We start from the raw sequence: 244,320 nt of genomic DNA, 5'->3' as shown, positions 1-244,320 counted from the left end.
CAAGTGAAACCTAACTCTGAAGATTTTAAGAGCATTGTTATTGCTTCTCATGTTTTCTTTCGTAAATTGCGAGTAATATTTTGCTACTCTGAAAAAAAAATTACAGCTAATAATAATACAAAAAGAATATTCAATTCATAATACATCAGTCAATAAGTGGTACGACTGACACACAGATGGTGCTGTCATTGCCAAATCTATATGACTTTTATGAAGTTCAAGTACCAACCTTCAAAAGACTATGTGTAAAATTTCATGACATTTCGATTAGTCAGGAAAAAGTGACTGCCGTTTAAGTGAAGCTGCTTTTGTTATTTTCAAAACAATGAATTCAAAACAATTTCATGTGTTAGTTTATCATTGCTTCTTGATGAAAAAAAAATACTGTACAAACTCAGTAATGGCTTCAAAAGTGTTATTCGATCTCTGCTCCATTCAAAAAAACCATTTGTTATTGGTTTGCTGAATTTAAACGTGGTCGTACAGATACCGATGATGGTGAACGTTCTGGTCGGACGAATTGGACAATTGAGGTGGTTACTTCAGAAAACATCAAAAAAAGTCCAGAAATTGGTTATATCTGATCGTAAATTGAAATTGCATGAGATAGCTGAGACCGTAAAGATATCAAAAGGCAGTGTGATTACAATTATGCATGAACATTTGACCATGAGAAAGCTCTTTTTCAAGTGGATGCCGCGTTTACTCACAGTCGATCAAAAACAACAACGTGTTGATGATTCAGAGCAGTGTTTGGCCATGTTTACACGTAATAAATCAGATTTTTTGCGTCGATATGTGACAATGGATGAAACATGGTTCCACATCTTCACTCCGAAATCAAGGAATCAAAACAATCATCATCTGAGTGGACTGCAACCGATGAACCACGTCCGAAGCGTCCAAAGACACAACAGTCAGCTGGGAAGGTTATGGCTTCAGTATTTTGGGATGCACATGGTATAATCTTCATTGACTATCTCAAAAAGGGAAAAACTACCAATAATAACTACTACACGGCATTACTGGATCGCTTGAAAGCAGAAATTGTGAAAAACCGAGCGCATATGGCGAAGAAAAAAATTTTGTTTCACAAGTCAATAAAAACGATGGCAAAATTGCACGAATTACACTTCGAATTGCTACCTCATCCACCGTATTGTCCAGATCTGGCCCCCAGCGACTACTGGCTATTCGCTGATTTTTATGTAAAAGACAAATCCTTCTACAAGCACGGCATCGAGAAGTAAGAGAAGCGTTGGAATGAATGTATTGCTCGTGAAGAAGATTATATTGATGAGTAAAATCGGTTTTTGGCAGAAAAAATTTGTTTTTCTTAGTTAGTCACCCGTATTATTGACTGATCTGTTGTTTAATTTATTTACGTAAAAATTAAAAAATGTCTCCATTAATTCAAATAGATCATGAAGTAAATTACTAGAAAAAAAACCTAGAAAATTAAAAACAAATTTGTCAACTATTAACATGTGTGTTTTCTGACCAAAAAATAAAATTTCTTTCATATATTCCTCAATAAGAGTTCATATATTCATAGCTTTTTAACTCTCTTTTTAACTTTAATTTGAGTATGCAAACAAGTGAAGAATGCAACTTAAACGTAATTTATTTAAATTATTAATATACTAAATGGAGTATAAAAAATGCAAATCAAAATTCTTTAAATACATTGGAAAAATTGGAATAAAATTTAAATAAAACTTTGGATTTCCCTAACGTCTTTTCAAATATCATTGTTTTAAAACAAAAGTATTAGGGAAACCTTTTTTCTTGTTTGAATATTAACAAATCATATGATTATTGTTGCAAAGAAAAGATATTTATATTTTCGTAAAGGATTCCCCGTTTAGACTGCCAAAAGCTCCTATCACAATATTTCAAACACAAAATCTTTGAGTACTCTAACAAACGAAATTGTCAATAAATTTTTTTTATAAAAATCACATACACTAGTCGACATAAGTATTTTGACAAAATAAAAATCGTGCATTTTTAAGTTTAACTTTAAAATGGATTTATAAAGAATTTTTGTTTGTTTTTTTGTTTTTATTTATAACGAGCACAAAATTAAAAATAAGCAAACAAATATTTTTTCATAGAAACTTAAAAAGATATAAAATTATTAGTAATTTCGTAAGTTGGCATAGTAATTTGACAAGTATATAATACTAAAATAACCAAATTTAAACTTAACAAAAGTATAGAAAATAAGTAGAATTTAGTAAAATGTATAACCCCCTTTGGCCTCAATAACTTTTTGAAGGCGTCTCACTACTGAATTCACTAAATTTTGAAGAATCTCTAGAGACATCTCTTTCCAAAGGGAAGTGACCTCAGAAATTGTCTCCTATCTGGTTTTATTTACCGAAACTCTTATCTTTCGTTTCAAAAGAGACAAGACGTTTTCTATTATATTTTAATATGGACTTTAAAGTGACCAGTTCAAAGTAGAAACATCTTCAAAAAATTACTAATCATCCAGGCTTTGTGGCATGGGACATTATCCTGTTACACGATAAATGATTCTCCAAAAAGCCTATCTAAGGAAAGAAACGTATAATCGTTTAGAGTAGTCAATTATTAACCTCGGTTCATTGTGCCGACGATAGGAACCAAGTCACCCAGCTCATTATATGCAACACATCCCCAGAACATGACCGAGCTTCCACCCTGGTTCACGTTTTGAAAAACGGGACGTCTTATTTGCTTTTGTACCTTTGGAAGTCTTACAAAAATTGTGTTTTGGATGAGTTATACTCAAAAGAGCTTACATCTGTCCATAGAACGCTTCTCCAAAACACTTTTAGCTTGTGCAGATGTTCCTTAGCGAAGGCCAGTCTTTTAAGTTTGTTTGCTTTTGATATGCACGGTACATCCTTAGCTTTTATTGTCTTAAAATCGTCTTCCGTAAAACGTCACGAATTTGGTCTTGGCCGCCAAATTCTAGTTATCTGCAGCAGTTTGAGGCTTTAGAAATTTTTTTTTGAATTTCCTTAGAAGGACTCGTTGTTCCCGATTTCGTTAAGTTTCTTATGTTATTATGCTTTCTAAACTTATTAATTTGATAGTAAACAGTTTGATGCGAAACCTTAAACTTCTTTGCTATATCTTTGACTGCCGTTCCATTGTAAAACTTTGCTACCATTGAAGATCTGGTAACCAAACTCAATTCAGCCATATTGCCAATGTGTTTTAATAATTTGTAATTCAATAAGGTTAAATACAAATCTATTTTTTTTGTTTCCACGTGCTCAAAATTAAAAAACATTTACACAAAGATGCCAAGATTCGTTGTCTGAATGGATTCTTATCAGCACAAAGAGAATACTAACAGTAAACAATATAAAATTTGGCATGCACTGAGATAAAAATACATGCTTTGGTTTGGAATTCGTTTTTGCACCGTTATGTAGCGGTACTAAGCAAAACTAGATTTAATAGTCACAAAAAGGTTTTGCTAAAATACTTATGCCGACTAGTGCATATTTTTACGATCCATCAACGTTTGCTGACGATACAGCTATTTTGTGCCGATATATAAATGCCACAATAGCTTCCAGCCAACTACAAAATTATTTGTGCTTCGTAGAAAGATAGTTGTCACTATGGCGAATTAAAGGCAATGAGCAAAAATGTGTTCATATAACATTCTCTTTTAGCAGATCCTTCCAACTATTACTCTCAACGGAATAGCAATTCCACATACAGAAACAGTGACGTACTTTGGTATTCACCTTGACAAACGCTTAACTTGGCGAAAGCATATTGAAACAAAAAGGACTCAAATGAAGTTCATGGCTTTAAGCCTTCACTGGCTAATCGGTCATCAGTCTACTTCATGTTTAAAGTACAAAGTCTTATTATACTACCAAGTCATTAAGCCAATCTCTATGTATAGCTTACAGCTATATGGCAATGCCTGTTCGTCAAACATAGAAATCCTGCAAAGAGCTCAAGCAAAGATTCTAAAAATGATAACTGGTGCAGTCTGGTATATCAGAAAGAAATATCAGAATATCAGAAGAATATTTCCTGCCTATAGCAGGAAGTATTCTTGAAATCTTTATAGTAAGAGCTGCTAATCTTGATTTTTCAATCAATTTACTTTTTATATGTTTATTATCGTGTGTAAGTATGACAATATACTCGGCGTATTCAAATTCTTCTATATGTTAATTTACTTTCCATAATAATTCTCTGTTAACTGAAAAAACAGAATTAAGAATAGAGTACAGGGTATAGAGTCCACAATATTGCTGAACTTCGGTGAATAAGTGCTGTAGAGTTCGTATAGTAAGCCTTATAAGATTTTTGAGAATCTTTCCGCTTCTAAAACTATGCAGGTATCATTGTGATCGACAGTTTTTTTGTTCAAGTTTAAATAATTTTACTTGTTTTTTTTTTTGCTAAGGTAAGCTCAGTGTACAGCTGATTGTTGCATATTTTCAAAGTTCTTTTTTTTTTTTATAGTTTAGAATTGCATATATTTCTAAAGAGGTCATACAGAATTTATCTATGTTGCAGCATCAAATAATTGGTTTTTGTTTAATTTACCCGAGAGAGTAGAGTTCTTCTTCAGATTTTTCTTTTTTGGACGATCGACAGATTTATGGTTTATATACTTCCATAAACCGATTGAAATGAAATACACGTAATGTAAATGTTTAGTTAACGAAAAAAAAACTATGTAATAAATTTTTTTGAATTGATGATTAATTCTATTAATTAAATACAATATTTGACTTCTCTAAATCTCGATATTGATATTTTTTCGTTAACACTATTTACACATTAGGATGAATTTTCACTGTTTCATCATTGCAACGCTTAATCTTAAATCGACTGCACTATTCTCTTCATCAATAGATGGAGTATAGACTAACAGACTGCAAAAATAACAAATTCTATAAGATGTCGCAGTTCGCTCTTATACATTTCAGAGCTTTTGTTGAAGTGGACCAACATTAGATGCACAACAACAATTTGTTTTAGCCAGTTAACATTATCCACATTTTCTTGATACCATATATTTTGTTATTATGATTTTAACAGAAATGAATACAATTCTGTTAAAGCAAGTAAGATCAAAACATGCATTTGGAATTGATGTTTATATGGCGGCTTTACTAGACAAAGCAAATTGTTGCTAATTTTTACTGCTTTAAGCAAATAATTTTTTTGTGAAAATTAATGAATGGAAGAAAATATATGCTTATTTATTTGAAGAAAACAAATTTATTATTTTTGACTAATGCAAGCTATTCTAAAATTTAGAAAGCAGTGTATCTCTTTTATCTAAAAGAGCTTTTTATTCAAACATTATTTTAAAAATGTTTTCTGATATCTATTGCTCTCTTCATATGTGTCTCTTATTTACAATTAATATTAATTGAGATCAACTGTGGTATGATATATGCGAAATACAGTGGAAGAGAGACGACATCAAAGAATGCATTGTTGACAATGAGGAAAAACAATAAAACTGAAAGTAGTTCTATTTACTGTACTTGTTTGCGGATTGCTTTTCTTTCTAACAATCTAAAGATTTCTTATCAACCGAAAATATTTTAAAGATAACCCATTGACAAAAATGAAATCATAACATGTATCACAATTCCAATTAAATTTAATACAATTGCATTTAGTTTCGATCATTTCAAAATATGAATTTCTATATAAAACAATTATCTATTCATTTTCACAGCACATCTGATGTAAAATATAGAGCAACTGTTTTTTATGCAATGTTATGGTATTATTATAAAAGTCAACCATTATTTTACTATAAACAATCTATATTTTCAATAAATTAACTTGATCATGTGCTGTTAACGAGAGTGGGTTTCGATGCACTTTTCAACAACATATTAAGGATAAGTTCATGTGATAACTGCATAACAATATTCCTAAATCTATACATACATAGAAATATGAAATAATTAAAAAATCTGTAAAATAAATCAGACAGTACAATCATACTAAAAGTTGAATGTTTTGAATAATTATTATAAAAAAGAATTTAGTAGGGATTTCATTTTTAAATTCTCCACACTTCTCAAACATTTTAATTGCATTTTGTCATAGTTAATCTTTGAAATATGTTCGCGTAGTTTTAAATTTTATTGCAAACTTATTATTGAAAATATTTAAAAAATCATATATCCATATGTTATAAGCATCTTAACAAATTTGATATGTCATTTATTCACAATAACTAAAGCTGTAAAACTTCAGGCCTCGATTTCGTTACCTCATAAGTAATATATATTGAAAAGAATGGCAAAATTTTGTTTTTTTCTTACATTTAATGCATATTAAAATATATATTACATATAAATTCGTCTTAAATCTTTTGGCGTTGTAATCACATTGCATTGAGGACAAAGTTTTCTCATACCCAATGAACGTAACCAACATTTATCGCAGTGTACATGCCAACAGGAGACAGAAATCGCTGGATTGCGATAATCATCTAAACATATTAAACATTTGTACTTATTTGGTATCTGATTTTCATATTGGCGTAATTTAATCTTTAAAGAATCAATAATATTTATAAAATGAGCAGGAGAACTCGAACTTGTTGGTGTATGCATCGTCGATTCACTCACTGCATCTCCTCCAAACATTTTTCTCCTATAGTCAGTATTTGATAACTCTTCGGTTTCATTATTTAAAACAAATTTATTTAAAGCAGGCATGTCCTTCGAATGTTCGTTGCTTTCAATATTTTCATTTGTTTCAACGAATGCTGATGATAAATCATTTTCGCTATACTGTGCCGGCCCATATACTTGAGTATCGTCTTCATCTACATTTAAATCCTCTTCATTATCACTTAAATTGGTATGATTCACTATAGTCTGTCCAATACCAATTGCCGCATAACCGCCTTGAAGTAAACTTGAGACGCGTATCCGTTTCTGACCAGCCCATTCATATTCTTCATATTCATCAATACCTTCATCACTAATGCTGCCATTTCTAGTGTTATTCTGCAAACAATCTTCTACGTGGTTTTGAATTTCATCTTTCAAATAAATATTGCCACAAAGTGGGCACGGATGTTCTGGTAATGTTTGAGGTCGTTTTCTTAAACGTTGCTAAATACATAAAATAATTAAGAAAATATAATATCGATAGTTATTAACTAACTTTTAAACGAGCCTGACGATTTCTTTGCACTCTTTTAAAATCCGTCCACGGTCTACAGAGTTCATCAGTGCTATTTTTTAACGAATTATTTCTTAATTCTGCAGCAGTCTTTTGCTGATCTTCTTTTAATCGTTCAAGTTCCTGTTTACAATGATTATCAATTTCAAAATTTTTTATCCTCTGATTACAAGAAGGACATTCGACTGAGTCCTCTTCACTATTAACAAATTGACATGAACGTAATGACCTATCTGATGTAGTTTCCGACATATTGTAACTTGAATATAATATTTGTTTAATTCGTCCAGCGATTTTTCACAAAAAGTAAGATTGATTTTGAAACTAATTAAACAAAACTGTGTATGTTCATTGATGACAACTACTTTTTATGATAATATGTGTATTATATGTGTAAAATAACAGAGTTGCAATTTATTTTAAAAATTATTTTAACTGCATTAAAGTCTTGCAACTAATTACATTTAATTAGTTTATTAAGCTAACTAATTTTTTAATATATTTTTACACTAGTTTTTATTATTCTTTCGTCTCCGACTACCTTTAATTATATTAATCAAGTTGTTTCTTCCATTTATCCTGATTCTAATCGGTTAGGTTATAGAGTATATAGAGAATATGTAGAGAGCATATATAGATGCTAAAATGAGCATGCTAAAAATGAAATTCATTTCATTTGTTAACTAATATGCACAAATAAATAAAAACACATTACATAAATAAATTTATAAACTCATGATTCGTAATAAATCAAAAAAGTAATAACTGTTTTAATTTCTTTTAAACATCGATTAACTAATCGCAGTGAGTAAAATGCAAATGAACAACTAAACAACTAAGGACTTAACAAGCAGTTATCTACGTATAACAAACAAGTGATTTAACAAGAGGTAAAAATATCGGATAAAAATTCTATAATTAATAATTATATCTTTATATACCAATTTTCAAGTTATATTTAAATTCGAGATACTCATAAGTATTATATTTATATCAAACACATTTTTGTTTCGACAAGTGGAAAGCATCGAAAGCCACTATGTAAGACTTAAACCCACTAAACGACTTCTTAGAAATACAAGGTAGTCAAATTTTATCCTGCGGACAGTAAGATCAAGAGCTGAAACTGTATTCCAGTAATCAAGAAAATGGCAGATATTAGAATATAGAAGGTTTAGCAGTTAGATAACAAAAATATCTAAGCCAAAATTGGAATCGGAATGGGAAGTGAGGGATGGAAGAGAGGTTGTTCGTGCTAAATACTAATTACTGACTAAGAGTAAACTGTCAAACCGTTATTGTTGTAACTCGGTTGCAGAGCGAAATTACAGGAGAAACGGGGATGATGTCGTCTAAATAATGGGACAGGAATTATAGAGGGTTCTGCGTCAAATTATTAATTATGTCGATAGAAAATTAAGCTGGGTGAATAATATCAGAGGGATAATTATTATGCCTGTTAAAGTATCTTCGCGCTACGGATCACTAGGGATAGTCATCTAAAGGCTTGATGTCGAAAGATTTGTAGATAGCGAATTTGGGAAAGTGTCTGCTATCGAGTCTGCGTTATCAAACTAATTGTACAAAATCGTTCTTGTGGTTAAAGCTAGACCATAAAGTTTAGACTTTTGTAATTATGTCGACATATCTGCGACCCTATGTGTCATTATGTGTAATGCAAAATCCATTTAAAAATATGCTAAAAATGTTAGATAATTATAAATACAAATATGATATTATGACCATGTGCAAGTTCGAATAAATAATAGTAAATTGAGGGAAATAGTAAATTATGTCGGTATGGCAGCGAATGTTGGTATTTACCAGAATTTCGACTAAAAATTGGGTAAAAAAGGTGTTTTCATTGTAAAAAAATATCAGATGTTTCATAAATAAATTTGAAAACTTTTAACCAAAAATAATAAATAAGTGCAATAAATCTATATATTTTCATAAGTGTAATCCAAAAAATCCCTTTAATATTTCAATTTATTTCATCTCAATTTACTCGAACTAACACAAGGCCTATATATATCCAAATTATTTATATACTCGATCTCTGTCCTTTTTTTGATTGAAAACGTCTTACTCATACTTATTTCGCTTAGAGTCGAGTATTGGTTTGTCAATATCTTGTCGAACTCGAATATGTCGTGACTCCTATTCTTCGAATTATTCTAAAAAAAATACATATGTCATACTCTATTGTGAATAATGTTATTTATAATGGATAAAAATTATGATAAAAATAAGCCTTTTCTTTTGTAAGCATGCCGCAAAAGAACAAATAAAATAAACACTACTTTCCATAACAACTCTGGACAAAATGGAAATTTTGTTAGGCTTTTATGTGCAAAATACGTAATAAAATTTAAAGTTAAAATTTCGAAAATAAATAGAATTTCTTTGCAATTATTGATACGAATATTTTTTTTTGTGAAACGCTTACAAAAGAAAAGGCCTAATATGGTAATAACGACCCATGCCACACTTGAGTAATTTTTAAAGATTAATTTTTGCATTAATTTTTTATGACTGCTACACTTGATAGGATTTGTTTTTTTAACGAGGATTCAAAATCAATAAAAGCTTAAGTCTGCGGGATTTTAATCCATTAAAAATATGACTTCATGTCCAGACGGAAAGTCCCTCCTAGAACTACCGTAAAATATTAAATCAGAAGACGTCGTGAGCATCAGCACAAATTGTTAGTTAGGACGTACGAGTTAGTAACAGTCTCATTTCTTGAAAGACTGCCTCTCTGGTGACGGACCTCGATGGCACGTAGTCATTCAATAATTCTCAATTAAGTCATGATCAACCAATTATACGTAGCGCGCTTAGCCGGTATGTACTTATTGCGCCTGCAGCGTATGTGATTATTATGTGAAGTTATTGTCACAACTTGTGATAGGGAAACTGTGACTCTAACCGCATTCTCATTTAACGCCTTTATATGGTCTCTAAAGGTGATCCTGGTATCTATGAGAACACCCCGATATCGCAGGAATGGATTTGAGGCTATTCGGAAGATCTCTCTCGTTGTTTGAGTACTGCGAAGCATCCCTTCTGTTCTTTAAACCGTTAATTGGAGTCCATTTTCGCGAAGCCAAATGGTTACTTTATCAACAGCTGCTATATACTGCTGCGTAATTTCCTCTATCTTTTTCGCAATGACGGTGATTGCAAGGTCATCAACGCAGCCAACGCTTGTGCAGTTATTTGGAAGGACGACCTCAAGTACTTCGTCGTACATCACGCTCCATAGTGCAGGACCAAGTACGAAGCCTTACAGAACAGCACAAGTGACCGTGTACTTGCGAACGATTCCAGCTTCTGCCCGGACCTGAAGCTGTATACCGCTAAAGTAATTACACACATTTTTGTACCACTTCTTCTTCACCGTAAGTGGATTCACGGGCAATGTCAATGGCGTGCGATGTACACCTCTCTTTTTCGAAACCGGATTGCCGCTCACTAAGTTCTCCGAGGTACTCCAGGGACTTATGCAAGCGATTGACCATAACAGATCCCGGAGTTTACCCCAACAGACAAAATGATCGATACGCCGTTGGATTCTGCAGATCTCTCTCCGATTTAAGGAGTAGGACCACGTCTTGCTTTTTGCAAGTGTTTGCAAATACGTTTGGTTCAGTTTTAATTGCCGCAATAAGCGCTCACTAGCGATGCCGTCTGCGCTAAGTGCCATATTGTTCTTATGCGCTTAGTAGAAGCATTTATCTCATTAACTGTGTCCTGCGGTATTGTAACCAAGAGAAGAGGAGTACCGGGAAAAACACCCTGTCATCCGTTGGTGGAATCAACGTAGTCACTATGCGGTCTATTACCAGCGAATCCGTCGATTGAGGCATTCTATCGTCACGAATCAAGAGCATCACCATCTTATAGGCTTTCCCCCCAAAGGTTAGCGTCAGCATTCTGATATAGTTCACTAAAGGAGCGCTTCCTGCTCTACTTCATTTTAGTTGTCGTAGAATTGTTGTGAGTTTTCATTAAACCAGTAGGCTGGTTTTATAGTTGTTTATCGCGACGCTCGGGATTCGGGGCGGCGTCACAAGCTACAATTCATTTGAAGAAACTGTTGTCGCCTTGCTAGCAGGAAACTTCGACTACTCAGCATTCTCGCACCAGACCAGTTTGAAGATATTGTTGTCGAAAAGTCATTTTTTTCATCTCAAGCAGACATTTGTAATGCGCATTGGCGGCATGCAGAGTTTAATGATAGCACGATGATTACTATGCAAGTAAATGTCTTCAAGTGGCTATTTTATATTTTTTGCTAGCGTGTCGTAAGCAAACGTTAAATTGATGGCAGATCAATTTCTACCTGTATCTAACGTATGTTCGCCAGTCTTAAGAAGCACAACATCCATTTTAGAAAACCACCCTAAGGGCACTCAGTCTATGGTGTTGCTATGATAGACACCCCAAAAAATGAACCAACCGTTAAAGTCTCTCGCAATGACTAGTGGAGACTTACCCCTGGTTTCTGTCGGAATGTCGGAGCATTGTTACTCAAATTTCTGTAAATCCAAACTTGGAGGAGCATAGCAGGAGAACATGAAGATCTAATCTACCTTAACCCAAGTAAAAAAGCGTCGGCTAACTGTAGTAGAATATTAAAAGGCTCCACAATACTTTAAAGGAGGAGTCCTAAATCCACAAGGATCTCGTTTCGTCATGATGTTGTTCACACAGAAGAGTTATATTCATATTTCATATTCATAAGCCATATGGAAAGCTGGTCCTGTGCAGCCCTGTAGTGATTGAGATTGATTTGCACAATCCTCATTTAAGCAGTTTTTTCACTGCCTTCTTAAATTCCGAACAGCGCGCGTTTCCAAACACGTGCTTGCCTCCACATAGGACCCATTTGCTGTACTTGTTGCACTCAGAGGCAAAGTGGTCCTGCTCACCACATTTTCGGCTATGATCTTCTGGGAATTTACGGTTTGAAGATTTGCGATCAAAGCGCCAACATTTCATAAAGCGTTTCGGTTCCACACAGTCCATGACTCAACAGTTTGACCAACTGATGCGAATCTTTCTGAGTTTGAGCAATTTATCTGCATGTGATGCCGGGAGTTTTATAAACGCTATTATTAAACCTCGTTGTTTTCCACCCGCGATGCAGATGTTGGTTTCTCAAGTTCACTTATCCCACTTTCCAGATGAAAAACACCGAAAATTTCCTGTTCGGATGTGATTTCGTCCTGGTCTTTGATGACCACTGTCTTACAGTGAGTCAGTGCCGCCACACCTACTAAGTCGCCAAGTACAGTTTCCACTGCTGACTGAAAAGCCACCGTGTAGCTTTCTGGAGCCTTTTTAAGCTCTAGCAGCAACTCATTTTTAACAGTCGTGTCAAACTCAACTGACCGAGCCGCCAAGGTCCTTAAGCGATTAATCATTCCTTATGGACCTGAAGATATCCCCTAAGCTCTTCTCCGAATAAAGATTGCATCCGACTTGGATCGCAGGCGCGGTTTTATTTCCATTCCCACCTTTTTCCAACCCTGGACTTGAGTATTTTTTTTTTGAGGAGGCTTTCCAGGTATTTTCGTAGGTGTGTGATATGCCTTTATTAAATAATTGTTAATTTCAAAGTAATTTTATTTAAAATAAAGAATTTTAAAATTGAAAATTAATATTACAGTATAAATGAGTTCCAAATGTACATACAATGTACATTCATACATTTAGTATACCAATCATATACAGTAGGCTCGCAAGTGTTGTAAAAAAACAGCAAGTTGCTGGTCTATGCTGCAAAACAACAACACTATATATGCAAAACAACAACACTATTTTATCTATCTAGCCCAATAGTTATTTACTGGCCAAACACTTCGACCAGTAAAGAATAAAGTGTTACCAACGCAATAAGCGAACTATTGTAAATCTTCATTGGAAATTCCAACGTATGTTGCAATCATATGTCAAAAATCATATGTAAACAAAAATTCAAAAAAAATTCAAAAATATAAATTTAAAAATTGGGAAAAAAGAAAAAATTTCAGTGTTTTATTATGAAATTTCCAACATTCTTTTTAATTCTTTTTATTTCTGTATTCATTTTAATTATCAATAGCTCTTTTCGGTGGCTCACAATTACGGCAAAAAACAGCAAATTGCTGGCCTATACTGGCCTATGCTGGCCGAAATGTATGCAAAACAACAACACTATTTTCTCTACCTCGGCCAGTATAGTTTACCAACGCAATAAGCGAACTATTTTGAACCTTCATTGGAAATTAAAACGAATATTGCAATCATATGTGAAAAGTTACATGTAAATAAAAATTCAATCAGAATTCAAAAATTTCATAAACTTGAAAATTGAAAAAAAAGAAAATTTCAGTGTTTTATTTTAAAATTTTCAACATTTTTCCCATTCCTCTTAATTTTCTATTCATTTTCAATTTTCAATCTATGTTTATTATTTATTTTTATACTTATACAGTATGTAATTTGCTTAATTTATGTGCACATATGCAAAATTTGCTAATTGTCAAAACATAACACTTGATAGATTGCAACAGTGATGTCAATGCTCACGTGGCCAATATAGGCCAGCAGCATTTTTTGCCATACTTGCGAGCCACCGAAAAGGACTAATATTAACACATGTTATGGCAAAATCAGAATAAACCACAAAAACTTTTAAATTTGAAAAGAAAAATGAATAAAATATTTTTAAATCGAGGTATTTCTTGCAAAATATTTTACCCACACACACATGTTTTACACGTATATAATAAAAAAAATAATTAAAAAGTATTAAAACAGTATTTTAACAAAATGTTACATGTATAATAGTTTATACCAAAATATGTAACTGTGCATGTTATACCACTTATCTGTATAATATTTAATTAATAGGCAAACAATTATTTGTTTATGGTAACACTATCATGAAGCAGTAGACCTGAAATTTCTTAGATACAATTGGCTTTCAGAGAAATTGAAGAATGTATAGAAGTTGTGTTAAGAATTGTGTTAGTGACTTTTTTAAGTATATATAAAAAAATCGAAAAAAAATACGTATTACGAAAAGTGAAGGAATAGTATTTATTGTGTAAACTAAGGAATATAAGTTAATATATAAATTCTAAAGTGCAGAAATACTATGTTATATACTAAATATATGTATATAACATAAACATACACCACTTTTTAAGAAATTAAAATAATCATTTTAATTGTTAAAAAATAGAGTGTCCCAAATATATATAAATATATATACATATATAATTAGAAAATGTCCATTAATCTTGGAAAATCGTTGCCGCAACTACAACAATCACTATTGAGCAACACCAGCAGTAACAACAACAATAATAAAATTATTGCCACTAATATTTATGGCTCCTCATCAGATTACCAATGCTCAGACTTTGACTTTGATGAATTCGACTCAGAATCCGTGACATTAGATTACTTTAAAGAAAGGTAAATTTTACTAATTGTAAAATGTATTTAGTCTTGTGGGATGATATCTCAAAATTGAACTCATTTCAATTCAAAACCATGCATTGTTGTTGTTGCTGTTTTTATTGTTGCTACAATTTATTATAATTTCTTAAAGCCCAGCATTTTTGCATATATTTTGGCATCATTTTATATTTTCAAATCTAAAAATAAAAAATTCGTGTCGCTGCTGTTTCAAAATTTGTCGTTTTATGTTGCATTCTTTTACTTTTATTACATACGCTTTTATTTGAATAAATTTGCAAATGTATTTTGTGTGTATTCATTTATAATTATTTATTTATGTAAAAATGATGTTCCTATTAATTTGGATGGTTTGTTTATTTTTTTAAATTGTTGTTTTACATAAATTTTGAAATTGTTAATTGTTTTGTTAAATTTTGTTAAAATAATTTTATAACTAATGCATTTGTTTTGATTTAACCAAATTTAAAATTTATTATATTCTATTCAGTTTTAAGTCAATCGATAGTTATATTCGTATTTCTAAATTTGGCTTATATGTGTCAATTATAGATATTTGATGTGTTTTATTATAATGATTATTTCAATTATTAAGTAATAATTTATTCTGTATACATTTTTAATCCAACTTTTGTTTAAATTTCGACAATCCAAACGGATATCAACATTGATATTCAGATTTTAATTATTTTGAAATAATTTATTTAATTAATGTTGATGTGTAAAACCACAAAACAATAACGTTTTTAATAAGCAAAAAAAAAAACGCAATGCTTTTTATTTCTATTTAACAGATATTAAGAAATGTTATACATATGCATTTATAATTAAACAAATATACAGCTACTAACGCTGGTAATCACCACTCAAATAATTGAAGTTTACCTTTACTAACAAAAATTTCCAAGTTTATATTAAGCAAATTTATAAAGGATTCAGGTTTTGACGTCTGCACTATACGTAAGTTTAAATATAAACTGATTAATTGTATGAAATATAAATATATTTGGATATACTAAAATAAATTCATAATTTATTTAATAGTTCACGACGTCCATCTCCATCGAAAATGGCTCCTACCACTACCATCGAAACTATAACAATTACACGTCCGTTAAAGGTTTGACCTCTTATAATTAAATTTTTTTTATCATTTCTATTTAGATATATAATAGTCTTGAACAAGTTAACAAACTTTATATTCACAATTAGTAAAACAAGAGAAATATTTATTTAATTGATTATAAAATAATTATATTAAGTTGCGTTATTTAAGTATTTATTGTAAATGAAATTTATTTATTGGAATAATTCTATGTAAAAAATCCGTAATATGTTATATAATTCAATTTACGTTAATAAATTAAGATTCATTAAGTTTCTTTGAATTAAAACATAGAAAATACTTATAGTTTAAAGTGTTTCATACTATGTTTTAACAAAACATTATATAATTATTATTTGTTATTTTCAGTATTTATACATTATTTTCACCTTTTATTGGAAACAAAAAGCATTCTGCCCTATAATACGATATAAAAAAGCATAGATTAAAAGCGAAGAACATTAGGTTCGTTTAGCTGTGATAAAAATATATTAAATAGGGTATTTGTAAAAAATAATGTTTAATTTTTATTAAAAAAAGTTTGTAATATTTGTTTGTCGCTTATTGGCTTCATTGTGTTTAAGAACCTCTATTTGGAAAAGAAATTCAACGTTTTAAAGGTGTTCAGAATCAACGCCTCATCTCCTTTTCGTTCGAATTGGTATGTATATCTATAGCTTCACTAATATATAATTCAATTTTAATAGAGTATATTAACAGTATATTGTGTATCGCTATACACAATTTATTGTTAAAGTCAATAAAAGTAGTCTAACCCTTTCGATTTTTACTACAGGTAAAACTATTTCTGAGTCATTAAAATCTTTCTTAGTTTAATTGTTGATGGACTTGTCGGTGAAGTAAGTTTTCGTAAATCCCGCCCTGCGGTAGTAGTTTTATATACTTTTACAACTTACAGGCTACTATACTTTTTTTTTAAGTTCTTAAGAATTTAACACGAAATATGTTTTAAAAATTGCGGTACTGCAATTTTAAGTTTTGAATAATGCTTTGATCGAGTGGCTAGCAAACATCTATGGTGTTAGATAAAGTGTGCATTATCCAAAAATAATAAATAATTAATAATTTCTGTTTTTCTCTTCCTATTTTCCTATGAAATTCACACAGTCAGTCTGTTATAATTTTACGTCTCATCTAGGTCTTTTGATGTTATTTCCAAAGAGTAGACAACTGTTTAGCTTAATATTTTTAAATGTACGCGGGTAAACTGCACTTCCAATAACTAACATCTGTTGTATTCGCTAGGCATGCACAAATTTGAACAGTTAAGCGCTTCTTTTTTTATTTTCCACCTAAACAAGTTTTTCCTTTCAAAGCTAAAGTTTTTTTGTAGAAAAGTCTAATTTCGTCTAGAATCCAGCATCATTGTAGGGCTTCTGTTTAAAAATTGTTATTATCTTCTAAGTGAACAGCAACTGTTTCACCTGATGAATACATAACATAGGATTAATTTCGTTCCTAATACGCAAGTAGTGTACTAAAAATAATTTTTTGGTATAAACGAAGTATAAGACGCAGAGCGGGAAAGTACCGATTTTTGTTAATAGCTTCACTTTGTGTTTACGCATGGTAATCTTTCTTTTTCCTTGTTTTTTTTTCGCATAGAAGTAGGTGTCTTGTTAACGGAGCACAGCGTAGAACTTCAGGTATATAAAAATTTTTTTTTGTGTGTCCGCGTTTATATTTAAAGCGCCCGTCGAATAGAATGCCTTTATAATAGAAATTTAAAAAAAACTTAAGACTAGCAACACTGCATCGTTAAAAAAGCTGCCAATTTATAAGAGCGTTCATTTAATAGACGCTCATTTCAGTGCACAAATTTGTGGTTTTTAGAGTTGATCCCATAACTTATACAGTAACAAAGAAACGAAATGTGTATAGGTGTTGCATTTCTTTTTAGCGTCGCATCTCAACTTAACGCAACAGTTTAGAGTACAGGATTTTATCAAAAATGCTTTTAGAAACCCAAAGACCATGGTATTTACATATAAAAAAATAAGCAATTTAGACCGATTAAAGTCATTATAAAAAATGTGCATCATACGTGGAACTCAGGGTCGGTAGTCGCAGACTTACAAAAATAAGGCTTAAAAGCAATTTCAGCGGTAAATAAACTTAAATGGAAAACTAAAGATCCGTTAAACATGTTTTTGGTTTCGTTCGACGCGTCTGAAGACATAAACAAAATCTATAAAATCTCGAAAGTTTAAAATACGAATCGGGCTGTGAAACCAGTTAAACAAAAGAGCTGCAAAAGGTACGAGATAAGAAAACAAGCTCGGTTAAAATAAACCTAAAACAACTAACCAATAGCGGAACGCATAAAAGTGACTTACCAGTCAAAATTGTAAAAAAACACTCTTTGTACTGTAAAAACACAAACAGAAGCCAAAATGCAATCCTAGGCACAAAAAACTAAAATTGGAAACTTAAATCCGAAGTCTAAAAATGTAATCCTTATCCAAATTTTTGAGAAATAAAATAAGCAAAAAGAATTCAATAAGCTGATTGAAAAGCGTTTAAAAAGTTTAGAAATTCTCTCGAACTCTTGAACTCTTGCTTCGTACCCAAAATATTGACACTTGCCGTATAGCTAAAATCCATCGTCTTACATAAAATTTAAAAATTATTCAACTTATCACTCAGTTCATTCAGATAATTGTACACGAAAAAGTAGCGCAATTATACTTCGAAGCAACATTAAGCATCGCCAAGGAAATCCACCTTCTGAATTCCAGTTAGTTTTAGTTGAAATCGAAGCTGACCACCAACCCTTAACAATAGCTGCTTTGTATAGTCCTCCGCGGCGTAATATAGGCAAAGAAAAATGTATTGAAGTGTTAGAGACCCTTGGAGATAAATTTATTCTTGGTGGCGAGTATTTTTATTGCTAAAAATACTTTTTGGGATTCGAGACTTATTACGACTAAGGACTCGGAACTTCTTAAAGCTATTCAACAATCTGGTTGTGAAACAATATCGACGTAAAAACCTACTTATTGGCCCACAGATGAAAGTAAAATACCTGATCTTATTGAATTTTTTAATTTCTAGAAGTTTAATGGAAATAAAAGATAAATAAAAGCTTATCTGGACTCGGATCATTCCCCAATATTTTTAAATATTTGCAGTTCTATTGTAAAAAAAGAAAATCCTTTTTTTTGGTTAATAAATAGGTAGTTTGGAAGCTTTCTAAAACAGTTGTAAATCAATCAATGATGATCCATGTTACCGCCATGGAAGATCAATACCAACTAGAAAGCGATATAGAAAAATTTCCACAAAATATACATAAAGCTTGCTGGAACAGTACTCCCCTTATAAAGCAGGTTACTACTGGCTGCAACTATTCCAATGAAATTATATAAATAATAATCAAAAAACGCAAACTTAGCCGGAAGTCGCAAATGACCCGATCTCTTGGAAATAAGTCCCTGATCAATAAAGTCTGTAAAAGATTGACTAAAAGGATAAGACATCTTAAAAACAACTCCTTTAAAACATTTCTATGTAGCTCTGGAAGACAACAAAAAATTTTACACAACCAGTGACACACTTCTCGCCATTATAGCTTGAAAATAATTGCGCAAACAGCAATAAGCAGAAAGCATAAGTTTTTCCGGAATATCTTAGATGTACTTTCACAATAGAAAATACCGAAAAGAATATTCCGGCTAATATAAAACCAGACAGCAAAGTGACCATATCTCCAGCTTCTGCTCAGGAAATAAAGGACATCATTAAGTTTTTAAAACCCAAAAAGGCTGCTGGATTTGACCTCTTGACAGCTGAGATTCTAAAGAACTTGCCAAAAAATAATCAAATATTATTGAAAAGTTCATCGAATTTGTAATATAATAGAAACCTCACACAGGGAAGCGTTTTTGGTCTCATACTCCTTCTTCTGTTACTAATGATATCCCAGTAACAGAAAATTGTAAAATTGCGACGTTTGCTAATGATGATAGCTTTACCTTCAATTGGTTCTAATGTAATGAAATCAACTAAAACCCTCCAGCTGGCCGTTAATAATGTTCATCAGTGAACGAAACAATTGCAACTTTAGCTTAGACTTTAAACTATATTGAAAAGAGTATGTGAAAATGAAAAAACAAGAACTTGAGCTAAAGTTTAAGCTAAAAATTAGCTAATTGTCAGGCATTCAGTTTACCGATACAAAATAAACTCCTGATTTACAATCAAATCTTAAAGCCTGTGTGGACATACGGTATACAGTTATAGGGATGTACCAGTAAGAGCAATGTTATGCTAATACAACGTTTCCAAAACTAATTACTAAGAAATATTGTACATGTGCCCTAGTACATTCGTAGTGCAGACCTACATCGTGACATGGCAATCAAACCCGTCAAGGACGTCGTAAAAACAAATGCTCTTGCCCACGCATCGAAAATTACACAACATAAAAATGCAGAAGTTTTACAATTAGTCAACGCAATTGACTCTGCACGGAGATTAAAACGTATAAAACCCTCTAACCTCACTAAGTAATAAAACCTTAGCGTAGATATTTATAATTTATCAAACTAAAAATGCTTGTTAGTCCTAAGTATATTTACTAGTTGCATTAATAAAAAAAAATGTCGTAGGAAAACCATCGATGCTTAAGTACCTAGTCATACTAGGTACTTACTATAAAGATGTTATGTGAAGTAAAGAACTTCAATATTATAGTTTCTATTAAGTAAAATAGTTACTACCGTTATATTGACAAAATATTTATTATTAAAAATTATATTATATTATTTTTCAGGTTATTGCTTTCATATGCGGTGTGATTGTTGTCATATTAATGATAATGGCGTTAGCATCAACTGATTGGCTTATGGCAGCAGGTTGGAGACAAGGACTTTTCGTACATTGCATTGAAGAAGACGTCATTTCACCACTTCCATTTAATATAAATGAACCACCCGGTTGTTACAATAGCCGCGATGTTTGTAAGTTAATATAATAATATGAATTTGAATAGAAATTATCTGTTTTTAGAAGTATTTAGTATTACGTAGTTTTATTTAATTTGTTTGTTTGATTGTTTGTTAGGCGTCACAATAGTTGTATCAAATTCAAAAATACTTTTTTTTTAAAGTGTAAGATCCAAATTTTATTATAGTGAAATTGATTTTATTGATATGTATTTACGGAAGTTGTTATCTTGGCACTTGTTTTATATCCATATCCATATTGTTGAATGCCATCATAATAACATAGAGTACTTCATCCATTATGTAGTTGAACAACCTCTGAGACCAGATTTAAGTTAAGCAGGCGTTGATTTTTCAACATTCACTATAAAACAATCTCAATTGAATAGAACAATTCATTTTATAATTCAAGAATTAGGAGTCAGTTGTCAAATTCGGGTGATCTGTCATTTGTGTCTTTGAAGATTGAACTAGTACTTGGTGTGGTTAATCATGTTGGTGTTATGACGCTTGAATTTACCATACGTGATCCTGAACTATACTTTGAAATGAAATCACAGTTTAGAATTTTGTGGAATTTTAATGGATCAGAAGAAATGAGGCGACGTTGTCGGCAAACTTGCTTGCTTGAGCAAGTGCAACTGTCAAGAATCGGTTGATTTAGGTCTACTCAAAATCAATTTAAGGTTCGATTAAAATATTTTTGTATTAAAAAAAAGTTTTAAAATAAATTTTAAAAAATATATACTATTTGTACCGATATTTTGACTAAAAAGTACAGCCATTCAAAACTGTACATATATAAAATTTGGATATTAAAACAAAAATATATGCTTTATTTCTTATAAATTGTCTAAAATTATTTGGTTTCTTATACTCTTATGTACACTATTTATAAAATTGTACGAGCTCTTGGGACGCTGATTCATTAGAACCGGTACTTATTAATGAATATACTTATGAATTATTTCTGTAGTTAGTGTGAATACGTATAAGTGGCGCATGAGAAAACAATTTATGCGCATTTATATTTAGTTTTTATAAGTGTACTCTAAGTATTTGCGGTTCTCTGTTGCAAATTGGTGAAAGAAGTTATCCATACAAGTATTTTCATCTGATTATTTAGAATAGTTAGTGTGTTTGCTTTTAATTTTATAACCATTTTATTATATATAATTAAATTATTTTTGATTTAATTATTTCTTTTAGTTTATATAAAAGCTACTGCAGGTCTGTGCATATTGACATTAATCACAGATGTTATTGCTACAATTTTAACTGGACTCGGTTTAAAAACACAAAATCATAATTTGAAATACAAGTTTTACAGAATAGCGGTAATAGTTATGCTTTGTTCATGTGAGTGAATGTATATATAAAATAAATTCAGCAAATATATTAATTTATAAAATATAATTTATTCTTTCAGTATTAGCGGTGTTATCTGCATTGATAGTATATCCGGTATGCTTTGCCGGGGAACTTAATTTAGGTATATTAATGAATAAAAGTTTAATTCCTTTAAACAAATACTTTAATTAAAAATATTAGCTAATCGACCTATCTGGGAGTTTGGATGGGCGTATGGAGTAGGGTGGGGAGCAGCTATTTTTCTTTTTGGAGCTGTTGTCTTACTTTTATGCGATAAAGAATCTGAAGAAATTTATTACAAGGAAAGAAAAATTGTGCACGAAAATCAAATGCGCGCCTAGGCCAGGCCGCACGACCTGCCGGACGTCGTTCTTTAATTATAAGTATTTATTTTATATAATTGAAAAAGATAATTATGCATTATTTACCAAACATTATCATTAATATATATAAGAATTTTCGTAATTGACATTAAAATATTACAAAACCTCCTCCTATGTACAAAATATCAGCGTGTTCTTATACTTTTTTTATTTCGAATACTCATATATATATATACAATTTTTGTAAAAAAATGCAGTGTTTACCTGTTTATTTACTTATTGTAAAAAATATGTTATTTTACTTATGTTAATGTATGAGTAGAAATATATTGTATTTAAATTATTGTAATGTATCTTATTTTTGAAAAGAACATATTATTTGTATATATGGTTTTTTTCTTTATTTTTCTTGTTACAAATTTTTACAAAATTTTTATAAAAATATGCCAAATATTAAGTTAAATGGTTCGATCATTTATAACACAATCAATACTCAACTTTACATCTATTTATTTAGAATTTTGTTATTGTAACTCACACAAAAGACCTGCTTGTTGGGTCCCTGTTGAGAGGGATGAGGGCCATTTAGTTGTCAGTACAGACAAGTGGCTCCGAGGCATAGGCCCAGCTTCTCCTCAAAGCATTTATTTACAGTAATCTCACTTATTTGTTTTTATGGGCTTTGTAAGAATTCTTTCGTTTTATTAAATTTTTTAAATAAAATTTGTTTTTATATTTATAATAAATAGTTACTTTACACTTTTTATTTATTTTGCCTTAATTATACGAAATAATATATCAATTGTTTATATTTTTAAAGATTGTTAAGCCGGTTAAATAAATTTTTATATATTTGTAATATATATTTTATTTTTTATTTTCATATTAACTACAAAATACACATGTATATACTTTTTTATGAGTTTAAAGCATTAAAAACTGCCAATTTTAAAAATTACTGTTTAATTTCCTAAATATTTTTATATTTTTTCCAAAATTATGCAGTATATCTGTACATGACAAATTATATTTAAAAAAATCATCTCTAGCAGTCGACTTATTTCGTTTCCAAAAAATAACTGTAGATAACCTCGTCATTATTAAATATCTCTTCAAAATCTTCAAAATTGCATATATTTTAATCTGTTTGATTTATTAAACTAAAAACTCCAACATCCAAAAATTTGCTACGCTTAGTACATAAATTGTTTATAAATTTTGTTGAATTTATAATTATTATAATTTAATAAATAAAGGCAACAATTTAAAGAATTTTATGTACCATATTATAAAAATGACGTGAAAATCAACAATACCATTACATATATTTTGTTTTTGTTGTTTGAACAGATAAATAACTAGTGCAAAAAGCAAAAGCAGATTTTCTTATTTACTTCATAATCATTCATCCAAAAACATCTAAATTCATTCAAAAACTTAACAGGAATCATATTTTTATATTTTAATAAATAATAAGAATATTTAATTATATGAAGCTGAACAAATCTTAGGCAGGAACGTGCGGTGGTAAATGACGTAGATTTATACAAAAAGATGACTTAGTGTTTACTAATAATAATTAAGTAATTAATACACATAATTTACTAATATACTAAAATGTATTTTATTAAATGTATTAATTGAATAACAAATTGTAAACAGCAGTAGTATGTGTACTATTCTTAACGAAAAATTATAATAATGTATTTAATATAAAAATATTTGTGTATGTGAAAATTTAATTAAACATTTACGGAAAGAATACAATTAAAATCAATAAAAGTAATAATATATTTAAATTTATATATTTAGTTTTACTTTACTTTCATTCCGAACTAAAATTTTGAATTTTGCTTTGATTAAATTGTGTATAAACAGTGTGTCTCTATTAAATCTCTATTTCTAAAAAATCCCAAGAAAATGGAGTAAAACTAAAACTTAATCTTGATTTTTCTTTAAATGAATAACAATTAGCCGATCCAAGAATAAATCATTCGTTCAATGATTATCTCATCACTCATCAATGTACCTCCCGATAGTATTCTTCCACTGCATTTTAAATGGTTACTGATCATGTGAAATGTGAATCATTTTCTTGTAGATTAAGACGTTTCATTTACTACACCAAATGATAGTCCAGACTTCAGTAGACATTGGCAACTTAAATTTAATCTGGAAGAGTTATCTGTTAATTGTATGAATCAAGTATGTATGTGTGACCCAAATTGATAAAATGTTAGCTTGCCGATATTTGCATTTCTTTCTTTCACTTATTCTACAATAGTCTCTTTCGCAAAAACTTTTAAAAGATTTTTCAGCACTATGTTCTGAGTAGTCTGCACTTGTTTAATAGTAAATTTGGCTGCTTTGCCATATAAGCTATACCCCAACATAGTAAACCGGTACCCCAACATAGTTTGTATATTGCTATATTGTTGTTTAAACAAGAAACGAGATGAAACGAGTTACTGTATGGCATAGCCGAGTCTTGATAGCCAAACATATTAAGAGCATTTACACTAATAACAACTGTGGTTGCACTACTCCGGTGTTTTCGCATCATGTCATAGGCAAACATCATATATTAGTATGAAGCCAGTATAAAATTTCAGCAAAAATCAAATTTTAAATAATTTGGAAGACTTGTGCATTTCATGCGCACGAAGCCAGTCATATATTTTAAGAAAAAAAAAGCACACAAACAAAATCCAAGCATCACATTCAAAAATATTGTCTCACCTACCCATGCATATACAGTCAGCGACAAAACTCTACATACACCCCCCATTTTTGCTAGTTCGTAAATCCAGGGACATAATAGAAAAAAGTAATGATACAGTTTTGTTTAGAACTGTTTTTTAATAATAATAAACAAAAGAAAATCCATTCATCAATATAAATTAACAAAGTTATTCGAAAAAAACCTAAAAAAATCATTGACAAAAGTCTACATACACTTCATTGATTTTTAGATATAGTCGACAGAAATATAAATGTTAAACGGGAAAGTACCGTTTTTCATATTTCATGCTTGTGGCATGAGTCATACATTTATATAATGCACTTAGTTGTGCTTTGAGAGTGGTATTTAATTGACACGATGGGTCCACGAAAAGAATTTCAAGTGATATGCGAAATCTGGTTATTAAGCATAGAAATGAAAAAAAACCTTATGGTGAAAATATCAAAATTAGTAAATTTGACCCGATCAACAGTTCAGACGATAATAAGAAATTATAAAAATACTGGTTCTCCTGAAAATAAACCTCGCAGTGGCCGCCCAAGGATACTCATACGTAGGGATGTCAGTTTGGTTTTAAAAGAAGTTAACAAAAATCCGAAAGTAAGTGCCTTAAATTTAGTCGAACACATTGCTAATGCAACTGGAAAGCATGTCAATCCACGTATAGTACAAAGAACGTTGAACAGCCACGGTTTTCATGATAGAATACCACGCAAAGAACCTTTAATTTCTGAAAAAAACCGAAAGCTGCGCTTAGAGTTTGCCAAACAATATAAAGAAAAGAATTTTGATTTCTGGAAGCAGGTTTTATTTACAGATGAATCGAAATTCAATATATTTCAACGCGATTGGAGAGCTAAAGTTTGGAGGAAAGCGAAAACAGCACTGAATCCGAGGCATATAATGCCAACTGTAAAGCATGGTGGTGGCAGTGCTATGCTTTGGGGAGCCGTAGCTGCAACTGAAGTAGGAAAAATAACTTTGACGTAGATTGGCATGCTTCCTAGTTGCATTAGCAATGTGTTCGACTAAATTTAAGGCACTTACTTTCGGATTTTTGTTAACTTCTTTTAAAACCAAGCTGACATCCCTACGTATGAGTATCCTTGGGCGGCCACTGCGAGGTTTATTTTCAGGAGAACCAGTATTTTTATAATTTCTTATTATCGTCTGAACTGTTGATCGAGTCAAATTTACTAATTTTGATATTTTTACCATAAGGTGTTTTTTCATTTCTATGCTTAATAACCAGATTTCGCATATCACTTGAAATTCTTTTCGTGGACCCATCGTGTCAATTAAATACCACTCTCAAAGCACAACTAAGTGCATTATATAAATGTATGACTCATGCCACAAGCATGAAATATGAAAAACGGTACTTTCCCGTTTAACATTTATATTTCTGTCGACTATATCTAAAAATCAATGAAGTGTATGTAGACTTTTGTCAATGATTTTTTTAGGTTTTTTTCGAATAACTTTGTTAATTTATATTGATGAATGGATTTTCTTTTGTTTATTATTATTAAAAAACAGTTCTAAACAAAACTGTATCATTACTTTTTTCTATTATGTCCCTGGATTTACGAACTAGCAAAAATGGGGGGTGTATGTAGAGTTTTGTCGCTGACTGTATATATTTAGTAAGTGTGCAATAAAAAGAAGAGTAGAAAAAATTTACCAAGAAACTTACATACGCATGAGCTAGAAGCTATGTGTGCATTTGCTCTGATATTAGAGTTTTTTCTATATGATTTTGTCCAAGCAAAATACAACATATTCGCTATTGGTTTGATTGCTGACTTCACTAACAAAATAGCATTGATCACACATAAAATAATAAGTTCGATTATTTATACGTTTGAACAGACATGTTTTTCCCATTGCGTGTACCTTTTCAGAATTCATGATTTTTTAACAGAGGCAAATTACATGTCTTTATATTTCTATGTTTTTGGTATTAGAACAAAAGAAGGAATCAAAATTGTTGGGATTAATACAGTTTAAAAGTAATCTGAAAAGCTCACATTAAATAAATAGCTAAAAGGTTATCAAAGTTTTCACAACATGTAGATCTATCGCACGTAAGAGTTTGGGCTTTACACTAAAACTACTACGCCGGATTTATAAAGAAATGATTACTCATAAAGCTGTGTCTGAAAAAATTGCACAAAACAACAAACTGATTACCGCACTCAACAAGATATGTGTAAGCAATAAGGTAGCTGTGCGAACGCTTCCGACACATTTTAAGAACTCATATTTCTTCACATTTACATTCAATCCCAAGCACCATAGATTAAAGACGACCAATAAATTCGTCTTATTTTTAAAATACTATAACAATTATATAATTTTTAAACTGATATAATTCACACTCTCTAAAGTTTTGCTTTGGCATGAATCACGAAAAAATATACAGAGTTGTATAATACTTTTATCTTTCAAGCTTTGTAAGCATGTCTTATTAACATTGAATGACATTTAATGATATGAACGATATTATTTATATGGTATAAAAATTTAGCCTCAGTAGAACCATAGCTATTTGATTTTTTTTCTAACAAATGATTTTGACTCAATAATGACGGTTCCAAGAACCGCCAGGTCTTCGTCAATCTAGACGACCAAGCAAAGTATGTGTCTGTCTGAAATTTGACGTTTATATGTGTTTTTACCACTAAGAAGCAAGTCTCAAACATATTGCTTCTTATGTCAGGACGGACCAACCACTTTAACCTGGCACTGTTCTGTCTGCAAAATTCCTATTTGTGGAAATCAGTCTTTAAGGTGCAACAGCTGTAATAACTGGTATCACCTTTGTAACTGTTTAGGTTTGCATAGCCATGCTGAGTCAAACCTTGCCTTTAGAGGAGCTTGTCCAACAACTTCCCTATATAGACAATCTCCATCTTTGTCTACCTATGGCAACCCTTTTCCAATCAACACCAACAATCCCTCTCCCGGCATCTGTCTTACTATCTACTACTTCAGTCTGTGCAGTGTGGAATAGAGCAATCTCCAAAAATAACATTTCTACGTTGCAACACTTACAATGGTGCCATCTTATGCCTTGCTCAGGATCAAATTCACACCATGGTTGAAATTCATATTATATTGACAATTATTGCCAACCTCTACTCATGATTCCAGGAGTTCTTCTCCTCTCAAAATCCTACAGTTTAACTGCAATGCCCTTAAGGGGAATAACATCGCAGTAGCTGCACTGCAGGGGATAAAGCTGCTGCCTAACTCCCCTCTCTCACCCTCGTCAAGGGGGAAGAGTATCCTTTCTGTTCGGGACTCAACTTCACATAGTGAACTAAATCTGCCAGCGTCGAATGACGAATATATGAAGGTTATACGGTTAAAAATTTTCATTGCTAGCTCATCTGCAATTGCTTGCAATTGCAAAAATCTGCTTGCAATTGGCGTCCCAAATTTGCGATTCACTTTTTGGTATACTAAATGAAGACTCGCCATAATAACTCTAACTTGCTCAAGCTCCCATTATCTAATCTTGATCTCGCTTAAGCATTTGACACAATCTCCCATAGCATATTGTTAAATGACCTAACCGAAACATCTATCCATGATTCTACAAACAATTGCCTCTGTAACTATCTCAGAGGCAGATCAGCCTTCGTTGAACATATCAAAAGCAAAGAAATTGCAGTAAGGTACGCAGGGCTCCGTTCTCTCACATATCCTCTTTAATCTAAATATGTCTAAACTCCTAGAGCACCCTGAAGGAGTCAAAGTTGTAACGTATGCACTTGACTGTACAATCACAACAATGCCCTAGGACCACTGCATATTGTGCAACAAACTAAATGCATACCTTCAATTTGTGGCATTGTTTTTGGATGATAGAATTTTTCACCTATCACCAAATAAATGCTTCGAAACTTGCTTTACTTCCTGGACTTAAAAAAGTATCTTTGACTTTGCCCATAAATATCAGTCCCTTCAGAATCCTCACTATCATCAAATCGCAAATCCTGCTTGTCGTTCTCGACAGCATGTAGACATTATCTGCACACGTTCAGTTATATCCAACTTGCGGTTGAAGTCTCGAAAAACGTGCTAAAAGCACCTGCAGGTTGTTCATGAAAAAAGACAAAGAAACCCTACTGAATACCTATTAAGCCGCTTCTTATTGCGGCCTATGCTACTGCACTATGAACCCCACAATTCTGCAAAACGCAATGGACTAATATCCCATAATAACAAAACACGGCATTGCGAATTCCGACCGGCTGCTATTGCATGTCGCATGTTGACCATCTTCATGCAGAATCGAAAATGCTTCTTATAAAAGAACATGCATAACCAACTACTGTCCCAGTAATATCTCTTGACAAGGTGGAATGCTTTATGCACCGTCAGACCAACCATTGTCTGAATGGTATGTCCGACTAATTTCTAATTTCTTCACTTTAAGGACTTGAATCACATATGACACTATCGTTTACCAGTTCTCTGGGTTCGCTCTCATCTTTTCCACTACATAAATGTACATAAATGAAGTCAGATAGATTCGCCTTTCCCATGTGGTACAGGTAATTGTAAAAATATCCAAGTTCGGTCAGCATCTGAGTGAGATATAATTTGTGTCTTTAATAACAATGACAACTGATACCATAAAATAAACACATAACTAATCGTTTTTTTAAACTAGTTTCTAATAGTTATTATTTATTGAATCTTATTAAAATTTTAACAATATATTCAAATTTTTTATATCACAAATATTAACAATTAAGAAGACATAAATAGTTTTATTGTACCAGAAAAAAAGATAAATAGAACAGAATAGTTAAAAAACACATGCAATATTAAAATATAAATATAAAAAAGTAGAATAGTAAGAGATATATGTGTGTTCTGTATTTATGTATATATATATATATATATGTGTGTGTGTATACAAACACGAATGTATGTATATTTATATGTTTATGTTTATATATATATATATATATATACAGCATTTAAATTTAATACATTTAAACAATCAATTGATTCCTAATAAATATTTTATATGGTCGTTGCATATTGCAGCCAATCAATTTAATTCATTTATTTGCTGAGGCTACAAGAGCATGTTTATTAGGAATATTTCGCAGTATTTTTCTCCTTGCTTCAAATATCTTTAGAAGCTTAATATAACCTTTATTTACAACAGTGTAAATTAAATAATAAATTATCACTACTTATATAGTCTACAGATAAATAATAATATACAAGCATATATAATATGATATTTCAAGTCATTATGTTATATCTTAAATCACTATCTATTCTCTCAGAGCTTTCAGGCTCTGGGTCGAGAATTGAATTAGTTTCTGACAAATGTCGACGACATGTTGGCAAAACTTCACATAAACTATCGTACAAACGCTGTTGAAATGTTTTATATTCGATATCAACGGATTGTGTGTCACTAAAGTTAAAATCTGCGACTTCAACAGTGAAACTATTAAAAATAATTATTAGATTTTATGCTTTATTTTATTAATTAATTTAATAATTACCGGTTATGGCTTTGTACATAATAAGAAACTCCAAAAATAACCAAAATTATTGCAATTAGCGTAAATGTCACAGGAACCACTACAACGGAAAGTTGGGATTGCACTTTTGCTATAATTAAATGAAAATGAAAAAAATATTCATAAAATTTTTATATAGTAGTAACATCGGTACCTTCATATATATTAATGGTCACTTGATTTGTAATCTCTGAAACATCATTACGAAGGAAAAATAAAATAGTTTTACTCTCTGTGAAAAAGCGAACAAAGTTGAATTTGCACTGAGGCAAGGAATAATAATTATCACATGTTTCGTTTCCAGTTGCATTATATGGTGCTACATAAAAAATTCTCATTAGTAAATAAAATAAAATATACTAGCAGTTTTAAATATGTTCAAAATATATATTATATATAACATATGCATATTAGAAACGAACCATCAAACACCATTGTACAGCATTTTATTTCGTTTGAGCCTTCGCATTTGATTTCCAAAGTTAATAAGTCACCATGTTGTAGCCAATAGTTTCCACTGGCGGAGAAATTTGTAACAGGGGCTAATAAAGTATCAAAGAAATATAATATAAAATTTTTATAAATTAGTTTTTTATTTCTTACATTTTGAAATTATTCGGTGTTTAAAGTAGCCATAAGAGTTTTTCGGATCACGTGATATAATTGATTTATTAATGCAATTGTAGGGCGGTTCAGTTTTTAATTGTAGGGCCTTTTGTACATCGGAAGTATAAAGTTTAGAATCATGGAAAGTTTTTATACTCACTGTACTTGAGTCATTAGATTGCTTTTCCAATACTTTCGTTAAATTTAATCCTAACAATTCAGCGTTCGCACGTGCTATATTCTCAGAGAATTGGGAAGAAATATCATTTCGCTTTCTTCGTTTACTACTCTTTTGAAGAAGTATAGGTTCTTTCATTGATGACGACTTATCAGTGGTAGGTGATATAGTCGTGGTAGAAGTAGTAGTTGTAGTAGTAGTAGTTGTTGTTGTTGTTGTTGTAGGTGTTGGTGTAGTGGTTGTGGTAATAGGTTGGGGTAATTTTTCAAATGATCCAACCACTAATGCTTCAATTTCGTAAAACATACCTTCTACAGGATAGTTTGCTACATAACTTAAATCATTTGACATACCCAAGTACGAGCAATTCCGAAACCAATAAGTTTTTATAGCAGTTGCACTTTTATTTAAATAATCAAAATCGCTTGGACGTAAATGGATGCTATGATTTACCGAGTTTGCAGTGGAAACAAATTCATTTCTACGTTTTAGACCATCTTGAATCAGTAATAATTCACCACCTAATGATTCTGTTACATTAACGCTAAAACTGTTAGATGCTATTTTAATCCACACGGGGAAAAAGAAGTATCTATCAACTTCAACATTTATTTGATACGTTCCCGAATTTATTTTGGATTTTGCATATTCTACGGTCCAATTACTGTACGGTTGAGTTGTTTCAAATTCCTGTTATGAATAGTATTCGTTAGTAGCAATAAACGTATAATATATTATATGAGAACAAAATGGGTAATAATCGATATCTTGCAATGGGTGCAAAGATTAACCGTGGAGTATTCACTTCCCGAAGTTAAAAGTAAATCTTAATAAAACCTGACGGCCTTACTTTCGAAAAATTAGTTCAATTAGTTCGCGTACGTGCATTCGTTAACTAATTTATTATTCGTTAAAACACATATTGCCGCATCCACCTCAATCTCCAGATCTCAACCCCATTGAACATTTGTGGAATAAATTGGATAGATGTCTAAAGAAGCCCATTATAACAACAAATGCAGAACTGAAGGAGGCACTGCTGAAGAGTGGCAAAAATTTGGACCAAAAACCACACAAAAATTAATTTCTTCGATTCCAAAACAAATAGTAGCTATTATTAAATAGAAGAGCTTGGGCACTAAATATTAATTGTTATCGAAAATATAGCTTTTTAATTTATTTTTTTATTTTTTACGTTAGCTGTGCCAATAATTTTGTTTAGCAAAATTTAGTTTTTTTTTTGGTTTTTTAATTTTAAAAAACTGAATATAAGAAAATAAAATGAAATAAAATGAATATAAAAGCAAATTAAGCATTTTATCTAAAAAAATTTTTTGTTTATTAAAAATCGCATCATTAACAGAATAAAAATAGTGCTAAAGTTCAATTTGCTTAGCCCATTATTATTTAAAGCACATATACATTTGTAAAAATGTTCGTTGACTTTTACGAAGAAACACAAAGTACTGCACCAAACTGAGCGAATAGTGGATTCTTTCGCTTAATGTGCAAACATGATTCACGTTTAGACAATGTGTTTCATACTGGCTTTTAAATGCATTCATGCTGATCTCTAACACATGTCTACATCGTACGAGCTTAATCATGTATTTACCATTAATCCAAATTAAAGTAAATACAAATAGTTCGAAAATTCCTAATACTGCATAACTGTATTTTATATTTAATGTTAAAGAAATTGAGTTCGTAATTAAACGCCCAGTTCACTTACCATCGTACGAACAGGAGATGTACTATAATCTTTCCAAATGAATTTATAACTTTCATTTTTAGCTATACTTCCGTCATTAAATAGGATAGCGCTGAAGTTAACAGTAGAACCTATAACCGAATCGCCAGTACTTTTTATTTGTACAGTATATGCTTTTACTAAAATAAATGCAATAAAAGAAATTTTAATAACTTTCTATAAAATAAAGATATAACCATACCTCCTCCATTTACACAAACCAAAGCAAAAAATAAATAAATTGCTCGCTCTGAAAACGACATAACGTATAGTACATACGCAAAACCCGTTGTTATCTATTTAGCAGAGTTCTTTCAGTTTGAAGTTACTTTGGCACCTTAAAGAATTTTTTTATGGAAACTTAATAATAAATCTTTGCTTCTTTAGCTTTACAAACTGGTAGATAATATTAGTAATATAAGATATTTGTGAGCAAATAATTAGATTTCTATTGTTGTTAATATGTCAACTAGTTCAAAGCTGTTTGCATTGTTGCATTTTAAATTAAGGTTTTGCGCCGTGTATCCAAAATCAATTTACCACTGGGTAATAATAAAATCTGTTTAACCTGATTATACCATTTTTACCATTTATCTCAATATATGGCATCACTTATTCATTATTTTGCACTTATTTATTATTTTTGATTAAAAGTTTTCAAATTTATTTATTTATTTATTTATAATTTACCCTACTCGAAAATATGGTAAATACCAACATTCGCTGCTATACCGAAACAATTTACTATTTCCATCAATTTACCATCAATTTACTCGAACTTGCACCAGCCCGAGTATTTAATATTTATACTCAATTGTGCAAGATAAAAGAAAAAAAATCTGTCATTATCTCTTTAATTTGTGCAATTCAAATTCCCTTATTAACTTTTTATTAGCTTTTATTACTTAAATTAGCTGTTCTGGTAACTCAACTGCCATTTTAATATAAGTAATAATAGTAATATCGAAAGAAGGTAGTTAATTATTGAAGCAATTGATTAATACTATGTTCAGACAGCCAAATTTTTTTAATATCTTAAAAATGAAATTAAGTTAAATTTGAAAGTGTTCATACTGCCACAAATTAAGAAAATCATATGTTTTTTGTTTATTAATCGAATGTTAAAAATTACATAATCCAGACACCATTTTTATCTGGGAAATTTGAAAAGTTGTTTATTATAACTGTAAAGGATGGAATTCAGTAGTTTTATTAGCTTTAACGGATTTATTTTAAATTAATAACAGTAACAGTTTTTTCTTTCTATTTAGGTCGTGTGCGAGTTAGGCTAAGTTGCGTTCTAAATGAGGGAAATTCTAAGTTGCGCCGATAATGTATTGATGTGTCGATACGTGTTGATAAATGGCAAAATGTGTGCAGTGCAAAAAATCCCAAAAAATCTCCCATTTGGTTTAGCATCAACTTAGCCTAACTCGCACACGACCTTAAATTGAAAAAATTTCCTTCTTTCAAACTATTATCCCGGTTTTATTAAAGTCAGCTGTCACTGACGTTTATTTTAAAAAAAAATGTCATTTTTTGATTATCTCAACTTTGTCTTTTGCGTAAAATTTATTTTATGTATAGTTGCATTTGAAATGTCCCTTAATTTCAGTCTTTGCTTCAACGAAATTAAGGGCATTTTTCTTAATTCCGTTCTCACTTTAAAACTGAATTTATTGAAAAGTAAGTAGGTCTTAAGCATGGTATAGACGATGCTACATGTATGCACACCAAGTATGCGCTTTGCTATACAGTTTGAAATAAGGTGTAATTTTATCACACACATGTCTGAAGACCTGTAATATTGTCTTTATCATGCTTAAGTCCAGTGGCGACGCGTGTCCTATCTGGAAGGGTGTACGGCCCTTCTTCAATGTTGTTTTTACATTTACCACTTAAATTAAAAATGATAAATTGAAATATATAAAATGTTTTATTAATAATAACTATATTACATTAGGCAACAATATATTCACAATATAACATTTAACAATTCATTAACAAAATAACATAAAATATAATATCATAAAAATTAATAATTTATATATAAGTTTGATATTACATCAATATGGAATAAATACAACTCTTCACATACTTCTTATAACATCAAACCAACTTTTTTCAAACAAAAGAGTTTGTAATTAGGTCGTGTACGAGTTAGGCTAAGTTGCGTTCTAAATGAGGGAAATTCCAAGTTTTGCCAATAATGTAGTGATGTGTCGATACGTGTTGATAAATGGCTAAATGTGTGCAGTGCAAAAATTCCCAAAAAATCTCCCATTTGGTTTAGCATCAACTTAGCCTAACTCGCACACATCCTTAGAACCATACATGTTTATGCAGTGATCAAACAAAATCGAACGCACTTCCAGCCTAAAAATGTGCGGCCAACTACTCCGTACATAAAGCGGTTATTATTTGCAGGAGCAACAGCTAAAAGGGAGAGACGATATTTGAAAGAAATATATGGTAATGTGAGCTGCAAACCTTAGAAGCACATCTAACCGCTTCGGTAAGTCAACATGTTGGATTCTTATACACGCAGTTGATATTCGAATAGAACAGAAAATTACTCTCATACAATTCTCAATCTCTATTTCTCATATTTTAAGCTAGAGCACACGCACATTATTTTGTCCATTCTACTTTTGTGCACACTTATGAAAGAAATTTATGAATGCAATTGCGTAAAGGGGAAAGACGAAATATGATAGAAATTATTTGCGATGTGAGCTGCAAACTTATGAGCACAACCAGCGACTATGGTAGCTAAGAGAAGCAAATTAATTGAGTTTTCATAGACAATTATATTTATTATATTCTTTATATATAATACAACATACTTTATTGATTAAAGTTATATAGATTTACGATTTGATATTAATAATAATAATAATTACGGCACGGCACGCTTACTCCTTTGAGCACAACGACGAACAACCACGCATTTTGTATTTTTCCTTTTTTATCTATTTCATTATACAGGGTTGCCATGATCGAATATACTACAGTTCCTCCCCCATCAAATAGTCCCTTAACCTTTTTGGCGGTTGCCTCTGCCGGTACGGTCGCGATTTTAATATTTCATCTCTTTTATCTTTTTCTTCTAATGACCCCTCTACTTGACTATCTGGTAGGATATATTCATTTGATGAATGACCTGCACTTACTTGGTCGTCTTGCTCTTTCGGTTGTGCCACTGAAGTTACTGCTACTGGAGTTATATTGGATTCTAAACTTGTCGGTGTCTCCGAAACTCGCTTATGCAACTGGTCAATATGTCTCGACAATATGTTACTATTTGATTGAATTTTGTAGTTGCGATCTCCTGTTGATTGTATAATCCCTGACATCCACTTTTCACCTCTTCCAAAATTTCGGTATCAAACACTTTCACCACACTGGAAACTGCGAACTGGTTTTATTTGTTTGGAATACTCATCAGAATTTAGCTGCTTCTGAGTGTTGTCATCACTGGGGTGCAAATGATCTAAGAATGTTTTCAACTTCCTTCCCATCAAGATTTCTGCTGGACTCGAATTTGAATTTGCATTAGGAGTTGTACGCAGATACAAAAGTATATTTGCCAAATTCTTATTGATGTCTGAAGACTGCATTTTCTTCAGGTGATTCTTAATGGTTTGTACAATCCTTTCTGCTTGCCCGTTTGACGATGGATGATACGGTGCCGTACGTATGTGCTTTATACCGCTAAGTTTTAAATATTTCTCAAATTCTTCTGACATAAACGTTCGCCCATTATCGGACACAATGGTATCTGGTATTCCGTGTGTTGCAAATATTTCTCTCATTAACTCGATTGTTCTAATCGCATTTATTGTACTGGTTATTTTTACCTCTACCCACTTGCTATGAGCATCTACGACGATAAAAAAATTTGTACCCATAAAGGGTCCCGCATAATCAATATGTAACCGGGACCATGGCCTTAGCGTTGCTGGCCATGGTTTACCTGTCGCTACTGGAGGATTCTTTTTGTTACATGCACACTTTTCACAACGTCTGGCTAACATTTCTATATCTTCATCTAAACCAGGCCACCAAAAATAGCTTCGCGTAACTGCTTTCATTGCCGACATGCATTGATGAACTTCGTGCAACATCTCAAGTATTCTGGGACGTAGTATTGCAGGTATTATTACCCTGGCTCCCCATAACAAACATTGTGCATTCACTGATAGTTCCTGGATTTTGTTTACAAACGGTTTAAACTGGATTGATTTATATGGCAAAACTGTATCTTTCCTTTGGATATGCCACATTACTTTTGATAGTACTGGATCTCTTCTGGTTGCTTGTGCAATGTCTTTTGCAGTGATTAAAAACTGTTTCTCAGCCTCATTGCAATATAATATTTCAGGTATTTCCGGTATTTCTAGCTTTACATCATTTAAAGGTAACCGGCTCAATGCATCTGCATTCTGGTGATGTTTCCCTTCTCGGAATTTAATCTCGTACTGGTAAGCGCCTAACTTTAACGACCACCTTAACATTCTGGGTGATATATGCTGTGATATTGGTTTTTCTGGGTTGAATAATCTCACTAGTGGTTTATGATCAGTCATTATTGTAAATTGTCTACCACTTAAAAATTGATGAAACTTTTGCACACCAAACATAATCGCTAGCGCTTCTTTATCCAACTGTGAATAATTTCGTTCCGCGCCCTGTAATGTTCTGGAGCCAAAAGCAATCGGTGCTTCACTATCATCCGGCATCTTGTGTGCCAAAACCACGCCAACTCCATACGGTGATGCGTCTCCGCATAATATCAGTGGTAAGTCAGCCGAATAATGCACCAACAGATTTTTTGATTGTAGTAGTTTCTCTGCTCGTTCAAAACTTAATTTCTGTTCTCTACCCCATTTAAAAGGTATCTCTTTTCTTAATAGTTGATACAGCGGTTCCAATAGATCGCCCTTATTCTGTAAAAATCTATCATAAAATGTAATTAACCCAAGAAAAGCTTGTAGCTGTTGTTTATTTATTGGTTCTGGTGTTTGAGCTATTGCCTTCACCTTTTCGTCAGTTGGACGCACTCCTTCTCGGCTTATCTTAAACCGCAAAAATGTTATCTCTTGTACTGCGAAAACACATTTTGATTTTTTAAGCTTCAATCCTGCATCCTGTACACATTTCAGAGCAGTTCGTGTTCTATCCCACAACTCTTCCAAAGTTGTTCCGCCAATTAGAATGTCGTCTAAATAAATAACCACACCATCTACGTTCTTAAGAACTCCTTCCATCACCCGTTGAAATATACCTGGTGCCGTTGAAATTCCAAACGGTAATCTTGTAACTTCAAAAAGTCCGCGATGTGTGTTTAATGTAAGTATCCTTGCTGATTCTTGGTCAACCTTCACCTGTGTATACGCTCGATCTAAATCCAGCTTTGTAAACCACTTACAATTTGCTAATGCTGCTAGCACTTCTGTATTAGTAGGTAATGGATACGTTTCCTTGCAAAGCATTTGATTCACTGTGCACTTATAATCTCCACAAATGCGTATGCTTCCATCTGGTTTAATAATAGGTACAACCGGTGTTGCCAACTCACTAAAGGATATTGAACGCAGTGCGCCTTCATCTTCCAACTTCTTTAATGCACTTGTCGATATCGAAGAAATTTCGGTTTACTTGAAACTGACATTTATAACATCACAGGATTTCCCTTGTAATCTCCAAGATTTCCATCAAAAAATGAACTGAAGTTCATCACTTCTACTGGAATAGTTGATTCTATATTGCATAAATTGCATAATTATAGTAATTCCCAAATCGTTAAACCAATTTCGACCAATTTCGACCAATTAGAGCCGGACCATCACCCGCTGCTACTAACAACTTTAGTTTCTTTGTGACGTTCCCAACTGAGACTGGTACTTCTGCTTCCCCACTCAGTTTAAGATTTTTCTCTGTTCCCCAAGTTCTTAATTGTATTTGACTTGGTTTTAGCGGAATATACGGCATTTTTTCTCTAAATAACTTTTCACTTACTATTGAGTAACTTGCCCCCGAGTCTATTTCCATTTGTACCGGTGACTTACTTATCGTAATCACTCTCTTGACCGATGGACTACCTTTAGCGAACATTGACCATAAATACTCCGTCGTTTGAGTTTCCTGGTTTGTATCTAAAAGATTTACTCTGTTTGGTCTTCTCCCATTATTTGTTGCTGGCTTTTTGGTTTTTGCTTTTTTTATGAAAGCTCTCTCAATATGTCCACGCTTTTTGCAATAATAACATTCCGCGTCTTTAAATTTGCACTGATCTGAATGATGATTTCCTCGACAACGATAACAATTCTGAATATGGTCCACTGGAGCACGATTTGGTTTTACCTTGTTGCTTGAAATTTTATTCAATCCTGGCAGGCTGGCTGACGTTTTAAGTTCCGTCGCATTTTTTTGTGCTGTTTCTGATGCTATAGCTTCCTCCTGCGCTATTTTTAATGTTAACTGGTCATTCGCCAGAAGCCGCTTTTGTAAATTTTCATCGTACATGCCACAGACTAGTCTGTCTCGTAACATTTCGTCCAAATCATTGAAATTGCAGTCTTGGCTCAATTTCCTTAGCGCTGCCAAATATTCGGAAATTGATTCGTCCTCTTTTTGGTTTCTCCGATAAAATTTAAACCTTTGTATTATTATATTCTCTGCCGGACAAAAATAACTAGTCAATAATTTAGTTGCCGCCTCAAATGTAAATTTTTCTTCTAAAATGGTAATCGGTGTGGCAACCGATTTTAATATCGTGTAGGTTTCCGTCCCACATGAGGCTAAAAAGATCGCTTTTTTCTTTTTTGCGTCTGTGATGTCATTTGCAACAAAGAAAAATTCCATTTGTTCCATGTATGTTTTCTATTTCCCCGACGCCACGTTATATTGACTTAATTCACCAAAATTTTTCGCCATCCTTTAATGTTTTATCCTCGTCGCCAAATTTTATTATATTCTTTATATATAATACAATATACTTTACTGATTAAAGTTATATAGATTTACGATTTGCTATTAATAATAATATTAATTACGGCACGGCACGCTTACTCCTTTGAGCACAACGACGAACAACCACGCATTTTGTATTTTTCCTTTTTTATCTATTTCTTTATACAGGGTTGCCATGATCGAATATACTACAATATTTAATTATTAATAATCTAAAACTTTAATCTTTAAAAATATATGTATGAAAATGTAATTAATAATATTAATTCTGGATGTAAAAATATTTAATAAATATATATATTTATTTATATAATTTAATATTTATTATATATATATATATAATTTGAAAACATAAAACTCAAAAATAACTGTTATTTTCGGGAATCAAATAGAAAATGTCGGCCGTTTTACGTTCAAAAGAGCAAAATAAAACGTATTTGCGTGAAAAGTAATAATACCTTACAATATAAGTTCATATTTCTTGATATTATACTAAGAATTGTACTTTCTAACATTCATAATCTATATTTAAATCTATCACACAAAACGGAAGGCTTCCGAACGAACGAACTTTTGCAGATACTATTACCTGCCAATGTACCTTAACATTTCCGACTGTGATTGAAAATGAAGGTCAATAATTTTGTTGGTCATACTGGACCCGTTTTAGATTTCCATTTCGTCATCGTATTTTGTTATTGTTGTAAGTTTTTCATCCATGTCTGTTTTTAATTTATTAAATAAAATTGATTTAGCAGTTGCAGTTTTTGTTGGTAATTTGTTTTTGTTTACAATTTGGTGTCCTTTGTCTACGTTTTTTATCTAAATTTTAACAGACGATGGTCACGCTAAAAAATGTCGAGGCAAATTTTACTAAGAAAACGGATTTAAAAATAAGTATATTTTTATCTCACGCATCTTAATAAAATAAAATAAAAATTAGTGTATAATTTTTAACAATTTGAATTGCTTTTCTTAATTTTTATTTATAACAATAGGGGTATTCAGGATGTCTGTGCATCGTTGAAATGCACATTCAAATTGCAAACTCAAATAATCATTAATGCATTATGTGCATATTAGTATTGAAAATATTTAGAACAGCCGATTTTTATTTACATATTTATTTACTTGTAAGATATAACTCAGATTTGATATGCATAGTTTTAACAATGCGAAGCAATAATAAAAAAAGAATATATTGACATACTTTGACGTTATTGGAAATCAAACAATTGGACAAAATCACAAAATTGCAAAATCAAACAAAATTTGACAATTTCGCTTAAGTATTGCCCAGCGAACAGCAAAGAGAGTAGTATTATTCACAATAGACGTAACAAGAGGTGTTAAAAATATGGTCTTGAAAATTGTCTTACAAATCAAATGCAGATTCATAAGAAAGGAAATTGTTTTTGTAAAATCAAATAATTTTGCACATGGAGCGATGCATAGACATCCTGAAAACCCCTAATACTTTAAAGTAATTGAATGCGTCATACAATACTAACATAACACTATACTCATAATTTTAGTAATAAAAAAATAACTATTTATATACATATATGTAATACCCTGTTTGAGTTAAAAATTTCACTGTTTCTGCTCGACGTTGTTTTGTAAGATGATGTGTCAATATTCACGACTGCCCCGAACATAGATTTTGGAAGTTAAAGGCGTGATTTGTGAATTGTATATAAATTGTTCACATATAAATGCGAAAATGTCTAAGGAAGTAAATTCTAAAGAACTATTGATAAAAAGTGCCTATGCTGAAATAAATAAATTAGGACAAAATGGTGAATTTCAAAAAGCAATTAAAGCTGTTAACCGAAGTGAGTACACATTAAGCAATTGGAGAGGTAATTAATTAAATAGTTATCCTTTATAGTACTGAGCGTTGTGCCAGATGATGAAACAGCGTTACGTTGCAAAGTAATATGTCTTATACAAGTTTCAAAATTCGAAGAAGCGCACAAGTTCATTGAAAAGAATCGACTAAATTCGTTGATGATATTTGAGAAAGCTTACTGTGAGTATCGCCTCAACAATCCTGAACAATCAATAGAAACAATTGATAGCTTCAAAGACGGTCTTTTACCACAAAATCTTAAGGAACTTCGTGCACAGGTTTTATACCGTTTGGAACGTTATGACGAATGTTTGGAATTATACAAAGAAGTCATTAAAAATAGCAATGATGATTTTGATGATGAGCGACGTGCTAATATGACTGCAGTTGTTGCAAATTTAACTGTTGATGTTGTAAGTAAAAAATTATAACTTGATTAAAACATAGAAATTTTATACTTTCATTTAGAGAAAATCATTGCCAGAAATACCTGAAGAAACGTATGAACAGTACTTTAACAGTGCTTGCATATTAGCAAATCAAAAAAAATTTGGTGAATCCGAACGTAAATTACGTGCTAGTGAAAAAATGTGCCGCGAAACATTAGAAGAAGATGGAGAAGATGAAATCAGTGAAGAGCTGTATGCTATACAGGTACAAATCGCATACTGCTTACAAATGCAAGGCAAACAAAAGGAAGCAAGTGCTATATACGCCGATTGTCTACGAAAAAAACCAAAAGATCCTGCTCTTATCGCCGTTGCCAGTAACAATTCTGTTGTAATTAACAAGGACCAAAACGTTTTTGATTCAAAGAAAAAAATACGTTTAGCTTTGGCCGATGCATGTGAGCATAAATTAAATACACGTCAAAAGAGAGCCATTGCTCTTAATAATTGCCTATTGGCTTTATTGACAAGCTCAAGCGATCAAGTGCAACAATTTTGCCAAAAATTATTAGAAAGCTACCCGGACTTAGAATTTCAATCACTGCTAATATGTTGCACACAATTGTGTAAGGAAAAAAGGTACAAGGACGCAATTGAAATTTTGAATAAATTTGCTAAAACTAGTAAAGAGAACGCATTCCAAACGAAATTTGCAATTGTTCAGTTACTTCTATTTCAGGTACTACATATTTTCATTTCTTTTTTTTTATAACTACATAGCTTTATATAAATAATAATTGTAGGGAAATCGAAAGGAAGCTATAGAAGTGCTGCTTTCTTTAGGTGAGGCCAAATATAAACCAGGAATTGTGTCTGCATTAGTTACTCTCTATTTGGGCACCGATAATAAACCTGCAGCATCGGACTTATTAAAATCGACTGTTGATTGGTATAAGACTAATAACGTAAGTAAATAAAATAGCGTTTCTGTACTTAGTTCGCAATAATAATTATAGAGAATAAATATTAGGTTAGTAGTGGTGATTTATCAGATATGTGGCGACAAGCAGCTGAATTTCATCTACGCGGCGGTGCTAGTGAAACAGCGGCTAGATCATTAGAAGAGTTACTTAAAATTAAACCGAATGATATGAAAGTGTTAGCACAGTTAGTTATTGCATATGCTCAATTTAATGCGAAACGAGCCTTAGAAATAAGCAAAAGGTTGCCAAAGTTAGAAACGTTAACTACCGCTTCTGATATTGACGCTTTGGAAGCAGCGAACTGGGTAATGTCAACAAAAGCAGCAAAGAAATCGGCAATTGCTAAAACTGATCAATCTCCATCGACACCTACGGCAGACAAAAAAAAAAGGACTAACCGGAAACGCAAGGGAAAGCTTCCTAAAAATTATAATTCTGAAATACCACCAGACTCTGAACGCTGGCTACCGAAATATGAGCGTACTGGTTTTCGAAAGAAACGCGATCGTCGTGCCAAGGACGTAATTAAAGGTTCGCAGGGTATGTCGAGTGGCGCTTCTGAACAATTGTAAGTAATTTTAAAGAGTATTTTTGATTCAGTTATTCAAATAATTTTTTAAAAATCTTAGCGACATGTCGAACCGTGTAAACGTTGTAAAACACTCTCCAGCTCCACCTACTTATCAAGAGTCTACACCAGGACCAAGGCAGCAGCATCGTAAAGGTGGACACAAGAAAAAGAAAGGAGGTCGTTTTTAAAAAGCACTTTGATTGCATTATTAATCACTTTTTTATTAAAATACATGATTGTTTTAGGAAAACAATATACACAAATATTGAAATCAAAATACGTTTTTTGTTATAAAGTGACATAAGTATTTAATTTTTCATTTAGTTTTTTTTAAAAATATTTATATTAAATTTTTAGAAATTAATATACTTTTGTCATTTCAATTTTCTACCGCCACATCCCGACGAACATCATATGAGTGCCGATGAAGTGTATCTAACCATTCCATCATTGAATGTTCCTTATATTCAGTTTCATATATATTAACGTCTATATATTTTTCAACAAATTCGTTTATCTCAGTCTCATATTTTTTCCAATCAAGAGGTTCGTGTAAGCCATCTTTTCCGTACCGTTCATTATACCGATCATAATGAACTGTATCTAAAACCAAGCCCAACCCTGGTGCCATTGGCAAATCAAGTTTTTCCTGTGTAAAAGCACGATCCAATGTAGAAACAGTAGTGTTACCACGTACAATGGCAATAGCAAGTCCAACCATTTTTCGTATTTGGTGTAGCATGAAACTCTGCCCCTTTACTATTAATTTTATAAACTCACTGCCATGAGGACTAAGAAATGGTTCCAAATATGTAAATGAAATTATATAACGTTTTGCTGAGGGATCATGATAATTTCTAAAAGTAGATAAGTTATATTGTTTTCAAGTAGGATTGTAGGTAAATATGTTACTTTTTGCTTGTGAAATTATGAAAATTTTTAGTTCCTTCATACGTTGTGAGAATTTCTTTCAATTTTTCCAATGTATTTAAATCAATACGATAACTTTTCGAATCATACTGTTTTTGATAATTTGCAAACGATATAGTGGGAAGCATATAACTGTAGGTGCGTGCATTACATTGGTCCTTCGAATTAAAACCTTTGGTAACTCGTTGCACTGTAAAAATTCGAATTTGTTCTGGCAAATCCTCATTGATAGATTTTATATCTAAATTATCCGCTATAAAAGGAATTAATGTATTATATAGTTATGTTAAAATACAAAACGTACGTAACTTTATTGAACAAACTTGTCGAGCAGCTGACACGCCTTTATCAGTGCGGGCCGCACGTTGAAAGCATGCATTTTGAGATTGCTCAAATCCGTCCTCCGTTATCCACTTATGTTTAAGCATTACTTTAAACAATTCTTCCTCAATTGTTGACATGCCAGGATTCCTTTGCATACCAAAATAATTTACGCCCGAATAACCTATCAGTATTGCTGACTTTTTACGTTTTATTCTGTCAGCTGCTTCACATTTATTGCTCGCAATATCAGTTTGCTCTCTGGGGCTATATTCAACCCATTTACGTTTTTTCGCATATTTTTTAAGTGCTTTAATCGTTTTTACTTTTTCAACAGTTTTTTCACGTTCTGTTTCCTTAATTTCATTAAGACATTCAACTTTCTGTAATGCTTCCGACATTTTTTCGGCAAAGCTCTTGTTTCGGATAGACTGTATATATAACTGGCTCTTCTATAAAGCATGCATCATATTAATAAATAACATAAATATATAAAACTAGTGAAAAACCTTTAAAAATGGGAAGCGAATTGAATTGAAAAACATTAAAATTAGTTTATGGATCTTTTTGAAGTCTAAACAATCGCACGTGCCCACAGCAACTTCAATAGAATATCATTGTTTAACTATTAAAGAAAACAAAGCATGCCTAGAGAGGTTGCCATATTCGCAATATTAGTATGTACTCAAATTTTATTTAAATTTGATCCATAATATAATTGCTTAAAATACAACTATTAAATATGTATTTAATTTAATAAAAAAATAAAATTAATAATAATAGAAGAATTGAGTTAGTTGTTATAAACATTATATGAATATTATTTACATAGTTTTATTTTGTATATAAACCATTTTCAAAATTGCAACACTGTGTCAACAATATTAAGTAACATCAATTCATATTTTATTTAACGTGAAATTAATTTTCTAGTTGTATAAAGGCTAATATCATTTCTGGAAATGGAGATTTTAAATTCATTTAAAACACTAAACCGCCTTATACCGGTATGTCCTACATATAAAGTTACAATAAAAAGTTTATAAAAAAATTTTTCAGTATTCACAAACACCTAGAATATGTGCCGGACAATTTCTAATGCAAGTACGTTGCCGTCAGACGAAGCACTGGAATCCAAAATTTAAAAAACAACGAGCACAAAAATTTATACATGTTGATTTACCTAACTATCAAGAAAAAAAGGATGACTTATCACAGGAAGAAATTCGAAGTCGTATGAAGGAACGTGGTGTTCTCCCACCGCGGCCATGGTTAGAACGTCCCTTTCACATAAGCTGTACCGGGGGAATTTTCGAACCTTATATTCCCCCTGAAGGAGATGGCAAAAAATCTTTAATTTCTGCTAGTGGAGCCAAACAAAAGTTTGAGTTTCTCGAAAAAAAATCTAAAAGTATGTTGGCTGTGCGCAAAATCCGATCATATGAAGAAGATTTTGATTCCAATGAATTTGCGACTGAAGCACAGGACGTATATTTAGACGCACATCGACACATGGCTTTAAAGGAAAAACATAAACTTAGGGAATTCGTTACTGAGCGATGTTATCCTGAAATGATGCATAATGTTAAAGATAAAACTATACATTGGAAATTTTTAAAGTCATTAGAACCCCCGCGAGTCGTCCACGCACGTGTCACCGATATAATAACAAAAGAAAATATGTTTGCTCAAATAACAGTGCGTTTTCATTCGCAGCAAATGTTAGCTATTTATGATCGTTTTGGACGTCTTATTCATGGAAGTGAGATTATTGCTAAGGATGTTTTAGAATATATTGTGTTTGAAAAACATATTTCTAATGAATATGGAAAATGGCGTTTGCATGACAAAATAATACCGGATTGGCTACCAGCACAACAAGTTCCTTTAGCCACTTATCAGATAATAGAAAAATTCGAAGATCACCAACTGAAAATTGCAGATTCTAAACCTAATGAAGACAGAGAACAGCTAGAACTTGAAAAACCAACCGATGGCGCAATCAAAGTAGAAAGATCTATAGGAAGTACCTCTTGATTGTTTTTGTTTTATTTGTTTGCTGCATGGAAAATTAAATCCGTGTGAAAAACAAATATAAAATTTATGTATGTAAATCATGTTATTTATATATATATATAAAGTAAAAAATAACAGTAAAATTGTTTTGTTTTTATAGCTATAATATCTACTACATAATAAATAATTTTTCGTTTTGTAGAATAATCATGTTTTATAATTTATACATTACACACATGATATATACATATGTATATATATATTCATAATGTAGTTTAATAATGATATGCATGCATAATTAAACGAAGCTGCTGCTGGTTTCTTCTATATAACAACGTTCATTAGATATTTGTGTTTTGCGACTGTGGTCTGTCAATGGTATTTTAGTGGATAGAGACAGCGATGAGGATGATGTGTGTGTGCCAATTACAGAAGATACACCCCAATTTGATGGCTTTGTAGGTAATACTTTTGGTTTAGGTGGTAGAGGTGGCGGGCTTTTCCCACCTAATACAATATCAGCTTCTACTGGTATACTTAATTCATCTGGTTGAATTTGCTGTAAGCTTTGTAAGTCAGAATTTTTCGTAGAATTAGATGTCGATTTTTTATTAGTAATGGAAAATCTTGGTGCTGGTTGAGGAAGTTCTTTTAATGACGATAGGGACTCATGTAGTGTAATCTGCTTACTTATTGGACTTAAATTTGCACGTACTTTCCGGAGATTAGAAGCAGCCTCATTCATATTTTCTTTATTTTTTAAAAAATCAGGTAGTTCAAAATTAATTTCAGTACCCCTTTGGTCCTCCAATCGGGCAAGCTGAGCACGTTTTAACCCTTCTAGCAGTTCATCTATAAATAGAAAATTTGTATATAAATTAAAATTCTGTCATATTGATACCGATATAGTAAATTATTACAATTACCTTGATTTTCAACCATTCGTTCAGTTACTTGCACTTTAACGCCAGCTTTTAATTTCGCAATTATTGGTTTCTTGATCTCTATAGTTGGAGATGTTCCATCAGTTAAGCATGTAGATTTAAAACTTGTAATATTTTCTTCGGAGTTTTGATTACAAAATAACTTGTTTTTTAGATTCAAACCTTGATTGTTTTTCTCCCGTGCACGGTTAAATAAAGACGAGGATTCAGACACATAATCATCTGACTAAAATATATAAAAATATATTGAAATGTTGTAGAACGACACAATATCTTTGTTTATGTTATGAAAAAACCAAAAACATATTTTCTTTAACACATTTTCTTTATTCTGATCTTTACAAAATCAGAATAAATACTAGTTCTTGAAATTCTACAATTTTATACTTACTTTTAAAGAGCACACATCATTAGGTGGTATTGACAACCGCTTGTTGGATGCATGTGCTTCAACTTTACCTTGCAATAGCTCACTAAATACTTTGTTAGTTATTTCGTCTAACGTACTTTGACCTGTATTTTCACAGTATATATTAGATTTTTCTTCACTGATGAAAGATAATTGCTCCACTTTAATAGGAAATGGTGCACTTTTTAATAAGCATTGCTTTGAATATTTTGATGTATTTGGTTTGTCTATTTGAATTATCTGTAAACGTTGACCATCAACAATAGTGACAGGCAATGATAAATCAACCATCTCATGTGTATCACGAAATACAACATGCACGTTATCTATTGAATAATTATATTTAAGTAGGATAGGACGAACAACCTCTTGCAATTGTTTCTTTGGTTTACTTTTAACTGATATAACTTTGGGATCAGGAAGATCTAATTTAAATGCTACACGTTGCTCTATAAATACTTCTTTACCCGCAATCACTGTTGCAGAATTTTGCAAGTCAATTGATTTTGCACTTCCATTAATGACAACGTCATAAAATTTATATATCAATCCACGCTTTTCCAATAAACGCTCAACTAACTGCTTTACTGTGTCTTCGGGACGAATTTGGACTATTGTAGTAGCACCATCACTGAGTATTACTCGGCAGAGCGAACACGTAATGGATTCCGTACTGTGGCTATCTACTTGATTAACGATATGTACTGACGGTAAGGCATCAAAAGAAGAAAGCGAAGAGCGAGAGCTGTGAATATCACTTGTAGAATTAGATTGGAATACGGATGGTATTTTAAGCGAATTAGCAGCTATCTGTGGTACTTTGCAAGTAGTTGCCTTATTCTCTGCTTCACGATCACGAGATTTACTACGCATTTTACGATGCCAAGGAAGTAAACTTTTGCGACGCCTGTCTTCTGCATTACTTACTGATTTTTTTAGCTTAAATTAAAATAATTATTTAGGACAAGTTTTGTAACAAATTACAAATTTAATTTTACCTTTGATAAGCTATTTTGATGAAAATGAGTTTGTAGAAGTTCATCAAAATCTTCCATCCCGTACGGTAACGGTTGTTTTTTTTGCTCTGCCTCTAAACAACTTTTATAAAGATCGGAACGTATGAACCTTTGATAACTGTCAAATTTCATTAAATTAAAAATTTGTTTTTGTGCCGGTATGAAAATGTCAATTTCGGCACACTTTAATTTTTCTTCAGATAAATTTCGAGCATGCGAGTCAACATTTACAGGTTCAATTGCTCCATCCCCTAAATGTTTATTAAAAATACTTAATGCTTGAACACTGCGTTCAGTTTTATTTTCCAACTGTCGATATCTTTCACACGCAGTCCAGAAATAAATATTCTCCGCTGAAAATTCTTTTTTCAAAAACTCGGCGAAAGTGTGTAAACCAAAGGGATCTTCTAGCATGCGTTCAAAAGAATTACCCCAAGCAGCTGCCCCCGACGTTACTAATTCTTCCATTATTTCTTTTTTTGCCTGCGATAATTTTGGATTGGATATCACAATTTTATTAGTTGTCAACTGTGCATTTTGATTGTCATTTACAGGAATACGATGTTGGAGCTGTTTTTGATAAAATTCTTTATTACTATCTGTCACAGATCTAATAGAAACATCGTTGTCTGAAGCTGTCATGGATGCAGTGCGACGAACTAATGGGCTTTGATTTTTCAGATGTTTATCCGTACGTGGCGTACGAAACGATGAATGGCTCCAAGCACATCTAAGTGGCGAAGCACCGACGTCCAAATCACAATTCTGCAAATAACAGAAAAATTATTTACAACATTTATGATCATATCATATATGAAATATGTCTTCTAATTTAAACTTTGTATTTTATACAAACGATTTGTGACTGAAAAAAAAACTGTTCATAGATTGAATAATGGTAATTTTGGGTAATTTTAAGTAGAATGTAGTAGTTATTTTTGAAAGCTCAATATAAAATCAATTATTTTAAACTTTTTCTGGCAATAATATTTTTGCGTTTTTTGGCGTTAATTTTACGACACATCGTATATATGTATGTATACATATGCATAAAATTAATATATCAATACATTGGTTTAAATTCATTATCATTTTAACTGCATGATTAATATGTAAAAAATGTCAGTGCTTATACTAAGTATCAGCTACATGGTCTTATGACACTTGAAAGAAAAATAAATGTTGACATACACAATAATTGTAAATGAAGTTCATATTTCATCAACAAAAAAGATTGGCGTGGCAATCAAATAAGGTTAATACAATATAACATATTAAACTAATTGGATCGTATGAGTGCGGTTAGAATTTAATCAAAAAAAAAATAATAAAAAAAAGTAAAATTTATGGCTAATTGACTATTCAAAAAATTAATGAATATGGAACTGGGCAGGGCTGACAACAGTAATACGCTGACCATTGCATTTTAAGTAACTTTAACTAACCGTCAAGCAAAGTCCGGTCATTAATGCAATTAAGTAAAACTAAAATTATATTAAAACATTCAAAGAATGAATTTAGTCGTTGTTTTATGCTTTGTGGGTTTTGTTGTTATTTTCTTTAATTAGTAAAAGTTAACATATATACTTTTTTCATATTTATTAGTTTCCGCTTATCTATATCTATATATTTAATACATATTTCATCAAAACTTTTCGTCTACGCTAAAATAATTTTTGTATGTGTCTGTATTATAATTAACACAAATAGAAATTTAACTTTTATACATCATAACCGAACAACCGAACACAACGGACATCACACGTCATACCACAACTTCAGAGCATTCAGCACTAAAATCGGTTTAAGTGCTAAGTCGGATTGTGAATAAAAGTTTGCTAAGGTTGCACACATATTAGATATGTTCAATAAATATACGAATATATTATACGAATAAAAAATACAAATGTGCATCTGAACTTTAAACTCAAAATATATTACAAATTAAGAAAGCAAATATTAAAAATATTTAAAAATTTGTTTAACGATGACTAGAAAACCACAATCAATTTAACAAACTCTCTGAACACCATAATAAATGGGCATATATTCAATTTAAAAATTGTGAAAGAGTGCTTGAGAGAGTACACTTACAAATAATTTAAATTGACTGCGGAAAATGAATGAATGGGGCCTCGCCATGCTCTGAAATAAATTGTAAGAAAATTGTTAATAATATAACGATATAAATGCTGAACTAATATTTTACTCTTTGGATCTTTTATACTCAATCGAGTCTCGATAACAAAGTACAACTTCGTATGAGCTAGAAAAAACACATAAAAACACAAAGTACGAAGTAATTTTAAAGTCTCTTTTTTATCACTCGGGAGCTTTGTAGTTGAAAGAGCGGTTGAGAATGAAAGTTTTTTGAGTGTAATGTCAACCTTCAATTTATTGTCTCTTAGCAAAAATAGTATATATTATTTTTGTTTTAATAAAAAGCGCATAAATTAGTGCTGCATACGATCAATTAATAAGTAAATACATACATACATATGTATGAATATATTAAAGAAATATATTGTAACATACATTTCATGTAAAAAACGGAACGTTTAATTAAAAACACTATATACAATATTAATTAAAAATTTGAAAACATTTTAAAATGGTTTCTTGTGTTATCACAAAACAAAACAAACAATTAATGACTCACATTAATTCTTTTCGACAGCGCATTTGCAATCGAATCAGGTAATATTGACGAGTAAATAGTCGCTGAATTGTTATTCTTCTTGCTGTTGTTGTTGGTGTTGTTGTTGTTGTTGTTGTTGTTTGTGTTTGAAACTGTGACTTTTCTTCTCCGATTTTTATGCGGTTTCTCATTTTTAAAATCGTTTTTATTATGATTGACAATTTTTGTTGTTGACGATAATTTAGGTTTCGTTAAAATTATATTTTTTAAGGGATTGAAATTGTCGTTACTGAAGCGAGGAATTTTTGTTATATACGCATTTCCTACGCGACATGGGGTTCTCAAGCATTTTCTAGGGGACTCAAAATCCGAGTGTTCTTCCACAAATTCATAAATGTTTCGATCAAGGAATGACTTGCATGAATAATCCGCATGACTGAAAACTTCATGAGTTGTTTTCATTGGGGAAATATTGTCTTTTGACTGTTTTGCAATATGTACATCCCCCGTTGTACGCAATTTTGGTAAATCTGTTGTACACATCTGTCGATGTGTAATTTTCTGCTGCCCATTTTTCATTGAATTATTTAAATTCGCATTTACAGATGACAATTGAGAGCTTGCAAATAATTTGTTTGTCTCTAATTTTTGATGACATACGCTTTGTACACGTTTTATTTGTTTCACTTCAAAACTATTGTCAAAACTATTGTTGATGCATGAGTTGAAATCGTAAATATATTCTTTAAAATTCTTAATTACATTATCAATTGACTTTGATTCTTGTGAGGGCTGTAAGTTCTTTATTGTTTTAACATAATTTATTTGTGGTTTCGTTACAAATGTCTTTTCGTTTTTTACTGCGTTTGCTTGTATGTCTAACATTATTAATGTTTGATATTATTTTATTAGTATTAATTTTATTGAATTCATTCCAACATTGAAACTAATGTTGAGTTGCAATGGCTCAGGAAAAACTAAAACGAAAAGTATCCTTTACTTTATTTATAAGGAACATCACTTCCACTAAGTGAATAGATTCTTTTAATTATTACTTATCAAATATCAAAATTTTTGCACCCCATTCAACAAACCTATTTACCTATAGATATGCAAATGTTTTTGAATGTTTTTCTTTATAAAGGATAAGTATTTGCTCCCTGAATATGGTTCACTCGAAAATTACTCGAAAAAAAGCTATAATGCAAATTAAAACCAGTTTTAAACCCTTTGAACCGCTTTTCCAGATGTTCATTTTTAAAGTTTTCATAATGAAATTTACATTTCCATTTCCATTTCCATTTTTAAAATGATCAAAAGTTTTTAATAGAAACTTTCAAGACAATTATGAATATTATTTGTATTACACATTTGTACATGCATACATAAGTAAAGCTTTAGATATCAGTATTTCATTCGTTTTATTTATTCATTCATTATATACTCTGAATTATTTATCAATCTGAATAATTAGTCGAAATTATGTATTTCACACACAATATATGAAAATATTTAATTGTCACTGAATTTTAATTGAAATGGTTATTTCGCTACGTTGTTGTTATATTTGATTCAAATTATTCCTATATTTCGCGCTCAAACAATTTGAATTTATTTAAAATGTTAGTTATATCATTTACTTATTTTATACTGAACTACAAAATATTTGACTATCATCGAACAGAATTATTTAGCAACTGTGGAGTGAGCGCACGGCAATTGTCAGTGCAAGTTTGAGCCGCTGAAGTCGTGTGCCCAACCTAGTGTGACCCGAGCGTGGTGGTTTGCACTTGTTGCTCTTAGTTTTCTTAACATAACATATGCTTATTTCTTTTGTATTAATATATTGAAGTTACAATTTTACCTAACCAACCACCAACCACCAACCATCAACCAACTGCTTCAGGTGCATTCAAATATCTATCTTGTCTGTATTTGTCTTTATTATACTGTATATGCTACGCTGTGTATGCTGTATATGCTAACATGCGTGTCATGACAAAATTGAATTCTCTCCAATTCACCAATTGTTGCTAAAAACGTAATGTTCTTTTAATACAATAATAAGCTTATTGCTCTATTGTAATTAATTTTAAATTAATTCATTTAATCCATATAAAGATGAGATTCTGTATGTATGCGTTACATATTTGACTTGAAAGCGATCGAATTTGATGAAATTTTAATAGAATTTTATTGAATGAGAGAGAAAGGTTTTGACCCAACCACCTGTCGGGATCCCCGAGTTAACGACAAATAATAATTTTACAGGTAATTGTTTTTTTTACAGGATTTAAGTTGTTGTTTATCATTTTAAAATAATATTAAACTAAAAAAAACACTTTTTTTTTAATTACAAACAGAAATTTAAATCATTTATTTATGTATACAGAAATTTCAATTCAATTCGAATTTTTGAACAGAATTCAAAAATTGGACTATAATAAAAATAAGAATCGCATTTCAATATCCAGTACAGTATCGGCTCGGTAATACGGACAGTGGATATTCCGAACACAAAAGTCAATTGTATTGTTGACTCTATAATCGGGACAAACAGTTGATTTTTTTCTATATGTATCACTTTTATATTGTTATTATTGATGTAACATCTGTAAAATAACATATTATTCATATGTTGTGCTTAAAAAAGCATCCAAGTGCCGCCATTAGGCGCCAGATCAAAAAGTTTTTATCTCAGGGGAACTTTTACAAAAAGATGCAATGGAAATTTATGGAGAAAAATTATTTAATAATCAAAGAAATACTGAAAATACTTTAGCAGTACACAACACATTATCAAAAAAACTTAAATTATATTAATTTTTTACTCTTTAAATTGGTTTCGGAAATCTGGACAAAATCATAATTTGGACATACGCCTCTGCAACAATTGTCAGGATTATCGAGTCACTACAAGATTATGAAGTTTTTATTCGAAAGATTTTCTAGATTTTCGATTTTATAAATTGTTTTAACACTAATCATTTTATTTCTATGTGGTATAATACAAAATAGTTTGAAAATAATGTATAAAATTTTATAACAATAAGTAAATTCCAAATTAATAACTTCGAAAGTTAGGGATTTCAAAATCAATGTAACGGTAATTTTTGTTTCATTTATCAAAGTATTTTCTTGGCATTAATATCTGACATAATAAGCATATCTCGTATGTATAAGTATACAAATTCATCTTATATGACATGTTTTTTCTAACATTGAGGTAAAAAATCTACGTGATCGAAAATCTCTCTAGTCTCCTCAACGTCCAAGGTAAGTCTAGCGCCGTCACTAGCGATGTCCGGATCATGAACATGTCAAAAAAAATTGTCTCAATAATTCGAAAATTATTTTAAACAAACTACACATATATAAACATTTTTATGAAATATAAAATGTAGGAATTAAGCCGTTAAAATTGCTAACTAGCATTCTTTGTATGATCTAACTATTTGCATGAAAGATATGTCTAATTTGATAATAATATTTATTTCATAACATGTACTTGTATGAAGTATTTCGTATTAAACATTAATATATATTTTCATGGTTATATAATATATTGATGGTACTTTATAGTAACATTTGTTAAAATTAAAAAAAAAGAACTAACAACAATCCGTACAGTTTGCTAATGTGGAAAAGCGGATAAACATACCTACACTGCAAAGGTTTGTTATAGTATATTAACTGGAATAGATTGTGCCTTTACCCTGAGTCCGTTACTGACTTTGTGTAGAACTAATTTAGAACTAATTAACTGTATTTGAGAAATATTGTTTTGATACTGTGTTTGAATTACAATAAAATTTTAATAAGACTTAAGGTACTATATATGTATGTAGGCTTTCTGTAAGAATGAAAAACACCTGTCTTAGGAGTTTTGTATTTCCAATACACATTTGCAATATGTTTTTAACAAGCACATTGAAAGTCACATGTGCAATGGACATCACTTGAACACAAGGCGTTGTTTAGTGAAGATACGATTTATTCTTGGGAATGTTAATGTTAATGTTCTCGTCGCTTCTGAACGTTAGTTTTTGCTTCTTTTATTGAGAATTTTTTTTTAAGAACCTAATAATAATAAAAGGATCAAAACTATCATAACAGAGGGGAATGCGTGTATTATGTACTTAATAATACTTTATTAAGTATTCAGTATATACTATATGGCATGCGTACCTATATAGTAATTTAGCATTCGTGCATTCTTCAATGTGTGGACACAGACGTATAGCTTCTTTAGCGGCACTAGAAATGAGTGAAAATTTTCTTGGCTGGTAAGATATTTACAGAAAAATACATAAACGGTAGATAATTATAAGATGAAAAAATGACATGATGAGTTTCGTAAAAAACTATAATACAAACAGCGTGACAATTTAAAGTTTAAATTGTATGGACTAAAATCTCCATATGACGTAGAAACGGCCAATCATGCCTTTTATGTAAATTGAAGGTAACACCTAAGGCAGATTCTGGAGTTAACACTATAAAATATATAAATTTTTCCTTAATTTAGCTTCCAGAAGATCTATAAGGAAAATGTACTGTTTTGAATTAATACTTGACGTGAAATGGACACGTTTAATTTAAATGTAAATACAATAATATTCAATAAAGGTATTTCGAAAAACATTATGCCTTAAGAATTGATTTGAAGATATATTATAAAGATACATGTATAACTTTCTATAGACCAAAAAGAGGTTCATTTGACGGCCGTAAGTCATACATATACCTATTGATTCCTAGCGATACCATATAGAATTAGACTTCTATGTAGTAGATGATCTTACTAGTAGGCGTTTTTTTTTGTGAATTTAAAGAATATTTGAAGCTTAATACCTTATACAGTGACACCCATCATTTCTATCATCTTATTAAATATGGGTGGTGACATATTAGAAATAAATTTAATATATACATCATTATTACTGAATATATGTTTCTGAATATGAATATATAAGCCGTGTTTCAGCACGGATCTGGATATTTTTTGCGAAAACGATCGAATCACATGTGAAAGTAATTTTTATTTTGATTTGTGTAAATAATTTTGGCCCTAAGAGCATTATTGAAAAAAAATGTTAAATATAAAAAATTAAAAACTTAAAAAAAAATATTAAAAATAATAAAAAAAAATATATATGGAAAAAATATATTTATGGAAACTATTAATAATTTTTCCGATGAAGATTTCGAAAAAAAAAATTTCGAGCAAATTTTAGACTTCAACGATATACTACCAATTATTTAACAGGTATGTGCACATTGAAAATACAATAGCTTTATTTTACAATTATTTTGTGTGGAGAGTAACTGAAAGAGTTAGTGCTTGACTCATATCAATTGGACACCGGCCGAAGCACTTGTTAATATGGCAAAAGTGGAAGCCACAAAAATGTCTGTTCGTAATTGGTTGCATAGACAACACAGATATTAAAATAAGTACTCCACACCACAGCAATAAGGCCTATTTCAATAGGAAGCATTGTTAGTGCTTTATCTTGCAGGCAGTTTGCAATGCAAATGATGAAGTTTTATTATAGATAGCCAAGTTTTAAGTAGACAAATTAAACTGTATAATACAGCATCACTTTCAAACATATTCCCCAGCAGTTATTTTTTTTTAAGAGATTCTGCATATCCAAATTTAAATTGGTTGATTAGTCCATTCAAAGATAATGGTTCTTTGCCCTCTGCCCAAAGAGAATTTAATGTAATGCATTCGCAGGTAACGATTGTCTTAGAAGACGGTTTTAAAAATAAAAATAAAGCGTAACTTTTTCCGCCAAACTCCATGTTTTCACTTATTGTTTTGTTTTTATTTCTTACTGCACCGTATCATATGTTAAAATCATCTTCCCAACGACATTTTGCATAAAATACTTTCCATTTTTATTTGCTACACATATTCCACATTGAACCAGAATGTGAACCAGTTCAATTGCTGGTTCACCACATTGTTATTGTTTTGCATATGCATTGAGCGGATCATTCTTTGCTGAAACACAACTATTAATGCTTTGGCCACGCATCATTTATATGGCGTTTACACTGCCTGCAAATGAGTCATTTCAAATCAGTCATTTGAAAGTGTTTACATTCGTTATTATTCATTTGTTCTCATTTCAAACATCTGATTTGTCAACATGCCTGTTGAGATAATTTTCAGCCTGTGCCAAATAAATGTTGGATGAAGGTAAAATATATCTTCGAACCTTGCAATATAAACTGAAAACTTATTTTTAGCTTCGATTGAGTAGTTTTTGGGAATTAGAGATTTTCAAAAAGAAAATCGAAAGCATCGTTTTCAAGGAAATGCAAATATTTATTTACCTTTTTTGTGATTATATCGAAAACAGCTTTATCAAACTGTCAAAATGCCATAAAAAACTTTTATTTATGCTATGTTCAATGTATTCATTTACATTTGAAACTCATTTGAAACTTGTTGGAACTCATTTATACAAAATGAGATTCGTTACGCGGGTGTGGATCTCATGTGTGCATATGAGATTTTGTATGCAGAAATCAGTCATTTACTTCTCATTTGTGATATTTTGACTCAAATCAGTAATTTGAAGCCAAAAATTAGCTTTCGATTAAAACAATAATCGAAACAATATTAAATTGTTAAATATTAAATATGAAAAGGATATAATTCTAAATATTCAATATTAATATACAACAACACTATTATGTCAAATCAAAATTTAATTTATTTCATTTTAGTTGTTTGGAAAATCAAAACAAACTAAAGCCTTTTTAAAGTAACAAGAGCTAAATATGTTATATAATGTTAGGTAAATGCAAATCCGACACAGATTCCACGTAGGCTGGCCATGGGTTCGTTGAATGTCTCTGTGATATTCTACGTACTGAAGGTATTTACACAACGAGTTAAGAAATTACTTATTCTGGCGTTTTCAAATCAGACAATTTATATATAAATGTCTAACAATATATAAAATAAGATCAGATTAGCTTAAATAAATTTTAACTAACAAAAATTTTGAAATTCTACCTCCCACGCTTACTTAATGAACAGTGACTTTCTGGCGTTTTTCTCTCTCTGTTCATGGCAGCAGGCTTAAAAACAATTCTCTCAATGATAAGCCATATCTCCGTTTCTTGTGAAAGGTTTTCGTGGCTAGATGTCACAATATATAAAGCTCCACTCACCTTCTTTACTGTGTTCGTTTCCTATATTCACATTTCATTTTTAATTGAAATCTAATACAAATACGATATATTATGCTTTTGATTACTATATAGACAAACCACTAGATAGAAATTTTAAACAATATATCATATTCCGAAAATTTCCTCGCAATTATTTGCAGGAATCATAAGCAAAAAATATAATTATAATAATATATTGCAATAATGAATTAGTATTACTTTGATGAATAATTGTTTTTACTTATTATTTATTGCAATTATATAATTATTACGTTCTTATGAACCTGTTACGCTCTTCAATTTTTAGAGACATAAAATTGTGAGAATAGATTTTCAAGAATATTAAAAAAGGCATAAACGAATTGAATGTTTCAATAATGGCTGAGACGGTCAGTGAATTTAACAGAACAGCAGTAAAAAAATGTTATTCAATGTAATGTTGAGCCTTTTCCAAATTTGTGCATCTAGACACTTTTACTCTTTGATAGTTAGGGGCTTCTGCAGAGTCCCACCTATCTCACTGACTAATTTGTGTATTCCTCATAATCTTCGTGATTATTCAATGACTGATCTAAGATCTGCGTGCCGCCCTGTGCGGTTAGTGATTACTCTGCGATTAGATAGAGCTAAGTAGAGCAGCCTGTCGGTTTTCGCATATAGCTTCAGGGCTTTGTCCCTTATATATATTTTTTGACTGGATCTATTCTAAGCTCTCTTAGCATGTCATTCGTGGGGATGTACCACGGTACTTTGAAGAGTCTTTGGAGAGCCTGACTTTGAGCAACTTGTAGCTTCTGGAGAGTAGTGTCGGCAGCTTTGCTATACCCGACACACCCATAAAAAAGTACTGGTCTAATTATATAGCTATAGATCAGCTTTCTGTTCTTCGCGCTAAGGTTATTGTGATTGAAAAGTGGTTGTAAACATTGCAGTGTTTTTGCGCAACTACTTCTTTTAACCTTTATGTGCTTGAACCGTTTATCAACGTGTTAGTGAGATAAATTTTGACAAAAACAAAGCTGTTTTTTGAACCTTCAAAATCGTTGTGGATTTTGAGGTTGAAATTGAATATACAAAAGTTGCCAGTAGTTCTACTTATGACATCTCAGTTAATTATAATTTATTCATATATATTTTTGCACCTAAATTCAATCAATAATTGATAAAATGTAGTCAAAATAATATTTAAATAAACTGATACAAATACCCATTACTTAGTTAAGATGATAAAATGAGAATTAAAATGATGATAGAAATTTATAAAGCAAATTATAAATTAATTATAACATCTAAGGCGAAGGACCTAGCAGTCCAGTCCCTTATTCTCAGTTAACTTTAAAAATAATTTTAATGTTAACTCACAAATAAATAAATATAACATCTAATATCCAATGCACATTAATTCAAGGTAAAACTTAGCAATAGCATTTTAGAGTTACTTACCTCGCCTAAATTTGGTTCACTGTTTGTAGCTCCGAGAAAATCTCGATTTTGAATTCTTAATGTTGTCTCCAGATTTTGTAAACTATTCCATTTACATAAATAGTTTTCACAGATTTCACTCGATGTTACTAAAGTGTTCGAATAGTCATTTATTTCTAAATTTAAACTGCTCTTATCCGATTTGGAATTACGTTTTGTATTCGAGACAAACACTTGGGGGCTTAATTTATACGATAATGAAGTGTTAGTTTGCAACGAACTCTGTACATTGGTTATATCAGCATTCTTTTGAAAAACATTTGTAGATTCATTTATAGGTTTTTTATGTACTGATATGTGTTCAACACACGATGGATGAAGGAATATGGTATCATTAACTGGTGGTGTAGCTAATGAATTTAAAGATATATTATTAAGGGAGGTATGTGGAAACAAATCTTCCTTGTTTTGTGTTCGTTCCACCATTGATAGTACATCGTCACAAGATCGTGTTATTTGTAAGTTACTTAAAGAAGTATTCATTAAATTGAAGTTGGAAGATAACTCAGGAAGCATTTGTTGGGCAACATCAGTTACAGGATCAGGCATTGCGCGTACTGTTAAACGTTTATCGACAATAACATCAAAATTATTAAAAATACCACTAGGCCGTGCAGCAGTATTGCACATTCGAAATTCCACTCTTTTCGGAAAATCAACTACTAGAATTCGATCAGATATACTCTTGACATCATTATAAAATCCGATACCTGAATCAGAGTTGGAAGTAGTTGTAGACACTTCGCTTATATTACTAGGTTGTGGAGAGTGTGAGGCTCCAGCATAATTCATATTAGGTACAGGAATATCATGCTGTTTATATGTAGCGGCCGGTAGTATGCGCATTGTATACATGCTACGTATTAAATTAACAACATATTCAGAATTATTTGGAAATTCTAAACATAAATTCGAGATTGGATCTTCAGTACATTGTATATGAAATTGATCTGCATACAGTTTGTGATATTGATGGCTACATAATTTAGTATCTATGACAAAAACATGACAACTGTTTGAAATGCTTATATTTTTCGTTTTTGGACTAACAGCGGCTGAAAAATCTCTGCTTTCTGTATCATCATTATCTTCTTCGTCAGCTTGGGATGTATGTATAGAACTGGTGACAAGACCAAAAAATCGATTTTCACTTTCAGACGATGAGCTCACATAATTCAAGCGTTCAGATGCATAACTAGCTAAAACAGTACCGTTTGAAGATTGCAGTCGCAGACAATCAGGTAGTATAGTCATTAGAACAGTACTAGGTTGACGTTTTTCTTGACGCAATTTTCGTATACATGATCTAACAGTTTGAAGTTTTGAATTATTAGATATCTGTTTTGGCATTTCTATAGTTCCCAAGTAACCGACTATTACGCGATATTCTAAAGCTGCATGTGGTATACGTACCATAGCACTTACATTTGCTACGTCCGAAGAAATTTGTTGCGCTCCATCTATTTTGATTTCGGAAGCTTTTTTTTCAGTTTTGCTTGTACTATTCAGCTGCAGTGTTAGAGGCAAATCTTCTATAAGTGGCCGTAAAGTTTGAAGTTCTGAACGCCTTTTTGAAGAATTCCTTAAATGTGGCCTCTCAGATTGCAAATGATGCTTCACAGTTTGCTTATTTGGAGAATTCCGTAATCTATGCACTTTATTTCTGTGATATAAAAATCGCGGTTTACCATTTATTCCCGATATCCCAGATTGTCCCGACGTTGAAGATAAGGTGCTATTGAATTGTTTTCGTTGCAATAAAAATGCATTTTCTTCGTCCGAACTATCAGAAAAATAATTTTCTGCTATTTGCATACGTATGCTTCCAAAAGAATTACCAATTAATTGTACCACAGTTTCATGGGGCAATTTAGATACACCGAGTCCATTAACAGAAATTAAGAAATCACCTGCACGTAAACCAGCTTGGTCTGCTGGAGAATGTTGTACTATGCATGATAGTCGACAAGGTTGTTGTCCAGATATGGTAAACCCAAAACCATTATAGCCACGACGAACTTCTACAGTACGAGTACCGTAATTTGGCCGTTTTTTTCTTCTTCGTTGGTGCGCAATACCACCTTCACTTAAAGAGTTTGATACTATTGACGTTGAGTGATGATGGTGATGCATTTTTGCCTATGCATTTATATTTGTATATTTTCAATTAATTTATTTATTTTATTTGGACATAATCAATTTTGAACTAATCACTTTTTACATTCATTAAAAAGCTATTTTCAATATTAGCATCTGCATTTTTATTTTTATTGTTTTACACAAATGATCGAGCAATTCCGTAAGTATGCTTAATTTTACTTCATATTATGCATTTTGTGCACTTTTCCAGATGCATACATACTTTACACGTACACAAATTCACCAACGCGCAAGCGCAACTGACCTTCATTATTAACCAAAGAAACATAACAATAAAAGTATTAAGAAGTAAAAGAAGGCATTGGTAAACTAGCAGGGTTGCATGTGCGATGTTGATTTTCGATTCGATTTTTGATTAAATACCTCAGTTGGTCGGTAAGTATTGTAGGAACACAAGTCAAAGCGAAATGAAAATTTCGTTCTACTTAACGGCTCAATTAAGGCCCAGTTAGACGGTAGGTAACGTAAGAAATTAATTCAAAGCGAAATGCACAACCAATCAAAGTACACCGTTTTTGTTTATGATCACCTGACCTGTTTCATTTTATATTCATTTTCATTTTGATTTATACAAGTACACAAAACTGCTCACATTTTTGAGTAGTTCGCTGTGCTCGAGTTAAACACTTAATAAGAGATATACGGAATAAAGACAAATTACTGCGGATTGACATTTCTTACTTGCAAAAATGAGCAAAATTTACGGCAATAAATATTCGAAAATAGTCTTTGGTTACGGGCTTTTCGCACGTTTTGGTTTTGGTTTTGGCTGAGCGAAAGCAGTTTAAAAGTATATGTAGTACATGATATTCTCAACTGTACGCAATTTAAATTGATATCATAGATCCATTTTGAACAAGTTCATATTGATACTTATCATTCAAAAATATAAGATTATTTTTCATATTATTTTTTTACAATATGTTGATGTTTTTTTTTTAACTTCACTTTTTATTTTTTACCAATTTATTTTTAGTCTATTAAAAATCTAATTTCATAAAAGTGATGTAAACAATTATTTCGGGTTATTTCATATATTATGTTACTCACATGTTATTAAATTAAGGTCAAATAATTGTCACGCGTTATTTTGTAATAAAAAAAAAAAACTAAAAAGTACTGTATACTTTTATATGTTTATATAAACATTTTAAAAACTGAGAAATTAAAATGAAACCAAATAAATAAAAATTAAAAAAATGAAATGAAAATAAAAATAATGAACAATATATATTTCTATAAAATATATAGAAAATTAAAACTTTTTTTAAGACTAATATCATCAAACAGTCTGTGAAATAATTAAACAATTTTATTGTTTATAAAAAGCGGTGGCATTTATTATTTAACAATATACAATGTACATTTAATACTCTTTTGTAATTCTGTTGTGAGTTTTTCAGTTTTTCAGTTTTTCAGTTTTTGTTATAACAAATAATACAATTATAAATGATTTAAATACATTTTTTTATACTGATATTGGAGCCTTAAATATATATAGTTTTGCATTTTAAATGGAATGTAAATAGTTTAAAATTTTTAATTGAATATCGAGAATATGAATTTTAATTAAGTTTGTTTACAGTAATTAAAAATAATTATATTGTACACTAAGTAATTAATTTAATTTAATTATTTAAAAATGTAATATTGTTCAAGTATAAACATTGTAGTATTTGTTTCATATTTAAAACAGTCAATACTAATACTTTTAAAAATTAATCGTTTTATATTATATTTTTGGAAATAAGTTTGATGAATAATTTAATTACTAAATAATATCACGCTAATCATCTTCAATGTTTAAATAATAAATATAAAGGTCTAGGCATCTTAAGTTTAGTTTCAGGTTTGCTATTTTACGATATGGATTCTTTAATAACCGCTGAATGAGTTGAAATATGTTAGTGAAAAATTTACTGCAAAAACTGTAACAATTTTTCGCATCAAAGTTTTTGAAGCGATTAGGTTTATTTTTCGCTTGTGGGGGATATGTCAACAACAATAATTCAGTGTTTAATTTGGAAGTGTGGGCCCATGCTTTTTTGAAAATGACGAAGTCAGTCACATAAATCCCATTTCTTTTTCTTTTTTGATGGAGAATTGAAGGAATGGGTATGGAAAATATGTAGTTTCAATGGGACATTGTCACAACTCACACAATAAATTCTTTTTTTTCTTCTATTTATCTGCTCTGGATTTTATTTGTGTGTTTCGCAAAGAATTGTGCCTCTGCAGTCAGTCCTTAAACTCATAGCAAGTAGGCTATTGTCATACAACAGTGAGCCATTATTTCAGCTCAAGTGTGCTCCGGGCACAAAGCCTCCGCTCCCATCGAGTTTACTGTATCAAAAGAATACAGTATTGTAAGAAGTCTCGTAAAAATGTATTTTAACTACATTTGGTTTATTTTTGACACCAAAAAAAAAAACCCTGTATTTTAATAAATTTTTATTTCAATATAATTTATTTGTGGCATAGCAAACCTGTAAGCTAAAATTTAAGTGTATATAAACAGCAATAATAAATACTTGTATTAGCTTATTATTTTATTACATATTATTATTATTATTATTTATGTATTTCGATACATTAATACAAAATATATAAAATTTACTTGAGGTAGATATGCTTATATGGGTCAGCATATCAAATACTTCTTTATTGTATACTGATGTGCTAGTTAAGTGTAATGCTAATTTCTTATTAAGTTCATCATAAAAAAATCAACGCGCTTACAAAAAAAAAACAACAATATATTAAAAAAAAGTTTTAACTTTTTTATGTGTCTTCACATAGAGTTATTGACAAAAGTTCTTAAAATCGTTATATTAATATCACAACTAATTTGTGCTGTAATAGTATATAAACATTGAACTTAACACCTTTGCAGATTCAAGAGAATTCTTAAGAACTGAAGATTAAATAAATTGAATAAAGAACTAATTGCATTTACTTATCAAATAGTGTCCTACAGCCTGCTATCTGATTTGAGAGCTAAGTATAATATTCAAAAATTTAGAAAACTATTGAACAAACTAATGATTTTAATAAGTGATTCAACATTTATTTTCATGTATACAATTATTTAAATAAAAATATATATCACGTCACATCTAACAATAGCAATTAAATATTATTATACACTAAATATAATATATGTATATGCAAAAAGATTTGGTACTAATATGTTTGATAAATGAAAGCGGTATAATAGACATACCATAAGTATCGCATTTTATTAATAGTCGTATATGTAATATATTCGTAATGTATACTCAAATTGTTTACTTTTTAAGATAGTTTAACTTAAAATTTATTGTTATTATTATTTTGATATATAAATACCACATTATTAAATGGCCAATACTATTTCCATGACGTTTTTATATAATAGATTATTATTATTAATTACTATATTTTTAAAAATACATACACTTTTATATTTAAGCATTTAATCGAATATTAAGTAAATAGGAATCGATATCATGTCTTAATTTTTGAATTCAGTAGTATTTAGGTATTATTTAATAGATAAAATATGAAAATTAATTTGTGACTTATTAACTGAAAGTAAATTTTAATATTATTGTATATGTATTACATATAATATATTTATATATATAAAAATGAGCAGAGATTTACGTTTTATTGTAAACGTAAATGTATAAATATATATGTTTTGAATAAGATATATCTATGATAAAGTCTTCATAATATTTTTAATTAAGCATATTAATTGAAAATTAATTATTTAAACTTGTATATTTTAAACTTAAAATGAGTCTAGTTTCAATATACTTTTGATATAATTATTGCTGTGAAATAACACGTAGTTATTTTATTTATAACTTTTATTAACATTGAACTTCAATGTAAAAAAGTTATTTATACATAATTTTTATAACTTCTTTGCGTATTTTATTATATTATAATAATTAAAATATGAATAATATATTATGAGATACATTTTAAAAGTTTAGTAGTAAATTTAGGTCCATTAAAATGTAATGGTTATACATTGATAATGATTATTATACATTTTTAAGTCGCTGTATTTTTTATTTCTATGTGTGATTCAAATTACATTAATATAGTTCATAATTAATTAATAATTTAAATCTTAAAGAATAATAGTTTGAAACTGGTCCAATGCTGTATGCGTATTTTACTATATACTATTTTGATATGTTATATATTGTTTCCAAATGAAAAGAGGAATTGAAGTGGTGAAATGATGAAGTTATTGAAATATTGAATACTTATTGATATGTATTAAATTAAAAAACACCTACATTTAGTTACAGTTCTATGAATTAAATAAATATTAATGAATTTATAGTATTTACCATATATAATTGAATAGTTATTAATATAGTTATGAATATAGATAAAAGTGAATAATTGAATGGATTATACATATTCGCAACTGCCAGTGAAGCATTTGATTAGACGATTTTTGTTTAAATAATACTTTAATATATGTTAACAAAAATGATATTGTACCATAAGATATGATAGACACATTTGTTTATTTAGTTGAAGCATACAGATTATATTATTGATTAGATATAACTGTATAATTGATGGGTACACAGTTTTCTGGTATAACAGAATTAGTCAAACCATTTTTTAGTGGTTCATGCAGTAGTTTTGAGAAAGTGTGGTGCCCAGCACCAATCTCTACTTCTTCATATGATGATTCTACTAATTTGCCAACATGTGACATACGTCGAAGAAAGTGCGGATTGGAATAACGTACCCCATTTGGTAGTGTGGTATGTAAAGCAGTTAGTGGCTGTTGTTGTTGTTGAGGATCTGAAATGGCACTCGTAGTATTAGCATACAATTGAGATTTAAAACTAGAAGTGGGCTGTTGTTGTGAATTCATTGAATGCGCTGATAATGAATTAGAATATGCTGATATATTTGATGAAGTATATTCAGCATTATGCACTGGTAATGGCATAGTACTGCAATGATGTATATAATCATATTTTGGTTCTGATGAGGTTCGTGAGTGTGGCAAAGTGTTTGCAGAAACGCTTAATGGTTTAGCAATAAAACTGGACATACGCATATTAGTACAGCGACCATAAGGCTCTTCTTCTATGATTGGTTGCTGGGGTTTCGGTGTTGATTTGCAAATAGAACGTGGTCGAATAATAACTTCAACGTCTCGCTCTTCACTGGAGTGAACGCCACTAGAAGATTCGGACGGTGCTCGTTCAGGTGGAGATGTTGTGCTTTCAGTTGTTGAAGTAGAATCACTACGTGGTGTTAATGCTTCATTTGGTACTCCAGAATCGGCACGACGTATGCATCGTTGTATGGAACTGGATGTTATCTGTAAATAAATACAAATATCATTATATATTATATTTTCATTTGTTTATTTACAAACAATTATTTCATTTAAATTAAATACCTACTTCGTTATGAGATTTTGAACCTTTGTTAACCGATTTATGTTATTATGATATATGAATATTGTTAAGGTCTTAATGAAGTAGCTCAAAAATATAAAAAAATTAGTTTGCCTACCAACAAATAAATTACAAACTGTTAGTCAGATATCATCCAATATATTGGGCTTGCTACGTTATGCTGATCAACTTCATGCTGTACTTATATTGTTCAAAACAATGGAGAATGTTCTAGAGCCTCACTTCATTTCACTCTCTATTAACTGCGACTAAGCAATAATTGACCTCAGATCTGCATACCTCCCCGAGGAGCCTGTAACTATTCTGAGATTTGATAACGCGGTGTTGGTAAGTCTGGAATTTTTCGTAAATAATTTCATGGCTCTATCCTTTACGTATTTTTTAATCGGATCAATCTAGAGGATCCTGAGGATGTCATTCGTCCTAATGTACCATGGTACCTTGAAAAGTCTTCTCTGAGCCTGGCTTTGTGCAATTTCTAGCTGGCGTGGTAGTACGTGAGGCTTTGTCAAACGCTATGCATCCACATAGAAGTGACATAGAAGTGAATTATTTGGTTATATATTAGCTTCCTGTTCTTAACATTGAAATTTTTATTTTTGAATAGCAGTTGGAGATGATGAAGTATTTTGGCACAGCTAATTCTTTTTAGTTGAACATGTTTAAGCCATGTGAATCGTTTGTCCGTGATGCCGAGATATTTAACGCTATTCTCCCAGTTTATTACCATATCTCCCAGTCTTACTCTCGATTCTGTCTCCACTTACGCGTAAGAAACAGAGCCTTAGTTTTTCATTATTGATTTTTGTTTTTAATTTCTGGAAATACTCCAGGATTAAGTGTATATGCTCTTGAAGTGTGTTGGTTATGTAGAGAGCACATTTATCTGAGTATAGCATACACGTATCGTCATCATATAACGCCAGAGTCAAGGGACCTAACATTGGGATATCAGATGTATAAATGTTGTAGAGAGGGAGGAAAGTGGCGGTCCCTGAGGAACCCCTGCTTCTATAGATCGGACTGACGAAAGAGAAAAAGATCTAAAGAATTATTTAGGAGTTTCGTTTGATTATTATTATTATTAGGACATATTTATATTTTAACAAAATTATAAATTTAGTCTAATTACAAAGAACATTTTAGGTATATCAAATTTAACATATACTATAGCATTTACAAATGCTTTCTAGTTGTTACGCTGCCAAGCTATTGCTCTAAGTTCGTTAAAAGATTTCCTTGTTTCGCTTGTGACAGTTCTGCGCCAAGTACTTTTTGGCCTTCCTCTTCTTCGCCGGCCCTGTGGGTTCCATTCTAACGCTGCGTGAGGTATTTCCTTTGAGCTCTTCCTGAGCCTTTGGCCAATCCATCCATATTTGCGCTTGTTGATTTCCTTTTTGATGCTTTCTTGATGGCAGTTACGCTACAGCGTTTCGTTGCGAATAGTTTGCGGCCACCAGATTTTTAAAATATTTCTTAGGCTTCTGTTGATGAAGGATTGCAGCTTGTTTATGATAGTGCATGAAGTGTGCCAGGTCTCACAACCATATAGCAAGGTTGATTTAATATACGCATTAAATATTTTTATATTTAGTTATGTTTGCCGCGTAATGATTGTAGACTTCCAGATCGATTTAAGTCTGCCGACGTATCCTACAGTCGACGTCAGCCAATGTTCCGCCATCTCCAGAAATTTGGTTGCCGAGGTTTCAAACCTGGCCACATCTGCAATATCGGTGCTGCTACTGCGCAGTACTGTGCTACTATTTGAATTTATTCTTATTGATTTCGTCTTTTCGCAGTTTATTACTAAGTCAACCTTCTTAGCCTCGTTTTCTAACATAGTAAGTTGATGTTACATATCGCTATGACGGTTTGACAGTAAAATAACATCGTCAGCATATTCAAGATCAGCTAGTCTACCTCTAAGCCCCCAGTTTATACCAGGCGTACGTGTTTCTATACCTTTAAATACCAAGTCCAAGACTGTTATAAATAAAAGCGGAGACAAGGCTCAACATTGTTTTGCTCCTGTGCGGCACACGAAAGCTTCGCTGAGTTCAACACCATGTAAGACTTTGCAAGTTGTACCTTCATAGGTAGCTTTGATTATATTTATTATTTTATCGGGAGCACTATCCATATTGATTGTCTGTTAAGCGAGTCGAATGCTTTTAAAAAATCCACAAACACTATGTAAAGTGTGGTGTTTAATTCGGTGGATTGTTCTGTAATTATTCGCATTATATTAATCAGATCCACGCACGATCTCGCTAGGCGAAAACCTGATTGATTTTTCCTTATGAGTTTGTCAAGGTGCTCCTCGATTCTGTCAAGAATAATTTTGTTTAATATTTTTGTTATGGTATGAAGAAGTGAGATGCCCCTCCAATTTGAGCATTTCTTTTGATCTCCTTATTTCCATTACTGTGGGTGGTTCGGTATTAATTTGCCTGTTGATGTTATGGCGCCGTTGAGAAGTGAGATTATCCTCGGTTGTAGCAAATACTGAGTTAAGCGTGCTTTCAAAATATTTTTTTCAAACTGATAATTGTTCTTGTTTTGAGGTTACAAGAACACCATTTTCATCTTCTACTGGAATATTGCGTGTATTATTCTTTTGTCCGCTTAAAGTTCTCGTAACAGCGAACAGTGTTTTCATGCCAGCCTTATTAGCAGCTTTTTCCGCTTCAGAGGCTAGCGCATCATAGAAATTCTTTTTATCTTTTTTGGCCCTCTTTTTAATGACTTTATCTAAAGCTTCATATTTTCGATTTAGTTCTTGACTGCGATATTAAATAAAATTGAAAATCTTATATTAAACTGTGATGGAATATCAAGAAGGGATGGATAGCTTTCTATTGCAGCTATATTTCTTTCTATCTAGCTCTCTTGCAAATGTTCGGGAAAAGACAAGGTCTCCGCTCCGATATTACTCATTGCATGTACATGACCACAGTGGCAGTAGTTCGCTGGCCAGCTTGAACCAATGGCTATAATATTCAAAACCCTAGCAGAATTCAAAGAAAAGTAATTATAGGTATTACGGATGCTTTTAGGACAATACATGCTCTAAAATGTACTACCTAAATATATTGTTAAATCTTTTATTCATTGAACTTTATATCAAAAACATCGATTACAACAGTACTGTCAGGCACAAAGCAATAAATTGCCACGCATACTGACATAGTCAAATGCACGACACAGTTCCGACTTATCTGTATACGATATTATCAGACAATATGTTATAACACTATATTTATGTTCTAAAAACAACTTTACAGTAATATTTTTATTGAAAAATAAGTGGAAGAGAAACAACCTTCATAACAAAATCGTCGAGATCGGCGAAATGCTTCGTTATAGAGGCGCAAAAAACAATTTTTTTCATCGTTCACGGCATTTACATGAAATTAAGATATATTTTTATAAGCTTAAAAATATATAATACAAAAATTTGACAAGACGTCTTTGTGTTTATTCTTAGAAGTTTTTAGATTCAAGGCATCACAATCAACAATAAACCTTATGCTTCTGCAACCTTCTTTACAAGGAAGACTATACGCTTCTTATAAAGTATTGTGGTGTCGGATTTCCGCTGCACGGATTTTTGTTTTCTCAAAGGTTTTTGGATAATTTCTACATTTTGAACAGCTTTATCCATTGCGCTACTATATGTTTATATAGTTTAGTTCTCTAGATATCGGCTTTTAAAGTTGTAATATATGATAAATTATTTTATTAAAAAAAATGATGTATTGTTTATTCATATATTTCAAAAAACCTTTTATGATGGGCTTTAAGATTTCAAAAAAAAAAAAAAATTTATGATAATAGAATTAAAGCTATATTTTATATATATAAATATATTAAACTTTTATATATTAAACTTTATTCGATAGGTATCTTAAATTTCTTACTTACATGTGCTTCATTTGTATGTACAGCAACTGTAACGGGTGCCAACGGACCAAAAAGTCGTTCGGGGGTTGATAAATGTTGTGGAACTTTGATAAATGGTTGGCAAACTGTGCTATTGGCATAATTGACACTGTTTGAAGACGTTGGGGATAATCTCTTAGCTTTAGAATTTTTCGCTAAAGTAATGCCCTCATTGCTTTCATATGCTAATAGTTTACTTTTCTCAGCAACAGTATTAGTTGTAAGTTCAGTCCCAGTTGCCATAAATTCCGTTACATTAATCGCGTAAGAATTAACTGTTTCTTTCATTAATTGTGGTTGGGGTGATTGAAGTTTGTTATATTCCAATTCATTTGGAGTACTGCTGTTTTGATTTTCTCCATTTTTATGATTCAAATCTTGTATATTTGTATTAAAGCTCTCTAGACCTGCTGAATCTACCCCAAAAGAGGCGCTTAATGTTGCGTATTCTCCTTCATCAATTTCCCCCGTAACACTGGTAAAACATACCATTGTTCCATTGGACGAATCGCTAAATAAAATATATAAAATTTTTTATTACTTATTTGAACAAAATGATCATTTAATACATGCCATTTATAAACAAAAAAGCGAATTGTATTTAAAATTAAATGTTGTAATTGGATGTAGTTAAACTACTAAATTTTTTAATTTATTTATAGTATAAATAATATGCTTTTTAAATATTGAAGGTATAGTGTTCAAATAATATATTAAAAAAAAAAACAGGCGACAAGCGGGACAAAATATAATTATATATATATATGTTATAATTATATATTTTTTGTTCAAAAAAAAATAATATTTCAAAATTTAATTCAATTTGTATTCGATCAATTTATAAAAAAAAAAGAAAAGTGCATTCAAATAATTTTATAAGACATTAAGAAAAAAAGACAGGAAAAACATAATTATGTATGTAATTAAATCTTATCTTCAATTTGAGATTTTATTTTTGAAAATAATTTTTTACCGCTTGCCATCAGTTTGTTTTTGATCACTAATAAGTAGAGCATCTTCAGACGTACTAGTTACTTCATTAAAAGTTACTCTTAATTTAGGAGAATTAGATATTATTTTGGGCCAATAAATATCGTTGTTGCCATTAATATTGGTATTTTTATTACTACCATTATTTGCACTTGTATCGATTTTCGTCACCCCTTTCTGCTGAGTAGTTATTTCTGCGTTAGCGTTTGGAAGCGAAGACTGGCTTGACATTAAGAGAGGTTGTCCACTAATTTTAGGTACGTCATAAGAGTCAATTGGCGGTAACTTAAATGTCCAGTGGCGTTTAGCTGACAATGAAAGCCATATCACAATCCACATGAAAAAATTGACTACACTTATAAGCACTGCATAAATGATATTAGAAAAATAAAGGTATATATTATGAAATGTTTACATATTAATTATCATATTCATATGTGACTCACCAGAAAAAAATGTCAAATGATGGAAATTTTTTCTATACGTTGCATTCAAATCATTAAGAAGGGGTGCCTTAACTACCGCAATTGCTAAAATGTAACACAACGAGGCACAATGCGCAAAATAAATCCATGCCTTATTCGATTTTATGGTAATCATTGATCGACTTCGCACTTTGGCTGTTAATCGTCCGTGGCCATATAAATACAAAATCATTGAAGATGCAATTATCAAAGCTGATGATAATAAAAAAAGGGCCAATGTTACCACAGCATTTAAAAGAAGCCCTGATTTTTTTATGGGTGTAGCTTCGCTATATACTTGCATTTTATATAGATTTGAAACGCCTGCGTAGCTAAAAATAATATCTATCGATGCAAAAACTATTTGAATACTAAAAATGATTGCTAGTTTTTTTGTTGTGGCCCAGAAAACGGCAGGATAGCGCACAGACCATACCGTCAGTGCTAATAAAAGATTTAAAAACTCGAAGCTAGGCGGATGATTAAAAACGTCCACATCGATAGGCTTTTCAATACCGAATAGTATTTGCAACATACCGGCAAAACCGTTCAGTTGAATAAAATCGGATTGACCATCAATAGAGATGTTCTTTATAAGTGTGTCAGTAAATGATTCATTATTTGTAGATGTAGCTACGAACATAGCATAATTTTCATTTGAATAATTTTTAGAAAAATTACTGATTAAAAAAGCAGGTTCTATTTCAATATCCAGTACACTATCAGCCATTCGTTTCACTTTAGGTTTTTTGGGTCTTTTTTCAATGATCTTTGAATGTGCTTTCGCAGATGTTGATGACACAGAAAGAATTTCTGACCTGACAGTACTTATTATATCGGGGTCAGGAATATCAGTGCTAAGTTTTAGACCCGCGTTATCATACGACATATGACGATCAGATGTATGTAAATTATTATTGGCAAATTCAAATGATTCATTACCACTGTACAGTTCTGTTTTGTTCTGATATCTTATAGCTGTTTTCTTCGTTTCCCTTGAGTTTAGTTCTCCCGTGTTAATAGGTCGATGCCCGATTAATACATTTTGTCGTTGATGTCGATATGTATTCTTATGTGTTTTACTATTATTATTCTTGTGTTGATAATTGTGATATAAGAAATTTTTCTTTTTATGTGTGGAGCCTTCATTTGCTGATGTTGTTGTAGGCGTTTGTGTGGTTGTGTTGGAATAATGTTTTTTTATAATAATTGATTTTGTAGGATTAATATGTAGTTTAACAAATGAAGCTGTTGTTTGGGCAGTCATTGGAAACAATGGTTTATTTGTAGTTATAAGTGCAGCCTCAACATTTTCATTTGAATTATTACTTAAATAATTAAGTCTCATTGGCTTCGCTGATATATTTTCAAGATTGGTTGTTATTATAATTTCGGAAGTAGTTTGAGTGATATTATTAGGCAGGAATTCATTAGAGATTATATTGTCTTTGTTAAACAGACTTTCAGTTAGTTGAGGTTTTATTTTATGGTTAGTTTCATCGTTTCTCATTATGTTTATACTTTCATCGTAATCGTTACTTTTACCATAAATTAAATCAGTCAAATCATGAGATATTAAGTTATTGTTAGGTGGTATCGCTTTGATTTTATTAGAACTGATTATGTTTTTATTTACGCCTTTGTTTAAGCCATTAACAAATTCATTTATATTTGAGGTATTTTTAAAATAATACTCATTTTCAAATAAGAACCTCCGACGTTGAGAAATGTGAATGGGATTTACAACCAAATTTCGACGATTTATAATTAAAAAGTCTAATTCGCTCTGCCAAATATTTTCTGAAAAGATATTATACATAATGCTTCAATTATATCAAATATTTCAACTTATCAGATACATATAACTAAATTTATAAATATGTATTATTTCAAATTTCATTTTTTCTCTATAATTTTTAATGCCACCTCAAGAGGTATGTATACTAAGATAATTGGAAATAACGTCAAAAGAGATATTTTTTCATCGTCATATATGTAGAAACTATTTATTTTATTCTTAAATTCTATAGCGTCTTTTACATTAAAGGCTGAGGTTTTTGTTATATGCTTAATAATGGAAGCTATAAATTTTCACGACAGTGAATTATTTCAAGAGCAAATGAACCTAAACCACACATCCTAGGAGGATTAGCTATTTTGGCTGTTAAATTTTTCTTCTCCTTTTTATAAATCTTATTTATAAAAATGAATCAAAAAATGTGTTGGTAAGCGCATAACTCAACAACGCCTGGACCAATTTGGTCAAATCTTTTTTTTAAATGTTCGTTGAAGTCCAAGGATGGTTTTTACGGCGAGAAAAAAAATCGAATTATTGCTATTCAATAAAATTCATATTACATCACTGTTGTCTAAGCAACATCATCAGTATTTCAAATTTCAAATATAATAATTAAATACTGTCATTAATATATGAGCTGTAAATAATTTAAATACATACTAATATTTTACTGAGGTTTGTTTTTATATCGTGTTTTTTACAAAGTATTTAATTACTTTTGATCACTAATTAGTGCATGTGACACAATTTATATTCGATATGCCTCGTGTAAGACGAAGTAATTTAGGTAGAAGAACCCGAAATGCTACAAACCATACTAATTCCCGATCTAATCATACTGCACAAGAACATGACGACCGAAATGAACTTGAAAGAATTCGGATATCACAAACGCGAGAAGCGCAAGAGCGACATTCAACTCATAATCGCGCAAGTTTGAATCGAGCTGCTTGCAGTTACGATGTGTCAATTGACTATAGTAACTATCAATGTGTTGCTATTAGATCAATGAACTCGGTTTGCTCACATTGTAAGGCATTGAAATACAAAAACGAAGCCAATGGATTGTGGTGCGCAAATGGCAAAGTAAGGGAACTACCGAAATGTATATTTCGTAGGGCCAGGATCGATCTATTACATGTTAACTATAATAAGTAAATCTCATTTTACGGGCTTTTTATTATTTATAATTTGGCTAGAACTAATAGAGAGGTATATGTTTGGTGAAACACGTTTTCTGCTAATTTCTGATGTACCATGGCGATCCAGTGATCAGTCTTAATATATTTGATTGAGCATTTTGCGGAATACCATTTTTTGCGGCACTTGCATTCCATACAGTTGAAAGCCATATGTCCAAATTGAATTCTAATACTGGTTGTATATTCGAGGGTTACAAATGTCTGATTTTATAAATAATCCGTCATACCATACTCAAAAGCTTGCTTAACGTCGAGAAACATTGTTGAATAGTACTCTCTGAGCTCAAATACAAGTTTCATTTCATGATTGAGGTTCTTAAAAGACAAACTGATGAAAACGAAGCGTTTGATTTTTATTAAAACGAGGCTGTAGCTTTGGTAAAAATATTTTTTCAAATATTGTAGTTTAGAAAGACAATGTAGTAGATTAATAGGTCTCTAGGGAAAGGCAAATGCTTGCCTTATGGACTATTATAACTAAATATTTTTTTTACTTCATTGGATAGTAATGACAGCTAATATTGGTATTGAAGTGTCTTGCAATAAAGATTATTGGTAAAGATGATAGATGTCTTGACATTTTGGGTGTAATATGTTCATTCACATTACTTTCTTGCCATCAAGTTTGTTTTCAATTCAAGAAGATTATGAAGAAGATTATGTGAATTTAAATATTTTAAGTACAAATAGGAAGTTGGGTAGTTCATTATCTATAATTGCAATATTAGGTTCAAAGACTGTCAACTGTTGTGAGAAAATATTGGTTGTTTTTTCATCGCTACGAGCACGCCTTTTAGTGAAATTATGTCAACTGTAGGAGATTTTAAAAATTTATAGGCTTTTCATGAGGAAGAATTTTTCTCTACGTTTCGAGACAAACTAATCCAAGATTATTTTAAATAAAGTTGAGTTGCCTTTTTAAGAAACGTAATGTACTTGTTTGTCATTCCCGCCTAGTTTTTGGTTTTATCAAGACAAAAAATTAAATATTTCTATTAATGACAATTTTTCCAGACACGTTCAAGTTTTGGTTGCTGGAAGATGCGTTAGTTGCAACTTTAAAAAATGTCGTGTTTAGAACCGTAACGGCATCAACTATATGTTCGTTACATTCTATTTTGTAGTTAAGATGACTTTGCACATGAGTTGCTAACATAGAATTTTACTAACATAGAATTTAATTGTACTACGATAGCAGACATTATTCGAGCATTTGTGGCTTTTGAGGAGAATGTTTTGGAAGCGAGAGTTATAGTAACCTGACTAATGATAGGTGGCAGACGTAGTATTTGTTTTTATGATGTAGTCTCTGTTTAATCTCCTTATAAATAGTGCATCTACTGTAATTTGTGGTGTGATTTCCTCCACATTGTTTAGATTACGGATGTTTTTAGCGCATAACTACTGGACATGAGTTGGGGGTTCTTGTTTCTATGGGCCCAATTTGTGACTGACCTTGCATTGAAACCTGTACAGCTTACATCTGACTTAACACCCTCGATTACTGCTGTCACGACTTTGCTTCTTTGAAGCTAATATGTGTGTACTACGTACAGTAGTTGTGTGAATTAATGTGTTAGTGCGAACAGAACATACTAGATTCAACACGACGGCACAGCAATTACAATAAATCACTGCGAAATGCAAACCTTGGTTTCAATATTCGTGATTCAAACCACTATTCAATCACAACAACGACTTCGATCACTGTTTCAGTTAACAGTGATGTCGAACAGCCTTACAACCTCAACAGTGATTTCGACCATAGTTTAATAAACTCTGATTGTTATCACCATTTAACAAATTGTGATTTTGATTTATAAAAGCAAAGAAGTACTCTGTAAATATAAAACGTCCTAATTCTTTTAAAAACTGCTCAACCACAGTGTCAGTTAAAAATTTCACTAATTTGAAAATCAAAGTTATTCTAAATCACTGCGTCGTTCATCAAACTTCGTAAGAACAGCAAGTGACTGGCCAAACACTGCGGCCAGTAAAGTAAAAAGTGTTACCAAAGCAATAATTGAACTATTGTGAACCTTTATTGAAATTTCCAACGAAAAATTCAAAAATTTCATAAATTGGAAAAAACGTGAAAGTTCAGCGTTTTATTTTTAAATTTCCAACATTCTCGCCATTTCTTTGAATTCTGTATTCGTTTTAATTATCAATTTTATATTAGACTGTAACAGTGATGCCTATGTCTCGCTTAACGAATATAGGCCAGCATGCGTATTTTACAACACTTGCGACCCACCGAACACAGCCTAATATAACTGTTCTTATGAATACATTCACGATTATTTAAATTTTGTCCATTGAAGTTTTTGGGTATAAAACTGTTTATAATAGACATTTACTAAAATAAGATTCTGTTATTCAAATATTATTAAATATGTAATTCGATTGAACTTAATTTCATTAAACGATTTAGAGTATTGCCTTTTTAATTAAATATATACTTTAATTTATAGTAATCACCTTTTGGGAGCAAACCATTTTCAATTATTCTTGCTTCTAAAAGTAGTCGTGGCATTAGTAGGCACATTGCTATTAACAAATGCACAAAAGCCGCCGTTGGTCCGCCATGAGTCCATAATGTTCGTATTGTCCCACCATTCGGTTCTTCTTCAAGTCCATCATGTGTTGCCATTGAACAGCGTCGTCCTTTGGAACCGGTAGCTAATTTAACGCCATCATTGGCTAAGTTGCCAACCTTAAAATATTAATTATTGTTTAAAAAAAATTATCAAACATATATTGTGTATTATCGTATTTAAGAGAATAAACTTCCTATGTAGAAAGTAAAAAATGACATTACAAATGAGCAATGCTGCGTTTATGTTAAATACATTTAAAATGTATTTCCAAAGAAATCTTTCTTAAAATAGGAATGATTGGCCGCAGATAACTTACATACAGATATCCAACTTCAATTATAAAAACTGCAATGATTTTGAAAGTTCTAAAAACAGTTTTTCTTGATCAAAGTTCGATCGAAAAGCAATCAGACGGGCAATTTTTAAAATTTTGTTAGACATTCATAAATAAGTTACATGTTTTTTTTTAGTTTTTGTATATCATCAAATACAGAGCAATATACTCATTTACCTGCACCTAAACTAAGTTTACTTAAAAGATTTTTATTCAAAAAAGTTCTAGTATATATGAACTTAATATATTATATAATTGACCTTTTCTTTTGTAAAAATGTCGCAAAAGAACAAATAAAAGAAACACTACTTTCGATGGCAACTCTGGATAAAATGGAAATTTTGTTAGTTTTTTCTGAAAAATATGTAATAAAATTTAAAGTTAAAATTTCGAAAATAAACAATAATTTTTTGTAATTATTGGTTAGAATATATTTTTTTACATGATTGTGAATGAAATATTAATTTTCATGCTTTTAACAGTAAAATCATAAATAGAAAATGTACCATAACGTATTTGTTACAAACAATGACGACAAGAAATACGAATAATTAACGAAATCATTCGTTAACAGTTAACTGGAAATTTCATAGGTACTTCCACAAGTCGTTCACAATAGACGAATTTTTACTCTTAACATAGCAACCATGCGATTTAAGCTGCTTATTAGTTAAACCTTCAAAAAGGTTAGACTAAATAAGCCAGCTGTGTTAGACTAAATAAGCAAGTTGTGTTGTTGTTTCAAATGTTATTTTTAAAATAAGCAGTTGTTATTTTGTGGTATGCTTACAAAAGAAAAGGCTTAATGTTAAACTTTTGTAAAATACTATCTTAATATTATTTATTCAGTGATATTATTCTCCCTATAATGGTTTCGTACATAAAAGTGCTTTTATTTAGATATTCAAATATTCTATCAATCATTATGACGATTTTGTTTCGACCAAGTTGTGCAGCATAGTTTGTCGCGTAACTAACTCGGCTTATGCAATAGTTTTTAAAGATAATAACTTAATTAAAATTAAAACAAAATTAAAACTATACTATACATCAACTTTTCAATTGTTTATCATTATTTACCATTCAATTCCAAAATTAAGTTGAACGAACAACTTTACTGAATGTCGAAGTAGACAGTTTAGACTTACTTTAAATACAGCTGATGTGAAGAAAAAAGGTAAAAGAATGAATACAACTCCAGATAATATTATTTGCAAATTTAACTCGGTTACTGGCTCAATTTTCCACTGAATGAGAGAGCAACCTAATAAAAAAACATATATTGTTATTTAATATAATATAGTATTAGTATTATTAGATTTATTTTATTTCATTTTAAATTTGTTACATACATATATGTATGCATTATACATACATAAAACTATCTACATAAGTGAATTCAAATAAAAAGAGAACAAAAAATTTTGCTTAAATTTTGTTATACTTCATATATATAGTCTTGTTTTAATTCAGCTATTTGTTACTTATTAGGATTTTCCTTTAGATTGTTTAAATTTTTTTTTTTGAAACTCAATGCATATATATATAATATTGTAATTTATTTATTTTTTGAAGTTATTTTTATGCAATCTTCAAATATGGCTATCAATTTAGATAAACTAACATTCAAAATCAGTGACGACTTCTCTAAGGTGCGGAGGTGCGCGGCGCACACCTTAACATAATTTGCAAAGTGTCGAATAAAATATATAAATTCATTAAATATCTTTACATGGAGTATTAATATTATTTATTACATATAGATATATATTTTTTAATATTAAAGATTTAGCAAAAACAATTAAATAGAATTGTCTATAAAAACTCAATCAATTTTCTTCTCTTAGCTGCTATAGTTGTTAATTGTGCTTATAAGTTTGAAGTTCAAAATACATAACATTTCTATATTATATTTCGTCTTTCCCCTTTAAGCAACTTCATTCATAAATTTCTGTCGTTAGTTGTGCTCAACAGAAAAATGAACAAAATAATGTGCGAGTGCTCACGCATATAATATGAAAAGTATTCGAATATCAACTACAGGCATACGAATCCAACATGTTGATTTGCCGAAGCACTTAGTTGTGCGGTAAAATTTGCAGCAAAAATCTCAGTTCATTTCAATTACATTTTGTCTCTCCCCTTTTAGCAGTAGCCCGCTCGAATTTTTTTCATTAGGTGTGCGGAAAAGTTGATCGCACATTCATATGTTGCAAGTGATTTTGATTTTGTTTGATTACTGCATAAACATGTATGAATTTGAGTTGCACTTTATTTCCAGAAGTGGTCTAGTTAACTGGCGATTTAACGCCACTCGATTATTTTTTATGGAACTGGTTTATGCCGACAAATTATCAACTCTTGAAGCATTGAAAATCAATGCTTTATACCTCCATTGACGCCATACGAACACATTTATTGCAAAAAATAGTTAAAAATTAAAAACACTAATCGAATGAACCATGGAACTCGTAGCTGCGGCGGACATATGTCGGATATCATATTCAAAAAATAAATGCAATGAAATTATCTACCAGATTATAATAAGAAATCCTATTTCAACAGAATTTCTGTCTTGTATTATTATTTTAAGTTCTCATGCAGCTAAAAAAAAACATCCGATATATTTAAAATAATTGTTCTTTTGTAATGTTTCCATATCGCCATGAAAGTGAGTAGGATTTATTGCCATACATTTATCCTGGTAAATACGAAAATCCATTTGTCCAAACGTACTGTTAAAATTCGCGTTTCAAGGTGATTTTCGTCATATCTTCTGTTTGTAATTATGAACGCGTTCTCACATACTTGCAATATTGATATTTTGGCAGCATTCTCTTAATTGAATTCTATTAGTGGGTAATTGTTGCTGTTTACACTAAATTGTCTCGAAATAGTACTAATGTTGCAAAGGTTACAATTAGTGTAAATTTATTGTTAGAACAAGTTTTATTTTATTGTCTGTTTTTATCACGTATGCCTGAATAATTTGCTCTTAATTTACTCTAACGAACTTAACGCATTCCAATGAGTTATTTATTCAGACAGTATATTGATATTATTGTGACGTGATTTAAAAAATGTGTTATGTTTTGTATAATAAATTATTTTTAAATTTTTTAATTGAAAAATAGTTTTACATAATATGAGATATTAAATCAAAATAAAAAATTATATCACAATATATTTTAAATTTCATCCCAAAGAATTTGGAAACTTTAAGAATATGTTTTTGTAGGTTTGAATTTAATGTTTGTATTACCTAAGAATCGATAAGCACCATGCACGGCTAGGTATCCTTGAAATAATGTGAACAAAACTCCATACCAAATGGACCATAATGAATTTAAATGTAGAAAAGTGTTATGATCCATCTCAAAGAAGTTTTTATTGCTTTGCTTTCCACGTTTTCTTCTAGAATTCATGTGTTGTAAGTGGTAATGTGAACAAGATTCTTGCTCTGGGTGTTGATGATTAAAACTATTACTTGTTGTCTTTATCGGCATCGGGCTATTCAAAGCTTTGTCTTACTTCTCTTGTAAAATAAAGAACATTGCGTTTTTTTTGTTAATATCGTTTTGATTCCTTCAACCAATTAATGAACCCGTAATGGGCATATTTTAATTATCAAAAAGCATGTATTGTTTATGTATCCATAGATTATTTGTATAAATGAATTAATATGAATTCATTTTTTTTTCGTTTCTTGTTAGCTTTAGTATTATCGAACGAATTTATAATCTGAAATAATATATAAGGCATATTTTTAGACTCAAAATAAAATCGCTTAAATACGTATTTAGGACTTAAATGAATATTAATATCTTTGTAGTTTGGTAAACTATGTATAATACAACTCATTTTGCACTTTTCGCTATCAAAAGTACTGGCCAAATAAGTATTTACTATTTATATTTAAAAAATTATTATTAACCATACCAAACTTTTTGCTTAAAATAAGCAATATGCGATTGATAAGCGGGTAAATTCCAACATCGTTTACTAAAGTAATTAAGATTCATATTAATTTCAAAATCAACCTCTTCACTCTTCTCACACAATCAGTCAATGCTTGAATACATCCATAAATTAAAATAAGCAGAAGTCGAAATATTAAAAAGCAAAATAAGTAACAACTAAGAGAACAATAAAGAAATAAAAATAAAACAGAAAATATTATACAGTAATTTCATAAAAACATTTATAGGAGAAATTTATGTAAGCATTTTCAATGCTAAAAACTTAATTTTAACTTTTACTCTCCACACAGAGCTATTAAAAATTTACCCAAAAGAGCTTAAAAAACGTAACTTTATATGAACAGCCTTAATTTTTTCTTTCAGAGTTTCAAAAAAACAGCCTTAAGACTGTTTAAGACAAATTGGGATCACTTTTAAAATATGTTAAATGCTTTTTTTTGACATATATTTTTTGTGTTGTATACAATAGGCCTTTTGCTTTGTAAGCATACCACAAAAAAGAACAACTGTTTATTTTAAAAATAACATATAAAACAACAACACATGTTGCTTATTTAGTCTAACCTTTTTGAAATCGCTTAACTAAGAAGTAGCTTAAATTGCATGGCTGCTAAGAGTAAAAATTCGTCTATTGTAAACGACTTTGGGAAGTACCTATGAAATTTCCAGTTAACTGTTAACGAATGATTTCGTTAATTATTCGTATTTCTTGTCGTCATTGTTTGTAACAAATACGTTACATTTTCTATTTATGATTTTACTGTTAAAAGGCATGAAAATTCATATTTTATTCACAATCATGTAAAAAAATATATTCTAACCAATAATTACAAAAAATTATTATTTATTTTCGAAATTTTAACTTTACAAAAGGAGCATGTCGCTAATAAGAAATATAAAAATTATAAAAACTAAAAATTAATTAATTTAAATAAAGATCATCAAGCGAATATTATAAAGACAATGGTAAACATTTTTATATTATATATGTATTTAAATTTATTTATTTCTTTATATGATATTAACGTATGACTGGTTTTTTCAACAAATTTTCAGTGAACATTCACAATAGACTGATTTTTGAATATGTCTACACTGAAACTTAAGACGCAAAATTTTTTGTGAGTAGAACCTAACTCTGAAGATTTTAAGAGCATTGTTGGTGCTTCACATGTATTCATTCGTAAGTTGCGAGTATTTTTTTGATACTCTGAAAGAAAAATAAATTTTTATTTTCTGTTATATAATGACTTGTCACGCTATCCGAATAAGAGAATTTTTAATTTATCATGTGATGAAAATTCTAACCCTCCACTAAAAAGCATAACTTAGATCTCCATCTATAAAGAAGAAGGATTTTAACGAATATAATTAATCTAAAAAGAGAAAAAAAATTTTTCTTTTGAAAAGTTGTCAATGGCGTCAAATGTATTACTAATGAATGCAAGCGGCAGTGTAGCATACAACTATGAAAAATTGCCGATCTTTTTGTTTAATTCTTTAAACCAAAGCTTGGACAATTACAGATCAAAAATCTTTGTGTCCTCAATGTATTGATTACAAATTCGATAATAAATAAGTTTACTATTTCATACAATTATTAGGCTCTTTAATGCTATTAGTTTTGGTTATTATAAAACAAGTGTCTAATTATGATTCATAAAGAAACAAAGATCTTTCATTTGGGTTTAGTGAGCATTAATCTATTACAAAGAAATAAATCTAAAACAAAAGAAGGAATCATTAAAGCACCGTGGCACCGTGGCAAAATAGATTCCTGTATAAAAGCTTTTTATTGATTTGATCAAGTATCATTGGTCAAATTATAGTTTGTCAAAATTATAAACGATTACATATATATGTATATATCTGTAAGAATGCGTTATGTAATTTTATATATGATATACAGTCGAATCGCGATAGTTCGTACCCCAATAAATTGAAAACCTCAATAATTCTTAATAATATGCTGGTCTCTTGAAAAAACTTCATTAATTAGTAAAATTTCCATACCTCTTGGTCCCCTCGTTGATTCGTATTTTATTTGAAATTTAAAGAACATTAAACCACTTATTATTTGTAATGTCTACAAATTCAAGGTGCTTCAAGAACATTAGCAGCCTTCTAATGCTTTGCCGACACAATAAGAAGGCGTGGATAACAATGGATCTATTTAACCGATGGCTTCAGATGCTGAATGATGGTATGAAAACAAAAATCGAAAGATACTGTTATTTATGGACAATTGTATACCGCATAATGGGTCCCCTAATCTCAGCCATGTAAAAATAAATTTTTCGCCAGTAAATACCCCTTCCAAGCCGCAGCCCCTTGACCGTGGTGTTATAAAAAATGTTTAATTATTTTACCGCAAGGAAATGGTTATTAATCTAGCTAATAGTATTGATGAAAAAAAAAGAGTTCGCTATTTGTACGCTATTTACGGTAATCCAAATGGTTTATAAAGCGTGAAATAGTGTCAGCAGATTTTGCATTCAAAACCGCTTTTGGGTTTGCAGTTTTAATTCAGATTTAAACGAAAATGTATGTCAAGTCGAACAATTCAACATAGATTATCTGGTGGACCGTATATGTCAAATGTCACGCTTTTCGAAGATTGCGTTAACATTGATAATGACGTGACTGCATGTGGTATGTTAACAGATAATAATATTTTGGAAGAAGTTGCAGCTATTAATAAAGAGACGAATGGGGATGATAGCCAGTGAGAAACTGCTTATAATGAATAAACAAGCTATTCGGTCATTCAACAACTACGATATTATGTTTCAAATCAATATGTCCAAACAAATGTTTTTGATTGTTTATTAAGTTTGGAAAAATCAACTGAAGAGAAAGGCGAAAAGAATCTGAAGCAATCAACAATTAAGAACTTTTTTGAAAGTTAAAACTTGATCTTACTCTTTACAATATTTTATGATTTTATTTTCTTATTAAAATAATAGTACATAGGATGTAAATACATATGTAAATTGGATTATTTAGTGCTAATAAAGTTATATATAAAAATATATGAAAATCAACTGAAATGTAAAAGCCCTGATAATTCGAATTTTCTTCTTTTTTTTTTTGTTAAATCGAAACATTGATAATTCGAAAACCCTTCTAATTCGTAAAAAATCCTGTTCCTTGTGATTTCGAATTATCGGGATTCAACTGTATAACTTATAATAAATTTAATATTCTTTTCAATAGTTTTTAGAACGTAATATGTATATGTATTTAAAATAAGATGTGAATCGTTTAAAAATTTATATATTAAGTTAGTAAATCCACATTGGTTAGTTAGTAGATTATTAATAGGTTATTTATATTGTCTAGTCGAATTTATATTTTTGGGTATGAGAAATCAGATTGGGATAACGCGAATATATATTTTTAGATATTTTTTTGCGAATCTATATACTGAAACTAAAAAGTTAAAAAGAGAATGACAAGGCATGAGTTCAAATCTTGATACTTGCAGTTTAAAAAAAAATTATTTAGGAATAATTAAATACAAGTATTATTTCCAAAAGATCACTAATGATGGGTATTTGGATATACTCGAAACAGCTGTATGGCCAGCCAAGAATTCAATTAATTAATAAATATTAAGATTTTGTTGTTGTAATTTACTACAACAAGTGGGAAGTTCTCTCTTCTAAAATAATAAATACCATTTTACGCTAGAAATTGTATGTTTTAACTGTTTTTAAAAACTCCCTTTTAAATGGTACCTCCTTTTGGCCACTATGTCTTTAAGATGGGATCTAAAACATACTTCTTGAACATTTACAAGCTTTGCTAAGAATAGAATGGAGCAATACCTCCATATTTATAAATTGCAATCAATTACAAAACTATGCTGAGATTTACCTTTCAGAGCTACCTTTATAATGTAGGAACAAAATACAACGGCACCACAGCTTCATTCACAGATACACAATGCTCGTCTACATTTCAACATTCGTATAAGAGTAACAGCGAATATAGTATCCTGTTTACCGCTTGATTTGAAGACTAAAAAGACTAAAAGTCGTGATTACACAGCTCAAAACAAAAATACATCAGATACAAATGCTGTTATACCTTAAATTAAATTTGAAATTGCACCTGCTGTATCGAAAACTGGATATTGTCTTAAAGACTTAGCAAATAAAACACATTATTTGCATCCATACGAGGCATGCACTTATATAAGTATTTGTCCTTATGTATGTGTGTGTGGGTAAATATGCTTATATTCGCACTATAATTTTAGTGAAATTTTTCTTCTATAAATTTGAATAGCATAAATTGCTGCTGACGAATGTTATAAATTTGAACTCTGTAAGCTATTTAGCAATGATAAATAGCACGAAACAATAATAAAACATAAACAAAAAATGAAGTATTTGAAGTATTTAAAGTATTTAAAGTATTTGATTGTAGTGCACGCAGTGTGAACCCAAAAACTTTTTCATGCACAACCCAAGTGTGTATATACACAAAATTCTTGCACTGTGAACAGGATGTTGCCTCTAATATTGTACAAACACATTGAAATCGGTAATGTTTATTGGTTTTGCCGGTAAATATACTAAATGTACTGAGTAAGGATATAAATGATTGCTTAATTGTTCAGAAATCATTTTACCAGAATATAAACCGTACCATATATGTATCTTAAAATGAAACTTCACTAAAACATATTTCAAACAAAGCAAGTATTTTAATATTTTTTAATTAAGTTAAGCTTTAAGTTAAGTTAATGATATAAATATTATTCAATATATATTTTGTTTTAAGTAAAAATCACTGAAACACATCACATTTTATTTTTTAAAGTATTTTTAAGTAACATCCAAGTAGAAAAAGATACGAAACAACATGTATACAAACTCTCTTGCACGCACCACATCCGAAAGACGATTATACTTTGCTCCTTAAAATTATGGACAAGTGCTCAAAAAGTACTCCTGTTCCTAAAGCATTGCCAACAACTAATATTTTCTTTTAAAAAAGTTATTGTTGCAGAACAAAACCTTATTTTTAAAGGCAATACTTAAACGACTTGCATTTACAGTGCCGAACATAATTATTCGCACAGTAAGCAAATTGAACTTTAGCGCTATTTTTATACTGTACTTTATACTGTTCTCTAAATTTTTTTTACATAAAATACTTAATTTGCTTTTAAAATCATTTTATTTTATTTTCTCTTATATTTATTTTTTTAAAATTAATATATGTATGTATTTGCAAACTGCTTCAAGAGATATTGTTAATTTAGCTCTATAGATTTGTTTGGCAGCAAGATCAAAATTACCTATAAATATCTCTGAAGTGTTATGGATTATAAGTTGTGTTAACAACTTATTTTTTCTTGTTCTTACAAGAAAACGACTGTGAGTGAAATCGGCCTTAAAAATCTATTATGAAGGTAAAATGAAATTGTAGGTGTGCTGTTGTTTATTTATATATTTTTTTACATATACATATATATATTAAAAGCATAGTATAATATAAATATAAATATTTATTATATAAAAACAAAACAAATAATAGTTTTCCAAGTATTTCCAAGTGAAATATCCTTTAAGTTTATCACTATCAATTATAATTAAATGTTCTTGCGAGGTCAGGATCTGCCATTCAACTCTGTGGACCGAAGCCATATTGTGGATTAATTTGGTCTACAACTAGGTCTCCGATTGATAAATGATTTTCAGCCTAAAAAAGTCGCTACTGGCGCGACATTCCAGGTAAGCGTCAAGCTAAAGAATTGATTCGCCACCACAGTTATGGTAAGGTATCCTTTTTCAGCAGAACAAAGTTGAGGTTGCTGGTGGGATATTTAACGGGTCATAATGGACTGCGTTAATGCCTTAACAAAATAGGTCAGTCCGAATAGATAGATTGTCGACTTTGCTTAGAAGCAGACGAGACTTTCAGTCACATTTTCTGTGACTGCCCAGCCTTGATCTGGGTCAGGAGGAGGTCACTGGGTTGAGAACTACTCTCCCCTTCTGACATTAGGAGGTCCTCAATGGCTGACACTCTGGCTTTCATTCGGAAGGCAGAATGTCTTCTGTTCGGTTAGGGTCTGTTGCAGCACAAAAGATCAACCATGGTCGCTGTAATACGCTCGCTTGGGAGCTCATACCCTGTTTATTTCTATTCTATAACTAAATGTTGTTGTTGACTATATAGTAGAGTATTGATTATCCCAAAGAAATCATATACTCAACTGATATGGGATTATTGAGATGGTAGGATAATTTATTTGAAGTTTTTTTTGAGAATTTAAATTTTAAATAAAAATGCTTGTACAAATTTAATGGAATTGAGATACAAATTTTTTTCAAAAACTAAATTTGGTACAAAAGTGTAGATGGACGAATAAATTATAAATACGGTGTTCGTATTCGGTTTTACGAACTATTAGGAGAATCTGAGTGGATTTTTAATCGGATAGTAAACGAAGTCTCCGGAGTAGGAATAAAAATTAGAGTTTTTTTTTTAAATCCGATATCTTCGAATGTCCGGATTTACGATTATTATTCGTAGTGCAACTATTCGAAGACTTCGTGAGCGAAAGTTAAAGCGAGAGCACAAAATGCAAATAAACGTGAATCACAGAAATAATAGAATTTGTTGTTGCTAATGCGATTTGGTGCGTCCGATATTTATTGTTTGTTTTATTTTACTTTATTTATTTTCTTTTATTTTATTACATTTTTTAATAACTAAATAACAAATTTACATTTTTAATAACTTGTATTAGTATTTTAATTTATATTAAAGAAATTATATTAATAAAAATTATAAGTTATGTGTTAAATAAACGACCTAAGCCCGATAAAAAATATAAAAATTAAAAAAATTAAGACTCTTATATAAAATATACAATATGTAAAAATTTCACAATATTAAAATTTATGCATTTACAAATATATTATTTTTATTATTTTATTAGTTATAGGAATTTTGTAAAAGTTTTCATTTTTCGTTTTTACAATTAAATGAAATTACAAATTAAAATTAATTATGGAAAAAAAGTCAATTAATTATATGATATATAAATGATCTACGATGATCACACAGGTAAGCACAAATTCTTATATGCACAATAAAATTTAGAATCTTTTGTTGTCATTACTATTGTTATTACAATTTACTACTCAGGAAGATTACTTCCTTCATCTAGCTGAAATTGTAGAGGCAGTCTTTCATAATTCTATCATTCGGATAAATTGAATAAGGTGCTTGGCTTTGAAAGTCTCGAAGGTACTCTAGAATTATGCGAAACCCAACGTATTTTTGTTTCTCTTGAAGAATTAGCAAAAATTGCAGAAATACAATTTATAAAATTGTAATGTTAATAAATTTAACATTAGGCAAAAACTATTTGTATACTTTTCCATTTCATCAGTCAAATTCGGATGATGTAAACTTAAAAAATACTTAAAAAACTCACACGAAAAATATTTTTTCTGAAACACAATTTTTAAAATTAAGGAAAGTAAATTAAATTTAGTTTAGGAATATTGTGCATTATTATTTTTCATAGAAATATAACTTATTAGTTTAATCGCATAAGATCACAGAAGTCTACAGATATTATGATGTGATATTTATATTTGTTTCACATATTAAATTAAAATTAAAAATTTTTTTATTAAAAATTTTTTCGACTATATATGAGAATGATATTTTTGCAATTGTTTTTTATAATTGGTTAAGTTGATAGAGACTAAATATTATTTTTAATCTGATTCATATTTTTTTCCAACTCAAGTTATAATTATCTACTAAGCAGATAATTTAACAAGTAAATTGCGTTATTTTATAAGATTAATTGACAACTTTACAGTCGTAGCGTTAATCTTAAATCTGACTTAAGTATGAATTAAGTCAACAAAGTTGATGACTTAAGCATGACTTAAGTCTGTATTGACACTTAAGTTACGATTGCGAAATCAGCTCCGAAAGTTAAATATATTTTAGAAATACAACAAAAACAATATGTAAATATATGTACTCAATTATTAATTTTTTTATTAATATTAATATTTTATATTACGTTATTCTTATACAGCTCTACATAACAATATAAAATGTATTATTTATTTGCCTTCTGCAAAAGCTAATCTAGTCAGTTCATTAGCAAACTTTTCCATCAATCTCATCGAATCTTTCTCTTCCATATGAATTAAAGAACAGGCCACAAAATTTCCAAATGCCTTGTACTTTGTTTTTGAATAAGGTTTTTTGGTATCATTTCGGATCTTAAGCTGAGAGCAAAGATTCGGTGTAGAATTTCCATTAACATCGTTGGAAATATTTAATTTTTGTGCAATATGATATCCAGGTAAATTAGATCCCCGTACTTTAATAGACTGATTTCTAAAATAAAATCATAGACTTTATAGTGTTATAATAATAAAAATAATATATATAAAAAAATTACAGGATGTGATTGGAAACATTAACGTTTTTTTTATATATGGCAAAATAATATAAGTAAATACATATGCTTACTGAATTGATTAACATAAATAACTTACAACTATTATAGTACATATTTCATTGATTTTAAATTAATATTTTCTAGTTGAATTACATTATCATTAAAAGAAAAATTAGTCCAATTGATCTTTGGACTCATCCTCTTGAAGTGGCTAGGTTTCTTCTTCTGAATCCGGGTTGTTTTCTATTACAATCCCACACATCCTTTATCCTCTTTTCATCCTTTCTTTTTCCCACTACTATTACCCCAAACACCACCCCTCCACATTGCAATCCATGAATGCGTCTTGTAATCTTTACATGTTATCTGCTTTTAGATCCCGGCGGGTTAGAACAACATTTTAGGTTCTCGAAATAAATTGGGTGAGTTAGAATATGCCGACATTTGAATCTGACTTTTATTTCGGATCAATAAAGTCCTTTTTACTTGCAAATTACAAATATGTATTTTGAATGTGAGAAGATTGGACTAATATTAGGTCTAAGAATAAATGCTAATAATGCTTCATCGTTCATAATTTAAAGAAACTGCATTTGGTACTCATTGCAGTTTCTTTACTCATACAATTTGAGTACTAGGCTGGCACTGTTTCAGCTAACGAATGAATTTTAATGTTTGTCAAGTTTTTAGCATTATTATCTTATTTAAGCTGCAAATATTTCATAACAGATGTCTTTATCAAATCCTAAAATTAAGATGACATAAAACCATTGGCAAGGCACGCTTATGGAACAAAAAGCAAAATGGAATGCTGAAATGACATCTACAAGGCAAGGATGGCACAGAATAAAATGGAAAATAGTGATCAGAGAAATAGGAAAATTGATAAGTGGAGGAAAACGGTAATAGAGCGGAACAAAAATAATTGTGTTATGTTTTAATAATAATAATAATAATAATAATAATAATAATAATAATAATAATAATAATAATAATAATAATAATATGAAAAGTTAGAATGAACCTATTTATATAATGATTAACAATTACTCAAATATCTTTGCTTAAAAAATTTTTTCAAAACGGAAATTAACAAATAAGTTTAATTAAACAATAATATTAATTATACTTACTCAGATGAGGGCATGTTTTGATAATCATCATAATCACTATAATAAACAAATATAATATAGAAAAAATATTAGTTTCTACATGTGTGTGTGTGTGTGTGTATAAAAGATTTACCTCACTTCAGCTAGTGTTCCGTTATTATTAATCAATTGCACGGGGGCATTCGCGAGTCTTGACTTTATGTGTTGTCCCAAAAATGATAAATGTTCAAAAAGTAACCATGTTGATGGTACACCTGTACTTTCGACGCGCCGTTTTTCTAAGTAATAACGACTTCGTAATGTGTTAAGCCTTTCTTTAATAATACCGACTACAAACAATATGTTATTTTTTAAGTATAATTTCATAAAAATATCTCCTACCAGTACTGTGTAATTTACACGCCATATCAATCCACTGTTCTTCTACGAAATCACGTTCTCGATAGTGCTGATGAGTTCGATCGTAAAACACTGGTCGTCTTTGATATTCCTGAACTAACAACATGTCTGCTTCTTCAATTTCTTGTGGCTCTTCTCTTCGGGGACGTCCTCTCCCGCGTTTTACAACAGTCGTCATTGTTTTCAACTAAAAAACGTAAATCATATTATAATCACATTTCAAGAAGTCGTTAAATCTAAATCTACCTAATAATTTACAAACAGTTCCACGAAATCTTTGCTTATTCCACACAAATTTTATTCACTTCTGCTTTCTATTTAGCAATACAAAATGATTTACAGGACTGTTTTTTTTATTTGACACAAATTTAACTATTGTGATTCTGAATGGAGAAGTTAAAATAGATACGTGCTAGCAAAGAACATATGACAAGAAGAAAAAACTTTATTGTGAATTTACAAAATTTCCATTACAAAATTAACAAACGATAATTGAGTATATAATGCAAAACCAAACAGCAGGTAAAAAAAACAAAAATTTCAACCATTGAAATGCAGATGACTTAGCATTTACACAACAAATGTATCTAATCCAAACTTGAAAACGAGTGAGGGGAAGAAGGAAAGATGTTCTTGCTAGGTAGTAATTGCTCACTAAGCACAAGGGGTTGTATCCAAAATTTTAGAGCGCAATTATAGAAGAAACATGGACGATGTCCAGATAAAGCGCCTGCCAGCAATTGTGGAGTATTGTATTTCATACTATTAAGTAGGTCGATAAGAGATTGATAAACGTTGTTGAAATATTTTTAGTTTTGCTTTAGGCAGTCAACCAACTACCTTTGGAAACTACACAATTGAATTATTGAATTTATCGTCGCGGATGTTGAGGTCGATACAATTGGTGCCGATTTTTGAACTGAAAAACAAACAACAAACAACTTATTGACATGACAACGAAGCTTAACACACAATTTCAGCAGAAGACCGTTTCAGCAGAAAGTAGATGTAAAAGAAGTTAAGGAAAATCTGCGCACACGTTCAATAAAAGATCAACTGAAGTTTTCACAATAGTAGACAATAAAAATAAAAAAGCTGAACAAAACAACTAAATATTCATGACTGACCGTTCACATTATAATGAGCTCATTTATGCAGTTGATAGAACTTTTATGAACATTGCTTAATATATCACACAATAAAATTATATATATAATTGATATAATAAATCATTTATATACACTTTTTTATATCAATTACATATTCAATTAAGAGAAACAAAGATTTTATTAAATACTTACTTCCTTAGTTACTTCCTTGTTTACAGCTTAGCTGTTGTTTGTTTATATTTTACTTATAAAACACATGACATATTTCAAATTTTGGTGATTTTCCTTGTACGAAATTCTTTTTAAGGATTCCATTCGACACTGTTCGCCTTAAATAAGATAATTTATTGATAATAATCTTTATTTTATATGAAAGATTTGTGTGGTGGTTCATCTTCATTAGTGGCTATAATGAGCAAAAACGCCTAACTGACACAGTGTAAATGTGCTATTACCTCTTATTTGTTTTTTTTTGTTTATTTATATATTGTTTCAAGTGTGAAATATATCAAATTTCACTGATATCCCTTTTGTCAAATATATTTTGTAATGTTGCATTCGATACTTTTGATGTAATTGCAAAATGAAGTGAGCTGTCAGTGTCCAATTTTAATTTTGCATTGAAAGCAACAACAGTTAGTGACAGTGATTGCAATCATAAGGAGCTATTCACAATGAAAATTGTGAGGGTTGTACGGTAATAGTACGTTTCCACTACGTACTTAGTAAGCTTCATTTACTGAGTAAATTACATTAGCCATACAAAGAGCTTCCGTGCTTTTTCATTTACTATACAATATAGTAAACGAATTCGACTAAACTTATACAAAATATGACGAATGCAACATTGGAAATGATCGAAATTTGACATATTTGACACATGAAACAAAATGTAAACATAAACAAACATTCAAAATTCAAAACAAACAACAGGTAAGAATTTTTTTAAACATTTGTTTCTTTATAAATAAAATATATAATTAATACATAAAAATAAGTTTATTTATTAAATATATATTTAATATAATTGTAAAATTTGGTATATTATTTAATAAAAATTATTTATTTCAGGTTAACATTAGAAAAGCAATAATTGAGTCTCAAAAGTTTGATTTATAAATTTGAAATTCTGTTTAATGTAAAACAAAAAAATATTACCCGGAATGCGTGTGGAACCGTAGAACTATAGGAGGAAAATCTTCTTCGATGAAAAAGGTGAAACGGGTTTTATGGTAACCGCGTCAAACGAAAGTGCACTTCACCCAACATTTTAGGTAAGTGTTTAATAAGTGAAATTTCTATTATATCAATACTTTTTTGTAATTAAAACCACATAATCTTTTACGATTAATATTAGATGTTTTATTTAATAGTTAATGTTATGTTAACTACTTTTCTCTTTTATTTTAAAACAGAAAAAATCAGCAATGTATTGTGGTTTTCAACAGAGGCTCCGTCATCGTGGAAGTTTGTCAATAACGTGTATAGAATTTTGGAGAACTTGCATATTGTCAACACCTTCGAATTAATTTCTGTTAGTCATCCTCACCGTTACTGTCAGCATCGTCAACATTATCATCAACATCTTTGAAGTCAAAAAAGAACAGACCTACAAAGAAAAGGAAAATCAATGATAACCGACTATATTTTTTTATTTTTATTTTTAATATATTATAAATTATTAAAATTATAAATGTAATAATATAAATTTTTTATAAATTTTATAATTATATATAATCTAATTATATGAAAAATATATAAGTATATATTTTTTGTTGTTTTTATTTTTAATTTATAAGTTATAAGTGTTATTATTAGCTATTAGTTAAAATAAAACTTACTGAAAATTTGAACTAAACATCGCCTTATTTCTTTTCTATTTGGATTGTGGTTGTTTAGTGTTCAAACTTATTTTGAAGCCCCCTGTTGTCTTCTCAGAACCGACATACGGATTTCATTTTTATCTAAAATAGCAATGCAGTAAAATTTTATTCTTTATTTAATAATATTTACTGCCCGTTTTTAGTTATCATTGAAGATGTTTTGATTTTGAATAATTTGTAATTTTTTGTTTTTTTGTATATGCAGCAACTGCCGCTTTTATATTAGGAAAATATTACAAACATTATATATTAAATTATTTAAATTTTCTGTCTTTTCTTCCATGCTGATTTATTTTCTTCTAAAAATACAACATTTAATATCATCTGTTTACAATTAAAATGTAAACACAGAAAAGTTCTAAAACTAGAACTTTTTGACACATAAAAGCTTTTTCCCATTTCTTAAGTAACTCATGATAATGTAAACGCAAAAAGCTCAATGTTACTATATGACTTACTAAGTACGTAGTGGAAACGTAGTATAACATATTTTTTAATATTTTGTGAATTTTTTACAATTTGCAAAAAGTACTGATACCAGCTATGATTTCTCAACAAATTTATTTCAAAGAATTGAAAATTTCGTCGAAGAATTAAAACGTTGGCAATAGGCTTTAGTACAACAAACAAAGTAAGAATTAAAACGTTGGCAATAGGCTTTAGTACAACAAACAAAGTAATCAAACAACTTAAAATGCTTGAATTAATGGAACTTAAAATACAAAGTGTGAAGTTTTTAATATTTTTCATTTAATAAAACCGACGTTTCGAAGTTTTGTTGACTTTTTTCTGGGCATATGAGTTTGATGATTCTCATTTTCATTGTGAAAAATTGAATCGATGTTTAATACACGTCCAATTAAATTTAGAGTTGTGTTTCGAATTATATAATAAGGATGTTGATAGTTTAATTTAAAATATGGTCCAATGTTTGTAGGTTTTTTAATACCAATTTATTTTAAGTTTATTTTTTTGTTTAATTACTAATGCATCAAGTTTTGGTAGTTTTTCAAATTCTTTTTCTTCTTTAGAAAATTTTATTTATCTATATTTTCAGGCTATATAACGCATTTAGTGTATTTTCTATGTTGACAATTTTTATAACAGCACATAACCCATGCAATTCACACTTTCACGTCCATCGTGCTACCTAGGCAACGTGAGCAACGTATAAGCGAGATAAGTTAACCAACCTATGTGGAGCTCTAGGTCACAGCAAACGAGAGAATGAGTCTTGGTGGGGCCATTTCGACATATTCGATTTAAGGGTTCGCCGAGATTTAGCAGCTCATCAACACCTCGCTGCAGTAGGCGTCTGACTTGTATTAAGCGGTTCGCTGTATAAATGTGTTCATTTGGAGTCCTTGGGCCCATCACCCATCTTGATAATCAGAAACCTTGATAATCAAATATGAAAGAATACAACAACGTTAATATTACTGCAGGGGGCATAGTATGATAAATCCTTCGGCAGCAGGCACAAGGATTTTAGAGCTGTCAAATCCATGTACGAGAATCATGATGAATGAAAAAAACACTATTCAAAAACGTCGTATAAAACGACCAAATATCGGAATAAAAGAAAGTATAAAATTCGGCATGTGGAACGTAAGAACACTTACTGAAGACGTAAAACTAAACAAACTTTGGAAAGAAACGACAGGCTACAACTTAGATCTATTAGCTGTGCAGGACTGCAGGAGAACCGAGCATGGCCAAATCAACAACGAAAATACTGTTTTCATCTATTCAGGATGATCATCATCAACACCCTCAACATCAACAGCAGGATTTCTTTGGAATATTTTAGAGAAACGACAAATTCCAGCCAAAACGTTTTGGCTTTTTCTTAACACTTCTAGCTAATTTTCTATTTTAGTAGGTTTAGTCCATGATTGTTAGTTTAAAATATTGCTAGTTTTACTAAAAAGGCAATTGCTAGTTTTCTATGCAAAATGTCCATTTAAAAGGTTTTGAAACATAATGACAGCCGCCGCAATAGTTTGCATTGAACACAATTTTAGTAATAGTTTCAAAAAAACGTATGTACTTATCATAATTTATTTAAACAAAAAAGCACAAAATCTCGTTAAAATGATTAATTTAGATTGCAATATAAAAAGAATGATTACTTTTTATATATTAAAATAACATATGCCTACAAAAATTATAGAAATATTATCTATTAAAATTGCGAAATCTTTAGATTAACTTAGTTTACTTTAAATCAAAAAAATTATTATCACATACAAATCGAATGCATTGCAAGAGTATATTTCGCTCATGTCTTACTTCTGATTCCAAAAGTTTTCCAAGTAGAGTATTTGGTTTAGTAGCCTTTAATTTTCTGTAGTCCAATCCGATTTTGCGCTTAAATTTTTTTTGGTTAACTGGAGTTCGTGTCATCCGACTGATTGAAGTTAAACACAAATCTTCATCCTTTTTTTGGACTTTTGAGGGGATTAAATTTGTAGGCAAATTGGTGCCATTGCACGAATGCGAAATTGGTATTTCATCTGGAGCGTCATCAGTGTCACTAGTTAATTGTTTATCAGAACTATAATTTTTATTCTCATTTATCCTTTTCTGATTCGTAAGAGATTCTATACAAGAAGTGCTTTCTTTGCATGAATTTAAAATTAAAGTTTTATCCGCCATATTATTGCAATCATTTTTAATTTGCAGTTTGTCTGTGGAAGTTTTTGTGCTATTATGAATATGTTCTTCATCCATTTCATAGTCAGAACTTGAATGTTCTATTGATTCGTCTTCGGAATGGTACATTCCAAGAAGTGTAGATAGAATGTTCGAACCTTTGTTTGTGTTTGAAACAGAGTGTGAATAATTATGAAGTTTGCTAGTACCAGTAAACATAACCACATCACCACATTTATTTTCAATTTCTTCACTCTTATTGAACCTTTCTAAGTGTAATTGCTTAACCTCATTGACTTGTCCAACTTTAGGTTTGTTTTTATGCTTTTGATGCCTTTTTTCAGTTTTGACTTTATTTACTTCATTTTTTCCCATAGGCATATTTCCATTTTGCAAACGTTTCCGATCTGTGCGGCTTAAAAATCGGCATTTTTTATCATTTAATCTTTCACCACGTCTTAAACGCTGTTCCTCTGCTTTTTCCTTCAGCTGTATATTTCTTAGAGTTGGATATCTAATACAAAAATCGTATTTTTAATATATGATATTAATATTATATGATATTGAATTGCATACTTTTCGCAACGTTCTTTACGCCATGCTGCTATTTCTTCAGGAGTGCTTAGTTTTTTTACCTTGTCTAATAAACCAGAATGAAATATTCTAACGTGTTTATCCATTGCTGTAGGATGTAACATGTAAGTACAATTCTCATTTCTACAGAGTGTGTGTTGTGAGCAATGTTCTAGGAAGCAGTCATTTGATTCAAATTGCATTTCACAAGCGTCACAAAACCGTTCTTCCAATTTTTGTGATTTATGTTTCTGTCATTGCAAGAAAATGTTCAACTTTATATTTTAACATGTTCAGAAATAAAAAAAAAACATCGTTTCCCTACCTCTTTCTTGGTGTTATCAATGTTATTGGAAGTCGCACGTGATATACATTTTTGAGGTTTTTCTTTCTTGTTCAGCTTAATAGTGGAGCAATTTAAAGCTCCATCTAAAAAATTTGGTTGTGGTAACAGCAACTTTTTCTCTGCTATATTAAACATTATATATTATATTTTCCCAACAAAATATTTAAACGCTCTCCGTTCTTGTTTCAGAGGTACTTATATTAAAAAAAGTATTTGTTTAGCAACTGAACATACCCAAAATAAAATACAGAAACGTCAAAATAAACGTTTTCGCTCTGTTTACAATTAAATCCAGTATTGCACATTTTCCTCAGAATCGTAAAAAATATAAATCTTATTTATAAAAAGTACATATGTATATAATAAACTATACTCAAGAAAATTATTAACTGACATAGCATTAATGATAATTTATAGAACAAAAGTTTAAAAATTAGTAGATAACGTTCTGACAAAAAGTTACAGTTCTGGAATATTGAACGTTGTTGGAAATATAGAAAATAACTTCTAACTTTCCACAATATATGTCATTATTAGGCCTTTTCTTTTGTAACCATATCACAGAGGAACAACTGTTTATTTTAAAAATAACATATAAAATAACAACACTGCCGGCTTATTTAGTCCAACCTTTTTGGAATCGCTTAACTAATAAGCAGCTTAAATAGTATGGTTGCCAAGATTAAAAACTCGTCTATTGTGAACGATTTTTGGAAGTACATACAAAATTTCCAGTTAACTCTTAACGAATGATTTCGTTAATTATTCGTATTTCTTGTCGTTATTGTTCGTAACAAATACGTTATTGTTTCTATTTATTATTTTACTGTTAAAAGGCATTAAAATTCATATTTTATTCACAATCATGTAAAAAAAATATTCTTACCAATAATTTCAAAAAATTTCTATTCATTTTCGAAAATTTAACTTTAAATTTTTGTACTTGGTTTGCATATATAAGCTTAACAAAATTTCCATTTTGTACAGAGATGCCATCGAAAGTAATGTTTATTTTATTTGTTTATTTAAGTTTTATGATATAGAAATAAAAATAAAATTAATAAAACTGTCAAATCTTAACAAATTGTATTGTCTAGTTATAATACCAACTTGAAATTACATTTCGAATCCATACAAAAATCCTATGACCAAAATTAAAAGTGATTTGGATTTGTAATATGTACAAATTTTAATAGTATAATTGCATAGCGATCTTACAAATAAATTTAGTAAATTAAAGCAGAACTAAACAAAGCAATGCTTAAACGTTTGGCATTTTCATTTACGAACGCGACTACAAGAACAAAAAATAAAAATTAATCTAGTTTTTTGCGAAGAAACTCGAATAATACAAATTATAATTACTTCTGCTGTGAGTGAATAGGCTTTTGAGATAACTTAATTTTAATCAGCTCTGGAGCAGACATGCGTAAATAAAATCATATGATAATATCGATTCAGCATATTTTTATATTCAATGAATACATGTTTAAATTAATTACCTGTTTCTAAATAAAAATATTTGCATTGTCTGAACATGTCACAATGTACTTAAACATTTTATAACAAATACAAATATCTAACCTTTAAAAGTAGTGAACATCACTAATACAAACATCAGTTGCGTTCCAAAAAACAATGCTCTAATCAACGAACACTAAGAATATGGAATATATTGGAACGTAATTGTGTTAATAAAATGTAACTTAATTAATAAAAAATGTAGCTAGCAATGGGGAAAACAAAATAATCAACTAATCAAAACATTGATTCATAAACAAAATATTGAAACATAATTTGTAAACAAACAGCAGGCAAATAGAACATAGAATATCTTACTTTTTGAATACCTTATGCTCTGGTTCAGAAGGTTAATATGTCAGCTGATATTTTAGAGACTAAATATACCACCTGCAACACTGCCATATTAAACATATGATGTAAATATTGTTTTTATAATGCATTTCGTTTGTTAGTTAGACGGCAATTTGAAGTTGAATCGGTGGATGCTTTTATTACGTGGTTCGGAAATGGGAACGCATATGACGACTTGATGCGTGTGTATATATAATCCATACAATTAATCATTTTTATTTTTAATTGCTTTATTATGTGCTTAGTTTCGTTGAATGTTAATACAAAGTTTAAAAAGATATAAAATAAATGCAAAGGTTGTAATTTTGTGAGAAAAAATTGATAAGCAAATATGCGAATAAAAATTTTCCCAACAATTATGTGATGTATGTGTTATAAATATAATCAAAATGGGTACGTTTAATTTTAGCAACTAGTTGAGAATGAAATGTTATGAATATTATAATTATATGTGAAAAATAACGACAAATTCTAAAATTAGAAGCCGATGTGGAGGAACCAAATGCGTTGCCAAAAGATTTCCAACCGCAAAGCGAGTCAGAAGCAACGAATACAACTACAATGTTGAACAACAATGGAAATCAGAATGCGAAGAATGAAGACAAAAGTGAAAGTTTGACAACTGATGCTGATCAAATAGAAGAAACTGATGAGGAGTCTACAGTGGCGCGCTTTTTTGAGCCTCCTTATACCGCACCACTGGCTCCGTTTAATGTAGAAATAATTGATTGTCACGAAAAATCTAGTAAGTCAACTTTAAATCTTAATACAAGGAAAAGGAATGATAATTCCAACACGTCTTTCACGCAAACCGAGCGAAGTGTCGAAAATGTGAATGAAAGTGGAACACATAACTGGAGTGATCCTCAAAGGTCTAAAAACGGATTAAGCGGAAACCATACAGATTATAGGTAATTAAAATATGAATTATTAAGCCTTTGTATTTGAAATCATTTGTTTTTTTTTAAATAAAATTATATTTTATTAAATTAAAATTAAACATGTAATTAAAATTAGATTGTTTAAAATGAACCTCAATTCTGTTGAGTGATTCTTGTTAAAATTTTTCCAAAATATCATACGATATCATGCAAATGATGCATGATATGTTACTAAACGTAACAGAATTTTTATGAAATTTACTGAAAAATGAAATTCTAATAAGCTTTTTACCATTAAACATTAGATTTTGATTGTTGTACGAAATCCCAGGTCTCTATCATTTTTAGTAAAAATTCTTTCAATTTAATGTAATTTATATAATATTATGAAATTATGTTTTTCTATTATTTTGAACCAGTATCAATAAAGAATCTAAAATGTATAATATAATTGAACTATCTTTAATACAATTATATATACTTATGTATATATTATTCCTTTCTCATTGAAGAATATATCATTTCATTATTCATTAGAGTACTTTAAGATAAAAAATTAAAAAACAAAAAAAAATTTTAAGTTTAACCGATGGGCAAAAATACAGTTGACCTGAGCCTCTATGTAATTGTCTTCAAGTAGAAGTACCACGTTCGCACTTGTTGGAATTTTTGTTTATAGAAATAAAGCAGAAGATATCCACACTGACGACTTCTGAGAACAATAGCTTTTTGTATAGTATCTTCCTTTCAACACCTGCTTCTGCAGTTGTGGTCCATAGACGAAATCCATGATTACATTTTGCGGTAGGCAAGCAAAATTGATCCAAATTTATTGGAGGAAGATAAGCAGTGTGCCACAAACAAATATCGAATTATGTATTTTGTTAATGGTGGTTCACAATTTTAATTTGCTTTACAGGACATCTGTGAATATGCCTATAACGTTCTTTTTCGCTTTGTTTATTGCTAACAGAATTTCTTGTCTTTTTTCATTATTTACATTTTTATTTTGGAGATAATAAAATATCAATCATAATAATTAAAATTTTGTATACCTGAAGCAATGCTCTTCATTTAACGTAAACAGATGTGACAATTATTGGACCTAACAATGTCTTTTGACGTAGTTTTTTCGTTTGTTCAGATTCAGATAGGATACTAATCGAACGAAAAGATGAGACGAATTGAATGCGTGTGAAAGCTATGAATAATGGGCATTAATGTACATTGGACAGTCTGCATATTTGGTTATTGAAAACACTTTCCGTTGAACATTTTTCTTTATCTGGATCTTAAAAAGTTAAAAATCGAAAATTTAGAATGTACAGAGTTTAAAATATTTAATAAATTAAGAATTGCAATAAACGCATTATTGGATTAAAATGCTTTTCAGTCTTAATTTAACGTTTATTTAAATTAGAGCATTTTATTTGGGAAGATCTTCTACTAAACAATTTTAGCTATTTCTACTTATTTTACTCATTCACTTTTAAACAAATTAACAATTTGAAAGTCATATACTTATCCAATATGTATGTCTGTCTAAATATTAAATAAAAATATAAACAATTGCCTTCCACTGACTCACTTCTACGCTACACAAAAGTGATTCTTGTCTGAGGCGGCAAGGTTTTTCAAATTTCTCGGAAAGCCACGAGTGCATGCAAGAGCTGAGCTACAAATTTCTGAGTAATTGCGTTCGCTTGAGATGCCGCAGTGCTTTCTGTTCCGTTCGCTTGTTGAGTTCACAAGCGTTATGTGTTGCGGCGGTTTTTGGTGCCAAAAAAACGTAAAAATTTAGGCAATTTTTAAATGCTTTTTATATTTCATAAATATATTTTGAATTTACTCATAAAAATCTGATTATTAGTGGCATTATGTGCTCGAAAAAGTGGCTGTTGCATTTCGAGATAATAATGATGTGAAATTTTTTTCCTTTGTTGCGATTAATCATCTGTGAAGCCGGTGTGTTGGTTGTATATTATTCGGATTCCGTAGCTGATTGTATAAATTATAATAATCAATTATTATTAATTAGTATATTTTATATTATTAATAACAGAATAAATGAATTTCCATCCATTCACTTGTTTTTATATTTAATTTTTTATATAATTTTCATTGACTGTCTGAATAGAGTTTTCCTTCTAAATTTTATTATTTATTTATTTAATCATTTATATATAAAAATTTTATTTTAAGAAATACATCGAGTTTTGCTGTCTTCCGTACTTATTAGTACTCGAAGATTATCGTATTCGATGTGTTGGTGTAAACAAATAATTTTTCTTGCATAAAAGTTTTACAGTGGCTTCTGTTATTACAAAATGTGACTAAATTTGTTAAAAAATTATTTAAAAAAATAATAAAAAAATAAAATAAAAATTTGTTGTATAGAAATATTTAAAATATGTAATATAAATTTGATTTAATTTTGTTACTTTAAATCAATATTTTATATATTGGAAGAACTGACAGTCGCTAATAGGTCTGTTCCACGATCTTCTCGTAGCAATATTCAAGTAAAACACAAGTACAGTACAAACTGAGAGCGTAACACAAATAAAGTGCCAAATTATGCTCTTTACACAGATTTTCATGGAACAGCTTTGTGTAAAATCTGGTGAGAATACTAGTGCTGCACAAATGAACAATATAAAAATTTGAATTCAAACCAAAACAGCTGATTCACAATTCGACACAAATTTTACTTAAAATAAAATGTACGAGTAAAGTTTGTGTAGTATTTTAAAATTTCGATAGGGATGTTACGCTCACTTAGGTGCTCTCATTTACTCGAAAATTTGCTGGTGGAACCACGGTTGCCACTTGAAAATTTTCTTCTGTACCAAAATTGGTTTAAAAAGGTACCATTTCTGTAAAAAAAGGTCCAAAATTTTTTTGGACCTTTTTGTTTTCTCGTTCTGTGTTTTTCATAGTGTTATAAATGAACAAAATATAAAATAGTGCAAAGTTGCATTTATAAAAAAAATTAATTAGAAATATCCACAATAAAGTTGGGTCGTCAAAAATGTACCATTTTTTGAAAGTGAGTACCAAACGAAAAAAAAAAAAAAAAGTACCAATTTTGGTACTAAAGTACCATAAGTGGCAACCGTGGGTGGAACGCACTTGTGCATTAAAGTACTGCATGCACACATTTGATTTTAGTTGCAAAGCATTCTATTGTGTTGAGAATGGTAGCATAATCTCACTCTCAACGAACGAGTACGACTGAATAGGCGTAAAAACAAAATGGAATGGAATGAATATTAGTTTCGTTTGTTTGGAGTACTCTAACTCTAAAGATTCTAAAAGTAGTTTAAGTAGTTGGGAGTACTCTAAGCATTTGATTTTCAATTCATGCAAAAATGTGTCTTTTTAAATAGTAAGACACAAATTTATTTATTTAAGTTGTTTTCTTAATTAAATATTATTTAAAATGTTGACAATACTAATATATTTATTTTAAAAAAATATAAATGGTTTTTTTACAGTTTTAATATAAAAAAATAATGCTCTATATTAATTTTTGTTTTGTTTTTTAAAGTTAATATATAAAATATTACAAATTACAAATTTAATTTAATATATACAAATTAAATGTTTAGCATCGTCTGACTTAATTCCTCTTTTTTAAGATTGTTGTGTTATTGATCTCTACTTAAATTCCATATTTATATAAAAATCTATACAATATAACTGAGTACAAATTCAAGGAGATATTTTTATATTAGTTATAAACTGAATCAATTTCTAAACATTCTTAAAATCTCTCTTGACTTAAGAAGACACAAATAAATATTTTCACCATTTCATGCATAAAAATATTTTCTAGGGAAAGGTAAATATGTGAGGCGAACGCACACAAAATATATAAAATATTTCTTTGCAAAATTAAAATTATTTGAAATACTCTCAAAGTGATTAAAATACTCTCAAAGTATTTGTTTATTTGATTTTAAAATTCAAAACATACGATTATGGAGAATAAATTAACGATCACTCCAGTAAAACGAATGCAGCACACATTCCATTCCATCGGACTGTTTACTCTCATTCATTCGTATTCGCTTTAGAAATAATTTGTAAATATGGTACACATTTGAGAATGAAACGTATGACCGCAAAAACGAATGTTTTGATGCTGCATTTTATTGTGTATACACAGAGTATAAACACATTAATCCGATCTCCCTAAAAATCTTAAGAATTCGTTTATTCATTAAATACTAACTCGAAGTTGGAAGGAAGTTGGCTGTTGATTGTATAAATGTCTATACCACACAATTGTGATAAATTTAATTGCATAAAATTTCTTTACAATCACTTTTACACGCAAACATTCACTGATTCGCACTTGATTCGTTTGGGTATTACAATTATTTTATAATATTATTATTGTTACAATAATAATTTATACAAATGTAAACTATCAATGGTACCTGCAAAAGTTCGTTCGTTCGCAAGCGTTTGCTTTGATGTGGATGTATCTCAGAATATCAGATATTGGATCATTCAACGATTCGCAAATTATTCGTTAGCTTACAATTTACAATTGATATTCGACTATGTACAACATTTTTACACAATTACATACATATACAGAGAAATGTTATTTGTGTCCAATATTTTCGTATTTTTTGCTTGTTTGCTAGAATGGTTTATTTTTGGGTTCGTATGATCAAACGTATAACGATTCTAGGATACATTAATAAGTGTTTAATTTTTTGTTTCCTGTTCAAATCATCTTTTCTTTAATTGTGTTTACACTGTTATCAATATTTACTTTATTTAAACAATTTATTGTTTTGCTTTTTATGCACACATTGTGAGAAAAGTTTGTCTAGCTGTTTGTAGCGCAGTGAAGGCATTTATGGATATGAATTTATTTTTTTTTCGTAGTTTACAAAGATATTAGGTTGGAATAAGATGGATGATGAGCTTTGCAGAACCTTTTGCTATTCTCATGCTATATGGATCTATGAGGAGGATTTGGAAAGAAAAGTAAAAAGTGGTTTTTAAGGGCAACATGGATAGAAATTTTGGAAGCAATTGTTAATAATCATAAATCGGGTCCTTACGAATGGGGTGACTTCTTGAGATAATTAAAAGATTAAGTTTAGTTGATAATAGTGAGTAGTATCTCCGATGAATGCTAAGTATAGCAATTGTAAGACTGTTGTATTTGTTTGTGTATTATTTTTGAAATTAGTATTATTGAAAATGAAATGATTTTAATAATTATGTAATATGTCACAGCGAAGCCTGTAAACTCTAAAGGAAACTCTAGAGCATCTGCTGTGTAACTGCTCGGCTCTCTCGAGAATTCGACAAAAATACTTGGGTGCTGTCAGTTTTACCGGCCTGGAGTACATACCTAAGATTTCTGTTGAAATCCTAATAAAATTCGCTTATAAAACGCGCATCCTAAGTGATGCACACAATCGCTGGTATGATCTGGTATCACAATAGACCCTATACATGGGTGTAGAAAAGTTGAGAACTTCTTAATATCTTCATACTATTTGTATATTATATCACACTACATATTGAACGAAATATGAATATTTCAATCGTCATCATTACTAAACCTGACCTAAGCCTTAAAAAATTCTAATGTAAAGTCTCACTGATTTTCAATATCTTTCAGATTTAAGAGGTATAAATCATAAGAACACAAAAACGTATAGGATGTCATAATGATTATGGACAATAAATACAAGTAGAAAACCAAGCTTATAAATTCAAAAGAATATCTTTTATTCATAATAAAAAATAAATTTTTAAGGGATCCGTATAATCGCTATAAAATGGTACAATAATGTGCATAATATCCTTTATGCTTTGGTTAAGTAATAACAATTTATAGTAAATAAATATATAAGAAATTGAGAAGACTTTCTCAAACCATGTTTCGCAGAACACTGTAAGGCCCAAATTTTGCGCTAAAGTATAGGCCCACAAACTAAACGAATGACCCTGTAAATTACATAGTTAAATAAATATTTTTTCTTATAACGAACCCTGGTATACTCGCTGAATATACCCCAGCTGTAGATAGGGCCGGAAAAGGTCGTTACAGCACTTATCGCTGCGAAGCGACTGAATTATTATGTATTAATTAGTTCTCAGTTTATCGTATGTAAAATAAAACATGTAGCTCATATTGGTTATTTTAAAGGAGCTGCGCGCTTAATTCACACCTCGAAAGGTGCCCAACTAATGGAAAAGTTCGACACTCTCTGAATTAAAGTAATAAAATTTGAAATATTTAAACTACAAAGTATACAATTACTAACAAAAACAAAAAATAATAAGAGATAATATTACAAAAATTTTAAATAAAATGAAAGGAAAATAAAGAAAATTATAAGCTTAGTGCTTTAAAAAAATTTGGTTAAAATTTATGCTCATTCATATTAAGCACAATTATAAAATTGAGATCTTTATATGGTATAGTTAATAGGTAAAAGGTCTGATATATTAGTAAGCCATTTTAATAACAGTTAACAATCCTCATACAAATAATTGTTGTTGTTGTAATTTTCTGTTTTTTTTTGTACATAGCTTTTGCATTTGCATTGTTGATTAGATTTTTAAAATGAATATTTGGCATTTTAATTTAGCTGTAAGGACGCAAAATACTCATAATTTTGCCAATTAAAGTCTTATTTAATTAAACTTCTTTAATGACCCAAATTTGTTATTTTTTTAAAATAAATTTAACAAAAAAAAAAGTATATGATTGTGAAATAATCTCTTAGTTTGTACTTTATTTGTGTTTTACTTTAGTTTTACTACGAGTAGCTTATGGAACAGACCTATTATCACACTAGAAAATTTACACAGAGAGTAAACATTTTCAATGTTAAAATTGAAAACGCTCAGTATTACTTACTAAAAGTAATTAAATAAGATATCAGATAAAAGTATTCATCAGAAAGCCATAAGTTCCAATTATTTTGCGACAAGTTTCCATTTTTGTTTTTTATTTTCCTTTTTTTTTATTTGTTTTTATTTATATAATTGTATTAAAATATATTAAAAGCACTTTTCAGCTAAACTTGATATTTTGAAACAAATAATCTGTAGATTAGTACCGAAATAGCAAAAATCGCATATCAATTGCTCTACTAAATTGAATTCTTATCAATTGGAAAGTCTCTTTTTCTCTATTGAATTTACGCTCAACTAAGCTCATACATACTTTTTAGTGAAGTCCCGAAGTCTGTTGCAGTGTGGAACATTGATATTAAATATTTAAGATTTAAATATTTATTTTTTCAGCTTCTTACTACCTTAAAATTTTAATGGCAAAACACACTGCTAAACTGAAAACCTTATACATAAGCGTCTCTATTAATTTTACAAGCAAAGGTTAAGATTTTGTTCCATCTGTGGTCAACCACTTTTCACTATTTTAGTTATCGAATCCAATCATTTCTTTAATATTCTTAATATTCTTAAATTTCAGCTGGCGATTACAGTGCAAAACACCTTTTCTGAAGGTCTCGACTTTGTGATCCCATGAGCAAGCTTTTATATAACACCATTTTAAACAAAAATGGTGTACCTGGAAGTATCCACTTCTGGGCTGACAAAACCGCTGATCTTTAAGATTTCGCAATAATTAATTAAAAGCATAAGACGAAACCTTATCTCGGCCTTGTCTTTTAACGATTCAACTGTCATTTATTATTCGATCGCACAACTTGGGGTAGTAGATTTTAACGAAAGTCTTACATCAACAAGAACTGATTGGCATAAGTTAAAAAATTTATAAGCACTTATATCCACTTTAATTAAACAATAAAAAATTTTGCGATATTGAGGAAGTAGCAATGAAGCCGCCATGTTAAGGTCAAAATGAGAATATAGAGGAGCAGCAGTAACAAATTTCATACTTATTTGCACAAAATATTATGAAGTTGAGCAAACACTTAAAATAGTATATCGAAATATTAGTTTAAGAAAAACGTAGGCCAAGACAACAGTGGCAAAAACATAGAAATTGTCAACAACATTGAGTGAAAATTGACTGAGGCACTAGAAAATAAAAAAGATCACAAGCAATTATACAAATTCTTATAAAAATCTTCCAAATTGCTAAGCCCCATAGAAGCAGATGCAAATCAACAAGGCATTCAAGTGGGAAATGGGTATGAAAATATGTGTAAAAAGCAAAAGATTTTGCTGAACACTTAGAAGTAGTTTTCCAGCCCAAGTCCTGCTATTAGTTATCAAAACTTTTCCCAACTAGTTCCTTGTACTCGCAATATACACACAAATATTACCTCAGTTCTTCTTGATGTGGAGCAAGACACGCAATATTATCACGTATCATGTACCGTATACTTAGCTTTTGAACCTTACCTGCGAAGTTGGTACTTTAAAGTTAAATGTGAATCATTTATTTCATTAAATTTTTCCATAAATAGTAGAGTCCCTCAATGTAGCATTCTGGGATCCTTTTTTATGTTTTTTGTACTCATTTGATATTTGTACGAGTAGTCAACTAGCTATCAACTATTTTGGTTATCAAAATAGTGCATCAAAATTTACCAACTAAAAGCAGCCCCATTATTTTCATCTTAAACCGAGATAGTTTACTTGCAATCCACCCCATAACGCTAACTTAACCTGGCAGAAAATTATTGAAGTTGAATAATCCAAATGATATTTCAAGCTTCTAAACTACATTGGCTTTCACTGCCCCTTAGATTTAGAGCAGAAGATCCTCCTGGTCAATAGTGTAATAAACCAATTTGGGCTTATTTATATAAATAAATAGGCTGTAGTCTGTTTAGAATGCCAGCGGTTCCATAGAAACATGGAAATATTATAAGATTTTCATATTAAAAGAGTGCTCCCTGGTATATACGAAACCAAAATATTTACAAACATCTTTATATATCATGTGTAAAAAACAACTTAACAACATAAGACAGGGATATTTTAAAAAATTAACTGCTGAATTTCTGGGTAAATACTTTATAGCTCCACTTGTGTTCTCCATACTGTTTTGTAAAACAAAGATACTAAAGAAGATACTAAATTCACAAGGGTTATAACATAAGGTTTGTATGTTAACATTTAGAAAGAATCAATTATAAAATGGTACTATAAACAAAAAATAACAAAGTACCTATCTATCAATCTATCTATCGGTCTTGGGACGCAGACTCGACCGCTCCCTAAAAACATGCACAAGAATATTTAAAAAAAAATGTTTATGTTTTATGTCTATGTGATACGTAGGTTTCAGTATGAGGGTTAGGCAACCCTGAATTATGTTGTTTAATATATGCGTAGATATTTTCATAGTACCTTCATTATTTGTTTAAGGCACGCTATTTTATTGGGGCTATGTTTAGCTACCCTGGTGTGAGTCTCGGAATGTATCAAAGCATTTTCAAACTCAAGGCTACCATATAATTTCTCGCTGCTGTCGAGGGGTTCTATTAAAACTAATTAAAAATGTTATCACAGCACGTCCGTATGTTAAATATGTTAAAGTGTATTTCAAGTATGCTTTGATGTGTGTAATCGCTTAACCTTCAGTAGATATTGATATTTGTAATTTAAAGGAGCACGTTGGGTGCAAAAAGTTTAAATGCTGTTTGTAGTATTTATGGTATGTTGTGTTGAAATATGAAGCTGAGGTCCAACGAAAAGCTTTTATACTTCTCAATTTTTTAGTTGACCGATTGCAAGCAAACGGTTGTGAGCAGATGAAGGAAGCAAACGGTTTTGAGCAGCTAAAGGAAGCAAACTTGTTGCTGTTCCTATGTACAATAAATTTTAAATATATATAAATAATATATAAAATTATGATAATAGAATAATATATAAATAGTAAAATTTGAAAAATTGAATATCGAACATTAAATAAATATTTTTAGTTTTTTAAAAAACTGTTACAATTTATTACATACATATGTATTCATTGATTATTCTTTCATTGCTAGTAAACTAAACAATAGCACCACTTCTACTTTATTACTGCCGGACGACGAACAACAGAACTACAATCCGCACAACAATTCTACTATCTCTACTCCATTAATGCCAATGACTGAATTCAACATAGACAACGACAGAGAGTGTAGTTGTCCAAGAGAGTTTTACCAAAGATCGGAAATAAATTATTCATTATTCTTTGAAGATGGGCTACGTTCTATTGATTTTGTGCTCGCATATAAATTACATCAAAATCCACAAACTGAATCAGAAAACGAGGAAAAAAGGCGCGTCTTTGAGGAGAACCTTACACAACAGGGTTTAGAGATAGAACGCGTAACAAAGCAAAGGGAACAAATACATTTTGTTAAAGTATAAACACATAAATTTTAAATATATTAGTTACTAATTATGAATTCGATTTCATTACAGATACATGCACCTTTGGAAGTTTTACGTCGATATTCAGAAATTCTTAAACTACGTATGCCTATGAAGGAAGTAAGTTGATCTATATATTATCATTAAGCAGAGTCTACTACTAAAACATTATAAAATTCAAAAAAGTTCTTATTATATTAAACAAAAAAATGATGTAACCTGTAGTTTTTCCGAAGTTTGAATATCTTTCAAGGAAACTTATTGAGAATTCTAAAACTTTTTTTTTTGATTATATGGCCGTTATAATAAAATCTGAACTCTGATCAAAGAAATTTTTGGCAATAAATATCATTGGTTCTTTAATTTTAGTTGCTTAGTAACTAAATTTAATAAAATAATTTAATAAAATTATGAGCTATTATTTGTTATATGTGTATAAAATTTTTTATCAATGAACTCTAAAATATGTAGTATAAATAAATCGTTATACTAAAACTGGGAATAATACATAGCCAAATGCAAAGCCTTTGTATATAAGAACTGTTAAATGAACTATCAAAATATAAAGCAGCTATGACTAAATCTGAATCAATCTATTAAATTCATTAAGGATTTGGAACATAATTCGTATCCATGATGATAATTTCTATAAGTTGATGATATTATATTGAGATTTTCTCAAATTAAATAAAATATGTCAGGTATATCCACATCTGTCAAGTCTTTTTAGTAATACAATTTTAATTAAGTAAAACTAAGTAAAATCAGCTCTTTTCAAAAGTCTTGTGCTTAATTTTGTTTTTTTGGGTTAATAATTAAGACACTAATCAACATTGAAAGTCATAAGTGGAGAGATAGACAGATATGGGGAGGTTGATTTAATCAAGCTTGATTCGATTTCTTTGAAATTTTTAAGAATATATGTTATCTTGAAAAACTGATTATATCCTATTTACACTATGTGTATGAAGAGAATAAAAATATTTATATTTTATATTTTGTTAGATGCAACATTTGGGTTAACTGGGTTATCTGAACAATAAAATTTTCGCTCTAAATTTAGGCATTTTCCGTTTTCACCAATTTACATGATATTAGTAAATCAAGTTTCTACTCATAATGTTTTACTAAGATAGTATTAAATACTATTTTCCTTGTTAATTATCCTATTAATTTCAAAGGACTTGCTTAGTTCATTCTATCAACAAAAAATAATTGAATGGATATAGATTGAGTACTGATTCGTACTATACAGATTTATAGTTATTATTGCAATTATTGCAATTGTAATTTAAATAAAAAAAGTATTAAATAATTAAAATGCAATTATTATTTATTTTTTTTTCTATTGTAATAATTCTATCTTTTTATTTTATTTTAGTTGTATTGCAATATGAAATTACTTGAAAAATCAAATCGACTCAAACATGCAGCACAGTATCTTTCACGAAAGGTGTAAAACTGCTTTTTAAGATACATTAATTATATTATTTGAATATCTGAAGTATATATAACATGTATATACTTGTGTGTATATAATATATACAAATCTAACACTATTATTCAGCCTTGTTTAATAAAAATATAACTGCATATATGTTACATTCTACTGATGTGCTACTTTTGCTTATTCAAGCTTACACTTGCTCTATTTTCGTGCTTCTTGCTCAATAATTATATAAATATTAACTATGTCCAAAAATATATATAGTATTATGTATAATATCGAATATTTTGTGTTATGTTTCAACAGTTTGATTTTGAGTTTTAACAACGTTTGCTATTCCATGTTATGCTATTACATTTGCTATTCCATGTTACTTTTTTGTTAGTTTCTTGAAAATTTTGTATTTCAATTATTTTTGTATTTTATAGATACCGGGCATGTCTGTCGTTAATCGTTCTACAAAAAATGTTTTTTCTAGTCTGAAAGGTGTGTTTAGATTTTTCATACGTAATATCTATACAGATGAAGAAAATTTTCCTAGGCGTACACATCGTTTTACTGCCATCTATAGTCGTGATAAGGAATATTTGTAAGTAATTAAAATGTACACCCTTAAAGATATATTATAACAAATATACTTGAATAAGTTTAATAATTTCAAAATTAAATTATTAAAAAATTAAAATTGGTTATAAAACAAAGGAAGGAATGAATTATAGATAAAGAAATGCTCACATTTTTAATATTCGAGAGTTTCTTGTCGAAAAGAAAATTTACACACGAAATTCAATATTAAATAAAGCTTACCTATATAGCCAATTATACCAAGTTTTAATAATACTTAATTATAATTCTTCAGTAATATATAATTCTTTAAATACAAAATTTAAAGAATATTTAATTAAAGAAAATGGTGTCATCAGTGAAATCTGATTTAAGATAACTGGGCTTTTTTCTTTGGTAATATTTTAAAATTGTGGCTTAAATAACACGGTGGACACAGAAATCTATCAAATGAACTATGTTTGTCACTAAATCTTATATTATTTTTATTTTTGGCCCTAATTTGAACAAAAGTTGTCTTGTTGTATATCTAAGCTCTGCTTCAAATGTTGACTCAGCCAAGTGATCCACTGGGTGTCCATCGTAAATTAAATTCATCTATGGACGATAAAGGAACTTTGTGAACTGAAGAACAATAATGTAACAGCTGTTAGTGGATTTATTGCCTATTTAGTGCTTTCACCATTGATTTTAATAATTACTTCTTATATATAATATTTAATAAAACATATAACATGTAATATAAAACTTAACCCCATAACAAATATTTAAATCAGCGCATAATAAATAATGACCAACATGTTTTAAGATTTAAAATGAAATTTTCTGAAATTGGTCTTGTCTAATATAAATGATTAAAATTTTGAACTAATATTGATATACTTTTCAGGTTCGATATAAGACAGGACTGTTTTTTTACCACCGCTGTTCGATCTCGAATTGTTCAATTCATATTGGATCGCCAACGATTTCCTACGAAAAATAAGGATGAAATGGCATTTGGGATCGAACGTTTAGTAGCTCTTGATGTTTACTGTGCCGCATATCCTTTGCATGATGTAAGCTCCATAAAGTTTAATCTTGAAATATTTGAACAAATATCTTCTTCCAGGGTGAAATATCTGAGAAGGGTACAATGCGTGAGAAACTATATACACACTGGTCTTCGATTAACAAGTGGTATCGCTATCAGCCCTTAGATTACATTAAAGAGTATTTTGGGGTTAAAATCGGTACATTATATATAATTAAAGATGGGGTTTTCAAAATAATTGAAATCATCTCTTTTGCAGGTCTTTATTTTGCGTGGTTAGGATTTTATACTTATATGTTACTGTTGGCATCGATTGTAGGTGTTGGTTGTTTTATTTACTCATGGGCTTCTTTACGGAATTATGTACCAGTGTAAGTAGTTTTAAATAATAATACTCTTAATTTGATTGACGCTTATATTATGTAAATTTGCAGTAAAGATATATGTTTACGTACAAATCAAAAAAACGTAACAATGTGTCCGCTTTGTGATTGGTGTAATTTTTGGGACCTGAAAGAAACTTGCGTATACGCAAAAATCACCTACCTCATAGATAATCCTAGTACTGTATTTTTTGCAGTTTTTATGTCCTTTTGGGCAACCCTTTTCTTAGAGTTATGGAAACGTTATTCAGCGGAAATTACTCATCGTTGGGATTTGACTGGTTTTGATGTACACGAAGAACATCCTCGTCCACAATATTTAGCGCGTTTGGAGCATATACCACCTACGCGCACAGATTATGTTACAAATATGAAAGAACCGACTGTTCCGTTTTGGCGTATAAAACTGCCTGCGACTGTGTTTAGTTTTTCTATTGTGTTGCTACTGATAGCTTTGGCTTTTGTGGCTTTATTGGCTGTTGTGGTTTATCGCATGTCAATGTTAGCTGCCCTTAAAGTGGGCTCAAATCCAATGACCACGTCTAGCGCAATAGTGCTCGCCACAGCATCAGCAGCATTTGTTAATTTATGTCTCCTTTATATACTAAACTACGTAAGTAAGAAAATCTCTCTGTGTTGTATGAATCATGTGCTACTTAAAAGCAGCAAATGGTGATTTAATTATTGTTATTTATTTACTAACTAATTTGCATATCTAGATGTACAATCATTTGGCCGAGTACCTAACAGAATTAGAAATGTGGCGAACACAGACACAATTTGATGATTCGCTTACATTAAAAATTTATCTTCTGCAATTTGTTAACTATTATGCCTCCATATTTTATATAGCGTTTTTTAAAGGAAAGTTTGTGGGCCATCCAGGGCAGTATAATAAAATATTTGATTACCGTCAAGAAGAGGTATGTAGACTGTTTAGTTATTGTTTATTGTTTATGTTTTTATCATAATTGGATTATATTTAGTGCTCCTCTGGCGGATGTTTGACTGAACTTTGTATTCAGCTGGCAATCATTATGATTGGTAAACAGACATTTAACTCTATATTGGAAGTTATAATGCCGTTGTTTTGGCGAAAGTTGCTAGCTATTAAAGTTGGTGTGTCGCGCTTATTTTCACGAAAGAGCTTTGATGCAAACAAGGAAAAAGATGAGCGCTGGTTACGCGATTTAAAATTGTTAGATTGGGGACCAAGAAGTCTATTTCCCGAATATTTAGAAATGGGTAGGACCATATTTTAGTTTTACTTAATTATTATATTTAATAACTTTTTGTTATATTATTATTAGTTCTTCAATATGGTTTTGTGACTATATTTGTTGCGGCTTTTCCATTAGCACCATTTTTTGCTTTGCTCAATAATATATTAGAAATGCGTTTGGATGCGAAAAAATTATTGACTCACCACAAGCGGCCTGTATCTCAGCGTGTGCGCGATATAGGTGTTTGGTATCGCATTTTGGACTGTATAGGAAAATTAAGTGTTATCACAAATGTATGTTTTGATTTAGCTTTAAACAGCATTTCAAAAGAAATAACCTTTGAAATCTTTGTATGTTTATTTTATTAGGGGTTTATTATTGCTTTTACTTCAGATTTGATACCACGTTTGGTATATCGCGCTATCGTTTCAACGGATAAGAGCTTAAACGGATATTTAGATTTTTCTTTATCAGAATTTAAAATTAGCGATTCTGATACCTTACGTAGCTTAGCCGGTGACAACTCCTCGATTACAATTTGCAAGTAAGTAGTAGGCGTTCGTATTTGTTTATATTTGGAATGATATTATTTTGTGCAACACACACAGATATACCGATTTTCGAGAACCTCCCACATCTGAAAATAAATACAACTTAAGCAGCATGTTTTATATAATTTTGGCTTGCCGTTTAGGTTTTGTGGTGATATTTGAGGTAAGTGCAATTTGTTATTTATACATTTATCGAAATAGATAATTAAGTTTGAATATGACAAATGAAAGTGTAAACAAAATCTTATTGTTATACTTGTACTGGATCCTTACGATTCCTCTTTGCTTATGGTGTCAGTATATGTTCTAATATTTTGTATTCGGTTTATTGATATTCGGATGATATATTGTAAGTTATGCAGTTGTTTTTATTGGAAAATCAAGTTAAATTGTTAACTTAAGTTCTTGTGCCCTACTTAGCTTAATTAAGTGTTCAAGAAATAGAGTCATGGGGTATGTCGATGACTTTATTGTATTAGGCTGTATGTATTTGTTTACACTTATTTATAAATAAATGAATAATTAAGTAAATGAAAATTTATGCATACTTATCTCAGTTGGTCATGTCCAGTTGTAGATGATTAATTTAAGTTCACTTGTTCTTTCTTAAGCTATAACACACCAAATAACAAAGATTTACTCGATTTTGGAGTTATTGTAGTTATTGTAGCACAAAATAAAATTCTTTTGATTTTGTGGAGTCAAGCAACCACAAAACATATAAGGACGACATCGTATGTATAGAAGCTGAGAAAAAATAAAATTCTCACAAAGTTTTACTCCTATTTTTACAATCTAAATAAATGTTCAAGAGCTTTGTGCCTCTGGGTCTGATTTTATATAAATTGAAGACTTACATTAAATGTTTAATTTATTAGATAGGCTTAAGGTGGACTTAAATATATTTTTAGAATACGTACATATCTCTGGTACATATATATCAACGTATATGTCGTGTAATTTATAATATTAATATGTGTCAAAATATGATGTGTCAATATATACCTTTTTTCTTAATTATTAAATGTATTGAATATTTATTATATACAATAATTAAAAGTGGTTTCGTTGTTATGGGATGTTTCTAGTGCTGTTTTTCAAACTTTTACATGTTGAAAGAGACCTGCTGTTTCTGCAATACTTTCCTGCAAAGCTCGATTTTCATTCGTAGTCGTCTTCAACATTTTGTAGAGGGCGAAAACACCAAATGTAAATAGTGCGTTTAAAACTGTAAGAAATTAAATCTAGGAAAGTTTTGGTTTATGAAAGTTACTGGTTTACCTGTAAATACGCCATATATAATAGAACGTATAATTCTTCTATCCATAGAAGCGTCGACTTCATCTATTTTTATTTCCATAAAAATGAAAATAGCTCCTTCAATAGTCATCGAAACGCAGGTATTGATCAGCCATGGTGCAATGCAAATCAGACGTTGCTAAATAATAAAAGATGATAAAAAACGTATTTATTTTTAAATTTAGTTTTTGTTTAAAAGTCTTAGAAATGTGTTTTATTTTGTAAATATTTTATTAGTTATAATTTATTAAGTAGCCTAGACACTATAAAATTTAGTTTTAATTTAGTATGTATTATATATATTTGCATTTAATATTGTAAAATTGTCATTAAATATTCAGATAACATAATTTAATTTGCCTGATTACCTTTCTTATACCATCCATAAGTATTGATGCCACCACAAGATTTATTAATGATTTAATCCACAATGTAACAGCCAGAACCATATAAAACGCGTTTGAGAAGTTATTTACTAACACATAATCAACTATTTAAGGATAAGGATAAAATAAATTTTGTTTTATAACCATTTCATTAAATAAACTTACCCATTGTAGCTATAAAATTGCTTAATGGGTCCAGCGGCTTGATTTCGTTCTGTGACCAATTTGCCATTTGTGAAAAATCATTATAGAGATAATAGGAGCAAAATACTAATGTGCTTAGTGACAGAATTATATCTAGGGAGGCAATGCCCATGCCCACAGAACTTAAACTGAAGCAGGAGAAGCGTTTCATAGTTTATTATTTTGAATCCTAATTTGGTGTAAATACTGCACTCTTTTGTTAATAGTTAGTCTTTTATAAATAATTGCACTTGCAACTTTTCCGCGAGCAGTTGGTCAAGTTGCTGACGATGTGACGATACAAATTGTACTAGTTCGAACCAATACAAAATGTTGTCGCTGACATTTTCGCATTGCATGGCATTTACCAAACTATTTGAAGGAAAAGCCAAAGAAAACGTCCGACGGTTCAATGATCCGTCGATATAAATACTTCATAAGTTCTATTTGCCCTTTTCTCTTCAATTTTTTTGCAGCATTTTTTATTATAATTGAACTTAAGGGTGCATTTGTCGGACTGAATGTTTGAAATTCTATTCTGACCTTAATACTTTGCTCAACATTGGGAACATGGATTTCGATAATAGAAAAATTGTATGAAGATTAACAAAAATGTATAAAAATTTTAATTAAAAAATTATTTTTATTTATTGTTTTTTACATATATATTATTTAAATTTTATTATTTAACCTGAAAATTTATATAAATCTTTCAATGTATCTAATTCGAATTGAGTTTTTGTGGCTTCTAAATCCGCTGTTGACCCGGATTTGAAACTGGGTTAACAAAATCAACAGCATTGAAAATTTTATTTTAACGCTGGTTTAAAATATTTATCATTGTGAAAATGTCTATTAAATGAAAGAAAAAAATTAATCTTATTATATTACAACTTAAAATTTTAGTTTTCTTGATGACCTTGTCATTATATATACATATATATATCTGTATATCTTCATGTATATCTTCTTGTATATCTATATTTATCTATATACTGATTTCTTCAATTGCCAAGGTGCTGCAGTTAAATTCTAAAGCAATCATCGCCACATATTCACCTTGATCCCCATCTGTATGCATTTCAGAAAAATAAAAGCACAACACAATTGCTTATCTTTCCTTAGTGGCCTCATTATTTGGTACTAGACATCGAATATTCACCATCTTTATACAGAATTACAAATGCTTCTTGTAAAGGAGCGCAATTAGCTGGACATTCTAATGACAGCATGGTCAGTAGACCTCTTTGTTCATGCATCGATAGCTATTGAAATGGTAAAAATCAGTGATGTCGAATACTCACCGTTGCATAGCAACAAATTTTTTAATGTGTTCGTCTCTTGTTTCCAAAAAATAATGATAACTTTCTTGTACAGCAATATTTGTTTTAGGACAACTGAGGCCGGGAGATAGTCATGTGATTAGTTATTTATCAATTCTTAACGAGTGTCTCAACTGAAGCTCTTCTGCTCAATATGTTGTCCATCTGTTCTCATGTCCCAATGCACACACTATTTAAAGGTTTACCACCACTACGACCCAAGCTAGTCTATTTCTATCCCATTCTCTATCCCAACAGCAACAAGAATGCAATATATTTCAGTTTTACTATTTCTTTATTTATAGAATTGCGTCGCTTTGGTTATGATATTTGTACGATGGTGTATACCGGATATGAGTGTAGAATTGCGTGACCAAATTCGTCGGGAAATATATATAACAAATGAAATAATAATTGAACAAGAAGCAAGACGAGCGAGAACAGGTAAGCGCTTTCTATCTATTATAAAGGTAATAATATAGTACATTTTTTATATTCAGAACGAGCTAAACGCAGTTCGTCAGTACGCTTGCCTGAACATGATACTGCTTCGATAGAAGAACCCAACGAACAATTTATCAAGTTAGAAAAATTGCTAACTAGCGGATTATCACAATCTCAAATGGACCTTATTATACATGGTGAAAATGCTATTACAGGCATTTCGGGTACAACTGAATTATAAAATCTATACGTATTTATATATTTTGGATTAGTTTTGACTTTTTGTATTTTTATCTTTAATAACATAAAGCTAAATTATGGAAATATTATAAATGGACTAAGTAATATTAAGAAGTTTTATATAATCTCATGACAAATGATATACATATAATCGAATATATTTGGAAAAACTCTCAACATCAGTTACTAAAGCGATTAAGTCACTGAAAATGTCACACTGCATATGAATTGCTCTACTGAATTGAATTTACATCAATTAGAAAGTAAATCCCTTCACTGCAAACACTCATACAGACGGTGCTCAACTAAGCTCAAATATATACATTGAAATAGGCAAAAAGAAGGAACACTATAAAATGAAAATGATTTTCATTTCACTATGAAATGAAAAAAGGAATTCTATAAAAGCGTTTGTATTATCATTATAGGTGTTGATATAGTATATACCTCTTACAACAATATAGTTGTTGCAATTTGTGACATTAAGAAGTTAATTTCGGTTTTGCATTAAATGTTAATTATTTAATTTATAAGTATTCAAGAAAGCTTTAAATGTACTTTAGAAAATATTGTGTGTTTTATATTGATAATTTTTAATTTTCTTGTACGTCTTTTTATGAATCTCTCAGTTATTTTTATTAAATGAAACGATTTATAGATTTATAGTTTAAGTAGTTCCTATTGCCTTATTCTGTTGTGATGCAATTTAATTATTTATTAAATTATTTTATTTTAAAATTTTTGTTATAGTTATATTGAATTTTATAGTGAATTATAAAAATGTTTTTCCTTTTTTTATTGTTGGTTGAAACTTGTATAATTGTATATATCACAAAGTTAATTTTGTGTGCCAATAATTATTTTAACATAATTTAACATATGTCTGAATTGTAAAATTGAATTGTAATAACAAAAAAGTTAAAATTTTATAAATTTATTAATAATGCTCTATCCTAACGTACGTACTTATTTGTATTTGAATATAATAAATTTATTTTTAATTTTGAAAGTCGTTTTTATAAATGCTTTTATATTGATACTTTGATACTGGTGCTATTGACTCGAAAACCCTATTGGTAGTGAGAAGTTCATATATTATTGTCTCATGGCATGAACTTTCCTTCATTTGTTGTCGCATTGCAGCCCATTGCGATCTACATAACAGGAAACATGAATGAATTACAATATGACTGCATGGATTAGGATGTGAGTAGGCGAAGATAGGATGAAGAGAAGAAATTACATCTGGGATATAGGGGGGACGAATGTGTAAGCGGGTTTTCCCCTCAGTCTGTTTGCCTGTTTTTCACAGGGGAATATGAGATCAGAATAAAAGTTGTTTTTTTTATTGAAAAACGAGTTTCTCGTAGTGAATAAATCGTGAACATTATTGAATTATATTCTGGCATTCTTATTTTGCTATCTACCTGGTAGAAACATTTTTTCACGCTTAGAAAATTGCTGTTCTTTGCTGACGAAAACTGATTTAGATTCAGATTTTTGAGCTTTTAATTTGAAGTGAAGGTTTTTCGTTTGAAAAATTTTATAAGATAGTTAATAAGTAATAATTAGAAAGTGCCAGATCTGGAAAATATGGCAACTAAACATTTTCGGTGAGTTACAAACTTGTGTGGGTTTTATAAGATACGTAATAAGTAATAATCAGAAGGTGCCAGATGTAGAAAATATGGACTCTAACCATTTTCGGTGAGTTACAAACTTGTGTGGGTTTTCACATTTTTTTGGTGGAATACTACTGCGCATATTCAATCGAATTTTTTCTCCAGCAAGCCTTGATAAAGCAATTGTTAATATGTATAATGATTATACGGCTAAGTGTGAAGTTAGATGTGAAAAACTGCAATTACGACCTCTGTTGAAGAAATGTATAATTATTGTAGTCAGATGTCTCTATGTTTTACGTGATTTCCTGCCAGGACGGCTTAACATCACGGTGCTCTTAACACACGTATTAATTTAAGCGTCAATCAACGCCCCATTGGAATAGCCTGCTCTATTCCGCCGGTACCAATGAATAAATTTATGCAAGTCCTAACTTCCACCTTGGTAAGATGCGAGGCCTACTAATTACTTCTGCTACAATTTGGGCTGCAGCACCCGATTTGAAACGCACTCCACGGCAAATGAATGACAAGCAAAACATTCTTCCCGCGTAAGTTTGGGTATCAACCAAACAGCCACTTCGAAGCTAACGCCAATGGTCAGAACAGTCGAAGCTGCGGGTCACTGACACCCAAAGTACCAGATAGCATCATCTCTAGTCAGATGTCGCAAGTTGCAGACCTCAACTCACTATCATTTACACTTCTTGCATAAGTGCCAGACTGACACTGGGGGATTTTAGTCGCCTCTTACGATAGGCAATCCTAATCGCGGGAGTATTCTTTTCCCCTCCCCGCAGAGAAAATTATTGTAGTCAATATGTATCATCAGTTTAGTTTAGAAACGGTTATTAGTTGAACTGTCTGTATATAATTTTTGGACTACAAGTGTTAGGACTTGAAGCCTGTTAAATTTGAACCTTGGACTTGTGTGTTAGTATAAATACAAATTCAATGTAACATAATTTGCGTTAAGTTTCAAATAACAAAAATTTCGAGTACTGTTATTTTTGTTACATTTGAAAGTCTGGCTGCTATAGCATCTATGTAGCATATACATCTCCAACATTGTACACAATTGAAAACTACAATAGTTTTTGTTTGAAAAGGAATCGTTCCAATCTCTATGACTGTGCATATTTAAATTGTCTCAATGCCCATTAGCAGTTTGTGTAAGGAAGATATGTCTCAGTTAGGCATTACGAAATACAGTCGAATCGCAATAATTCGTACACCGATAAATCGAAAACCTCAATAATTCGTAACAAATTGCTGGTCCCTTGAAAAAACCTCATTAATTAGTAGTAAATTAATTAATTTGGTCCATACTTTTTGGTCCTCTCGTTTATTCGTATTTTATTTGAAATTCAAAGAACATTACCATAAGCCTCTTATAATTGGTAATGTAGAACAAAAAATTAGTCTGCAAATACAAGGTGCTTCAAGAACATTCGCAGCTTTCCAATGCTGTACCGACACAATATGAAGGCGTGGATGACAATGGATCTATTTAACGAATGGCTTCAGACGCTGAATGAAAGTATGAAAACAAAAATCGAAAGATACTGTTATTTATGGACAACTGTACAGCGCATAATGGGTCCCCTTATCTCAGTTATGTACAAATACATTTTTTGCCAGGAAATACCACTTCCAAGCTGCTGATCCTTGACCATATTTATTATTATTATTTCCTTGGTGTATTTATAATGTATTTATTATTATTATTATTATTATTATTATAATCTAATTATGCATTATACTTTGGGTAAAGACATCATTTTTAGTAAGAGCATAGGGCGGAGACGAAGTTTTTCCACAATTGTGTCTAGAATATTTTGCCGGATTTCGTTCCATGAACCAAATTGCCGATGTTTAACGTGGATAGAGCGCAGCCAAGTGACTCGTGGGCGGTCAGTCCTGTGTGAACCTTGGGGGTTCCACTCAATGGCCATTTTCACAATAGCGGTGTTGTCTTTTCGGAGTTTGTGTTCAATCCAGTGCCACTTTCGGCTTTTAATCTCGAGTTCTATTGGTACATTTTCGGATATTGTGAGAAGTTCGGTGTTTGAGATTAACTGTGGTCAGAAAATTTTAAGTAAACGGCGGATACATTTATTGACAAATACCTGCAGCTTCTGTCGGATGCGTTCTGTAATTTTCCACGTTTCAGATCCATATGGAAGGATTGAATTGATGCTCGTGTTAAAGATTTTCAGCTTAGTGCGACGCGAGATAAAGTTCGAGGACCAAATTTTCTTCATTTTTAAAAAGAATGACGGGCTTTATCATTGCGAGCTAAAACATTTTCGTCGGCCCTCACTTCCTTCGTAACGATGCTGCCGAGGTAGCAGAAACTATCAACGTAGTCGATTGTTCTTGAGGTGTTGTCTACTTTTACAACGAGCGGCGAGGTGTTGGTAGTTTCAAGGCGCATTAACTTGGTTTTGTTGTAGTTTATTTTTAAACCAATTTCAATGGCGTTCTTCGCTAGAAGGTCAAATTAACCTTTGATACCTTGTAGGGTGTTAACCATGGTGTTATGAAGAATTTTTAATTATTTTACCACAAGGAAATGGTTATTAATCTAGCTATTTACGGCAATACAAATGGCTTATAAAGCGTGGAATAGTGCCAGTTTTAATAAAGATTTGAACGAAAGTGTATTTCAAGTGGAACAATTCAAAATAGATTATCTGGGGGACCGTATATGTGAGAATTTTGAAAATGTCACCCTTTTCAATGATTACTTGAACATTGGTAATGACGTGATTGCATTTGGTATGTTAATTGATAACAATATTTTGGATGAAGTTGCAGCTATTAATAATGAGACGGATGATTATGATAGCGCCAGTGAGAAACTGCTTATAATGAATAAACAAGCTGTTCGGTCATTCAACAACTACGATATTATGTTTCAAATCAATATGTCCAAACAAATGTTTTTGATTGTTTATTAAGTTTGGAAAAATCAACTGAAGAGAAAGGCGAAAAGAATCTGAAGCAATCAACAATTACAAACTTTTTTTTTAAGTTAAAACTTGATCTTACTCTTTATAATATTTTATGATTTTATTTTCTTATTAAATTAATAGTACATAGGATGTAAATACATATGTAAATTGGATTATTTAGTGCTAATAAAGTTATATATAAAAATATATGAAAATCAACTGAAATGTAAAAGCCATGATAATTCGAATTTTCTTCTTTTTTAACCTCGTTAATTCGAAATCTAGAATATTTGAAAAACCTACTAATTCGTAAAAAATTCTGTTTCCTTGCGATCTCGAATTATCGGGACTCGACTGCATATTGCGGTACTACGAAAATACCTTAATTTATTAATTTGAAATCACTGCTTATGCTGAGGCATGGTATCAATTTTCTTTTATACCCATATTACTGTTCCGTATTTTCTTCCATCTCCATTGAATCGGAATAGTGCCTGGCATAAGAAAGTTTTGCGTCAGTGAGGGAATTGCATTGGAATCTCTTTCGATTTAAGGCAATTTAAACCAATGAATTGTTTTGAGTGAAATTTTTCTGTTTGTCTATCACTAAAAGTGGAAATATCCCTGCCAAATAATGCATTGCAAGGCGGTCATTTAAACATACAATCATAAGCAACTGATTGTGTTTAAAAAATACTTAGTGAACCGTTAAGTGGAAGTTTAAATTGAGGTGAACTTATTCTTAAAGTACACTGCTTTTCAACATATTATTACATATTGAGCCATCGATGTAAATATAAATTGATTTATTCGTAAACATAAATTGATTTATATAACACTGTGTATTAATTTTAATTAATTTAGTACAAATACTATAATAAGACTGCAATAAAAGTGCATTTTTTATACAGTATTATGTTATATATGTAATAACTGCTGCATTTCCAGTAATGTGATGAGATGTGATGAAAGTACACAAAGGTACAAATCATTGTGTATAAAGTACTCTACACGACTCTATGCAACAGCATTGGCAACTCTAAGAATATGTGAGCAGCTGTTAGTAAACAAAGCAAAAACGGCAGTAATGCCAATGAAAACAAAAAACATCTGAGCCCATATGAATTGCAGTTTAACGCTTGTACGTCTTGGGTGTGTGCGGGTTAGTAGTCGGAGAATCGTTAAAAATTTAAAAAAATAGATTTGCGGTGTTTTGTATTAAGTTTCGATTAAATTATTATTCTATAGTGGAAATACGTTGTAAAATACGACTTTTTAAAGTATTTATTTAAAGGAATTTTGAGTAAGATATTTTTTAATATGTGTAATTGTTCTAATTAATCTAATTAAATCTAATTAATTAATTATACAAATATTATGTATATTTCTATTAAAATTCAAAAATGATCAATTTCTGCAACAAATGCGTCACCATAGGAAAACCTTTGCCCTTTTTACTGATCCTTAAGCAACCTCATTAAATATTTTCAAGGTACACATTAAGAAATTAAAGAATTAATCGACTTCTTTGTTCTCCCAGCCGCTTATAGTATTGAAAAACAGAAAATGATAAAAATGGAAATTTTTCGAAAAGTGAATTATGTACAGTTTTTTATTTTTAAATGGCTTTGTTAGCAGTCATTGGTAATGATTGGTTTGAACCAGTTAAAACGGGTATCCGAAGGCGAATGGCATATAATTTATCTCTTTTTATGATTCGAATGTGCCTGCAATAACGCCGCTCTGCGGAAGAGTATATTTGAATTACATGTCTTCTGAGCCGACTTATTCGATTTAAAATAAAGAATAAATAATTGATGTAATGTAGAAATATTTTTATTACATCTAATCAATATTCAGCATAAAATAATGTAAAAGAGAATATTGTCTTAGAATATTTCGAGAAAGTTTTATTAAGCAATATGAAACTATATATATACGTATATATTGTATATATATATTTTATTTATTTACTATACACAAAAAGTATTTCGACAATTTAAGAACAATGTTAAAAACTTAGACGTCATTTACAAAAACAAGTGTCTGGCAATTGTCCATGTAGTTACGTTAATCAATTGCTTGTTTCCTAGTTGTGACGTAGCACTCAGATAGTGATGGGCATAAATTTTTGATTGTCTGGTTGGTTATAAATAAAACCTAGGGGTTATACTAGTCTTACGAAAATTCAGTTTTCAGTGAAAATATTTTTTCTGTGTGCTCTTAAATTAAATATTTGACTTCGAAGTAATTTCGCTGTTCTCTATAGCCCACATGATATTTAAGGTATATTTCTCTTTGCTATTAGACCTTAACTGGATGTGTGTCATATCATAAATAAGACCACAAGTTTTATATTAAGACATTTTATGATACATTGTTGTTCGTCATACAATAAAAAGTGTGTTAAATATTAGCGTCAATGTCCTGACGTCTAACTTCTTATATCAATTATACGGCACTACTACCGACTGACAAATTTTAAGATCTATCTAGTCATCATCGATAAAATAGAAAGATGGTTGAAAAAAGAAGATATCAGGTTTAAATCATTTTAATCTGCTAATTTTATATTTCTATTAATATGGATTGAATCCAAAGAACTTTGATAAAAAATCTATAAATTCTTCAAAGCAGCGGTTTTTTACGTTAGATTATATTTATTACATTTGAATAAAAGATGTAGAGAAGATTGCAAATAAATAAATTTTGTAAATAAACAACACTGAATTTATCATGAAAAAGAAAAAATTTTAACTAATCGATGTACAGATTTACAGATTTACAGATTTAATATGAAAACAGTAATATTTTTTGAGGAACCTATGAATATTATTTTTGTACATACTTCAATAGTAAGCAATAATTCATGCAACGAAACTAGTTTTAAGGTATATCGATCAATGGAACAAAGCGTTACGGAAAGGAACGTCCGACAAATATCAGAATATGTTTTGACAAAGCGTATACTACCAAGACGCTTTCCGAATAATAAAATATAATACACCATATACAAAAATATGAAACAATATAATAATATAACTTCAATAATGGAGGAAGAAATTTATTTTTTTATATATTATACATTCAAATATTCCAAGTAGATGATCTTATATATGATTAGAAGTGGGCTTCACTTAAACGAAGTACGGAAACTTTTTATTCCTGGTTTAATTTTTTAATCGTGATTTCGTTTGACTATACGATATGGTAAGAAGATCATCAATCACTGTAATAAAAAAAATCAATTTTCTACGCTAAATTATTATTTTGCTATATTAACATTAAAAGAACGTGATTACAAATTTTAATTATAAATAACTTGATTAAATATAATTCAAAATATAATATATAATATAATATGATATTCTTATTTTAATAAATCCTATGTGAATACTTTCATAATACTGTCCATGTCCTTAATCAAAATAACTGAAAAAGAGACATTCTTAAATTGAATTTTTGAATTTTAATAATGAAGATCCATATCTTCACTCGTATCGGTATTGTAAGAATCATTTTGATATATTTAAAAATATGTTATATAGTCGAAAGTATTAAAGTTGATCTAAATTGTCTATATATTTTTTTTAAAAGTCAATTAGAGGCAAAATAATTAAAAAATATTTTGTTGAACCATGCCGTTTGAATACAATAATATTAACATATGTATATATTGTCTATTCTAAAATTTCAATATTAATCTCACTAAAGGAATTTTGTTTCATCCTCCAATAAAACAAATCTGAATATAATCAGAAGGAAAGAAGTCGCAGAGAGAGAACAAGTTAATTTTGCAAAGATAATATTAACCTTCGTAGAAAAATAGTGGAAGCAATTTGGTAATGTTTTGCAAGTGAGTTCGGAAAAAACTATTCCTACACTAAGATTAGTTGGGAGATTTTGGATATCGTGTTGAGAAAACAAGAAGTTTGGGAGCTAAATTATAAGTAAAATTTGTATTATTAAAAGTTTGATGTTCGAATTTTTATTCTATTCATAAATATTGATTACATTTTTTTATCTGTTATCTGTAAAGTGGCATTCAGTGAAGTATATCAATTAAGAAAATATCGACACAGTTTTGTATAAAAAATTGAGGAGCTTAAAGAGTAATTTATAAATAAATTTATTGTTTAACTAAAAGCAGTTATGGTTAAGTTATAAATATTAATGTAATGTACATCGATTTAAATTCTTTTTTCAATATAATGTATAGATACTATAATTGCATGTGGTGGTTAATGAATACATCTTTCAACAATTCAATCTGTTTGAATGCTTTTGTGAAATTGTTCATCTTCTTAAACGACTGAAAGCAAAACATAAAGCATTTATCAATGTATCCAACTACCACGATATATAGACTGAAATACGTCATCAAATAATTTACCCAAGCGTACAGAAAGTAGTGTTCAGTCTTCTTCCCTTTCTTCACTTGGAAACCAAAATGACGGGTCATTTGGTGGAGCAACAGCGTGCGAGAGTGTCTTTAGCCGGCACAGAAGCACAGCGCATGTCGGAATACGAAACGTCAATTCCGTTCACTGCCAAAAACGTAAACATTTGTTCATCGCGGGTTGCAGTTGCCTTGTGGATAGCAAAGAGTCTCAGCTGATTTTTCTTACCCATTGCAAAAAGGCGGCAACAAACTTTGTTTTGCAGTTACGTTTGTGGCGCGCCGCGTTCAGCTGGCTGTTCAATGGGGCAAGATTAATCGAATTAGAAAAACGTCTTTGATTTTTGGCGTTTAGAGAAGGAATAAAATTGTAAACAGAGCGTCTTAGAGCAGCACCAGGAAGTGGACAAGAATTTGGTAAAAATAACTAATAAAAAATTAATTTGGCAGTGGCTATTGCGGTCAATGTGTGCAGATACAAGATTCTCGTAGGAATATTTTCTGAGGTACTTGGCAGTGAAATTGTTTGAGAATAAATAAGTAAACTTATGAATAATTTTATTTATTTTAAGATGTGTATTTTTAAGCTAAAAATATACTTATGCATTTTATTGATTTTGAACATTTTTCAAATGTACATGTTTGAATTTCCCGAAAATTCAATTTAATGTGCACGCATTGTTTCTTTAGGCATATAAAGATACTCGTACCATATTTGTTGCTTAGCATTTTTCATATATTTCCTTTTGATGTAGGAAAGTGCAAGATACTTATTATGTGGCAATTTCAATGTGTGTGTGTGAACTGAAAATACTGAGAAAAGAACATTTGCAGCCAATATAGACTTAGAAAGTCCACTAAAGAACTACTAATGAATGTCTTACCATACAATTTACAAGTACAAGCAATGCACAAGGGTAGCATTAGGCACTACTATGTAAGGGTTGTAGTAGTTTCTCCCTTTTAAACAAAATTTCCCCTAAAAGGAAACGCTTTTCACTATTTTTGAGAAGAATAAATAAATAAGTTGGAAATGTGACGCCATACATGTTATAAAGTGTTATAAAGTGCTTGAAATAGAAGTAAAATTTTCTTTCCTTTGTTGGAATAAAAGACGTCCTCCCAGTTAGCCTATATTGCGTGTTCAGGCAAATTTATCTGCTCTCATGTGACATAATTAATAAACACATACTCGTATACTACACATAGATACGAAATTGTATAAACTATCCATTGAGTGAATAGTTCTATTTAACTTATGTGTGAAAAGCCAGTTACGATATATGAAGGCGAGGTTTCTAATTTGAATAATTTCTTCCACATTACACATTTTCGATTTCCTAACTGCAGTATCTTTTTATACTTATATCTAATGATTAATACTAAAAGTGATTGTTTTCAACTATATATATGTGTCGGATGGCGAGTATAATATTGTTATATATATTTTATTAATACGACTTAATGCCCTGATGTACCTACTCCTTTAATGAGTTCTTGACCCCACTGTAGTTCTGAACCCAATTTTAGTGGTCATAAATGTGCTTCATGCTCTCACCCATTAGCCCAATAATACTTTAATTGAATTAAAATTCTGTCCGAATGACTTAAATTTTAATAGAATTAATGCACATATGTGTCCATAGTTTTCCTTTTAGGAAAAAATTAGCATGTCATGTTGCGTTTGACGTAATTGGCGTCCTTGTATCTATTCTGGGATTTTCTTCTCACACTTTCTTTTATTATTTTATTTATTTAGTTAGGTTTTTAGCTTTGGCATTCATGTTTAGTGATAAATTTGATAAATTTGGTAATTTTATGGTACAGCACATGAACTTGCCATATCCTGCAAATTATATTCACAACAAGAAAATTGCGTGCTTATCCTTTTTCAATATAGTCAAGTGAAGTCGGAACGCATTCCATAAAAGAATGTAAAAAATTAACTTCTCTAAACCAACTTTAGAGACAATTTTTTTTATTTTTATCTAATGTTATTAATTCATTAACCAATTTAAATATTGCTTGTTTTTTTTGTGCATAAAAAATCAATTTTTCTGTGATTTACGATAAAAATATATTAGTTTCTGTAAAGCGAATCCCTCTTATCTGAGATGAATAATTTTAGTATGAAGCTTTTTAAAATTTTCTAGTTCTGGGATTTCAAATAGTTCCGAGAAACATTTTAGATCGAGACTTTTTCCACGAACTTTGTTTTGTTGAAAAAATATTTGAGATACAAATGTTTTGATTGCAGTCGAGTGCAATTAATTTGCATATTCAGCAAACGCTGCGAAATTTATTGCGGTGACTAATTCTAAATAGTTATTCTATATTGGCATTGAAATTATCTGAATAATGTGCTTAATTCTAAGAAAATAATAGTTACATAAACTAAATAAAAATTATTAAAGATAAAAGTTTGTTACATTAACTGTACTTAGCTTGGGAGCTCCCTAAACTTTATGAAGTGAAAATTGCAAACTGAAATACTTATCTTAATTTAATACTTATTATATGTACTACATTAAAGATATTAATACTTTGCTTATAGATGTTAGATTTTTTTGATTTCTTTTCCGTTTATGCTTGATCTTTCATAATTCAACCTAACTCAATTGGTTTGTAACTAAAATAATGAATTGTAATGGAGATTCATAAAATGCTAGAACACTTTCCTTCTGGTCGTTTGCATATGTAATAAAAGTAACACCATTGTCATCAGTTACATTATCCATTTAAGTAATATGATAAATTCAATGCATAAGTGAAAAGGTAAAACCATTGACTTCATTAATACTGTTCAAGTTAGCATTATGGAGAATTGATCGCTTAAACCGGGAGTGCGCCCAGGACTCTGGCATAAAATATAATCTATATAAGCTTGAGACAAGATTTAAGCAGAAGAAGGTTTTAGGTTCTGGAAACTAAATGTTTTAATTTGATTCTATAGTTCTATTACTTTTATTGAGTTTGAAATTAATAAAAAAAAATGTTGAAAATTGTTTGCTTTATATGCTAACTTTTTATATTAGATAAATAATTTAAGAATACATTTACAATAATTGTACCCTTCGTCACATTAGCTATTATTTTATGATTTGGTGATCGTAATGAATATTACATACCACGTAGTGATACCTATCAGTCTTCTAATGTGCATATTGATGAATCTATATTAGTAAGGAAACTATTTTAATAGATTGAATACTGCCAATAATTCCTTAGTACCTTTGACGTACACGTGGGAAGTGATTTACAGCTGTAGTGGCACTGTCTAGCGTATGTCTTAAAAAGATTAACTACGCAGAGAATTTTTTTCTAGATTATCTTAGCGCAGAATCATACTATTTTCATGACAGAATAGCCATTGCTCCTCAGCGTAAGTTTTTTACAATACAACGTTTAGTGACTCTATGAATTTTCAGTACTTAGTTATACTAAAAACTTGCACATGTAATGAAAGACTTGCCATTACTTCATATACTCGATAGTGAAAAAATTTATATAAATTTCATTATTTCCGTGTGCGAGTTTGAGTAAATTGAGGTAAAGTAAATTGGAATTTCCTAATCATTTTTTGCACTGCACTTATGTAAATATATATTTTTTTATTGCACGTATTTACTATTTTTGGTTAAAAGATTTCAATTTTATTTATTTATGTATTAAACATCTTATAAAATTTTCACAATGGTAACATCTAATTTACTTGATTTTTATCTCATTTACCTTACTTGAAAATCTGGTAAATATCAACGTTTGCTGTTATACCGACATAATTTACTATTTCTCTCAATTTACTATCAATTTACTCGAACTCGCATCCGGCCTATATATTTTCAAACAATATTGTTCAGTGTTATAATAATAATCTTTACATTCTATGGTAATTAATGAATAAATGTGGTCCGAAAAATTTTCTCTAGATTAGATTTCCATAGACTAAATTATTTAAATATTTAAGAAATATGATATAAATAGTTATTAGAAAATTATTTAAACGCATGCAAAAATAAATTAATAAATAAAAAAATAAATATACAATATTTACATACATCTACACATACATATTTAAATCCTTCTTCTTTGTTGATGTGTGTATGTGGGAAACTGAAGTGAAAATGCGAACACAACACAATATAAACATATGTTGAAATCCCAACAAAATAAAGAAAAAAGAAACAAGCCAAGTGATTGCCATGACCACGCCAGCCAACTTGACAGAACAAAGAAAATTTTGCAACAAAAACAAACAACGAAAACGCAAAAAAATACCAATAATAAATTTCAATGTCTTTGCATTTTCTTTCTACCTGTGGAAATTAGTTGTAGAAGAGTGTTGATCGTGTGTGGTTAATTTGCCTTGTCGCGTTTGCCTTGTTTCCCATACATTCGTGTTTGTTGATAAAAAAAATGTGAGCAGGCGGAAAAGAAAGAGAATTTAAATGTCAAGGATTTATTTAATATTAATACGGTAAAAATTATTCATATTTAAAAGTGCATTTAAATAATGACAATTTCAATTAAAAGAAATTAAATACTTCTCTATAATCGTTTGAGCAGTGTTAATACAATTTATATATATATGAAAAACAATAATAAAAACAATAACAATAATGAAAACAGTAACAATATCAATGCATTTTCTTTTGTAATTTATTTTATTAAGAAAAGAAATGAAAACAAATTTCTACGAAGAGTTTTCTACTCTATATAGCCTACTGAGTCTTTTTAGTCTATGTAGACGTCATGTCGTCAAGCTGCCAATTGCGTAGCGAATGTTGTCTCAGTTGTTTTTGTTAATTTAATTGCTGCTTTTATTTATATTTTTTTGTTTATTGTTTTTTTTCTGTCTTTAAAGCTTTAATGTTGTTCGTTCATCGTTGCTTGTGTTTATGCAATGCTTTAATTGAACTTGTCATTGATAATTTATTTGTTATTATGTTTAACTCTCTTTTGCAATTAAAATTCTTATAACAGTGTTTTTTTGTTGTTTTAGACTATTCCTGTTATTGTTTTTTGTTTGTTCATTGTCTTTATGATAAAGCTTTACATGCTTATAAATTCTTCTAAGAATACTTTGTCCACTTGAAACATGTTTGTACCGACTTAATCCGATATAAAATTTTATGTTCAGTTTTTGTTTTCAATTTATTTTGAACTTGCTTTCAACTTGCTTTCAATATTTGAATTCAAGTTTATTGTTATTATTAAAAAAAAATTATGGGATAATATCTTAACCTTTTTAATATATGTTGGGGTAAAATTAAAATTAATTTAGAATTGAACTCATTTTTTTTATTTAAATGAAAATGCCAATTATGCATTTTTATAGATTGAATCGAAAATGATTTTAATTTAAATTTGTAATTTGACAAATAAATAAATAAGTAAGACATGAACTCCATTTACTTCTAACTATATATTGATATATGTATGTATATATTCATTACATTCACTAGTTATGTATGACACATACGACGCATATAGATGACATAAGACCAGCTAAGGCTCATATTATGTACAGTGTCACGGGCACGTCAAAATCAAAATTGTAGTTGCTTTCAATACAAATGAAAAAACAGAGTGAAAGAAAAAAACAAATGGTTTAAATTCGGTCATGAGAGCCGAGGCTATCTATGCCTCGTTACTCAGCCTAAGCCGTGTTCTACGTATCTGTGTATATACTTCTTTAAAAATTTAGGCACAAAAGTACAAAAGTCATAGTAATAATACGAAATTGATAAATTGCTGTGACTCTCTGCATAACAAGCGTTTTCGTCATAGCTCGAAAGAGTCAATTTTGACGTGCCCGTGACACTATACATAACATGGGTCTAAGGATATAAAACCTTCAATAAGAATAGAAAAAGTTAATAATTTAAAGCAAATAATTCAATAAATTAAGGTCCTACGGTTCAGAAGTGTTTAAATTATGTAAATAACAAAATATTAATTCTCAAGAAAGAATCGACAAATTGTTAGTTTTCAATTTCACAGCTGACAAAAACTCATTTTATTATTAAACAAAAAAAAAAATTAATTATAAAAAATTATTAAAAACTAAAAATCATTTCAGTAGAATTTATGTGTGGGATGTATATATATTTTGGTTTTGTGTTGAAAAACTAAATTTTTTATAGATCTGCAACAAACGGTGAAACAAAAGCAAAACTAATTTTTTAAACAAAATTATTTTAAACAAATATACGTTATTTATTTACTAAAATGAATTAATCATGCAAAGTTGAGTTAATCAAGTGAAACAAAATAAAAAAAAAATTAAATAACCTTCACACAAAAAAATTGAGAGTTTACTATTAAAAAGTCTTCAGATTTGTAACGTAAGTACGTACTTATTTTTATAATTTTATTGTTATATTAAAATAACATTAATGCAAAAAATATTTGACAGTGACAATAGAAAAAGTATTGAGAAATTTGTAATACTAAAAAATGAATATTTTTTTTCATAAATATAAGTCTCAGTCATCAGATAATATATAGTTGCTATACCCAAAAAAGTAGCGATCGACTCCATTTCATAGACAAATGGAAATCGTGAGGGAAATTTATTGGTAAATACAAAAATTTTCCATATTAGAGCTTGTCTCTGGCATCTCTGCTTATGATCTTACAAATAATAAAGAAAAATAATTATAATTTTTCAGTTTATGTATGCCAGAATATAGTCATCAGTTTGCATGTATTTTGAAAAATATTCAAGTTCAAATTTTTGACTAAATTACTTGTAACCCAAAATTTAATTAGGCACACGTCACTAAATCGGTACGCTTTATAATTCTAATTAACTGATTTTATAACGTTGAACACAATTAATTCTGTTATAATTGGAAAGAATCTCTCCGAGCTGTTTGACATAAAACGAGGTTTCAGATAGGTTGACTCTTTACCATGTGACTTTTTTAATTGCTAAACATCACTTGGTAATAAATGCTTCTTTAGTAATTGGAAACAAAGTTTTCTTGAAACTTTCTACTCTACTTTTGTTGGTCCTTCTGTATTGCCCAGAAGCTTCGACAACAACGAAACCCATTAAGGGCATTCAGAGAAAATCCTTCGGAAGGTCTGTAATCCTGTACACTTTGGTGCAAGTATCGAATTAGATGGAACGATGTGGATATATTAGCTGTATTAGACATTGACATAGTCAGTGGATTAAAATTTAATGCTTGGTATGGTCGTGATATCACGTGAATGGTTGTTAATACAATGGTTAGGCAATTGTTTCGAACACCGCTAGTTAAAGGACATAAAATGCGCTTACAAATACTAATTAAAACTGATAAAAAGGCTACATTTTTTTTTAGTGAAACAGATAATTATAATTTTATATGTGATATTTTAAGTCAAACACGATACGATTTTAGGGCTATGTAGTTATGAAAAATTTTTAAATTGATTTATTCAGAACTTTATATTTCGATTCTTTAACAATATCTTTATTTCTGAAAATAGAATAAAATACTTTTTACAGTGAAATCTGTGTTGCCGTTGACTGCGTATTGATGCACTGTAAAGTGCATTGTTATAATTTTAAAAATTGAAAAAAATTAGAATTGTCGATGATTTTATAGATAGAAATAATATTAATTGTTGACCATAATTAGCCTTACTCAAAACACTATACTACTTAGTTGATTAATATAATAGTGCTTAAAGGAATAAAAAAGAAATACCTAATCTTATGCGCAATTGATGTTGATTTCCTGCAAAAAATTAAAATTTATTCCATGAAATCGGCTGTGGACCAACTACAACTTTCTAAATGAAATGAAATTTTCAGTTCCGGTGTAGTTACAACGGTAACTTACTTGGTGTTCTTAAAATGAATTTTTTATCAAACTGAAATTGTACTGCACAAAATGTCGTAAACCTTATAAAAAAATTTATCTTATCAGAAATCATAAGTAACTAACATCAAACTGAGCACTCATATTTCAAGACATGTCAAAATTATTAGCTAAATGAGATTTAATATGGAAAATGATTTATTTGTATATTTCTTTAAATGATATTTAATATTATCGAACATGGTTTGGATTAAAGCAAATGTTTGTGTTTTTTGTTTTCAACTTTAAAAGTTGCTATTGTTTTTTTTATAATTCTTAGATGTATAGATCCCAATATGGATTTATGCATAGAAGAATAATTGTATGGCTAAAACATGGGAATTGGGGAATATTTTTAAGTTTTTTATGCGATCTTATCTACCTTTATTTGTTATTTAATTAAGACCACAATACTAATATTGTTTTTTATTTTGTTTATCAATCTAAAAGTATGTGAAGTTTTTAGTTGTTAACATTTAGTTTAATCTTGTTAAACTTGTTAATCTTGTTAAACTGGTTATATAAATTATAATTACCTAATGTAACATGTATGAGTAGTTAGAGAAAACTTTTAAGTTGGCAGTGGAAAGATTACAGAAAATTAAAATTTATAAGTAAAATGTACTTCGGACCAGGGCCAAATTTCTGATAGCTGGAAAAGCATTTCATTTCCAATTAAGAAATTGAGATCATGTCTAAAGAAGTATTATTAGTTTCATTCGAAGATAATATCCTGTAAAATTAGCGTCTGTGTTAAAGTTTTTTATTTTTTTTATTACCTCCCACAAACGGTGTACCTGTGTCAACATAAATGTAGATCGGCACTTATATTATACATTTTATTTTTCTCTCACAATGCAAATTTAAGTCCTGCAAACTTTAAAAATTTATAATTTACATCATACTTATCCAACTAAGTTTTAAAGATGTCAGCTATACTCCACCCAATGTCGTATATTTATTAATTTCTCTGAGTCAATTTATTCAGTTTATTCAGTTGGGCAGACATAAACCTGTCTATAAAGACATGCTAAGCCTTCATCCTTTTTTGTTTAGTTTTCCTTCATAGGAAACACATTTTGAAACTGTAATTTATTCAAAATTTTTTTATCAATAATAAAAAAACATATATTGTTTCTAATATTTTGTTTGTTCTTTCTTTCAAATGACAGTTCATGTGCGTAAAGAACCTAAGTCTTTTGACTTTTTATATATTCTTGCAAGTAGTACATATGCTATGAACAGGATATTGAACAATGCTATTAACTCAACTGCGATCTGTGTAATGTGGTAAAGCAAACATTGGGAACTTATAGTATATGTATAATTCTCGACTAGTTCGACATATCTATCCTATTCAGTGATGTCCAAATGGTTTTTGGTTTAACTTTTTTTAACAAGTACTAGCTTTTTAATTGATGAAATTGGCAATTATAATTTTGCGAACATCGTGTTAGGAAGCAGAGTTTAAATAATATTCGAACGAAATGCAATTTAATGACTGTACTCTGCAGCTAACATTCAAATTAAAATTAAATAATTATAACTGTTTTTTTTATTGATTAACATATTTTGATTACATTTTAATTGCTACGTAACTGAACGATTACGATTTATATATAAAAATCTATAAAGTTTTCTTATTTTATTATATAACCAAACAACATTGCTAAAAATTTTAGTAATTCATTCATTTCAGATATACATATATAAAACTTACTTACCTAACCTGAGAAAACTTAGGTAATTATTTCTGTATGTTTCTGCAGATCGGTGTTTGGGCTTTGACAAAGTGAAAACTTTTTTTTTAATTTTAATAATAGATCAAGGTCTAAAAAGTCCGAGATCACTCCTTAAGAATATCATATTAATGGTTACAATTAACATATATGTATATATGTTTTTTTCGTCTTCTATGACTACAACTGAAACAAGCTATTCCAGTTCCAAAGGCACCAGGGCAACCCAAGCAAATGAAAAATTGATTGGATTAATTGTAATGGATATCCATAACGATACTTTCGTTAGTCATAGAGAAGGGATTAAAAAGTGTGTAAATATGAAATCACAGCAGATGAGAGCGAAACAAAATTGAGGAAGGCACAAATTATTGAATAAATGAGACAATGAATACTAAATATTAATTTTCTTGATCTAAACAAGTCCTTTCAATTAATGTACCATAGAGCATTTAAGTCTAGGGCTCCTCTTTTATTTCGTCTACTATTGTTTACTATTTCTGGCATTTTGAGTAAATAAATAAACTCACAAAATTATCATATTTCAACCTTTAAAGAATTATAGTAATACTATATATTGTAGTGCCCATGATCTACATCAATGATATACACATAGTAGAAAAAGTCTACGGATATTCACAAAATTTTTCTAAAATTACGCATAACTTTTTTAATTTTTACTCAAATTCATTTTTATTTCCTGATTTATTTTAACCAAAGAAACAACAATAAAGTTGCAATATTAAAACTAAACAGTTATTCTTTAAAAAAAAAATTAAACACAATTACATTAAGACCGAAAAGTTTTCGGAAATTCTCATTTAAAATTCGCGCGCTGTATATTTTTCGATATTTTAAGTTTATGTAGTTTGGCAGCACTGTCCTTAATTACTATGCCAAAAATGAGCGCGATCTGTCAGACAGTTCGTTTACGGCAGCTGTTGAAACCAGTTCACCTCAGTAGGGCGTTGCGAAAAAAACAATGGAAAAAAATATTGAACAAAGAGTTTGCATCAAATTTTGTGTTTCGAACGAAATTTCGTGTGCAGAATCGTTGCGAATGCTACAAAAGGCTTATGGGGAATCAGTTTTATCGAAAACTCAAGTTTATGAGTGGTACAAAGCCTTCCAGGACGGTCGTACGACCGTCGAAGACATTTCGCAACGCACTACTGAGGTGAACTGGTTTCAACAGCTGCCGTAAACGAACTGTCTGACAGATCGAGCTCATTTTTGGCATAGTAATTAAGGACAGTGCTGCCAAACTACATAAACTTAAAATATCGAAAAATATACAGCGCGCGAATTTTAAATGAGAATTTCCGAAAACTTTTCAGTCTTAATGTATATGCGAAAGTAGCAATTTTTGAAGCAGAAAAAGTCTACGGATATTTCTTAATATTTACATTAAAACAATAAAATTCACAAAAATCTTAAATTTAATAGCCTGTGGGATAACCCCTGCATTTAATAACCTCTGTTAAGCGTCTTTCCATTGACTCAACTAGCTTTGATGTATCCTGTGCGTTTATTTCTAGCCATTCTTCTTTGATGACGTTTCTTGCTATATCCTTGCTGGAAAACATATGCTGGCGAATCTTATTTTCCAAATAAACCCACAGATGTTCTATAGAACTAAGGTTTGGTGATTCTGGTAGTGTTTGAAGTTGCCTGAGAGCATAGTACAGCATCCAAATCCGTACTATGACTGCTGTATGCTTAGAGTCATTGCCCTGCTGAAACAAAAAGGTTGCCTCAAGTCCTAACATTCTGACATTTTCTTTCAAATTTGTTTTTAGAATATTTAGAAAACCATATTTCTCCATTGTATCTTGTACAAATTCAAGTCTAACCGCACCATTACTTGCTATACACCCCTAAATCATTACGCCGTCACCAACACGTTTTACTGTTTACGGTTTATCACAGGTTGTGCATAATTTTCTCCATACAAGTTTTCTAACTTTGACTCCAAATATTTAAAATTGACTCCCATCGGAGAAAATAACTCATATTCAGAACTTTATAGGTTTATTTATACGCTTTCTTGCACGGCTTAATCATTTTATTCTATTATATCTGGATATGTATGGCTTCTTTCCTGCAATCAGGGTATAATACATGCATTTCTTCAAAATTTTCCGCACAGTATCAGGATATATTTTGTTTTCAAGTATTTCGGCAATATGTTCAGCTAGTTTGAAGGCTGTTACTCTTGGATTTACTTTCACCTGGTTGATTATGCTACGTCTTTCTCTATTTGACAAAATTGTGGGGCGGCGAGTGCGAGGTTTAGAAACGTAAGTACTGGTCTCTTTGAAGTTATTTGTAATTCTCTGCACAGATGAATATTGACGACCAATATCTTCAGCAAATTTTCTTTGGCTAACGTCATCTTTCTAAAATTTAACAGTTATTTGTCGCGCACTAAAACTAATTTCACGTCTTTTATTTTATATTGTAAAAATTTATTGCTTATATAAAAAAATATTATTAAATTATTGATTTTTAGACTCTTTAGGAGGTCAACTAATAATTAAATATCATTTAATGACACTTTTATGCTTGCAAGCGAATTTAAATTAGCGGTAAATGTAAATATTAAGAAATATCCGTAGACTTTTTCTGCTTCAAAAATTGCTACTTTCGCATATAATTGTGTTTAATTTTTTTTTTAAAGAATAACTGTTTAGTTTTAATATTGCAACTTTATTGTTGTTTCTTTGGTTAAAATAAATCAGGAAATAAAAATGAATTTGAGTAAAAATTAAAAAAGTTATGCGTAATTTTAGAAAAATTTTGTGAATATCCGTAGACTTTTTCTACTATGTGTATGTGACAAGCCACTGTTTATTCAGACAAATTAAATGAGTTATATTATAATATGCACTTTTGTCGGTTTGTCGGTTTGACGCTTTGACTTTGATCATATTACTTAAAATAAATATTTTGACTCATGCCGTTACAAATATGCATTTGTAACATAAGACATGATAAGCATGTATGGTCGTTGCACTATTCCAACTTGAATTCCAGAAGGTACATTTAACTTTTAGAAAATAGTACATGACGTATAATTGTAATACGTTAGAAGAGTATTTATTTGTAAAATATATATAATTGTAAAAGTAATATAATTTATGGGAGTAACCAATGCATTGATTGGTTACTTAAATTAAATAGAAGCAAATAATAATTGTTTAGTAAATAAGCTAGAATAAGTATAAATACCCATGATTTTTACAATACAGACAGATTCAATTTAACTTAAGACAAGGTTACGTTTTTTATTTGAATCGTGTTCTATGCGGCATTTAGATGCTGAAAGGACAATAAGCGGGTGAAGGGCTTAGCAATACTTTCCTCTATACTGATAGGTCGTTTCCTTACGTTGGTCGATAGGCGATCCTTAAATCTTTTCAGGACTCAGACATCAATTGGTGAACTTACTGCACGCATATCCTAACATAACATAATAATAACATAACATAACATCCTGTGCAACCATAACATGGCGATCCTGCCACCATAACATAACAATATTCTTAATGTTCAGTAAAATTCATTGCTTATGTTTATTATATGTAAAATACTAGGTGGATTAAATTTACCTGACTTCATAACAGTGGCAACACCAGAACAAAATAAATTAAATGTTGTATATCTGGCAAGTTTTAAACGACAGCTTTAAAAGTTCCGACTTCATCAGATGTTTGGTTAGCTATTTGCAAATATTTGGAATAATTTTGGCTTCTGTATTTTGGAATTTGGAATAATTTTTATAGATTATTTGGAACAAAGAAAAACAATAACTATTACTATTACAATCAGACTATTATTGCATATTATTAGATCGACTGAATGAGGAAATCAAGAAATAATGACCACATTTGTCGAAAAAAAAATTTTGTTTTTGTAGACTAACGCACCGCTTACACGTCACTGAAAACCATGGCAAAATTAAATGAATTACGGTACGAATTGCTTCCTCACCCACAGTATTCTTTGGATTTGGCTCGCAGTGACTATTACCTGCTTCCAAACTTGAAAAGGTGGTTCCAGAGGAAGAGATTTACATGAAATGATGAAGTCGAATGGGAAACTGAGGCATACTTTGGAGGACTTGATAAATCGTATTATTTAAGAGGTATCCAAATGTTGAAAGATCGTTGGACTCGTTGTGTCGAACTAAAAAAGGACTACATTGAAGCATAAAAAAATGTTCTTATTGCTTAGGCCGGGTGTTTATCAATTCACCTAGTGTACGTCATATTATTTTTCATTGGGCTCCTTCTATTGGCAGTTTCTAGATCTGCGTCTGCCTGAATAAATATAGTAGATAAAATAATTGCTAAAGCATCCACATATAAAGGCAATTTGCAATAATTAAAAAAAAAAATAAATAAATAATTCCATAAGAAACTATTTGATTAAAATTTTTGTTACTATGTCAACAACTCGTTTTCATACAATTAAAGAAATTGTTTTAAATGAATGATTTTAATTGGCTTAAGCAAATATTCACTTTATAAGTGGATGTTATGTATTAAGTATTTAAAGAAACATTCAAATTATTGTTTATGTATTTTATATTGTAATTATTGTTCACAATATGAAAAGTATATTTTATTAAAAAATTAAATTTAAAATCTAAAGGTAGAATGTCAATTATCGAAGAGCATTTATTTATTTAGAGACAGCTATTTAACTTGTCATTTTTAAATTTTTAAATATTAAATACAATAATATTAGAAGTTTTGATTTATAGTTACATTTTCAACAGTTTGTGTAAAATGTGTTCCTGCTCACTAATATCCTAAATCCTAATTAGGGTGTTAGCACAATAGACCATATGGTTCGGGGTATATATTAGGGTATAATGATTGATTTATACTTTTGCTAATACTTGTACTTAATCCGTAGACTGTGATATAAAAAATATATTTTTTTTGCAAACAAAATTAAATGCGTTTATCTTTTTCAAACAACATATTGTGGCATTTTAAATTTCACATTAAAAAATTGTTTATAAGTATTTTAAAATCAAAAACAAACATTCTTCAAAAATATTGACAAAAACAAATGCTAATTTTATTAAAAAAATAAAATTGAAAACAAAAAGTTTTTTAAATGCAAAGTTCAACGTCCAGCATTTTTTGTATCATTAATTAATCAAACGAGAAACGTCACATAAATATTAATTTTATAATTAAACCTTTTTAATAATAAGTGTATTATTTTTAAAAAAAGCAAAATTGTGTTAGACCCTTTAACGACAAATCAATTTCAATAGTTGAAGTAATTAATTCTGTTTAAATTTATATCGCGCAGAGTACACTCAGTTTCCTCTATTTCAATGTTAGAGTTAATGGTTAATGTTTAGACTTTAGCGAATTAGCATTGGGTCCAATCTGGGATTGCAATGAGTAAACATATACGTATAGGTATATGCTCAGATAATTAAATTTTATATAAAATAAAATAAATGTTTTGAGTTCTGATAATTTAAATTAGTTGTACCCGGCCACCTGAGACCTGTGTCCCAATCTGATGAAATGGAAAAAACAGAAGAGAGAGCACACGTTTCTAATGCATGTTTTGTTATTTTATACATATAATTGTATCTGTATCTGTATATGTATCTAGATTTAATTTAATTTGATTTGAATATTGAGATATGCTTATGGAACATAACTTATAAGACAATGAAAGTCAACTATAACAAACTGGCATATGTTAGTTCCTAATTTCCAGCAGTTGATGTGAGAATATCTTAGCTGACCGATTGTTTTACATTTGTATATGCTCATTATGCGCATATAATTATACGCATAATAGTAAATAAAGTCAAGAAGTAGAATATTTCAGGCAATCATTTATTTTATTCGCTTACGTTGATCGAAGAATTACAGGTTATATATGTCTAAATCTCCATTAAGCATCATTAATGCCTTCTCAAACGGTCTGATGTTTACAGACAAATCTTGCAACGATTGATTAACAGCCGAAATTAAATATATATTTCTCTAATACTTTTTATGTCTGATGTTTAGGAATTGTTGTGCAAGTTTGTTTTAACAATTGCGTGTCTATGGCATTTTTAAACGGGATTGAGTTTTCCATTGGAAGAAATATCGCAGACAATATGGATGATGTAAGAGCTGTGTCATTCTACGATTGGTTTATTTTCAGAATTAATCTATTTAAGAACATTTTACCAGTTTGTCGTAGCGCAGTTGAGATTTCTTCAACCCCATTAAAGACAGTTTATATTATTTAACTGTAGATATCTTTTTGCTCAAGTTGTAGCTTAAGAATACTTGATTGCTTACACAGTAAAAGATCAGCCATTAACAAAGAAAGAAGCAGAGACTAAAAAAATAGAAAAAATAAAACAGCTGTTTCTATATCTGTTTCTATATATAATATCTTTATGATATATTCATTTATTCTTCGTAATTTTATATTCAATTCTTTTAACAATTTGTATGGGAGAATTTGTGATATCTAAGTTTTCTATTCTTTTTATGATAAGCGCTTTAAATTGATTCATTAATGTTTGACTCGACTGCCCTTGAAATGAATAATATAAAATCCCTTTAAAGTTTACTTTGGGATAGTGATTATCATACATTTTTATGATTTTCATTTTAATTTTTAATAATTTTCAACTTATTATGCAGTAAAATATTTTTTAAGTCGTTAAGTCTTACTTCCATATTCTGAAACTTAACATTTTACTTTGTGTTCTCAGTGTAATTATGTGCATATATGGTATACATATATATATATAAAACAATATGCAACTGTTTTTAATCGGATTATATTTGCTTAGAAAAGTCTATTATAATCATTATACAGAATCTTGAAATTAATCTTTTAAAATGTTTGAGCAATGTTTTCTTTGAATTCACTATTTTTCTGCATAAAATATATTGTAAATAATATAAGTGAGACTATAAAGATCATATTAAATATTTTACTCTACATATATATTAATATATTAATAAATAATAATACAAAATTATAAGAGCTATAAATTATAAGTAAATTGAAGTTTCTTGTAATTGCAAAAGTCTTTAAAAAACAGAAATTATTTTTGTCTGGTAGTAATAAATTACGTTGAAAAAGTCAAGTTGAACCACTTCGTCGAAGTAAACCAAAGAAATCAAAACTAAACACGTTTTCGCATATAAAAATCTATCCAAAGTTTCGATTGAAGCAGCATGGATACGAGTATGTTAGATGATAAAAATTGAAATCGTCGGCTTATAAAAATTGTGTGTTTCATTGTCACGTGCTTATTGCAATAATTCAGAAAACCGTATTAAGTAAACCAATATTGTTTTTAAAATAAATACAACAAGATTTTATTATTTTTATAATTGTTTAGTTTACTAAGATGAAGTGTACATAAAATGTTAACAATACAATGATTTCGCATATTATTATGTTCTGACTAAAATTTTTTTTTAATACTTCAGTTGTTGTTTTCAGCAACATAAGAGCAGATTTTAGCAGATTGGTACATAACATCATCAGTTATGTGCAAATCTGTCCAATAGATATTTTTTTTGTGATAATTTTCTGTCAAATTTTTTATCGTAATTATAGCGATAAGTCGATACAGCGATGAAAGTCCATTGAAAATTATTTAGAAAATAAAATACACCCTTTAAATTAATTAAATAATTTATTATATATACCCATATAAGATCACATACATATATCCTGTAATCTTCATCTAAAAATTTACCGAATGACGCCAGCTACCATAATTTCTGGTTACTTGATTGTGATCGTTGAAAAAAGCTTGTAAACTGGTGTAGGTCATTTGCATTGTTAAACGTTCAAAACTTGGTCAATAGTATTCAGTTCGAATTTATTTTGAGATGAAAATTTTACTTTTGTTTGCGATTTTTTTACAGCAATGACACCACAAATGATAAATACGAAATTAAAGGTTTAAACAAATTGTATAAATTTTTGCATAAGTTGAACATAGAGAAAAAACATATATATCACGAATATATATATATATATATATACATATATATATATGGTATGTGCCCGTATATTAATAATTTAGTTGAGAAATTTAAAATAAATTAAAAATAAAATGAAAACAGTGGAACTGATCTCATAAAGCACAAAAACAAGTAAACACTTTTCATGCACTGGGAAAAAATATAATTTTTATTTAAAAGCAACTTTTGAAAAATTAAACACAAACATTTGTTTACCCGTAAAACTTGAAGGAGGACAATAACATTTGAAGAAATTTAAAAAAATGATATACGTACATATATAATATTTAATACACAACAAGAAAGATGTCAACAATCTTAAAAAACAAAAATAATCTAAGGGTGATCGGAAGGGTGATTGCATAGCAAAAATTTTTAAAGAGTTCTTATTATATATAAAATGAGAAATATAATGGGACTTAGACTCCCAGTAGAGTAGAGTACAGCGACGTTAACACATCTTTTGTACCACAGCAGATTCTAAGCGAACAAAGGCCACATGGTCTTTAGAATACAGGACAGAATATTTTTCGTTGATGAGTTTCTAATTAAGCTCAGTTAGAACAACTCTCAACTGATCTTTTTGCCACAAAGCGCAGCGACAAATTCACAAAGAATGTGATTAGAAACTGCATTCCCTTCTAAACAGAGACTACTTCGTAACCTGCGATTATAGTGCAGTTTAAAATGTTTCACAAAAAGTAAACTGTAAAAGTAAAGCAACCTCATCTCTATACTCTTCTGGAATGTTGGTGATGTTGCTTTGTAATCGTCAGAACGCACCAGAGCTCAGCTTAAAATGTTTAAAGTCTGGGGTCTGTACAAAGCACCCCTTTGTTTAGGTATGCTAAAGAAGATTTTCCAAAAGTATACGAGTAGTCTCTTGATAACTGCTTTATTATTCGTATAGATACAGATAAAGATTTTTAAGGCATCAATGACAGGCACGTCTGTTTGTAAGACAGTGATACAGATACCTAACGTGAATAAGCGTGAGTTAGATAATAATGTTGCGGCTAATAACTCCTCTATCAATTCCTTAAAAGTTTTTGGTAATCCGCCAGAAATTAATTGAAGGACTATTCGCACTTTTAATGCATCATGACTGTTTAATAAAATAAATTTTTCTCTATATTACTAAAATTATCTGAAAGTCCCTACAGTGGTGAATTATTGGCTACGAGCCTAATGAGTAGTGTAGATCACATAGTAATATACAATATATATGCATATATGTAGCTTCATAGTTTCATGAGTGAGCAAAACCTTGTGTGAGTTTATATAGGCGAGCACGCTGTAGAAGAAGAGTAACGGCAGCCATTGACCTGTGCAGAACTGTTTCAAATTGTTCCATTTAATAAATGTCCGATATTGTATTTGTTTCTGTGTAATAGTCTAGAACTTAATAATAATAACGATTACATTATAAACACTACAGATATATACATGCACGTCTGTGTATGTATGATAGAGAAATTAAATGTTTGTCGGTCAGGCGTATCGAACTTTGGGATTAATATCGGTTTTTGTTATTTTTTCTTTCAATTGAATAAAAAAAATTGGATAAAGATTACTTCAATTGTTTTTTGTATAATCTAAGCAATTCGTTTAGATATCAACTGTTGGTAATGGTGAAAATTCAGAATAGCACGTGCTGTGTCGGGTGCCATTCCCGCCAAAACTACAAAAGTCGGTGACTAATGAAATCAAAGTCATCGCAAGTGCTTCGTTGCGTGAAATTTTATATCTAAAATCGGAATTTTGCTCTTTGGCTGCGTTGCTGGGCGATTTGTGGCGATTAGTGGCGATTGAACTTATTTCACAAAAACATTTCTGTTTAGCACTCTTAGGACTTTACTCACTGGTTTGTCTCATATTGTTTGTAATGAAATTCCCACTACAAGTCGAAACTAAAATGAAGTGGAAAAAACTTGTTCACTATCTCAATGAATAAGAAACAATTTCATTTCGTGCTTTCTGTAATTGTTTTCAAAATATTTAACAGTCATGACGTGATAAATAACCTCGTCTCGGTCAATAAAAATTTATGCTCAACAATGTGCAGCTAGAGCCCGTATATACGAATGTTTCAAATGGGGGTTTCCTATACACAATTGATATTCCGTTGCAATCGATTTATAAGCTTTCTATAAAACATTAATTATAGAAATCAAGAATCTCAATTTCATATAATGCATACATACATACACGCCGTATGTACTCGTATGTGCTTGTTAATAAATATTTATCCAAACTGAGAAATACTTTTATTCACCTTGCAAATCTGTTGTCTCCAATATGAATACTCGTATATCAGAAATAAAGAATATCTCAATTGTACGATTGCTGTAGGTTAAGTTGCTGCGACACCATGGCAACGTTACTGGAAAGCTGGTAAAGCAAGACTCATATTTAGACTCATACTTAACATGGAAATTCTAAGAATTTTTTATGTGAGGTTGAAGATAGATTTCCTAATTGAACTTACTTAACATATGCTAGTGATATGATTTTTTTAGAGTAACAAAGTGTCTTTCTTCGTTTCACACTTCTGTAATAAATTAATAAATGTTTATTGCATTTACTGTTGAGTATTTCGAATATTATTTAGTTATCTGCAAAAATTTATCAGTGGCAGACGGTTGACAACGGATACGTTAAAATTTTAAAAACTATTTCAATGTAAAAGTATTTGAAACGCAATAGAAAAGATTTGACTAAATAAATTTTTTGTGGAAGAAATAATTTTCTGGATTGTTAAATATCTGCATTGGTATCTTAAGTGACTTATTAGTCAAATTTCAGTTTTATAAAATAAATCTTTATCTAGTATTAATGAATACTTGTTTAAATCAAATATATTTTTTATTTTGATTACAATCCCAAAAACTCAATTTCATATATTAAAATAATTAAGACAGGCAGAAAATGCCTTCTTGTAAAATTTAAGAAAAATCAGTCCACTTTTTTAATAATTATAAATTTCTTTTCTAAGTAAAAAATTAACTTTATATTTAGTAACAATAATATATTAAAAAAAAAAATTATTTTGCTATCAAATAATATATTCTTCAATATTTTTTTTTTTTTAATTTTCCTATTTTACGAGTATGTGCATTTTTTAAGAAATTAAACAATGCCAATGGATATAAATATGTTTATAGATATGTTGGGAAAAAATTAACTAGTTCTGCTACTTCTTGGTCTATTTAATTTTATTGATCTAAGATTATTTTAAAACAAATAAGTTATTGAACCGAAATCGGCTTCTTAAAGGTTCAGCAATTCAATTGAAAAGAGTACAGGTGCCATTGAAGGCGTATTATGTGTTTTATCTCTCTTATTGGTATTCAAAATTATTAAGTGATAATTTTTCGAATTTCCATTCATATTTGGGAATGCATTCACTGCAAATATGTCAAAAACAGTGGGTGACAGATCATGAATTTTTCTTGAGAATACTGAATTATAAAAGTAATGATTAAATATGAAATAGTAAATTTTAGTGTATCATACCCCATAAAGGATGAAATATTTAATAAAATTAAAGAATAAAATGTTAAAAATTTTTAAGTTGCATGTTTAGAGATAAACTGTAAATTTTGATTTCATACTTTTCAAAATGATATTCCTGAATAAACTGCAGAAAATATATTGTCTTCAAAAATCATAAAATTAAAGATTTAGTTTGTTCGATCAATAACATTTTAAAGTATCACTTAAATGTTATAAAGTTATTAAATAATAAATTGATTGTATCTGTTCATAGGATGAGATATTATTTATTAATTTTGAATTTTATAATCAAATTCTATTTATCAAAAGATTATACAAAAACATCCATTAAATAAAATAAAATAAAATAAAATAAAATAAAATAAAATAAAATAAAATAAAGGAAAAAATAAAAATATATTGCATGCGGATTAGTGAGGAGATAATTTTTTCACTTCATTCGGTTTAAAGAGATTACAATGAACATTGTGAAGGACTATTGGATACGTATTATATATATGATACAATAGAAAGACCAACACTAATATTACAGTTTACAATTGCGAGAAAAGTTATAATAGATCTTTAAATCAACAACAATATTAGAGCTAAAGCAGATGTTTATAAGATCCGAAAGTCAAAAATGTAACTATCCGGGATGAATTGGAAGCAGGAAGTCGATGTCAAAGAGATTTCTAAAAAGATAGAAGGAAAGCTGGATATTGATCTCAACAGAAAATCATTTGTAACATTTTTTGTTTCTTATATATCATTTTGTGAATAGAGTCGTAGGTATTCTTTATAATTAGAAGAATAAGAACTTGAAAAAAAGAAAAGTTCATAAAATGGAATGATGTGTTGTCTAGTTGCTAGCTATTTGTTATCTAGTTGTGTTGTCTAGCCTATGGATGGTCATAGGCTTAATCAATTTTATTGTATAGTATTTTATACATTTGTTTAATGAAAGTCTTAAAGTTTTGAAATGTCATAAAATGTATATTTCTTAATATGAAGTATAAATGACGTATTCTCTTCTGCAGCCAATTCTATTTTAGCTGGAGCTAAATTTGATGATTAACTACTAATACGTGGAAGTAGTAGTCAATGCATTATAATATCAACATTAATTTAAATTAAACTTAAAAAAAAAATAATAATTATTAAAATACAATTATTGTTTAATTATTAATAAAGATTTCCTGCATTAAAGCTGAAACAATGTATCGACAATTTCAAAACTCTTGAAAGTGAAAGCAATTTAACTCCCAATAAAACAAATTTGATTGGATTTTGTGTCAGTTTTACTCTTAAAATATAAAGAAATTCTCTCTTAAACTTGTTGCTGCGCTCTCGTTCCACTGGCAGTGGGGCTCTTTCATTAAGAAATAACAATAAAAAATTATTTCTCAGCTGTGCCAAACAAAATCATTCGAATAGTTTTCAGTTTTGTGTTGCTGCGTGCTTAGTTCGTTATTGTTCCGCATACGCCACCGAGGACGGGAATATTTAGCACGTCTGACCAATTAATTGGGATTTGTGTGCTTAAAAAGGTGTTAATAATATTCTTATAAATAAATTAATATGTTTCAATTAGAAAGTGCAAATAAATTAGACTCACAAACTCAATTAGCAATTAATTTAATTATATTTGTATGATTAAATCTAAATGCTTTTCTCTTTCGTGTGAAAAACTATTAAGTAGAAATTATTTTATTATACTTTTCAATAAAATAATAATTAAAACAGATAAATTACAATCTATAATAATAAAAGTTTAATATTTTAAACAATATTTTTTATACTAAAAATGATGAAACCAAATAATTCTGAATTTTCTTCTTTTATTTATTCCGCATTCTGAATGAGTTCATTGCAGGACTCAGCTTCGCAAGTGCCTTGAATTCGGATCCCTAAGGTGTCCCTTTGTCTGTTTCTTTGTATGTAACGTATTTTGTTGGCGCCTAAGAAAATTGCAATGTTTCAGTTATAATAATGATATCCGCACACATGATAGTATTTTTTTAGTTAATATTTTATATTAACCAAATATAAAAAATTTATATATGAGCTTATGATAAATTTTCTCGGTAATTTAGGTAACCTCTTTTTAAGCTAAAAGTTTGTGGAGTAGCAATGAATTTCACAAAATTTTATTTTTAAAGTAATTGAGGTCTTGGCTGACTATATAGCTGCTAAGTACCTATCAACAACAGTCCTTGGAAATATTTCTTATATGTAATTATTCGTAAATAATTTTTTATAATACAATTATGAAGACTTGAATTCATACTTTGTCAAATTTGATTTGGTTTGTATTATTGTAATGGGAACCATGTCTGTCAATTTAGCATTTTTCGCAATGAAAAAGAATGTGAACTAAAGATTTTTATTCTGTTTAAGAATTCTGTGAGATAAGCCCACATCATCTATATTCACGTTTTCTTTATTATGGCATAAGGCTGACAATAATCTATGATTTTGTAAGAGTTTAAAATTGCAGCCGGTAGTAAAATTTATATTACTATAACAATCCCATGTCTTAAGTTAAGTTTATATAATTTCAACAGAATAGGTGATAAAAAAATATAAACCGTATAAACTGATTTTGAATTCTTTATTATTGAATAAAATAAAGTAACTTACCATATTACCTTTTTTTTGTTAAATTCATTATTTTATAATACAAAATGATAAAATATCAGTTACACAGCTATTATCTATTAAATACATCTTCTAACAGGGTCACAACATTTACACAGGTAAACCACCTAACAAAAAATCTGTGAGGGTCACAACTGACAGTGAATATTGTTTTTCATACAAAACTCATTTATTTTCGTAGAATTGTTCTAATGAAAATAACTCTGATAGTCTTGGATACATGTTCTCCCATTTAAAGAATTAAAGATACTCTCGCTGTTGTTGCAATTTTAAAAATTTAGACACGTTTCATATAAAGATTTGCGTTTTAGAAGGAAATTGTTTATGCATATTTGGGAATAATTACATTGTAGAAAATATAAATAAATATATATTTCATTGAAACAATATCCATTAATCAATGTTTACGGTATTGTAATCTTCTAAAGGGTTGTATTGATTTTATTTATTTTATTTACTTTATTAAAGATATGATATTTATAAAATATTTTTTAATGTATATATAAGATATAATAATAAGATATATATAAGATATAATATTTATTAATATATTAGTCTTGAGTTTTTTAACCTCGAACATAAAAAAATCTCGGCAAAAAAAAGCACAGCATAGTCATATGGATTTATCATTGCAGCTACTACTTGAACACTTAACTTTACTGTATATGATTATGGGATACAAATGTGGGAAACTAAGAATTTGAAATCAGATATTGAAAATACAATCGTGTAGAGAAAATTATCGAAGATCTTAAGGATGGTGATAGGTGTGATACGGTTTAAAAAAAATATCAACATATACAGAGATGTAGGCGTATCGTCGGTGACAGAGAAAGCTGCTTAATATAGCTAATTAATTAATAAATTAATTAAAAGAACATCCGAGCCAATCGTAATATAAACGCCACAGCTAAAATTACATTTTTTTTATTTTTTTTCCAAAACACTGACTAAGGGAGATATAGATTACCACATAAAAAAATTAATAAAAAAATAAATTAGAAAAAAATAAAATGTATTTATTTCTAAATATTAACGGAAAAAATATAAAAATTTTGTTATAGATTATTATTACATGTTCATTTATGGATATGGATGCATATGGATGCATATGGAGCACGTACAAACTTTTTAATATTTTCTTTTAGTTTTTGTATAAGATCAATGCTTCGTGAGTACTAATTTCAAACCTTTTTTCATATTTTATTTCCAGCTATCAATCACCCCACGAGACAGAACTAGACTTGCCATACTAAATAGTTTATTTGTACAATTGAGTCTATTAATCAGCAAGCTGTTTGGTGTTTTCGATTTAGTGACGCATCATACCACACTCAGCTGTGGTTTGTATCGTATTTGGCTTCCATTAATCGTCCATATCATCAACCACTGCCATGGATTTCGATCAGATACTAGCTAAATGTGGTGACATGGGCCGCTATCAAATACTTCTATTAGGTTTCTTTGGTATTGTGAATGTCATCGTATCGATGCACTATTTTACTCAAACTGTGATTAGTTTTGTGCCCGATCATTGGTGCTACCACGAACAATTTGCTAACAAAACTTTCGATGAAATAGCAGCTATTTATGCTAAATATCCGAGTCCTTCCTGTACACGTCTGGAAATAAATGGCACGACTATTACACCGAGCAGTGAAAAATGTGAACGTTGGATCTACAAATACGATTACGGTTATAAGAGCATGAACACTGAGGTATACTATATTAATTGAGAAAAGAAATATTAAAAATATTTGATTGCTTTTAAAATTTTTTAATAGTTGAATTGGGTTTGTGATTCAGCATACAAAGCCCGAGTGGGACAATCATTATTTTTTATTGGTTCCGTAGTTGGAACCTTACTTTATGGACTATTATCAGATAAAATCGGAAGGCTACCAGCTTTGATATTATCTAATCTGTCCGGTTTCTTAGGGGATTTTGCTACAATTTTTACTACAAACGTTACCACGTTCTCGTTTTGTCGTTTTGTGTCTGGTTTAGCTGCAGACACAAATTTCTATCTAATGTATATTCTTGGTAAGTTTTTATGCGAGCCATTAAAATTTTCAATACTCATTTTGATGAAATTTTATTTTTATTTATATTTTGTAGTATTAGAATACATCCGTCCATCAATGCGAACGCTGGGTCTTAATATATCCGTAGGTATTTTCTACACCATCGGTCTTGTATTTACACCTTGGCTAGCGGTATTGGCTGGTCACTGGCAATATTACTTAGCCTGCACATCCATACCCATTCTTTCAGTTGCATTTTACTATTTTGTAGTGCAGGAAAGTGCACAGTGGTTAGTAACTCGCAATGATTTAGATGGTGCTATCAAGCGTTTGAAACGAGTGGCACGATTTAATGGACGCAAAGTAAACCCAGCTGAGTTCGAAGAATTTCGTAAACATTGTGATAAACAGCGTATGAAACTAGGCGGTGTTGATCAGAAACATTCTACGCTATTTGATATGTTTCGCACACCAAGAATGCGAAAACATACTCTCATACTTTTTTTCAAATCGTAAGTTATTAATCCCAATATTTGTGTACATAAATATATCATATAATTTCTTCTTTTATACATATGTGTGTGTACATAGGATGGTTATAACGCTTTGTTATGATGCAGTCTCCCGTAATGTGGAAGGCATGGGTATATCTCCTTTCGTAATGTTCTCAGTCAGTGCCTTTGCTGTGTTGCCTTCGAGTATAATGGTTATCTTATTGCAAGACCGAATCGGTCGTAAGGGAATGGCAGCTGGTTCGTTGCTTGTAGGTGGACTGTTTACGTCTGCAGCTGGTATTGCTATTGCATACCAACAAAATAATCATAATGCATTACTCTTGGCAAGTCTGACTGTAGCGGCACGTTTTGGTGTAGCTATATCTTATGAATCTGGATCTCAATATGCTACGGAATTGATACCAACGTGTGTACGTGGTCAAGGTGTGGCTGCAGTGCATGTAGCTGGTTTTGCTGCTTCTTTTCTAGCACCATATATTTTGTACTTAGGGACGTTCTTTAAAGCAGCTCCGTCCATCATTTTAGGAGTACTATTTTTCTGTGGTTCATATGTTTGCCTACTTTTGCCCGAAACATTAAACCGGTAAAATTCAATCAATATTTGAATGAAATAATTTTTTTTAAATAATCTTCTTTCCATTTGCAGCACTTTACCGAAAACCATTGAAGAGGGTGAAGTGTTTGGTAAAGGTGAACGTATGTTTGATTTTCCTTGTTTATCCAAAGGCACTGAAGATTCAGATGATGCATGCGAGATGGAGCCTATGAAAAAACAGGAGCTTTGAATGCTTCCACTGTTAATTGCAGTCTCTCATAAAAATTACAAACGTAAAAACCACATTTAAATCGAAGCACTTAATTTCCTTAATAATTAGTAATAATTAATAGTTATAGTTTAGATATTAATAGCAAACTTAAACAAATATATTAGGTTTTAAGACGCGATTAGGTACTTACTTGAATAATTGGAACTACTATTTACTTAATTACGTACGTCTAAACGGATTTTAAATGAAAATGATCTATTAACTCAACTAACATGCCTTCAAATTTAGGGAACATATTAAGCATATTTTATGCAAGAAATTGTTGAGAAAAAAGGCTGTTGACTTAAATTTAAATATGTTCAAATATTTAGCAGCAGCTTCGTTTCTAACTTTTTCGAATTGTAACATTTGATGAACTTAGTGCTTGGTCAATAACATAGAAATATATTTCTATGTTTTTGACTGTATGTTAATAACAGCAAGTAGCTGATTGTAAAATATAAACTGAAGAAAAAAACAAATTTAATAATAGTGCATTAGAATTTTTTTTATTTTTTATCTGATATAAGTTAATTTCAATACTTGATTTTATTTTTAATTATCGGAAACTTTACGCCAAAAGTATCAGTACACAAATAAGAATTAAATATTATTCTCATAAGTTCATTTTAGATTAAAATACATGTATTAAGCTTAATTAATTTTTGTACGTTAATCAAAATTTATTATAGAAATATTTTTTTACATACATAGTATTTTCATTATATATATTTACTTAGTGTTATGACGTGTGCAAAAATGTATGGTGCGAATTTATTAATAATCCTTACAATTTACAATTTATGACAAAGTTTTAATTACTTGGTATTTATAGATATATTTGTAAATTTATCGCTCAATTAAATCTAAAAATATTGTGTTATTAATTATAGTATACCAATTAATATATTATTAAAAAACTGTTCAAATATTATTTTTATATAAGTGGTTAATGGATTAGTATTTGTTGTATCGGTTTGTATAGTAAAATAAATATGGTAGTTAACTGCAGACATGGGGAAAAATAAACCGAAAGGAGGGTTTCAGAAAATAATAATAAAATTATAATAAAATTAAATTTTCACATCTACTAAGGGATGATCCTTTGCTGACAAAATAGCCAATTTATTAAATTAGTGCCTTAACAAGAGGATTTTTCCAATACATGCATTGAACATCTCCAATATTCAATATGTAATCGAAGATCGACTTTAAAACAAAAATCTATAAATGAAATAGCAGTCGAATTGCAATCATATGTTATAAAATATGAGATTCTCAGTTTAATTTGGGTTTAAACATTTAGTTAATAATTCCGATGAGAATATGAGTTGATGAGTTACCACGAAAAAAACGAAAATGAAAATTTTAATAACTAATTGTTCCTATTAGTTTATAATAAAATTCAAATATCATACCATAATAGTTGTATTAAAATTGCGTGACAGAGTGTGGAATTAAATAGAAAATTATTGTTCACCGTGTTATATATGTACAACCAACTATTATTAGTAATTCAAAATACTGGTACTATAAGTGCCGAAAAAATATTTATAACGTAACTAAATGGCTGGCAGTTGCGTCACTATGCTAGTAGGAGTAAAATTATGTTTCATCTAAGTTTGTACATAACAACATATCTGAGAGATGGTCCTAAACCCATTTCAGATATATTTCTGAACCAAGATAATATATTTTTCCTACACAAGCGCACTGAACTTCAATATTTTTAAGGTCTTCATTTATTATAAAACTAAAATAAGTATTATATTTGTAGTTTTGATTTTGTTCTTCGATGGATAAATAAATATATTTTATGGTCGACCGATATAACTTTACATACATACTTTACCATACATACTTTACCATACATACTTTACCATACATACTTTACCATACATACTTTACCATACATACTTTACCATACATACTTTACCATACATACTTTACCATACATACTTTACCGTACACACTTTACATAAGGGCTGTCCAAAGTATGGTCCACGGGCCAAATGCGGCCCGCGGCTAATGTTTGTGCGGCCCGCGAGATGTTTTTAAACCACATTATTTTATTTTTATGGTATGCTAAATAAATGAATTTAAATTGATAAATTAATAAACTGAATTTATTAATATAACCATATTTTTATTTTTGTCGAACACAACTATGAACATATGTATTTGTTTCTGCGGTCATCCAATCTGTTTACTGATTTGTATTGATCTGTGATCGCATTTGGTCTAGACAGCCTTGACTTAACACTATATGTTACTCAATTATAATTGTTCATATTACATACATACTAATTTATAAACAAATTATAATTCTTATCTATTATAATATTTTTCAGGAATATATATAATACAGACTTGCACACAATATGTTAATCAAAAATTTCATATATAGAGGTTGTATGGTGTGTAAATACGCCTATAAAATGTCACGACAGTGCATGCTGCTTTCATAGAAAGGCTTCTACAGTATTTTATTAGTATGATTCAACAGAAAACCAATCTATATTCAACGCAATATTATAAATATTATTTTTACAAAGATTGATAACGGTCTTTTGAGCATAGGGATAACATAGTAGTCACATGGTGCTGATTCAGGTGAATATAATGGTTTTAGAATGACATTTGTTGAATTCTTGAAGAAATGTTTTTGAAGAGATGTTGCATTCATTGCCCATAAATCTTTTTGTAAACAGTTTTACATAAACGTTGCATAATACATTATAACCTTGTTAACATTAAGGCCCGGCGGAAGGAGTGTACACCATACAACATCAGTACAAAAAAAAATTGCTGACATGATCTTAATTTTTGCACTAAAAATAAATTTAACATTATAACCGTATTTATAATGTTATAATGTATTTATGATAACAACTTTGAATATATGTATTTGTTTTTGCAGCCCTCCAATCTGTACAACAATTTGTATTGGCCCGCGATAGCATCTGGTCTGGACAGCCCTGCTTTGCATAGTTGGCGAATAATTTTTATTTGTAAAATATGTGGCAGCAGCCTTTACAAGTCCAGTGAATTAACAAACTCCGTTGGGAAATGGGCAGTCTCGTTTTCATCTACACTTCATCTACTGACCTAACAATGTTCGCTCTGCAGGCACCAAACAAACTTTATAATTATAATTATAATTATAATTTTATAATATAATCAAATTTTATAATTTTCAAATCAATTGGCTAAGTGTTTTCAAAGCATAAGCAAATGTATAATAAATTCATATATATTACTATAAAAAGTCAATGACTGATTGGTTAAGAAATGATAGGGTAATCTAGACCCAATTCAGCAATAATTAAATATATTTTTTGCTTTGATCGGCGGAATAGTTTTGAATAATTTTCCACTATGCAAATAATAAAACATTTATATTAAATGATAGCATATATCAGCGTGTTTCTTGCAATATATTGTTTTCTATTTCGCTGCATATTTGTGGAATAATCTTAAATAATTTAGAAGAAAAATAATAAATACTTAAAAAAATTATTTTAAATTAACATTTTCGAAGTATACTTTTAAGCGCTTGTGTTATAATTTAGTGGTTGGTTAGTGGCTCACGACTACCGTTTTTGGTGTTTTTCAATTTCAAAAATTTTTCTTCAAAAAGTGATCTGTTTTCTTCCCTTAAAGAGTGTTTTAAAAACATTTAAAAAATAGGTACTAAAAATCTGAATATCACGTTTATATATTTTATTTTCTTTTTTTTTGGTAATTTCCAATTGTTCTGTGCTTCAATTAATTGCCCTGGTTTATTATTTTTTGCAGGCTAATTTCATTATGATAATGCACCAAAATTATATTAAGTATGTTGGTAGTTTGTTATGTTCTGCAGAATTGTTAGTTGTGTCTGCAGCTTCAACGTTAAGGTAATTCATTATAAAATTTATTATCAGTATTCAGAAGAATACAGGAAGTTTTACTTTATAATTATTATTGTTAGTTAAATAAAACTTTAATATTGAAAGCCTCTGTATCAAATACAATAGTTTTTTATGGTACTGTGATAATAAATATTAAACTATATTTTTAAAAATAATAGAATAGTTGTTTGTATGAATCGTGTAGTAACTTAGGCGATAGATTTCTCCTGTATTACTTCTAGACTGTTTATAATAATATAGACTACTAGAGAAATAATGATTATTGAACTATAACTATATAAAAATTATATAAAAATATAAATATAATTAATTGATTCAATTATTCTGTAGCTGGTTTATGATTTCGTTCTAATATAACACAACAAGCGAATTTGTCAAAAAACTTTCGAACAAGTACGGCTTTGGTTTAGTTGGCTAATAAACACTTACTTGAGCTTCAAATTTAGCAGACTACGAGTTCAACTCTTGGTACTTGTAGTCTCCAAAAAAAAATTATTTACAAATAATTAAATATAAGATAAATATATAAATTCAATTAATTAAAATAATATAAAAAGAATTTTTGTTGTTGTAGTTTACTAGTTTTCGTTAACTTCTCTTTCAAAACTTTAGATGTTAGAAAATTAGATGTGTTATCCTTACTTTATGGAAAGCAGTTTTAAAAATATATGACGTCACATTGTTTCACACACAGTAGCAGTTAGAAAGTACTTTCTTTTTTTTGTTTTGTGATAGTTTCATACATTTGATTTATTTAAGTACCACCCACACACAACCTTTCCCACTTTGCAATCAAGCACCGTTACTCCTTCTACTTGTAGCGTCACCTACCACTTTGCTTTAGTGTTTGGCGTTCCCCGATTTCAAGATATTGTCCTCTTTCTTCTTCGTTAAGAAATTGCTTATTTTTCTCTCTCTCAAAGAACGTTTTAAAATTATATTCATCTTTTTATATACTTACTTACTCATTTATTTATTCGAAATGTGCATCGACTTCCGGCGATGTAATGTTTGAACATGAATGTGACGTGAAAGTTTCTGTTATGCTTCATTAGTAACGGTTGGTATATCAAGATCGTGATACAGTAAAATGGAGAATTAACTTTTAGTCGTAAGAGTTTGTTTTGTTCAGATGGGTTTTTGCAATTGATTATGTGAGAAGAGTTTGTTTTGTATTCACATTGTTGAGTGCCTGCCGATGAGGACACGCATTTTGTTAAGCCTTATAATAAGAGTTTATTGATTATCGCTTCTTCCTCAAATGCTCCTTCCAACGAAAATCGCATGGAAGTATTGTACTATTACTGCGTCTTATTTCTGCCCGTGCCAATACAAATTCAGTTGTCAATTGCAATTAACTCCTCACCGCTCCTGTTGTTTTTTTTTTACTGTCAGAAGAGCAGCACAAATGGTATATTGATATATGGGAAGTCGATTGTACACAATAAATACAAAAACACACAGAATATGGTGGGTGTGGCATTGTGTCCCATTCAAGTTGTAAAAGCTTTTTGGCGATTGACCAAACTTGTGTGAGGTCTCGCGTTGTCTTGGTGAAACACTACACCTTTCCTGTTGATTAGTTCTGGCCTTTTCTGTTGAAGTGCATCATTCAGTTTGTCCAGCTGATGACAATGGACTTCCGAATTAATCGATGTGTTACCCGGTAAAAGCTCAAAAAAACGATTCCTTTAAAATCTAATCAAACAGACAGCATTACCTTTTTTTGGTGAATATCGGCTTCGGAAATGGTTTGAGTCGGTTCATCTTTTTTAGTTGGTTTAACGTTGTTGTATACAACCCATTTTTCGTCCACAGTGATGATGCGCTTTAAGAACGGATCATTTTCGTGACGTTTGAGAAGCGAATCGTAAACGTCAATGCGGCGAGATTTCCCACAGATTTCTCTCTGTGAGAATATGGGAAACCCATACATCGAGCTTCTATGATAATCTCAGGCCTATCAAGTGGCCATAAACTGTTGAATTTGATAAATTTAACCTCTATCCGATCTCACGTGTTGTTATTCGCCGGTTCGCATCAACTAATGTCTTTATCAGGTCTTTATTAGCCTCCCGAACGTGATGCATCTTCGACATTACAATTGCCGGATCCAAATTTAGCGAACCAGTTCTGGCACTGGCGTACTGTCAACATACCTACTCCATATACATCGTTCAATTTCTTTCTGGCTTGAACAGCATTTTTACTCTTTCGGTAGTAAAACAGTAAGATATGTCGAAATCGCTGCTTATCGTTCTCCATATTAAAAAGGGCACCAACCAAAAACTACTGCGTAGAATTAATTGGAATTTTTCAAACACAAGCCTTGCTATACGAGCTCTCAAAACATATAAAAATTAAACGGCTTAAGGGTACAGTTGGGTGCAAAAAAATACAATTACATCCTCTGTCGGGAAAAAATGAAATATCTTTCCGAACAACCTAAAATTTTTTACGAAGGTCCGATGTGCAATACCTTGTAGAAGGCTCCGAAGAAGGAATGGATTATATTTTTATTTTCTTCAATTTGTAACAATCGGTATTGTAGTAGTTTTTCCAAAACTTTGGAAAACTATATCTGTAGCTACAAGGTCACACTCTGGCAACATTTTTAAATTCAGATTATGTATTCGATAGTATACCTTCAATGAAGTAACCGATTGAATGTAGATTTAAATTTTATTCAATCAGGGGTGGTTTCTATTTCATTGAATTCATATCGAATGAAGCAAATAATTCATATTTCCAAATTAGAAAGTTATAAATAAGACAGTTTTACCGGTATTGAATGCTGCGATTTTCACCTAAATACTTAAATAGCGTTTCTTGTTCTCTAAGTTTTGCTAAAATAATTAAAACTGTGAGAGAAGATACTGCAGTTGTGTTTTGCCTAGTTTAGTCAATGAAACAGAAAAATGCCGGTTTGGGATTGGTAGTGGAGCTAACTTGAACTGTTGAAGGAAATAGTCAATCTCCTGTTATAGTTATTAACCCGTAAGGATCATCGCTATATTTTAGATACCACTACATCAAAAGTAGTTCGAATACGTAAATGTCTAGATAGTTGATCTCCTTTGTAATTGCCTGCGAAAATCTTGAATTTGGTGTTTGGTGGAATTTTGAGCAGCATATTTTTCATGTCGGTTAAACTTGTGCAGAGGGACAAAACACCAATCTTATTGAATAGACATTCAGGAAGAAATTGCACCGAATATAGTGACAGAAACTGAAGACTAGTAGTGCAGGGAAAAAATTACGGATATAATCTTTACGAAATGGAAACATTTTTGTAATAATAATATAAAATTAAATATATACGTCCCAAAAAAGATTTTGGATTTATTTCTTTTTTTCACTATTTATTCTCAATTCTTTATAACGCATTAGAGCTAAATACGTTTGACAAAGAAACCATTGACAGTAACGATTCTGAAGTGCTAATTGATACACGTGTTTTCAATTGAATGAAATTAAATAAAATTAGAGAAAATCTTATAAAGTTCAAACTTTATTATAAAATATTTAAATATCAGTATATACTCGTATATCGTTTTTAATTGACTATACTTAATTTTTACTATTTTTTTAACAATACCTCTGTCAGCTTTTTTTTCGTCGTTTTATTTATAATTTTTAATAGACAAATTAACGAACAGATGCTAAACATTACATACGTTTATATATTAAGCGGAATAGTTTTTCATGTACATGCATACATATCTATGTAGTAATACTTATTACTGCACAGATATGTAGATACTAAATATTAGTATTACCTACAAGACCTACTTATACTTGTAGTTAGCTTTGTACCGCATTCTATCGAACTAGTAAACAAATTAAAAGTCTGATTATATATATCTTCCCTTTAATATTATATATAAATTGAAAATTCCTTTATTGAATTGATGTCTTTATGTTACAACTGTTACTAAATTACGCCCCAAATTGATTTTGTTTATATTGTCAATGATATTGTCAGCGGGAAATTATGGACAAAGTTCATATATAAGGTTATGTGTACTTTTTATATGATAAACTTTAGCCTTCACATTGCGTTCTTCAGACGCGACTGTAGGTAAAGTGACGAAGTTGGACCACAATAAGGAAATACAGTGAGCAAATAACATTGTTTTGAAATAAGAAACATTTGCAGTTCTACATTCTGAAATATAGACAAATTCGGCATTAGAGTGATAAATAATCCAAAGTCTTACGTAGACTAATTTCAAATTTTATGAGTGCCAAAATTGAATCACCGAATTTTTTTGAAGGATTTCGCGAAGTGTGAACTACATTAAGACTGAAAAGTTTTCGGAAATTCTCATTTAAAATTCGCGCGCTGTATATTTTTCGATATTTTAAGTTTATGTAGTTTGGCAGCACTGTCCTTAATTACTATGCCAAAAATGAGCGCGATCTGTCAGACAGTTCGTTTAAGGCAGCTGTTGAAAACAGTTCACCTCAGTAGTGCGTTGCGAAATGTCTTCGACGGTCGTACGACCGTCCTGAAAGGCTTTGTACCACTCATAAACTTGAGTTTTCGATAAAACTGATTCCCCATAAGCCTTTTGTAGCATTCGCAACGATTCTGCACACGAAATTTCGTTCGAAACACAAAATTTGATGCAAACTCTTTGTTCAATATTTTTTTCCATTGTTTTTTTCGCAACGCACTACTGAGGTGAACTGGTTTCAACAGCTGCCGTAAACGAACTGTCTGACAGATCGCGCTCATTTTTGGCATAGTAATTGTCCTTAATTGCTGCCAAACTACATAAACTTAAAATATCGAAAAATATACAGCGCGCGAATTTTAAATGAGAATTTCCGAAAACTTTTCGGTCTTAATGTATAATAAAAAAAACCAGAAATTAGCGTCTTCAACGAACGTAAGCGAAAAAGCCAGAAGCGAAAGAGTAGAGCAACAATTAATCATCATTCGAGGGATTCACATTTGCACATTCGCAATAAGGAAACATTTCTAAGAAAACGCGCCCCAACCAACGTAGTCCAGCATGGCGTATACGTAATACCCAATCCGAAGTCGAAACCTTAGAGGAGAACTCGTCTCGTATTTTCGCTTGCAAATTGGAGTTGATCGACTGTTCCACCACAGTGCCAAAGAAATTTCTCTTTTTTCTGCTTTTCGGTGCGCGTCTGACTTAGTTTTGCACGTCGGACTCGTTTTGGCGGAGGCGCTAATTGGTGTCGCAACAATTTTTGTGATTCATTTTGTTTATAATTTTACCATGTGATATTTGAAAACGTTTTTGTGGTCAATTTGAGTCTATAAATGTTTTTATTATTTAAGTGTTTTTATTTTTTTTTCAATAATTAATACGTTTTGAATATAATATTTTTTATGAAAACAAAAAAATTTCCAATGAATTCAGTTATTGTGCTTTTCTGTAATGCCTAAAATCTGCATGAGATACTGATTTCCATACAATATTGAATATTTAAAATTTTGAACTCATGAATAAAATTTTGAAGCGACGCTAAACAGCGATTTTAAATAATCAGGAATAATCGCAGACAAATTTCTTCATTCACTGTGCACAATGAATGAAATGAGTGCACACATACTTATAAGTGCATATAATGATTTAAGACTCATTGGGTATAAAGTTAATGAAGGCAAATATGTTGGTGTTATTGCCTAAAAATATCCAGTGTTCAGGGGCGCTGTTTTCAACAAAATACATACAAAATTTGAATCTTAAGTTCCATGATTGCGAATTTTAGGCTATGGAGCAATAGAAGTATTATTGATTGAGTTCTTCCCATGAAATTAAGCATACGAAGCATAGTCAAAAAATAACGAGAATTTTTATTTATTTTAAAAGTTTTTATTTAACCCACAATGTTCATCTTATCTTTTTGAAAACATCTGAAAAATCTCCTCTGATAAAATGCAGTTAGGTTACTATAATTATCACTTTGACACTGGTAGAACTCCTCTTAGGTGTGATCTTAAGCTTGCTTGCATATTACTGTAAATACTTATTCTTAAAGTATATTTTTGAGTTTCGTAGATAGAAAAAGTCACGATTGTGATATTACAGTGTTATGTTTCTCAAAAAATTCAAAAATGATATTCGATATATTGTTAAAATATATCTAATGATAATTCCTTCATTAGCAAATATCATCTGCTTAGTTTTCTTTTGTTTTTAATTATAATTTTATTGATTACAAGAAGTAGGACCACAGCTTACTCCATCCACAAAATCTTGTTGGGTGTTTTAAAATCGTTCACACAATTCATAAATTCATGGTTGTAACATAGCATCGTCACCAAATATCTATCTGACCATAGCGTTCGCCAGCAACTACGTATGTCGTCATCGTGACAAGATGATACATGCGGTTCATACGATGGTATGTTATATTGAAGTACCATGAAAACCTAAGTTTCTTATGCAAATAAGAACTGAAAATTCAGCAGGAAACCAAGATTTAAATATACATATGTTAATATATGGCCTGAAGTGTGGGTTACATTTTTTAAAAATAATTACATTTGGAATTAATCTTACAGCGCCGATGTTGGTTTTTATTTGAAACATAATAACATAACATTTAAGAATTAGCATTATGTTCAAATGCACAACCCACTGCAGCCAACAGAATGTCTTGTATGTTAAGTGTGTTTATGTTCCTAACATACATACTCACATGTACATTGTATATTTCTTACACATCATATAATTTCGCAAATGCTTGTGTGATATTTAACAATAAATTCAACAAAAATTTTATATATAAATTAATATTGAAATATTTTAATTAAAATTCCAGTTACTTTGTATTTAAAAAAAAATTCGTTACAGCTTTGTTACAAAAATTTTTTACTTCAGATTTTAAAGGCGACGAAAAACATAAATCTGTGTAATTAAAGAAAAAGTAAGATATTGTTTTATGTTTATATTATAGCCGTCAACATTCATTCAACGCAGCAAGCTGGAATTGAATTCAAAAATATTGACATTAGAAAATTATATAGAAAAAAAATAATTTTTCCACAATAAGTTTCAAGTTTTTCGGCTTAAGAAATTAAGATAATACAATACATTAATTTCCGCATAATAATATAGCTTCTGTGATTTTTATTCCGCTATAATACATTAAACTGTGTTATTAATTTAATAATTTCAAAGGACTTTTTTAAGTAAAATTAAATTTTGGTCAAATAAAAATTATTAATAATTATTTATTAATTTTAAATAAAGTACAAATTAAATTAAAGTAACTAATTTAAGCCAAGTCTGTTGCACTGATCGAGTTTATTTTATTTACTGTATTCAAATATTTAAAAATGAAATAAGGTGGTGAAATTAATAAAAACTTTAATAAAGAATACGTATATAATGAATATGTAATTAAAAAAAAATATATAAGCTTTGTACTTACTCTATTACTTACTCTATACTCTATGATAAAATCTTACTATTGCTACTTGCTTTTTTTTGCAAGGAAGATTATCATTGCTGCCTTATTTTTTAATTAAAATAGATTCAAGATTTTGCTAACAGATGCAAAACTTTTTTCGAGCCTTTACATGCACTTACCTCAGTTTGTAAGTGTGAATCAATGTCAACTTGGTCAGGAACAGATATATTTTCCATAGTATAATTCATCCACACAATAGGGTTTCATTTGAATATTAGAGCGAAACGAGAAAAATTTTCAAAATTTGCATTCTTTACGATAGTCAATTTTAAAAGTCGTCATATTAAAAGTAATAAAGAGAAGATTTAAGAGGTTGCGAAATTACAGGAGCTTCGATATTTGAAATAATATAATAAGTATATAATTATATATAATAAATAAATAAATTATAATAATTCTAGTATTTGAGGTTGTACTGTAATTATGCAAATATTTTAAACAAATTTTATATTTCGCATATTAAATAAATTGAACTAATATACATATATTAATGTGGTCTCAAATTTTTTTTATCAAAACAGGTTGTATAGTCGAATACTGAAGACTATGTAACTTCTGGGAAGTTAATTAACTTACATTAATTTTATTTAGTGTATTTGAATATTATAAATTTTTGTTTAAAAACAATTTTTTAATTGCCTTCTAATTTATTTATTTATTCAACCCTATCAACTATTTGATGAACCTTACTCTATCCAACTTGGTGGATGAAAATTATTTGTATTCCCCACTATATTTATCGATATTCTTCTCGCTTAGATTCGATTGTGTTTCTTCTTTTCAAATAAATATCAGTGAGATCCGTGCGGTCGAAAATTGCCGCATGTTTACTCGATAATTATAACTGAATTATAATATTTCAATCAATGAGTTATTTATTAATATTTTTATAAATGAATAAATATTTATTGTCTTAATTTATTTATGAAATCAATTTTATTTGATAATATTTATAAATTGTGAATAAAATGAATTACTACTAAAAATTGATTAAAATTATTGCAGAAAAACAAAACTAATAAATATCCAAAAAAAAAAAACAACAAAAAAACAAGAAAAAAACAAGAAAAAAACAAGAAAAGAAACATTACAAAAACAAATTGAACGCATCGACATCGAAGAAGAGAAATTGCATCGAAAATGCATTAAAAAAAAAAAAATTTTTGTGTGATAGAATTTCGTACAAACAACAAGTAAGGATACCATATAACGTAAAATTAGTAATCAAAATACTTTACTAGAAAAAAGTAAAACTACTGTTACTGAAATGAAAACAATAAATAATAAATAAAATCATTCAATTACTTTTATCGCAGCTATTCATTTTTAAATGTTTGAATGATATTTTTAAAAAAGTGCTGCGGTGGCACTTACTATCTGCTCTGATGCATCACTTTTAACGCATTTATTTCCCATTAATAAGCTAAGATTTTGTGTAATTAATTTCACTATTATTATTACTAAATGAAAAATTTTAAACAAATTAACTGACATAGCTTCACACTAGATTGTACATTAATAAGAAACTGATATAAATGTGTTTCCTAAAAGCGGTTCATTACTTGGTACTTCATCCAAAATCACAACCACAACTATGTTAGAATACAGATACGCAAGTAAAAAATATATTCTAGCTTTTATTCTAATTGATAAGTAACAGTTCTTCATAAATTCATCTCCTCTAATCGTGTCTTTTGATGCTTCAGGCATAACATAATTCTGTTAAGGTTACAGTCCAGCCAGCTTAGCAGTGCAGTTAGCATTGCTGTAAGCGGTGTGAGCGAAAGCGTTCCCACATTTGAAATTATAACTAACGAAGCGAATTAACCAGTTAATTTACTGGTTAATTAGTAATTCTGTTAATACTTTTGTTTACTTATTTCAATATGTTTACCGCATATAAAATGACATAATATTGTTTCTCATTTTTTTATTATTTGCCTATTTAAATATTTATGCCTGTTACGTATTGTTCTTTATAAATATAACATTTTGTAAACATTTTGATGTTTACGAGAATGATGGTAAACATTTTGATATTAATTCGGAAAAATTATTCATCTTGGGATAAATAATAATAAGCGAATTATTCTTTAATTATTTTTTGCTGCTCTTTGAAATAACAGATTGAATTAAGAATTTTGAATACCACATTCTTTTTTAGCGCTTATGTTCATTCGGACTACTACTCTACAATCCTTAGAGTGTTAATATGGGCAGTGCCATAATATCTTGATACTCCTGTTATTTTTTAATTATTAAAATTAATTATGAATATGTGCGATATACGCATGACAAGCAATAAGTTTATCAATTTTAATTGTTTTTTTTTGTTTTTTTTTATTATTGGAGTTTATTAGCTTTTAGCTTGTTTCAAAATTATTAGTGTAAATTTGATAAAAAATGTTGTTAATTAAAAAAATTTTGGATCCCTCGCTTTATTTAGTCGTACATAAAAGCAATAAAAACCAAATGTTAAAACCTTGTGAGTACGTGACCAACACCAAATATTGATAAACTTTCTTAATGACCAAGCGTAGCAGGAGTTACTCTGAGCGTAAGTTTTATACAACATACATATGTATAATTAATATAAATTATTTATTTTTGTTATTTTTGGAAATAAAATTATTGCATTATCTATTGTACTTTCTCACTAACAGCGATCTAACGAATTAATACGTATGTCATGACTGAATAGAATGCACTCCTTTTTATATTGTTCTTGATAATCGTTTTATAATCAGAACTACATACATATGTATGCATATGTGTATATATGTAGTGTAGATTTCATAAATTTTAGAACCTAAAAATCGCTGGCGTCTAAAAATATTAAACTTAGCTTAATTAAACTGACATGCATCTTAGCGACGTGTTTCTTGCGGTTTCTAGCGGTTTCACAGCGATTTTTTGTTGTTGTTTTTTTTGTCGTTAATATTAAAATAATCATAATATTATAAAGTCAAGCAAATGCATGTCGCGTGATAAATTCAAAAGCCATCATAAACATTATTAGTTGTATTGATTATTAATCTGAGCTTAAGATTGTCTAGCTTTTTTATAAAAATGTTGGTTTTTCTGTTTTTTGTTTTTTTGTGATTGTTTTTGTAGCCATTATAATGCCGGTGATTTCTTCTTGTTGACGCTTTGATATGCTTCGAAATTGTAAGTCAAAATAAACTGGTTCGGGTCATGTGGTTCGATGGGGCTTAAGCCTGAGTTTGATGTTTTGTTTCAAATATGAGTTGCTGCTTTCAGTACGACTTCTCAGTTTATAAAAGCATTTAATGACAGAATTACTAAAAATAATTTTCGGGATTTTTAATAAATAAATTAGTTTATTGCAAGAGTGATACAACAGATAACAGTTTCGTTAATAACTTGTGGAATTTGAAATTATATCAAAATTAAACAGAAAAACATTGAGTTAAATTATTAATTAAATAAAAAATATTTCCAGAATTGCATTGTTAAAGATGCCATTAATTATTTTTTAGCGCTTTAAGTGTATGAGTTTTATTTTGACTGGACATTTTCTAGGAAATGTAAGTAAAAATCGATGTAGTATAGAGTAACACAACATTAATAAATGGGGCAATAAAATATATATTTTCAAGAATACCTATTCGTTAACTGCTAAACCTTACAGATTCTAGTCAAGTGACATGAAGGCTGTTTTTCTTGTTGATTAACAAACATCGTGATATGTCTATAATCATTTTCTAAAACGAATTTGAGTCTCATCACATCTTTAAAATCCATATATTATCATATTTTCTTACTCATTAATTTTTTAAATAAACAGTTTTGTTTTGAAATCTACGTCGGAATTAAATTTAACTAAATTGAATTACGATTTAATTTTTAGTTGGTAATTCAAATCAATTAATTCCGCCAGTAGTTTTTTCCAATTTTATTCCTCTTTTTTTCCCATTCTCTTCCTATTGTCCAATTCATCCTGTTCTATTTTTGATTGATTGTGTTTATGTTACCTCTTATTAGCGCTGTACTAGTCTTGATTTTAGTAGGTAGTCTTGTCAAAATCTTGCTTAAGTTTTAAGGATCCACTCATAGAGAGAAGTTTAGTGTTTGCAATATAACATCAAGATAATTGTCGAGTCAACAGAAATTGCTGCTATTGATTGAAACTCCACATCTATAATATAAATGTTTTTTATTTTTGAAAATTATTATAATTATTAGTTTCACTCTATATCGCTTTATAAATGAATTTTTTTTAATTTCACTGAATCATTAAAATTTAAATAAACAACAATTTTAGAGAATTAAGTGGAGTGCTTCTTAACCCGATTTCGACAAATACTTTCAAAGTGTGGGTAAATTGCAAAACATATTTTAATATATTGAATACCATTCTCAAGTGAGTGCTGGGGATTTACCTAGAATCAACGAAGTGATTTAATAAGCACTTGAAAGTAGAAATAGTAAAATTTCGCTTGTATCGCAGTGGTTTTATATACAAAAATCACTGTGACTGATTTGAAATGAACATTGTGAGTAAGAAATATAAATAAATTTTAAATAAATATTAAGTTAACTTTACACATTATTAATATTTAGATAAAAATATAGTAAATGGATAGATAGTAGAAAGCCGTCTCATGAAAGACAAACTCTTCGTGATACCATGGAAATTTTTTAAGGGTGACTGTGGGTATATCATCTATTCGGGATCGGAAATGGGTACTGGTAATATCTTTAACTCTATGAGTATAAAACAGTCAATTATAATTATTGTTCCATTTTTTGAATTATTATTTCCATTACGATTTACTTTCTTGAAGTGGGATAGTCATGATTGCTGATGAATTTACTTCGTTAAATATTCCTAAGACTAATTTTCGGTTTAGTAACTATCTAAATTGGTTTGAGTCATTCAATGTATTAAATTTTTTTTAATAACAAAATGGGATTTAAAACGATAATTATTTTTTTTCAATATGTTAATTAAGAAATAATGAATATTGAACTGAAGTGATAAAAATGCTCAATTTTGATAAGTGCGAAATTGTTAATTCCAGCAAACGGAAGTTCGTTAATAAAATGCACTGGGTTATATATATATCTAAACTACGATACTCGTAGATATATTGAAGATACTTATTAAGTGTAAACACAGATGGCAAAGAAGATGAATATGGTTTGGGGATTGAGTTCAACATTTAAAATTGCAAAATGATTTTGTTTCAAATAGAGTGTTCTTAGTTTTATTAAAGAGAAATTTATTTTTATTATTTATAAAGTTTTATTAAAAATATGTTGTTATTAATACTCTTTTTATTGATACAGAAGAATCAATATTAGCAAAATTGATTATTTAATTAAGTTATGACACAGTGTATAAAATTTTAAAGATGGAGTTATTCTGCTCACATATTCTCATATTTCATTTCTCAATTCCGAATTTTGTTTTGTATTGTACCAAAAAGAGATATTTTGGAACATCTGTGTTTAATGATGTTTTGAAAAGCCTTCCAACCTCACAATAAATCGCACTAAATTCGCCCTAAATTATTGTCATCATTCATTTACCAATTTGCATTAAGTGCTTACCTAATTAGTGGATCATAGATGTGACACAATGCCCGTTTACGGATTCAATCGACGCCATTTACTATGTTTCTGTAGCACTCTGAAGTAAACATAAAATATTTTGGGTGCTGATCTTAATTTTAGTTTATTGTATACACAAAAATAAAAATAGTATAGTTTTTATATAAAAGTGTGTAATAATTTGTCCTACAACAAACCGTCGTCAGTTTACTATTTATTTTGCTTGGATAATTAATTAGCGTAATTATTGCTCCTTTTTCATCGAATCGCAATCATTTTGCAAATAAATGTTATATTTTATCAAATATAAATTTTTTTCTGTTTTCGTTTTTAACTATAAATAAATAATAAAATATCTAAACTGGTTTAAACATTTTAACACCTTTGACGGCTTTTCCGTCAAAATGTGAAATTTCACGCATTCCAATTTCAGTTTCTTCGAAGATTTCAAATCCTACGGTCAGAAGCTCTTGAATAGCTAATCATCTTAGAACGATTTCTGTTTAAAAATAATATATCAAAAAACATTTTGATTCAACAAATTTTGTAAATTTCTTATATTAGTTTTCATATGAAATTATGTAATTATGGACTTTTAAGGTCAAGTGTGATTATTTCATGGAAAAACAAAAAAATAATTAAAAACGAAGATGGAATATCAAAGGGAAGATTTGTGCGGCTGTGGTGCAAAGTGTTGAAAGGATATAAAAATCCTTAAAAAAAATCATTGAAAAAAATCAAATTAATTGAAATAATTTTATAAAAATAATGTGGCATTAAATTGCTTTCAAAAAACTTTTAATTTAAAAATAAAAAACTTTTTTTTGAAACTTGCCATTCAGAAAATTCCAGAGGTAAATGAAAATTTAATTTTGTATTAAAAACCTATAGTATTATGAAAAAAATCGAGATAATGGATGTATATCTTTTAATTATTTAAATATTTATGTTATTGAAGATATTATTCTGTAATAATCAAAATTGACATGTATAAAAGATATTCAGGACGATTAAGCTGAAATCATTAATACAAAAATTTTTTAAGATTTTTTTTAATATCTTACCAGAACCAAATTTGGTTCAATAAAGATTTTAATTAGAGGAGGTTAATAATTTCTTCAAAAAAAAAAGATACTAATACTATTATTTATTTATATAAAAAAAATTCTTCTAAAATTACTCGATATTTACAATGATATATTGAAGCTATCAATACCAATAATGAAGCATAACATACTATATATTACTGTATAATTTTAAAGACCGGAATCCCCGAAGCTAATATTAAATAAAAATATCTTGTATTAGCTATGAGATAATTATCATTATATTATATCTGATATAACGAAAGCATAGCATTTAGTATTTACAATGCAATAAAAATTAAAAAGTCAATTTCGGGTTTGCTGAAGCTAAAATATCTTTCGCTCTCAGAGTTATTGAGAAATTACTAATATTTTAACTTAAGTTTTAGTTTAAAAACTTAAATTCAAAAGCTTATCTAGACTTTAGTCTATTTAATAGACAAACAACAACATGATAATATTCTCACCAACTAAATATGCTAAAATAATACTAGAAAATATAAAAGGTTTTTCATTAAAGAACATGAATTTAAATTTTTACGATTTTATAGCAGTTTTATTCAAATCAACCGACTTTGTTTATAGTTATAATAATTACATGCAAATCACGAAGATAATTTATTTATAATATTAACTGAAATATATGGAGACAAAGTTAGTAACCGAAAAAAAAATTCAACATCTCAAATTCTAATTTCGAGAAATTTCAAAATGTTTTTTCGGACATAATACCATCAATTTTACTTTTCTTAGATAGGGAAACCATTTCCAAAATCTATTCCAATATATAAATGTATTAATTCACACTTTATCTCAGAAAGGTAGACAAGACAAAATAAATTATTAGAAGCTTAAATTTAGGGTATCAGACACAACACACAGTTTTTATTTTAACTTTTTAGTTTCCAGCTCTATCTTAAATATATAATAGTATTTATAATAGTATTATTGAATATAGTGTGTTTTTAGAAACTAAAAATTATGACAGAAAATGCTAGCCTCTTTATATTACTAAGCCAAATATATTAATATCTCTCTTCGCTGGCAGTCAATCCTTTATTGAGCTTCTATGAGTCAGTTGGATGCAACAAATACTCCCTCGTTTTGACAGAAAATAAGGGAAGTTTGGGAAATGCTGTGATGGAGAAATGCTCATTTATTTATTTATTCGTAATAAGCTGACTGAAGACACGACATTCATATCTTTTAAATAAATAAAAATATATTTATTTACTCTTGAAAACATGAATTTTTGAACATTAAACTGTTTTGCTAGAGGCTAAGCTGCTTTCGATTGGTGAATCTGGGGTGCCAAATTTTCAATCGAAATTCACTTTTAGTGTAATTTTCATTTTCGAAATTTATAATATTTAAGATTAATTTATAACATATTAGATATTTTGCGAGAGCAGCAAGGTTACCGCGAAATTAACAGCTGTTTTATAAGACTTGATGAATGAAGTAATAAATGTCTACTAACACTACTGCAAAAATGTTAGTAGTATCTCAACTCACCATAAGATGAGGGAGAAAACGGGTTGTAACCTAACATGATTGAAAAATCCAATAAGATAATTCAGTATCGCACTGTGTGAACATTCAGTTAGATAATTACACAAAGGAAATTGCTGCTCATCAGATAATAGTAGTTGAGAGTGAACTGCATCACACTATTCAAACCTAATTCGTTAGAGGGATATCTAGTTTCTGAGACTAAAATTTGATAAAGTCAGTTTTGAAAACATCAAAAACTTATAATGTTCGCATTCCATAATGAACTCCATAATGAACTATTTTAAGAGTTTTCCAAAGCAATCGGATACATTTAGAAGTAATAAGGTGTGAAATGGGGTAGAATATTGTTTAATCATCAGATATAAGTATAGTACACACTTTACACTTTACACTAGATATATATATCCACATAGAATATATATATACCTAGATATTCGTAAATATCTAGATATTATTTAATAGTTTTGATAATTGATATAACATCTTGATATAACATCTTTATGATCACACTATTTATGCATGACCGTTTCAAATCAATCATTTGACTTTTGTATATATAATTGTCCTAATAATAAAATCATGATTGTTAAATTAATACCGTGTTGCATCCAATTTTTATATTTCTTGTTTAATTCAGCTAAGTAAATTTAACAAATATGTTTCGTGGATAAAGATTTTTTGACTATTTCAAATGTAGATACTCAATAACTCTATATTTCCTAAAAAAAATAAAATAAGAATAAAATTATAATTAAGTGAAATAAAGGTACGCAATGGATGAATGTATATATATATATATATATATATATATATAAATTTTGATGTTTCCAAAGCCATGTTAAGCTCTTTTTCTGTAGAGTTTAGGAACAGAATACTCGAATATCTGTTCCAACTTATGTATATACCCGTATATGGGTATAATTGTTATAAGAAGAAGACGAAATAAAGTTTTTCAAATAATTAAGAAATAATAGTGATAATTATTCTTTTCTTCAATTTAATAAACAAATATAAACCAATATTTAATTAACATTTAATTTTTGTATTTTTGTTAATTTTTCTATTTTAGCTTGTCATTGCATAATTAAAGCAAATTGGGTTACCTTAAAGCGCAAAAAAGCAAAACAAACAACGATTTCTTCTCACTTCGAGTTATAAAATATATCAGTGCTATCACTACTACAACAATATATACTACTACTCTAATAATAGATTTAACTACCATCATAAAAGCGAAAACTAGCCTAAAACATCTGTTAAAAATACAGATAGATTGCTCCTTCGTGAAATATGGATTTCGATCAAATTCTTGCCAAATGTGGTGACTGGAATAGGTACCAGCTTATGATACTAAGCCTCTTTGGGTTAATCAACATTATTGTGTCAATGCATTATTTTACACAAACTGTTATAAGCTTTGTACCAGATCATTGGTGCTATCATGAAAAATTAGAGAACAAGACCTATGAGGAAATAGCTGCAATTTATTCAAAAGCTAAGCGTCCATTTTGCACACGGTTACAGGATATTAATGGAGCTAATATTACGTATAGCAAGGAGAAATGTGAGCGCTGGATTTATAAATACGATTATGGCTATAAAAGTATGAATACAGAGGTGAGTAGAGTTATGCTCGTATAACACAAATCGTCATAGCACAAATGACTTGATTATAAATTTTTGGTCTGTGCCGTTCCATTTAACAGAACTTTTCTTTCTTCTAGTTGAATTGGGTTTGTGAATCGGCGTACAAGGCTCGTGTCGGCCAGTCTTTGTTTTTTATTGGATCTGTTGTAGGTACGCTTTTCTATGGTTTGCTTTCCGATAAAATTGGACGTTTGCCGGCATTGATATTATCTAATTTATCTGGTTTCATTGGAGATTTTTCTACAATATTTACTAAAAGTGTCACCACTTTCACATTATGTCGCTTCGTTTCTGGTTTAGCAGCGGACACCAATTTTTACTTGATGTATATTATAGGTAATATTCTATATGGCATATACTTCAATTTTGACGTAGATAGACTTGAATTATATATATTAATAAATTTTATATATATTTAAATGTTAGTGCTTGAATACATGCGACCTTCTATGCGGACACTAGGCATTAATATGGTAGTTGGGATTTTTTATTGCGTTGGTCTAGTATTCACGCCTTGGTTGGCTGTTTTAGTTGGTCATTGGCAATACTATTTAACGTGTACTTCACTACCAATACTCTTTATTGCCATGTATTATTTTATGGTGCAAGAGAGTGCACAATGGCTAGTTACACGTCATGATATAGATGGCGCTATTAAACGTTTGAAACGTGTTGCCAAATTTAATGGTCGCATTGTCAAAGATGAAGAATTTGAAGAATTTCGCAAGCATTGCGAAAAACAACAACAAAAGAAGGAAGGAGAGGTGCAGAAGCATGCTAATTTAATCGACATGTTCCGAACTCCAAGAATGCGTAAACATACATTGATATTATTTTTTAAGTCGTTAGTATCAGTTTTTATAATTTAACCGTTAAATACGATAGTGTTTAATGAGAATTTAATAAATTAAATTTTTTAGAATGGTTATAACGCTTTGCTATGATGTTGTATCGCGTAATGTGGAAGGCATGGGTGTGTCACCGTTTGTGATGTTCTCGCTCAGTGCATGTTCAGTGTTACCTGCCAGTGTGCTACTTATACTCTTACAAGATCGCATTGGTCGTAAAGGTATGGCTGCAGGGTCTCTACTAGTAGGTGGATTCTTTACAGCTGCCGCCGGTATTGCTATAGCGTACGAACAGCATTCACATAATGCCATACTTTTAGCATCTTTAACCATAGCTGCACGTTTTGGAGTTTCCATTTCATATGAATCGGGGTCACAATACGCCACAGAGCTAATACCTACGTGTGTACGTGGCCAAGGTGTGGCGGCAGTTCATGTAGCGGGATTCGCTGCTTCATTTTTAGCACCTTACATATTGTATTTGGGTCATTTCTTTAAACCGGCGCCGTCAATTATTTTAGGAGTATTATTTTTCTGTGGCTCTTTTGTGTGCTTATTGTTGCCGGAAACCTTAAATAAGTAAGTCAGGTTTTTTTTGTCTATATTGGTACTACTGAATACAAAAACAATTTATATTTATATTTTAATAGAGCTTTGCCCTGTACAATAGAAGAAGGTGAGGTATTTGGTAAAGGTGAACGGATATTCAGCTTTCCATGCTGTTCAAAGGATGATGATGACGAAGCTGATAGCGACACCAAAATGGAAGCGTATAAGAGAAAAGGTTCTTTGGCAATAATTGAAAATTTCACTACAGATTCCAACAGCAATCGGTGCGAGAGCTGAGAAACCAACTGAAATTGTTTTCGTAATTTGCGGTTTAAGTTAGTTTAATTTTGATAAACTTAGTTAGGTAGTCTGCATGCGATAGACAGTCCGTAGGTAATATTTAGCTTATAAAAGACTCAGGTGTTAAGTTGTTTGCTAGTCAAACAAATAAATATTGAACTTGGCAGGTCCTCTTATTTAGTACATAAGTAGTTTTTAAGGAATTTTATTTATAAAGTATACTTTTATACTTCACATAAAACTTATATATGTATTTGTGTATATATTGCACTAATAGTACATAATAACATATTAATTTATAGAGAATTGTTAAGCACTTGATTTATATACGATTTTACAGAAACCCTACTGCCAATGCTAATTATGTTAATATAATTTATATAGTCCATTATGTGTGTAAACATAACAAATATATTGTTCCGTACATTTTTATAAATGTTGTAATCAGTTGAAATAAAACTTTGAATACGAGTTTAAGTTCAAAATTTACAAAATATAATTCTTAGCGATATGCAAGTTACAAAATTATATTACAAGATAAAAAATACTATTATATGACGTAAAAGTATTTTATTATGTCTATAAAGAACACGTATAAGATATCCCATATACTAGACTGTACTTAGCAATGATAAGGAAAATATTCATTGAGGAAGTCAAACACCATTGTAGTGAGGTTGTAGGCATATCTCCTACCAATTGAAGTTATTCAAAGCAAACAGTGATTCGATGTTTATTTATTAGCTGGTCCTATAATTCATACCCCAATTTCAACGATGTATTCAATAGAACCTCGTTTCATATATCTAATCTTATATAAATATAATTTTATTTGTTAGTAAATTATTATTAGTAAAAGTTAGCATAATTATAGAAAATTCTAAAACTTCAATGATTGCTTAGTCGTGGCGTAGTTGGACATAATATTGTTGTCATACTTGAATCGTTAAAATAACTTCATGAATGGATTACAATGTAAACAATGAGGTGGGATCGAAAGAAAATAGAGATCAATGTGAAGGATTATGTGAAGGATAATAAAAGATAATGATGAAAGTGTGGGGAGTGATTTCGGATTTAGTTCGAGTTGGAGCACGTCTTGGTGATAGATATGTTTATGCGTGACAACTAACTATCAAAGCGTGGCTATATTTTGGTGCACGTAAAAATCGACATTTAGTTTTAGAGATGTCAGATGGCGACTTATTAGACACATTGCTGCAAGTTAACGTGGTTTTTAAAAATGTGCTTTCTCCGATTATATTAGCTGTAGCAAGCATTTAAATATCTCTTTTCCACCAGTTTTGATAAACCTTCAACATTAGCTTAATCCTTTAATGATTAAAATTCGGGACTAATTCATTTTAATTAACATTAGTACTATCACTATATAGTAGATTCGAGTGGTTCCTTCAAATATAAAACAAGCCTTGGACATATATTATGAAATCGCCATTTGTAAATAAATCGGGGACTATGACCACTTGGATAAGGGGCTTCTTACAATATTATATTCCAAACTGTATGACTGTTATTGCAATTACCAGATTCTGAAGAGTCTGGAACTGCAGATAATACAGTGCCAGAAATGGAGTTTTATTCCTCGAACTAGGTTTATATTCAGTTCTAGCTATTAGAAGTATATGTGGTACAATATTCCAGTAGTACCAAATTTTCTTCCGTTTAATTGATGTTAAAAATTTAATTCAAAAACGTATTTGTTGAATTACTGTTCGATGATCTAAAAAAATGACTTCCATCAATGAAATAATCAAAAACAAAAAATTTAAACTGATTTTGTTCCGAAATGATGTGTTGTCGTTCAATGTCTTCATATTTGACAGTAATATGTTATTTGAAAAAAATACGTATGATATAATGATATAAATATGAAGTTAGCAGTGCTGAATGAGTGTAGATTGTTAATAGTAAAATAAAAAAATTATCAGAGAATTTAAAAAGTCTAATTATGAATCTTCGCAATAAATTTAGCAATACACGTCACTAATTGCTTAACTCAATAATTTTTTCTGGTAATCTCTTTTTTTATTTCTTTTAATAAAATCGTGATAATATTATTGATTTTCATATTACACAAAAATAATTTATTTAATATCAGAAATTTTCTGATTTTTTTGTAAACGATTCTTCCTATCAAAACACGGAAAGTAATACCATTTTTCATTAATACCAAACTGTTCTCCATCCTTTAAAGTTTCAGGTAATTTTCTAAAAAAAAATATTTTAATTTTAAGATTACTTAATATTCAAATCAGCGACTTACTTATGCAATGTTTCCGGTAATGCCAAACATAATCCAGCACCGAAAAACAGAATAATGCTAATAAAAATTGATGGCAACGGTTTGTAAAAGGTGCCTAAGTAGATTATATATGAACTCAAGAAACTAAAAGCATAGCCTACAACATGTATGTTTGAAACGCCTTGACCACGCACGGTTGTTGGTATAATTTCTGCAGCATACTGTGCTTCAGCATCGTAAGCGACAATAGCACCGTAGCGCCCTAAGCCGACCATAATAGCTAGCAATAGAGCATTATTCTGTCGGTCCAAAAATGCGATTAGAAAGCCAGTTACAGCTGTTATGATGGCACTAACAAAGAGGCAACTACACGCCATGCCCTTGCGACCAATAATATTTTGTAGAAATATTATGGTAAGGCCACCGGGAATGTAAACAATAGAAGTGAAGGAGAATAGCATGAATGGTGATGTGCCTAGACCCTCCATGTTACGACTTAAAATGTCAAAAGTTAAAGTTACAATCATGCTGAGAAGGAAATCTAACTTTATACGCATATTCTTATTAATCTTAAAAAGCTAATCTCACTTACGATTTTATGAGTAGTATTATAGTAAATTTCCGTAGGCGTGGCGTACGCAGCATACCCAAGAAATTGTCCTTCGTTTTGTTCAGTTTTTTTTCAGCTGCAAATTTTTCTTCATAATGATGAACGAATTCCGTGAAGACCTCTTCGGGAACGGTTCGCTTGTTAAATTTAGCGACACGTTTAAGGCAACGTACTGCACCCTCGTAATTTTGTTTAGTGATTAACCATTGAGCACTTTCGCATATAAACAGAGGATAGACAAGCACCAATATAGCTGGCAATGAAGCGATTAGTAAATAATAACGCCAGCTGCCCACCCATATTGCATACCAGGGCGAAAGTATTAAACCGAAACAATAGAAAAATCCAGTGATAATGTTAAGACCGAATGTCCGCTTTTTCTGATTGAGATATTCAAACACTAAATAAAAAACAACATAAACGTACATGCACATTATGTAGCAGCTTGCATAGTGTGTATATGTGTAGTATTCACCTATAATATACATAAGAAAGAATATTGTATCCGTTGATATGCCCGATATAAAGCGGCCGACAGCAAATGCAGGTAAAGAGTAGACAAAAGATGTAATAAAATCCCCTGTAGCACCAATTAAAGTACTGATGAGTAAAGCGGGCAATCTACCGATCTTGTCTGCCAGAAAGCCGAAAAAAATGGTGCCCAGGACCGAACCGATGAAGAAAAAAGATTGACCAATTGCTGCTTTCACCGCATCATTGCACACCCATTTAAGCTGAAATTGCAAGTTATGGAAGAAATATTACAGGTAACATAGCATAGACGAGCAATATGCATAAGTATATGAATATGTATTTTTTTTAGTTTTTAAAAATTGTAAATTACTTCAATTCACTTTGTTTTTACTTTCTTTATCTTTTAAATTTAGTCAGTCCCTACACTCACTTCAGTTGTAATACTGCGGTAACCACTTTCGTATTGAAATATCCATTCGGTGCAAACACCTTCCTCCGCCAAGACTGCTACGCCATTTACCACATCACTTACTAAATTGCAAGCAGGATTAGGTGAACTCTCATGTATTGAGCGCAATTCGCTAAACGTTAAATTTTCTAGTTTTGGATGATAGCACCTGTTTTTAGGATACGAGCACACAGAAGATATTCAAGGAAATTTTTCCATATTTAATCAAAATCAAGTCTTTTACCAGTGTTCCGGTGTGAAGCTTATTATTGTCTGTGCAAAGTAGTGGAATGATGATAATATGTTAGTATAGCCATAGAGCATGAGCAACACAAATTGATAACGTCCGAAATTTCCACATTTTTCCAATATGGTGTCGAAATCCATTGAAGATGTTTTCCTGTTCTTACATTTAGTTGACAATAACTAACGTTTTGATAAAAGATCACCGTTTCTCCGACTACCGATTACATTTGTTTATGTTTAAAACCTAAAAGCTACTGAATATTGCAATTGCATTTTTAAGATGGAAAATATTTTAGATAAGCATTGATTTACCACACTAACATAAAATTAAATTGTTTTATTAATTTTCACGAAATTATCTCGTTTATCCTCATATAAAATACTTCTGCAAAAATGTACGTAAGACATCATGAAGTCATATACAATAAAAGTATTTCTCAGTGGAGTGAGTGTCTGAGTTCTGAGCTCATTTTCCATATAGAAACATCATAAAAATGTTGATTGTGTGATCTTGTTTGCATAGTATTCACCATTATCACCATAATCGGCAATAAAGCTAATCTCCTCAAATATTGTTAAAATAATTTATATACCTATATTGTATGCATATACTTTATATAAACTCATTTGTCTCTGAACTTGTCAAAATGTAATAAAGTTAGTAAACAATCTGAGCGCCTTCAATTTTAGTTTAGAAGCATGTGTCTAAAATTTGTTAAGCTACAATATACTTACTTACTTACTTACTTGGCCATTACAGACGTGAGTCGTTCTTGACCGCGTCGAGTAACCTCCACCATCCAGCCCGATTAGTTGCTTACTGTCGCCAGTTGGTAGTATCGAGCGCCTCCAAATCGTTGGTCACTTGGTTCTTCCACCGAAGATACGGACGTCCTCCACCGCGTTTTTCACCTGCGGGCACGACAAGCCTTCCATTTGCACGACATGACCAAGCCAGCAAAGACGCTGAATTTTAAGGGGTTAACTATGTCAATGTCGCGGTATAGCTGAAGTGACATCTGTTGGCAACAAAGAATCACTTTGTTCAAATAAATAAAGTTTTTCAAAGTGGTTCTTCGTCTAAATTAACAAAATTTTTCACAACTTCAAACTTATAATTGTCAACTGTGACATGAGTCCCGAGACGCTCAGGAGATTTGTTTGTCGGCAGAAAGTACTTGTTTTGTCCACGTTGACCACGAGACCCATATGCTTCGCTTGTGTTGTTAAATTGGAGCATGTCGCACTGACGGCGCGGGTGTTCAGGCCAATGATATCAATATCATCGGCATACGCCAGCAGCATTACACTTTTGTGGAATATTGTGCCAGTGCGGTTTAAATCTGCTGCTCGAATTATCGTTTCCAACACATTTGAAAAAAAAGTAAGGTTTTGTGGTGCTAACGTGTGATCTCGATTAGTTGCAGTTTCTGTTAAAATTGATATCATTATTTTAATTCAAATAAGGAAGTTGTGGCTCTTTTCATTTATGGGTTAAGGAATTGTTCACAGCATTTGTTATATCTAGCAAGGCAATATCCGTAATACAACATAAGTAACTGCTTTACTGGCGGAGAATATATCAATACTGTACACTATTGCATACAGTATCCAAACTAATAAAAATATTCATTTAGTAAGAGCTATACCTGGTTCTTAAAACATTTAAAATTGTAATAATTTATTCCCTTTTTATATTTATTTGATTTCTTGATGAATTTATTAAGTCGCCAATCTATTTTATTTGGAAAATAACCTTACCGGAGTCCAATCTTTGACAACCACGTAGCAACTACAATTATTTGCAATTATCTCTATTATCTGAATTATATATCTACTGTCTGCTATCTACTATGGTATATGAATTTCGAACACAAACATATAATTGTTTTTATCTATTGTAGATTGCAGTTTTAAGGAAGGTTGGCAAGGTTTTAAGTTATGCTATTTTCGAAAGCATAAGTAAATAAATAACGTGTCTTAAGAAAATTTATATTATAATAAAATATGGGAATTAAGATTTAAGAGACTATTTGGATACTTTTATGATACCACTCTTTGTGAAGATAAGATAAAAGAAGGACACACGTTACCGTTGGTATTGTCGAAACATAGACACTATTGCCATCTAAGAACTAGTTTGATTTAGTAAATGTTAAAAATGCTATTTATGTATTAGAATTTAATGTAGTCTCTTCTTGTAAAATGGTTTCATATAGGAAAAAGCTTATAACTACATATTAAATTATAGGTTTGTTAGGTATGTATTCAACGTAATAACTTATGCGAGGGCTACAATATAGATTAAAAAATGTATAATACAGTGAAGATTACGTAGTACTGAAGGCAATATGAACTGACATAAGACTTCTAACGATTTTAAAATAAAAGTTGGATTCGGTTTTCTAAAATACTGTTTATTTTGTATAAACGCTTTTTGTATGGTTAGGTGTCCAAAGTTAATCTTCAAAACATTTTAGAAGGAAATAATTTAAGATTGTACATATTTTACATCACCTTTCCAAAGCACCTGATTACAACATTCCGAGAGTGACATTTAACAAGAATTTTACTACGGTTTTACCCTTAAAAAAGGAGTATACAACTGGATCTTTGTTAAACGTTTCGGAACTGAATCTTCATGGATGGTTCCAAAATGGATCAAGGTGTCAGAGCAGGTATATACTCGGAGTGGTTAAGTATTTAAAATTTTGTGCGATTTTCCAAATGGTTTAGTGTTTCTTAGGCAGAAGACATTGCAGTGGAAGAAGCATGTAGGATGTTTCTCGTATTCTACTCGTATAATTTTTCTTTATAGAGAAACGAAATAGCCGATAAATGGGCGTATAGAACTGGCATTCACTTCATTTAATATGGTTTATAAAGTTAATATAAAACATTTCCAAACAGCATATTAGATTGAAAAATCTTGCAACATGTAAGACTACAAGCACAGTCTTAGCTAGACTACAAAGGAACATTATCGTTAATAAACAGAATTAATTTAGACTGATACAGAGATTATTTGTTTGCTTGCTTTGATTTATTAGAAAACAAGTCACAGGAGTAGGAATTTATAATCTTGGAAAGCTATTGGTAATTGATACCAGCTAAGTTCAAAGATTCAGATTAGATTTAACCGTGCTGCCCAAAGAAAGAACCAGGGCAGCGGTTCAGTAGGTAATGATGTGATTATGTTGATGTTCGAGAAAGTTTATTTGGTAACTGATGGTAACTGATTTTCATAATACCTCTGCAAATATGCTGCAAAGATAGTTTATTCATAAATAATGTCGCTTTTAGCCGACATATATATGCTTTAGATTCTTATCTTGCATTTTGTATTCTTATCAAAACATTAGGGTAATACTTAAAAGTTTAAGATTGTTTTGAATTTCGTTAATTTACAATATAAAGTGACGAACAAACAACTTTTATTTCTTCTTAAACCTTGAAGAGCACCAAAGGCCACCAATCAAAGTTTTTAGAACTTTTCAAATATTAGTGTTAAGAATCAAATACGTAACTACTAATATAAACATTGTTTCATTTTCTAAGTTTTCTAGAGTGACCTCAATAAGACGAAAAATTCTTGTTTCTAATAATGTCTACCGTTAGACTAATAAAAATGAATATTTTTATTATAAATAAAAGAAGATATGATGTTATGTAGGTATGTGTTCTCTAAGCAAAAAGTATAGCTAAATAATCATTTTAAAACAGTTGGTTGTTATACGTACTCAAAATTCTTGTGGAATAGTGATCATTTTGGTATCGATAGTATCGATAGATTCTAAGCAGAAAAACAAGGTCTAGTGTTACAAATACTTGATAAGTGATTAATAAAGCTTATAGAAAGGCTTTATTTTTAATTTTTCAAAGAATGAGTAGAGTATATATTTTTAAAAATCTGAATTAGGTTAGGGTCACGTTATGTGGCTATTAAAAAATTGAGACAGATAAAAGAGAATAATTTTGATTGAAAATAAATTTTAATTTAATAATTTTAGAATTAGTGCTCCTTAATAAGCATATACTTACCTATGTGTTCTTTTGTATTGATTTGCGAGCATATCTATGTATATATATTAGTAAAAGAATTACATTGAGTTTTTATTAAAGTTTTATTAATACATAATTATTAACAGTAAAATATCCCCTTGCAAACTTTTTTCCTAATAACAATGAAGCAAATCGAACTGCGAATGCTTTCCAAGTTGAAGTGATATTTTAATACCATCACCGTTGAAAAAAGTAAGGTAGATGGTCAAAAAATATCAAGTATATTATGCTGTCGACAATCCAGACAATCATATTCCAACGATAGTTCGATTTAACAAAATATTGGAGCTTTAGAGAGATTTTTATTTCTACGAACAATATAAATCATAGCATTCACTAGAACTAATACTTTTCTAGTTACTTACCAAAAACTGAGTTTGAGTTGAGTTTCTAAATTTTGAGAATCAAAGTGATGTTTCAAATATTTAAAATAAGAAATTAAAATAAGTATTAAAACAAAGTATTAATTAAAATTAAAAAATATATTTTATATATATAAACCCACCTATTCTGTGATCTTGACAAATTTGTCAAGTATTGACAATTAATCAACATTTTCACCACACTATGGTGAACAGTGTTTGTATATAAATTTCAAAAGTGATGTATATACTAGTTATGATATTCATAGCATGCCTTAGTATTTATATAAATACTAATATATATTATTATATTCATATAACACTATTGTTAACATATATTCATTTTTTATAAGTAATTATAAATTCAGAAATCAAAGAGTTGAAACATATTTCCTGTTCTGTCACTTTTGCGAGTGTACCGTAAAGAATCAATAATATGGACTACATAGTCAGACTCTTCTGAAACATCGTCATCAATCTCAATCACTGTAATGTTCACTTTCATTACTATATAATGCATTATAACGCAAGCACTAATTTAGGGAGCTGAAGTTTCATGTGAATAATGTGGAACTTTGTGCTTCAAAACACGAAATTCCCTTTCTATGCAGTTGGACCGTCAACCGGTGTTAAAAGCAAGGACTCCAGAGGGCAACCTTGATCGCCAATAAGTCAGAATCCACTTCGGTGTACTACAGACCTGGCAGTATACTACCGGATGAGATGCTCTCGTAGATAGGAAGTTGCCCAAATTCCGGAATTAGGTGTTGCACTCGAAAATTTTATATTAAGAAAAGTAAAACATAAACGGTGATCACATATGTTTGAAGTATGACTTTTATAATTTGCGTTAGTCATAGGCTACAAAACTTACTGCTTCGACATTAATACTGTAGAACCTCTTCATATTTAAATATAAATCAAGGGGGCGTTCAGCATTATTTCAAGGTGGATGTCTTTAGTTCCGCGCGTGATATTCTTTTTTGTCATTTCCCTTTTTGTCTAACAATAATAATAGTAGAAATAAGTCGTCTTCCATATTAATGGACTATTATCTCCAAACAATAAAAAATGGTTCTACAGAGCATTTTATTATTTGTCAAGTGTATTTGCCAACTTGACAATTTATCAAGAAAAGAGTTTTTTATTTATAGCACAGAATACCAAAACCTTGACAAATTGACAACATTGACAGTTGTTGAAGAATTGTCAATACTTGGCAAATTTGTAATTTTCACTGAATACAGGGGAGAATATAAAAAAAGAGATAAAGAGATATCAAATTTATTGTGGAATGTATCATTTCTTAGGAATACCAAATATGACGACAAGCGCCACTATAATGTTTAGAGAATTGATTTTTTTTCGAAAATTCTTCGTTTCTTCTTTTTTATATTAAGTATTTGAAACATCAACTTTATTCTCAAAATTATAAATAGAAATTCAACAATAACTTCGGTTTTTCGTAAGACACTATAAAACTATTGATTCTAGGGGATCAAATGCTATGATTTATTTAAATTTTTAAAAACATTGCATTCTTTCATAATTTCATATATCTATGTCGACGTCTTAACAAGGTCTCCCAGTAAAGCTTGTTTTATTGCCAAAATTAGCTGTTGCCCATTTATAGGTTAACATGACGTTCGAATGGGTCACATTGATATATTGAAATATTTGATTGAAATGCATTTTTTTCTTGTTTTAGTATATTATATATAAGTTCTAATTGATTAACTATCCCAATTATACTATTTTTGTGTTGTTCTTCAATATGATTAATGTGTGCCATTCTAAATTAAGTTTAAATCATTGGTAACGAACATGAAAATCAGATTAAAAACCGTTCCATAAGCAAACAGTAATCTATTACTTTTGACTAACTCCTCAAAGAATAAGCATGCGAGGTATATATGTAAAGAAAAGAAAAGCGGTTTCGACGGATTCACATTGCATACTACTACGACACATAGGTTGTCGTTAAACCTATGGGGAAGGCAAATCTGCAAGAGATACAGTTCTTATAAATGGAAAATGAATTGTATGGAAAATAAGGTTGCTTTCGATAAAATATATCATTTAAATATTTTATTGCTGTCGAAAAACTTGCTTCTGGAAACAACATAGGCAATTGGTCGGTCAATGGTGCATGATTTATTGACTTTGTATTTGTTTTCTTCTAATTATGAGATATTATTAATAAGTATGGTAAATGCAATTATATAGATATATGTATTATCCCCTACCCTTTAGCGAAATAGTATTCATTTCAAAATAAATACATTTTCCTTAAGGTCGTCTTCAATATTTTTGACGAAATTTGATTCGAAGTAAAATATGGACGAAAGGAGGGATTTTATTAATATTTTTTAGAATAAAATGAAGGCCACACAAATTATTTGTTAATGTCAATAAATTGTTTAATGAAATTTAAACAAATGTTTAAACCACTAATTAAGGGTAATTAGTATTTAATGTTGGCTAAATTGGTTTATCTGTGTTTGTCTCTGCTTTTGAAAATGCTCTTGAGAATTGTCAATTAATCAATTTTATTAGCAAAATCTGTTTTGTAGTCTATCTGTAGTGAGTAAAATAGTGAAAAGCGTCGACTCATTGCAGTTGATCTATCACATGTGAAAAGTGTTTGAGTTCGCATTATAATTTATTTCCATCGACACGAGATGCTGAATGGAGTGCCGCTGATCCGTTCTAAATGTTGGAAATGTTGTTCCAAATGTTTTTGCAGTGACAATAATCTTCTGTACAAAGTACAGTGTGCGGTGTTATCACAGGCGTGCGGATGGGGTGCGTAATGCATTGTTCATTGTTTTAATTGCAATTAAATTGAGAAAGGCATAGCCCGTCAGAACTATAAACCTCAATGAAGAAGAAAAATACGTTCGCCAGCACGCTTCGCGGGCTTTCTCCGCCTTCGGTACTCACAGTTTGTCGCCTGATCTTGTAGCGTTCAAATGCTTTCGTTCTTGAACTTCTGCTGATCTTTTACGAACGAAAGTGAATTTTTGTGGATTTGTTTTTTTTATTGTTTTGTGAAATAAATTAATCAAGTGAATTTAGAAGAAAATTGTTTATACTTAAAATATTTGCTTTGATAATAAGACAATTGTGCCTGCAAAAATAAAAAATTTGAAATATCTTGCAGATAAATTTTGAATTTTTTAACAAGCATATGGGTGAATGCGATGAATTCTACATACAAAATAGATAAAAAATAAAAAGATAAACACGAGTGCTTGAAAGAAAAATAATGGTAACTGTTTTTGGTTATATGCATACTCTATACATATATATTAAATAATATTTGGCATAAATTTCTAGTAGCATATATTTTTGTAAATTTAATCCTTGGTTAATGAAGTAATGAAGTAATGAAGTTATTCCTTTACACCCAACACTATTGTATATATAAAATAATATATGGATGTTAGGGGTCCCAGAATGTCGGACCTATAAGCCCACGTAATTCATATTATTTATATTAACTATTCTAATTTAACTTAATATTATATGATATATGAAGATTAGTATGTGTGTTTAAAATCAATTTTTGAATATGTAAATAGTTCATAAAATTTTTTCAAAATTAAGATCTATATGTAATGATATAATGTATAAAAAGAATAATTAGTTTGTCAACTTGCTTATAAGACAGTGTAGTGGCATCAATGGATGCTTCTATGAAGTATATATTTATACTTATTAGAACTCTATTAGTAAAGTAGATAGATTTGTCCATTCGTCAAAGAATTAATGATAGTATCACATAGGTACATTATGCAATTAATAACCTTTATCATAGTCATTTTCTATGTCCTCAAAAAAATTCAATCACTTTAGAAAATTCTATTTATTAGAATATAATTATTGAGAATGAGAAGGTTTACCGTACGTGCACATGACTGTAACTTAAACGGGTTGTTCAGACGAAAGTTCTTATATGGCAACCCATGTATCTCGTAGATTTAGTTTCTATCAATAGACTGAGTACGTTATCCGTTTTCGTTGCCTGGACAGGATATCTGTAGAGTTCTGCGAACCTATATAAATAGAAATAAAATATAAAAAGTAGCGTGGATTAAGCATACCAAAATAAATTGTTATATTGTAAAAATGGAGCTGCAATGGAATTTGCAAAAAAGAACAGAATCATAATACTTGCTGGCGATCGAAACAGATAGAATGAAATTATTTCTGATATACACCTCACATAATTTTTAAATAATTAATTCCATTAAAGCATAAAAACATAAAAACGTCTAGGCATTAAAAACATTTTGACAGAATTAATCTTCTTGATTCTTCTTCTTGAGTTAGTGCTATTACGCACTTTTACTCTATAATGGCTGGGGGGCTTATCTCTACCCCACACTAGGCTTTAACTAGGCTAAGAAATCATATCATTTATTTGTCTTTTAGTTGATGACGGACCTTAAATTAGCATATCTTCCTGAGAGTCCAGAAGTGGACTTGAGGATTGTTAGGGCGGGGTTAAGTAGCGTATCAACTTTAGTGAATAATTTTAGAACTCTGTCTCTGATATATTTTTCACTGAGTCAATCCTAAGATCTCTATGTATGTCTGTTGATTTGAAATACCATGGAATCTTAAACAATCTTCTTAAAGCCAGGTTCTGTGCTATCTGTAATTGCTTTAAGGTAGTATTTGAGGCTTTGCTATATGTAACACATCCGTACAGTAGTGCTGGTCTAATTACTTGCGTATAAAGTAACTTTCTGTTTATAAAGTTGAAGTGATAATTATTAAATAGCGGCATAAATAGCATAAATGTAGAATCTTAGAGCAGCTATTCCGTTTGTATTTCAAATGTTTAAGCCAATTGAACTGTTTGTCAAAAGTGACCCCCAGATATTTTATATTGTTCTCCCACCGTATCACCGTGTCACAAACGCTCACTCTTAAAGGACGCTGTCTTCTCTTTCGAGTTATAAATATAGCCTTGGTTTTGTCATTATTAATTTTAATCTTCCAATTTTGGAAGTATTCTACCATAAGGCCTATATTTCCCTGTAAAGTGTTGCTTACATTTATGGCATCCCGATTCGAGTAGATCAATCACGTGTCGTCTGCGTAAAGCGCCATTGACGTGGGACTTAAAGTGGGGATAACAGAATTAATATAATAATTTTGTCCAACTTTAATAAACCCAAATCTATATTGTTCTGTCAAAATTTTTGATAAAAAATTAAAATTTTTTGCTTTCTTTCAATATAATAAAATCAAGCAAATTAATTAATAAACAAAGTCTAGGAGCAAGTTCGGGAATTATGAAACTAAGAAAATCGTTATTAAAAATGAAATAAAATTAAATGTGCAATAAAAATTATTTATAACAATGAGAAAACGAAGAAAAAGGTAAATTTTAATCATTCTCAATATTAAATAATATAATCATTATGAAGTGGCCCTTAATATTTGGAGTGATAACAATTAAAATAGAAAAATATTCGTACTACTTTGTTTGTGCACGGGTCAGGCTTATCCACATAGCGTTCCGTTGTATCTTATTTTGGATTCGTCGCATTTAAACTTGAATTATCTTATGAATTTAGCATTAAAAATGCACAATCAGGGAAATGAGAAATTATTTGCACGACATGTAATTTAATCAAACTACACACCTACACACAACTGCAAATAATTATAATGTTTTATTTTTTTCTACAGAACCAGATGCTCAGGTCTGTTAAAAAGTAAATAAAATCCAGAGAAAAACAGTTTTGTAAACGCGCTTAGAAAGTTCGTACCACGGCCGATCAAACAGTGAAATGCTGGAAATCGATAAGATTCTTGAAAAATGTGGTGATTGCCATTTTCTGCAGGCACTCATGCTGGTACTCTTCTGCGTTATAAATTGTCTATCCGCAATGCACTATTATTCGCAGACAATAATTAGTTTTGTGCCTCGTTACTGGTGAGTAATACATAGAACATATGGTTCTATATTCATAAAATAATCTATCATATTATTATTTACATTAATTACCAGGTGCGCTGATGGAACCGATGAGCACTTCAGAACGCAGCCGCTTGCTGGTGTTGATTCGGACTCTAGTTGTCTGCCAGCGAGTTTTGTTAGTTCGGAAAATATTACCGAAGAGTGTAAACAATTTGACTATGAGTACTTTATGGGCTACGAAAGCATTACAAGCGAACTCAATTGGATTTGTGATTCAGCGTGGAAATTAACACTTGGACAGTCTATGTTTTTCGTAGGCTCTGTGGTGGGCAGTTTAATTTTTGGGTTCTTAGCTGACTTATGGGGTGAGTACATTTTGTTGTCAACCATAGAAAGTATTCATATAAACTACCACTCTTATAGGTCGGATGCCTATATTGATAATAGCGAACTTAGTTGCCATGGCTGGAAATATTTTGACAATTTTTGGCACCACTTTACCACTTTTCTGCTTATTTCGTTTTATATCGGGATTGGCTACTGATAGCAATTTTGTTATGATGTACATATTAGGTGAGTGCAATATAGTTGGAATAAAGTTAAGAGTGAAACAGAGAAATTATGTTAAATTGATTTAAATTTTAGAACAGGATATATAAAACTATTCAAACGATATGAATCATGAATTTTTTTTTATTAATTTCAACATATTAATATCTCTGTTTAAGTTTGACATAAGATTAAAAAAATAAATCTACCACAAGCTTACCATAACAATACTATGAACATTGCTAAAAGAAGTTGCGTACCTTTCATAGGTATATGCGTTCCAAGCACTACTTTACTTCTAAGCAATGTAATCACAGAATAAAAAATATGGTAATGTATATAAATAAAATATAATTTAAACAAAATATATGTGGGTATTTCTTATTAACCTTAACTTTATATTGGAATTTCATTTTATAAATCATCTGACTTAACTTCACAAAACTCAATTCTCTGCTTGATCACACCATCTAAACTCAAACGTCCTTTTGTAGTGGTGACAGTCCGTTCATATCTCACACTGCTAGTCAACGCTATATATATTCTATTATTAATTTTGTGATTTCAATAGAAAATGGAACTAAAAAATACTTATAATTGGAGTTTCAAAAATCTTTTTTTTCATACATTGTTCGGACCTTGCTATTAGATGGGAAATACTATATTATTGAAATGCCCTCTACAGAACAATTTAAAGCGCTGAACCTTTTAAAGTAGTTTCTGATATTTTGTTATCACATAGTTAATAATAGCTTCGTCATAATTTGACGGATGTTAGTTTTCAGAGCGTCGAAAGTTTGATGATTGTCTGCGAAAACACGATTCTTTGCATAACCTATCCAGTTTAGTGGCAACAAATCGCATGACTTTGGTGGCCAATTCAGATCATGGTGAACTAAAACGTCTGTGAAGTTACTCGCGCAAAAAGAGCAAATCAGGACGAGTTGTGAGACTAGTGTGCCGTTCTGTTAAAAGCAAATATCTTATACATCCACATCTTCTATTTTAGTTAAAAAAAAATTGGCAATAATTCGGCAGAACGATTTGAATTGACGATTTGTGTCACGTATTCCTTATTTTCAAAAAAGTACGACCCTAACAAACCTCAAATGCCACATCACACAGTGACTTTTTATGGATGCATTGATCCTTCGACAGTTACTTGTGGATTTTCATGCCCCACCTGTGACAATTCTGTTTGTTGACAATTTCACCAAGGAAAAAATGAGCTCAATAAATAAAGGAAATTGGGTGTGGAAATTATAATCCAATTACTCTTGTTTGAACAATAAATCAAGGCATGTTTTGCATATTGCATCATCAATATTGTAAAATGGTAAGCCTTAGACTAAACACGTAATATCTTAGACGATAGTTCAATTTGATATATGCTATTTAATCAGTGCTGTTAAATCAACCCTTCAAAGTCGATAATTTTTTCTAATAATACATACTATAGTTAAATTTAATTTTAACGTCAATATGACTATTTTTACTGTGACTTTTCAGAAACTTTGGTATTCACTAGAGAAGTTTCGAATAGTAGAACAAGAATTATTTTTATATTATTTTAATTTTTTGAATTTTTGGTTGAGCACGAATATAGCCAAATACTCATGGCCTTGGAAATATTACTTGTATTTAATTATATGTTAATAATATTTTTTGAGACTGAAAGTACCAGGAATCGAACTCATGCCCTGACAAATTTTAAGTTCAGAGTCAGCGCACCTTAACCAACTGAAGTAAAGCTATACATACTTGACTTTTATGTTTGCACATTTTTCTGGAGTTTTGTTAATTTTGCTAAAAAATTTTTTCACTGTATTTATATTAGAACGAAATCATAAACCAGCTGTAGAATAACTAAATTAATTAATTATATTTTTATTTTAATTTTTAATCGTTATTTATTTATGATTATTGTATTATTTCTATATGTATTGTACATGAGGTCTAACTAATTTGTTGTGTCATGTAAGTACGGCTTGAAATTGATTATATTATCCATAACACTAACTTTGTAGACTAGTGACTATTAATTGTATAGGGAATCTGGGCAATTAGTAATTTACAATGATAAAAACATCGATATACGAGTATATGAAATGAACAAATTATTTGTCTTCCACCAGCTTAGACGAACATCAGTATGGGTTAAGATATATTCGTATTTGACATTCTTGTAGAGAATATTTATCCCTTTACAGATCATTACTACAAGCTTCTTAAAACTATTTTTAAGCCACTGCATTGTATATATACTAAGATGTTAGCATATTACAAGTATAACATCTATTATACGTATGTAGTTTTATACATACATTATATATAAATAACATATTCATAACATACATATACGATTATGTTAAATATTGGATTTTTTCAGTAATGGAATACTTGCGTCCATCACTGCGCACTCTTGGTCTTAGCATTTGTATTGGACTTTTTTATTGCTTGGGCTCTATGGCGGCCCCATGGATAGCAGTACTAATGAAAACTTGGCGCGGGTTTTTGGTTGTTACTTCAGTTCCCTTTGCCATGGTGCCATTATTTTATTTTGTAGTACCAGAGAGTGTGCAATGGCTAATATCTAAGCAGAAATACGAGCGAGCAGTGGAATGTCTCAAACGTGTAGCCAAAATTAATGGGCGCGTTGTAGAAGAGTCAGTTTATAAGGACTTTATTAATGAATGTAAGCGTGCTCAACTCAATAGCAAGACAAATGAAAATATTTGGGGTTTACTTAAGACGCCGCGTTTAAGGAAAAATACATTGATACTCTTTTTTAAATCGTAAGTCTAAAATTAATTAAAAATCGTAAAATCGTACACCTTCTGTATTCTGAAATACGTTACAGTATGGTTATAACTTTGTGTTATGATGCAGTTTCTAGAAATGTACAGGGACTAGGCATTTCACCTTTCATCCTCTTCTCATTGAGCTCTACAACAATCCTGCCAGCTTGCGTGCTGCTGATATTGCTGCAAGATCGCATAGGTCGCAAAGCTATGGCATCAATTTCTCTTTTACTAAGTGGCATTTTTATATCGGTAACTGGAGGAATATTATTTAAAACCGATGTGACCGATGTGCATGGTAAATATATTTCACTTTTAATCATACAATAAATTTTGAAATAGTATGCAAATATGTATTTGTATATTAATTTTTTGTCATTAGATACAATTTTAGTAGTCACACTATCAATAATTGGTCGTTTTGGTGTCACGGTAGCTTATAATTCTGGTGCTCAATATGCTACGGAATTAATTCCAACCTGTGTACGGGGCCAGGGTGTAGCTGTAGTACATGTCATGGGATACGCATTTACTTTCTTTAGTTCCTATATACTTTTAACGCGCAATATTTTCTCACCCCTGCCTGAAATCATTTTAGGACTCATATCATTACTGGGAGCAGCTTTGTGTTTATTGCTACCGGAGACACTTAATAAGTTTGTTCATGCAAAACCTGCACAATTAAAAAATTGATCATATATTACATGCTTTCAGAACATTACCGACATCGTTGGAGGATGGAGAAAACTTCGGTAGGAATGAGCGTTGGTATCAGTTCAGTTTCATGGAAAAACGCACACAGTCTTCTGATGTCTTATCTGAAAGTAACACAGCTTCGATGCCAAGCAGGGACTTGAGAAATTCATAATAATTGAAGGCATTACTAATTTTTTTTAAAATAAGATAGCTTAAATTAATAGGAAATCAGTCTGTAAAAAAAGCTTTAATAACTTAAAACATTCAATAATTTTAGGTATAATTTCTTTTAAAAACAAATTACTGGCTTAATTGTATTCATGGGATCTCTGGCAATAAAGACAAATTTTGTAAATACACATACCTATATATTTTTTATGCAGTATTTATAAATTCGTCACTCTCAAGCATGCGATACTTAAATAGTAAATATTCATAAAATACCATTTGCTATAGTAATTGTCATATAAGGTCTTATTATAAGAAGGGCTTATTTCCTCCTTGATGATTCAAACGTCGGAAGCATTTTGAAGAAGTCTAACAACAACATCGGCAATGCTAAAAAAAATTATATTTCCGTATAATTGCATGTAATTCGTTTCTGCATCGTTGAAACGAATTGGACAATGGCAGCTAATTTCTCTATTATTTTTGTTTCTGGTTCCAAATTTGACCAAAATTCACGATTTCCCGCCAGCAATATTTTAGATTCCTCGATGGAAGTCAGTATTCCTAATGAACCACGGAGCGTTGACTAAATTTCTTGAAACTTTATTTTGGAAATTTTGGATGATTTGAAGGAACGATTTGGTAATCATCCCCATCTCTATATGTCGTCCGAAACGTATATAGCTAATATTGGGTATATTTTCATTAAAGCAAGACAGAAAAAGGCGCTTTGATTTCATCTCACGTTATATTCTATGCTGAAATGAGTCCATATGAGATTGAGATTTGTGCCCATCTACACTTGAGGTCAATGACAAATTATCATGACAAGTAATCTATATGAAAATTGAACCAACTTGTTTCAGCCAAATTATACTAAACAACATTTCAAGATCCCAAAGGATTCCGAAGAGTATATTATGAAATTCAGATAACAATAGAAGATAAACGTGTTCTCAGCACATTGAAATGAAAAAGTCTACATATGTTAATGCTTTAAGATGTTTATATACACATCACCATTATTAATCATTTCCTTGATTAACTGATAGTCTCGTTTCAAAAATATTATAAAATCAATTTGGACTAATAGTTTGCAATCATTTAGCATCATCACCTAATTATGTATATTAATTTTGCGAAGAGCTCAGAAGAAATGACTAAGATTAGGTAAATAGAAAATAGAAGGTAAAGTTTTCTGAAAAGCTGGATGGATACACATGTTGTGCTTCAGCCAGAACTTAGAGAGAACACACTATACATTTTTTATTGTGCATTACTTATTTATTATTTTTCATTATTTTAGGAGACTTTTGGACTTAGATAAATTATTCAATTATATATTGCTCTTATGAATATTTATATTCCAAATAATCTATTATTACCGAAAACATCACTTAAAACAACGTCTCTGGTGTACAAAGTTTGAATTTATTGAGTTAAGTGCTTAGAAGAATTAATATAATCTTGCGTTGACTGTAAAAGTTGCAAGGTCAAATCCATATATCAAGTTTTTACGATATCATGTGGCGCTACAAGATTGACTTACAGTTACAGTGAAAAATGTTATATTTTCAGCCATTGTTTGAAAAATTTGCCCGAAGTAGGTTCGAGATTCGAGAAGAAGATAATTTTATTGAGAATGCGTATTTCATACTGAAGCGTTTAAATGTCGATTTGGAAACAAAATTTAAACGAACTGCGAGTGGAGTACAGACGAGCTAGTATGAATTATGTCTATTGTAGTATACATCTGCAACTATTTGAAAACCTGCACTTGGAAAGAATCTGAATTGTCTGCAAAAACTCTGGCGCACACCATTTCCTTCATGCTTTTATGCGCGTATGAATGAACTTTTAATGCAACAAAATAAATTCAATCAATTTTAATGACCTTTCGGTCGAGACGATCATGTTTTGGCGCTTAAATAAAGCATGATCGCTTTGTATGTGTTATACTCGAAGACATATGCATGCTGCCTGGTACTCGCAACCTGGTAAACTCGTTGTCAATACATTATGTGCATTGCATAAATAATTGAACGGTTGTAAGTTTGTAGCACAGAAATGTGCTTGGAGTCGCTGATGCATGCTTCAGTGCCTCATTCCATCGACCTGTTTGCCAACTGAAGCTTTGCTATAAATTAAAAAGGAACCACTGAGAAACTAAACAAAGTAACTAAAAATTCAAACTGGAGCCAGCAGCTAAGAAATTTTGACCTTTTTAACTATAGATCACTGCTATTTTATTTAGAAATATGAGCTATTCAAATTAAATTTGACATTATTTCCTATGATGTCGCTGTCGAGGATAATATGTATTTTGGGAGTATAATTGTATAAATTATTAAACCTTCACATTGTATTTTGCATTATTTCTGAATATAAAAATAATAATTTTATATATATAGAAATAATAACTTTATTTCAATAAAATTAACAACACTGAATTGCATTTGAATGGAAAATATTTACTTGAGGATTTGATAGGGATCTAAAACTATTTTCTTACAGCTATAAATCTCTCCCTCAAAAGTAGTCTGTATTTGCTATGGATATACTATTGACCTGGCATGAAATGTTTTAGTTAAAAGCACATTTATAGTAGACCTGAATATCTAAAACATAGATGTGAAGTGAAGAAATTACTTCCGAAGAAGTAAATATATTGATCAACAGAACGAATCAAAAAAAAAAGTAGATATTAGCAAACCGAGCAGTACGAAATCTTTTTATACCCAAATGCATTAACACATGCCGAAAATCATGTCTAAACTGTGCAAATGTAAGCATGGATGCTTGATATCTGCTTGATATATATAATCTATTCCTGATTTATTCAAATGGAAGAAGGCATATTAAGTGAAACTAAGAAGTCAAGAAATATTTAAGCAACTGAAGGAGGTAAATTTAAAGCGGTATTCTTTAAAAATACCCTGTAGTATTATTGCTATATTATAAAACCGTATACCATCAGGAACATAAACTATTTACATAGAATCGTCACGTACTTCTGTTTAATGCTAAATGTCTTAATTCGTTAAATGATTTATTAGTTTTCTGCCGGATTGTTCTTCTCCATGTGGTCTTCTATTGCCTTGTGGATTTCAGTGTAGGGCAGCACGACATACCTGTTCATAGGATTTTCTTAATGTGTGCCCGAGCCAGTTGTAGTTCTTCCAGAAATGAAAAATAAAAATTAACAATGAGAAAACTAAAGCCCTATTTATTACTCGTAAACACAGGCAACATCCACCTAGAGTGAGAGTCGGTGACATCGCGATTAATTGGGAGGACAGCATTAAATACTTACAAATCATATTTGATAAGCGGTTCAGTTGGCACAAGCACGTACAAAATAAAAGAAGTAGTTGCGCAAAAACACTGCACTGTTTACAACCACTTTTCAAACACAAGAAACTTAGCGTGAAGAACAGAAATCTGATCTACAGCCAGATAATTAGACCAGCACTACTTTCTGGGTGTGTCGCGTATAGCAAAGCTGCCGATTCTACTATCCAAAAGCTCAAAATGAGGCTCTCCAAAGGCTCTGAGCTCTGAAGCTATATGAGAAAACCGACAGGCTTGCCCACTTAACACTATCTGATCTCAGAATAATCACTAACTGCATGGGGCGGTACGCAGATCTTAGATCAATCATTGAGTAATCACGAGGATTATCAGAAATACTCAATTTAGTCAGTGAGATGAGCGGGACTCTACAGAATCCCCCCAGCTATCACAGAATATAAGTGCCCCGATGAACTAACTCGGAAAGGGCTTAACATAACATAACATAACATAAAATGTTTTCTTGGCTAGTGAGTTGCACCAACGTTTCATTGTCCACCTCACGGGGCCACCAAATTCTCAATATATTTCGCAGACATCTGTTAATAAAGGACTGCAACATGCGGCTAGTTTCAGAGCTCACTAGCCATGTTTTAGAGCTATACAGCAGAATTTATTTGACACATGCGTTATATACATTGATCTTAGTCTTCGGAGATAATTCGCTTGAGCTCCAGATGTTACGGAGACTTGCGAATGCAGAGCTTGCCTTGTTGGTTCTGCTTTGTACGTCAATGTTTGCGCCTCCCGTTGTATTTATTATGCTTCCAAGGTAGCAGAAATTTTCAACGGTTTCAATGTTGGTGTTACTGATTGTGAAAGTGGGAGCTTGATTTGACTTAATCATGCAGGCCCTTGTTTTGCTTATGTTGATCCGCAGACTCACCGGTGCGGCAGAGTATATGCTCGTCCACATAGTCGAGGTCTTCGAGGTGTTGGATGACTCTCCATAAAATGCCCCTTCTTTCGACAGTGATTTTTTCAACACGGCATCTAACGTTACTGCAAATAGTAGCTGCCGCAATATAAGACTCTGACACTTGCTCCGCCATGGTTTTGCTATTAAAGTGGATATTAATAAGAGAATCGGAAGTTACTCCAAATGAAAAAAATTGAGTTCATTAAAAAATGTGGATGTGACTACAATAATTTTTTTGGCAGGTTTATTGTTAGTGCCCAAATTTTTAGAAAACTTTGTGGATATGAAAATGCCTTATATGTACTTATATGTACGAATTTGCGGAATGGTATTGACAATGTTATGTTTGCCTTTGTAAAAGAAATTACAGAACGTAAACTCTATGATCTTAAAGCACTTTCACTAACAAAGACATATTCAAAAGTTATAGTTTGATGACTAGACTATTTATCGACACCTATGAAAGAATAGCATGGAAGCATATAAATTCTTAAAAGCTGGTGCTAGACGTTTTGTTTTACAAATTAACCAAGGTAAATGTGACTAAAAAATTATCTAACTGGGCAACTGATGACTACATATTTTAAAGTTTAAATAAAGGCAAATATCTGTAAGTTCAACCAAGCTAAACATATCCATGATCGTATATAAACGTAAATAAATAAATCTACTAAAAATCAAATTTCTGAAATCAACAACGAAACTAAAGATATACAAAACTCTGAGAGACCTTGTGCAACAAATGGATATGGTGTGTAGGTACAACATACGGGTACAATTTATTAACTCCATACATTTGATAGGTCAATATTGAGAATACTTTTGACCAATAATTAGGAAAAAGTTTGTCTTATCGAATGCGATATCTCAAAAGCACTAAACCTAACTCACGGTGAAAACTAATTCGACGGTTAGGTCATGTCTACAGAATAGAGAAAATGGTGATAAGTAGATTGGAATATGCCAGAAAAAAAAAGTTGACGACAACGGAAATAGTATATTAGAACACTGCTTGACAACTAAGGCGATCATTAACTATGACCAACTGGCTGAACATAGTGAAAGAAACTATGGCTCACAAAAAATTATAATGTTGAGAATGGTAATAATTATTATTGGTGGAGAGTTTAACTCCAAATTCTTAAACTAGTCAATTTCTCTTTCAGATGTGGATATTATGTGATAATGATTTTGTGTGGTTTAGTTTCTTGTTTTCTTCTGGAGGTGCATTCATATCTTCGTTTTGCAATTTTATTAGAGCTGCCGTAATGAATAATACAATGTATTTTCTTTCTTCAGTTGTAAAAGTGACACATTTGCAAAGCTTAAGGTAAAAAAAATTTAAATAAATAATTGAAATCCTACAAATGCGATTAAATAAGAGGTAATTTGAGTGTCTTGCAGGATGGTTCCACTAAAAAATGTCTGGTTGTTATGTGAAGTAGTAGGTCAAAATATACTAAACTAATACCGATTATAAGCAGAAATTGTTTGCAAAGGAAATTAATCAATATTGCGACGCAACACTAATGTCTGTCAGACTAAAGTCTGTCTGAAATCTCAAGATTGTAGTGGAAACTAAAGTGCTAAAAGGCTCGATGAGTTTCTTCAATCCTTCAGTAGCCAATGGAAAGACTAACCTTTCAAAATCAGCGAAAAGGTATGTGCACTAACTCAGCATATTTGGCTGTTGCTCATGATCAATGCTCCGATTTGTCCAATTTATCTTTGCCTACTTAGCAAAGTATTTTCAGAATTGAATTTCTGTAAAATTTGGATACAAAAAAAAAAAACATCTAAACTCATTCATTGCAATTCGAAGCGAAGCCTAAATCAAGCAGAATGAACAGAAATAAAAAACCATAAAGCGCAGCCCAAACGCTAATTCGTGATTTCCATGTGAAACGGTTGACATTTGCATTTGGACTCCGTATAAAAACACTGTGGCGTCAGTTTCCAGCACAGTCTCTGTTGTTTAAGTGACTTGGCGTTACATTAGTGCAATCTTCATTGTGCCTCTCGACGGATTAAAAACGCGATATTCTTCGCGTACTTACAGTGAAATTGAACTCAGATAAAAAGGATTACAGCGCTCTCTATAAGGAAAGGATGTGGTTATTAAAGGTGTGTGTGAACGCACTGTGCACATATGTGGGTTCTGTAGTGTAAGAGTATTAATAAAAGTTTTGATTATTATTTCCTGTCATGGATCAGGAATGGGTTTGCCATTTCCAAGTGTTACACGAGAAAAAAGAAAGTGATAAAATTTAAATATTGAAACATATAAACTTTAGTAAAACTAGGAATATTCATTATTTTGTATATTTTGAAGATATTTTCACTGTGCACTTTGCTCGCATTAACACATTGTGGTGTTGTTGGCCCTTTTGGTGGACCATATGGACCCTCTGGTCCGTATTATGCAGGCTATGCCCCACATCATGCGGCAGTATCAGCACCTGCTTACATTGCTGCCGGTAAGAACTCGATTAAATTATAATTCATGTACTTTTATATTTATTTTTGTACTAATAATACAGCACCTAAGCCAGCCGCACCAGAACCTTACGATGCTGCACCAAAGTATTCCTTTGGATATGATATAAGTGATGGCTATACTGGTGACTCCAAGAGTCAACATGAAACACGTCATGGCGATGTGGTCAAAGGCAGTTATTCAGTACTTGATCCAGATGGCACTAAGCGCACTGTTGATTACATTGCAGATCCACATAATGGTTTCAATGCTGTAGTACGTAAAGAGCCAGTAGCATACAAAGCACATGCACCAGTACCTGTACTTGCGCCAGCTCCACTACCTGCAGTTGCACCTGCACCCGCACCTGCTCCACCCTTACCACCAGTACCAAAACCCGTAGCAGCTCCACTGCCAGCTGCTCTAGCATATCCTGCAGCTGCATTAAATGCTTTACATGCTGGCATTCCGGCTGGTTTTCATGCTGCTTATCCTGCTTTGGCACATGGTGCATATGGTGGACCATTGGTCGCGGGTACTGGTCCAGGCCCAGCTTCACATCATGCACCGTATTATCATTAACCGATATTAATTAATCTCAAATCTCCGACTTCAAAATTTAGCAGCAAATGGCGACTTTTTATAGACCAGTAGTTCGTTTCGGATTTGTATTTTTCTAGCGCCTATGATAATATTTATTGGTTCATTCGATTGTGTGCTTTCCAACATCCTGTGTTCCTCTCTGCTTCATTCCAATGGATTATAATAATTAAATAATTGTGTGTTGTTGTTTTCTAAGCTTAAGTTTGTGGGTAGAATAAAAAAATTAAAACTATGTGAAGTCTTTTGCTTTTTCAGAACAACAAATAGTTAATAGGAAGCGGAGCCCAATTTTTAGTTTTTAAACTGGTAAATTAAGAACGCTTATCACTTTTTTGAAATTTTTAAAAATCCAGTGCTGAACATAAACTTATGATACCTAATGAAATGAAAAATGAAAATGAATAAACAATGAAATTTCGGGATGAAAACATTGTTTAGGGAGAGGATATTGCAATAGGTAGAATGTCACGAAACTTTCTGAGCCCTAGCGATAAAGTACAAGTATTTTTCCAAATTCCTCCAATTTCATAAAAGTGGACCTTATGTTAACTAAAATTAAAAAAGATTTCAATTAACCGATTGGGCTCAAAATATATTCAAATAAAATTCTATCCTAAAACTATTTGTAAAGAAAATTTTATTTTAATATCTTCACTGGTTCGGAAAAAATAGAATTTTGATTGCCACACTGCGGGACGCGAGTATGTTAAAAACATGTCCATTGAAACGAATGCAAGTTCCAATTAGAATAACTACTTTTGCTTTGGGACTGAAAGAAAGTGTTTTTAGTTTTACAGAAGAATGAGCTTGTTATTGGACCACAATCAAATTGCATGCGGGTATTATTAGATAGATGGGTGTTATCAAAAAACGCACTTAAGGAAGTGGTATGAAATCGATTATTTAGAAGTATATTATTATTACAAAAACTTTTGCAATCAATTTGAATCAATTTATATCAGATTGTTTAACCAGAACTGAACCGTGAACACAAAAGAGAAGCATTTGTTTATTTTGTTTATTAAACTCGATGACTACGATTTAAGAAAAAAATAATTATACAAAAATTATAATTATGAAAAAATAACTACTTGCAACAGAATTTTTAAAGAATATTTATTTGAAATCTGGAATTGAACCGATCTACAGGCAAACTTCCATAACTCGAAGTTTAATTTTGCAAAGAAAAGGTTCGACTTATGGAGACTTTGGGTTAGAGAATTTTTTTATTTTTGGAAGAAACTAAAATTACATTTTAAGATATTTATTTATTTGCAATCAAATAAAGCACAAAAATTATAGTGAAGTCAAATATTCAGAAATTAGGGTTAGGGACTTTAATTTTTTTCTTATTTTCAGTAAAAAGAGATTCCACTTTATTCATACTCTTATAGTGATCATCAGTTGTAGTATCATAAATTCATAATTTTGAATGAGTCTTCCACTTCATTCTTGGAAGGCTGATGAACAATTACATCCACCAAGCCCTCATCACCCCTTTCCTTGCGCTAAAAATTGAATCCAATAATTTAGAGTTATAGTGCTCAATAATATCGTCAACTGTAGGAAAGCTTGATGTACAAATTTCATTATCAAGTTCAATATAATATAATATATACACCACGCTGCCAGTGAATGGTATTTGCACAAAGAAGAAACATAAGAAAGAAAATATTAAACATTTGGTTCTGAAAAAAGGACTTTCCCTAACAGCAAAATGCATTTATACTTAAAACATAAATTCGACTTATAGAATGCACTTTCCCATGTTCCTGTCGGCACGCAACAAAGTTTTTATTCGAGTTATAGAGAAATTCGAGTTATAGAAGCTCGAGTTATGGAAGCAGAATTGTATGCAATTTGCTCTGTAAAACCTTGGTGCACTTATTTATATATACGCCCCAAATGAAACGAATTTACTACGTAAGTTTTTAATTATTTAAATATTTAACTATATTTATTAGACATGAGTTCGTGTTAATTACATCAACACAATTTGTTATATACTTTATAATACTCTTAGTTACATTTTATTGTTTTTTTTATAATTTATTAAATAATGCATATATATTTATATTTCAATAAATAATGTTGGTTATTTCGCATATAATATGCATATAACATAAGTGATATATTAGAACTCTCGTTTGATTTTAGCATACCTATATGAAGCATTAAAATTTTGCTTCAGTTTAATATACGTATTCTCAAGAAATGTTTCTAAGGTTTTTATATAAGTTTTAGTTCAGATTCGTTTCGGATTTATTTTTATAATATATAAATTATTAACTTTACGTTTACAAAGTTGTGTTAAATATTGATATTAAAATGCAGTTGCATTTATTAGTACGTATATATATATTCGTATATATTAAGATTTATTTTATTATCTCATTTATAATTTATTTTATTAGATTTTGGTATAAAAAGATAGGTACAAATTTTTGTTACAATTAGAATCTAAATTAGTAATAAAGTTCAGTAGAAACAATTATTATTACTTTTTCTAATATTAAATTAATGATATACTTTTGAACTTATGAATATATTATATATATATATATATGTATATATATATACATATATACATATGTATTTGTTTCGATATATATGCGTAAGCGAGTCATAAAATAATTAGTGAAAGTGAACTTTGAAAAAAAAAAGATTTGTGCAGTTTCATTTTCATTTTCGTATTCGTAAACTAATTATTTAGGAAAATAATTATGCATAGTTATTCATACAATTATATTAATAATTATATAAAACAAAACTTTTTTAATTATCTGATATAATTAAGCATAATTGTTAGAAAAAAGTAAATTTAAGTTTAGGTGAAGAGGTGAATTTAGTTGAGAATTGAAGCGATACAAATCAGTAACTAATTTGTTATCTTTATAAAAAAATTTCAGAGTGAAATATATTTACTATAAGAAAAAAATTTTTGATCATGTTTAAAACTAACAACAATATCAGAAACAAAAAAAAATTTTTAATAAAAAAAAATAATATTAAAAATAAAATTTTTTTCTTTTAACAGTATATAGAATATATTGCCTACACATCAGTTTGAGAAAGCTTTGCACTTATTCTTTTATACATATATACACAAATACATAATTTTGTAGTTTGAATCAGTAAAACATTTATATAGTGCTTTATAATTTTTATATATGCATATTTAATTTGAATACAATAGACACCGAAATTAGTGCAGTAAATTTCTTTGCAATATTCGTCATTTGTATAATATTTTATATGCAATATCAATTACTTATAAATAAACTACTATAATAATTTATATATTCTGTATAAAATTAGAAAAAGGATTGTGTTTAAAATAAATGGTATTCCTATACTATAGGAATAGCCTATACTATATTTAAAAATGATATTCATTTCGTTGATATAAATTTCAATATTGTTAATTTTATATATAAAAAATCTTATAAAAAGTGGCAAAATATAACACATTATCTATTAAAATTAATTAAATGAAGACTTTGGTTCATTACGGATATGTCGGTAATTTTTTATCTCAGATCTATTAAATCAACCAATTAGAGAGAATATTCTTATAGAATGCTCTGCAATGCAGATTTGCAATTGCTCCAGAACTGATTAGATTCTGACATTCGACATATATAAATTTACTTAAACAGTTCATTTTTTTTCTAAATATTAATAAAATTATATAGTTTTCATTAAAATAGTAATTACTTTGAATAAGTAAACTAGTTTTTGGAAATGGCAAAATACCGGCAGTAATAAATGAACATAATATAGTGGCAATTTACGTCTATGAAACATAAATAAATGTAAGTAATATATAAAAGTTTAACCTTTAGACACGCAATTATATAGTTTAATTTTTTATATCTCCTTTGAAAAAGAATCTTCTTAAAATGCAGATCTTATTTAAGACTGTATTTAGTTAATGGATATGTATATTCTTAATATGTTGTTACTATATGCCAATTTATTGAACTCGTGAATTTATAATAAATTCAAATTTATTTGTTATTATCATTTCAAAGTAGTTTTTTGACTTTTTTTAATACTTTTAGACAACTTAATTTATTTAAATTCGTTTAACTTTGCTCTAAAAATTTAAAAAATTTATTTATGCTAAATATTATAGGAAAACATCGCATTTATGTAGATATGTGTGTAATATACTCGTATATTAAATATGATTCAATATATGTTTATAATTAATAAATTTAGTTTTTAATACTTATATCATACATACGTATATAATTCTTTATTTATATTGTCAAATTTTTATAATTTATAAAATACTTGGTTTAGTACATATAATATTGGGTATAAAGTTACTGTTTGGACTAATGGTTGAATTATTTTTGTAGACGGTTTGGATTGGAGATAGTCACAACAAAATTAGGCTTTCGTTCTGAATAAATGCAGGTAATATTATTTCATTTAAGATACTGTTTATTTATTTATGGTAGGTTTTATGAAAAAAAAAATTTATTTTGTTTAGTTAATTTATGGATATCAGTTGGATGGATAGTGAGAATGCTATAACAATTTGATATATACAAAATTTAGTTTAAAAAAAAATATTAACAAAAATTGACATCGAGTCCTGGTATTGAATGGTTCAATTACTTAAATCAACATGGATATTGACGGTAATATATCACCCTTATGGCAGATATATTACAGAATGCATTATATGCATTATAATGATATGGGAAGGAATGAGATTATAGGTTACTATAACCACTTATGTTAGTACTGGCCACAAAGCCATTGACACGAATTTCTTAATGAATTGCAAAAGGGCGACCCTAAGTAGGAGAAAGCAGGGCACTGTACCAGAAGATGTATTGTTGATATGTTATGGGTATGTAAAAAGTTTTAAACAATGAGTGAATTGGCTATAGGACAAAAAATGTTTATATTTCATAAAATAAGGAAAATCATAAACTAATGAAAGTCATTAGTTGAGGAAATTTCATTTATAATGCATCATTTAAAAATATAGTTAGTTTTTATTTTTTTAAATTGTAGGACTATGAAATATTTTTACTATATTTTACTATTAATAAATAATTTTATTTTGTGTTACTAGTATAGGATTTTGCATATATATAAATTTTTAATTTAAAGAGAGTAGAAAAGGTGGTCCATTTATGATCGTTTTCGTCAGCATGATTAAGTTCAAAATTTTATTAAGTTCGTAAATGTTCTAATATTTATTATATTACTAAAAATCTTCGTTCTTTTCCATATATAATTAGTATATAACTATTTGTTAATACTGTTTTAAATTTGCTATATTATATCATATATTTTGCAATAATCTATTAAATAAATAATTCTAAATTTCTTTCAATTAATCAAAATAATATAAAATGAATTTTTGTTATTGTAGTTCACTACTGTTCGCAAAAACTCTTTATAAATATTTCTTTAAAAATAATTATAAAATATTGAAATTAATAAATAGTGAATTAAAATTAAATGAAATATATTATTTATTTAGTTTTAATGTTTGTTTGTGTGTTATTAGGTTACTTATATTTTTTTAAAACAAAACACATTGGTTCTATTTCATTTATTATTATTTATTAACAAATTCGATACTTGAACCATTTTCGATATTCATCTTCAGAAACTATTTGCCACAACAATAAAATATATAAAAAATTTATTACAATTTTACTAATCTAAATATATAGAATACAATACATAAATATAATAAATTAATATAGCAAATGTATTACTTTATGATAATTACTGTAGAAGAACATATTTTCATATAAGTTATTGATGTAAGTACATAACCACTAAATTAACTTATTGGATTTACTTATTATATCGTATAGTTTTCGTATTAGCAAAATTGTATTCTTATATATAGTACAGCTGTTGTAAATAGTTTCTGAAGTTTTTTATCAAAAATAATCGAATAATTGAAGCTACCATATAATCAATTTAAATAAAATTTATGATTAAATACAACCGCAGTGTTTGTTTTATATGAAAATAAAATAGTAATATTAGTACCTTAATTACCCACAAAAAGACTTTAAAATTAAAATAATTTTTTTGGTTATTAAAATAAACAAATTTACAAAAGAAACACAATAACAAATAGTATATATACAAAACAAAAAACAAAAAAAACTCGAAGCAAAAATTGTTAACAAATTGTTTTAAAATAATTATATTATATGAATATTTAACAAGGCATAAATCAATTAATTTATAAGCATTTTTTAAGTTCATATATATATATATATATTTATTAAAAACAAGAAGACTATTTCACTATATATAATCAAAATGAAAAATATATTTAATTGCTCTAATAGGATAATGATTAAGCTTCCAAACATTGCACATGTCATAAATGCGAATGAAGTGGCAATAGAAATTAAAAATATCGAATAAACGCATTTACTTTCTTATAAAAAATAAAACAATATAAACAAATTTTTTAATAAATTTTTATTCATTATAATTATTTTAAAAAGTAAAACAAATAATATATTTAAACTAAATAAAAATTCAAACAAAATTTTAGATTAAATACCTGTTTAGCTCGTTAACATTTTTAAAATATGGACAAAATTTAATTTTCAAATAATACAAAATATTTAATATATAAAATGTTCAGATATCTAAGTAATTAAACAATAAAAAAATAAAATATTTCTTTTAAAACATTTTGATACAAATATTTATAACATATAAATTTTTATTTACTTCTTTAAAAAATTCAAATTTTTCCATAATAAAAACGAAATCAAATTTTATAATTAATTATAATTTCTTTTACTTTACTTTGAATTTGTATAATAAATTTTTAAACATCATATTTTTTTAACTGCTTCAATATTTTATAATTATACTAATAACATTTTGTTTCTCTATATATATATATATAGATATATATATGTGTGTATTTAATAACTAACATATATGCATAAGTTTTATTACTCAAAGTATGTTTATATTTGTATATTAATTAAGTATATGTATATAATATATGTAATTCTATAAAGTATATAAATATGTATAGTAAATTTGTATATGTTAATATTGCATAATATGTTTTGTTTCAGTTTCATAGATACTTTTTCATTTAACTGCTGCTTTTTCATAATAACTTTTTGCTTAGTTTCACATCAAAGTTTGAATTGAATTTAATTTTTTTCGTTTTTTCAAATTTTCGTTCATATATAGAATGCACTATTTAAATTTCTTATTTAAATTTTAGCTATTAGCTATTGCTAAAAATGATAAAATTATATTTCCAGTTTAGATGTTGACATAAATGGCTTGGTTGTTATTATAGTGGCGTCATACGTGTTCCAGTATATCCAGATCACTGCAATCGACATGGTTTTGAGCCTCCATTGTTTGCTCAATCTCCTGCTCAGTAATAACGGTCACCAGTTCCTCGACAGCGCGCCCAATATCCACTATAAAAAAAATTAAATCATTGAATTAATGGTGCAAATTGGAACTATTTTTTAATATACATTATTTATTGATTTAAAAATTACTATGTTTTATTACAAAAATTACCATTTATGATCTGAGTTTCTGCACTCCAAGTTCGGTCTTGAAAGAACTTATTATCTTTTTGTTTTATTTAAGCAAGATCTAATCATTCATTACGATTAGAGTTGGCACGGTTAAGAGGAGTATGAAGGAGAGAGTAGAAAAGAGAATTTAAAATTATTTATTAGTTCAGGTATTTAAAAATATCAATGCACAACATTCGTGCACAACATTCAGATTTTTCGGAAGCTAGGCAAATTAAAATGGAATTAAATATAGAACATTTGGAAAGAATAAATAATAATACATATTACTTATTTTCTGCAAAAAGTAAAAGTATGAATAAAATTAGTAGATCCTTATACATTGTGTAAATATGTGCATATATTTATAAAACTCGACTCGAAACTATTTTTAAAAATTTATGAACTACATTTCGATGGTAATTTAAAAATCTAATTGACTTCAAATGTGTGAAATAAATTTTATTTTTACACATAGTAACCATAAAGTAAAACTCCTAAAGAGTCGGAATGGCGAAGAAATAAGTTTTTGCATATTGGAGCTATTAACAGTGCCAGAAGCCATGCAAACTTTCTATGTATCTTTGTATAGCACCTCATTATGTTTGGTTGCTACTCCTAATGGTTCGTAGGCTGGTAAAGTCGAATAAAATTAAATTTTTAAAATTTTACTCAATAATTTGACGTAAATAAATGCAGTGATGTTTGTACTGCAGTATGAGTTATGTCAATTTTTCCATCATTTATGTACATTTATTACACATAATTAAGGCTAAGAACGAGATAATATTGAAATGTATGTTTATTTTCTGTCATCGTTTTTGTGTGTTTAAGTACTAACAAGAGTTAGCTCATATAGTATATCGCACACCCTCTTCAAAAGCACAAGCACAATCAAAAGGCAAAATTCTAAATTCGTCAATTTTGAGTTAATGTATGGAACTTACTTATAGTTTACCTATCTATCATTCCACTTTATTTTTATTATTGTTAATTGTCGAAAAAAACAGTTATATCTCTTTTTTGTTAGGAATGACTCTACATTGCAAAACATATTTTGCGTTTTCTGAAAACTGACGAATTTCGAGTTGTCCCTCTTTTGAAGAGGGTGTGCGATATGAATTACCAATAGTAAGGTGATTGTTGAAAAGTTTGCTGTTTTTCTGAGCAAAAGTTTTTACCGTTGGATAATTACTTGAGACCCTATATCTTGCAAAATATTGAAAATGTATATTTTCCTCGTTCTTAATATGTTTAATTTTTTTTTTGATCACGAAATACCTTTTAAAGTAAAAACACTATAAATTTATATAATATTATATATAATAATATTATATTGAATAATTATATATAATATCTATTTCAAGATATATAAAACTTTATTATAGTCTTTTCGTAAGTCCATATATTTCCAAATGCTCTAGGAATCAAAATAAAATTGATTGTAAATTATTTAAAAAAAACAACATATTATTTTGCCAATAAAAATATGCATCAATCACAATATCGATTTTACAATATATTTATTATATATAAACACCAAAGGGTAAAATAAAAAAATAAAAGGAGCAAATTGGCATCGCAAAAAATTTAATAAATTATTTCTAAAACTCAAAATTGTCCACAAACACAAAAACAATAATAATAATAATAATAACAACAACAACAACAACAACAACAACAACAACAATCATAAAGTAGTTTAACAAAGTAATAAAACTACGCATGCAAAGTTGCAATTTTATTTGCAGTCCAACTTAAAAAAGAAAAAAGCATCAACGAAATCAAGTTTTTGCTATTGTTTTTGGAACAAGAGAGCAAAGCAAGCGACAAAAATTAAATTTTTTGAAAATTATAATTAAAAATATTTTAGTTCGAAAAAATGGGAATGAAGCCATTCCTACCGGATAAGTTATGCAGTAAACTTGAGTGCGGTGGTGGTGGCGGACGACCATCATCGCCGATGTAAGCTTGACCAGCAGCGCCACTCAAATCGATGCCGCCGTTTCCTGTTGCGCCGCGTTGTAGCGCGCCCAAAGCAGCACCCAACTGATGTTTACCCATGACCGCGTGCTCTCCACCTACCAAACCGGCCAGCATAATTCCTTCTGCACCATAAACAACAACAACAACAACGAGGACGACAACGAGCACGACGACGAGAACGGCAACGAGTAGTGCATACGGCAATAACATATAGAGGGATTGTCGTTGTTTGTATTCGTCGTTTTTTTTTTTGGTTGTTTATGTTTTTTGTTACGACGTCGGTTGTTTTTTTTTTTATTTTAAAAGTTTCGTATTGTTTTGGTTTGACATTTTTAAATGGCGTTCATAACGGCGGGCGGCAGTGCATAAACAAATACACACACACATGAAAAATTGTTTTGTAGGGTTAGATTGAATGTTGTGTAGAGAAAAAAATAAAGAAAATATTCACATTTAATTAAGTTTTATGCATAAACTAACAATTAATTCATTTACTTTGGCTTAAATATAAATCAAATCAATGTTATCCTCTTAATAATTTATTGAATTTTGTGATAAAATTTAGTAATTTTTTTGTTAGCATAGTTTGTGGAATAATTAATTATTTTATTTATGGCCTAACACAAACTCATGTCAGCGTCCTTTAGTGATTGCAAAATCAACATCAACTCAACATCACTTACTGAAACAATTAAATCGAGCATTGAAAATGTACTCATTTTTAACTCCAGACTCAAGTCCCTTCAACAGTGATTTTTCATTTCTACTTTATGTGTTTTTTTAATTTAAATTTTTTAATTATTATAATTATTTAATTAATTTAATTTAATCAAAAATAAAAATATGTACTCTACAGCTAATTTTGATTTTTACATATATACATATATAAAATATATTCTTAATGACAAGGATAAGTTCTCGATTCATTCTAAATGTAACAAATACTGTATATGAGTTATTCCACATATGGAAATTTATATAAAATACAGAAAAAATGCCAACTAAGCTGACTAACCCAACTAAGTGTAACAATATACACGTTAAAGTACACTTACAATACAAATTCCTATAATACACATGACAACAACGTTTTTGTTGCAAATTTGTTGTAGAGCAGGGATTAGGAATGATATTCATTTAACTATTTCTATTCGTTATAAAAGTTTTTGTTACTAAAATGCGGTGAATAATAGTAACAATTGAAATATTGTTGCAAATATATAGTTACAGAGAAATTATGATGGCTAATAATATGACCTTATTTTTGCATACGAGTGTTTCATGCTTTTGTATAAAGTGGAATACAAGTATGTAGGTACATACAGCATGCAAAGTTAAAAATTGTAATCTACAACTCTCTACTCCACTCGGTTTTCATGTCGAAATGCTCACACAAATTTTTTTCCGATCCTCAATATAGAGTGTATATGTGGCGTAGAATAGAATACTAATAGCTTATTTTGAACTTAAGTATGAAAATCTCTTAAAGACTGAGATACCAACATAAATGAAGAAATGTACACCAGTGGTGTAACGTCCAAATAAGACGATTCCTACTAGCTTATCTTAATATTCAGCATGGTATTTGGGATCAGGAAAAAAAGTTTGTTTTACTTGCAACATATAAAGAGTTCCAAATTTTTGTGTTATTTAAAATTAGATACTTAGAAATAATACTTAATTTAATATGTTCTTTTAACTGTCACTTTTTAACAAAAGTAACAATTTTGTAGCTGAAATAAATCCAAATGTTGGAGAGTATTTTTTCATATATATATACATATATACACCTAAGGGAACAATTTTAGAGGCAGTTATTAAATGGATAAATCATTTAAACAATATTATGTCGGAAATTAGTCGTTACTAAATCATATATTGCTTTAAATATTATTCAAGCCATTGGAAGCTTTGAGGATTTTGATATCCGAGTAAGCAACTGGACTGTGAGACGAACAATATATTGTGTCCAAGTACTTTATGTTACACGTATTTATATAAAACAAAATGAAATTAAATGATATATGCAAATTGGAAATATGACGCTGTCAGAATAGCGCGAACAACTTCGAGCAGCTCGAACATTTTTCAACTTTTAAAAAGTTCAATCCACGTGATTGAATTTAATATTTTGCGAGGAACTCGATCATTGCAATCCTCGGAAACTATGAAGTACTATTACATATACATATTTTGTGTATTCATTAGTTTTAATATTTGACTGCTTAATAATTGATAATAATAATTTATTTAGCTTTTTAATTAGTTTATTTAAATAATTAAATTATAAAGCGATAACAACTCGAAATTGAGAAAGAAAGTATAAAAACAATTCGTTCAATACTTTTAGTACACAGGCAATAATGTATTAAGGTTGCATCTTTCGTTTGTAGAAACAAACGCAACATTTCCACAAACTGCACTGTTGAAGCTCGTCTACATTTTCATTTCTACAAGAAGTTAAAAACTAAGCACATGCAACAAAGTATGTGAACAACAAATGTTTGGGGCAGCATTTGAAGCAATGCAGTGTTGCATGTGAAATTAAATAATAGAAAAACATGTTGCACAAACGCATACGTATTTAAGTGGTGTACATAGATTTGTTTTGACTTACTTGAGTTTTGCTCGTAATGTCCATTTTGTTGATTCATTTTGGCTGGTGAATCAGTATTAAGTTGCGACGCAGTAACGGAACGTGTTTGTAATGTGTTAGGTTTGGAATTCAGCGCTGAACCAGGCACACTTGCACCACCGCTATTAGGTTCATCAAGCAATTGGCGTAAGCGCTGTAATTGTGCCTCCAGCTGTCGGTTGTGATCCTCGAGAATTTGCATGCGAGCCTCCAGTCGACCTTTGTGTTGGCGCAGTAGTTTTGCCTCAGCCATCATATCCTGCAGAAAATTCATACAAGTAATAGAATAGAACATTTAATTTAAATTTTGATTTCAATGTATTTTGCGCTCCAATGTACCTGTCCTTGTTCTCCTTGGCCAATTGCACTTGCGCTGGATGTCAGGCCGCCCATTGCGGAATTAGAATGCTGCATGCCACTCTCATCTGGTGTAGTACTACTTTGCTTGTTGCATAATTGTTGATATTCCGCTTGGAGGTTTGCGTTCTCTTCTTCTAAATCACGTATAATCGCCTCAAGCTCTTCTCGTTGTTCCGCATCCATAGCAGCCATTACTTGAACAGGTGATTTGGGCCCACTACCATTATTGGCTGGCAATGCTTGACAGTACTGTGCAATAAGCTGGTGCTCGTCATCACTATCTGGAGTGGAATTCGAGCCTGTACCATATTCGACTTGTGCCAAACGTGAAGCGTACATTTCTAGGCGAGAGTGCATATCATTCTGCAAGGTATGTGTAGTATGCTGCGGACTCGGCGCTGGACTTTCCAGAGCATCTCCTGTAAAAATATAAACGTGTTTGCATAAACTTGCTGCTAAAGTTGCAAATAATAAAGATAATCACCTTCCAGCACGCTCTGTACAGGTAAATAACCCACACGCGGATGTTTCTTAAAGTATTTACGACTTTTAAATTTATTTTTCAAAGCACGGGTAAAATCTCGCACATCCTCAGTAGAAGTTGTCTGCGAAAAATAAAAGTTGTGAGTATATTAATACAATTTATTTCATTTTATTTTATTTTATTTTCTATAATAAAATTCTCTAAAATTTCTCGTCCTGTCTCCATTCTCATTTCATTAGAATATGTCCAGGGTATTTGGTTTTATTGTTGTTATTCTACTTTCTCCTTTATACTTACTGTTGTGCAATACTCGTGCATTGGATGACTCAATTTGTGGTTCTTGGCATTACGGCCAAAGAAGAAACACTTTTGGCACATGTCAAAGTTGAAGCACTTCAGGCAACGATAACGGAAGCCAACTAACGGATATTCCTTGCAAATGTTACATTTTGCCTGTAATAGAATAGAAACGGCAATACTAGTGAGAAAATCAATTAACGGTGAGTGTGGGGAGGAAGTGCCATATAAACACAGTTCGTTATTCGATAACGAATGGTGTGAAAGCTTAGTTGCCTGGAAATGGCTTGATAATTGTTATTAAAATGGATGGTTGCAAAATAGAAAAATAAGGCGCAATGTCTTGTAAGTAGAGCGCGTATAGTTGTTTGGTCACAAGCCAGCTTTTGGTGTTTTATGGCATTTGTTTCACTTTGAGTTGAAGCTTACCTGATGTCTAGCATTTTCTGCTGCAGCCAAACGGTGCAACACTGGTAGCCACACTAAACTTTGTGGTTCATGCTGCAACCAACTGAGGAAGTGATGAGGTTCAATGGAAATTTCCTGATTAGCATCAATAACTATAAAATCGAAGGTGAAAAAAAATTAAAACGATAAATGTATATATTAGTTAAATACTAAAGTACCCACTGTAAATTGTACTACTCTTTAGTAAAATATTAATAACGTTTTTGGTAGTTGGTATTAAATATAAATATTTTAATAAATTTCAATTGATTATTTCATTTCAGTCAAACTAAGTTTCTTTCCTAATCAGAGAGAAAGCACTTTCAGACTTTAAATTGATTACTTCAATGTGATTGACAACTTCGATCCGAAATAAGTTGATATAAACGGACATCGCTTATTCGATTCCTTTATCAATCCAATTGAGAATCACATATAGAATTAAATTCCTGCTTTTTTAGTTTTAAAGCATTTAAGAAGGAACGGTAGATTGTCGACATTCATTGTTTTAGATCATCTGTACGTTCGACATCTGCAGTCAATAATCGAACCGAAAAACCGAAGGCAACTATTTTTGCCATAAAACTATATAGTTTCAATTTTTGGTTGATATTTGCAAACTTCAGTCTCGTGGGCAGATATCTTGACACAAACTGAATCGCGCTAATGCTGATCTTATATTTTTAGAAAGCATCATAAACAGTATGCAGCCTTTGGTGCAAAAGCCTGACATGTTAACAGTTATAGCAATGTTGAACAAAAAAAAAAGTTAGCATGGAAAGAAGTAATTAAAAATCAGTAAGAAGCAAAATTTAGCCGAGAAAATCTAACCTAACAGATGTCTGTAAAAGCACATTTACACTTTAATAAGGCGTCATTGCATTTGAGATCGGTATTTGAGACTGCATTTAAGGTCAGAACCACAATACTATTAATAGACAAGTGTATTGACTAGATTTTGACCTATAGAATTCTTATATGTTCCCGAAATTAAGATAACGTTCCGCCAGTTCATATTCTGAACAGATTAAAATCATAAAGAGAAATATATGAAAGGTGCTTTAAAGAGATAGATGTCAAATCAATATTAATGAAATTATAAAAATTGTTGGTTTTATTGAACTGTACCTAAAACTGAAATTGAAAAACTTTTCGAAAGCGCTAAAAACTACTGGTACTTATATTACCTTCTTGAGATATACCAGCTCTTTCCAAGCAAGAACGAACAGATGGTTCTATGTTGGATCCACCAAATGCAGCCACTTCTCCCAATTGACGTGGTACCTAAAAATAATGAACAAATAACATATAACAATGAATGTTACAACGAATTTTGTTTTAATTTAAAAAATTTAAATGAAATATTTATATACTTTACCTGAATGCAATCATGCAAAAGCAAACCAAGCTTTCTTTGGTCAACTTTACGTTCTGGATCGGCAATTAGTCGAAAGAGATACCGATATTTTTCTTCTAAATGACCTTTACAGAGCAGCACCAAACCAACCTATGAGCATAATAATTAAAAAACATTTATATAGTACCTATTCATATGAAGTATATAATATAAAAATAATAAAAAGATGAGCTCAAATTAAACTTACCTTAAAACTAAGCACCCGAATCTGTCCAGTACGCTGAGAGTCGTAAACGTTCAGTATCCAGTTTATAGCCAAGTCCAACATCAATGTTAAGTCAATTTTATCGATTGTCACATATAAGGAATGCAATACAGTCGTCATATCGGGTATATCGATTAACTTATCGTTTTGAGCGCGTAATCCATGGCGATCAAATGATTCAATGGCTGTCGACATAGATATGCGATCCAAAGCTAAGCAAAGAACGATTTGAGTTGATTATTAAGACTTTGATTTAAATTATTATTAGCTTACCCAGTCGTTTCTGTACCGCGCGTAATTTCATTGCAGTTCGATAGGCTGAGAAACGAACTTCATTTAGATCAGCAAGACCCTTCATAAGTTCAATCATTTCGGGATGGTCCCAATGTGTGGTTTCTCTTTCGTGACTAAAAATATATGTTAAAAATGAGAATTTCAAACCGTTAAGGATTATTATATTTTCATTTAGTTGATATTATTCAAGTTTTTGTGTATTATAATCGCTTTTAAAAACTATCCGAAACACTCCTAATGTACTAACATACATTATTGCATCAAGTGGAGTAAAATCTTAAGTCCAAGAGTTTCTTCAACTTATTATTTCTTTATCTTTAAACGTTTTATAAATGTAGATTAAAAATGTCAATGGTAGTCTACTTACTCTATATAGTAAGGCACATTGGCTGCTGTCGTTGCTCGTTCCCAAGGTGGTTTAACACTTTGTCCCAAATTTGGTAATGGGCCAATTGTACCACTGTTCGATGTGTTTCGTCCATCTTCACCATTTTCAATTGCGAGATTAGCACCAGAGCTGCAAAGTATTTTTTGACGTTCATCCATAGCAATTTGTAGAAGTTTCATTCTGTAAAAAAATTTGTTTACCATATAAAAGAATAACAATAAAGAGAATTTAAGTGTTTTTCAAAGCAAATTTTAAATGAAGGTATTTCATCCATTTTGCACAATTCAATTCTAAAGTAATTTCAAATAGTTAAACCCAAAACTGGGTTTTTGTGGCATTAAAATTCAGATAGAAAAATGTATTAACCTTGTATTTAAATCTTCCAATTTGGAAAGGCAAATTGCTGGTACCAACACTTGATTAGCAGTGAAGAACGACTGTTGTTCATTGCAGTCATCAAGTAAAGCCCCAGCGGTGGTCATTTTATCACGTAAGCGCTGCAAGTGCTGTATTTGTTCAGTGGCCTCTTGGGTTGTTGCAGGAGGATTCCAGCCCATTTTGGTAGCTTCTGCTGAGGCTACACGCGAACTTAAGTCTTCAAGTATTTTTTGGAATTGACGCATTTTCTAAAATAAATATATAACATTTATTTATTATATAGTTATAATTGTAGTAGGAGAGAGTGGAATTTATTTAAATAAAATATATATTTTAATATAATGTTGCTCTATTTACAAAAACGATTTCCATTGAGGACGAGATTTACTTAATTTATATGTTTTCCCATTGCACATTGAGGTTATTTAGAAAGCATAATTTTAGAGAAATAAACCAGTAGATTACGAAGAAGTCTAAAAATGTATTGCATATGATTGTTTGGTATTAGGCTATAACAACCTCTCTCTCGGTAACCTAAGAACATTATTTATTTTTTCTGCCATTGTAGTTTATGAACCAATTAATCTGAGTGCCCACCATTTAGGTCAGCTTTCGTATATTCTTCCATTCGTCATTGAACTGTTTAAATCTAGAAGATAGAAATACTTGTAATGTGAAGATGATAAGTCACATTTCAAGATTTTTAAAAGTTCCGAGTGTTGTCCAATGGTAGTTGTCTGGTTAGTTTGTATTGTTGTTAGAATTTGAAAATTTTCAGAGCGTCTTGAATTTTTAGTACGATTATTAATTCTATCGGGTCTAAATCGAAAGCTGTCAAAAATATTTAAGGTCTGTACCTGACAATATAGATATTCTCAAAAAGTCGTCATTAATTACCCGTACCACAGTCTGACCACAACAGTAAATAGACCTGATACTATACTAAATAGTGTTCGGGCATCACGCCTTCTCTTTTAATGCGAATATCTGTATAAATTTTTTCGATAATTGTTTATCTAAGAATAAACAATAAATGACCGAAAGTGTTCAATAAATATTGCCATAAAATCAAATAACAAGAAAATGTTAATACTTAAATCCAGGATTTCGAACCGGTACCAAACCGAAAACCGAAAAAAAATCGATGTTTTTGTCGAAGTGAAAACCGGAATCGATCCGATATATTTCTTTTGTTTTGAACAAAAACGGAAAAAATTCAGGGCTTCAAACCGGAACCGAACTGAAAACCGATATTTTTGTCAGAGCGAAAACTGTAACCGAACCGATATATTTTTTTGTTTTGAACCGGAACGGAAAAAATTCAGGGCTTCGCATCAGGACCAAGTTGTAAGAAACCGATATGGTTTTTTTGTTTTGAACCGGAACTGAAAAAATTCCGGTTCGAAGCCCTGCCTAAATCTTTATACCCCAAAAAAGAAAAAGAAAAAAGAACAACAATTTGTTTAAGTTTTCATTTCTTGTTCTTTTGCCGCTTAATAATTGTGCTGCACATACGACGAGTAATGAACAACAGCGAAAACTGCAGCTGCAACACTTTTATTAATAACAGAAAAAACAAACAAAAGGAACACAAAATGAAAGAGAATAAGAGCAATAATGCAATTTATATAAAATAAGCAGAAAATGTAATTTGAAGCCTTAACTTACTTAAGCTTTCACATATACAAATACACAATGAGGCTTAAAGGCAATGCAGCGGTGTATGCCGAACACAAGTGCACCACATTCAATTTGCATTCTGTGCAGTTAATAAACAAATACAAGCCAAAAGCAGACATGTAGTTGCGTTCACTGCGTTGTGTTGTTGCTCTCGCATTGAAGTGTAGTTCTTTTTTAATGTTTTATTGTTTCATTGCATATGAAAGCGTTCCTGTGCATAGGACTATGCAACAATATTGTTGCATAGTTTTAGGTAACAATGGCAATGCTCTTGTATAGTCTATGCAAACTGTGCTTGGAATGTGTAAGTGTGTATGTCTGTATTTGTACATTGTGCATTGTGCATTTAATTAAGTATTTTCTTTAATTATTATTATTGTTGTTGTTGTTTACTGTGTGCTCTTAACATATGAAGAGCACAGCAACAATTTGGTACTAGAAAGTGTAGAAAGACATTGTTGTTGGTGTATTTGCCGTAAATAAAGTCCAGAGAAGGATATTTGCAATTAATTAAACAATTTTTTGAATTTATTTCTTTTTTTGTACATTAACTAGATAAACTGGGTAGGATTAGATTTGTAGTAGCTAAGAAAACTTTCCGTACTTCTCGAAAGCTTCTGCGCTGATTTTTTCTTTCTACAGACCAAAAAATTGTATGTGAGTGTTTCAAAAGTTATCAATAAATTTGTATGTTTCTTGAAAAATTTGCAAAAAATATCAAACATAATTTCCGCATCCACTTAAAAGAACAATGCGCTCTCATCGATATTATATTATTTATATTTAATAAGTTAGAAATTAAGATACTGGGAATTTTTTGGTTCTAGGTTTAATTTATTGGATAGACTTTATCTTTATAACATATACGAGTATCTCCGTAAATATTGAAAATACGCCCAATAGGAATATTTTTCCTTCTTGAAACAAAGAATCAACTCTTGATCTCATTAGAGATAAAGTTTTATCACTAAGGCAGTAGTCTATGATAGCGTAATGCTAGTTTTTATAGTGCTAATCAACAATAAAGCAATTTTATATTTTATTGATAGAAAATTAATAGAAAGGAAAGATAGAAGATATACAATACAATATATTGCAATCAGTTTTTCGCATATAACATTTAAATCAGATTTATTTGATATTTTCTTATACACTATTTTCTTATACCTTGGAATTAAATTATTATGCGTTGTCAAATTTTAAAACTAAACGAATTTATTGTAAAAGGTGTTTAGTTCAGTAAAAAAAAACAATTCTTAATAGGCATCCTTTCCAAACAGATTGCAATTCAATAATAATTTTTAATGCACATATTTTTTGCTGCATTTTCTCACTTTTCATAGTCTCGATTTGCATAAAAGTATAAAAATTTGTTGGTTTTTTAAGCTTGCAATATAGAAAGAAACTATAAGAAAACTATACTTTCTGGAAACAAATATACTATTTCTAATTTTTTTTGGTAGGACTTTGAAAGTAGATTTCGTGCAGATTTCAAGTTGATACACGAGTAAATAAAATATTTAAAATAAATTAATTAAATTAAAATTAATATCCTCGCTCAATTTGGGAAGAAATTTACTCCATAAATAAATTATTGTTTACTGCATATTTTAAAGGTGAAAACATTTCTATTTCATTGCCCATCTTAAGAACAAAAAATATTACATTTTATAAATAAATATTCTTACCTGTTAAATTGATAATAAATAATAAACTTTTACAAAAAAAGGACACAGTATTTTCATAGAGTCAGGAGTTCATTACTAAGTATTAAGACATATGAAGATGGATTCAGACATCGCATGCGTGTTGGACTGAATGTTCTCAATAATAAGCAGTAATAATCAAAAATGCCAAAGTTCATAGTGTGAATATCAGTTAGTACCCCACAATACTTACGGTTGCTGATGCTCTCTATATAAAAAGTGACCGAGGTATTGATTTAAGCTGATAAGTAACAATCATTCGGATTTATGGTATAAAGGCAATAATGCTGATGGAGCACTACGTGCATCAGCGCCTAGAATTTCGAATAAACACTTTTTGCGATGAAATGGGCCAAAGACTATAAGAAAAATGATAAAAATTTATTTTTATATAAGCCGATGTGAACTCAAATTGATAACTGGTTTAGGAAGTGTTATTAGTCAAACACTATTTTTAGCGGAGACGACTTGAACATGCTGATATCTGCAAATTTTCCGAAATGTGGAATGAAATATCCGGCAATGTTTCTAACATCTTAATCTGCTGTAAATGACTTTTTAAGGATTACGAATTAATAGCTTTAATCTTTAGCAAACTTCCAATTATAATTTATTTAAATAGGAGACTGTGAAAGTTCTGCTTGATCGACAAAACTTTATTTAAAATTTTAACAAAAAAGATTATCATTATCAAAATGTTAAAGGGTGATCAAAACAGAGCCAAGATTAAAAAGGAACTTATGAAATTTTTTCTAGATAGCAGGTTATATATTCATACTGTAAGTACAAATCGATACATACATATTAATAATAATAATAAGATTTTAAACAGGGACGTACATAAGGAGATGCTGCACTGCTTTGAAGTATTTTTTAGTATCGGAATATATAAAAATTATGCTAAAGCGAAAAGACCAAATGGATGAATATATGTTTCTTAAGGAAAGTTTATAATCTTGAAGAAGATTAAACAATATTTGTGAAGATGAGTAGTGTAAAAAACTCAATATGAAATTAATATTATAGTTTGCATTTGATTTAAAAAGTAAAACGCAAGCATTTTTTCGAATCCCGATATGTAAGTCTCCAACAATGGGAAGTGATGGCGGTAATTCTAAGAGGTTTTAAATCTTTTGTGGTTTCAAATCAGTAGGATTAAAGAACAAGAAAAAATATCTATTGCCACTTTTTAAAGTTACATTTCATACCTTATCCTGTTTATTTTTTTACCTTTTCCTTTTACGCAAAAGAGAAAAGCAATTTATAATAAGCTCGGAAAAAAAAACATTTAAAGAAGAAGAAACAAAAAACCAGGAAAAATGGAAAAAACTTCTATGGTATCCCGCTATCTTGCACTATTAGCTGAGCAGGGGTTTGAAAGGCTTTGCTGCCTTAACATGATTACTTTATCTCACACTCCCACACTCCCACACTCCCACAACAGAACAGTACGCAGGGGAAACAGTGCAGTGGGCAGTGGGGATTTAAATTGCACAGTGTTGCACTTTTTAATTTCTTTCATTCCCTTAATTTTTTTTGCCTTTTCATTTTTCGTATTCATTCTAAATTTTCATTCCTTATTGTTTGCATTTATGGAGGGATTTCAGCTGTAAAGTAAAGCGGTTGAAGGAGTAAAGGTGTGAGGGAAAAAAGTTTGTAACTGTGAGCAATGATTAAAATGTTTAACGATGGAAAAAATTTTTTTTTTAATTTTTAGCAAAAAAACAAGAAAAAACAATGGAAAAATGAATACAACAACAAGGGAAAATTTAAACTTTTTGCCTTTGGATAGTAAAATAAAACGTTGGTATTAAAAAATGTTTACCATTGGGCAATTTGTACAGAAAGGATAAAGTATTTTTTGTTTTGTTTCTGGAATAAAAGACAAAAAGCGTTAAAATTTGCAAAATATGGAAAAATTGTAGGCAAAGTTAAAAATATGGAAAATTTTGCTGCACTTTTGTTTGGGTAATTTGAGTTCCAAAAAGAGAAATATTATTATCATTCATATTTTTTTTTTGTTTTGGTTAATTATGGGTTAATTAAAATGAATTTGAATTGAGTAAAGTATGTAAGGTCTTAATTAGGAATTCCAGCACTTAAAATGTCTGCGTTGATAATAAATAAAGCAAACAGTCCTTGAAAGAATTTAAATAATTATATAGTTTATTTCAATATCTCTAACTTTAACCAATCATCGTTTAACATTGTAAAATATAAACCTACTTTTACGTTCAGTAAAGCAGTTTACATGAATTGCAGATTCAATAAAGATGAGGCAAAAAAAAAATCCAAATATATATACGCTCAGGATCGCCCTTTGTAGTCCATTTTTATACCTTACTTGCTCTATTGGTAAAATAGTTGAAATGATACAAATAAATTAACAAGATTTATCATAATTTTGGAATAAAGTTGTCTGTAAACTGATGGTACGTTCATACCAAACAAGTATCTATCAAATATACTATTAATGTACTTAAGAAATTGCTAAACTTTTTACACTTCATTCTATCTGTACTTCCAGCAATTTGCCGAATTCCATAGCTCTCGTTTGCAGAATGCACTCAGAGGAGTGTTTAGCTCAAATATGATGTAACATAATTTAAGATACAAAGTGTGGCTTTGTTTCGATTCTAAGATACAAAATGATAATAAGAATTATCATTTTAAGTAGATATTTATACAAAAAATATTTTGAATTTAAGCATGTATAATAAGAGCACAATGTGAACAAAATATAAATCTACGAAAAAACTGAAAACTTGTGTCAATTCCGATATATCTTTGGATCGGACAGGATCAAAAGATATCTAAGTATGATAATTTAATTTTTTTTTTTTTAATTTAACATAATAGGGGTATTCAGGCAACTGATTAGTTGCTTAGTTGATTCAAAAACTTCATATAAAAAAAATTTAGTATTTTGATGTTAATCAGTTGCTTGAACGACCCAAAATGCGTAATCTGATTAGTTTGTTGTGTGTAAATGCCTTGGCAGCACTCGCATCAACTTTGTACTAATCAAATTTGTACTAATCTGAGAATCACCGAAATAGTTGATTCCCTGCTTAGTTTCATTTTTGTGTGCAAATTTTTGTTGTAATCAACTACTAAGCAACTAATCTGTTGCCTGAATACCCCTAATGATAATGTTTTCTTACTATTTTTTCGATCGAGCACCATAAATCTTGTAATCCCATGATGCGACTAACTTTTAGTTACAACAGTTTAGAACACTTATGAAAAGTCATCAGCAGGCGCAGTATGAGAAATTACTAAACTTTAAAAGTGTTAAGAATAAAATATATTTCAGGAATATACCAGGCGTTGAATAATGATCTACTTGCTGCAGTGCTATTGAATGTTAAGTTTAAATACAGGTTTATAATTGTCCTATGTGGTTATGTCGCAGAAGTTGCTGTCGCATGTCTTAACTAAGCAAGTAAAAAACAAAGCGACAAAAAGTGCTCTTTTATCTTAAATGCAGACTAATAAACAGAAAGCATCACTACTGCGTTTCCACTTTATCCATATAAGCTTTCTGGACAAAAATTAAATATTTTATCGAAACACGGAAGGTATAACAGTGTAACATACTGTTTAAATGCGTAATAAATATTAGTTAAAATATGCTGATAAATAATCCTGAGTTTTTATGTTCCAATATTTGTCAAAGGAATTTCTGTTGAGGATGATGACGTCATATAAACAAGTGAGATTTAGGGTTTGTGGAATGAAAAAAACACAAATTACTTACGATATTAATCAGAGTACAAAGTTTAGATCACAAATTCATTTGTAATAATTGATCAGGAATCATTAAATCCCAGGATTTTAACAGGATTTTCCTTGTATAACAAGCTTTTGTAATATGACTTCCATCTATGTTCTCGTAAGTAGATATTGTAAAGAAATTGATTATCTTTCCTCTCCTTGACATTCATTTTTCGATAAGTCTGGGTTTATCAAAGAACGGGGCCGAGTCAAGTAATTACGATTCGTTGCGTTCATTATAAGCAGAATTTACCACATTTTTATAGCACGAATTGAGAAGTACTTCATTAACTATACTACGCTTACTGCTTTATAGTCTATAAGTTATTTACTCAGGTTTCGAAGCTAATTATAATAAAGAGAAAACCTCCATTAAAGTATTCGACGAGATAAGTTCATCAAACTACGGCTGTTTTTCTGAGCATTATCCGTAGATTTGCTCAAGTTTTAGCTATTTTATTAAATGGATAGAATATGCTGAGTACTCATAAATTTTAATTTCTATTTATTCCCTATTTCCATTTATTTTTATTATTTATTTTGAAGCTAACTTTGCAAATTACTAATCGCAAAAGTGAATTAATCTTTTTTGATTTTTAATAGGACAGCATTTCATAAGTTACAAACGAAGTCGAGTGCAGTCTAAGTACCAGGTACAGGCCCACTTCAAATGTCGAAATGTACAGAAAATTTTTCTTTTGATTGAAATTTTTATCTCATTAAGAGCTTACCTTTTAAGCATAAAGCACCAAAAAAAGAATGGAAAAATGCACAAAGAACTTTCACTAGAATTTTATTTTGCTGCCGTATAACAAAAAATATATTTATATACGGAAAACTTCCTTAATAAATAATTCAGAATTGTTAAAAATGTGAGCCATTAAGGAGCGACGTGCGCTTCAAAGGATGCACGCAATGCTAATTGGCTGGATATTTGCATAAATTATTGCATTACAAAGGCACAAATTTTAATGACATATTTTCCATATTGCAAGGCGAAGAAGTTTTATTTGATATGCTTGCAATTGTGCAACTACATAATAATATATATAGATACATAGGTATTGTATATGTGGTGTGTTTTAAATTAAGTCACAACCATAAAGTTTATGGTTAAATATTTCATACTTAATTAGCACGAAAAACTTTCCTTCACCCTTGCATACAGATAGTTTTATATAATTTGCTGGAGAGAAGCATGCCAAAGTCGGCTTACGCCATACTCCTTCACATTGCAGAACTTTCATTATTGGCAAGCAAATAAAGTATCTGCCACACAGCAGCCATTAAATGAGCTTCTTCATGATGCGTTGCATGCCAAGTTGCATCGTCGCCGCATTAAATTACGAAAGTACATAAAACTTTTATTATTTTATTAAATACGTTTTTTATGCAATTATTTTTAATGGAGCTTAAAACTACAATTCTTGCGCTTAAGAGCAATTACTGTCGTAAAAAAGGACAATTTATGTAATTGTCGAAAGAAAGAGTCCTGTCAAACGCTGGAATTGGAATACTCTCAATACGATTGTATGGGAGAAATGTAGTTGTATAGTTCTTACCTCTGAAAACTCATTCAGTAGTATGCAAATTATTTTCTTTGGTATGTAATATAGTATATAGTAATCATTTTATAATGAATGGAAAATAGATGGAACTTACGAATAATAATGATAAATATGAATATTGACTTGACGAAGTGACAAGGTTACTGCTAAAGTATTCAAGTTAATGCTCCATTATAATTATTCTTAAAATAGTACGGACAATGGTATTCTTCGAATTGAAACCCAAATAAAGTTGGTTTATGCAGTTGGATCATTAGGTAAAATAGCGATAAGGGCGGTTGTAAAAAGTTTTAGAATAATATCGCAGAAATACAACGGTACTATTAAAGCTAAACATTGACTATATACTAACAGGTAAGAACTTGCAAAATATCAAAAATGAACTAGGAAATACCTGGAAATATTAACAAAAACAAAAAAAGTTTAATAACAGTTAGTGATTTTGAAATCTAAAGACATCCACAACTTATATCAATCAGATAGTTATTACTAGATGGATAGATAGTTAATAGATAGTTATTAGAAAGATGGAGAAAGCCCGCGAGCCCTTGGAAGCGAGTAAACAAGGCAAGGTGTCCGATTGCATTTAACATGCGAAATGCCAGCGTAAACCTTGTTGTCCACAATCCAAGTTGTCGCACAGCCTCCAAGTGCCACCCTTGGATAGTTTATTTGGCACCGGCTGGGAAATGAACTAATAGTGCGTACGACCCGCTGTCCTCACGACTTTAAATTTGGATTGTGCACAGGGTTTGGCACCCGACATATAAAATCAGCCGCCAATGAAGATCGCAAAAATGCATCGGAACTGGAAACTGATTAACGTTGATGACCAATGTAAACGTTTAAAGGACAATGATTTACGGATATGCACCTGGATATGAACAGTACAAGGCTGCTCCTTGGTTCAAAACGTCCCCCGCGACGATATCAAAGGTACGACGAGGAGTGTCGCTGAACTACTGCTGCAAAGAACGCGGCCTATCAAAGGACCAGCACCTACGCGAACCGTCCGTAAACAAAGGCGGGATATGAGGAAGGTAGAGAAGCGTTTATTCAGACGAAAGAAACGAGATTAAAAAAGATCACAAGATCACCTTCTAGCCATAAGGAAGTGCATGTTGCTATACAGCGACTAAAAAATAACAAAGTGGCAGGCGCAGATGACCCTCCTGCGGAATTGATCAAGGTCGGTAGCGATATGTTGAGTGGGTGCATATATTAGATTATTTGCAGAATATGGTTGTAAAAAATATGAAAAGCCTAGTGAGTACTAAGCTTATGATAAAAACAGTTTTTTTCAGAATTTTTGTTTCTCAAATTTTCAGCTGCTTTTATTGAGATTAAAAAAGTTTATTGATGCATATTCATCAAGTCATATAAAAATCTATATCTATTAAAATTGCGGTTTCGACAATTATTGGTAACCGATAATGATGCGAAGGTGTGACAGATTGCAGTGTACTTTTTATATTCCTCTATGCCCATATAGTTAGATTTAACATTTTGTTTGTTAACCAAAATCAAGCGTAACAGAAAAATAGCATAATCTAGAGTTTGTTATAAATTTAAGAAGTTTTTGAAACACAGTTTAATATCTAGTAATTTATTTATTTATTTGGTCATAACAACCTGTTACAGAGTTTCGGCCTGACGCCGAAAGTCTTTATTTAAAAACAATCATTTTTGAAATATATATATATATATATATATATATATACTAGCTGACCCGGCGAACGTTGTTTCCCCTTGCAATTAATTTTCCTGGCGTTCGTTGCGTTGCTCTAGACTTTCATTAGCACGTGTGATTGTATCCTGGTTTCTTACATCTTCATGGTTTTCTGCCGATCTATTTAACCGACGGTTCTGGAGTAATTGTGAATTCCGAGTCCGTCGACCAATATTTCCTCCTCGTCCACGAAAACGTGGCATTGTACGATATTTATATCTTTATATATAATTCTTCTTTTTTGTGTGTTGAATTTTTGAATTCGCTGGATTTACCAGGAATACCACCACATAACTTAAGATTAAAAATTGGCTCACCTATGATTTAAGTTATGCAACGGCAGTTTTACGATTCATTTTAGAGATTTTAAAGTTTTTAAACAAATCAAAGTAAGCATGAATAAATTTTAAATTTTTAATATAAATGTATATGGATACTAAAAAATTCAAAATTAATTAAAAAGACATTATCTAGTGGGCCAAATTGTGAATCTAAACCTTCCTTGAAGCCACTTGAACACAAACAAAAAATTTCATCAAAATCGGTTTAGCCGTTTAGGAGGAGTTCACTGTCAACACACGTACAGAAGAATTATATATATAAGATATATTATTCATATTCATGTTGATATGAAGTCAGTTTTTCGAACGAAGTGGCTGTAAGCACTCGGTTTCTCTCTCAAGCATGTATGTATTTTTATCAAGAGCTACGTTGATATATGCAAATAAAGTTAAATGTATCTTTTATAATAAAGATAATTGGAGAATACCAAAACAGCAGTTTAATAATTAAATTTATTTGAAACTTTAGCATATTGAAGATAGTTTATAATACCCCATAAGTGAATTTATAAGTCAGTTCATTACACTTCTCTGAGTAGAATCTTTTAAAACGACAGTTTTTCCTTTGGGAATAATTTGCAGAAAATATATATATTTTATTCGGATGTTAAAGGTTGGAAAGGGAATCCATATAATCTAGATTAAATGACTAGAAAAGAATTTTATAACAATTATATGAGCAGTATATAAAGCCGCTTTGGGCTTTTAAATTGTATTATTAACTTATATATAAAAAGCTAATGAGCTAGTCAGTCAATGTACAGAATGAAAGCTACTTCACTCACTTATAGTAGGTGGTTATCTACTATAAGCTAGTTGGTGTGCCTAAGTCAGTTACAATCAAATTTATTTAATTCCACCTTAGTTCAAAATTAATTCAATCAGGTTTAAATATAATACTCATAAAATTGTTGGTAGGTGAAATTATCTACCACCTGCTGTTGGTAGAATCGGCGCCGTTAGCATGTCGTTTATCTCGAGTATTTGACCACTTAATGTTATTAATTATTTTATAATTAAAACAGTATTATCACATGCGATTTCTGAAACCACAGAGTTTATATAAGAACCACAGAGTTTATATAAGAACTCTGATATCCAATGAAAAAAGGATCACGTACAAATTTAGTTTGAATGAACTTACCAATTGAAAATAAGGTTTGATGAATTTTTAATGTATTTAAGAAAAACTCACCTAAAAGAGAAGAAAAATAAACAAAAATTAATATAATTTCAATAATATAATTTTTATAATAATTTTGTTACTGTTAATAAAGTTTTAAATTGAATTAAATGCTAAACAAATTTTAGAAGCATAATAACATTAACAAATTAGCAATAATAAAAAGTAACAAGATTATACTATTGTTGAGATGACGATATAAAAAAAAAATGTTATAGTGTTTCTCATTTTAAAACAGCGGCCCTCATGATCCTGGTCACAAGATCTGCCACTAGCCCAATCTCTGTGGCTGCGTTATAATCCCGCCCCTTACACTACACCGATTATGCCAGCGCAACGCTCATGTTTTCTGGCTTAGATAAACTCAGCTTCTCGCTCACATCTCTCTCCCCTGATTACTGGAATGAAGTTTCCAGTGGTGTGGAAATCTTCTCCATTCATTATTTTTAGTGGGTTTAAGTCTCCCACTGTGGTTTTCGATGTTTTTCACCAAAGGGAAAACAAAAAAAAATTATGACATGAAAAAAATTAAGAGTTTGCAAGCTTTTTGGTCAAAAGGCATTGTGGGGTCAAAAGTGTATATTGTAATAAACAAGATTGTAAAATGTAATATCCAAACCGTTCTATTTCTCTATATTCGCCATATGGGGGACAACAATTATCGGATCTTTGGATATATAGGTTATTTTGGATATAAACTGCCGTGGTTCAAAAGATATATAAGTTTATGCGCCAATTTAATACAGCTTTAACGTACACCACTTATGTGTCCGTGACGTTACCTCCTAGGGTCTTTAGTTACAAAACCTCACCTCCTTCTATTTGGTTTTACAGGCTTATTATAATACGTGTATTTTTGATTCGATAGTTGTGTGTATCATCTTGACCAATTTTCTCTTGAGAGTTTTTCAATATCATATTCTAATAATTTAAAAAATAAAATAATTCAAAAAACGATTTTCTAAAAGTTATACTTCTATTTCTGGGCAAAGTTGATCAACTGTACTATAGATGAGAGCTTGAGACCTCTTTTATAGAATATATGATTATTAAAAGAGATTATTGACCAAGAAGTTGAGATCTAAGGTCATTCGACACTTCTTTGGGAAAATTAAAAGTTTCTTATATAAGTAAAGTGGACGTCTGTAGTCAATTTTATGATATTTAGAGTTTTCACACTTTATTTTCAAAGTTCATAGTTATATAAAATATCTAAATGCGTAAAAAAATTTACCAAAAATTATAGGTGACTTTTTGATAACTTCGTATCCTTCAACTGTATGGAGTGGAAATAAATTTCACACTTAATGTTGTGTTTGAAATGAAGGACTCGTTTTTGTTTTTTTTTTGATGACAATGATTACACATGAAAGTACAAAGGATATTGTATTAAATATTTAAAATTGTTTATTATCAATTGGTGCGAAACGAAGTTGAGAGCGATTTAAAATTAATTACAGTAGCGCAGAGCACGTAGGAAATAGGAAAAAACTTCTCCAATAAATTTGCATTTGTGTGGATGCGGATGAAAAGTTTATGGATGCGTGGATGCATTTTCTACAATAAAAACAAACAAACCAACGGGTGAGTGAGTTAAGTAAGTTTTAAACGATTTCAGTTTCAGTTTAATTTGTTGATTTTGCTGTGAAAACATTGTGCTTTTGTTATTTAATTATGTGATTAAAAATAATTTATTACAAAATGCGAGCAACAACAACTCTTGCGACAACTACAGCACATAATGAGCAATTTAATTATATGCGAACAGATGTGCAACGAAAGAGGTAACGATTTTGTCAGGCAATGCATGTAAATCCACAGAGAAGCAGTTGCACTTCAACTTCTGTCGCGGCGCAGATACAAGTGCATAACTTCGACTGCGCCAGCAACAACGCCGTTACACGCACTTCGAAGCAATTTCATCTCAATTTGACACACAATGGTGCACTTAATTATTTTCATTACAAAACCGATGAGTGCAAAAAAAAAACTACTCTCTTCTACAAAAAGCAAGAGAACAAATTAAATCAATTTAAAATTTTTTAATTTCTTCAATTTAAAAATTTTGCAAATTTCTTTTCCGTGAAAATCGTATGGTTTCAGCATTTTTTATTTATTTTTTTTTTCAACTTCTGAATTCATATCGTAGCTTTTTTGGGGACGTTGAACGTCAATTATTCAATCTTCGCAAACAAAACGAACAACTTAATAGACGTCAAAATTGCGTGGAAGTGGAACGCAACCACGAAACTAGTTACAGCTCCATGGGAATGGGAGACAATTTTAGGTATATCATACCCACTTTTAGTTAGGAAACGCATATAAGCCTTCTCGTACTCGCAAACATTTTTCATAATTAAATTAAAATTCAGAGAGAAAACTGAAAAAATCTTTTCAAATTTTGTATAACAAAACCGCAACGTTGAGGTAATTGCGTTCTGATATTATTTGCAATTGTCGAAATACGTTCATTATTTATGGAATTATAAATTATTTATTTTCAAATTTATGCGATTGAGGAAAAAATAATAATTTAATCCTCTTCTCATTGCCAACAAATTTTGTTGCTTATCAAAATAACAATATAAATCAGTATTATCGAGAATTAAAAGATAAAAACTTAATATTAATTAAATAAGATTAATAAATTTTGAATCTGAAAAATATTGAATTATATAATACCCTCAAGCACTGCGTATACATTTTGGATAGTAAAAATTTTTGATGATCCATTTTATATTAATTAAATTGAAAGCAATTAATTTGTTTTTAAAATCAATGAATTTTACATATAAACATAGTTGTTAATGACTATAAATCTGTATTAAAAATCTTAAGGAAAATCGATAAATTTTATTTTATTCATTTTTTAACAGTAAATATTATTTATTATTTATTAACCGCTGCTACTACATATGCCGTTATTAATTCGTGATGAGTATATGAGTACAGAGTTGTGTATAAATGGACCAACAAATGACATTGTTGTATGCAGTTACACACTTCTGTAGTAAATGCAGATGTCTTGCAAACAAATGCCGATAGTGAGGCAAAATATGCTGACGAAACAACTATTATAGTAAGAAGCAGGGTTCGTATTTGCTCACTCATGAGCAGCTCAGGCTCACGAGCAAGAGCCAATTTTTATGTGAGCCCAAAATTGGCTCATATTTAAGAGCTGCTAACCAGCGTGAGCTTTCAAGTTGCTCATATTGAAGAGCTACTCATGAGGTCTCATGAGCCGAGAGCTCACGAGCTCAACTGTTTAATAAAAAGCAATTTATTAGTTTATTTGCTTTATGTAGTTTTATAAATGTTATACACTTAGCAGAAAAACTCTGCGTACAGAAAGTAAATTTTGTTTCAACAATAAAAAAATTATTAAATAAATAGATTTTTTAAATCAGTTTTATTTTTTATTTGTACTTTATTTCGATATCTTCATTTTAAGCTAAAACTTATTTCTAACAGATTAGTAGAAAAATTATAATAATTAAAAATATTAAAAATCAGCGCTATCGGTGGCAGAAAAAGTCTGCGTACAAGAGTTTAAAAAGCGTCGAAATATATTATTTTTTTAAAGATTTTACGTTTTTAGTAACTTGTTGGATAACCTTTCCTTTTTATGACCTCCATAAGTCGTTTTGGTATCGAATTGACCAGTTTCGCAGTCTCATCGTTGCTTATTTTGCCCCATTCCGCGTCTCTCATGTTCTTCAGCATTTCTTTGGAGGTTATATTGTATTCACGTACCCAACGCTACAGTAAATCCTACAAATTTTCTATAGAATTCAAATATGGCGATTATGGTGACGTTTTGATTTGCTTGGGGACATTTTAAAGCAACCAAAGCTTTACAACTTCTGCAGTGTGCTTTGGGTCGATAACTTGTTAAAGTAAGTAATTATTCTGTAACCCCAACTTCTCGGCACTGCTCTTTAAACTGCGTTTTAAAACATTTAAATAATCAACTTTATTCGTTATCGACTCAATAAATTTCATTTTTCCCACTCCATTACTCGCCATACACCCCCGCACTATTACTCCTCCACTACCGTGTTTTATTGTTGGATGCAAATCTTTATTATTAAAGGCAGTACCCGGGTTTCGCCATATAATCGTTCGATCTTTAATGCTAAAGAGACAAAATATGCTTTCGTCTGAAAAAATTATGGGTTTCCAAAATTCTGGAGACTTTTTTAAATACTCCCTTGCGAATGCTAAACGCTTCATTCTAATAGTTTTGGAGATAAGCGGCTTGCTTCGTGCAAACCAGCCATGGTAGTGGTATTTTTTTAATATTTTGTGTACAGTATCCACGTGAATTTACTTCTGGAATGTCTGGTCAATATATTTATATAACAGAAGTCCAGTTAGACGAGGTTTATCTTTCACTGAATTAATAATGCTGTGGGTTTCTCTTCTTGACAGCTTGGATGGACGCCTAAATCGCAACCTCGAGGTCAATAATATTGTTTAGCTGTAGTTGTTTACTACTCTTTAGATAGAAGAATGTGATCGCTTAACGATTTGACCAATTTCACGATACATTTTCCTTTTTTTCCATAGATCAATAATAATACTGCTCTTACTAATAATAATTTTTTCCCTTTATTTGTCATTATAAATTTAATTACTTTTTAATCATTTAATTATAAAATAAGTGCTTGGGATTGTGTATAATGACATACCGGTTCAATAAAATATAAGGGACGCCAAAGTTCTACTTTTAAAACTTCGGGAATTCCCCTTTATATGTTTTGTACGCAGACTTTTTCTGCCACCGATAGCGCTGATTTTTTACATTTTTAATTATTATAGTTTTTCTACTAATCTGTTAGAAATAAGTTTTAGCTTAAAATGAAGATAACGCATTAAAGTACAAATAAAAAATAAAATTGATTTAAAAAATCTATTTATTTAATAATTTTTTTATTGTTGAAACAAAATTTACTTTCTGTACGCAGAGTTTTTCTGCTAAGTGTATGTGAAAATATATAATTTGAAATTAACTTAGCTTATTATTATTTATATTAAAACAATATAATGAAAAAATAATTTGAATTTGAAAAACAAATTTATAAAATATTATTATTTTCCACAAATAAATACAAATAGATTTATTGTTTATTTTAAGAACTTTGATTATTTCCATATTATAGTTTGTTCAAGATTATTAATATTTTAAATCTTTTTTAATGACATATTTTCACAAAAAAAAATAATAATAAAATCTTAAATTGGGCGTATGAGACCTTATGAGGCGCAGCTCATACTCTTGCTCACGAGCGTGAGCCCATTTATAACCTAATGGCGGCTCTTGTCGTGAGCGTGAGCCCTATAGTTGGGCTCGCTCGTGAGCGTGAGCCATCGTATGAAAAGAGTTTTTATCCGGCTCATGAACCGTGAGCAGAATGAGCCAAAATGAGCTGCTCATGGGTACGCAAATACGAACTCTGGTAAGAAGTTTATGAAATACTCTTAGTAAATAAATACTCTAAGCTCAGTCTGGTCGAAGCCTAGATTTATACTCCCTAAACGTGAGATTAGCTCATAGTGTTGTTTAAAAACTCCTCATGGCATGTCAGTGTAGTATCTCGGCATGCCTCTAAATTCTAGATTGACATGGAAGAATAACATAAAGGTTTATCCCCAAAAAAGCCGTACTAAAATCTGCGTGGACGGGTGTTATACAATTGTGTGACAATACTAACATTTACGTTTTTCAATGTTACTGGTCAAGACCACTTCAAACTATAGTAAATATTCAGTATCACGTTTCTTATGCATATACACATAAAGATTCCAATAGTGCACAGAGATTGGTAAGCCTTAAACCTTACAAGAATATATTAATAATGAGAAGACTAAGAAGGTTGGTTTGGCTGGGTTTAGTGGCGTCACAGCTACTTTATCTCTCCAAGTAGCGCATAGACGTCGTTTTTGTTACCATACAATTGGTCATGAAAATCTAAGTTTTAAGATTTTTCAAAGGTTTTCTAAAAACGATTTCATTTGAAAAAAAAAAAAAAAAAATAACAGATTCTATATCATTTTGAAGTTCCAGAACTTTATGAATTAATTTTAATATAAATCAATTATTAAATGCTTTTATTGCAATATATGTATGTCGAGTGAACTCGTTCATTGGAAAAAGCTTATATATTTCAATAACGATTAATACATAATATAATACGGTATGTTTATATTCATAGTATATGTATATATAATATAGTCATTTCACGTTAAATAAAAACAAACCTCATTCTCATCACGCAATATGCCGACTACTTGCAAAAACATACGCTCGGCATCATTTTTTGGATCATAATTCGAGTACGTATCATCCACCAGTGTAATATTACCACAATAGAAATTTTCCTCAGTAAAGGACTCGTCCAAGTCCTCAATAGAAATAGCAAAACTAGTATCATCAGCATTCTGTGTGACATCATCAACCACATCCTCATCTACATCAATTGTGACACGCGGCTTGCATAATTGCCTATGTCGCGGCATTAACATGTCTGCACTGTCAGCAGCTGGCTGTTGAGATTCCTCACCACTGCTACTGTTACGGCTGTTGCTGCCGTTACTGCCGCTGCTGGCGGTGCTGCTCAGTTGCGAATAACTTAAACTTAATTGACTGCTCTCGGCCGCCGATGTTCGACTACACTCTTGTTCTAGTTCAGTGCCACCAGTGCCGCTATCACCACTCTGTGAACTTGTTGAATGCTTGTGTTGTTGCCGTTGATGTTGTTGTTGTTGTTGTTGTTGCTGTTGCTGTTGCATGATGTTGGATGTAGCTGCCTTCGTTGCTTCGTTGTCAGTACTATTCTCATTTGTATGAAATGCTATTGCAAAATCATGCGTTTCACAACGACTGCCAGCACCGCTGCTACTACTGCTACGACTGCGTCTTTTCAAGGATTTGAAGGGCGAAAGAAATCGTCGCCTCGTATTCAAATTTGGTGTTAATGTTTGCACTGTGGCGAGTGTGTGTGGTGGTCGCATGTAACGTTCGAGTGACCTTGACTTTATGGCATCACTGCAGCTACTGTTGCTGTCAGTAAACACGCCAGTTGTGTTGAGTTGTTGTTGTTGTTGCTTGTATTTTTTATTCTTGTTGCTGTGTGTGTTGTTGTTGCTGCTGCCGCCGCTGCTGCTGCAGTAGTCGTTGTGGCTTCCAGCATTTCTATATAATTTCGTATCTAAATCAAGTAATTGTTCTCCGCCCATTACGTGTGAGTTCTGTATGATGTTGTGAGTGTGAGTGTGAGTATGAGTCGTATGATTATAATTGTTAATGGCATCAATCGAAGATGCTTCTGTGGTTGTTGTTGTAGTTGCAAATAAACGCATCTTTTGCAGCAGTTAATTACGTTTGATGTTCTTTGTTTTTCGTTTTATTTTTTTTTGTGGTTATTGAGTCTTTGAGTTAAGTTGGCGCTCTGTAATTTAGCGCCACTTAAGGTTCGCTTATCTTTTGCACTGCAAACTTGTTTATATCTTAAGTCACATATTTTTTAACACTTTTGCTTTAAGTTCTTTTTTAAAAAAAAATTCCATTGCAATTTTAATTTAAAACTTTGGCTTGGTACATTTGGTTAAAGTCATGTTTTATTGTATATGTACCTATAAAATACATATTTACTTAATTTGTTGTTTGGCGTTTTAACTGTGATACAAGTTTAAAAGTTGAATTAATCTACATAATAATTGAGTATAATTATATATTTACTTGGTCTCACTTGAATATCGTTGTTACATAACATAATATCTTGGAAAACCTTTTCTTAAGATACATTAAGTAATACATTGTAAAATGGATATGAACTATTTGCTTGTAATTTGCTTGTAAGTGTCCAAAATACAAATTGGAACTATAAATCAATATGTTTGTGTAAAAATATTTTACTTTATTTTTATCTTTCCCATGTTAACAAAAAACTTCAAGTACAAGTGTAACCAGATACAAACCACAAAGTAACTAATTAGAGACTCGTTACGACGTATGTGGCGGTAGGAAACCGTTAAGAATGTCATTACCTTTTCAGTTGCGGTTATGTTGTGCTAACCATAATTTTGCAAATAGAATTTTAATGAGTTCTACGTCGTGGAGCACAAAATTTGAGATTTTGTCAGATCGTAAGTAGCTGAGAGTTTTACTACTTTTTGGGTACTTTAATTTATATTCATCGACTGTGGTAAGTAAGCATGGAAGATGGGAGTAGCGCATAGCTAAGCTTATTGCCAGCGACAGTGTCGTCTGCAATTTTCCTCAATTAACAAAATGACATTACAACTTTAA

At 30.1% G+C, this 244,320-nt stretch overlaps 20 protein-coding genes across 42 annotated transcripts; 8 read left to right on the top strand and 12 right to left on the bottom strand.

The window, feature by feature from the left end:
• Nucleotides 1-6,315: 6,315 nt before the first annotated feature.
• On the bottom strand, nucleotides 6,316-7,547 carry LOC119684396 (E3 ubiquitin-protein ligase RNF220). Its single transcript, XM_038098430.1, has 2 exons — nucleotides 7,174-7,547; nucleotides 6,316-7,121 (listed from the first exon to the last, which is right to left on the bottom strand). Exons 1-2 carry the CDS (start codon nucleotides 7,441-7,443, stop codon nucleotides 6,345-6,347), a joined length of 1,047 nt encoding a protein of 348 aa, XP_037954358.1. The 5' UTR covers nucleotides 7,444-7,547; the 3' UTR covers nucleotides 6,316-6,344.
• A 6,591-nt stretch (nucleotides 7,548-14,138) lies between these two features.
• Nucleotides 14,139-22,669, top strand: LOC119679063 (transmembrane protein 47). Of its 3 annotated transcripts, none has more exons than XM_038091213.1 (7): nucleotides 14,139-14,210; nucleotides 15,462-15,627; nucleotides 15,712-15,787; nucleotides 20,568-20,754; nucleotides 21,949-22,098; nucleotides 22,169-22,231; nucleotides 22,291-22,668. In XM_038091213.1, exons 3-7 carry the CDS (start codon nucleotides 15,737-15,739, stop codon nucleotides 22,449-22,451), a joined length of 612 nt encoding a protein of 203 aa, XP_037947141.1. In that variant the 5' UTR covers nucleotides 14,139-14,210; nucleotides 15,462-15,627; nucleotides 15,712-15,736; the 3' UTR covers nucleotides 22,452-22,668. The 3 variants fall into 3 exon arrangements, with proteins under 3 accessions (XP_037947141.1, XP_037947139.1, XP_037947140.1); XM_038091212.1 differs by lacking the exon at nucleotides 14,139-14,210 and adding an exon at nucleotides 14,573-14,664; XM_038091211.1 differs by lacking the exons at nucleotides 14,139-14,210; nucleotides 15,462-15,627 and adding an exon at nucleotides 14,407-14,664 and having other exon boundaries at nucleotides 22,291-22,669.
• Nucleotides 22,670-30,172: 7,503 nt separating this feature from the next.
• Nucleotides 30,173-33,739, bottom strand: LOC119680062. 2 transcript variants are annotated; one of them, XM_038092697.1, is made up of 8 exons: nucleotides 33,471-33,739; nucleotides 33,251-33,408; nucleotides 31,501-32,208; nucleotides 31,338-31,446; nucleotides 31,157-31,276; nucleotides 30,889-31,053; nucleotides 30,717-30,825; nucleotides 30,173-30,658 (listed from the first exon to the last, which is right to left on the bottom strand). In XM_038092697.1, exons 1-8 carry the CDS (start codon nucleotides 33,529-33,531, stop codon nucleotides 30,448-30,450), a joined length of 1,641 nt encoding a protein of 546 aa, XP_037948625.1. In that variant the 5' UTR covers nucleotides 33,532-33,739; the 3' UTR covers nucleotides 30,173-30,447. The 2 variants fall into 2 exon arrangements, with proteins under 2 accessions (XP_037948625.1, XP_037948624.1); XM_038092696.1 differs by having other exon boundaries at nucleotides 31,338-32,208; nucleotides 33,471-33,738.
• A 2,915-nt stretch (nucleotides 33,740-36,654) lies between these two features.
• Nucleotides 36,655-38,763, bottom strand: LOC119675461 (uncharacterized protein K02A2.6-like). The gene has a single exon (XM_038086669.1). It carries the CDS (start codon nucleotides 38,761-38,763, stop codon nucleotides 36,655-36,657), a length of 2,109 nt encoding a protein of 702 aa, XP_037942597.1.
• A 310-nt stretch (nucleotides 38,764-39,073) lies between these two features.
• Nucleotides 39,074-40,144, bottom strand: LOC119675460. Its single transcript, XM_038086668.1, has one exon. The coding sequence runs from the start codon at nucleotides 40,142-40,144 to the stop codon at nucleotides 39,074-39,076; it is 1,071 nt and encodes a 356-aa protein (XP_037942596.1).
• Nucleotides 40,145-41,858: 1,714 nt separating this feature from the next.
• LOC119680209 (signal recognition particle subunit SRP72) lies at nucleotides 41,859-44,309 on the top strand. The gene is made up of 6 exons (XM_038092907.1): nucleotides 41,859-42,078; nucleotides 42,135-42,508; nucleotides 42,564-43,223; nucleotides 43,288-43,449; nucleotides 43,515-44,035; nucleotides 44,097-44,309. Exons 1-6 carry the CDS (start codon nucleotides 41,967-41,969, stop codon nucleotides 44,224-44,226), a joined length of 1,959 nt encoding a protein of 652 aa, XP_037948835.1. The 5' UTR covers nucleotides 41,859-41,966; the 3' UTR covers nucleotides 44,227-44,309.
• A 77-nt stretch (nucleotides 44,310-44,386) lies between these two features.
• On the bottom strand, nucleotides 44,387-45,927 carry LOC119683736 (tRNA pseudouridine synthase A). Its single transcript, XM_038097543.1, has 4 exons — nucleotides 45,799-45,927; nucleotides 45,273-45,741; nucleotides 44,951-45,221; nucleotides 44,387-44,895 (listed from the first exon to the last, which is right to left on the bottom strand). The coding sequence occupies exons 1-4, from the start codon at nucleotides 45,832-45,834 to the stop codon at nucleotides 44,418-44,420; spliced, it is 1,254 nt and encodes a 417-aa protein (XP_037953471.1). The 5' UTR covers nucleotides 45,835-45,927; the 3' UTR covers nucleotides 44,387-44,417.
• A 195-nt stretch (nucleotides 45,928-46,122) lies between these two features.
• LOC119677559 (probable 39S ribosomal protein L45, mitochondrial) lies at nucleotides 46,123-47,499 on the top strand. Its single transcript, XM_038088962.1, has 2 exons — nucleotides 46,123-46,296; nucleotides 46,349-47,499. Exons 1-2 carry the CDS (start codon nucleotides 46,252-46,254, stop codon nucleotides 47,324-47,326), a joined length of 1,023 nt encoding a protein of 340 aa, XP_037944890.1. The 5' UTR covers nucleotides 46,123-46,251; the 3' UTR covers nucleotides 47,327-47,499.
• Nucleotides 47,500-47,502: 3 nt separating this feature from the next.
• Nucleotides 47,503-63,369, bottom strand: LOC119677557 (regulator of G-protein signaling loco). Of its 5 annotated transcripts, none has more exons than XM_038088956.1 (5): nucleotides 60,950-63,369; nucleotides 49,657-50,439; nucleotides 48,641-49,597; nucleotides 48,232-48,475; nucleotides 47,503-48,157 (listed from the first exon to the last, which is right to left on the bottom strand). In XM_038088956.1, exons 1-5 carry the CDS (start codon nucleotides 63,119-63,121, stop codon nucleotides 47,604-47,606), a joined length of 4,710 nt encoding a protein of 1,569 aa, XP_037944884.1. In that variant the 5' UTR covers nucleotides 63,122-63,369; the 3' UTR covers nucleotides 47,503-47,603. The 5 variants fall into 5 exon arrangements, with proteins under 5 accessions (XP_037944884.1, XP_037944885.1, XP_037944886.1 ...); XM_038088957.1 differs by lacking the exon at nucleotides 60,950-63,369 and adding an exon at nucleotides 52,334-53,212; XM_038088958.1 differs by lacking the exon at nucleotides 60,950-63,369 and adding an exon at nucleotides 51,402-51,497.
• A 4,195-nt stretch (nucleotides 63,370-67,564) lies between these two features.
• Nucleotides 67,565-87,916, bottom strand: LOC119677558 (protein tincar). Its single transcript, XM_038088961.1, has 8 exons — nucleotides 87,788-87,916; nucleotides 83,191-83,669; nucleotides 81,077-81,192; nucleotides 79,476-79,710; nucleotides 73,977-75,794; nucleotides 73,514-73,895; nucleotides 72,523-73,051; nucleotides 67,565-68,495 (listed from the first exon to the last, which is right to left on the bottom strand). Exons 2-8 carry the CDS (start codon nucleotides 83,432-83,434, stop codon nucleotides 67,707-67,709), a joined length of 4,113 nt encoding a protein of 1,370 aa, XP_037944889.1. The 5' UTR covers nucleotides 83,435-83,669; nucleotides 87,788-87,916; the 3' UTR covers nucleotides 67,565-67,706.
• Nucleotides 87,917-91,921: 4,005 nt separating this feature from the next.
• On the bottom strand, nucleotides 91,922-94,236 carry LOC119677556. Its single transcript, XM_038088954.1, has 5 exons — nucleotides 94,121-94,236; nucleotides 93,857-94,061; nucleotides 93,609-93,804; nucleotides 93,497-93,532; nucleotides 91,922-92,299 (listed from the first exon to the last, which is right to left on the bottom strand). Exons 2-5 carry the CDS (start codon nucleotides 94,050-94,052, stop codon nucleotides 92,020-92,022), a joined length of 708 nt encoding a protein of 235 aa, XP_037944882.1. The 5' UTR covers nucleotides 94,053-94,061; nucleotides 94,121-94,236; the 3' UTR covers nucleotides 91,922-92,019.
• A 2,184-nt stretch (nucleotides 94,237-96,420) lies between these two features.
• On the bottom strand, nucleotides 96,421-101,183 carry LOC119677554. 3 transcript variants are annotated; one of them, XM_038088951.1, is made up of 5 exons: nucleotides 101,165-101,183; nucleotides 100,420-100,634; nucleotides 100,098-100,345; nucleotides 99,159-100,035; nucleotides 96,421-96,592 (listed from the first exon to the last, which is right to left on the bottom strand). In XM_038088951.1, exons 2-5 carry the CDS (start codon nucleotides 100,573-100,575, stop codon nucleotides 96,509-96,511), a joined length of 1,365 nt encoding a protein of 454 aa, XP_037944879.1. In that variant the 5' UTR covers nucleotides 100,576-100,634; nucleotides 101,165-101,183; the 3' UTR covers nucleotides 96,421-96,508. The 3 variants fall into 3 exon arrangements, with proteins under 3 accessions (XP_037944879.1, XP_037944881.1, XP_037944880.1); XM_038088953.1 differs by lacking the exon at nucleotides 101,165-101,183 and adding an exon at nucleotides 96,825-96,947 and having other exon boundaries at nucleotides 96,502-96,592; nucleotides 100,420-100,789; XM_038088952.1 differs by lacking the exons at nucleotides 96,421-96,592; nucleotides 101,165-101,183 and having other exon boundaries at nucleotides 99,027-100,035; nucleotides 100,420-100,789.
• Nucleotides 101,184-102,309: 1,126 nt separating this feature from the next.
• On the top strand, nucleotides 102,310-123,332 carry LOC119677552 (anoctamin-1). 4 transcript variants are annotated; one of them, XM_038088946.1, is made up of 18 exons: nucleotides 102,310-102,497; nucleotides 102,561-102,708; nucleotides 102,797-103,226; nucleotides 113,168-113,531; nucleotides 113,592-113,660; nucleotides 114,922-114,993; nucleotides 115,416-115,576; nucleotides 116,441-116,609; nucleotides 116,663-116,783; nucleotides 116,844-116,955; nucleotides 117,019-117,580; nucleotides 117,687-117,890; nucleotides 117,954-118,212; nucleotides 118,278-118,483; nucleotides 118,559-118,734; nucleotides 118,799-118,904; nucleotides 122,237-122,375; nucleotides 122,432-123,332. In XM_038088946.1, exons 2-18 carry the CDS (start codon nucleotides 102,705-102,707, stop codon nucleotides 122,614-122,616), a joined length of 3,339 nt encoding a protein of 1,112 aa, XP_037944874.1. In that variant the 5' UTR covers nucleotides 102,310-102,497; nucleotides 102,561-102,704; the 3' UTR covers nucleotides 122,617-123,332. The 4 variants fall into 4 exon arrangements, with proteins under 4 accessions (XP_037944874.1, XP_037944875.1, XP_037944876.1 ...); XM_038088947.1 differs by having other exon boundaries at nucleotides 102,310-102,501; XM_038088948.1 differs by lacking the exon at nucleotides 114,922-114,993 and having other exon boundaries at nucleotides 102,311-102,708.
• Nucleotides 119,821-121,118, bottom strand: LOC119677553. Its single transcript, XM_038088950.1, has 4 exons — nucleotides 120,592-121,118; nucleotides 120,409-120,530; nucleotides 120,023-120,179; nucleotides 119,821-119,969 (listed from the first exon to the last, which is right to left on the bottom strand). Exons 1-4 carry the CDS (start codon nucleotides 120,779-120,781, stop codon nucleotides 119,839-119,841), a joined length of 600 nt encoding a protein of 199 aa, XP_037944878.1. The 5' UTR covers nucleotides 120,782-121,118; the 3' UTR covers nucleotides 119,821-119,838.
• A 5,002-nt stretch (nucleotides 123,333-128,334) lies between the features above and the next one.
• Nucleotides 128,335-159,317, top strand: LOC119677551 (organic cation transporter-like protein). Of its 5 annotated transcripts, none has more exons than XM_038088941.1 (7): nucleotides 135,928-136,070; nucleotides 137,740-137,940; nucleotides 156,585-157,089; nucleotides 157,156-157,414; nucleotides 157,490-157,907; nucleotides 157,987-158,493; nucleotides 158,557-159,317. In XM_038088941.1, exons 3-7 carry the CDS (start codon nucleotides 156,766-156,768, stop codon nucleotides 158,693-158,695), a joined length of 1,647 nt encoding a protein of 548 aa, XP_037944869.1. In that variant the 5' UTR covers nucleotides 135,928-136,070; nucleotides 137,740-137,940; nucleotides 156,585-156,765; the 3' UTR covers nucleotides 158,696-159,317. The 5 variants fall into 5 exon arrangements, with proteins under 5 accessions (XP_037944871.1, XP_037944869.1, XP_037944870.1 ...); XM_038088942.1 differs by having other exon boundaries at nucleotides 137,740-137,944; XM_038088943.1 differs by lacking the exons at nucleotides 135,928-136,070; nucleotides 137,740-137,940 and adding an exon at nucleotides 128,335-128,497.
• An 11,842-nt stretch (nucleotides 159,318-171,159) lies between these two features.
• Nucleotides 171,160-181,959, top strand: LOC119677550 (organic cation transporter protein). Of its 3 annotated transcripts, none has more exons than XM_038088939.1 (7): nucleotides 171,160-171,281; nucleotides 172,535-172,645; nucleotides 179,335-179,882; nucleotides 179,990-180,248; nucleotides 180,339-180,756; nucleotides 180,833-181,339; nucleotides 181,411-181,959. In XM_038088939.1, exons 3-7 carry the CDS (start codon nucleotides 179,556-179,558, stop codon nucleotides 181,604-181,606), a joined length of 1,707 nt encoding a protein of 568 aa, XP_037944867.1. In that variant the 5' UTR covers nucleotides 171,160-171,281; nucleotides 172,535-172,645; nucleotides 179,335-179,555; the 3' UTR covers nucleotides 181,607-181,959. The 3 variants fall into 3 exon arrangements, with proteins under 3 accessions (XP_037944867.1, XP_037944866.1, XP_037944868.1); XM_038088938.1 differs by having other exon boundaries at nucleotides 172,441-172,645; XM_038088940.1 differs by lacking the exon at nucleotides 172,535-172,645.
• A 1,723-nt stretch (nucleotides 181,960-183,682) lies between these two features.
• LOC119684847 (organic cation transporter protein) lies at nucleotides 183,683-185,888 on the bottom strand. The gene is made up of 6 exons (XM_038098977.1): nucleotides 185,649-185,888; nucleotides 185,387-185,573; nucleotides 184,958-185,216; nucleotides 184,465-184,882; nucleotides 183,894-184,400; nucleotides 183,683-183,838 (listed from the first exon to the last, which is right to left on the bottom strand). The coding sequence occupies exons 1-6, from the start codon at nucleotides 185,789-185,791 to the stop codon at nucleotides 183,715-183,717; spliced, it is 1,638 nt and encodes a 545-aa protein (XP_037954905.1). The 5' UTR covers nucleotides 185,792-185,888; the 3' UTR covers nucleotides 183,683-183,714.
• Nucleotides 185,889-193,210: 7,322 nt separating this feature from the next.
• On the top strand, nucleotides 193,211-200,410 carry LOC119681408 (organic cation transporter protein). 3 transcript variants are annotated; one of them, XM_038094592.1, is made up of 8 exons: nucleotides 193,211-193,345; nucleotides 195,781-196,027; nucleotides 196,103-196,377; nucleotides 196,436-196,585; nucleotides 198,951-199,356; nucleotides 199,422-199,660; nucleotides 199,745-200,018; nucleotides 200,077-200,410. In XM_038094592.1, the coding sequence occupies exons 2-8, from the start codon at nucleotides 195,882-195,884 to the stop codon at nucleotides 200,228-200,230; spliced, it is 1,644 nt and encodes a 547-aa protein (XP_037950520.1). In that variant the 5' UTR covers nucleotides 193,211-193,345; nucleotides 195,781-195,881; the 3' UTR covers nucleotides 200,231-200,410. The 3 variants fall into 3 exon arrangements, with proteins under 3 accessions (XP_037950520.1, XP_037950518.1, XP_037950517.1); XM_038094590.1 differs by lacking the exon at nucleotides 193,211-193,345 and adding an exon at nucleotides 195,333-195,468; XM_038094589.1 differs by lacking the exon at nucleotides 193,211-193,345 and adding an exon at nucleotides 195,485-195,712.
• A 5,905-nt stretch (nucleotides 200,411-206,315) lies between these two features.
• On the top strand, nucleotides 206,316-207,777 carry LOC119680975 (cuticle protein 7). Its single transcript, XM_038094025.1, has 3 exons — nucleotides 206,316-206,620; nucleotides 206,829-206,973; nucleotides 207,037-207,777. The coding sequence occupies exons 1-3, from the start codon at nucleotides 206,606-206,608 to the stop codon at nucleotides 207,552-207,554; spliced, it is 678 nt and encodes a 225-aa protein (XP_037949953.1). The 5' UTR covers nucleotides 206,316-206,605; the 3' UTR covers nucleotides 207,555-207,777.
• A 6,868-nt stretch (nucleotides 207,778-214,645) lies between these two features.
• On the bottom strand, nucleotides 214,646-243,620 carry LOC119682996 (dystrophin-like). Of its 3 annotated transcripts, XM_038096585.1 has the most exons (15): nucleotides 242,271-243,620; nucleotides 224,014-224,273; nucleotides 223,627-223,827; nucleotides 223,239-223,372; nucleotides 222,948-223,177; nucleotides 222,722-222,850; nucleotides 222,531-222,627; nucleotides 221,326-221,456; nucleotides 220,897-221,052; nucleotides 220,600-220,720; nucleotides 220,095-220,534; nucleotides 219,738-220,014; nucleotides 217,039-217,242; nucleotides 215,136-215,213; nucleotides 214,938-215,029 (listed from the first exon to the last, which is right to left on the bottom strand). In XM_038096585.1, exons 1-14 carry the CDS (start codon nucleotides 243,369-243,371, stop codon nucleotides 215,203-215,205), a joined length of 3,492 nt encoding a protein of 1,163 aa, XP_037952513.1. In that variant the 5' UTR covers nucleotides 243,372-243,620; the 3' UTR covers nucleotides 214,938-215,029; nucleotides 215,136-215,202. The 3 variants fall into 3 exon arrangements, with proteins under 3 accessions (XP_037952514.1, XP_037952513.1, XP_037952515.1); XM_038096587.1 differs by lacking the exon at nucleotides 217,039-217,242; XM_038096586.1 differs by lacking the exons at nucleotides 215,136-215,213; nucleotides 217,039-217,242 and having other exon boundaries at nucleotides 214,646-215,029; nucleotides 242,271-243,619.
• Between the last annotated feature and the right edge of the window lie 700 nt (nucleotides 243,621-244,320).

The sequence above is a fragment of the Teleopsis dalmanni genome, chromosome 2 (genome assembly GCF_002237135.1).
Source record: "Teleopsis dalmanni isolate 2A chromosome 2, ASM223713v2, whole genome shotgun sequence".
Taxonomy (NCBI): domain Eukaryota; kingdom Metazoa; phylum Arthropoda; class Insecta; order Diptera; family Diopsidae; genus Teleopsis; species Teleopsis dalmanni.
Note: the sequence above shows the minus strand (reverse complement) of the source record. Positions and strands in the feature narration are given on the sequence as shown.

Bases quoted from the DNA above. Each gene is read 5' to 3' on its own strand.
- LOC119677550 (XM_038088940.1), top strand. From the start codon at position 179,556: ATGGATTTCGATCAAATTCTTGCCAAATGTGGTGACTGGAATAGGTAC. The intron at 180,249-180,338 runs GTAATATTCTAT...TTTAAATGTTAG, and splicing joins TTACTTGATGTATATTATAG to TGCTTGAATACATGCGACCT. The intron at 180,757-180,832 runs GTTAGTATCAGT...TAAATTTTTTAG, and splicing joins TTGATATTATTTTTTAAGTC to AATGGTTATAACGCTTTGCT.
- LOC119677554 (XM_038088951.1), bottom strand. From the start codon at position 100,575: ATGTTTAATATAGCAGAGAAAAAGTTGCTGTTACCACAACCAAATTTT. The intron at 100,346-100,419 runs GTAGGGAAACGA...TTGCAATGACAG, and splicing joins TTGATAACACCAAGAAAGAG to AAACATAAATCACAAAAATT. The intron at 96,593-99,158 runs GTAAGACATGAG...TTTTCTTTGTAG, and splicing joins GAAAACTTTTGGAATCAGAA to GTCTGTTCTTTTTTGACTTC.
- LOC119677551 (XM_038088943.1), top strand. From the start codon at position 156,766: ATGGATTTCGATCAGATACTAGCTAAATGTGGTGACATGGGCCGCTAT. The intron at 157,415-157,489 runs GTAAGTTTTTAT...TATATTTTGTAG, and splicing joins CTATCTAATGTATATTCTTG to TATTAGAATACATCCGTCCA. The intron at 157,908-157,986 runs GTAAGTTATTAA...GTGTGTACATAG, and splicing joins CTCATACTTTTTTTCAAATC to GATGGTTATAACGCTTTGTT.
- LOC119677557 (XM_038088956.1), bottom strand. From the start codon at position 63,121: ATGCATCACCATCATCACTCAACGTCAATAGTATCAAACTCTTTAAGT. The intron at 48,476-48,640 runs GTAAGTATAAAA...TATATATTTTAG, and splicing joins ATGATGTGTGCTCTTTAAAA to TCAGATGATTATGTGTCTGA. The intron at 48,158-48,231 runs GTAATTGTAATA...TTCTATTTATAG, and splicing joins ACGAATGGTTGAAAATCAAG to ATGAACTGCTAGAAGGGTTA.
- LOC119680209 (XM_038092907.1), top strand. From the start codon at position 41,967: ATGTCTAAGGAAGTAAATTCTAAAGAACTATTGATAAAAAGTGCCTAT. The intron at 43,224-43,287 runs GTACTACATATT...TAATAATTGTAG, and splicing joins TTCAGTTACTTCTATTTCAG to GGAAATCGAAAGGAAGCTAT. The intron at 44,036-44,096 runs GTAAGTAATTTT...TAAAAATCTTAG, and splicing joins AGTGGCGCTTCTGAACAATT to CGACATGTCGAACCGTGTAA.
- LOC119675460 (XM_038086668.1), bottom strand. From the start codon at position 40,144: ATGGAACAAATGGAATTTTTCTTTGTTGCAAATGACATCACAGACGCA.
- LOC119684847 (XM_038098977.1), bottom strand. From the start codon at position 185,791: ATGGATTTCGACACCATATTGGAAAAATGTGGAAATTTCGGACGTTAT. The intron at 185,574-185,648 runs GTAAAAGACTTG...TCCTAAAAACAG, and splicing joins AGCTTCACACCGGAACACTG to GTGCTATCATCCAAAACTAG. The intron at 184,883-184,957 runs GTGAATACTACA...TTTTTTATTTAG, and splicing joins CTTTCTTATGTATATTATAG to TGTTTGAATATCTCAATCAG.
- LOC119680975 (XM_038094025.1), top strand. The intron at 206,974-207,036 runs GTAAGAACTCGA...CTAATAATACAG, and splicing joins ACCTGCTTACATTGCTGCCG to CACCTAAGCCAGCCGCACCA.
- LOC119679063 (XM_038091211.1), top strand. From the start codon at position 14,474: ATGTCCATTAATCTTGGAAAATCGTTGCCGCAACTACAACAATCACTA. The intron at 14,665-15,711 runs GTAAATTTTACT...TTTATTTAATAG, and splicing joins TTAGATTACTTTAAAGAAAG to TTCACGACGTCCATCTCCAT. The intron at 20,755-21,948 runs GTAAGTTAATAT...TATTTCTTTTAG, and splicing joins TTACAATAGCCGCGATGTTT to TTTATATAAAAGCTACTGCA.
- LOC119675461 (XM_038086669.1), bottom strand. From the start codon at position 38,763: ATGCTTTGCAAGGAAACGTATCCATTACCTACTAATACAGAAGTGCTA.
- LOC119677556 (XM_038088954.1), bottom strand. From the start codon at position 94,052: ATGACGACTGTTGTAAAACGCGGGAGAGGACGTCCCCGAAGAGAAGAG. The intron at 93,805-93,856 runs GTAGGAGATATT...TATTGTTTGTAG, and splicing joins GTGTAAATTACACAGTACTG to TCGGTATTATTAAAGAAAGG. The intron at 93,533-93,608 runs GTAAATCTTTTA...TGTTTATTATAG, and splicing joins GGAACACTAGCTGAAGTGAG to TGATTATGATGATTATCAAA.
- LOC119681408 (XM_038094592.1), top strand. From the start codon at position 195,882: ATGCTGGAAATCGATAAGATTCTTGAAAAATGTGGTGATTGCCATTTT. The intron at 196,028-196,102 runs GTGAGTAATACA...ATTAATTACCAG, and splicing joins AGTTTTGTGCCTCGTTACTG to GTGCGCTGATGGAACCGATG. The intron at 200,019-200,076 runs GTTTGTTCATGC...ACATGCTTTCAG, and splicing joins CTACCGGAGACACTTAATAA to AACATTACCGACATCGTTGG.
- LOC119683736 (XM_038097543.1), bottom strand. From the start codon at position 45,834: ATGTTTTTCAATTCAATTCGCTTCCCATTTTTAAAG. The intron at 45,742-45,798 runs GTTTTTCACTAG...CATGCTTTATAG, and splicing joins TTCGCTTCCCATTTTTAAAG to AAGAGCCAGTTATATATACA. The intron at 44,896-44,950 runs GTAACATATTTA...ATCTACTTTTAG, and splicing joins CATAATTTCACAAGCAAAAA to AAATTATCATGATCCCTCAG.
- LOC119677553 (XM_038088950.1), bottom strand. From the start codon at position 120,781: ATGAAACGCTTCTCCTGCTTCAGTTTAAGTTCTGTGGGCATGGGCATT. The intron at 120,531-120,591 runs GTAAGTTTATTT...ATCCTTAAATAG, and splicing joins CAATTTTATAGCTACAATGG to TTGATTATGTGTTAGTAAAT. The intron at 120,180-120,408 runs GTAATCAGGCAA...TTTATTATTTAG, and splicing joins TTATGGATGGTATAAGAAAG to CAACGTCTGATTTGCATTGC.
- LOC119682996 (XM_038096585.1), bottom strand. From the start codon at position 243,371: ATGCGTTTATTTGCAACTACAACAACAACCACAGAAGCATCTTCGATT. The intron at 224,274-242,270 runs GTTTGTTTTTAT...TATTTATTTTAG, and splicing joins TATTGCGTGATGAGAATGAG to AAAATGCGTCAATTCCAAAA. The intron at 221,053-221,325 runs GTAAGCTTCAAC...ATTCTATTACAG, and splicing joins CAGAAAATGCTAGACATCAG to GCAAAATGTAACATTTGCAA.
- LOC119677552 (XM_038088946.1), top strand. The intron at 115,577-116,440 runs GTAAGTAATTAA...TATACTTTTCAG, and splicing joins AGTCGTGATAAGGAATATTT to GTTCGATATAAGACAGGACT. The intron at 122,376-122,431 runs GTAAGCGCTTTC...TTTTATATTCAG, and splicing joins AGCAAGACGAGCGAGAACAG to AACGAGCTAAACGCAGTTCG.
- LOC119684396 (XM_038098430.1), bottom strand. From the start codon at position 7,443: ATGTCGGAAACTACATCAGATAGGTCATTACGTTCATGTCAATTTGTT. The intron at 7,122-7,173 runs GTTAGTTAATAA...TTATGTATTTAG, and splicing joins ATCGTCAGGCTCGTTTAAAA to CAACGTTTAAGAAAACGACC.
- LOC119677559 (XM_038088962.1), top strand. From the start codon at position 46,252: ATGGAGATTTTAAATTCATTTAAAACACTAAACCGCCTTATACCG. The intron at 46,297-46,348 runs GTATGTCCTACA...AAAATTTTTCAG, and splicing joins CACTAAACCGCCTTATACCG to TATTCACAAACACCTAGAAT.
- LOC119680062 (XM_038092696.1), bottom strand. From the start codon at position 33,531: ATGTCGTTTTCAGAGCGAGCAATTTATTTATTTTTTGCTTTGGTTTGT. The intron at 31,277-31,337 runs GTAAGAAATAAA...ATACTTTATTAG, and splicing joins ACACCGAATAATTTCAAAAT to CCCCTGTTACAAATTTCTCC. The intron at 31,054-31,156 runs GTTCGTTTCTAA...TTTTTTATGTAG, and splicing joins CTGTACAATGGTGTTTGATG to CACCATATAATGCAACTGGA.
- LOC119677558 (XM_038088961.1), bottom strand. From the start codon at position 83,434: ATGCCGATAAAGACAACAAGTAATAGTTTTAATCATCAACACCCAGAG. The intron at 81,193-83,190 runs GTAATACAAACA...TTTTTTTATTAG, and splicing joins TGGTGCTTATCGATTCTTAG to GTTGCTCTCTCATTCAGTGG. The intron at 68,496-72,522 runs GTAAGTAAGAAA...ATTTATTTACAG, and splicing joins TACATACAAATGAAGCACAT to ATAACATCCAGTTCCATACA.